The sequence below is a fragment of the Plectropomus leopardus genome, chromosome 6, assembly GCF_026936395.1.
Source record: "Plectropomus leopardus strain MGB_pleo_1.0 chromosome 6, ASM2693639v1, whole genome shotgun sequence".
NCBI classification, from domain to species: Eukaryota; Metazoa; Chordata; class Actinopteri; order Perciformes; family Serranidae; genus Plectropomus; species Plectropomus leopardus.
Window position 1 is genome coordinate 5,237,970 of NC_142181.1, and position 281,797 is coordinate 5,519,766.

Sequence of the window (281,797 nt, forward strand, 5' to 3'; positions counted from 1 at the left end):
ACCTATGGAGCCTGTCTGTATCTTTGTCCTGTTGTGCTTTTCATTTACTGACTGAGATCAAGTTCAAGTCAGGAGATATATTATTTTGCTTGTACTGTATGCTCATCGGGGGGTTTCTCAGCTCTGCTGTAAAATTACTACATTTACCTCCACTTCAGACACATTCCATTTGCGCCGTAGTTGACATCGAAGTGTGAAACAATTAGTTGAAGCAGAAACTGAATTGGCAAAGAGCTGCAGATCTGCAGGCGTTTTCAAGCATGAATCCGTCCAATACATCCACAAGACTAATAGAGTTGTCGACCACCACATAAACACCAAGTGGATCCACGGACGCTGCTGCCCAAGGCATGTGATGGATTTTCCTTTAAAGTTCACCACTCGGGGGACAGTATCAGACTTGCTGAGACAGGAAGAGAGAAGGGTGTGAGGTAGGGGTGGAGGCAAATGGAAGCAGGTGGAGTGTCAGAGAGCGGTTGCATGGATCCCAGTATTTAATATTGATCTTTGAATCCTGCTTCTACTTTGATGGCCTGAGAAACAGCCAGAGTGTGGTGCCAGATGAAATGATTGGAGATGGGAAGTAAGGAGGGATCAAACAGCCTGTCTTTTTTTTTTTCAAATGTTGTTCAAATGAGACTACTACTACAAGCGGAAAAGTACTTTTAATAAAGTTCAATTTCAGTGTGTGGGAGGAGTTTTAGAAATAAAGAGCTCAGTTGGCCGAAAAAGTTAATGTGACTGTGTTTGTGTGTGCGTGCTTATGTATATGTCTGTGTCTTTTGTGTGTGTGTTGAGCAGTGGTACCGACATTCTTGTTCAATTTGTGCTGGATAATCATTTCCCTTGATTGTACACTCACTGGAGCACAGCTCGGATGGGTCTCAATGCTGAGCAAATTACAGGTTTTTCTGTTGATGGGATACTGATGGTAGAAACAGCACGCAGCAGGGAGATACAACAAGTATGGTTACTGAGTGTGGTCCATCACGGTGAGCACTTTCAGCATATGGTCAAATTGACCCGCTTTAAAAAACACTTAGACTGAAGTTAAATCAAAAGCAGAAATACATTTTTGACCAGATTTAAGAAAGTTTTACAGGTAGTAACTGTGAATTCTGCTCGTCATCTCAACTTTGACCCCTCTACACCTTGCATCAAAATGCATTTTGGCAGATTGAATTGCAATCAGGCGGTGCTTAACCACATGAAAGTATAGGTGTAAATGGGTGGGGTGGCCAGGGAAACATTGCAGCCGTGTGAATACAACTGTAAATGCAAAACATATATTCAGTCCACACCCAACAAATATGCAGGTGGAAACACATTGTCACCTGCAACTGTTCCAAACCAGCAATGTAACAGCAATTAGCCAGTCAACAAGTTAATCTACTAACAAGAAAGAAACAAGAAAGCCTGAAGATATTCAAGGCATCAAGGCAAGGATGGAATCAAGACAAGACCAAGTGTGTGCTCTTGTTTGGTCTAAAGAAAGCATACAAACAAAATTTGGCGATGCATATTGCAAATGAGCCATTTATGTAGCAATGGCAAAGGAAATTGTGGAAAATGGCAATAATCAAACATTTAAATCAAACATTTTTTCCAAGTGTCTGCATGATAACATCCGAACAATGGCGTGACAACAAATACATGAGGTCAGGAGCAATAAGTACAATTATTGCTCCTTTAATCCTGTATGACCTGTTATAGTTGAATGAGACCTACAAGTCTAATCACTTTTATGACAAGTTTCATAACTTTGGCTAATAGGAGCGTAGAGCACTCCTCCATGCAAATCTGTAAACAGTGAGCGCAGTAAGGAGAGTGTTTGTTTCCAAGACTTTGCTGATATTTTTAACAAGGTTTGTGCCATGAAAAGTGGATATTTTAAGCCAAAACATGATCTTTCCTAACATAATCAAGTGGTTTTTGTGCCGAAACCTCGCCACACGTTAACAACAAACAAAGTTTAAATGTATCTGTTACATAATAAGGTACAAATTTCACCTGTTTGTGGTTTACCTGTTTGTGGTTTACCATCACTGTGTTCTGATGAAAATCCTAGATTATACAGAGTATTCAAACTAACTATTGTCCAGTGTCACCCAGAATTTGACTCTGTGAGCCAATACTGGCTGGAATGCTGAATTTAGGCCACTGATAGTCATCTGGATGATTCATATAAATCCTGAAAATGTCTTACAGCTTCTGTAAATTATTCATGAAAAATCCAAAGTACTTTGTCTACCAGAGTCACCTTAAACCAAGACGAAATCATGGCTGCATAAAATTGCAGGTGAGACATGAGTACTAAATTGTAGGCCCAGACATTAGACTGAGTCCGGGCAGTCTTATCAGCATTACATTGCCAAAGCAAATAAGCAGAGTGTCTCTTCAGTGTAAGAAATCCAGACAGAGTGTCCACAGTCTGGACAGAGAGGAAGGACATTAAGAAGTCCTTGTTAGTATACAGAGGAAGGCTGATGTCACAGCATAAATTTGAAATAATGGAACTTAAAACGTTAAAATGTGATGAATGTCAAAGTAACAGACTAGTTAAATTCCTTTGTCCGACAACGTGGGCAACAGTAATAAAACAATTTGTGCTAAAACAAGAGTTGGCTGCAGACAATGTTATTATATTTTACAATCTGAAGGACAGAAGGGAAAATATGGAAATAATAACCTTAATACTGCTATTTATCATTATACCTTATACATTTGTATGTGTTTATGTCACTCTGGATTTGGCTTCATTATACATGTTTGCTGTCACATTTTAATGATGTGGAATTTGAATTACAAAACACTGGATATTATCAACTAATCATTAAGATCTGATATGATGGACATGAGACACTTAGTGGCCAAATCTAAAGCTTTAAAGTTGTTCCAATCAATATTTTACATTAACAAATGATCAGCTGACTATAATATGCACAATGAGAAAGAGTCACTAATGAACCCACGCAGAATTATCACTTGAATCAGCAGTTCCTTTCAGTTCTCTGGAGGATTTTAGTATATTTTACCTCATTGTTTTGGTTAAGTAGCTGAAAACTTTGCAGTTTCAAGTGTTCTCAAGACAATATTACTGCAGACCACTGTTCAAGTCCAAACAACTAAAGTGTTTTTTAGAGTCTTATCCGGCAGCTTTTTAGACCCAGATGTGTGTGTTTTTTAGTAATCTGTTGCTGTGTTTCCACCTGGGGTAGTGGCACCAAATGTTGTTTTTTTTTTTTCACTCAGACTTAACTGCATGTCCTGCCAGGATAGTGCCAGCAAAAGCGGTTATTTTTTAGCAAGAGATCGCTGCAATTCCAGCTGCATTTTAGCCACAAGTAGATAGGCATTTTGAGCCAAAACATGATCTTCTAACCATAACCAAGCAGCAGTGTTTGATGACCTCAGAATTATAACAGGCTGTAATAACATACAAATGTAATGTATCCATGGTTTGCAGAAACATACAATGCCACCATTTAATCTGGTGATTGGGTTGGTTATCAGCACAAAAAGTTTTAGAAAACCCATTGTTCTCTTACTGCCGAGCACCAAGCAGCAGACATACAAAATCAAACACTAGTGTCAATAGTGGAGCATTTAGCAGCTCAAGATTCAGATATTTCCCTCAGGAGCTGAATATTGAACTTATATTCTCCTGATGGTCAGAAACACGACTCCAAATGAAAGCTAATGTTGCTCTGTGCCTGCTTTATGTGTAAATAGTAGGGCTTTACCTTAATCAGGATTTTCAAAGTCGACTCAGTCGGCACCTCCAGGCGATGCATTGACTGGGTGGTGGTAGGGGGCTGGCTTTACTATATTTACTTGTCATGTACTTGTGGTTCAAGCTTTTTTTTTTTCTCTGTCATTTTTTTTTTTCATTTACATAAACGCTCAATGTTTTAGTGAAGGTGAGATTATTCACTCTTCTTCCCAGCTACAGCACAGTCCAGCGTACCTGCAGAGCAGCTGCTCACACTGACCCACTACAAACTCCACAAGTCTCATGGTTAAATGCTTTTGTGATCATCTGTGAGGTGACAATATCAGATTTCTATACAGTTGTGTGCATACTGGTCATAGTTCAGTTATAAGTTCCTAGCGCTCCATGGAGCCCCTATCCTTCCTGGCTGCTGACAGCGCTGTCAGCCAAAGACAGCAGGTTGTGCCAGCGTCTGGTCTCTTTCAAAAGTAGTTTAGCCGACTTCTCTGCAGTCAGAACCAGTACAGCAAACAGAAGGGAGAGACACTGCGTCTCTATTTCCATCACAGTTGGTTTTATAGTTAGATCATTTTGAAACAAGTCCCGCTTTGTAAAAGTTTACAGTCTGCTATGCTGTCATCCTTTCCTTACCTGTTTACAATAACAGTTACTATGTCAGATTATTATTGAGACGATTGTGTTTTCTTGGTTTTTAGTGGTTTTACTGTGTTTTCCCTCCTGTGTTCCTGTGCTGCCTCTCCCTCGTTAACCAGCTACACACCTGTCCTGCATCAGCCTCGTTAGTCCTTCCTGCTCCTCAGTTTCTCCAGCCAATCAGCTCCCTGCTAGCTTCTCCACCCTCCTTCTCCACCTGCACTTCATCCCCTCATCAGTCCACATTGTATTCAAGTCCCGAGGGTTTTCTCAGTCTGCGTTCTTGAAGGTACTCGTGTTCTTGTGGACTTGTGAAACGTCATCAGACGAAGCCCAAGTGCTGTTCCAGGACAAAGTCCGCATTTAGCCAAGTTTGGTCCAAATGTCCGGATGTGGTCTTGCTCTGCCCGTTTAATCGAGGAGGCTTTGGGACGTGACTTGTGTGGACTCGGGACAGCCATGTATTCCATAATGCCTTTGGCACCAACAATAGCAGAGGAGAAGAAGACTCAAAACTGTAAGTTAAAATTTTTGGAAATTACTAGTTTTCAGAGATGTGAGGCCTCCAAGCCAACTTCGCAGTCTAGCTAAAGTTGTTCTGTTAGCATGTAATAGCATGCAATAAGTTAGCCTAGCTTTGGGATGATGACAATAACGGCAATATATGTACACACACACACACACACACACACATATATATATATATATATAAAACAACTGTTTAATAGGATACACATGTAAATATTTATTTATGAATGAATGATGAAATTGAAAGGAGGCAGGGTTGTGTTTATTATGTCTATTAATAGTTGCTATATACCTATATATCTTTTTTCTTCAAATTATTTAATTTTCTGAAACCACATTCATTATGGTCTATTGTTCTTAGTAGATCGCAATATGGGCGGAGTCAAACGGTTGACTCCGCCCACATCGCGGTCTCCGGTCTGCAGTCAGGGGTACATGACCTGGTTTGAGTCTGTGCATCAGTCAGGGATTTGTGTCTCCATTACAAAACGACAAAGCCTTATTAGAAGCTCTGCCATTTTTACTTTGCATTATATGCAGTTTTACCTTTTTTAAGTTAGAATTGCATACATAATATTTTGTAAAATGCTGTACTATATTTATGGCAGTATATGTGCTTTTGTCATTGTAGTTTTCACAGTTACATCCTTTTGTTGTTGGTCATCTTTATGATTACTTTATTCACTTAAACATTCCTTTTATTACCATCTATCTGACTGGTGATCAGTCACTTGAATTTGTTGTCATCTGTCGGTGGAGCTTTTGACAGCTGTCAAAATGAGCTGTCAGCAAAGCTGTCAATGAAACATCATCTGTCTGGAGCTCAATCAGAGTGACGTATGTGCATGTGATTGTGGGTCAAAAAAGCCAGATAAGCACGCTGGCTCCATAGCCTGTATAAATAACTGGCTTGCATACTACAAAATGCATATTTTTGGCATACTGCATTTGATATACTATGTATTCGGACATACTAAATCTTCTTGCTGGCATATTAAACTGTATGTTAATAAGAGCTTTTGAACACATAGCATATTTAATTTAATGCTGCCTAAAGTGCCCTGAGTCCTGTAGTACATCGTGATTAAGCCCATTGATCTTTCAGTCAGATTGCTCTGAAGTCAATATATCTGCAGTACAGTATATGCACCACGCCATTGATCTGAAATATTCACTTTTTAATTCCACATTAGGGGTTCTTTAGGGTAGACAGCAGCCGAAGGGAACCAGGAGGGAGAACGTTGCGACAGACAGACAGACAGTCAAGAGCAGAGTTATGGTGACATTTCCGTATGCCAGAATCACCTGCGGCCTGTGGCATCCCATCACTGGCATCCCAAAACCCATTCCCTTTTTAAAAAATGAGCCAGTGCCCATAGCTCCTTTCTCCTCATTCTCTCTTTGCCTCAAGTCAAAAATCAGAAAGATGCAACTCCTCCACCTCAGCACTGAGACGGTGGGTGGAAGAAAAGAAAGAATGAGAGGCGGAGGAGTGAGACTTGGTAAAAAAAAAAAAAAATGACCCGAGCTGCCACATTTTATGGAGCGTGTTAAATTTTTAAACACTACTCACCCCTGAGTTCCCGAGATTACAGTCAGATCTGCTCAGTGTGAATGGTTTTAATTAAAACTGTTGAAGTCCGTAACGTGAGGGATGATCATCAGTGTTTGCAGCAGGTTATTTTCGTGTGTGCTTTATCAACTCCAGACTGGGCAGTAAGTTAGCATGTCCTCAGGTGTAAAAATAATTTCTCAGATGGGATTTAGGGAGCAAGTGCGAGAAGTTATGGGTAAAACAAACAACTCACCTCAGAATATGAATGGCTTTCTTGTAAACAGCAGTGCAGGTGTTGCAGAGCAATGAGGCTCTTTTGTCTGGAAAGGTAGACGTGCACACAATTTAGATATTATACAAGGCGGTCATACCTGAGCACACTGAGAGGCTGCTTTTTGAACTCATTCTCACACGCAGACACACACACACACACACACACACACACACACACACACACACACACACACACACAATCTGATAAAGTCGGAGAATCTATTTCTCATAATTGAATCATCTCAAGGTTTTTAATCCCAGCAGAGACCAGTCAGCATGTACACCCAAGGTCACGATCAGATGCACGCAAGACGCTCAAAACTACATGAGTACACACTCTGCTGGAAGTACTTTCACATGCTCAGTGTAAAAGTTTGCCGTGCCAGCGCTACGCACACACTGAAACAGGTGCTGAGAACGATGAGACATATTCTCCTGCTGCACTGCTGCAAGTCACAGCAAGTCACAGCAGATTGAAGTCTCTGTTCCTTCTCTGTCTTTGCAAATGACTTAGACCCAGATTTTGCTGACACACATTCTCAAGAGTTTAACTGATTAAATGGCTTAAGTAGATTTACTTAAACAAACAGAAATGCTGTAGAGAGGACATCCTGCTGACTACAGTGAAACTATGAGGTTTACCTGTTTTGGATGCCAATGACATGAAAGAGGAAAAATCGCAATGGAAAATACAGGTACTGTTTAAAAGACAAGCCGATATGTGTTTAATTATTTGTTGACTGATGTAAAACTGAAATCTGTTCGTCAACTGAATGTTCAAATCTAAAATGAACATTAATATGTTACAAAATGTGTAACTTCAGTATGTTTTTGTTTCTGTTGAGTTGCTAATGGTAATATCTTTTGTGATTATATAAATGTTGGCTGTTGTGAGTTTAAGGTACCTTTTAGAGTTTTTGTTCCACTGGTAGTGCTGAAGAGCAGTGTTTCTGTGAGGGGAATTCAATTTGTAATGCAATACCATTTCCTGCAGCAACCTTTGGCTATTCCAGTGTTATACCTTTGGTTGAAGTAATGCACCAAAGAATATAGCGATTTGCCAACAAAAGGCAGCTAGTTAGTCGCCTACTGTGTTGTTACCCATTGGTTTGTTGACTTGCACACAGAAATTTGATCATTACCATCTCGGACTCGGCACGCATAGAAATTAAAATGTTTTCAACTTTTCTGCTCAAGGCATGGAGTCACACAGCTTGTCAGTGTCACTTTTGGCCATGCACACACATTAGAGGTACATAGCATACGCACACAGCCGCTCTCAACAGCCCCTCTCCTCAGGTGCTCATAGCTGTTTTTCCGGATGTGATTCCAAGGCGTTTTTGGAGAGGTCGCGCGTGGCATGATACATCTCGGTGTGATCGCCCCCCTAATGCATCCATTGTTACCAACCATGTTGTGCTAGACAATGCTTGCAATATAGGCAAAATTTGGGGGAGGGAACAACTGGCATGGCCATTTTCAAAGGGGTCCTTTGAACTGTCAATTCAAGATATCTGAATGACAACCGGTTCTATAAGTACTAACCAGTCTCTCCTAAACTTGAGAGGACTCATTCCCACTTAATATTTTATTCCTCACAGCCAATATGCTCCTTCATATGTAATCTGTATATTTGTCTTTTTAAAGAAAAGGACAACAAGCTTATCTGAAGAACAATTAATCACCTAACACATAGATACATAACACATTAAAACAGATTTGAAACAAATACACAAAGCGCATTTTGGTAATGAGTACTTCGAGTCTTGGGAAGTTCGACTGCATATGTGAAAAGTTGTAGAAAGCCTTTTGTGTCTCCAGAGGGAGCTGTGTGAAGTCTGATAAATGTCCTCAGGTGATGTCGAGCCTTATAATTCATACATAGCTGAATTCAAAGACAATCTTTGACACCGATTTCAAGTGAACAGCCGTAACATTTCTCTGCAGCATGCAGTGGCTTTCTGAATTTCAAAAATTCTGTAATCACAGAAAAAGGTAATGCCTGTGACACACCTTGTGTTAATGTGGCAAAACAGCCTGTCTTGTAACAATTGTTGCCAGAAGGAAGGATGTTTACAGTCAACATAAATGTCCTCAGCCCACATTTCATGTCTCCAAGTCCATTCCCTTAATTCGTGTCCAGGGATCAAGGAGAATGGGAGATTATAAATTATAATGCAACACATTGTGGACACTGACTGTTAGCCTGGAGACAATCGTTAACAGACAAACATTACATTGGACATTAACCAAAAAAATGTGTTTTGCACTGAGGCTGTTACAGACAGATAATGTACTTTCTCCTAAAGTTTCTGCTGATGAAGATTCTTCATCCTCCAAACTTTGTACACTGTTGTTTGACACTTAAGTACAGTGAAATGTGTAGGAGCTGCTCTGTGAGTAGACATGGTGGCACGGCCCTGTGGGGTTTTGCATATAATCTCAAAATAAGAAGTGTGACAACATTATACAATATGGATAAGGTACCAGGCATCATGATGGATTTGATTTATCCAACAAGGTCTTTGTGTGCCCTTTTTTTGTCCACTTATTACTGAAACTGAACAGTATTTGACAGTCTTGAGGAAGAAGATATTATGATATGATCATTAAATTGATTTTGTAAATATGGGAGATGCACAAGAAACATTTAAATTAGCCAGTTACAGGAAAAGTAATGAGAAGGGAAGCTCTCTGCCAGGATAAACTTCAGGTTTGTATATTTTATTTTATTTTTTGAAAGTAAAATGTTCTCTCTATATATTTTATATATATATTGTGTGTCTTGTAATCCCATCTGTGATGTGCCTTTCTAACATTCCCTAACCGTAACAGTACCATTAAAACTGTCGAATTTTGCAGAATCATCCAAGTTCTTTATTGTCTCACAACTTTTATCATGTTTACTTGAGCGGAGGATAAAAAACTGCAGAACTGACAAGGTGTACTGATTAGAAGATCTTTTTTTTAGTTCTATAACTTGTGGAATTGAATTTAAAATTCAGTGAAAATATAAGAAGTTACTGTATTCACTGCCTCATTTCTTTCCCAACCTTGTTTCATGTTACACTTTATTAGGATACTGCACATCTCCCATCTCAGACCCATAAGGTATCCCAGCTAAAGGTATCTTGTTTTTGACACTAACACGTACATACGTAAGAACTGCTTGACATGACCAACACGTTGTCACAATAAAGTCATCATATGCAGCAGCTTGGCTGGTGGCCCTACACTTCAAAGCACTACGCTTTAGTTGCCCTCTTAGTGTTAGTTTAGATGTGTCAATTTCCTCTTGTTACTTGATGCAGTATCTTATATATCACAATAAGTAACAAGGACAATGTGAAATTAACTATGTTTTGTGGTAAAAAAAAAAAAAACAACAAAAAACTAAAAGTTGACCTTTGGTATTACACAGGACACAAACAGTGGCCTCTCTCTCTGTGTGTGTGTGTGTGTGTGTGTGTGTGTGTGTGTGTGTGTGTGAAAGTCCTGTGTGTGTTTGACCCATCCACATATCTCCCTCCCTTCCACTAAGATTTTCACACTTCATACAGATCCTATAGGGTGCTTTGTGTGACAAAGACAGACAGTGTTGACTTTTTGCAAAAGATCTTAAAAAAACATACAAAAGATCTAGGCCTTTGTATGACGGTAATATTTAGACACAGGGGTGGGGTCGGGTGTGCAGGAGTTTGATCCAGATTAGGGTTTGTTTCCAATGACTGATGAAGAAAGTGCATGTTTGAAAAAGAAACTGGTTTCTAAAGCAACAGAAGAAAAACAGTTAATGAGGAGAAGCAGGCATAATAATAAAAGCAGGAAACTGAGACGACAGAGACAGCATTTTCATCGTTTTATCTTTGAGCAGTCTGCTATTGATTTTCAAGGTTCTTGGAAAGACAGTGGCCCTCATTCATCAAACTATCAGACTCTGCTTGTTACACTGCCAAACTTCATATCTATCAGTTTCATCTCTGCTGGAGCTGTAAACAAAGATCTGACTGTATATACCGAGAACGTCTCTCTGCTCATTTCAAACACATTTGCGCTGCACATGGAAGACTATTGGAATTACTTTACGATTAAGATTTCTTGTTGCTTTGTGAAAAAATACACCTCTTCCAGGTCAAACCTCACATATTAGCCTCAATCATCTTTAAATAATGACCTCTTTAAACGACAGTCACCTCTCGTTTATTTCCCATTCGCCATTTTAGTTCCATTGGTTGCTTTAATCTGATGTGCTTTCCTAACGGATTATTTGGTGCATACATTTTAATGTTCACCTTCTACTTGCTTTTGTTGTTTGGGAGCAATTGAATATATGTCTGTGCAGTGTTGGCGATTATTTTGTGTACCTGGATGCTGTGATGTAAAACCTGTGTTGATAAGATACAGGTGAGATGAAGGGCATTTTTCCTCCTTATTGTGCTGTTGGCTTGCAGGTGAATGTATGTCTTGGTGCTGTGTTGGCGTTAAGTTAGTGCACACGGGTTCTGTGTTGTTATAGCTGTGTTGATGAGATACAGGTGAATTTAACTCTAATTTAACCCTACTGTGTTGTAGCTTTTGAGTCGTTTAAATCCTGTTTAGATGACAATGATTGTATTGTGAAATTGGTGGGTGTTGGGTCAGGATGTAACAGCGCTGAATTTTGTTCGCCAGTCCGACACTGCTGTAACAACAAGGCTCAAGTTCCCAAAAAAGACCCAAATTGCTCATATTATTCAACAGGAAACAGATGTGTAATTGGATTCTGTCATTTGGAAATATTTTCATATAGACAGTATCAAAAAACAGAAGAAACAGACTAGATGGGGCATTATTTCAGGACATCTGAATTTGCTGCATACCTGGTGGACTGAGTCAGACGCTATGCCTTTTAATACAAATTCATGAGTCATAGTATAGCAATATTCTACCAGGTGGAGCTGGGAATCTTGCTGAAGGAGTTAGAGGATCTCTTCATAATGCCCTTTTAGTCTAAGTGAGTGGGGACAAAATCCTGCTTATGTACTGCTTTAGAGTACTTCAAATAAAGTTTATATATATATATATATATATATATGGTGGTACTTTGAGAATACTAACATGCACACAATTACAATGCAAACATGCTGATATTCAGCAGTTTTAGTGTTTACCATGCTCGCTACATTAATTCAGTGTATCCACATTTGATAAGTTATTCTCAGTGGAACACGTGTCACGGTCTGTGTCTGGATTTCTTCAGACTTTTAGGAAGACTGGTCTGTAAGAGTCTTTTAAGTTGCCTATATCAGTAAGTCTGTCTATGTTTTGACTTGGTCAAATTATTATAGAGAGGACTGTGCTTTCAGCTACTGTGTTTTTCCCTCCTGTGTTCCTGTGCTCCTTTCCCTCGTTAGCCCATCTACTCACCTGTCCTGCATCAGTCTCGTTAGTCTTTCTCTGCTCCTCCTCAGTTTTTTCCAGCCATTCAGCTCGCTGCCTGTTTCTCTGCCTCACCTGAGCTTCTGCTCTCTTTTTCTCCACCTGCACTTGTCAGTATAGTTTGTATTTAATTCCTGGTATCTGGCTCAACAGTTCCTGCTGATTTTGGGTCCACTACCTCTGCATTACATGACGACATGGACTTCTAAACCAAATATCATGTCAGTCCCCAGTATTTTAGACACTTCCCTTAAAATTACAGAAGTCAACCTAACCGTGGCGCCAGAGAGACTATTATTAATCATTAGACTACATTATCTTTGAACCATGAACGTTTGTACTAAATGTTGTTTCAATCTATCTGGTAGATGTTGAGTTATTTTATAGGATAAGGTAAAACTTTGACCGTCAGGGAGATCCCCATAGTCATTAGACTCAACCTCTGGAGACCCGAATCTGTAAAAAAAAAAAAAATTTCAATCCTTCAGATAGTTATTGAGATATTTTCAGTCTGGGCCGACAGACCAGTAGACGACATTACCATCCCTAAAGCCATGCCGCTAGCGTGACCAAAAAAAGGGTATTTTTTTATGAAATAGACTAACTTTGGAACACACCCATTCGATTGGTCTAATTCTGACTGCTAAAGCCTCATAAAGACTTCAAATAAACTTTCAAAATATTTTTTTTCACAAAGCCCAAATAGAAAGCACATTAAGAAAGGATCTCTTAATGGTCAGAATGAACTGGAGGAATGATTGCAGCAAGATGTAATAATTTTGATGTTCACACTCACAGTGAACTGCAAAATATGACAAATTCAGTATAAATGATCATCATTGACATGCATGACAGGCCTTTTAAAATTTGGTGACAGTTCTTCAAAAACATTTTTAAATAACTGGCTGCACTCTTGTCCACCTTCTCATCATTTCGGTTTTAATTGCCCTCAGTTTTATTGATGTTTCTTAACATCCTGTATTGAAAAATGTCTTCCTCTTCTCAGTTGCAAAAAATATGAAATGGTTTAAAAATTACACATTTTCTGGCCTGAGATTCAAACAACCGCTGAGTGAGCGCTGACGTCCTGGAGCTGGTAGTCGCTGTGCTGCAGCTCTCGAGAGCTTCCAGATGGTCAGTCTGCTGCTTCTCCTGCCTGATCATGGCCTGAATTATTCATTTTCTCCAGTGTGGATGGAGTGTCGTGGTTCCCACGGGTCCTGTTACATAAAAAGTTTTTAAAAGAGCCTGATCTAAAGTACTGTGTATTGTTCTTTTGTAGAATGAATTCACAAATTGGACATAAAAAATAACATTAATCATTTTGTGCACAAACCAGAAAATGAAATATCCAAAAAAAAAAAAGTTTTCTCATCTCTTTTGATTACAGGCATGAACTTAGTTTTATCAGTAAACCACATTTACAGATGTGGTACAAATGTGAAGAAAAAAACCCTTTAATAACACTATTAATATGGCTTTTAAAATGTATTATTGTATGTACTCATACAAAGTACATCATTAAAGCATATGTTGTCATGGTGATATTGTCATCATAAAACATATTTCACAGGTGTTTTATTCTATCGTCCCAGTTTTTCAGGACTTTAATGACTAAATTTCATTGTGCTTGTTTTGATTGGTTCTTTAAAAGTTCACATGTATATAACCACCTAATAATGTTTTCATGGACATTATTTATTGACATCATATTTGCCATAAATCATAATTTAAAATATGACACACTGGCTAGAGGAAAGCACATTGAAAACTCTACTTACGAATTATATTTATTCAACCTTTCCTTTGACAAGGGGGTCAAACAGAGACCAAGATGTTGGTCCATTTAAGTACTGAAACACAAAGATGTTTAAATGACTGTGAATATGTTAATTATTTTATACTGGGGTGAAGATGACCCCAGCTTTTCAGCATATAAATAGAACACGAATCATGTTAATTTGACATCACTGCAAACTAAATGATACCAGAATCAAAAGATTAGAAATAAGCTTTGAAATACTAATGTGACATTGTACGTGAGAGTAATGCTGCAATTTTCATTAAAGAAAAGCATACATTTCCATTGTAGGATATATACAAATGAACACATTAACACTTTGCTATGATGGTTGTTTCTTACAGTAGTTTGCTCGTGGTGACCACAGTCGGTGGTCCTTGTATGTTTAATATGTTGCGAGAGTGAGGCTATAATGGTTTACATGATTTGACTTGTGAATAATTTAGTTTTCAAACAATTTATATTTAGCCAAGGTTGAATGAGGATTCAGATGGATGCCTTCCCAAATAAATAGCAAATGTCTTCCCAGCCTGTAATTAGGCTGCTGCTTGTTAAGGTATTTTAATGGACTGAAAATAATATGTTAATTTAGGGAACTAATCAGGTAATTAATCATATATTAATTCAATATGGAGCAACTATTAGTATTACAGTCTCCATTTTCCCACCACTTTCACTTTCCATGAAAACAAGAAACATTCTGTAGTCCCTGCTAGTTCAAAATATTGTTTAAATTGCTATTTAGTTTAAAATACCAGACTAAGGAGTGGTGAAAAGTTCTAATTTTGCTCCATCTCTTGAAGTATTGTTTGTCATCACACAGTACGGTGTTATGTTTCAAGTATTGCATGGTGCACTGGAGCCAAAAGTCTACTAGTGACACGTGAATGTTTTGATGTCTGTGGAATCATGTCTTAACAGGACTAGGGATTAATCTTCGGCTGTATCACAGTATACCAGGGTATTTAGAAATCCAATACCATCACAAATACAGGTGCCCCTCTTTCTGTTCTTTCAGTCTTTGATCTCTACTGGTGGAACAGGCAGCTTAGCTGACAGAAACTGCGATGCCTAATGGTGGAGGGATAGATTACAGGACTGTAAACAGCTGGTGGCCAGCAATGGCAGAGTCACACCGATCAAGCTTACTACTGATGAGACGATGTAAAATTTACTGCAGATTGCAATAAACGTTAACAATAATTTGTTTATTATGAATTTCCTTTATTGGGAAACTGGGCAACCAATAATTAAAGAGAATCTGTAAAAACAGGCTGCATATGCACCAACCTCAAAAACCGCAAATTATTTAAGCATTTCCATATTTTATATCAAAAGATATGCAGTAATTTCAAATAGATGGAAAGCTTGGCTTTTCAAGGTTGTTTGTTTTTCACTAAAAGATATCTATGATGCAATAAAAAAATTTGTGTCTTACCAGAAAATTTGGTGATTCTAGCATATTTTATTGACCATAATATCATGAAAAACATTTATTTTGCTAGGATACTTGTGACATAAAATGTTCATATTGCCTATGTCTAAACAGAACAGAACCCAAATGTTCATCTCTCATTTGAAAACATGTCATGGAGTCATTAATTATACATGTTCGAGCATCACAGCAGTTATTGTTGCCCAGAAGCACAGGGGATATACACACATAAACAAGATGCACACGTACTAAAAATGCAGACAGAAAAGACACGCACACACACACATATGAATAGAAATCAGTATAACAGCTGAAACACGGACACACAGGCAGCTCAGAGGAAGATATGTGTCAGATGTTCTAATCCATAATTGATGATAAGACTGTTAATGTGTAATAGCCTCAGTGTATTATACCAAGGTTCAATCTATGTATACTGATGTTGCTCAGACTCACACTATTCTTTGTCTGGGTTTACTCTGGAGATTCAAACTGTCAATACACATTCCTCAACCTGACTCTACAGACTCTAATCTCAGCATACTGTTGATTCTCTCTTTTCACTATCAGCTGACAGAGTAAATACTACAACACAATGGAAGCAGCATAATATACCTATGCTGTATCAGGCCAATATTATCACATTTATATAATATATAAAATATTTCTCTGCAGATGCCTTTTTACAGAAGACATTTTGACATGTAACAGTACAATGAAAGCCAGTGTAAATCATGAAAGTAATAGAATAGGAATTCCATTCAGCTGTTTCAGTTTTGGGTCCTGGTATTGTGAATGCAGGCTCACTCAATACTCGCATAGAACAGAATCATTTTTGATGTTATTATAAACACCTGTGCACTTCCTACAATGACATCAAAATGTGAAAACAGTGCATGCCAGCATGTGACAGGTGAAATATTCCATGAGTAAAATTTTTGTATTTATAATGTTTTGCACACTTATAACTCAGACGCCCAAATAAAATAGTAAACTGTAAACGTAGTAATCTATTTGGTAAATAGGGAGTGATTTCAGACACAGTCCTAGGCCTTGTTTTGTCTGTTTTCTAATTCTGTAAGTCTGTTGCTGTTCTTTGTTTGTTTTCATGCTCCCTTTTTCCCTCAATAACTGCTCAGCTATTGCTGACCTTGTTTCAAGTAAAATGTTTTTTAAATAATCCTCTGCTAATATTCTACTCATGCATTCTTCTTTTGCATCCACACAACAGATTTTTTTACAACCATACATACAAAATTCTGACATGTCAGGAAATAATTTTCATTCATAGTAGGGTTTAATTTTGCCTTGGTGAAACACCCCAGCTTTGGGTACTCTGTAGCAAGCAACATTCAATGCGTACTTGTTAGGAGACTTATTAACCTTGAAACTAAACAAATGTGCAAGTGTGCATGTTATATTTGCTCAGTCAGATGCATCTGGTCCCCTTTCAGTTGAGACAGATTTTCAGGCGGGATCCAATCATAACCGTTTATCAAATATGGAGCGTGTTTGAGATGATGACTGACAACTTGTGGAGCCTTTGCTCTTTCTGCAAAATACATAATGACAATTTTTGGCTACTACAGCGAGCATGCTTTTGTTGTAGAAAAACAGCCAAGATGGCTGCAGCTGATGTGAAACCATGAAAGTGGGTTAGGGTTTAGGTTAGGGTTAGGGTCAAAGACCAATTGATACTACATAATCACAACTTGTCTCCTCATGCTGTGATGTGTTTATATTTTCCTATTGCTCAATTCTACATCACATGTCTAATTGGTTGTAGGTCTATTCCGTTGCAGCCAGCGGCATTTTGGTCTACGGCCCTTGATAATGCCCCTTGTAAATCAAACATGAACTGAGAGGTTTCTGTCCAACTGGCATGTGCGATTAGAAATGTATGTCAGTATGATAGCAACAGAATAATGTGGACTTCCTAAACACACGCCAGATCTAATTGGCTGTTCAAAAAAAGTTACAGCTCCCAAGTTTCCACGTTGAGGTTCAATCAACAGTTCGATGGTTTGATGATTTGACGGTTCACATAATATCTTACAGGATACATAATATCTGTCAGGTTACAGGGTGTGTGTGTGTGTGTGTGTGTGTGTGTGTGTGTGTGTGCACCTTCTGTATTTGTGGTATCTGTGTATAGTATCTCCAACAAAGGGGGTCAGTGTTGCACAAGAGGAGCAGCCGCAGGGCCTGATTGTTACAGTCACAGACCATCATTAACTTGTGTTACATTGACCTGAAAGAATTTTGAGCTGCTTTGTGAAGTTTGATGCACAACAACCACAAATAGCTGCAGGGTGATTGTGAGATCTCCACATGGTGCAAAGGGGAGGAAGCATTAGAGATGTTACATTTGATTTTACTGCAGACATACATATTAAAACAGACAGAAAATGACAGTGTCGTGGCTGAAACAAACAACATGATATGCTTCATCAGAGAATAGCTTTACATCGAAACACATAGAGTATACATACAATCTCACACAAACCAGGAATAAGCATATTAAGTGGTGGAGGACAGATCAAGACCATTTAAAGCCAAAAAAGGTCAAAAGGGGACTGAGAAAAGCAGTAAAGAAGGATAATGTTATCACTGGTTAAAGAAGAGAGTGTGTGTTTGTGTTTGTAGGTGTGTTGAGAGAGATAACACATGAGCAGGACAAATATGAAAATAAGACCTCATGGATTCTAATGATATAAATAAAACTGGCTAAAAGCAGCACTCCCAGCTGTAAGACACGTGATTAGAGTTAAAAGAAAAGCTTTTTCATTGGTTAACCACACATGATTTACTTGAGAGGGAGACTGGAACAAAGCCTGAAGGGATAATAACAGCCAGTAAAAAGTCTGACCTCTTCAGGGGTTGATGAACTTATAGAATTGGAAAAAAGATGTAGCTCATAGTAAACATGTTTTTATATACATGGAAATAGATGCTTGTTTTCTATCCCCCGTAATGAAAAGAGGTTCAAGGTTTTTTTTCCTTATATTTAAAATAATAATTTCTGTGTCGTGTGGGGTCTCCATTTCTTAATTGGGATGGTCAAAACGAGCGCCCCTTAATTACCCATTAAAAAAGGCCTGGCCCGTTAATTATTGTTGCTATTCCTGTGAGGTTTTCTGTTTTTGCATGGCACACATGCAGTTTACAGTGATAACAGTGACAGACTTACTCCTTGAAATGCTAAGTTATATTTGGAACAACCCTGATTTCAGACAAAGTAAACAAAAGCAGCTTTTTTATTTCTAATTGGTGACCATTTATTTTGCCAGGCGTCAGGTAATAATGCTGCCAGTAACCACGTAATGTAAGGAGCGTGAGTGCCCTTGAAGGGGGGAGGGGTGGGGACGTGGACCAGTCCCACAAACAACACTTTCATGCGGGAGTTTCGGGAATCCCATGTGGATGTGTGTGTGTGGATGTGTGTCTGTGTGTGTGTGTGTGTGTGTGTGTGTGTGGGGTCTACATCTTACCATGTGGCTCTTAACCTAAACGAGTCGGCAGCATTTACAATCAAAAAAGCCATTTTTGACCAAAAATAATTTTTAAAAATGTCTGGGGCAGCAAAACAAATTTGAGCCTCACACTGCCAATTAAGTCTAAATAAGTCTATCAACATTATTTGTCTAAATAAGAACTTATATAATATGTTTTACAACAATGTGGCTACCCTACAGTGGGCTTATTCATGAGTAGTTGGTACTTTAACTTAATAGAGTTGGCAGTTAAAGCAAACGAATCTTTTTACACACTGTTAAATTCTCTATTTTCCTCCGAGACTTTTGGATTTGTAGTACATAACCAGCCTAACAAGGGAAACTGTCTGTTACCTAATCCCAACCATCGTGACAGTCTATGCCGTTAAGGAGCATGCTTCTTCATCTCACCCTGTGCATTTGTTGACATCACTGTACCGACGTCCTGGAGCGTAAACAGCTGATGCAGAAGGATACTTAAAATACCATAGGTTGATGCAGAAGGTCCTGACAGACACCATGTGACGAGTTCAGAGTGAGAACGTGTTGCTCCACCTGATGTTTTCAGCTGACTTGGTTTCCTCTTAAAAGATATGAAAAGATAAATACTCATTAGGCCTTCTGAGTATTAATGCGTCAATGGTGATACGATTAAGGTCCGTAGCTAATGCATCAATTTTTCAGAACTGCATCAATCACTGGCCAACATTACTGCTTTTTAGAGGCTGTACTGGGTTGAGTTTTAAAGCCAGAGTGATGATACTGGTATCATATGAAACGCTCCAAAGTTAGGCTAAATTTTGGTGATAATTTCACAGGGGTCCTTTGACCTCTGACCTCCAAATAACTGATTAAAAATGGGGTCTATAGGTACCCACGAGTCTCCCCTTTACAGTCATGCCCACTTTATGCTCGTTCCATGCAATTGTTTGCTGTTAAATGATTCCTGATCTAGACAATTTGGTAAGAACTGCTTCACTTAGTTAATACAGACTTCCTAACTGTTTTGTAATACAAAATAATGGAACTGAAAACGTGTGATTAAAAAATGCAATAAATAGCATTTAACTAAATAAAACTCAGCGATTATATGCAATTTTAGAAATGAATCATTTAGCAGCCCTAAATTCACTTGATGGCTGTGATGTTGTACTAAAAGATTGAGGCTAATGCTACATGATGATGATCCATGTGGCATTCGTGGGTGTCAACCTTAGGCCTTGTCCACAGGTAAACAGGGTTTTTTTTTTTATAACAAAGCAGGTGTTTTTTAAGTGTTTGGCCATTTGTCCACACATAAACTGCTTTCAATCACTGAAAACAAACCTTTTGTAAAACTCTATCCAGGGTAGAGATTTTTCAGTGTCAATGTGGCGACAGAGAAAACTGAGATTTCAGTTTGTGATGTCAGAGCGTGCGCTGATATCTTCTTTGTGAGCTGTCACGAACGAGGCGACTTTTTGAGCAATGGCAGACATTACCAAATTAGTGTTTGCTCTAACCTTGCTGACAAGACTTTTTTTTTACAGAAGTGTACAGTTATTCTTGCTCTACACTGAGGAATGGAAAAACCAGAAAGCGCCATGGAGGTTACTACTCCAGTTGCCCTTCAGGTAGTAGTTTTTTTCCCTTCTTTTTCTTCTTCTTTTTTGTGTGGCGTTAGGGTTACGGTTAATTTCCACCTGTTGGTTTGACATGCCCTTCACAGTGCTTCAATTGTGTTTTTATTTGGAAGACAATTTTTTTGCTAATGTGGATGTTTTTGAAAATGCAGGAGAAAGATTTGTTTTTCAAAAAAGCTTGCATGTGTGCTTGTGTGTGTGAGTGTGTGTGTGGAGCAGGCCTCAGCTACCTTGACAAAAAAGACAGATTTGATTAGTTTTATTGCTCACTGTTTCACCATTAACATTGCAAAAGAAAAGGTTTTCAGAGTGTTGCACTTGGTGGATCGGTGACAGAAACAGTTGTGTCGAGCATGAAAGAACAGAGCTTGATTGAGATGTTTGAAAGCTTGGACACGCCAGGATAGAAATGGTGACGTTTTTCAGCAAAATCAATCAAATCCGATGGAATTGCGATCAGCAGATCTGCTTTAGGGGGTGAATTTAATCTGTGCAAATGTTCCGGAGCTGTTCAACCATCCAACAAGCATTTCTAAAGGAGAGTGCTTGGTGCCTTAATACTCTAAACTGCTTCAGAGTGGACAGACACAGTATTTGATCCATACCTTACACTTTTGTTCTTGTATTTTTGGTTTTCTACAACTCTCTGGACAATTCTTAGACATGTCGAGAAATCCAACGCTTGACATGCCTGTTGTGCTCATAAAGGCCATCGTGGGTTATGTCCATCTTCCTCTGGGGCAATTATAATCTGTTATGACAGTGTGCCAACTTGTGTGACAGTGAAAGAAAGAAATATAATAATAATAATATAATTCCTGGAAAGTGCAATGTTATGATTAGCTTCATTTGTCCTAGTGAAATGAAAAGCTGAACTTTGACAGCTCTGGTACGTGTGATTTTAAAAACCATTTCGGAGCATGCTGAAAATGACAAGCTGAAATACTGGGATTTTAACCATTGCATTTACGTCTGTAAAAACATTGTCAGACTGTGCTGCCTTCTGCATTGAAGAAACTGTATGGGGAATCATTATGTTTTCTACCACCCTGGGACGTTTGCTTTTCCCTTTACTAGACTAAAGACAGGGGCATGTCTTGAAAAACTTCTCCTTTGGTAAAATCACACATTTGGGGTGAGCACAAGGTGAAATAGGCTCAATTGTCTGCATGTTGATGGGTTAGGGTTAAACAAAATCAGCGGTAAACAAAATAGATAACCATCTTGTGTTTATGCAAAGCACCACTGATAAAGTTCACTCAGTTGAGTTTTGGCTATTAGAGCTTGATAAAAATATTTCAGCTTTCAACCACATTTCATGCGAGCCCTCAAAGAAGAAGTGTCCTCAGGTGACTTCAGTCTTTTTATATAAAATGTTTTATATAAATGACTGCCTTTGATTAATGGGCTACATTCGGTCACATGGTGATAACTGAGCATTTGGAGGGAGGCCTAAAGGCCCTGACGCTGATCAACATACTGAATCAGTAGAAACAAAGCTGTCAAAGGCTGACTAGCACCAGCGGTGCAGATCACACATCCAAAACTAGGGCCACAGATGCTCCGTGACAGCCCAACGCTGACCAATGACTGGTTGTTGGCTTGGTGTGTCAGGGCTCTAACGTTCCAGAAAAGGCTACAAATACCAATTTTACACCAAAACTACAGCTGCTGCAACTTTTTTTCTTTGAACATGAAAAAACTCACTAAAAATAGGCTGAACACTCTTTTCCGATTGCCAGTAGACTAGAACAGCTCTGACAAGATTGCCTTTCTGTTTATTTTACTGCAACATAGAGGTCAGTGAAAATGAAACTGTGGTTACTTCCTTTTATACTTCTTCGGTCTCTCTTTCAAACTCACTGCAGATTATTTTGGAACAATATTTTACCACTGCTTGGGCGGAGATGGACAGTATCTTGTGATCATTGCGTTTTGCTGTTAAAGAGAGTTTAATTAGTGCATTCAGAGATGTTAATGGTTGTTTGGGCTTTTTTGTGCAGTGGGAAATCGGCTCAAAATATTTCTGTTAAACTGATAAATTCTTCTGTTTCTTTTCTTTGCTCTTTTTGCTCTTTTCTGTTACGTAAACTGGATGTTGAATTAACAATAGGTTGGTGATGGCCTAAATGTTGGAGAGGTTCTTTAAAGTTTATGTGCGCGAGAAGGCCAATTTGGCTGGAAATGAGTATTTCTCTGCATACTTTCTGACCGCCATTATAGAGCAAGGTATCCTATGTAACATCCAGCACATACAGTGCAGCACATATAGTCCCCACACCATGAGTGACAGTAATAGGATGAGATTGTACATTGCAGTTTTTGAATGTGACTGTGTTACTATGAATAGCTGCTGTTAAAGTTCTCTACTGTATGTTTAAGGTTTGGTTGAGTTTAAGCAACTAAAACTACATAGTTACTGGCAGGAAAAGACCAAGGTAATGATTAAAGGAAACCAGCTGTGGCAGGAGGCAGGACATGTTGAGAAGCATTTGAGATATTTGGTAATAAACCTGGACGGTCTCTTTTATTATGTTTTGTTTCTCTCTGATTTTGGATATTTTAAGTGATACTTTACCTGGATGTAAGAAAAGTAAATCCAGCAGAGGTGGAAAAAGACCTGTAAGTTGAAGCAGCGACACCGCATTCTATGAAAACTTCTGCAATAAGTTGAAGCATTTGTACAATGCATATTTTGCATATTAACCCTTATATTTCCTACTTTAATAAAAGTATAGGAATATTATCAGAAAAAAAGTTCTTCAATGAATATATTACATGATTATTAGAACAGATGTACTAATGTGTAAGTGGCATTTTATTGTGTTCAAATCTCCAATCCTACAAAGACATGTTTGACTATAATATGATTCTTTGAGTCTTGGCTTGAATCCTTCAAAAAAACAAAAAAAAAAAGTCCTACAAGCGACAAAGAAAACTGTCAGCACACAAAACAGTTTATTTGCATTGAAAACAGGTTGAAATGTTCATTAGGCACTGGCAGGGCAGTTTAAAAAAACAAAACAAAACAACGACTTAAAATCAGGACTTAAAAAAACGAAACAGATTTTTTTTTGCATTGAACAATAGATGTTTTATGACCTTGTGACACATTTTGTAAAATTCATCCTTCATGGTCTTACTTTGAGTTTAGACGCTTAATTGTCTAATTAATTGTACTTAACAAAACCAGATGAGCCAGTAGTTGAAGTATAGTTGGTCCCAGATAACTTACTAAACATAATAATGTAAATGAAAACCTCTCCACGATTGTGACAACTTTGTAATCATTTTTGAGAACATGCTTTGTGATGCAAAAAATTACATTTAATGGAGGAGGTGGTAATGATTTACAAAAGCTGAATGCTGCAATGAAATAGACCTGCAGTGTTTTCTGATTATGAAACAGTATCATAAACCTAATGCCTTTGTTTATTTTCTAAAGCATTATATCAGCATGACTTGTCAGAAATCTGTTTTAGATTTTCTTCATTGACAATATTGGGAAATTAAGTGTGTGAATGCTAATGCTGGAGCCAGTGTTTGATTTGTCCCTTTTGGGGTACTGTAGAAACAACATGGTGGACTCAGTGAGAGGACCCACTTCATAGATAAACAGGTTCATTCTAAGGTAACAAAAACATTCATATTTTCAGGTGATGCTACACTGATAAAACGTACTTATGAATATCATACGTAGCTTCTGACAATGCCTCTAAATCGAATTTTTCTAAAGTTGTTTTGATTTACACATTTTCTATGTCTATAAAAAGAGATGAGTAAATAAAACGCAGATTGCTGAAAGTGCACTTTCACTGTTAATGGACATCTCAACCATTTGGCAGAACTTCATAGTGGAAAAAGGGGGAAAATAGTTTAAATCAAAGGAGAAAATGTGCAAAATAACAACTAACTAGCTTGAATATATGCTCAGTCACTTTCCATCACTGAAAGCCAGCAGGATGAAAAAAAAAAAAGAATACAAAATCCTGACTGTGTCCCTGATGACCGGAGCGCAGACAGAGCTGCTGGAGGATGTCAGATGGGTCTTCCACAGAAATCCAAAGAGGATTAGAAATAGTGAACTGTGGTGGGCTTTTCATCCAGTCACACTGATCCGTCTTGTCAACACAGACCATGTGAAAAGGACTAATCTGGCCCAGAGCGGGACGGTCACGGCTGAACAGGTGCCGGCCCACCTGAGTCTCTGTCACACAGCGCGGAGCTGAACGGTTTTTAACAGCGTCACTGCTCCGGCCTCTCCCTCTTGTTGACCTCCATTCTCCAATTACCATTTTAGGAATGTGCCAATTCTATTGTGCAGCACACTCTGTAACTGACTCACTGTTTGAATTAGATAATAGTTTATTGACTCTGGAACATTGAACGTCCTGTATGATGTTATGGTAACTTTCCTTTGTGTACATGGCTCTGCGTACTATTGAAAAACACACAGGCATGACATAAATCCTGTGTAAAGACAAACAAAAACAGCTTATTAAAGAGAAATTATCATCAATCCATCCCTTTGCTTTGTTGTCAGCTGCCTAATTTGCCATTCTGTAGGTGTGTTTACCCCTGGTGTCTGTCACACTCTGAGGCTTCAAGCAAACAAGCTGTCACACAGTCAAACAAAAGCCATTAGCTTTTGTATTAGGGCTGCTGATGGATTGCATTAGCCGTAATATGGATGTGACAAACACTGTTTTATATGCATTCAAGAAGAGAATAAGAGAGCTGAGGCAAAGAAAAACAGGTTTATGTCTGTAAGTCTCAAGGCTTCAGTACTTGAAGCTGGTATTTACAACTCCTGTCTAAACAACATTTTTCCATCTCTCATGTTTTGAGTTGTCTTAGTCACAGTCATGTTGGATGTTGACCCCCCCGATAAAAAAATCACTAATTAATTCTTCTCTCACCACACCACCTAATACCTCAAACACTTGAAGGGATTACATCTTTGTGAAACAGCCTTCAGACAGTGATTAGTTATAAACCAAAAGTCAGAGCTTCTGCAAGTCTGTGTTACCTGAGGAAGTCTATATTTTTAATTCTGTTAATTATATATTTAAAAAAGAAACACACACACACACACACACACACATTTATATATGTGTGTATATATATGTCACTTTCTTGAGTACATTTTCCTGTTTTTTGTTTGTTTTGGGGGGGTTTTTCTGCCTAAATTTCTTGTTAGGTTGTTGGTCACCCTCTTCCCACGTTTTTGAAAGAAATCAAGCCCAATTTGCTCCGATGTCAAAGGATTAAAAGGGCTTGAGCATCTGATCAGTATAGCTCCTTTTCACCTTTTTTGTGGATGTTTTCTTGCCGTGCTTAAATAGGAAGAGGCACTAACGCTGAGCCAGAACACACCAGCTGCATTTACACAACCTGTCCGGGAATATCACGCCATTATGCCGCCGTGCTGTTCTGTATATAATGTCACTGTGGTCTCGCCTCTGAGACACGACTGCAGGTAGTAACAGCACTGTAACGAGGTCTGTGTAAAAAGTAAAGCCAGAGAGCCGTGACCATGGGTTGCACAGGATTGAATTTTTGGCGACGAGTTTATTCATGCAACCTACGCCGGGAGATTTAAAAAGCAGCCGCTGTAAATGTCTGCAAATACATGTTAAGCCTTTGACAGTGTTTAAAAAGCGCTGCCGACACATGTATTATATGTCATTCTACAGGTGTTAAACATCACGCCCGTCATGTGCGTTTGATCGAAGGATGCTGCGATGCAGTGTATAATCAAACACTGGAGCGGAATGACGCCTCCATCTTTTGGTTTTGTGTAAAAATGCAGGGGCGGTACTTCGTTGCAGCTCTATAGCAAGAAACAAAAGCGGCAACTGAAGGGATTTTCAATCCCATCTGGCCTGGTAATTCCCCCGGATACCCCGATAACGCTGGAGGATGTGGCGAGACAGGGTATTTCTTTTAGCCTGCTTCCATCATAACATAGATCTGAATAACTGGTGTAAACTCGATGTGTTGATCATCACTGCTTCTGCTTGTCATGCACCTCCAGTCATTTTCCATTGTGAGGAAGCAGAGCTATCATGAGTTGAAAGAGAATGAGCCCTCATTTAACCTCAAGGAGAGCAATTCCACAAGACGAGGGGTTAAACTACAAAGGCTGCCACTTTCAAACGAGATTCACACAAAGCAGAGCTGTTCTAATGATTAACCTACTCTATCCAACACTCACATATTCTGTTGAAGTGGAAAACGTCTTTGTGAGCTCAAGTGTGTGTTTTTGTAGAGTTCCACTTCAGGTTGAACTCCCTGCTGACAGCTATGTATAGGTTCCCTGTATTTGTTTCACCTCATTGCAAAGAACATCAAACACTTTAGTTTCTCAGTATCAAGTTTCTCAAGACTAATTAAATCAAGCATGTGCTTGACGTCATCCTCTGCCTGTGACCAGCTGTTACTATCTTGAAAACTGCAACGTCTGATCGTCTAAAAATTTGAAAGGCCCGGTCACACAGAGGAGTGCAAGCCAAGTAGTCCACTGTGGATTCACATCAGGACAATATAGTTATTTTTTTTTACTTTTTCTTCAAGGTATAAACTTTCTACAGTCATGTTAGCAGCAGTTTGACCTGATGATGGTGCCAAAGTTGTTGTAATTCATCCTGACGGGGAGGAGAACATGACAATCCATCCAATAGTTGTTTAGACATTTCACTTTAAACTGAAGCTTGTGCCACCAGAAGTAAAACGTCAGGCAATCACCAAAGTCATTAGGATCCATTCTCAGGAACAGTTCGTCATTTGGTGCCAATCAGTCCAGTAGATGTTAAGATATTTCAGTGCATAGGTGAAAAGTTTGATCTTCTGTTGGCACTATATCTGTGGGTTGTCAAGATATCTTAATCTGGACTGACCCTATCTTGCAACTCTGTACTTTGTAACTTACCTCAGCATTCCCCAAAGTGGGATGTGGGCTTACAAATTACACTCTTTATCTCCCACCTACAACTTTCACTGCTGTTAATGACTAATGTAGCCTGGAAGATAGGAGACCATTATTTGTACAAGCACAAATTATCGACGCAATGTCTCTTAAGGACAAAAAATGTTAACATTTATAGCCATAAGTGATAAGTTAATTGTTAATAAACTTTAGTTAAGGGTCCAGTTTGTTGGATTTTGGGGGGTATATTGGCAGAAATAGAATATAATGTAATAAGTATGATTTCTTCAGTTTAGAATCACCTGAAATACATACTTTTGTGTTTTCGTTACCTTAGCATAGGGAGCAGGTCTTCATCTACAAAGATCACCATGTTGCACTGCCATGTTTTATAAATAGCCCAGAACAGACAAACCAAACACTGGCTCCACACAGCACCATTCCTTCGCTTGTGTTTTTGCATCAGTCAGTACGTGGCAGTCCTGCTGCTATGAGCAGTGATGGAAAACACTGATTTTTAACATGAAACTGTTTTATTCAGTGTTTATTGGTTTTAATCACCTGTTCTATGTGTTTAATGAGAAGAAGATACTGCTGCAGATAATTAGGCTAAGTAAAACCCCCTGAACAATAAACACTGACAAAATTCTAAGTGGGAGAGTTTTCATCCAGCTGCAATCTGCAAACTCACTAGACGCCACTAAATCCCCCTAAATCTTACACAGCGGACCTAAAATGGTGTATTATAACACTTAGATCCCTTTTCAGCCAAATTAGCCCTGGTTCCTGCATCGGTTCTGTTCAGGATTCTTGGAGCCTTGTTGCAATCTAGTGAACCAGCCTGCATTTCCACCAGTTTTGCACAAAACCATTGTAATCAAGGATCTATCATCAACGGAGGGCGTTGCACTACGCACAACAGAAGTAAACACATTTAATACCTGCAAACTTTTGTGTTGTTATTACAGTTATTTGTTTTACCCTCAAAATAAGCATAAACCATCAGAATATAACAGGCCCACTTATGTCATCAAGGTTTGCACTTCAACTTAAGACAAACCTGCAATTTTTGAGTCAGTTCATGTTTGATAGAAATGCTCTGAATGGTTCGAAATTATGTGCTGGAACATGTTGGTGGAAAAGGAGTACTAGCAAAACACAATAAAATATTTGTAACGATTTGTTTATTGGCCGATGACTGGTTTGCAAACCATCTCTAAACATTGTTTGGGTGGCAGTATTAAAGATGTAATATTTATAGAAGTCCTAAACAGTATGTATTAGCCATTTAACATTATAATCATCACTTGCAACTTTATTATAGCAACCAAATAATGTTTTGTCTACAATTAACGTTTTGTAAACTCTGGGTTAAATTAAAAAGAAAATTTGTGTTGAATCTTGTGGGAATATTGATTAAGTTTTATTGTCTTGTTTAACTGGTTTAGGTTTTACGGCTCAGAAGATCTGATGGCCGTGTTGGCAGCTGGAAGCGAGCAGGTTCATTTGGCCCAATTCTGGGGCATCATTAATGCTAAGTCGAGTCCGGTAACTGGATGCGGCCTGATTCATTTCCTCCGGCATGCTGAGTTTGGGCCTATTTTGGGCCAGGTCATTTTTGATAATGGGTCATTGATGGCAGTGTTGGTGGCTGGAATCGGGCTGGTTTATTTGGCCCGATTCTGGGGTGTCATTCATGCCAGGTGTCAGCCGAGTTGGGTGACCAGATGTGGCCTGACTCATTTCTTCTGGCGTGCCGAGTTCAGGCTGATTCTCGGCCAGGTCATTTTGGCTACCTGGGGAGGCATAGGCCAGCTCAGCAGAATTTAACTAAAGAGTTATTCATGTTTTTTTGAATATAATAAATTTATGAAAGTGATGTTCGAATAAAAAAACCAAAGAGTCACAACAAAGAATGCCAACATACAATCAACCATTAAATTGTTTGCTCTAATGAAAAAGGCTATAAAAGTTAATCATCAACATTCATGGTTGTGTGGAGGAAAGGTCCACCTGGACTCAGGTAGCCTAACTCACCACACATTTCCTTCTGATAGTTATTTTTGCCTCATTTTAACCTTTTGTCTAAACATTCAAAATCAATGCAACACAGTGAGACACATCTTTGCATGTAAAAAAAAGCTGTAACTCGGAGAGCGTAATTCCTTCAGTTTTGACTGACACTTGTCCCAGATGGGAGGGTCGATTCCACATCAAACCAACTAAGTCCCGCCTCACAGTGTGTATCTTGCTGGGGACTTGAGGCTATAAAATGAAGGAACCTACTGTAACCGGGACGCACGCTGTAGTTGGAGTTTCTTTTGTGAACTCCCATACAGAAACTAAAGTCACTCCAATGCTTTAATCAGCGGTCTCACAGAGAGACATCGCTGTCGGTTTACTCTCACTTGCAAGCCGAAAACTCTTCATCAAGTCGCCGGGCAGAGACAGCAGAGCCATGGCAGGGGACGGGTCAGACCAGCGGGCGCTGCAGTATGAACAAACGCTGGTAAGTTTAACTTGTTACCAATATGAACTTTGTCCACTGGTCACCCAGTATGTACAGTCCCTCTTTGCATGGTCAAAGGGAAGCCAGATCCCACTGACAAATCTTTCAATTTAACCCTGCTGGCTAACACATCTGACACTAGCTACAAGACAGCGAGCAGTTTGAAATGTGGTCAAAAAGTTGTAATTTAATCGCAATTAATGCATGTTGGTGTAACTTGTGTGTGCCGAATGAAACACCGTGTCTCCGTGATTCGGGAAAATCAGACTTGAGTGTGTGTTTTGCCAAAAATCCAAGCGTCAACTATAAATTGTCAAATTTCAAACGAAGTTCGACCTCCTGTCGCTCACGTGAAAGTGACTGAGGTTTGCGGTGTCGGAAGTCCCTGTGTGTAGTTTGCGTCTCCATTTGCTCTTGTGTGTACTTGTGTGTTGTGACACAAGTAAGGACACGTTTCTAAGTTGTCCAACATGTCACGTTGAGTGTCTTTAGCCGCTAGCTTTGCAGCGTTAAAGGGCTTTATTAGCATAACATCTGGATTTCCCTGTACAGCTACAGGTAGTTGTCTCATGTATGGCAAGATTTTGGCCAAGCTTCATTGCCAAAATCCCACGCGTTTCAAGAAAGCCGTGTATATTGTCGTAAACGCGTGTTAGAAAGTGACTTTATGCTCGTTTTGAAATTCAACAATGTGCCGATAAATTCGGCATTAAAACGTTTTCACAAAACCTTCATTTGTGTCACCTTTCCCAGCAATTTTGCCTGTTTTCACACACCATCTTGTGCCAACCAAAAAGCACCATGGTGGGCGGTATCGAGTAGTGTGAAGGAATTAAAAGTTGAAATTTTAGGACATGAAGTGCAGCTTGGTCCTTAACAGATTAGCCGAATTCACAATGGGCTCTTAGTGATTTGTAAAAGGACTAGGGGCATGTTTTATAAGATGTGCATATTTGCCATAAACAAAGTAGCTCTCTTTTGAGAGATTTTTAAATGGAATTTTTCTTAATGATTTGCACATTCAAAAACCTCGATTTGGCAAATGTTTGGATCTGTCTGCCATCATAAATGAAACACCTACTACATGCAAGAGCATGAAGTCATCTTCACATAAACAGTACAACAGTCAGTGAAGTTACTTTGGAGCTCAGTATGTGTAGGCTGCATTGATATCAGTCACCGCCAACCAACAATAGATCGATTCATTGTTGTTCTGCTGTGCTGTGTACACGCATATTGTGTTGCAAGATGAGATGCATCTGTGCACGTGTCCCATGCAATGTCTGCTAACCTTTCTTCAGGGCACTGAATTTGATCGTAGACTTTATAAGTTACTGTATGCCTCTTAACCATTACCTCAGGTGATTTCTTCTTCTGTCTTACGTAACAGGCAGGCGGTTGTTGGGATGCATGCAGTAGGTGGTCTGCACAAGGTTTAGAGGGTGTGTCAGTTGAGTGAGGGGTTTGATATTCGATCTGTTTCATACAGCATGGGGCTCACATTTGCATGTCACAGGCCTTCATACACAGATCAGAGCCCATGGACAGCTCCTATTTTGTCCTTGGCCTTTCTGTGAGGGCTGTTATAAATTAATATTTAGCAATGAATAGTGTAACGTGGAAGGTAACAGTGGTAAAGGGAGAAACAAGCATTCTCATACATTCTTTAACAGGTGCAGTTAACTATAATTTAGAGCATTTACACAATCATCGCTTTGCACCTCCCAATGTTCCCGGTGGGGTTCTCAGATCCAGCATTGAGGAGAACAGGTTTACATTGTGCCCCACATTATGGTTAAAGGTATACTGAGAGTACTGTGTGTGTAGGTTGAACTTTCCTGTCAAACTTCTGTCAAGCCTAAACAATCTGCTATTTGAAGAGACAAGTTTTATAGGCCAACTGGACCCATTCAGTGGCAGCGAGGCTTTAAATTAAAAGAGCCACAACTGTAAGACTTCTTTGGGCCTCTGTTTCCTTCTCTTGAAAAAGTTTCTTTGTCCGCCCTCTCTGAGTGCTGTTAATCTGTGTGTGTGTGTGTTTGTGTGAGAGATTACACAACATGCGACCCGCTGATTCAGCGCTGGACGCTCTGTCACCCTAGCGGGGTCTCGTGCTCGGCTCTGCGGCTCTCTGAAAGGAACATGCAAGCAGCTCTCTCTGTGCAAAACAAAAGAAATCCATCCACACCACCTTTTCTGTTAATCTGAGCTCAACCTGCTGCGCTTGGACAGTTGTTACACGAACAAGATTGTAGAAGCATCTAAATAGAATCAAATAAAAATAGCTACAGTGTGAGAATAACATAAATGAGACCTCTCTCTGCCCCCCATCTCCTTGCCGTGGGTTGTAGTAACATGGTGTCTTTGTGTGATATTGGCAGTCATGGTGGTTGTGTGGGTTTGTTGTGGGCAGTGGATGCTCAAAGAGGCCAGTGTAGTTTGGCTGTGAGAGAGGCTGAAAGGCTGGCTGTAGAAATGTTGGCGGGGCCAGGAGTAAGGAGCACTTATAGTTGCAAAATAAAACCAGCCTCAACATATTGTCTGTTAACATCAGACTGATGCATCAGTTTGGATTTGTATGAAGATGATTTGTGTGGGATATGCTGGACACAGTGTTGTTGGAGTATTCATGCAAAATTACATAATGTTGTACATTTGCTTTCCTTTATCCTCAAATGTTTTTACGTAATTCTCCCAGATTTCACTGTTCTGCAGTCATCTTTGTGAGAGGCTTTTTCCAGAATAACAAAATGTTGAAATTTTTAATTTTTGGCATTGAAACAAGGCGCTTAAAGAGTCCATCATTTCAGTAAACAACAGCACAATATCAGTGTTGGCAGTGTTTCCTCTTGCCGTTTTTGTTTTTTGTCCCTTCTCTAAATTCTTTTTTTTTGCGGGTCCATGAATGTAGCACAGTTGCAACATTTTCTTTTTTTTCCCTCAGCAACAGTTTGTGGAGTTTGATTTTAGGGGTGGATAATTACTCAGTGAATTTAATCAGAGCTGAACAAATCAGTAGATTAGAGGAGTAGCTGTTTGTGAGTGAAAGCAAGCTTTAGACCCAGCACAAAAAGTGCTTATGTTTCACTTTCACTGCGTCTGCTTTTCTTCTGCTCCGTTTGTGCCCAGAGTCGCCCTGTGTGCTGAGAGTGTGGTGCAATGCATAACCGAATGGCATATTCCTATAGCGCTCCTAATAAATGGCCCAGCTCCAAAAATATAAAAACAGTTTGTAGCGACAGGCAGATGTTTTGATTGTTGCAGGCTGCAACAATAAACGCATGTGCGGAAAACTCTGAGTGTTGGCATTCAGCATTGAATTTAAGTCCCAATGAAATGCTCTGAAGAGGCCTGGCATGAGTTTAAAGGTGCCGTTCAAACCCTAAATCACTCACCGTTTGATGAAGATCCCTGCCAATCACAGTTCCTTGTAGATCATTTATCAATCAACCATAGGTTACCTTTTGATGATGATAATGAAAAATAACATAAATGTTGAAGAAAATCTACCAAAACACTGAAATTCAGTATTTTGATGAAATTTGGCAAACAATACCTTAACCAGTATCAGCTTTAGTGGTGCTTTTATGTTAGCATAAATACACTTTTATCTGCACACAGGTGTGTGTATGTTTCTGTAACATGGTGTCATTCAATAATAAATGGACTGCCTTGTGATCAAAGGTAGTGTTTTATTCTTAGGTTTTATTAGGCATTGTACAATGGCATGAATTTGGATCCAATCACAAGAGAGTGAGAGGCTAATATTTATGACATTTTATGAAGCCTGCAATGCCGCATATCAGTATTGCTCCGATTGCATCACAAAATTATATGCACACAATGAAACCTTTTCAACAGAGCAACATTAGAGCATGTTTGAGTCCTGCGTTTTCTGCAATAAAAAGTTGTGGTGTTGGTTGTTGTTTTTTCCAAGTTTAAATCTGCTATCACAAGTTGCTGAAGTGCTCTGCGGATAAAGACTTAGTTCTGGACGGTAGTTATCACAGTCATCTGTCTCCATCGCAACTGAGTTGGCATGTTAGATGGTATTATTACCAGCAAGGTGCAGTAATGTCAGTTGACCTGGGTTGGACAGTGCCGCCAGTCTTGTTTTCAGTTCACTTTTTAATAATTAACAGAGTAATCATAATGATCCCAAATATGAGATCTAAATATGTTATGCTTTTAAAGGGACTTTACAAATTAAGATCACGAGGAGTACTTCTCAGCCTGTAAGAATAGTGGTATTATGTGTTATGTGGCTCTGGAAATCTGAAAAAATAAACCTGATGACATCGTCATGGTTATCTTGAGCTTGGAGACGACGAAAAACATGATAACAGAAAGCCTGTGTTACAAACTGGTGGTAAAAGTTTGAAAGACGCAGATGATTTCCAGAGGGGCAAACAAGTGATGCAATCACTTGGTATTATTATGTAACTTTAATTTTTTTTAAGGAGTAATTCTGCAACTAACTGCGAATTTAATTATGGATGACAGGTTTGTAAAGCTCAAGGTGACCGATTCAAGCTGTTCGTTTTTTCTGACAAACAGTGTAAAACTGAAAGATATTCATTATAACTGCTATAGAACTTTACAGACTTTAAGTAAACCAGAAGAAAGTGAAACCACTGAATATGTGGCATTTCTGCTTTAAAAAATCAATTAACTGAAAATTGCTGCCAGTTAATTTGTATGTAGATCAATTAATCGATTAATAGACAAGTTGCTTGGGCTCTATTTTGGAGCTTAACCCATACAGGATTAAGACACTATACTGAATTAACTTAACAGTACAGTACAACTTAGACTTCTCTTGTTGTTTTTCTTCAGACATGGTACTAGCTATCTGAGCTGGGCTAACCTGATTAGCATGATTGAGCTAACTGAAAACAATAACACACTACCAAAGCTTTCTGGGTGGAACACATCCCCTACTTCTAAATAACATGTGCGTCTGCCAAGATGTAATTAGGCACTAATAGAGGCATAATAGACATACCAAACAAATAGAAATTGCATATTAAACCTGATGTCCTGTGCAAAATGTTTTAGTGGATCCATTCAGTCACAGACCTTTACATCACATTGATAATCTTAAACAATTTGGCAATATTGACAGTAGTGTCTGTCAGGTGGCACTGCAGCCCAAGATAGTCTGTTATCATGATTTAGATGGAATCACAAAATTGCAACATCAGATTGAGCCAATCATCTCTGAGATAATGCAAAGTGGTTGTTGCTGATGTACAGCATGCGTGTGTGTGGGAGTCTGCGGCATTGTTCTGTTGCTACGTCCTGCTGGTTTCATTATGTCCATGACGCTGGGAGTCTTGATACGTTCCTCCTTTTCCTCCCATCCCCGAACAGACGGCGGATTGTCACGCCTTCCCTTTTTGTCTCACTCCCTGGCTTTGATGGCTGGTTATTGTTATTACAAGGCTGTATGAATGTGCTGGGTAATGGTGCGTGTGAGACAGGGTCACATGGTGATATGGCCTGTCTGGAGGCTTATGACCAGCATTGCTTGTGTCCCCCCCACCCCCGTTTGTTTTATGTGTTGCGGCTGTTCAGCAGCTATGATAAGAGTCATAAGGTAAAAGATAAGGTGAACAGCAAATACTGAATCAAAGGACAGACACTGATTTTAATGTGTTTTTACTTGGATCCTGTAAAACACGTAACTTCATGTTTGACTTGCCCCTCGGCTGAGTCGGAAGCTTAATTACAACTGTGGTCATGACACAGGGCTTCCCACACATTTGCAGCGATTAAAACAACTGCCTGAGCTGGACTGTTCATTAGGACTGCTGTTGAAATGTATGTACTGCTGGGCGAATGGCTATCACGAATGTTATCACGATAAAATTTACCATATTGGTCACTATTGATAATTATCTACCAGTAAAGTCAAGTAATTATTTCTTTTAAGGGCTGATATTTGCTTCTTAGATAAAAGTTGAAAAAATCATATGAATAATATGTTGTCTCTTAAACTATCTATTGTGAGAACATAATATTTGTTAAACAGCAGAACATTTTGCAAATCTAAGGTAGATTGTGTGGTCAACAGCACGTCGAAGTCTTTGCACAGGGGTTGAAACATTTTTTAAGTGCTTTAACGACAATGTTAACAGAATAAAAAGATTGAACAAAAATTTCAACTGTGGTCAGTATTACAGTTTTACATCCACAGTCAGTCATGTTCATTTTTTAACTTACCATTAGCATTGTGAGAGATGAGATGAGTAAACTGTACAGCGACTGTAGCTAAAGTTATGCAGCGATTTCAGTCACAGTAACCCGTAGTCAAAACAATAATACTGAAAATATTTTTATGTGCATGTTGAATGTTGTTCAGCATTGGTTTTCTGTGCGCTTTAGTGGTCAACTGGATGATAACTGGAGTCTAAGGTGCATTACTGCCCTCCTCGAAAGGGTGTATGAGTGGCTTAATTATATGGAGGATTTATTAAACATTTTTTATATTATTATTGAGGAAAATTCTATTTAGATAATTATCATCGTCATTTTATGCTCGGAAAGCGTACTCTGGGTACAGATGGAGCAGCAGAACATCATGTACATTGAAAGTGAAACTTAACTGTTAATTCTGCTGGGTCTAAAAGTTTCCCCCAGATTTCAAGAGGGAACACAGTAGGATAAAAGACGACACATATGCATGTAGAAGAAAAACAAAAGCACAAAATCAGTGACTTGCAGCAGTTTGTACAGGCTGTTTCCTGTGACAGCAAGTTATGGTGAAGCATGTTTCTCTGTCGGCAGGACTTCTGGTTTTTGATGAGGGAAGCGTTAATATTGTAATTACGTCTGTAGATCTAGAGCAACAGGGAAGTGAAAGTGTAGTGCAGAGAAGTATGGAAACGTAATAATTTGGGAGTGGTAACCCTTGTGTTTTTGTGTGTGTTGCAGCCATCTGTCTTGCTGTGACACTGGGTAATTTGTAACCCTGTGTTATTCGCCTTGCTGTGGTAATTAGGCTCTATGTAGCCACGTCCGTTTGATGTCTGCTCGTAGTGGAAATTTCCCTTTTTACTTGCCCTCTTTGCTCCTCTGTTTCCCAACATCACGCCTTGTGGGTAAAGTCTTTTTTTATTTTTACAAGACAGGTCAACAACTCCTTGACCCTTGCTTTTGGTTTGTGGAGAAAGGGCTGCTTGCATAACATTTGTTCAGGGCTAAGTTGTGAATAGCCTGGCTTTTGCAGCAGATAAGCATCAAAAGCCTCTAACAGTTTTTCTCTTGGTTACAAAGATCAGCCATTGCTTTTTTTTTGTTTTTTTCTTTACCGAAATGACAAATCCACCTCTATTTATTCTCTGGGCAAACAGCCATGATGGATTTCCTCAGTCAGGACTCGATGTGTGGAGGGATCTCGAGGTCTAAACACAAACATTTGCACAAAAGCCTCTAAATGAGGAACTGTTTGTAATAACTGTGATTTTGGCAAACACTCCACAAGACATAAGAGATGTTGACTGTGTCTGCAGGTAAAAGCAAAGGTGGAATGTGTTTGTGTGTGAGCGGCTGTTTGTTCTTGGATGCATTGATCACACAGGCTGGCGGCGTGTTGATGATTAACCGCTGAGAGATGAAGAAAGGGAGTGAGAGAATAAGCTCGGCGGGTCAATAGATTAACAGATGAGCATGTTTCAAGTGTTGAGGCGTGTCTCTTGATAAGTGCCATATAATCATTTCTTCCCTCCCTGGTGTCCTTAGGAAATATGGATTAGAGATAGATGCAAAGCGAGATGTGAGGTAAGCAGACGTTGATTCAGTGATGATAACCCTCAGTATTGCTGATTAATAGAGAAGAACTCAGCAGTTAAAACGTCAGTACAGGGCTGGACGCAGAACAGCACAAAAACACAAAGGAAATACGTTTGAAGGTTAATTTTCAATTAGGAAAATCAGCTCTACTACTTAATAGTTTCTACTTAACTTTCTACAGTTTGAAAACCAACTTGCATTGATTTGAACTTTTTTTGGGATCAGTAATCTCCGACTAGGCTGCATCTTTTTCTTTTGTTTGATTAGTTGAATCATTTTGTCTCTAAAATGTCAGAAAATATTTACAAATGACCATCACATTTTATCGAAATCCTAGGCAGATGTGTGGATTATGACACAATGGACCAGAGATGATATCTGATAAATTAAGGGGATTATGAATTAAGAGTCAGTCATTCATTCAGACAAAATAGTCTATCAGAATGGACTTATCCCTGTATGAATACTCACCTGAACTGTTTCCTTTGTTTGTTTGTTTTCTTGTGAAATCTCAAAGTGAAATTAGGACTTTTAAAAATCTGCTATTGACATGTTGACTAAGAAATCCAAAATTAATAACAGCGACTTAGCGTAGAAGCTCTAAATCCACTGCAGTGAATATTGTGCCCATGGGTTCACATTTATCAAATGCACTTTTGTAATTAATAATCTGTAATAAAAACTGAATGCTGCATGTGTTCTTCATTCACATGCTGACAGCCGTTATTTCCAAGTTAACTGTTGATATGTAAGCCGGATGCAAAAAGGCTGAGGTGATTTGATTGCTTTTCACTGTAAAACATACTACTGTTTATTTGTTTAACTACCTCAGATGATGTTGCAGTTTTATCTGCATTTATTCCCCATATTGAAATCCTTTAGGAGGAGGTAGGAGCTTTTAACTCCCACTTAACTTGCAAGTAAGATAATGAAGAATTAGTAATGGTTATGTTCCAAAATTAGCCTCTATGTGTCTGCTTGGACCTGAAAGTCTGGTTCACATGAATTTCCTGGTTCCTCTCTAACCATGACTAATAGGTGAGACTCAAGATTTTGTTTAAAGTTTAACATTTTATTTTAGTTAATTTTAGGTAAATACTGGATGAAAGAAAGGTCATAAGGAGGCTGTGCAAAGGCCCTGAAATGCTTCTAAGAATGAAAAAAATGGGACAGTTTATCATTTATTTGAACTTACTGGTTTTTTTTTAATTAAACACATTTGGCTGTTCTTTCCACTGAAAATAGCCCATGTTGTTGATGTCAGATGTGTATGTACTTCCTCTTGTGTCTTATTTTTAGCTAAACTTCTGTGTTTTTATAAAGTTTTGAGATGGAAGTTTATTATTTAAAAAAAAACCCAATTTTGTTGATTTCTAATTTCTGAATTAAATTTAAAACATTTATTTGTGTGTTAATCATTATTTTGTTGGAATAAACATAAACATATATATATATATATATATATATATATACTGTACTGACTGTCTTTTCAAATGTGTGGATGCACACATTAAGGCATGACTCAAACTCATACTGTCAGTCACAATCTGAAGACACCCACACAGCACAATGTTAGATTTTCTCACAAAGCATCAATAGTTTAAAACCTAATACCAAGAAATTTGAATTTTATACAAGGGCTAATCCATGAATATGTACAAATCAATCTGTGGGCAGAATAGTTAAATGTAAAAACTTGCATTATTTAAAAGTAAATGTAGATTCTTCCCTTTTCTCAAAGAGATAGAATTTAGAAAATAAAAGTGTTTACTGTTGCCACCCACATCAACATTTCGGTTCTGACTTCCTGTCATCCCATCCTCATTTTTTCTTGAAAAGCAAACAGTTTGAGATGCAGCTGCATTTCCATTTATATGGGATGCTCAGTGGACAGTCCTTTCCTTTGTCATGTCACTCTTTCTCATATTTTCAGCACACAATTGGGCAGAAACTACTGCACAATAAGCTTTTTATACTTTCTGACTAAATATACTGTATATGATCTATATGAGTGGCTACAGCTAACCAGAGTCATCGCTTATCTGATTGAAGTTGAACCCTGTCCAGCCATTTTTCAACATTTAGTTTTTGAATTGTTTCATATTTGATTTAGTAGTTTATTTTATTTACTATTTATAATTTACTATTATTTCCACAGCTTGGGAATGTTTACTACACTTTCAGCACTGTAATAATGATTATCTATTTTTGAACAAAGTAATGGGAGAAAAGAAATGCTTATTTTGGTATTATTTCTATTTTTGTTTTTTAAAATCTGATTCATCGATTAATTGGAAAAAATAATCGACTGATTAATTGATGAAAATAATCGTAAGTTGCAGCCTAAGTACAATGCGGCATTTATTCTGGCAGTATATCAAGGAAACATTTGTAATATAATATTACATACTTTTTGAGACTGTCCCACCTGTGAAACCAAACCTACAATAAAGTCAAAGTCCTACAAAGTCTGAAATCTTTCTCTCAGGGGTCACACTGACCCTTGACCTTGAGGTGACCTGATGCCGAGCTAAAGCTGTAAAGTCAGAGTTGACACATCAGTGGATGTTCAGTTCACTATCAGCCGTGTGTGTGTGTGTGTGTGTGTGTGTGTGTGTGTTTGAGTGTGTCTGCTCTGAGATTTTCCATGTTTACAGAGATGCTTTAACATGAAACACCATTTTTTTTGATAGAGGTGACCTTGTTTATGTATCAACTGCATGCCATGAAAAAGATCCACACTCAAGACTGAATACTTAAACAGTCAGTCACAGTTAGCGGGGCTGTTAAAAAGGCTCCGCTGTGCAGCCACCTTCTGTTTCAGTGCCCTTCACCTTGTGTGAATGATGTGTCTGCTCTACGCTGGTGATGCTTAAAGAGCTGCTCGAGTGTCTCTGCCTAATTGTTTACAAGGCTGTGTGTGTGTGTGTGTGTGTGTGTGTGTGTCTTCCTCTTCCTTTGCCTTTTATTAAGTAGAGAACTCAGTGATCAACAACAATGAGCTAAAGAGAGGAGGCAGTTGCAGCAAAACTGAAGACTTAAAAAATGTTATTATATTCTGTCTAAAGTATCATCATATTTTACTCTGTCATATTGAATTACCTTTATTTATATGTTATGCCTTTTCCTTTTTGTTTTCCCTGTTATTTTGGCAGAAGAACAAACACTAATTTGCTGTGCTGTTAAAATGAATACATTTTTATTTAAAAACCATTGGATATTGGATATTGAAACTCAAAATATCTTCTCAATCAGATTTTGGCATAATATTTTCCTTGATGCCCTGGAATAAATCGCTTAATTTGACTCTGCATGTTTGTCATCGTTTCCATCCTGATGAATACAAATATCAGGAAAATTCAATTAAGCACAGAAATGGGCATGGTTAACTGATCATGACTAGTTCCAATTAGTCCACTTATCAATGATTTTCCAGGGTAATTCTCACATTAGCAAAAATAGCATAATGCTTATTGTCAGTTTCAGTCCAAACATATGAGGATCAACCCCAACTTTACTTACCAGCCTGAACACTGAGCCTCTTTAGTGTCTGTTGTGGGTGGCTGCAGGAATAAACGGGCTAATTATTGCTCATGCAGAGGATCTGATGTGATCCCTTCCACAGAGCGGTTTGTCACCCAACGATCAGTCTGTGTCATCATCATGTTGCGGTCAGACAGGAGGATCTCCGGTGTGGCCGGTCCTTATCTGCTGTCACTGCTGATCTTCCACACTGTGGCTGACTGCCTCAGTGTTTACGCAGGCATTAGCACATTTTCTACTGTGGAATATATACGCTGATTAGTCACCAGCTCTGATCAAACATGAGTGTCAGGAAGTCCTTGTCATCAGACATTATACATTTATTTTTTGCTCCTTTAAATTTGGCCACAGCTGCACTTAAATGCATTGTGAAAAAATGACGTACATACCAAGCTATGTTGATGACACACTTCTGTTGAGAAAGAGCTTCTAAATCCATGGAGTCCTATGACACACTGTCATTCAGAGGGTTTTCCAACTAAGAATAGTTTTTTTTGGTTAACACAGGGGTGAGCAACCTGTGGCTCTGGAGCCACATGTGCCCCTCTCCAGCAGCTCCTATGTCTCTGACTAAAATTGATGTGGAAATGAATATAGTGACTATTTTTAAAGATTTTCATTCAATTTTATCATTGTTATAGGCCAAAAATTACTCTTGCATTTTTCAGTTGCAAAAATATGTAGCCTGTACACAGAATATAAAAATGTATTAGCGTTTCATTAACTGAAATATGCATAATATTTCTGTGTCCTTGGTGCATTTTCTGCTAAATTTTGCCAAATTTCAAAAGTGGTGGGCGGTCCTGAATCAAAAAACCTTGACTACGGATTCCAAATCCAAGATAGGCGAAGTCTCAGAGGAAAATGGAGAAGTTAATAGTGCATGGATAGATCTGTTAATTTTTACCACCAACGCTGCAAAGTTAATGTAACAAAAAATAGTAAACAGTGGTAAAACATATTAATGAATGCTCATATAGACCCATTAATAATACTGATAGGCTAATTTTGACTATATGTGTTGTGTTACCTTTATTTTAAGTATCAAATATGTTTTGCGGCTCCAGTTGTCCGACCCCTGGGTTAACAAATGGGTCAGTACACCTGACACTTGGCATACAAATAGCCAAAGGAAAATATAATCAATATAATCGAACCTCAGCGTTAAACCAGGATTATCTTAAATGTCCTCAATAGGACCATTAAGTACATCATAGAGAGTCACTCTTCTAGCCAGGGGGGGCAATAAACGATTCGGGGCATGATAATTTATGTTAGACATCTAACATTAGTTATAAAAGTTATGGCTTTTTGTATCAAACCACACAAATGAGAGCATTTGTAAAATTAAAGAATCATGTGGAGGAAGATTATTAAAAAATAAAGTTTTACCGTGAATAATTTTTATGTTTCCGTGGAATTTTGTCAAGTTCTAGATAACAGTCTTAATGATCACGTCTTTGCAGGGGAAACACTGGGCCGGAGGCGTTATGTTTTGGAGTTACTGTTCTGTCCAAACTAGTCTTATGAATATGATATCTCAAGGGTGGGAATTTCCTCAAATTGGAAATAAACATCCACTTGGACTCAAACAACAACGACAACACCTACCTTAAACTACCTGATTTGGTAGTTTAAGGTCACTGTTACCTCACAAAATTCATGAATTCATATCCTACTGTGACAAAATTTCAAACAAATGTTTAGTAACAAAATGAGAAAGAGATATCATTTTATATCCAGAAGGTTAAAGGTTAACTTTACTGTGACATCATAATGTTCAGCATAAACAACTCTCCGTCATATAAAGCCGTAACTCAGGTATAGAATGTGAAACATTCAGGAGCTGTTTACACGCTAACGGTTCTTGTGTGAAGCGTTTGTTGCGGTTGGCCTTGCGTTCACACGACAACAGCGTTTTGGGGGCCTGAAAACGCAAACATTCGAAACTGGGTTCCAGAGTGTAATATTCTGAAAACGCAACACCTTCTGATGCCGTGTGAAGGTAATGCACGGATCCTGTGACAACGATGACATCACGGCCGCATATGCACGTGGTGTTCTTCTTTGGTGTGTCATTTCTAAGTTACGCCGCCAGCTCCTGGCCTGGCATGCAAACTACAGTGTTTTTGGTTGTTTTTCTGGATCCGAGTACACAACGACCATTTTCACGATATGAATGCTGATTATTTTTCTTTTATATGCAAAGGAAAGACTTTTCTGATTTTAGCAGTGCTGTTCTTGTTAAAAGACACTGAAGTGGTGACACTAGTCTTGAAACTGTGTTTTAGGATCTTCTGTGCTGACGACTTAAAGATCAGTGTGAAGCGTCAACATTTTAAAATTTGTTGCGTCTTTGCAGCAACATCCATATTTGAAGCATTGTCAGCTGTCATGGCTGCATATGACTATGGACAGATGTTCATGTAAACTGCAACTGTGGAGGCGTACAAGGAGGCGGTAAGTGTAGTTGATACTGTAAACGGGCATCAAACGTGACGTTTCTTCACCCGTGTCTTTCATGTGTAACCAGTGTACTGTACATGTCTCATCACCAGTTCGGTCCTCAGTTCATCAACCCGTGAATTACAGTTCCTCTCCCCCTTGCCCGCCTGCCCTCTAATTGCTGTTAGTTTACTGTTGATGGAGTGTAATTAAACAGACGCTTGGCAGTGTTTAGCCGCTGATAGAGTTGATCAGCGCTGCTTTTGGCAGCCGAGGCACCACGGGCCGCGGTCTGACAGATTGGAAGGCAAGATGGAAGGTGCTTTGATGCACCAAACACTGGTTATCAGCAGGCATTACAGCGCTCTGACACTACACACACTAACACACACACACGTCCTTATAAAGCCCACACACATTTTTTCATTAATAGGCACTTGGCCTTTTTTCTTACTCGCAGCTCTTGAGTGAGCTCACACAGGCAGGTGTGAGATACACTCACGATTTCCCACCTGTGTCTTTTTACCCTCTCTGAGCTCTGCCACAGTGACTCGTGCCTGTCATATTGCTAGTCATGCGGCTGTGATGAGGAGAGTTGAACTGGTGCTGATGAAGCCTGGCCCTGAGCAGCTCATCAGGGCATAGTGGATTAATCACGCCCTGCCTCTGTTTCTCTGGATTTCACGTAAATGTCAAATTCTGTGGTGTTTTGCTGGAGTCATATGTGCAGTTTACCTGCTGTGTGTATCTTTCTGGACTTCTCACCCCCCTTGTTGGTCTCTTTTTTTTCCCCAGCCTCTGATCATACACTCACACACACACACATGCTCACACACTCAGCTGACCTTCACTTTCTACTGCTGGATTATTTGGGATCAAGTGTGACTTGGCTGATAAAATGATGATGATGATGGGGGGTTTCTCTTAAAAGACTGCAGTGTGCCTCGAGTCATAACAGAAACTTGTTGAGCTCATAACCAGTGGATACTAAAATGTTTTCAGTTTATTGTCTTTGTACCTTTAGACAGATCCAAATAACTACAGCATCACTCTGCTCAAGTGTGTGATTTTAGGCAGCATGCCAGCATTGTGGAATCAAAAGAGGTGTGACAGGAGTGAAGTTTGACACAACAGCGTTGGCCTTTAGTGTGACATATAACAGATACGTTGGCAGTGCTTTCTAAACTATAACAAAGGCATTACATGTTCGTAGTCTCTGTTATATGGCCTCGTCCTCTGCTCGGAGGGTAAGGAGCTCCCGGATTGCAACATTTCCCATATTGCGAACATTTCGCCCACTCTTCTTGTTCTTTGAGTTAGCCGCTAACTGTTGCTAGTTACTCTGCATACGTATCACATCAGGACCCCTGGTCCCTTCCTGATGGTCGTCCTGTTTACACGGACACTGCTTCGGCAATGATACTACCTCCCTTTCCCGGCTCAAAGATGAGACAACTTTGCCATTCTGTGATTGTGCTTTTATGCAGAATGACAAGGCGGCGTAACAGTGTGATATTCTCGCCTAGGGTGTGTTAATGGGGCTTGAATCTGTCTGCCCTTTACACCAAGATACATGGAAAACATTTTAATACTAGTGAAGGTATAATCAGCCTCAACAGAACGTTTGCAAATCACACATATTGGGTTGATGTTGTGCATTGCTGCAAAACGTACATTAATTTAAAAAATGCAAGTTTTTTTTTGAAACCTTGCTGTTTCAAAAATATACTCTTCATTTTAATACCACTGTCACGCTATGTGAAGTGACATATTTGCTGAATAATGCATTAGTTACTTCAGTAGAATAATGATCTTCATCCATTATACAGATTTCACACGAGCAGTCTGGTTCATTTGGTCTGGCGCAAATAATATTGTTTTAATATCATAACTCAGTCAAAATAGAACACACAGACATGATAGGATATTTTTACATGCAGTGTGACTTGAATTTTCTGAGATACTCTTTTGTCTGACAATCATCAACATTTTGAGGTCTTCTTCAGTATCAAAGTGTACATCCATGGGCACATTGCAGCATGAATGGCAAATGTCTAATTTGGCATCCTTCTTATGGTGTCAGTCCACCAAAATGTAAACAATTACTGATGTCTAAGTTTTGTCAAGGGTGGCAGCAACGTGTCAGACTTTGGATGTCCCTGGCAATGCATTTCATAGGCAATATTCAACAGACTTTACAGTGGTAGTGCTCAATGATATAAGCAGTTGCAATACATTAAAATGTACTACAGTATCGACTGAGAAGCCTCATATTGAAAGTACATGTTTTTGTCTGAGCTGGCACATCAGAGTCTGCAGAACACAGAATGCCAGTTTTGTTAGTTTTAGATTAAAAGTCGGCCAAAATGATGTGCAAATATCTGAGAACATAAGTCAAAGATAAGCATCTTGTGATATATGCAGTTTATTATCAGTGTTTTTATCAATCTTTTTGGATCAGAGCATCCACTGATTGTTGTTCAGACATTTGATCAGCCCTGCTAAGCCAAATATTTCAGACATGCTAGGCTTACTTACTCAGTCCAGATGTACTCGTCTGAAGTCAAGTAAAAAGGGATCTGAGAACAAAGTGATGTTTTTATTTGATGGATATGGCAAACATAAGCATCATAGATTGTAAACATAATGGAGGTAGCTAAAGTCATCTTTATATACAGTCTATGCTATTGACAAACAGCTTGTCACTCGAAGTAGTCCCACCCTCTGTTATTTGTAACTTTAAGTCTTAAAAAAATGAAAACAGTTGAGTTTAATAAAAATTCATTTCCAATGCAGTTGTCATGCCCTGTCAACATTTGTATGTGGGGCCCATTTAGGTAGTAAATAAGTTAACCCAAGTGGGCCCCAGATGGGGCGTCCATTTTGGGCCCATACCTACCTGGTTGACCCAGCATAACCCATATGGGGCCCACCTGGGTAAACCCACCCTTGTGGTATTTGGCATGGGGCCATTGTGGAACCTGTGGACAATCCCATGAGGGGCCCATTTTTCAGCCCATTTGCTACCCACATGGGTCCCACATACAAATGTTGGCTGGATGAAGACGGAAATCAGCTACAGAAAGCAAAACTGCTTGTTGCACCAGGCTGTAAACATGTTTAGTTCTGCTGTAAAGTTGGGCATTTTAACATGGGGGTCAATGGCAACTGACTCGCTTTTGGAGCCAACCTCAAGTGGCCGTTTAAAGAACTGCAGTTTTTGGCCCCTCTGTGTCGGCTTCATGTTTCAGCCCTGGATGCTGCTGACTGTTTGGCACTCTGTAACTATAATCCTCTTCACTTAGATGAGGGACACGAACGGACCAATCCTGTCGCCGTTCTATTCAATGTCCCTCTCTGTATAGTCATACCAGGAATTAGAGCCACAATGTGTCTAACTCTGAGCCTTCAGGAGAGCTGTAGTATTGGCCAGTGTGTGTGTGTGTGTGTGTGTGTGTGTGTGTGTGTGTGTGTGTGTGTGTGTGTGTGTGTGAGACTTTACTGTATGTGTGTGTGTGTGTGTGTGTTGAATGGATAGATGGTGTAATGTGATGTGACAGCAGGGAGGAAAAAGAGAGATTAAGTTCAAGAGTTGGCCTGCTCACTTTAACGGCTCAGCTAGTAAAAGACCCCCTTTTACACACACCGACGATTGCTAAAAACACACACACGCCTTCTGTGTCTTTATTCACCGAACAAGCACTGTGTTGTGTACAAACATATAGCGTTATCTGTGTTTATGTTAGTCATTAATGCTTATTGATGGTGGGAATGAAAGCAAATGTGTGTATGTGTGTCGTACTGTATTTCACTTTAATCTTTGGATGTACAACTTGTGAAATCGATTTTAAAAAAGACTCCATTTCATTTCTTCAGTTTTTTGGCATATATAATGTATGTATAATATGTGTATAAAAAGAAAAGCTCCTACTGTGATACTTAGCTTAACTTAGCATCACATTACAGCGGGGTGTAGCGCCAGAATCCATTTACACTGTTTCTGTATTTCAGCAGAACTTTTAACTCTCTACTTTTTCTAACATCTAATGTCATTTTCCCCCTCTTTCCTCGCTCATGCAGCGTTTGTGCATTTGATTCTTTGCTACTGTTTCTGCAAAAAGATTCCACAACATTATTTCCCCCCCTGAGAGAATGACTGCATGCCTTTGAACACCCCTCTTTTGCTCTTGCCACAACATACGATTAGTCTTCCTACACACACAAAACAGGAGGGTGGGCATGGACCCACTCGCTGTACCCAGGCATGCGGACACACACATGCAGAAACAGTGCAACATACAGCTTCAAAGACATTAAACACACACTCGTACACTTTGTTTGAGGGTCTGCCCATTGGGTCCCAGTTGCAGTGTGTGTGTGTGACTAGATTGTTAACTGGTTTGCTCTGGAGTTGATCCACCTCTCACACATCAATCTCCTCCTCCCTTCCTCTCTCTCTCTTTTCTCTTTCCTCGTACACTTTTTCCCTTTCATTTCCTCTTTTCATTAATAACTTTTCCGTCTTTATGTTATATTTTTGCTCTTCCACCACGAACCGTGCACCCTGTCTCCTCGGCTTTTATTTCTTATCACATTATCATCACCATCAAATATCTGCTTTGGGTTGCATCCACAAGTTCAGAGACCTCAGAGATTTGCATTTAGAAACAGTTTTTATCTTCATGTCCACAATCTGAGTAGTGAAAAGGGATTTTAAGTGATAATAAGGACCCAGGAGACAGTGACTTACAGTGTGTTATGGTGACTTGTAATCTCTTAGGTATTGTGGTTGTGAAAAATGAAAAATCGCTCCAAAACTACTTGGTTGGGGCTCAGAAACAAAACTACGGGGTTATGTTTAGGAAAAACATCATGGTCATGACATCATTAAATAAGTACTTTTGTCCATAATGAAAGGTGATGAATGTCAAATGAGATGCGTCACATGTCACACTATTTTTGTCTACCGAACTACACCCCTAACCAGATCACCGCGCAGAAGGAAGCTTGCATCTACTCATGGACCTGAAGGTCTTGACAGGATGTGGTGTAAACATTGATGGCATCCTCCTCAGCTGAGCTGTAATGTTAGCGACCTCAGGGGTGCAAGGTGAGCGAGCAGTAGATGCACTCTTCCTTCTGCGTGGTGATACGGCCGGCAGAAAGAAAATAGTTCCTATATGAAAGTGCTCACAACATGGTCTGTGGATTATCCTGAGTAAGTGAGTCATGATTTATGGAAAGAGACAGTGCTTTCAAGTTTTTCAAAAGTTTTTTTTTTTGGGCACCTCAAGCCGAGTCCATATAGTTCCATTATACTGGAGAAAAGGCAGACATCTGCGTGGCTGGGAGTCAATAATACAATAAACCAGTAGCTGATATTTCTCTTGCAGTATTGAGTCGACCTTTAACGAATCCAAACAAATCATACATTTTCAGTCTTTCCTCCAGAGTTAGACATTGCCACGGACGAAAAGGCCTCTGAGATGGCTGCAGTTTGTTGTTCTGTGTTTAACACAGCCCTGATCAGCCAGCAGGAACCCCTATATGAAGCTGTCATAGGGGAGGAAATGTTCACTAAGCTGCTAATGTGGCAAATATGCAGGTGTGTTGTTGATTTCTCACAAGGTCAAATCCTCTTTTTCTTCACGGCTCAATTTCCAGAGTGAGCAAAAACATATTCAGCAGTCCTTATGATAATATATTCATCTGGATGAACCTTTGCTCTCGTCATGTACAGAAATGCACTGCCTCTCCTCATAGATCTGTTCTTGGCACTTCAAGCGCAGAATTTGCTGAATGTGATCAAAAAGCCACATTAAATCAGGTCAGACCGGCATATTGACTGAGAAGATGTGTTCGGGGAGAAACACCGGAGTCGGATATTTCACAATAATGATATCTGACTCGTATTAAAGGTCCAGAATCAGCAAACTGATAACTCCATCGGGCACAGGAGCAGACACAGCGACTCGCCTGATGTTTGGTGCTGGTGTGACTGCATAGTGTTATCATGTACCCATCTCTGACCTGTCTGGCTCAAGCACACAAAGCATGAAGTGTGTGTGTTTGTGTGTGTGTGTGTGTGTTGTGATCAAAAGCCCCCTAGAAAGATTTGGCCTGGAGGATCAGTATAAAAGAGTTCAGGAGGGTGAGAACACATTTGGCATTCAAATCTGTGTTGAAACCCAAAGTGTGTGTATGTGTGTATCGTAGGCACATGGTGGCTCATGTCTACCGCTCCCGATTCGCACTCAGACCCCTCTTATCTCACATCCTATGCTATCTCGGGCAGCATTATTCAAATACTTAAACCCAGAAAGCCCAAGTCTCCAACCTATTTATTTCATCTGATGAGGAGCGCCTCAGACAGCGCGGCCCTGTGGAAGGCATACTGATGATGAGGCTCAAAACCTCTCACAGAATATCAACCGCTTCATCTCCAGCATCTTACCTCCTCTGACACCTTTCACCCCCCAAATCTGCGGCTGCCTCAAATCACATTTTAGTCAACAGTGATCCCAAAATGACAAAGAAATCTAATTCTTTGCACATTAAGTGGCTGGCGTTTTCTCCTCCCAGCTATTTTGTAGAAAAGATGAGAGAACTATTTTTCTCTGTTATGAGTTTTGCAGTCTTTTGTTTTTTTTAATATAATTATCAGACTCGCATACCAGCTTTATGCTCTGATGATAATAGACTTTGATTTTGAATGGAAATTCCTGCATGTCCAAGTTAGGGCCGGGTGATATGGGCTGAAAATGATGTTACAATATATTAAGGCTATATCTCTATACACAACATATGTATCAATATTTTTATATCTCCTCAAAACTGCTTCATTAACATGATATAACTTTTTTAAAACCAAATTCCCCTTTTGATGAGACAATATTGTAGGAATGACTATTAGTACTTTGAAAAAATATTAATACAATTTCATTTTTGATCAATAATCATTAGTAATCACTAGTAGTGTAGATGTAATGACTAATTGGGTAAAGGCAAGTATTTAAAGAAGCAGAACTGTCTTATAAGTTGAGGAAAGTACATCACTTCACTGTAATACAACCTTTAAAATCGGAAAAAAAGCCATTTTTTTTCATATCAAAATATAACAATATCCAATATCTAAGACAATATATAGTCCCATATCTTGATATGATATAAAATCCTCATATTGCCCAGCCCTAGTCCAAATGTGTGTTCTGTTCATGTCCACACTGTTTAATAAAAAAAGGGAAAAAAAAAACATTTTATTTTAATCCAACAAACTTTTTTAATCAAAATTTTGAGTTAGGTGGTTTCACATAATTAGTTAATTTCTTCCAACTTGAAATTTTAATCTCTGCACCATACTCTAAATCAGAGTAACTTGAATTAATTTAGTTACATTTAAAGTAAATTGTACCCACTTTGAATTTTTGATTTATGCGTGGGCTTAGAGCAGGTTCATTGATCAATTGATTTGTCGACAAGGAAATTTTGAGTGTTTGCTGCAGTTGTCCTGTATTTTGTGCACATAACTGTTAGTATGAAGATGATGCAGATGAGTTTGCTCAAATATTGGTAGGAACAATTCTTTTTTTCCAAAAATATTGGTAGGGTCATGTCCCTACTCTCCAGATGCAAACCTACACCCCTCCTAGTATTTTTGTTTTCATCAATACAAGTGTGTTACACTTGATCCCTAATCTAATTATACAGAGTTTATTGTAAGTAGTTGTGAGATTTTGCAGTTTAATGAGTCTGGTGTAACAATAACAATTAAAGATGCAGCATTTATTTTTTCAGTATTCGAGTATAAAGAGCAAAAGTTAACTGAATGTTCTGACTTGGTTATTTGTAGCACTGGTTTGTAATTGAAGCGGAGGATTACTCACTCACTTTTGATGAAGTAAGAGACTGGCTTGGTCTGTTGGTGCAAATTACATCTTTATGTCAACTGCTGATGAGGCCAAACAATTTATAATCCATATTCAGGCCACAGAACGTAAGTTGGCATGTTTACAATGCAGGTCTGTTATGTGTGCTTATGGATGATGCTGGTGTGAACAAGCAGCTTGTCCTCTTCCCTCAACACCTGACAGTGAAGTCATTTATCCAGTCGTCCTCCTCTCCTCCCCTGTTCTCCAGGGAAAGAGGGACACAAGTAGGAGGACTGGTACTCAGAGGGGTGTGTGGGCACCCACTGGCGTTGCGATGACACCTGCACGGCAGCAGGCGGGTTGATGTAATGCGCTCTCTCTTCAGTTTCACACGGGAGAGAGTACATTACAGGAGAATGAGGACCATTGTGCTGCTTAGACTGCAGTGCCACCTGATGCCACCTAAGGGCAACCCAGCTAAGATTTTAACAAAGGGTGGTGATTGAAAAGGTGTAGGTGAGTGACACAGGTGGCTGTAGGGACAAAAGAGGAGAGGATGACGGAATCCAATTAACAGATGCTTTTACAGACTGCTTTTTGATATGATGTCAATGTTCCATTTTCCATACTTTCCATAGTGGTACAAGTAGTTAACTGTTACCATGACACTGCAGCTTTTGATGGCTTACATCACTAAACTTGTGGACAAAATTTTAAAAGCCTGCCAAACGTATCAACCCATTTCTAATACCTAAAAACCTGTGAGGAGGAGTCATTGTGTCCATCCAGCTCTGCTCTGCACCTCTTGTTCCCCTCTCTCCGTCTCTGTTCAAACTGTAGCGCAAATATCACACCATTTTATTTTTACTGCAGGTGGGTGTTTGTTTTTTTAAGTATGTATGGCACCTACGGCTGTGCTCACTCTCCCAAAGCCAGTCCTGTTCCCTGTGTTTCGTGTGTGTGTGTGTGTGTGTGTGTGTGTGTGTGTGTGTGTGTGTGTGTGTGATCAGTTCCCAATCTCTGAGGCAGGACAGATGTGAGAGTGTACAAGGCATCTCAAATTGTCTTTCCTCTGTCTTAACTCGCACCAGCTCTGTTTTCTCCTGGTCCAGGTGAGACACACCGAGTCTAAATAACTGATATGGTGCTTTTCGTTTAGCTTTTGGCCCCTGCGTGTGTGTGAAGACTAGGAGGAATGTTTGTATGACGACAGATCTTTTGTCAGACTGAAAGCTCAGCCTGCAGACAGAAACAGTTCGCCGCATCTGCATCCATATACCTCCCCTGTGTGTTTGACTGTGTTGTTATTTATCAGCAATTAGCCGTTGTGTGTGTGCATGTGTGTGTGTGCACCAGATAATGTCTATAACTCTACAGTACGCTTGGTGTGTGTGATGTATTACTTGTAAAATGCCGACCAGGCCTATGGAACGCTTGATTGAGTCTGAGAGAGGGGCTGCACTTTTTTCTCCTTTGCTCCACTCTATTCATATTAAAGCTGGATCGATGGATCTTATTTTTAGCTTTCCTCAACCGCCCCTCCAGCTTTTCTTTCACCTCCGCCTGCATCCACCCCCCCCATCCTCCCCTCCATTCACCCCTCCATCCCTTCCGTCCACGCTCAAAAAGTGTGTGTGCCGGCTTGTCCTCCCACTTCCCGCTGCCAGTGTTGAGAGCTCACACACATCGATCACTCTCTAATAAGTTGGCCCAAGCCTCAGCAATTCTGCAGCCACCCTCCACCACCTCCTCCTGACTGTCCTCTGGTGATGGAGGGAGAGGGAGAGGAAAACCTGTTGGGGTTTAGCCCCCATAAAGTGCCACTCGGGCCATGTTATGGTGCACTGCACTAGGCGCAGGCGTGTAAGAGCTGTGACTGATACACACCGACAGCAGCGTGGGATCCATGCACACGCGTGTGCGCTCGCCGCACACACACGCACACACACACACACACACACACACACACACACACAGACACACAAGCATTTTTGAGATGCGGCAACAGTCTCGTACATTGTCTGGCTTTGCTGTGCTGCAGTCTGAAAAACACAAGCCGTGATATGAGGCACAATATCACACTCACACATGATCTTAACGCCTACAACCTTGGAAGCACCTTGCTGATGATGCAATGTTTCTGTATTCAATGTGAGACACACACACACACACACACACACACACAGATATGAATGCGGACATTGGTCTGTATTGTATTTGGCAGTGCATCGACTGATAGAGATTAGAGAATGTTAATATCTCACTGTTTGTAACCGGGCAGCTATTCTACTGCAACACACGGACCTAGAGGTTAACTTGGCAGTCAAAAGTGTTTTAATTATGTTCACACACATAATACACACCACCTGACCCCTAAGGTAGGAGGATATTGTCCTAAATATTTAAATAACTGCTACATATCTACAGTTAGATATATACAGTATATATACCCTATGCCTAGGTGCCCTTGAGCAAGACAGCTAATCCCCAGCAGCTCACAGTGTGGTGGTAATGAGCAGCTCTCAGGTGTGAGTGTATGGATAGAGTCAGATCAGAGCAGGGAGTTCCTGACAGTGAAACTGATAAACAGAAAAAGCATGCATATTATCTGCTTCAGTAAACACACTTCAGCTCTGTGTGCTTTTAGAATAGATTTCCTTTACTTCTTTCCATTTCATTAACCATGTTAAATTGCAAATAGACTGATGTTAGGTGTTTGTCCTATTCTCCTGTGTGGTTTTAAAGCTGTTTTCAATTGCAGGTAACATTAAAAAGGTACTAAACATGAAATTTGGCTATGTGAGACCAGCAGGTGCCAAATCAGGAATGCATTCACAGTAGAGCACCTGTCACTGTTATTTTAGAGTCAATTTGACATTAGATGATTTGTGAAAACACCATGAGCAGATCTTTTTTGTGGCTCTACACTGGTCTGTAGTCACATTTTCATCCAAAACATTAGTAAAAATCTTCAAAAGACGACATAAATAAAGAGTAAAGAACATCGAAATTAACAGCCGGTTTCTTTGCAGTCGGGTGCCATTAATTAATTGTTGATGAAGAAGGCAAAAAGGAAGATGACGTATTTCAAAGAACTCCAGTCAAATGTCAAATTAATACATGAAACAAACATAAGTGCCATATTTCCCTCATATGTTTGATATTGTATTGTTTAAGGAACTTGACATTTTCCTTTATCAAATCCAATTTTGCCATCATGCAGTTCAGGTAATTGATTTGCAACAATGCCCAGAAAGGCCTCATCCCCAACTAATTTGATTAGTATGCTCAAATTAACCCTATGTTGGACTCTGCATTTGACTTCAAACAGGAAATACATCTGGAAATTAGCTTTTTACACGGTAACATTGGCATGTAGTAGGATGTCGTAATCTGCTTATCTTAAAAGTTATGCAACAAAGTTGAAGCTCAGGTGCCTCAGAGCTGCTGTCATGTGGTATCACACACCTTGCAGTGTGTGTGTGTGTGTGTGTGCGCTGCAGTGCATAACTTAGAAATGCCAGTAAAGGCTCCTTTTTTCTAAGTCAGTTTGAAGACATTTTTTGATTATTGATGTCTGTTTCAAACAATAATACAGGTATGTGTGTTTATCCATCAATATTAGGGGTTTCACAATTTCAATTCTAAATCAAAAATCGACTGAAATGAACTTTCGATTTAAACAGTCAAAATCAAAAGCATGACCAGCGAATATGTTAGTAAAGTGAACGTTTACAGGTGAGAAATCTGGTTTCTTAAGAATCATTCTGCTATCTAATGGCTCTCGATTTTGTTCCCATTCGACAAAATCCCATTCGATTTTGAGAATCATAACAACTTTTAAATTCAATTATTATTAATTAATAAATGTCCATAGATCCTATATAGACTAAAAAAATTGAATAAATTGCTCTGAAATATGTATTGATACGTGTCAGATGTTGTACTGTGGCAGCTCTTAAATGCAGTTTAACATTGATGAGCAGAGGCTATGAACTGTAGCGGCTGCTTTTGTACCGACGACAGATCTGTTTCCAGCCACTGAACCTGCACTGGACTGTCATATCACTGTACTTTCACCCGCACAGATTAATTAACCCCGCTGACCATACAGTTGCCCTATCAACCCTCATGTTGCAGTCACACACGGCTTCAAGCTTATAGAAGAGTCAGTCTATGTCTCTGCAATACACACCTTTTTTGTCAGGATTCATTAGTCAGCTGTTCATGGTTGAATTTAATATTCGGAGGCATGCAGGTTAAGCTGTAATCCGCTTGCCTTGCATTTCATCTTCAGGTCATGTCAGTCGGATCATAAAAACGTAGACTTGTTGGTAGGACAAAGGGAAGTGGGTTATGTTTGCTTAGATAAGATCTTATTGTCAGAGCTTAAACTGGTTTTATCAGTTTATCGCCATATAGATTAGTAAGGTTACTATTCAATACAAAACAAAACAAAGAAACGCACTCCCTCAAAATGTTGCAGAAATTTACAACAAATTTGAATGCACCCACGCCACTAATTTGACTGATTAATTTGGCATTGTTATATAAAACAGTCGTTTTTCTGTTAAAATATATTTTTAAAAAAAATAACCAAACGCGTACTGCAGCAGCAATTAGCCAATCACCAGATCTTCATGAGAGTGGATGCACTGTCAGTCTGAGGCTGGAAACAGAGTGTATTAAGTTTACAATTGCAATATCAGGCAAAAGTGGAAAGTGATTTGGAGAAAGAAAAATCATTCAGTTTACAAGTTTAGAATGAGATTTAGGTAAACGAGGTAGTCATGAGTCTGTTGAGTCACACACACACACACACACACACACACACACGCATGCATGCACCCTTTGAACCCAATAAAACTTGACCAGTTCACTTCCTTTGCCAGCATTTGAAGCTTGTGTGTGTTTGTTTGTGTGTGGGTTAGTTTGACCCAACAAGCCTAAATATCACGTTGTTAGTGCCTCGATGCTTGTTGCTTTAAGAGTCAGTGGTAGCCACAGCGGCGGTACTATTCCCTGTGGGCAAAGAGTGTGTTCGTGTTTGTGTATGTGTGTTTGTGTTTGTCAGGTTGTTTGTGAACTCCATTGATCGCCTCTTGTACCTGTTACCACAAGATGACTCCACTAAGCCTGTATGCAAGGTCTCTACTGACCATATCACTGTACACACACACACACACGAACGCATGCACGCACGCACGCACGCACGCACGCACACACACAAAAACAATTATGCAAATTTATTACATATTCAGTTGCTGCCCACGATGAATCATTTTATCTTTTGCTTAGTATAAGATTATGTATGCATATGTGGCTGCACTGTCAAAACAGCCTGTAATCACTTATTTATATTCTACTCCATGCAGCAAGAATCAAACACACAATAATACACAAAACACGCACACACACACACACCTTGGCATTACATGCAGTAATGCAAGTGGCTATGGCCTGTGTGAGGGGCTGGCTAAATCAAACGAGATTGATTGAATCAGTCAGCAAGGTGTGTGTGTGTCTGTGCACGCTTTTACCAGTGACATCCACTTGCTTTAAGATAAATGGGCATCATTAACCTTAAATTAACACACACACACACACACACACACACACACACACACTGCATTCCCTCTCACTCCTCTCTATTTTCTAGTTGAAATGTATTAAAAAAGAATCTCACAGCCTGCAGTAAGAAAGCAGAGCAGTGACAGACAACGGTGTAGCAGGTGAACATGTATAATACAGTGAGAGTACAATGGAGCTGGCACAGCAGGTTGTTTTCAAGAGCAGGCCACAGCTGAACAGATAAGAAGCTCAAGCGCTTTTTGGCTCCTGGTGGTGAAGAGAGGAAGTTGGAGTGTTTTATGAAAGAAAAACAGAGCTCTTTCTCCACATGAAAATGCAGTCAAGAAAGTTTAAAAGCCCTTTGCTTTCATGGCCTTTGTCTTGGAAAGGATACATTGTTACGCTGAAGGCAATGGAGTGAAAATGTTGTAGTTTCTTTTATCGTAACATTTAAAATTTAGAACCAATTTAGACTTAATTTGATCTCATTTAAAAGGTTTTTTGACCCTTGATGTTTCCTTCATTACTGTTTTTTACTCTCAAATCAGTAAAGTTACCAAGCATAACTTCTAAAACGCTAGCCAGTCAGGAACATCGCATCACTAGTGAGGCACAACAGCCCTCTGAGCTTCTTTCTACTTCCTCTATAGTGGGCTTCTTACTCCCGCTGACAATTCATTCTCAGGATTGTTCATCATTTCCATAGATGGATAAAGAGAACTGGATACAGCGCTGAAGGTGTGACCATGTTCATTCCTATGAAAGTTGCTCAGTGGTGTATGAAAGCAAAAAACATTTAATTACTGCATATAAAATTACCCAAATGATACTTAGGATGATTGGCACTCATTCTGCATCATTGGGCTCATAGAGCAAGCAGACCTTTTCCTATAGCCAAGTTTGTGCTCTGCAAACTAGCATATGGATAAAATGATTTAATCAAGCAGCTTTTCCAGAATTACCAAATGTTATTGAAATCAATAGATCAAATTCTGATAGTGAAATGAGTAACTTTGCAGGGTTATGATGCTCAAAAAAGTAGTTTTTCCTGCTTTTTGTGTCTTGGCTGGGGTTTGTATGCTTGTCTTCAGCAGACCAACGGGCAGCATTACAAAGCTCGTAATTGTCTCTTCCTGTTACCTGCATATGTGTCAAGGACATGTATGCACCCATACCTTCTTATGTAACCATATAGATAGCATGTATGTACACTTAATGCTTAACAGCTTGGCAACACAGACGTGACACGATAACTTGAGTTTACAGTAAATCCACCAATGTACCTTTTCTTCCATGAGACTTTTATTAAGGGCTGAGCTCAGGGGGTTAGTGTGTGTGGTGCACTTTTTGTCAAGTGTTATTCACTTGGATCAGTGGACTAGCAGTGGGGGTTTTCACAAGGATCTCAGTGTGATTGTCTGCAAATGTGTGTGTGAGTGTGTGTGTGTTCCAGTAAAAGCAGCAGGATTGAAGGTACCTGGGGTCCCATGGAGCAAAGCCTGCACAAACAGTCATCTCAACCCCTGAAAACATGAAATGCTCTGTAGCTGAGATCCCTCACCCTGCAGTGATATCGGCTCTTTGCATTCTTCAGGGTACAGACAGCAAGTCAGGGCAGATCCTGTAGTAAGAGCTGACATCCATGAATGAAACTTTGAAAGTCTTCTCAGATTTCTATGTCATCATCATAATTCAATTCAGTTCGTTGGTCCACAACTTTGGTACAGTCTAATTTATCTTTACTATTGGATTGAGGTTGGATTGAGATGATGAATCTTATTGACTTTGGTGACTCCCTTTCGTCTAGAACCACCAGCAGCAGGGTTCAACATTAAGGTTTTTTGTATTCACTTGCATGGTCCAAGTTGCAAGTGGGTCAAGAATCTACTTGCCAGATGTCCATTTTTATTTGTCTCTATACAGATTGTTGTAGTTGTTCTTAGTTGTCACATAACATCAAAGACTAGGTGTGATGAAAAATAACCGTTTTATCCGTCTTGATCTCAAATTTACAGCGAACTGCATATGACATAGTTGGAGTTTTGCTCACACCTTCTAACGCCACCCAACTAAACTCCTTTTTCCACTGGAAACTGAAATCCCAACTTGTCTTAACCCTTTATTCTTCTTACCCTTAGTCTTCATTGTCCTTATGAATGCCCAATCGGGCAAGTGAGTTGCTATATTTACTACCAACTTGGGGGCGACTGTGGCTTAGGTAGTGGAGCAGGTCGTCCTTTAATTGGAAGGTTAGTGGTTTGATACCTGGCTCTTCCAGCGAACATGTCACATCATTCTTGGGCAAGATGTTGAACTCCAAATTGCTCCAGATGGCTGCTCTATCTGTGTATGAATGTGTATTAATGGTTAAAGACTGAGTAGCAGGTGACACCTTGTACGGTAGCCTTGGCCAACAGTGTATGAATGTATATGAATGGAGGAACATGACTTGTAGAGTGAAAGCACTTTGAGTGATTGAACAACTTAAAAAGGGCTGTTTAAATGCAGGTCCATTTACGAGCCTGATGTGGCATTTTACTTGCCTTGGGCAAGCAGAGTTTAACATTATTATTTTTTTCCTTTTTTGAGAGAACTGCTATGACATTTGGTACAGACATTCATGGTTCAGAGAGGATGAATACTTTGGTGATACCTGATTTCCCATCTTCCAGCAAGCTTGAAATATCTCAACATCTACAAGATACAGATGTACAGTCATTTATGTTTCCCAGAAAGTGTCCTAATAACTTTGGTGATCCCCAGATTTTTTTCTCGAATTCCACTATGTGGTTTGTGGCTCTAAGTTAAATGTCTCAACAGCTATTAGTTGGTTTGTCATGAAATGTGGTACAGACATTTATGTACCCCTCAAGAATTGTAATAACATTGATCTTCTGACTTTTCTAACATGGCACGACAGTCAACTATTTCTGATGTGTGTTAAGTCTGCCTCTGTAGCAGCACACTCTGAATGCATTGCATCAGATTTTAAGTTAATACTGATATGCAAGAGTAAGATATTGGTGAATGTGGCTAATTTTTTTCGTCTGCATGCATATCATTAGATATCTGAGGACAGAAACTATTAGCTGGGCCTTTTTTTTGAGTGCACACCTTGGACTGCAGCACAGTGTATAGTAGCTCACATCGATTACTGTTTATGAGTGGGCTCAGAGTTCACCATATTGGTGATATTGGAAGCCATTAACAACTCAAAGCCTTCTACCTGAAAACACGTGCACACTTTCATTGCATTTGGTGAATAGTATTTCCTTAAAGCCATCGCCCATGAATGCAGTGTGGGTCCCTCTCTGTCTCTGTTGTATAACCACTGTGTCTGAACCAGCCGTGTTCGTCCTGCTGTACTCTATGACAAAAGTCAGCTGCAGCAGTCTGACCTCTCGTTACACTACTGGTGACCTCAAAGTCTGATCTGGAACCAGTTCAGTCACGTATTCCACCTCAGCTGAAGGGACAGACCTCTGCGGTGCTGAGTGTCTGAGTGTTAAAAAGCTGACTTTTACCAAAGATTGAACATGTTTTGGACGACAGATCACTCATTAGTCAGTGCCCGACCTTGTGCACTTGGAAATATTTTGTGTTAACCGTCACTGAACTCTCTCCCCAGGCAGTTTGATCACTGCCTCAGCATGTCTGATTTTTGCTCCTGATTTGACCAGACTGACTGAGTGTTTATTTCAGGGATTTTTTGGCAATAGGAGGTCAATATTTCCATCAAAGTGAGACTGATACATTGGCCTTTTTCTAGGGCAGAGTCGATGAGTGATATTTTTAGGTTCATTCACAACCATGGCTTTTAAAATTGAGTAGATTTCTTAAAATGTAATAAGAATTACGCAGCAGTATTTTTTTTTAACTATTAAGCAATGTTTATCAGTCTGTCGACTAATTTTGTAGCTACACATATCTCAGTAAGGGTTGAATGGATTGCCATGCAATTTGGTTCAGACATTCATGGTCCCTAATGGATACATTTTAATGACTCTTTGCTCCAGCAGTTTTACCCATGATGGATTGGTAGTAAAATGTTGTAAGGACATTAATGGTCCCAGAGGATGCATACTACTGACTTTGGTGGTCTGTTGACTTATATATATATACTTTTTTAAATGTAAATATTTTATTTTCAGATTTTATAAATTTCAATTTTTCCAATACTTTGTTTAATGACTAAGGACTTCCAAAACTGATGACATTTCCATCAGCTGCAGCTGATTTTGTGTTCAGTGCTAGTGCATCCAAGTTGTTAGTTCTTAGTTGCTAAACTGAGATGGAGAACATGATAAAGGTTTTACCTGGTAAACGTCTGCATGTTGTTTCTTGTTGCTTTGCGCGGTTTCTGTTATGTCTTAGGAGTTCCTGTTTGTTGTAGCTGTTGCTGTCTTTATGGTGTCCTGCTGCCGTTGTTAAGGGAATTTTATCATTTTATAGGTTTCAAAACATCTTGCCAAAGGGCTAAAGTTGAAAATTAGCCTGATGGCTAACACTGGCACATTGACAGAAATGTTGATTAGCGTGTGTTGCCCTTAAAGATAAAATGAATGAAATGAAATGCCAAAATGTTACATTATGATTTTTAATTACACTTTAACCGAATATGTGGTTACTGCACTTTGGCTTTGTATTGCAGAAATGATGAATCAAGTTTTTATTTATGCCTTTTATCTACTAAGTCTTAAGCTCTGTCAACAGAAAAACCTAGTAATAGACTGTGGGTATATAGATGTATATTACCACTCGGGGATCTCATGAATAACTTTCATGCTCTAGGTTTTAATTTTTTATGTTTGTTTTTTACATCATGCCAAGAATAGACGTTTATCACAAAATTAAATTCCTCATGATCAGGTCACATGCAAAGCTGTAATGAAAACATTTCACTACCAGGCCTAAACAGTTTACATTAGTCAAACTTTTGTTTCTATTGGCACAATCTGGAGCGGGTTGCAGATTCATGATATTTGCAGGAAACTTAAGAGAGGAGACAGCAGAAAGCTCTTTCTTTGCTCTCAGCTGTGCTGTAGAGCGGAAATGCGTCATGTAATATTGTTATACAAAGATGCTATCATGCACTTTAGTGTGTTTTTTATCTCTTTAATATCCTCCGGTCATCTCAGAACACAATGACGCAACTGGTCAGCTAAGTGGATTTACCAAGGCACCGGAGTGAAGCATTTTCATTGTCACTTGTCCAAGTGCTTTAGCTCGGTAGTTATTTGGGAGATTGAGGGCTGGTTGGGGGCATTCCCAAAATTATTTCCACAAGGCCATGCAACACTGATGCCAGATCAATATATGTAGATTGGCAGAGATATGAAATAGAGATTAGTTTGGCCTTTTTCTGACTTTACTGGATGTTACGCCACACGCGCTGCTCTTATTGCCTGCTCTCTAGTGTGAGATTTGTTGACTGCAGACGCTCACTGACACACATCTAATAGATCTGCTACTTTAATCATCTCTGCACTCTCACCCTCCTCGCCTGTGCACGTTGTCTCTCTCTGTTTCTCCAACACTGTTTTGCTTTATGCTCCCTGTGCTCCCTGTGTAGCTACGTGTGTGAGTAAATTTGATGGCGCTAATCTCATCTCACGTGATGAAGCTGAGGAAGTAAATCCCATTAAACAGGGTAAAAGTCATTTCTGAGTGTGTTTTTGAGTGCTGCAAACGACACTGAGCCTGATTTGCTCGTGTTTGTGTACTCACAGTGTGCTAATAAGCACAACTCCCATGCTCATTTTCATTTAAATGAAACACTTCTTTTATGCAGTTTGTCCTGTGAGACCCTCCTTTTTTTCCTTCCTCTTCTGTCTGTTTTTCTCCTCTTGTTTTGTTATTCTTTTCTTCTTACCCTTTTCATTTTTCTCCCTCTTTCCCACCTTCTCATCCTCCTGCCATTTCCTCTTTGAATCACAGAATATGCTTAGCTAATAAAGAAGAGCAGATAGCAGTACAATCTATCCAAGTCATATAAAACCATCAAACCCATCACACCATTTTTATCCCAAAATGTGTGATGTGTTTCAGATGAGAACATACATGCAAGAAAACACACATGCAGAGTGAGAAAAAGTTATTAAAGTAATTGGAGTGATGGGTGTAGTGGGTGGTGGGGGTGTAATGCAGCTGTGTGCTGATGACTGCAGGTTTGTCTCTTACACACAAACACACACACACACACACGAACACACAGTGGTTGATTGGATACTGTCTCAGGGAACCTTTATTCCATTACAGATATTGACACAAAACTGGCCTGCCTGGCAGTAAGCTGTGCCCCTCCTCCTCCTCCTCCTCCTCCCCCTCACCTTCATCCTCCTCTTGTCTGTCTGAGGGGTATTTGTGTTTGTGTGTGTGTGTGTGTGTGTGTGTGTGTGTGTGTGTGTTTCTCAGCTATAAAACTCTATTATATTAGTCATCCACTCACCTGGGTCTTTCTCTGACTTTCTCATGTCTGTGTGTTTTCTTTCTCTCTCTTACACTCTGAGTTGTGTTTATATTATGACTCTCATATTTCACTTTCTCTCTCTCTCTGCATAATGTTTTCTCATGCTGTCTCTACCTCCACCTCACACCACTTTCTCTATTGCATCTTGTCTATTTTCCCTCTTTCTTTGTTTTTCTTTCTGATTGTTCGTTCTCACTCTTTCTTTCGTCCTTTTTTGCGTCTCGCAGTCTTTCTCGATCTCTCGATCACTTTCTCAGGCCAGTTATTGTCACAGCTGTGTTTTCTCAGTCAGATGTCAGTGATGAATTTGCTGGACAGTGTGTCCCCAGCGTTTGTGTGTTTATGTGTTGGTTTATGTGTGTTCGGGGCCGGTACGGGGCAGTGCCATGCTGGTGCCTTCCCACGTCCCGACTGAGCACGTGTGCAAGACAGAAAGTAAGAGAGGGAGCGAAACACTGAGAGTCATTGTGCACATGTCTCTGTCTCTCTCCTTTCCACCCTCGGTCTCACCCCTTTCCTCACTGGGACTCCATTGTCTGTTCTGTTACTGTTGCCTCACTTCATCTTCGATTCAGTACCGAAGATGTATCTCCCCGCGCTCGCTTACTGGTTTATGATTGGACAGTTGATGGACAAAACAAGCACTTTGAAGATATAAGCTTGGACATTTTTCATTACTGTCTGACAAATTATAGAAGGAAAGATTAATCGATTGATCTAAAAAATAATTACTAGATTTTTTTCATCACTGCTAGTGCGCACTGCATTAATTTAAAGCAGGTTTTGTACTGAGCGTTTTTAACTTTGACCTTCGAATATATTTAACTCAGACATCTTCCGTAGCAGTCAGATGGAGACAGAGACGAAAGCAAAGTTGTTGTTTTTTTTTGCCAGCTAACATTGGGCAAAGGCAGGGTTAACCCTGTCACCAGAGTATCACAGGACTCACAGAGACAACCAGTCACACTCACATTCACGCCTACAGGCTATCTGCAATCAACCTAACCTGCATGTTTTGGACTGTGGGCTGAAGCAGGAGAAGCTGCAGGAAATGCAGGCTAACAACATCAAACTATACACAAAAACGCCCCTGGGGGGGTGTGAACCCGAAGGCATGAGGCAACAGTGCTAAACACTGTGCTACCGTGCCGTCTCTGCATGGGTGAATGAGAGACAAATTTTATCATTTATGGTAGAAAAACACCATATGGGTGCAGTTCATTTACCATTTTCTATTTAACATTCTGGTTCTAATGACACCCAGACAGCAGACTTAAGTAATTCATTTGCTTAATTATTCTTGATGATGTTGATATTAAGAAGCTTAACTTTCAAACAGCAAATCTATCCAGACAGTTTACAATCAAACTTTATGATGGAATGCATTTTGGCATCTGCTTCGTGGAAATATATTGTTATTTCTGCTGTAACCTTGATGCTTAATGGCTGTAAACTGTGAAGGCTGACAGTATCAAATGGAGTGCAAAGTCTTCTCCCCATTGATTGACTGGATTTTTTTCTGTTGACAGCAACAAGAGCAGAACAGTTTTAACACATTACACAGAATTTGATCAGTTAGCACCTCATTTTACCTTAATTTCCAATTTAGATGAGTCCTTCAGACTGGTATTAACTCAGTGTAAGGGCTTATGACTTTCTTGCCCATTTAGTTTTACTCTACAAGTCGAAATAAAATCGCTATGCGCCAAATGCGGGTAAATTGCCTAATTGGTGAGTAAATCTCAGAGAGCTAATCGCAACACTAGTAGGTACTGTAAATGGGAAAAAAAGAAAAAAAAAGATGACGGGTTTGTTCTGTGGATCACAATCAAATGTAGCAGGTCACGAAATAGTATCGGGTGCTCGTGGAAGACGGGAAACAGCAGGATAAAACGAGAGGGAAATCCAGGCACTCCAAGAGTATGGAAGCATGAAAAACAAGGAAGAATTACATTAAAAAGCCTTTACAGTAGTGGCTAAATCATTAGAAAAGCCAACACCGGCCTTTAAAAGGGCTTCAAAAGCATATGCATTGTGGAAAATATGTTGTGTGAGGTCACCGTGACCTTGAGCTTTGACCTTCAACCACCAGATCCACTTTCCCATCTGTCCAAACTGTAAGCGCACTCGCGCTTCTTATATGTCATGGTTACTGGCAACGTAATTAACTGACGCTGTCCTTCAGCGTTTCAGGTTTACGCGAGCGGTTTCATCCGGTGGAGTTGTTAAGTGTGTTAAGTGCATATGAAAACAAGGCCATCACTTCTGTCCATCTGCGTTATCATCTGATGTGTCCGTGCGCATTGCATGTGGATGTGGCTTTTGGCCTCATAGTTGTACACCTAAAGCAGTGACAGAGTGATGCTATTTGACTTCAAGTTTGCAAACTTAACTTGCTCATTAGACATTTCAGCCACTAACTGCATATGTCAATGTTTGCAATGTGAAAGTGATGTTTCAAAAGTCAAGCTGTGCAGCACTAGATTTAGATTTAGTAATATTGGGAACACAGTTTTTTGTGTAACTTGTCAGACATGTTTTGGATTGTTTTGAACATATTAAAACCAATGGCTCAAATAATGTTAATTTAAACTTTTCAAAACATTCAAGTCTAAATGGTAAAAATATGCTTTATTAGTGGATTTTTTACTCTACCAATCGTCTCTGCCAATGAGTCAATTAGTTAATATTATAACCCTGTCTGCATGTTATGATATAGTTTTGGATGAAAGCTATGTTGAGCTTAGTGCGGTTTGAGTCGCAGTACACTTCCATCAGCTGTACCACCTGAACAAGTCCCCTAATGGGAATCTCTCCACCAGAGTGTCTTCTCCAGTCCTTATTCTGACTCCCTGTACGTGTGTGTGTGTGTGTGTGTGTGTGTGTGTGTGTGTGTGTGTGTGTGTAGAGAGTAAAGCTATGTAGGGATCGAATGGAGGAAAGAAAACATTCACAGAGGGACAGCATTATGGCAATATTTTTTTTTCAGCAGTCTTAAAACTTTTTGTGAATCTTCTCTCGCTCAGCATTAGGGGCTGGTGAAGCACCTGAAACCAATTCACAATAATACTTCAAAAATTACATACATTTTGTTACTGTTCCTCCCCTGTTTCCCTTCTTCCTTTTTCCTTTGTCTCCACTAATATTGTGATTTTTGTCCTTCATATTTTCACCTTTGTACTCTCCCTTTATGTGTTTTTCATTTTCAGTATTTTTAAAAATTTCTTATTTGTACTGCGGCAATACCAGTGTCCAATGGGGACAAATTAAGGTCTTGAATCTTTTCAACCGTGGCTGCTCGTCAGTAGGTTTGCACAGCAGTGAAGCTTTTTCCCTATTTGGTTCCGATCAGGTTGACTACATTTTGGATCTCGTCTCATAATCCTTTAGATCTGCTGTCTTATTTAAAAAACAAAAAATCAATTTACGCATTTTACTGGAAGACCTAAGCTGCAAACCCGAGGGTATTAAGTGCCATCAATCACAGCTCAAAAGGCTTATATTATACTTTAACCGTCATCTACATGTATGCAGAATGTAGGAACAGTTTTTAAATAAAAAGCATCAAGGTATAAACACTAAACTTACTTTTTACCTGATATGGCTAATCTGTTAGCAAACAGTTACACATCCAGCAAACACAGAGCAACATTAGCTTATACTTGAAGCCGTATTTGCATCCGTTTATGACTGTAAGTCCCATTTTCACTCTCTTTTAGCTCTGTTTTGTTCTTCACTAATTCCTGAATGAAATATCTAGCTCTTATCTGTTACTGTAAACACAACACTATACTAATTAGCTAATGGCTAACAGGAACTCCCTAAAAACTTCACTGAATAGGTATAGTTTTACAGGATGCAACAGTGCATGCTTCAGATCTCCGTTAGTTTGAGCAACAGCCCCAAGAGCCAGCAAAACACAGCCAAATGATGTAAATGATCCCTTTAAACACACGGACACACTGATGGAACAGACTTCTGTAGCAGTTTGGGGTTTGGTATCTTGCCCAAGGATACTTCGTGATGCAGACTGTAGGAATCGTGGATCAAACTGGAGATCTTCCAAGTAGTGGACAACTCGCTTTACATCTTGAAAAAAATCAAAACAAAAAACAAGCATATACCTGCGGGCCGGAAAGCAAAAACAACAAACTGAAAGACGCTAAATTTTAAAGCTGAGGGGGACTGCAGAATTGGGAGGATGATTATTTGCAGGTTCGTCCTTATGAACGACACCTTCTGCATTACATGCAGTCGTTTGGTCAGTTGTTAACATTAAACTTTGGTTGCAGCGGCTTTAAAGTTATGCAGCAGATGCATAAACAGATCAATACGAGCATTGGCATTCAAAAGCGCGTTTGGCTTTAAACCCTGAAAGGAGAGTGATGGAAGTGAAGTGTTTGGAAGGAGCAGGAGTGCGATTTGCCAGCTGAGCTCAATGTGCCCAAGTAAATATGGGTTTTCTTAATGAGGCAACAGGAGAATGCACCTGCTGCTCTCACACACACACACACACGCATGCACACACACACACACACAGTCCACAGGTGAATATCAGTGCTTTGCTCGCTCTGTGGCTTTTCTTGTGGTAGTGGTCAAGACGTGGCGACAATACCAATGTGCAGCTGCCAGCCCGCCATTGGAACTGATTACTGGAGCGAGAGAACGAGGCAGCAATAGGCAGAGAGAGAGAGAAGGAGAAAGAGGGAGATTCATGCTGTCACTGTAGCATCAGTGCTCTTCTGTCTGCACACAACTGATATAGAGAGGAGAGGAAAAAGTTGGGGTGTGCGTATGCATAGTTCGTCCTCTGGGAGAGTGAAGCTTATTGGACTGAATAATCTTATTAATTTAACTGGAACTGTGGAGCATAATTAATATGTATATTGCACAAGCGGGGAAAAAATGCAAAACTATTGTGGGATAAATGTGTTATTGTGTGCATTGGTGTGTGTGTGTGTACTGTAATTTGCTGCACTTTCTCGCTCTCCCTTTAACGCTAACGTCAGGCAGGTGTGAAGGCTCTATCATTAATCACCAGCCGTTCCTCCGATGTTCACAGCTGCACTCTTTCATTCTTCCTCTCTCCTCCCTTCCTTCATCTTTTTTTCCTTTCCCCAAATCCTCCCTCCTCCCGAATGCACGCTTAAAATCGAAATTCAGCTCACATTGTGGGATGCATTCTGTATATCGTGCCAGACCCCCCTCTTCACACACATTAACCCATTTTCTTTTTCCTTTCTCTTTTTCTTTACCTTTCTTTGCAATCTGTCTGTCATTGCTTTTCTCAAACACCTCCTACGGCTTTTTCTGCCACTTATATTTCTGTCATCCATCCCTCCATCCATCCTACCTTCTTTTCATCCGTCTGTTTGTCCAGCTCTGGGTCAGTGTAAGAGAGGCCCTGAGGGTTGGCATGGCAGCCTGGCACAAGCACTCAAGACTCTCTATTAGCCCCCTGGCGTGCCCCACAGGAGAACTGGGAAGCCTTTATTTACTGTACATCCTTCCACGTCTCACTCCTTCAGCCTCTCTCCTCTTAGCGCTCTTTTGATGCTCTTTTTGAATCTATTTTACAAGTACGCTCCTGCTGTTCTTGGGGAAAATTTAGGATCAGGGCCTTTACTTAAACCTCTAAGAATAAGAGTTGTGTTAAGCCTTTTGGGTCTCTAGAGGGAGCTGTGTGAAGTCTGATAACCTGCTACAGCCCGCTCCTCATCTCTGCTTTAAGCTAGTAACTCCAGGCTACATTAGCCGCTTCTGTCTCTGACCAAACTTTTTTTTGGGGAGATGTAGGTGCCAGGTTAGGACTGGAAGGAGAATGTGTTGAATAAAAATGAACTCCTAAGAGCGCCCCAGGCATGATGCGGAGGTTAGCGTCCTCGTCAAAAGGCCTGTGGGATTTTTCTATTGGATTTTGGATCATTGGCAAACAAACACCTACAACACTTAAGTTAATCTTCATAAATAAACACCACTTTCAGGATTTTTGAGGCCTAAATGTAGTTACTGAAAGTAAAAAGTAGGAGTTGACTGATATTCTTTTTTCGGTGTTGATACCGATTATTAGTGGTTAGTGAGACTGATAACCAATATTTGGAATCAATATGTATTTAAAATTTAAAAAATGGTAACTTTTTTTTAATATATAGAATTCGGGATATACCAAACTCCAACACAAAGCTTTGTTTAAATGCCTTAAGCAAATGTTTAATCAAAACTGAAATGTTTAACGTCATATACAGAAAGTTTCCAGCATTTTCTTTTTTTTTATAAATTGAACTGAAAATTAAAATAAATAATGAATAAATAAAAATAGCTCGCTGAGGTTTTACAGCGTAAAATTTCCTCCCATGCTGACACTTTCTTTGTACTTTTTCGGCGATCATTAAAATAAAATACCAATACAAAAAATGCCACATATCAGCCCCAATAATTGGACAGGCCAATAATCTGTCGTGAGTAAAAAACTAACATTATGAATCCTTAAAAGTTTTAGAAATTTTGTTGTGTGTAATTAAATTATTATCTTCCATTGGTAACAGCCCACGATAAGTAAAATGTATTATCTGTAGTCTTCGGCCTAACATAGCTCTAATATGTGCCAACATGGGACAGTTTGCTTACTATAATGTACATTTCCTCATTTTCTTCCTGCATCTCCGTACATGTTCGGGAGAGATTTTTAGATTTAACATGTAGGGCTATAAATTCCAAACTTTGCATACTCTACCGATGCTGTGCCCCGCTATTGATTTTAAATTGCACTGTATCTTTTAAATGGAGCAATGTTCGTGTTATACATTGGGAATGATCATGGACATTTTATTATTGGTCCTTGAAAAAGTATGCCATATTAATGCTCTGAATATTGTACACGTAACCTTACAGAGATATCTGCAGCTCTTTTTAATTCAAGAGCATTTCACAAGCAAGTAATTAGAAAGTTTACATTTAAGTAAAAGATCTTTAGTTTCATGTTTCACTTGTCCCAATTTTCACCTTTAGCAGTTTGATAACTGCGAGCCAAGATTTTTTTGGATCAATTTTTAAAGCAAGAGTAGCTGAAGGGGACATTGCAATTGTTGTTTCTGCTGAAGTTCAGATTTGTTGGAGATCCCCCAAAATATGCCACATTTGATGTGGAAAATCCAGCTTTTGTTATTCGACAACGGTGCTGCAGTGTTCACTAACATTCTGTGAGCCTGAAAAAACTCAGTGGACTCAGTGTTTCTTCGACAATTTTGTCCTCGTTAGAGTGAAAAGTCTTCACACCATCACATTCTTTCCTCTGTCCCACGCAGTCTCGTTCTTCACCCTTTCTTCCTTCAGTCCCTCACACAGGCCCTCCTTTAGATTAATTGCACAATGATTCCTTCCAGTTCTCTTCCTTCCTTCCCACAGTGTGCTGACACGCTCACACAAACATTAAAAAAACAGCAGGAAAAGGTGTGTGTTGAACTCTCTTCCCAACCTGTTATTGTATTGATGAATGTTTTTAAAGGGAAGGTTGACGAACAAGAAAGGACACCTTCTTATCTGCTTTTGTCTCTTTTCACTTCTCTTCACTTGCTCTGAATCTTTGACTGATCAAAATCGATACCATTTTTCCATTTTCTTCACACACACACACACACACACACACACACACACACACACACACACACACACACAGAAGTGGACACACATGCACACACATGCTGTCAGGGAGCTCATTAAGTGAAGTGAGTAGTGGCATGCTGGGCTTGAACGGTGAGGCTCCTGGTCATTTGGGGTTGACTGCTTGGACTATAGCCAGCTGTGTGTGTGTGTGTGTGTGTGTGTGTGTGTGTGTGTGTGATGTCAGATCTCTACTCCAGTGTTTGAATATTTTAGGCTCTTGTTCCCTCATTTGGGGTCCCCACTATGGCTTTGGCTGATTTGTATGTAGTTGGCATTGAACCACACGCAATGCCACACAAGAAAGGAAACACACACAGACATACACACACACACACACACACACACACACACACACACACACACACACACACACAGAAGCTCTTGTCTTTTCCTATTGGCCCCACATTACCTTTGCTCTACTGTATCCCTTTTGGTATTTTTTTTCCTCTGCTGTGTATGTATGTGTCTGTGTCTGTGTGTCCGCTGTAACCGTGATCTGCCGCGCTGATTAAACTCCAGCTGGGTCGGCTCACTCATTAACCATTCAGTGGCTAAATCAGGGGAAGGTGTGGCTCCAGCTGAGCTTGTTGATTGGCTGCTGGAGACAATCAGGACCTTTGTCTCTATAGTCTTTCACTGTCCCCTTTTCCTTGACTTGTTTTCCCCCTCTGGACTTTTCTTATCAATAAAACATGACTTCCTTTTCTTATCCCCTGCTGCTGCTGTTGTTTTTATCCTTTTACCGAGCTCAGAATTGTAAACAATTTTGCCAGAGAGGTCCTACATTGCTGATGTTTTGTGTGAATTCACGACCTCAGTTTTGGTGTATAGTACTTGAAGGATTTTAAGATCCCCTGTGACTCTTGAGACAAAAGATCAATTATTAAAAAATTTACATGTCTGAGAACTTTTGGTAAACTAGAATCTCGTGTTATCTTCGGGTCCATCGATCCAAATACTGTATATTCAATATTCAAGTGCTATCTGGGTGCTATGTTCTTGTTTTTCGTTTTTCATGGTAGCACCACTTATCTGCACGTGATGAGGCGCTGAGCAGGTATTCAGATGCAGTGATGTCATGCTCTTCTTACCAGTGCCTTTTGCTGTTACTGAATCCTGGTGCATGTTTGTCCTTTTCCTTCTGGTAGCAGAGAGTTAAAAAATATTCAACTTTGGGCAGCACTGTCAGCACTGCTGCCATTGTTCAGCACTGTTTGTGGCATTAGCACTGCGTGAAGATGGCTCAGCCACCTCCATGTTGAGAATCATGTCCAGACCATGGATATATAAAGCGACTTGGATACAGCGATGAAGGCAGGCCCCCTTTCATTGCTATGAATGTTGCTCAGTGACACATGAAGCCAAAAAAAGCTCTGTATCCTTTCGCACTAAGGGGCCCATAGAGCAAACACACTAGAGACTTACTGAGCATGCCCGGGCACGGACAAGTGCGGCTGAGTAGCTAACTTTTGCCGGCCGAACAGCTAACTTCCTGTTTAGCACTCCGCTAACTTGAATGGGGATACGATTATTTAATTGTGCGGTTCTTCAAGACTTCAAACACAAACAACACACTGAAGGATCAAATCCTGATAGTGAAATGAACCTTTTATTGGGGGGGTTGACGGGGCTCAAAAAAACGTATCCACTTATTTACATCTCTTTCACAATGTAAGTTAATGGGTTAGTCTTTTTAGGCTGCATGGCATCACGTGAAGATCCTGGATAGGTGTAATTCCACTTTTGCTACGATTTAAAAAGTGGCTCCAAAGCCTGGCGCTGTTCCTGGTGGCTTGCTCCCTACGCTCTTAGGCTCTCCTTTCATCCAGAGCGAGCAGGTGCTCTTCTTTGTGGCAACATTTTTACTTCATCGAGTATTATATTATAGCAACCAGACGCAACCAAAGCGTCTCCGCTAAAAAAAAAACATAACTTTAACAATGAACAGGTATTGAATGTATTCTAAACCAAAAAAAAAGCACCAATGTAAAAGTTTAACAATAAAGCTTATTTAAAAAGGACTGCAATCAGGATGAATTAAATCATTTGCAAAAATAACAAGAAATGGCGCCAATATGGGTTATCATGCTGTTGAGCCTCCCTTAGTCATTGCAGGGAAAATTCCCTCAGCATGACAGCTGTAATGCTATCTCCTAAAAAGTTCGTCCATCCTTAAAGATACCATTGCTAGAATTTCTGCAAGACTTCATCTACTGCTTAAAAAAACATCAAAAAATAAACAGGTTGGACTTATCTCCCACCTCTATCTCACCTGTTAGCTTACCTAGTTTGACTGTCATAGGTCAGTCAACAAGGTCACGTGACCCGTTGAGACACATTTATGGTTTAAATCTTGGTGAAACTGTCACTTGTTGCAGGTTCGTCAATTAGTCATTGTTAGTCATCTGTGTTTTTTCTTACATGTTATGAAAGGTGCTATACAAATATAGTTTATTATTATTGTTATTATTATTTTGTTAAATGTGCCCGTGCCCTCTCCTTTGTCCCAGCAGCCAGGACAATAAGTCCAGGACAACCCGTTCAGCTGGGATCAATTAACCCAGGCAGGCAGGCTTAGCAGAACACCCGTTTCTGACTATGCTTAACATAATGATAGGCTTTCAACCAGTAATGCCTTTGTTCCAGATGGGTCTGTTTGTTTTCTTCCTCTGCTCAGATGCAAGTTTGAAGGGGGTGCATCTAAGGAGGTCTATTTCTGCCCTCTTGTTTTTGGGTCTTTCGAGTTTCCGTTGCGTTTGAAGTCTGCTTTCTTATTTAAAACTTAGGGTTGGCGATCATGAATGTGGCCAAAAATGCCATGCAGAATGGCATCTTGGGTAGAACAGTGGTTGGCATTTGATGTCAGAAACCCCAAATCGCTCCCCAAATGTTTTCATTCTCGATTTTTACTCTGTTTCCAACTGTTTGTGTTTATTCCTTTCCCACTCCCATATTGGACTATTTCATGCAGCCAGTGGGATATACTGAGGCTTATCAGTCAATTAATCCTCTTTACTGAATAAAGTTTGCACTGACAAATGGTTTCTACAACATTTTTAGAAAAGGGATGTATCAAGAAATGTTTCTTTTCTAAGCTATTTCATCTTGCTTAAGTAAGTTTACGGAGTTTGGTCCTAATGCGCTTTGGTCTGCATGACTGGTTCCAAAAATGTTAACACATGCAACTAGTGCGCAGAAGTTTGGCTAAACGAAAAAAAGGCATTAATGAAGCCCAGAAAATGGTATTTGGGACAGCCCTTGTTGATATGCAGTAAGACCCAGCAAAATCAATAATAAGATGATAATGAGGACAAGGATGAGAGCAAAAGATGTCAATTTTTAATCATGGCTCTTTGTGCAGCAGTGGTTGCTACTTATGTTTGGATGTGTGTGGGTGTTAAGTCGAAGCCAGGAGTGTTGAGATAGTGATATGAATGGCTTCACTGAAACAGATTTTATCCAAAATTTCAGGATGTCAAGGGCTACTCTATCTGTCAGCACCGCTGTACAACTCTTGATTTAAGAGACGCACTAATTTTGACACAACTATTAAGACTGAGGTTGCACTGCAGAAAATTAGACTTTTATCTGATTTAGGGCCACATATGGAAGAAGCCCATATCAGGCTTGTAAAGATTAGACCAAAAAGAGGTAAGACTTGGGCCACTTTTGTCTGCAGTCTGAGGATAGCCTTAGTTGTACTCACATTGCCTAAGAATCAGCTAATGATAGTGTGTTCAGCCCAGGTACGTAACAGTATATAAGTATACAGCCAACTAAGAATAGGTTTTGCTCACAAAACATTCTGATGTCTGTTCTTACCCTTAATAGCACTAATATGAACCAGGACTCAGTGAGAACTGGAACTGATGAGCTCAGTCTCAATCAGAATTGTTAATCTCTTAATATCCAATATTGGCGAGGAATGGCCACTGCTGACTCCAGGATCTCAACTCAGAGGTTTATGCCAGCTTATAACACCCTGACAGACACTGGGACACTGCTCCTTACTCTGCTCTCTTGCCCCCCCCTCATCATCCTTTTCCTGGTTCAGTTAAGCCACCTATTTCAAGCACAGATCCTTTGGTAAGCCTGAGTCAGGCGAAGGACCTCACTGTATCTGATGTGGTTAGGGGTTGCCTTTTTTTGTTTTTGTCAGCTCTGCAGAGGTGTACGCTCTGTCCAAGTGGTCATCTAAGAACACGCAGGTGGTCCCTTACATGGCTTTGGCAAAAATGCCAGCTGTTGTAAAGAATTATTTTGCTTAAAGAACATTGGGGGGATGTGACTTGCTTCTGAGATGCAGAAATTAAAAGATGACTGCACCCTCACAGCAAGAGACAAACTGAAGATCTCACATTATACAGAGAGGTATAGGTGATGTATTTTAAGCCTCAGGCTAACCTTATGCACCAGATGGGTTGTTAGAGAGTTCTAAAAATCTGTCATTGTAAACTGTTAAGAAAAAGGAAGAGACTTTCAAAATGTACTTGGCAGGTGATTGCATGAACCATCACCATCTGATACCCAGTCTGCAGAACAGTGAAAACATCTTTTCCTTTAAGAAAAGCCTTTAGTGACATCCTTTGCTGTTGAATACTCTCCAGTTCTGATAAAACTGAAGCAATGGCAGTATCTATGTTAGCCTCTCTTTAGAATCCACCATTGTGACTTTGAATGGACGTTTGCCTCTCCTTGTCATCACGCTCATGTAAACAGCACTGAAAGCTGCTCACAGGACGCTGATTGGTTTGGACAGAAATGCATTACTTAAAGCTGTAAAAAATTGATTTTTAGGTGATCTCATGATCCCACAATTCTCGCATGATCTCATGATATCACAAGAATCCAGCTGCTATGCAACGTAAGCCTTAGGCAGCCTTTGGTCTGATGGCCAAACGCTTTGTATCTTTTGCAAATGGCCACACTGGAAGATGGAAGAAAATCCTTCTGTCACAGAGATGGGATGGGTTGGAGGATGGAGAGTGGTTTGCAGAACTTAGGATAACACAATTTCTCTTCCTTGGAGAGATGCATGGTGGTGCACTCAATACACACAAAAAGTGGCAGAAGTAGTTGAGTGAATATTGGAAAAAGAGCTTGAGGGTTAAGTCCAATCCCTGCCTACTATCACGTCTGCACACCTGGCCAATAGCTGTATAAAGTGGGCATGGTTAGAGTTTCTGCTTTGGAAAGTTCTGAAAATGGTTGGACACAGAATCCCTAAATCTTTTTGGAGGTTTTAGACATTGTTAGACCATCCAACAATCACTTTTTTAAAGAATTGAGTCCTTAAGTAGAGACTTTTACAGCAATAGTCTTTTAAGGCTTGTGCAATTTTTAGACGATTTTGTAATGACATTGAGAAATGGTGTTTACTATGGATTAGTCACGTCTGGCTTGATCCATTTAATAGTCAGCATTGGTGCTGATACAAGTGCTAATACCAGACAGAGATTGTTTTATTGACCCAAATGTCATGATTGGCAAAGCATAACAAATACCAAGCATGTTTAATACTGGATGGGACTTGCACAAGGCCGGGTTTAAGTGCCTGGAAACTGAAGTTGTCGACCTTTTTCACAGCATGGTTGTGATGAGTCAAGTATGTATTCTGACAGGCTTACTTGAACCCATCCTCTCTGAGAATTGGTACCTGCCCTTTATTAAGGTAAATGTCCTTGATCCGATGTTTTCACTGACAGTTCTACAATTTAAAAACCTCCACCGCCGTCAGTCAACCTGCTGTGATCGTTGACCCCAATAGAACAGCAGTGAACCAGTGAGCTTTATGGTTCACACAAACTTTTACAAGTGTGTGTGTGGTTGGCTAAAAATAGCCAGCAGGCCTCCTGTTTGTGTGCATGGCAGACGGTGTTTGCAAGGTGCCAAGTGCATCTCTGTCATCATTCTCGGCTTAACATTGTGTGAGCGCGTGTGTGTGTGTGGGTGTGCGCGAGCCTGTGTATGTTTTCTAAACACTTTCTTTGGTCAGGCCATAGGGGCCATGTTCCAAGAAATGTAAGACTGCTTCCAGTTTCTGTTTTATCTTGACATGCATGGGTATTTAGTGGATCTGGACTTTGATTATTAAAACAGAAATAGCAGTGTTCCTTTTCCTTTGCTATGTAAACACAGCCTTACCGGTCTTTAAGTAAAAAGAGAAGCGATGTTGTTGATGTTTATGACAAGAGTATGCATTGCAAGACTATCTGTAAGGTTTTATTAAAACTGATAATAGTTTTCCATGTTAATTGAAAGTGTCACATTTTAAGCCATGCTAGCACGATGGCTCAAGAGATTATTGTCCGTTGGTTGGTTATACAGTCCACCGTATTGGTCCAGTGTGAAATATGTCAATTATTGGTTAGACTCTTTAAAATTATAGAGGTAGCCACCATTATGGATGTTTTGGAGCCAGAGTGACCATATTTGGACAGGAAGTAGCTAACCAAACGGTAGTAACTGGCTTGGTAAACATGGTGCATTTACAGTTGTATTACATTTACTTGCTAATTCAAAATTGGCATGAAATTTGGTTCACGCATTCCTGCTCTCCACAGGATGAACCCTACTGACTTTGCACTGCCAGAAGGTTGGCATTTTGTGATTCAGAGAGGAACCTTTTGACAGCTATTAGATGGAGTACCATGCAATATGATGCAGACATTCACGGTTTCTCTTCTATCTCCATCACTAGGTCAAAACTGTGTTCTGTGAAGCCCCACTATTACTAAAATATATTTCTGTCACCTTTTCTCTTGGTATTACTTGAGGCCATAAGGTGTGTGGTAAGCTCCAGGCTCCAGCACTGTTAGCGCTGCACTGCAGGTATTCCTCCAAGGAGTTGATCCAGTTAGAATTTGAAGCTTGTACATCAGCTGATTTAAATATACACTGTAGCTAAGACTTGCAAATGCAGCTGAGAATGTGCCTGACAATATGTATTCCATTTAAAAAAAACTGCAGTGTTGGATCTTTTCTGTATGACCAAATGTAGTCTGACACACACCCAGGGCCCTCTCACATGCATAGACTCTTATAAAGTTGGATAGTCTGGCATTACACATTTAGGAATGAGGCTACAGTATATATTCAATTCCTTGTCCCCCCCTTCTCTGTGCGCCACGGGGTTTGGACTTTGAAGAGTTACGGCTGTAATCTAGGAAGTTCAAATATACTGTGTGCAAAGTTTTGTCACAGTAGGATCCATTTTGCAGGACTGTTTGAATAGTAGGTTTTTATCTGAATTCAGAATGGAAATCAAATGTCCCACTGGAAAATAATTTCTATAAACCTGTTTTTTTTCTTAAAAATCCAAGGAAAAAAGTGCCTGTAGACATTCTGATTAAGAACTCATTAGTCAAGAAGCTACAGTAAAATTAAGTACAGAGCAGTCTGTGCTAAAAAGATCCTTTGGCTGCATTTATCTGTGATATTTGATTGTTTTTAATACTAATAACCCATGCATCGGCAACTTTGATGCTACTGAAATCAACCTTGATTACCTTAATTGACCTGTTGAGGCAAGTTGAAATACCTTACTGTGCTGTGACTGGCGGCCAAAAGGAAATCATTAGTGCTCCCTTTCCCTTCCACCACTGAGGAGCTTTATGGAAAGGGGAGCTGGTGTCTGGGCGGTGTACAAAACTTGGCACTTCCTGTCTCTTGTACTGCTGACTTGACTTCTTTTGTCTGTGTGTATTTGTGTGTATTTAAAAGTGTGTAGTATGAGTATGTGGGGGTTTGTTTTCCCGGGGTCAAAGTTAAGGCTGAAGCTTGACCAGTTAGGAGCCAGTGAGAAGTTATTCGGTTCATTGCTGAGTCTGTGTGTGTGTGTGCGTGTTTCCTTTCAAGTCAAGAGACAACTTTTACTCGTTTTTTCATGTTGTTGGCTTACCTCTGACCTTAAAAGGGGATGGACAGGGCTTCACAATGCAACCAAAAAGATTGCATCTGTAGGGCTGTGCAAGATATCAAATTATATGGATATCAGTTTATGAGACTACGCATTGTATGAGATTTTGGATATAATAATGTAAGTGTTGTCTTTTTTGGTTTTAAAGGTTTTATTACAGAACAATGATGTCATTTTCTGAAATTATTAAACTGTTGTAGCTGTTCTTTTATTTGCGCTTACCCACTTTGTCATTGTATCAACATTACTGATGTATATTTATTAAAAATCCTATTGTGTTAATACTTTGTGAAACCACCAATAGTCATCCTTACAATATTGTTGCAATAATGATATCAAGGTATTTGGTAAAACATATTGTGATATTTGATTTTCTTCATATCGCCCAGACCTAATATTTGATCACATTTGTAAGTTGAATTTGCACGTGTGTGTGTTCATGCAAGTGCATAAAGATCATTATTATTGGTGCCACTGCCAGCACTTGGTGACCCATGTGCATTGTGTGATGCATGTGTTTGTAAAGGCGTAGAGCTTTACAGAACGGTCCATTTAGCTGTTAGCTTGTTCCTTAGACAAAACGGTCTATGGCTGATTATTTAAAAAGCAAAATAAGAAGAGAGAGGAAGGATGCTGGTGGGGAGGGAAACACAACAGTGTTTCCGACTGAGATCCCACTAATGATGAAAGTGCTGGCTGACTGAGCCAGTGAAGAAGAAAAAGTACCACTTTCAACCACAATGGTAAACACACTACATGTGGTTGCGGTACAAGAGGAAAGCCATGCTGTGTGTGTGTTGCAGGCCATATGGCCCGTCCTTTGCAGGCAACTTTAAACTTTTACGGGTCAACCCAGTTCAATCTTGAAACTTTGAAGTTGAATAACAACAGTAAAAAGAATGAAACACTATTGTAGTTGAGGTTGAAGGCTCTGATGCTCCAGAGGTCCTCCAGGTCACTATGAGGTTGAAGAAAAACAGGATCCATGGTATCTGTCTTTCCTACTGTCTCTCTCGCTAACAGACCAGTCTCTTTATCCCTTTTTGTCTTCCACCAGCTCACTTCATATATTTAGCATCCATATTTTATAAGAAGCGAAGATGCAGAAACAGGAATATGGTTGTGTAAATGTCAAATCAATGAAATGCACCTTTTGGAAACATGGAAAATAAATGCTCTCCCTTTTGCCTCTGCTTGTTTGTAGGGAATATGGAATAAATGTGTACCTTGATTACTTGCACTAATGACGTTTTTGTGTCAATTTCCAGATGTATGGGCGCTACACCCAGGAGCTCGGGGTGTACGCCAAAGAGGAGGCCGCTCGGCTGAGGGAGAGTGGGCAGAGGCGATCGGTCAGCGACCGAAGCCGGACTCTGGACCTCCTGGAGTACGACAAGGGACGCTGTGCCAAGTGTCGCAGTAAGTTCAATACCACATGGTCAACACTAATACTGATCGACAAAGGTTAAAAAAAAATGTTACAATGGAAACTTATCTTGTCAGCTGAAATTATTACCATAAAATTATTATTAATGATCATGAGCTACCATAATTTAGGACAAGTGTCATCAGTGTTCATATCAAATGGATTTAAGAAAAGCACAAAACAAAGCTTAACTTAGAAGGAACTCTTTGTAAAATCAAGAATACCCTAATTCTTGTAAACAATAGGGATGAGCCATGTCAACACTTTTGATTTGTTTTTTTTCTTCATGGAAAATTGGGTCACACATATTCAATGTAATTGTCCTGAATTAATAGTGGGTTATTTCTATGTCTTAAGCCTACTGTTATTGCTTTTTGGGTGGCTTTTTTGTGATCATGTTCTCATTAGGCTCTATCACAAAAATAGAAATATAAAGTTTCTACAAAGTTCTGATATTCATGAAAAGGATGTTAATGTGTTGCAACTTAATGTGGGATGAATACTGATGCAATCCAATCGCAGAAGGCAGTCACATCATTGATTAAAAAATTCAAATACTGCTCAGTCTTAGTGGAGCAGAGCCTATTTTAGTGCTTCCAGGAACCGTTTTATGAAATCTGTCCTTGTGATTACATTCAAATAGCTCCATAAAGAGAGCCATACAGAGAAGGGGGAAAGCCATAAATGACTTGTGTTTTAAAAAAAAATGAAGAAATTTGAGTCATATTTCCACCTCCTTATCAAAAATATTCATATTTCTGTGAATGTTTATACACAGTTTATAAAGCAGCTGGACAGCATCTTTCACGGTGGTATGGTACGCCTCCGAGTGGAATCATGATACGCTGCCAGACAGCGTCATTTTGAAATACTGCCAGTAGTGACGCAATATAAGGAGCCGGAGAGTCTCTAAAGGGCGGGCTGGAGGGGAGGTGGCTGGATCCATCAGATTCTGGACTTTTACCCAGGAGCCTGCAGTTCACTTCAGCTAAAATGTTGAGCCAAAACGTGATGTTGCACAAGGAAATGAACATAAACATGAGATGTTTAACAGAAATTGTAAGTTTATTTTGAAAAAGACTATGCATGTGATGAGCAAAAACTGAACATTTCCTGTGAAAACGAATGTATATTTTGATAAGACATGATGCATGTAACAGGCGTAAACTGACAAATCAACAGCAGATGCAGGATGATACCTGGTGCGTCCTACAGAGATGTAAAGTAGAGTTGGGATGAGAATGTGTTGAATACCTTTAGAGCAGAGACTTTACATTATCTTCATCACCTCTCCACGGTATTTCCAAGCAGTCAATAATGACGTGCCCCTTGGAACGGAGTGCACTGCATTACTAAAAAGGTCAGGAGCAGTGTTTCGCTGAGCTCTCTACGTGTATTTTAATGTCACTGAACGTCATATTTTACTGTAGTCTGAGCGGCAGTCCACTGATTGGACAGCTGCTCAGAACAATTTTCCCAGAGCACTTATAATGGGACTGAAGATGACTCACTTTTTACATCCCCGCTACAGTGATAACTTTTAGGATTAGATTAAAAGAAATGGTAACAGTATACGCTCCATGCAGCAGCCTAAACCATCTGAAGCATCGCTGCCTAAAGGGGGAACATCCTTTGAAATGTTGGATATGTAATTCTAAAGGCACTTTGCTGCTTTACAGCACACTTACTGCCTAACTGCTTTTTGCTGTGGGAGCACTGATCATGTTGGACAGTGGGATAGAAAGGAGAGGTGAAGAAATGCTGCAGAGCTGAACAATCGCCACAATGACAATCCTTTGCTGTGAATGGATCCAGTTTTTAAATGCACGAGTGGATTCATATGAAAATCCCGCCACCTTTCTCTTTGCACTGTTGCTGGTAATAATGATAACAATGTTTTTGTGTGTGTGTGTGTGTGTGTGTGTGTGTGTGTGTGTGTGTGTGTGTCTGAGATATTAGATAAGATTGTGTATAAAACAGGCCGTACACAGGTAGGGAATGTCATTCAGATGTATGTGGTAGATTGGAGAAGGCATTTTACTTCACATAACACATAGCATAATGGGTGTGTGTTTGTGTGTGTGTGTGTGTGTGTGTGTGTGTGTGTGTGTTTGTGGTCAAGCTGACCAGCCTGGACTTGCCACCAGATATCACATCACTAGCTTTGTCTCTCTTCTTGTCTCTTTTTTTCTGTCTTTGTGTCTCTCTTTCATGCTTTTTTTCCTCGTCTCCATTCATATTTTTACTGAGAAATCAGAGCAAATCTAAACAGCATGCATCCTGGTTTTATATTGGCTGTTCCCATAATTTCTTTTAACAGTGTTTTCCCACAGAAGTAGAATATGTGCTTGGCAGTCATTCTGTGTCTGTGAACGCAGAACAGGCTGAACTTTTCATGAGTTTTTTTTCCCCTCAGCAGCAGTTTGTGGAGGTAGAGTCGCGGGGTGGATAATTGATCGCTTGATCCGATCACAGCTGCTGCAGAGGCAATGAATGCAGACTTTTAGAGCCAGTGCAACGAGTGGTTCAGTTTCACTTACACCGCACCTGGCATTCTATTGCTCCCTCTGTACCCAGAGTACGCTCTGGGCTCTGAGTGTGGTGCAGTGAATAACTAAATGGTATTTGTATTCCAACAGTGCTCCAAAAATAGAAAGTCAGTGTGTGGCTCCACATGTTGTTATCAGCCTTATTGCATGTGAACAAAACCAACCAAAGGAGTCTCTAAGCAGCAGTCAATCATGCCAAAAATGCTTCTGAACTGTGGTCAGTCCAGTCAGTGGTGGTCAAATATGACTTAAAATGCTGTTGTATCGCTTATTTCTGACCTCAGATGTTTTCAGAAATATATTTCAATGTGCTGTTCAGTTGAAAAATGAGAAAGTTGGTGGGCAGTGCATCCAGTGTGTCCAGTCAACATCCAATGTGGCAGCTGGGTCACAAACTTTCTCATTTTGCAGCTAAATAGTACACTAAAACATGCTTCTGACAACATTGGAGGCTAGAAATAGGCAATGCAGCCAGATAATCGTGATTCATATTTGATCAGTGCTGCCTAACTTGACAGTTGGTCAGCAGGCCACGAGCAGTGATTGACAGCTGCGTTTGAGACTCCTCGGCCCTGTATGGTTCTTTTGGTGCATCTTACATGCCATTAGAGGCAATAAAAAGAAGAGGAGGGACTTTTTTTCACAAACTGCCTCATGTACGTCTTTCAGAATAAAGTGACATTTCCAGCAAATATGACGAAAAGTTATTCTCATAAAACTTACTAACTGCACTTTTGAGGACTATTTCTTCCTGAGCAAAGCAGTGACATAAAGACAATAATGTCTTGTTAGGTGCTTTTTTATGTTAAGAATATTGAATAAAGTCACCAAAAGTGAAGGGATGGGGTTGATGTTAACAGTATCTGTAGGTAAGATAACTGTCAGCCAGAAGGCAAGTCACCCTGGGCAGTTTTTGCTAACCTGGCATTTTCCCTGTATTTCTGAAATATGAGAGATCAAAAGACTGTATCAAGTCACTGCTGAAATGCTGTTGAGCATATTTGTCACATTTGTTGCGGCGCAGCTTCCTGCTGTGTGTAAAAGGAGCGCCCTCTACTGTTGAGAAGAGTTCAGCGCACCCAGCTGTAATCTGCCACACTCTTCAGTCCTAAATGCTGCAGATCCATGTGTGTGTGTGCGTAAGAGTTTGCGTGTGTGTCCTCTGCTCTCATCTCAGTGATGAGTTTTGCTGTTGTTTCACTGGCAGCTGATGAGTCAGCTTTCCATCTCCCTCTTCGTCCTCCTCTCACCCTCTTTGTAAGGATCAGGACACCAAAAACGCCAGGGATCGAATTGATTTGTCCCTCAGCAGGAAGCTTGGAGCACAAGAGATTTGATCTGGATTGTAGTGCAGCCACACACATTTCTCTCTGCAGGAGAAGAAGGGGAAATATAAACACACACAGAGAGTGAGGTAAAGGCATAAAATGAGAGGTGACTGCCTGAAAATATATGTAAATATTAAGTTACACACACACACACACACACACACACACACACAAATTCCTATTCATCACTGCTGTGGGTTATGACTGCAGCTGCTGTGGAGATGCTCACTTTAGCTTACATACACACCCAAATACAGAGTATTCTCTTCTTCGATTGGCACAATTTCTCTTTATCATTGCTCACACATACTGTTTTGTTATTTATATTTGCTCTCTCACACACACACACACACACACGAAAAAACATACACACATTTTTCTTTTCATTTGCTGGTGTTTAATGATGCTGAATTGTGCAGCCGGCAGCAGAATCTCCAGCCTATCATCTGCACTCTCTGGCCCTGGAGGAGCTGTCATCATTTTAACTGTGTGTTAAAAGAGTGTGTGCGTGTGTGTGTGCGTGCGTGCGTGCGTGTGTGTGTGTGTGTGTGTTTCTTATGTGCCGGTACAACTCTTCCAATAGTCAGGCAGTCCCAGCAGCTGCAGGCATTGTTCGCAGGAAATGTAATGACAGCAGTGCAGCTCCAACAACAGGTAGCGTCTCTGTAATTATGGCCCGCGATGTCGCAGACTGAGTGTCTTTCAGTTACAAGATGCTGCAGGCAGTTCAGTGGTCTGTACATTGTTTTAATATGTTGACTATGCTCAGTACGCTGGCTTTAATGCTGCAGTATGAAAAATATGTCCCTTTTCAGATTTCAGATATTTTAAGTTTTTGGGACTTGGTGTGAACTAAACTGGCAAAGAACAAACTGTCTATATCTGAGGTTATAAGGCACAAAACATTAGGCTTGTATTAGGCTAGGACATTAAAAGAATACTTCAACCCCCACCTGAATTAGTCAATGATCAAGTAATGAATTATTAATTAGTGACTGAATGAAGAATCTAAAATTATAGAAAATTTCTGATGAATTCAAGTCATTATAGACTGCATTTAACAACCTTTGATTATACTGCACAAAATGTGAGTTTTTAAATGGATGTTGTGTTTTTCTTTTTGTTTTTTTTAATAAACATGGACCCTTAAAACTTAATTTTATCAAGAATTTTCTGTGTTTGGGGATTTTTCTCCACTGGGGAGGCATATTGAAAACAAACAAACAAACTTCCCAAATTTGACTTAACACAGGTGAGTAGTTGATATACAAATGATTATTGGGGGCTGAAGAATTCCTTTAAGGTTCATACTGCATAACGAAGCCAGCACGTAGTATAAATATTTAGTATAAATTAAGTTATAACCAGAATTTGACTATGTGACGTTTGTACATTTTTAATAATACCTGTCATTTTTAAGTCTTACATTGAACCACACGTTTAGCACAGATTAAATCAAAGCCATAACACTTAAGGTACAGTTTTAATTCAATGGCTGAATTGTTCTACCTTTCAAATGCAAAAGTCAGAAAATCTTAACTGTACCTGTTTGCACAGTTTGTAGTAGGGAAAGTTTACTGGCTGTAACTTTCTTTTTATTTATATATACCTCAAAGGTCTCTCTGACAAATCTGCAGCTTAAACAAACCACTGCAGTGCTGGAGCCCAATATAACGCCTTTTAGAGTTTATTCATTTTAGCTTTTAACTGTTGACTTTTAAAGCTTGACTGGTTCTCCTCCTACAGCCATACTCCACATCTATCATTCCCCCATGAGGCAGAGCCCAGCCGTGCATCATCGGCCAGGGCACCTTTGCCCTTTCCAAAGCTGTGGAAGAGCTGAGTGGATCTTTTTGTTAGGAACTGTACATTTTCTCAAGATCAGACTTTTTCTGAATCACCATTTAAAAGATAGACATTTACGTAGGGCTGGTCCTTGCAGTAATGACATAAAGCTGCTTTACCTGTTTTCTAACTGCAGTTATGTGTCAGAGCAGTTTGCAACTTAGACATTCAGCTCAGTTTTGATATCAGTGAAGTATGTGGGACTTAATGCTTCAGTGGTTGTGGTTATTATAATGTTACGAGATCATATGGTTTATCTTTGTATTTAGTAGAAAAAAAGTGTATCAGTAAGTGTTTAACTAGAGTATATTCTGAGCAGTGGTGAATGAAGTACCTGAGAGCCATACCTGAGTAAAAGTACAGCTATATTCCCTGAAAATTACTTTGGTAGAAGTTAAAGTCACCTGATATAATACTACTTGATTAAATGTTTCAAAGTATGTGATATTTGCGGTTCTTAAGTATCAAAAGGAATTTTATCATATTAAATGTAATTCAGCATTGAAAGCAAAAGTACAATTAAATTCTGTAAACAAAGTAGCAAACAATCAGAATTCAGAGAATTTTGAAGTATATTTCTAATTAACATTTACACCACCTTAAAAATGGAGCATACATAACATATTGGACCTTATTGGTTGGGTACAAACACATTAACTATTCAGTTACAGCCCAAGTAATTACAAACACTTCCAACTCTGCAGTGTTGTTCAAAGATTATGTTAAATCTGCTAAAACTGATTTTAAGGGATATCAGCCTAGCAGGATATCTATAGCAATATAAAAGATACAAATACCACAGGAACTGAATGTTCCAGTCACTGATGTTTGCAACATAAAGTGCATAGCTTTTTATGTCCATAGCTTTTTTGCTGTCCATTATTGTCAAAGAAAGCTGGGGTAGTTGCCTCAGTTTTGAATTTGGTGTCTACAACATCCTCTAAATTCATTGGGTTTTAAAGAACTTATGGCTACAAATACAGGGGGTAAAATATCCTGGCCTTGTAAGAGAAACTAGCAACTTTAAGCAGCAAAGCCCAATGTGTTTTTATACCCACAGTGCCTTCGTTTGGAGACCATAAACTGGAAAACAAGTGGTCCAAGAATGAACATACGGTGTTTTCACCGGCTGTTGGCTGTCCAATCACCCAGTGAAGTCCTCTGGGAAAGATTGTTATTGTGTCAGCTGACCAGCAGGGCGCAGCATTGAGCTTCACAGCAGCAGCAGCATTTGAAGGGAAGCTGGAGGTAGAAGAGTGTGGGTAGAAAGACAAGGACCTCGTGATCGCGGCTGTCCTCTCTTTGTCTGTTGGTGTGTGTGTGTGTGTGTGTGTGTGTGTGTGTGTGTGTGTGTGTATGCATGCATGTGTGCTTGTGCTCAGGTGTGCAATCTCTGGAAGTCAGTGAGCATCTCCTCAGCCAGCCTGTTCCTAATGCATGAACTGGACACACGTGTATATTCTTCCACAATCCATTTATTTATTTATTTATTTTGCCATTTCACATGCAATTTAAATTTTTGGGTGAGGTTACTCTATTATTATATCCCCACGTAGCCACTGAATTCCTTCTAATTGATTATCTCATGTAAAACATTTGAATTTTCTGTGTATGTTTTCATGCTTTAAAGGTCTGTAGCATAAAGACACTGCATCTAATTTGAGACTGACCATTTTAGATTGAATCCCAACACCAGATAAGGTTAAAAGGTAAGGATTACACACCCAGTGTGATTACTTTACCCTGTGTGTGTGTTTGTGTGTGTGTGTGTGTGTGTGTGTGTGTGTGTGTGTGTGTCTGTGTGTGTTGTGCCTGTGTGCAGCGTAACAAATTCTGTTAAAGGAGCTCAGCCATGAGAACGGACATAAAAAATTCAGCTGACAAGAGGAACTTACCCTGCCCCACACACAAACACACACACACACACACACACACACACACACACACACACACACACACACACACACACACAGCGCAGCAGTAAAAGGTAACTCACAGTGATGCACCAATTCAATTCCCAGTCAAGCTTTATTTATCCACAGATGTGACTTTGTGATCTGATGGGAGTTGCCATAGCAAATTTACATCAGTTCCGTTGCTTCTTTTTTTTTCTTTTCACCGTTTCTTTTTCTCTGTCCGTTTTTTTTCTCAGCTTAATCGCACATTTTTTGGCATTAATTATTCTAAAAAGAATAATGATGATGTTCTTGTCATGTTCGTAACAGAAGAGAAACAAAAAGAAACATTCAGATAATGAAAAATCTATTTTTATCTCTCTATCTCAATCTGTCTTTCTTTCTTTGTCTCTGTTGGGGCGGGGGTCACCTCAAGCTTTCGTAACGTGTGTGCATGTGTGTGTGTGTGTGTGTGTGTGTGTGTGTGTGTGTGTGTGTGTGTGCGCGCAGAAACAGTCAGGCTTCAGGCAACTGTCATTCACTCTCACTGCTGATGTCACAGGCTCCCACATGGGCTCCCAGCATCCCAGAAGGGACACACACACACCCGTCCACATGCAAGGGCACACACACACACACACACACACACACACACACACACACACACACACACACACACACACACACACACACACACAGTTTAAGCAGCTGTGTCTACGATGTGATGAAATATACACAGCTGTCTATTTCTTTTTTCTTTCCCCCCTCTGTTCCTCTCCCTCCATCCACCTGCACCGCTATGTCATTTAATTGGTTCCAAGACACACACACACACACACACACACACACATAAACACACACACAGGTTTTTGCTTCAACAGGTGTGATGTCAGCAGGAGCTCAGCATGGCGCCACATGTTGCTATGGTGACCGGCAGGCGCCTAGCGACCAACAGTTGCTCACATGCTCTTGTCTTCTTGGCGTTCCTTTCATTTTTTTGTCTTTTGCTTTCCGGGTCTCCTCCTCTCTATTTTCATCTCCTTATCTTTCCTCTTTCTTCGTCTCCTTCACTTCTTCCTCCAGTCTTTATTCCTCCACTCACCCATCCTTTCGTAGTGTAAAATGGCAGACCAGAAAAGCGCCTGATAGGCTAATGGCAGGCCCAGGTGGGCAATGGAAATATTTGTCACGGGTCACACACACGTGCTCCCGTGCACACACATGTACAGTTTGATGCTTATTAACCAATCACATTAAACCCTTTTGTCACTTTGGTGACCTGTGTGGAGTGCAGCACTATGTGTCTTGTGCACACCTGTTTGTGTGTCCAGGTATGTGAGATCGTAAGTCAATAAGAGTGCACCTGCAGGTGTGTGTGCGTGTGTGTGTTCCCAGTTTTATAATCGCCTCTGACATGTTGTCACAAGCGTTTAGCAAGGATTAGGAAAACACATTCAGAATTAAAATTCAGAATTACCTTTATTGGACTGTAAAACCAACAAGACTACCAAAGAAATATCGGAAAACACTCAACCTCTTGGGTAAACATGAATAAAATATAAATCAAGCAGTATAAACGAGCAGAAATTAGGGAATTATGTGATTAAGAGGAGGATAAAAAGATGGAAGGAAAATCCCGTTTCCTCTGCTTTATCAGACTGTCTTAATGCTGTCAGTTTCAGTTGTCAGGTGCCGTGTTAAAAGATTCACTCCTGTCCTCGCTGTCTGCCTCCTCATCAATAGTCACAATGGTCACACACACCCACAGTGCTACTCTACTGGTACCGTTCTCTGTAAACTGAAGTAAAAACACAAATCAAACTCGGTGGGTGCTCACGCTTTTAAGGACAAAGTGGGTGCTGTCAGTTGAGGTGAGTCATAGGAATACAGCGATATTTACTTAGCAGATTACAGATATCCAGCTACAGTAGGTGGTGGCATGAACCTTTAACATTGGTTTGTAGCTGGCCAATTAAACTAAAAGAAGAGGAAGATTAAGTACACATTTATTGCATTACATAGAATTTGGCCATGATATGGCAGAAGCCAATCTTCTTTTTGAACCACAAATCAATATTTCTATAATCGCAATGGACAGTGTAACATTGTGTACTGTGAAATATGCTGCCTACGGTGACAGACTCAAAGAGAATTATCACCTATTTTTCCAAAAATAGCAGGCGAATTGAGAGGTGGTGAAAAAAGTTATACTTTTTATCCAGCAGCTAATGAGAGTTGCAGCTTTTTGGGCTGAAAAATGAAGCCAAAGCAAAAGTGTCAAACACTGCAGTTCTTTGAGTGGCCACCCCCATGCTTTTGGCTTGTTACAAAAAATGCTTTTCATCTCTATAGCTGGTTTCCCCCTTTATGACAGGTTTACTGGGGATTAATTTCAATAAAACTTACCAGTTTTAACTTAATAAAGGCTGAAAGTTATTTGGAGGGGGGAATCAATACAGCATAGCTTTCTGATCTCTTCCAATATTGTATCGAAACATGGAGTATCATTTTTTTTCAAATAATCTAAATAATTAATACTGCAAATACAAATTAAACCTTTGGTAGCCTACTAGAATTATAAAATGAATAGCTTTCTCAGACCACTACATACATTTTGCTGCAATAAAAATGATTGAAGTGGAAAAAGTTTTATCTTTAAAACCTAATCTTATTCAATCAAACAGATGTTGAAGAACTTTTTTTTGGTTTTTTTGGTGACATCTTAGGGTTGAAAAAAGGTGATATATTGCATATCGTAGTATATACCACTCATCAAACTGAAAAACATATAAAATTGCAATGTAATACTATTGTATTTGGACTAAAGTATCTTGATAGCATCATATTATGGGCCCCTCGAAGATTCTCACCCCTAAAAATTATGCATAATTAAGCATGTGGCTGCTTGAGTATCAGGTTCTCTGGCTTCCTCACAGCCTCACCCTCTCGTCCAAAAAATGAGCTCTGTCTCCAAATATCCAAGATGGCGACAGCCAAAATGCCAAACTCGGGGTTCAAAATGAGAGCCCACAAACCAGTAAGAGGTGTCACGATGGCTACGTCCATTGTTTTAGACCCAGATATCTTCTTAAAGAGTTGGTGGAGACCAAAACTGAGCAAAAAAAAAGTTGATAGACTTCAATTCCTCATGTGGCCAAAAAGCAACTCCAAATGAAAGCCAAAGCTCAGTGTCCATTTGCTTTAATAGTAGAGAATGTTTAGGGCTGCAACCAATGACTATTTGTAGTAGTAATCCATCCTTGTTGCGACTCTCTTCGTTGTTTCTTGTTTTCTGGTGTGTCCAAGACATGAAATGCCCGCATAGATATTTATAGTCAAATGGTATTCGATCTTCTGATCCATTAATGAACAGCATTCAGAGGCAACATTAACTGTAGTTCCAACACTTAAAGCATGATTAATCCACTTGATGGCCACGCTGTACGTTTTGCACCCACTGACATTATAATGTTCCCATCACAAAAAGCTCCTTTCACACAGCTGAGAGCTGGTGGTTATATTTTCTACCTGTGGCTTGAAACACTTAAAGTTTCTAAATTAAAACTGCGACCAAGGTAATGTAGCGGAGACTGTGTGATTGGATTACGGTTTATGACACACTTCATTTCAGAGTGGACCGCATTTACTAAATCCACAAGTGCAGTGTTCGGGCATCATTAACCTGGTGATTGAAGAACACACACCATTTACATGCACTCACTAAAACACACACAGATGTGCTTTTTGAAAAAATACATAAGCTACGTGAGTGTGTGCCCGGCCGATGTGTGTATTGTGTGCCACGCTGACGCACTGTGGGAGTGTTCAGACGTCATTCACATTCAGCTAGCAGCCAAGTCCAGGAAGTTACACAATTGACTCACGCCTGCTACACTGTTGCTCGTGTGTGTTGTGTGTGATGTTGTGTCTTTGTATGTATGAGAGAGCGAGAGGGAGGGAGGGAACTTTCACTTTAATATATCAAGTAACCAAGGAGACCTGGGCCACTGATCAATATTTGATTCAGTGCCACTCGAGCAGATTGTGTGTGTGTGTGTGTGTGTGTGGTCTTGTATTGCTTTACGACAGAGGATGTGGCGCTGGTCCAATGTGTGTGTCAGCAGAGACAGTGGTCACCAGCCACAGTGCTAGCTTACATTGATTATGTCATCTGTGGGCCGGCAGGTTTCAGCAAAGACGACACCTGTAACAGCCGTAGCTGGGAACATCACAATGGTTACATAATATTTAATATTCACACACGTGTCCCAAGGCCCCAGATGTCTAAATTAGCGTTCCTGGAGTTATAACAACTCACAACAAGTGGGAACTTACCAATTAGAGACGAGAGCTGGTGCATTGTGTGGGACGGGCCTCGGACAGATGAAGGATGTTCTTGTCACGAGTGTTATTGCTTTTCAACAAAGAAACCAGACAAACAGTGGTTGCATTATTTATTTATTTATTTTTTTGACTAAATTTAAACCATTTTTTCTTAATCAGCCAATCTGCTTCTGACTATAGGCAACAGAGTTTGCAGTAAAACATTGTACAGTAATTAAATGGAATCAACTGATCTTTTATGAGTCACTCTATATAAATATAAATATAAATATATTTAGTTCATTTTAAGTTAATTCAACTAATGTTAGAATTTCACTTTCATTTCCCCTTCAGAACTATACCAAAGAGTATCAGGATCAACCATGCGGGGAAAAATTAGAAGGGGAATTTTTTTAATTTTTATTTTTAATTGGCATTACGAGAATAAGATCTAAATCCCAAAAATAAAGTCAGAATGTCAAGAATTAAATCAAAATGTTGGCAACAGAGTCAAAATGTTGAGAATAATATATTAAGAATGAAGGTGAACTTTCAGTATTCGTGTCAGGCGTAAGAAAAAGAAATAAGAGAAAATATTGAGAATGAAGTCAAAATATGGGATAAAGTAGAAATATGGAAAATAAATCCAAAATGCCAATAATAAAGTTGAACTACTTGCGTTAGCACAGCTTCCTCTACAGAAAGCCTTGTGTAGATGAATTGGTGAGGTTGTACTTCATGACTGTTCTTAGTAACAAAGAAATGTTCTCTCTTTAAGCACATAAACGCAGTTTGGTGAAGTATTGGGACTATGTAGAGATTTACTGGAAAATGCATCATGTTCACTGTATTCTTGAAATGCAAAATATATATCTTCCTCCTCTTATATATTTATTTTGCCTGATACGAATACTGAAAGCTATGAAATTTTGACTTTATTCTTGACAATTTGACTTTATTATGAACATGCAAAATAAAAATAATCCTCCTCCACTCATTTTCCCCTCTTAGCCCAGCCCTAACATAGTAAAATGAGTTCTTCTGAATTGGAGTCTTTTGACTTGAAATGATGAGTTGAATAAATTTACTGCTAAATTTACTTTGTACATGATCAGCATGCATTGTTTGAGGGGATCTCTCAGTATGCACAGACTGTAGTTTGACTGAGGGAATCCTATTCTGGGTACATTATTTCAGTTTCCATGACAGTTTTGCGTGACCTCCTCTCTGCACATACCCCACCTGTCTCCTCTCGGCAGTGAGGAGAGAGACGATTTTTCCAGCAGCGATACTGTCACTGAGGGACTCACCGGGTTTCCAAAGTCATCAAGTTTCTAAATCTGCTGGGAGCAGTTTTTGAGAGTAATGCTACCCAGGTAGAGTTTCTGTCCACCTACTGGATGATTTCCAGAAATGTGAGACAGTAAAGGATGAAGAATGGGGAAAGCGCAGGGGGGATTCAGTGTACAGCAGAGCTGTAGAGAGGAGGAGGAGGAGGAGGAGTTGTTCTTCACACAGTAATAAACTGGTGAAGACAGGAGAGGTAAATGAAACATAATTAATAGAATATATTTATTTTCGCAGTGGTCACTGTCTGGAGATCATACTGTAGTATACCCACTTTTATACTGAACACAGTCAGTGGTTGGATACAGCGACAGCAGATTTATTTCTGAATTACCTGCAGTTTAAGGTGAATTTCTCCACAGAGCTTCTACAGGTTTACAAATCAATAAGCTCTGTGAGCTGTTGACAGTTTTTACTGTAGCTGTAACCATGCAACCAACGTTTTATTAATGGCGTCATCAGTTTTTATATGTTTGGATTTTGGTATCAACCTGTGGCTTTTATAGCCGGCTTCTCTCACTGTAAAATCGATGGTTATTAAGAAGTCAACATCCAACTTTCTTCATTGTTTTGCAACTTTCTTATTTCTTTCGATCTCGTTTAATCATTTCTGCTCCTTTATATTCTAACAGGCACTTATTTACTTTCCTTTTCCTCTCACAGTTCCCTCTGTTCGTCTTTGTTTCCTTCTCCCACCTTTCTTTTCTTTTCCTTTATTTCTTATCTCCTCTCACTTTTTTCTACTTTCCTCACCCCATCTCCTCCTATTTTTCCTTCCTTTTTCCTCTCCTCACCCCACCACTTTTTTTCTCCTCTCCATTCTTTCTTTCCTCTCAGCTCTCTTCACTTCTCTCTCAGTCTGCAATCCATCACCTGCCCCTATACCTCCTTTTCTCCACTGGGTATAATCTGAAATGTGTGTTTATGTTTGTGTGTGTGTGTGTGTGTGTGTGTGTGTGTGTGTGTGTGTATTGGTGTATCCCCCTCTCTCTATCCATCTTAGCCCCATGGTTCTGAGTTATTACTCTGTAATCATTAGTGAGCCCAGAGCCACAGCACTCTCTCACACACACACATTTTTTCCATACTTTGCAGGTTTACATCCTGACTTGGATGAGATCGGAAAACTTTTTTTTTTTTTTTAATCTTTTCAGCATCATTCCTTAAAGTTTTTGATTATGTCACTTTGTTGATTTGCAAATATATCTGTTTTTCCAAAGAGGATTGGAAGAAGCTGAATTTCCTGAAGTTTTTTGACACCTGAGATGATGGATGTGATGCAGTTTGACTGGTTACTTTCAATATACTGATCAATACAACACAGACAAATTCTTTCGCCCAAAATGATTCTAATTTGAATTTTGATAAAGAGTCTATGTCATCATAACTTGATTTATTGTGAGAATGCCTCAGAGAAGGTCTTAACTGGTTTGTGATAATACACAATTTGTGTATTAGATATTTTTAAAGTGATGAATGTCAAACATATTTTGGTCCAAAAATTGGTAATTTACCAGACCTTGCTGAGCACAATCCCCAGCAGTATCTGTTGCCACACCTGTCAAGCTTTTTATTCTCACACAGTACAGATTTGGCTTGGAGGGTATTTAATATTGCATCACTTCATACCTTTGTGAATTTTCACCAGGATATACGGTATAAGTGTGAGACCGAGTTCCTAAATTATACCATTACTTCATGACAGCATAGATGTATAAGGAGAACTAGATACAGTGTTGGATGCAGTACCCGTTCATTCCTACCAAAGTTGCTCAGCGGCGCATGAAGACAAAAACGTTCAACCGCTGTGCATAAAATTAGCCAGATGATCCGCCTTGCCTCTAAAGCGGCCATAGATCAGATGCACTAGAGGCTTCTGCTGACCGAGCCGGCTAACTTGAACGGGGATAAAATGATTTAATCCTGCAGATCCTCTAGACTTTCTCTATAAGTCATCACTTTACAGGAATCAGGAGTTGTAACTCCACTGTTTGGCCGCTAAAAAATTTAGCCTCAAAGCCCGGCACACTTCCTGGGGTCCTGAATGACAGATCCAGTGTCTTTGGAAATAATGCTAGGCAGCAGGCTAGTTAGTTGGGCTTGACAATATTCACAGAACAGAACAGTTCTTTTGTGTTTTGGATTTTGGATCCTCCAAATTCTTTACATTGCGAATATTGCTCTTATTAGAGCCTTAATGCACACTGTTTCAGCATGTGTAAAAAATAAAAGGCCTGTTGTGCCCAGTTACTGTAGTTATGATTGGACGATTGCTGTCCTAGGGCACGGTTTAACTTTGAAATTAAAAAAAATAAATATTGGCCAGTGGCAGTTGTCATCCATTATTACTTTATTGGTGTATGTTCTACTCTGCGTGATCTCCACAAGTGCTAAATCATTCATTACCCACACTTCCTATTAAACTGCCCGTCTTTTATTTCCTCTTTTTATATTTCCTTCTCTTCCATCTTATTTTCTCCCTCCTTATCTCCCACTCTCCCCTCCACCTCCTCCTCCTCTTCATCTCATCACCACTCTTCCATCGGTTATCCTTCCCTGTCGAGGGATTTGCATTCTCCATCACTCCGCCATCCCTCTCCTCTCTCCTCCGCTGCTCGTTCATTTGTCGTGCTGCTGAGTTTGCACAGCGCTTACATCAATCACAAACTAATAATGTTATGTAGAAAAATGGATAAATAGAGATTTTTTTTCACTGAAGGACAGGAAACTTGTATAAAATGAAGGATCGTCCAAGGAAGAAACTGTATATCCAGAAAATGAATACACACACATTTACAAAGAAGCACACTACCTGTGTTTAACTATGTTGTGTGGTTTATTTGTCCTCCAGGGTCAGGGTACCCGTATGTTCTGGAAGCTCCAGCCCAGGACTTTATCTCCGGTAAACAAGCAAGCCAAAAAAACGGCTATATCTCATTCCCAGTCTGCCCTTTCAACTACCAACTACCCCTCGATCCTCACGCTAAAACTGCTGCATTACTACTCCATCATTAATCTTTAATAAGTGGTCAGTGAGTGTTGCTTCAACTTTATTAAGTGCTTGAGAAAAGTCTCCCCGGCTTTGCGACATTAATGCGACATAAAAAAATCTTGCAGTGTGTCTCTGCAGATTCCAGCCGTGAGTGTGTGTGTGTCTGAGGGCAAAAGAAAGAGGAAAGTCTGATGATCCTGCAGTTTGCAAAGCAGCGCCCGCAAACATGCACACACAAACACGCTCTCTCACCTCCTGGCTTCATATTAATCAAAAGCCAACATGAAAAATATCTTTGTGTGCATATAATTCTCATTCCACTGTGTTTCTTCGTGGCAGAAAAGACTAACTCCCGCAGCCTGGCCTTATTATAGCTAGCCTCAGGCTCTAATGGAAAGTAATAAAGAGCTCTGAACATCTTAGTTTAGTTGTGTGCTTTGTGTGTGTGCTTTGTGTGTGTGTGTGTGTGTGTGTGTGTGTGTGTGTGTGTGTGTGTGTGTGTGTGTGTGTGTGTGAGATTGGGGAGATGAATGGTTCTGATTAGGCAGTGCAAGCTGCGGACAAGCCTGATGATCAATGTCTCTCTTCTTTTCTGCTGCTTAAGAGCAGATGAATGTGCCTCGGCGCCACACACACACACAAACACACACGCACGCATGCATGCATGTGGGTTTTTCATCAACTGTGTGCAGTGTGTGTGCAACTTTCAACACTTTTTGTTTCTCCCAAGATTGATGGCGTGTTTTCTTCATTTCTCCACTTCCATATGCACACACACACCGCCTGTAACCTTATTATGTACGATAGATATTGCACGTGTATACTGTGTGCATGTGCTGTCAGTTAAAAGAATAGCAAACGCATGTGCAATGGAAATGCTCTGAAATTGGTTACCCCTGGATATGAAAGTGTAAATCAGCACAGTTGTGTGTCTGCAGAGGACTGCAGAACGGAAGTGCTGACTCGGCATCAGCAGAGATGGGTGGCTGGGGAAGTAGGGGGGGTGGCGGGGGCTGCACGGGCAAAGTAAAGAGAGAGAAAGAGGAACGAACGGATGCAGAGCGCAAATGGAAAGATGATTTAAAGGAGAAGGAGGACCTTAACGTGGGAGGGGTGGCAGAGGCAGGAGAAACAAAAAGAGAGAGGAGGAAGGGAAAGAACTAAAAGAAAGAGAGAGAGGGGGAGTTGATGGCAGAGGTCTGGGGATTGGACGGATAAAATCAATTGAGATGGAATGAGAGAGGCAGATGAGAGAGAACGAGAGAAGCAGTGCCGAGAGTTAGCAGCAGGTCCCTTGGCTTTTGGTTCACTAGGCTTTCATCCAGGAAATGAAACGTCTTACCTCTCCCCCGTGTGATCGGGCTAAACACACACACACACACACGCACACACACACGAAAACACATTTCCCCAACACATTTAAACCACATGCACACAAACTTACTCACGGACACTTGAGCTGATGGACTGTTATTGTTATCATCAGTGCCACCATCTGCCTTTCTTGACTCTGCGTGTGTGTGTGTGTGTGTGTGTGTGTGTGTGTGTGTGTGTGTCTGTAGTATGTGTGTGTGTGCCACTGGAGAAATCATGCCGCTGCTTTCTCGATCACATCATCTCTCAGCCTCAGTGTTGATCCAGAGCTAATTTTGTTCATCATCATTGTCATCATCACCAGTGTTTGACTGTTGCCTAATTGAGAATCATAAAACAGAAGCATCTAATCAGTAGTTCAAACAATTGGTCCCACTCCAGAGCCATTTTTAATGCCAAGTGAAAACATTTCAGCTCTTTGAAGTTTATTTTAAAGGAGACTACTTGTAGATGTATTTCGTGTTTTTTACTAGAAAATGATTAGGTGCTTTTATGTTCAAAAACACTTTATTTTCCTCATACTGTCTGTACTGGAACACTCTCTTTAAGCCCCCCTCAAAAAAAAGGGGACTTTAGCATTATACTTGCGGCCAGAAAAGGACCAAAATGAAGAAAAGCTGCACTTTCCTTTTTGAAAAATCACCAATGAAAGCCTATAAACACAATCAAACATGTTCCCAGCAGAAATTTTATCCAAAATTGGGAAATTAACAACATCGACAATCAAGATAACATATTTCACAGATGTTAACATGCAGCTTCATGTAGCAGTGTAGGCTACATAATAAAAATACTTGCTTTAGCGTGCCTGGAGCAGATGACCATTTAAAGAAATCCAACGCAGGATGACATACTGTAGCCAGAAAAATAGAAACAAGGGTGAACTTGATAAATGAAAACAAGTAATTGAATTATTAATGATTTAAAATAGTAAAAATCTTAACATTTTTTTCAGTCCCAGTTTGTCTTGCTAATATTATTGGCCATAATTTACTTATATGTGATATTGGCATATATTTTGGCAAATAAGTAGCAGTACTGCAATTCAGAGGGGCTATAGATCTTTAAGATTATTTAGAAACTATGTCAGATTTACATTGTTTTTCCACCAGAGAGTGTTGACTATTTTAGTTCTCAGCTGTAAAAATGTATCAGAAACATTTATTTTTATTTAAAAAAAAAAAAAAACTCTGTAAAAACATACTGATGGTGATATGTGTTACCATAACAGGAATTGTAATCCCCCAAATATTAATACCGATATATGCTTAAAGAATTAATATCTTTAATTTTTAGTACATTAAAGACAATGGTTAAGAACCTATGATTTTCCATGTTTATGTCCTACTTTACCTGTTGTAAAATCTCCAGAACCTTCAACTTCTTATGACCTATTGTTTACTTCAATCACTAATAGGGATGGCAAACCCGTTTTTTTCTTAAAACTCTATGAAATTAAGACTTTTCCAGAATTGTGAGCTCAACCTGCACTAGTAGACGTATAAATAAAATCAGAATCTTTCCTTTCTGTCCTATCAAATTAAACAGCCTGTCATACCATAACACATTTTGCATGCGTTTTAGTTCGGTATTACCCCGCTGTTTCAACAGGGATTACTTCACTTTCATCAATCTGGCATTAGACATATTTTAAATCTTGGAATTGGCCTTGAATGAAACTCATAACTGTCTTACCCTGACAGAAACACATTGTTCTACGAGCAATTTTATTTTGCTGTATTTGTATCTGGTGGTGTTGGTATCAATTCAATCCTTTTATCGACAGGTCTAAAACATCTGTCAGAATCCTCAGTTCAACAGATACGGCCACTGCACTCAGTCACTGCACTACTGATCCCTCCATTTCCTGTTTCATTATTGATTCATTTCAGGCCATTAGTTCCAGGAGAGGCTGTTGCCTTGACAGCAAAGTTTGGGGTCAAACTCCCAGAAACCATGAATCTGACTGTAGTTGGCTGGCTCCGATAAGACAGACAGGATGAGTGACCCCATGGAGAACAAGCAAAATAAATCCAATCTCAAGACCCTAATGCATTTATTAAAGTTGATGTTGGGGACATAGTATCGATCTCTGAATGTGTGTGTGTTGGGTTTAAGATGATAAGCTGTATTGATCAAAGAGTTGGAAGTTGTTGTAAAAAAGTTCAATGTTAAGACTGACAAAAAAGGTCTGTGCCCCTAGCCTTCACTCACCAGTTGTGTAGCCACGTTATCGTGCAGGTAGAAGCAGAGGTTTGGATCAATTTACACTTGTAGTCTTCCCTTCGATCTAAGGTATTGCTGGCTCCAGAAGTTGTGTGTCTGTAGAAGTGGAGGGAACCAAGCAAGTGCAGCAGTTTCAGCCTCCAGCAAGACAAAAATACTCAGAACAAGGATGCAAGCACACATTAAGCTTTGGCGGTATCTATTTTTCCATGCCCTCATACCTCTCTGACATTTCACCAGTGTATATGGTATTTGGCAGTATTTGTGTAAAGAAAAAAGAATATAAAACTGAGCTACTGAAGTCATTGTAGCACATTTGTCAATGTCTAGCCTACAGTGTTGTGTTTCTAACATGCATTTTATCTAATCTGATAAGTCTTTATGGGTTTAAATACTTACGGCCTATGGTATAGTAAATAGTAAAAAATTAAGGGCCCTCCTTGCTGGAAGATTCAATGACAACTGTTGCTGTGGCGGATACTGACACATCAGGGGACTAAATGGAGATAATGTGTTGATTAAAATCCCTAGGCTAATAAACTCTTTTTTGTAGTTGAATTAATTTCAACATCAAGTTATTTGTGTGCATTTTTCTTTTTTACAAGTCCTGTAACGTTATCCCAACCACTAACAATCACCATCTTTCATGCCTGCTCCACCAGTAGACACCTCTGGTGGCGTGTGCTGTTCCCTACAATGGATTACCTTAATACAGCATCTCCTCATTGGTTTAAAAGAAGGAGGAGCGCCTGTACTTTGTGGTATTGAAAAATCATACCTTTTGGATTTCTAAATACCCTGGTATACCGTATCAGCTTGATACCGCCAAACCTAGTGTGTATATTTTGTAGGATATTGAAAGCTTTGGTGTGCATGTACAACTTCAAAAAATTTCAAATTGCCACATCACAATATACTTGAACTAACTGTACTATTAACAGCAATAACCCAGAAACACATGATTCAAGAACTCAACTTTATGAGTTTTTATATCACCACACCTGCACCAAACATGGAGACAAAGAAAAATGCAATCAAAAGACTTACTGTAGGCCTCAGAATCTGAGCAGATTAACACCAAGAGTTCTGACCTAAATCAGAAACCTTATTTGGGCCTTGGAAAAGTCCTAGCTATGCACAATTAACAACAAGTCCACTAAATGGCATTAGATGACTTTCTTCTTCTTTACTCTGCACTGCTTTTGAATGCAGAAAAATATCCCAGTTGAGCTTGTGGGTTTTAATGTTACTCCCTTAAGAAACATTAAACATACATCACACACTCTCCAGAAGCGATTAAAGAGGGATGCCGAGGCTGCTTTTGCATAATAACTCTGTTGATTGTTCTGGCCTGTTTGTGTGTATGCGGCTGTGTGTGTGAAACCACCATTACACCTCATTAAGCAGACATTGTACTGCAGCCATAAGACGGGTGTCACAACCGTCGTTACTCGACAAGCAAACGCAGTGATTGAGTACGAGACGAGGCGCTTTGCCTGCTCGCCCGGGACCGACGCCGACGCCGCTACAGCACATTTACATAAACATCACCTCCTTTTACATCTCATTAGCATAGACAACACATTAAAATGAAGGAAGCGGAGGAGGGATAGATAGATTAATGACTGGAGGATTGGGGAGGCGGGAGGGGAGAGAGCAAGAAGATGCTACAGTTAGAGTGTGCTGAGGGAATGGAGATGGCCATATTAAGTATCAGAGGAAACATTTACAGATGCATTGTTGGTTTTAATACTCCACCAATGTTTTTTTGCTGTCTTTAGGGGGCCAATTTGTCTTGTTAGTTTTTTACCCTTTACTTCTTCCACTTTACTCCATTCTCTCGTGTGATGCCTTTTCCTTTCTCGTTTCCCCTTTTATCTGCAGCTGCACTAAGAGATAATTTCCGAAATCTGTTAATTTCAATAGGATCGCAGTGATAAGGATGAGGTAAATCCGCTCTGAGCTTTTGTGTGTATACACCAACTTTGGACAGCTTTAAAGAGCTAATTCGTTTCCCTGGCCAGTTGCAAACCGTCTTGATTGTGTTTGAACTTTGAGGGAATTTAGAGCCTGAGAATTGCAAAAATAGAAAAAGTTATCCTATTATCTGTTTAAATACCTGTGCTGCCATGGATAAAAACCTTTCCACAAAACAAATGTAGTATGCAGACTCTATTGCCCTATTTAAACCTGTTATATATATGTCATAGGTAGCTGTATCACAAGGAAACAGCTTTAAGTACAGGTGTGAATGCACCCAGTGTGTCCTAAATGCTTCTTGAGATGTGATCACTCAGACCACAGTCCTGGGCCACATTGATGGACCATGATTCAGTTGACATCCTCTGCATAGGTTGAAGTATGTACTGATTCATGCACCAATACACTGATTGAACTTAACTGTATTCTCTCGAATGTCTGAGGTACATTTCTCCCATGTGGGACAATAAAGGCTTATCTTAATCTTCAACAAAATCTCTTCAAATATTGACTGAAATAAATCAAAACCAAGTAGTATCAAGACTTCTCCAGTCAAATAATACCAGTTTTATGTATTTTGTACCCAGATCTAGAAACAGAAGACTATTTGTATAGTTTTTTACAGCCACTCATAGCAAGCATTCTTCGATGATATGCGATATGTAATTGGCCCACTACTGCGGCAGTAACCCACACAGTGTGTGGCATGGTGAAGTTAAACATGGTGTATTGATGGAGCTGGCAGTTCAGTGTGTCAAGATGCCTAAAAAATGTGCAAAAGTAAGGTTAAACTACATGACTGTGGTATCTGGTGGGTAATTAGTGCAACCGAATGCTTCTGTTCTAATGTAGTACTCTGGGTGCTGATATCAATACTGGTTTGTTATTTTTTTTTTATAAACGATTCCCAGCCCAAGGAGAGACACATTGTAATGCCAGGTGTAAGCAGACAGTGCATACGCTACGTTTTTTGCCTGCTTATTTCTATTGTTTTCAATGGAGATACGCAGCAGGCACCCTCATAAGCCATGATGGCCGACGCAACCCACATGCATTCCCAAAAACCCATTTTTAGATAAACAGACTTTGTGTTTTGGGATGAAACAGCATGCATCGCATGTGACAAGAAACAACCAATCACAGCTGGCAGATATCCATCCTTCCTTTTGTAAATATCAGTGATAAATATGGAAGAAGTTGATCATTTTAAGGTAGAGCTACTCTGTTCTGCTTTACATCTGTTCCACAGACTATATTTTAGGCCCAATACTTAAGAAACAGCTGAAAGAAGATCAGCTCTGCACTCAGGATTTCTGTTATTAGTACTACGATATGGTGCTGGTCATGGTCACTTAGCAACCTTAGATGCAACTTGTTTGTGCACTCATGACATTTGGCACAGACTAGACACAAGACTAGCACCCAGTACCTGACCTCCTGTTTGCAAAGAGGTTAAAGACAAGCTCTGCCACTGCACAGGACGCTTGTACCAGATGTAAGCAGGACTGATCTTAGAAATGTGTCTCTGTAATAAACTGTTAACTTTTGGTCCAGTTTGTGACCTTTCTACTTTGATGAGCTGTTGTGGCAGCTCAGCACCAGTATGATATAGACTTTAGCATATTTCAGTTTGCCAAATATTGCTGCATCTAGTTCCTACTTCAGCCATCATCCATCACCAAACGTTTTGGAGTGGGCGCCAGTGAATTCTGCTGTGCCACTTTCTAGAATTAAATGGGTCAAATTTATCACTTGGTCAATCTTGGCTTTGGAGAAGAATTCAAATACTGCAGCATGAGTCAGTCGTTCATCTAAAATATGATAGAGGTTACTGCCCGACCACAGATATTAAATATAGATATTTTTGTCATCTTATCTAAGATAACTGAGCCTACTTCCACTGTGATGTGCTCACTCTAATCAAAGAGTGACTAAACACAAGATATGTGAAGAACCACTCATTCAGAGAGCTAGATTTCTGGTTTGAAAATTGGTCTTTTCATCTGGGGTTTTACTAAATCGCCATATTATCAAAATTAATTGCTATATTATAACTAGTTACTTGTATATTATTCCTTTGAAACCCAAGCAAAATGGCTTGATTCCTTTCAAAAAAGTGGGAAGAAGGCAATGAGCAACAAATGAAGAAATTAGACAAAAATTAGCCAGACATTAGACATAGCCAGAAAATGACCTGAAAAGAAAGATTTAAAAACCACAAGGAAATGACCTGGGAAAAGTGCTTAAAGAATTATAAGAATTTTGTAACATAATTTTAAATTCTCATAAACGTAGATTTTTCCTAGTTCTTTTCTTTCTCCCTGCACATTTTTCAAATGAACTCCTAAATATACAAATTTCTTGCAGTTTGTGGAATATCTCTTACCAAGTTGCTTACTGCCAGTTTCACAGTTTTTTGGAATTTGCTCATGGTTCAAAGATTTACACAGTTGTAAAAGGCATATGAAAGCAGCGCCAGAAAAAAAAGATGTCACTCCAGGTTTCAAAGGGTTAAGCTGGCAACCCTATTTATTGTATTTTTTTATCTGTTGCTGAATAACCAAACCAAACTAAGCTCAACTGCCCTGAAACATTATGATAGAGTTTAAATATACTGAGAATGAATGTCAGCTATCTAAAATTGTGATCCAAAGTTTTTGGCACAACCTTTTAAAACCTCTGACCTTCCTTTTGTTCTGCACTGTGCATTCAGTAAACTGCATACTGCATCTGGCCCCTCCCTCTGCCTCCCAAAGTTTCTGTTTAAAAAGCAGAAGAGCTGAATAGTCAGATTTGCCTATCTATATTAATTCTAATCTAATTAAGATGGTGGTTTCAAACACAGCCAGGCATTTCTAATTGAATCTCTCACTTACGCATGAAGCTACAAAATAAATGGGGGAGTGCAAACACACAAAATGGGGGTTGGCCTCACTGGCATGACTGTGCAAAATTGAGGCATTAATGGTAGGCTGTTTTACCCTTTACACCCATACATAGCTGTCACCTTGCATAACAAATGAGGAGTGATTTGAATAATTGGGTTTTATGTGGTAGAGGTTGCAGCAAATCTGCGCTGGTAGTGATTTTCCTCCAACTGTGTGTGTGTGTGTGTGTGTGTGTGTGTGTTCACTCTGCCTACCTCCTGCCCTCATAATCACGCTAGAATGCTACCAACATGTTGGTTATGTGTTACAGTTCTTTTATTTTTATTATTCATCTGCACAAATGTTTAATTTCAAGACACAAATCATTCGAAAGCACAAAATATGAATTCAATGGGACACAAGTATTACCTGATAATGTCATCGAGGTCATCTCAGCTCAAGCTTGGAGAGAACTACTTTGTAAAACTCTGTGGTATGCTGTTTAAAAGAAGTAATTTATTACCAAGCAGAGAAGGTCTGCTATGCCAAGTAGCATTGTGGGAAGTGTAGGATCCAGTATTTTGGACCTTGACACGCCAGAAGGTTTTGGCTGTATTGATCTCAACTAGGGCTGTCAGTGTTGATGTGGTAATGGCGATGTGATAAAGGTCGGTGATTAATGCATTAATGTTGTAACTCGTGTTAATTGCAGATCGACATTTCCATCTTTAAGAGGCTGTACTTGACTGAGTTATAAAGCTAAATTAATGATACTGGTATTATATGGAATTAGAGGACCTCAGGAAAGGGAGTGGAATAAAGCTTCGAAGTTAAAGTTAAAAAGCATGGGCATTTCAGCGGGGTCCCTTGACCTCTGACCTCAAGATATCAGAATAAAAATGGGTTCTGTGGGTACCCATGAGTCTCTCCTTTACAGACATGCCCATGTAATGTTAGTCCCATGGTGGCATTATGTTTTCAGGTTATCCTTCCATCCCATTCCTGTGAACATGATATCTCAAGAACACCTGTAGGGAATTTCGGCAAATTTGGCACAAACATCCACTTGGATTCAATAATGAAATGATTAGATTTTGGTGGTCAAAAGTCAAGGTCACTGTGACCTTGAAATTTGTCTCATTTCCATGACCACAATATCTTAAGAACCTCTTAAGAGAATTTCTTGAAATTTGGCACAAACATTCACTTGGACTCAACAATGAACTTACTGGATTTCGATGGTGAAAGTCCAGAACAAAAGAAAACGTCACACATCTATTTTCAAACAGCTGCGTAGGAGAGGGGTGAGCAGAACACGACTCAGAGAAAAACTCCTGCAAACTGTATAACTTTCAGAAATCATTGTATTGATGTCACGTTTCGGTACAAGACCGTCATCAGGCAAACAGTCCACAAATCTGTGCTGCCGTGAGGAAAATGTGTGTTATGCATCCGTGTTTTTACAGACGTGTGGACATGTGGAGGCATACAACTGCCAAACATTAATTCTAATTTTTAATGTGTCTCTTTGGAGTAGCTCAACTTTATAAAAGTGCAATACTAAATTGACTGGAATGGCCCTTTAATATTTCTAAGTATTAAATCTATGATGTCAGCAGTTTCAATCCAAATATAGTAATAAAATTGTACTTCCTGAGCCAAAATAAACACGTGCACACGTGTACACACAACACCCACGGTTTCTTAATGCCAAGCCAAGGAACTAGATGCACTGTGTATCCAAGGCAACCTAAATTAGTCTCAGCAGGTATGTGGGCATTATGTCTCTTGCAGAGGAGAGAGCAAGCAAGCGGGTAGGCAAGAGTGAAAAGAATGGATAGAGAGAGAGGTGAAAGTGCAAAGAAAGTGTGGAAAGGAGGAGTGGAGGGCAGCAGATAAGGCCTTAGAGGGAGAGAAGAAGATGAGAGGAAAAGTCAGAGGTTGAATGTGATTAGCAGAAGGCAGAAGAAGAAGAAGGAAGAGGGGAGAGGGAGCAAGGGCTGATTGGATCAGGGAGGGAAAGGATGAAAGAGGGGAGAGTGGCGCAGAGGGTGAGTCAGAAGGCAATGAGAGTGATTGGAAACTAGCATGCTGCTTATTGCATGCCACGAAGAATAAAGTCCGCAACCAGTCTGCAGGGTCCCTGTGTGCGTGTGTGTGCGTGTGTGTGTGCCCGTGTGTGAGCACTGCAGAAAAAAAGCTATCAAGTAATAACAGCACAGACAGAGCTAACTCAATTACATGTCCAAAAAGAATACACTTGCCACTAGACACACACACGCACATATATACACACACGCACACAAACACGTTTAGAAGTGCAAAGGAACCATGTCTGCACACATGCATGATCTTAGACACAAACACACACACTAACACTCATTTACATTGACTAGTGTCTGGATGACAGAAGGGGTCCAAGAACACAGACGGCCCGTGGGTGAGATGACGCACAAGCCCCCGTTCACACACACACACACACACACACACACACACACACACACACACACACACACACACACACACGCTCAGACACAATCTAAATATACACATGTACGAAGCCTGTTTCTTGGAATTGTCACATAACTGTCTGTTGAGTGATAGAAAGCAAAGGCAAATCGATGAGTGTGTCACTGTGGATGTGTTTCTCACAGCTTTTGCCAGCATGTGTGTGTTAGACGGCTCCTGAAAGTGTTGGTTGGGGAATGTGTGCATGTGTGTGTGTTTGTGTGTATATCTGCATGTTTCTCTCCATCCCTGCAGCATTTATCATTCACCTCCTGCCCTCTCTCTCTGACCAGTCTCTTTCTGTCTTCCCCCTGTCTGTCAGTTGAACAGATGTGTCAGTCTCGCCTCGTTTTTGAAAATGTATTTGTTTTTTGTGTTTTACAGATGGGTTTAGCTTCCAAAATGTGGTTAAAGAAGTTTTTACACATTACTTTTAAAGGGACAGTTTACCCCAAGTTGAAAACTCATCATATTTTTTTATTAAATATAATGGAGCAGCGTGTCTCCAGCACATCACTGGCTGAAGTGCTTCTAGCTGCTGCATAAGTATCATTATTTAGTGGCATATTAGGACTGTTTTCAGAATGTGTTGTTGCACTTTAAGCACAACAAGCCAAGTTGCATCCAGTACCATTATTAAAACATCTGATAAATAGCACTGCAGGCTAGCGGAAAAGTGTTTATGTTTGATTTTGGCATGAACTGTCCCTTTAAACACATCTTAAATACTCAGAACTTAAGCCGTTGATCTGCTGATACCTGGCTCCATAACATTTAAATGAATAGGGAATTTTAAAATGTGATCATAATATTTTTAGCATTGTACTTACAAATATCTGGCACGTGTATTGTGATGTAGAGCTAGTTCTGTATGTAGATTCAAAAATAATTGAGATGATTGTGTAGCCTTGGCAAAGGGAAGTGTTCATCAAGAGAGATGGCAAATCCTCTTCTTTTTCTGCCATACTAGGAAAACAGTCCTCTGAAAACAATAAGTAAAGGCAAAAAACTCTCAGCAGAAATAGCATAAAGATAAGTATAAACCTCTTTTGGAAATCTTGTGAAAATACTAAAAAAAATGTGGAGGGGTATTCTTGGGTACATTATAGCACAAAAGACTACTGAGAGAATAAGTAGTCAAAGTAGTCGAGGGCAAAAATGTGGTGTGAACGGGAGGCATTATGAGTTATGGTGTGCATTTGTGTGTCTGTGTGTGCACGCGCGCGTGTGTGTGCGTGTGTGTGTGTGTGTGTGTGTGTGTGTGTGTGTGCGTGCGCGTGTGTGCGCACACCCTAATGAGTCACAATCAAACTAATGTTTTGTTCCAGCAAATAGTCACAATTAGGAACTGTGTATGCATGTCCCGGACTGAGTGTTATGCAGCATATTAGCTGTGATCAGTTTCCTGTTGGTGGCAGGTGAGTACAGCAGATCTGATTGTGTTTCTGATTCACGTGTGTTTGTGTATGTGCTCCGTAGTGCCTTCGTGTGCTGTGACTTTTGTGCTGTGCATTTAATATCCGTTCAGCGTAGTCCGTTTTGTCTTCAGCCTCTTGCCCCATTACACTGCAGGTAACATATTGTTAACACACTATGTCATAACATAGTCGATGTAGTTGGCACTGGTTAAAGTAACATTTTTTTGTTCTCTGAGGTCCTTTAACTTTTGGCATTAGGTTTCTACATCTTAGGTAGCTTGCTTTCCATCCCGGCTTTAATCAAAAATATGTGTATGAATATTTTTGTGATAATGTGAATTTTTTGTCAATGTAAAGATAACTTTGGATAAATATTGATGAAAATGCATTACCTTAACCCTTTAGTGCATGGGGTAGCCATTTGGCAACATACCTGTTCTTTATAACTTTGTAATATTTATAAAATGTTAACCCTGATTGGCCTTTCCATAGAAGGTGGGGTTTTGTTTTAATCAGTTATGCGCTTGGATGAGGAGGTCACATGACATTTAAACCCCTCTCAAGTCTTACTCTTTCCCACCGTGTGTAAGACCTTCAGTCACCTGAAGAATATTTATTTCAGTCATTTGCAGCATTTAAAAAATACAGAAAGAGTATCTAATTGGTTATTTCCTGTTGCTCTCATGTAAATCTTGGTTCAATAAATGTATTGTGTTTTTATTCAAAAATGATATATGTTGTCAAATAGCAACATTGTGCAACAATGGAACAATGTCAGTGGAGCCGGTTAATTAGTAATACCTGATTAAGTTTGTACAGGATGGATGGAAGAAAACTGCGTGATCTTGTATGGACTCCATGTATCCCTTCATAACATATTTGAATAGACAGTTTTGGTTGTTGCACAATGTTCCCATAGGGCAGTACACCCCAAAGTAATCATTTTACACTGATTAAATTGATTGGTACACTGGTACACTTTAAATTAATTTGCGAACACCAATACATAATCAGCTGAACATTGAATAAATGATGTTTGTCTAAAGGCAAGCATACAATTCAGCATAATACAGAGAATTTAGTTTCAAATAACAAATACCTGGGGCATGAATATTTACCTGCGTTTAACTTAAAATCAGCAAAAGCTAAAGCATTTAACACAGATGAACTCAATGACAGTCTGAGAGCTTTATCTTTATTTGCCCCGTAATTAGAGTCAAACATAGATAGTTCCAGGACCTTCCAGTAAACTATTAGAAAATAAAGATCTGTTAAAACAAAGTGTTCCTCAAATTGCTAATTTGCTTCATTTATACACTTCCTTAGTTTAGTATCTATGGGTGGTGTCTGTGTGAGAGCGCTTTAGATCAATCTCTTTGTTCATCCATCCATCACGTTTCAAACGCCACTGATTCAATTTGAGGGAAAATTCCAGATTTCACCATTTTCAAACTTAAATGGACACATTATGGGGAGATACTGCTACTAGTAATCAAGACAAAGTAAACCAGTATTTAGGACTGAGCGGATTATTAGGCAGCAACATGTTTATTATTACTCAGCATTTCAAAAGCTGTTGGAAACACAATAACTGTTGTTGGCCGGTGCTGCCGGAGCTAATGGATTCACTACTGTTTGCACTGTCCAAGCCTCAGTGCCAACTCCTGGGTAATGTAGTTGCAGTGTGTTTTTTTGTAGTCCCTGACATGTTACATCGTGTTTCTGCCATCCCTGTAGTCTGCACGGTTCGCTGTCAGAAGTTCCTGATCTCACGGGTCGGGGAGGACTGGATCTTCCTCATCCTGCTGGGACTCCTCATGGCCCTGGTCAGCTGGGTGGTGGACTTCTGCATCGCCATCTGTCTACAAGGTGAGACATGGGGGGAGGGAGGGATTAGAGTTTGTACCTATAGACTGGGGTATTAACAGTGACGATAAACGAGGAGAAGGAGATAAATGATTTTAATGGTACAGAATAAATTGTGAGAAACAAACAAGGAGGGGAGGGGTAATTTATGACGGATGATTTATGGATCCAAACAGGAAGGAAGACAGTGGTGGATGAAGTACCTGAAAGCTATACTTACGTAAAAGTGCAGATTTCTTGCCAGAAAATAATAATAATAAAAGTTAAAAAGAAAAAATCATTAAAGTATCTGATATTTGCTGCACTTATGTATCAAAGGTAATTTTATGATATTAAATATATGTAATTTTTAAAATTAAAAGTACAGAAAATGCTGGAAATAAAAAAAAAACCAAAAAACGCAACCCAAAAAAGTCTTTTTTTTTGGGTTGCTCTAGTAAAGACAGTTTTTGCCAAAGCTGAAATAGCAACTTTCTTTGCAAAACTTTCCGCCAGTTAAATTTTGCTCTGAGCAAAGAGACACGTATCTGCGTTTGTAGAACAGCTGATGGGAACACCCTCTTTTAAAATGACCTGTGATTGGCTCCTGTCACAGCCAAGGCTTTATAAAGCCTGAAAACAGAGCCAAGAGGAGGTGCAGAAGTTTTCTCTCAGTCTTCTTGAATTACAATATGCTCAAGGTTTATGATGATTTCTTTTTTGGTCCAATAATGCCAAAATAACTGCCTACCCCAGCTTTAACAACCTCAAAAGAAAATAGCTTTTTCTCAGATTTATTTAATTTCACTGGAGAAAAATATGAGCTATCCAACATTTCTTTTTTTTATTGCAGTGAGTTCTGGAAGATAAACTCTCAAGACATCTGTATAACACTGCAGTTAAATGGGATATTTTTAAATGATCTTGGGACTCTAACAGGAACTCATTAATAGGGAACAATCATATTTAGGATTGAACCTCTGGGACAACCATCACAAATAAATGCAGGAGTTGTTAAAGTGTTGCCTATGGTGACTTTAAAGGTTCTCAAAGGGGAAGAGGAAAGGAGTGATAGAAGGTACAAAAGACAGGAAGAAGTGTGTGTGTTGAAAGAGGCAGGAAATCAAAAATACAAAAAAAGTGAGAGATAGAATAAAACTGAGTCAGGTGGATCATGGGATGGATAAAAGGCCTCTTATGACATCACTCATCTACCTGCAAGGTGGATGCAGGAAACTGAGGGAGGAGATGATGTGAACGAGGGATTTGCCAGTGAGGCAACTCTTCATTCCAGGAAGAGGAAGGTAGACGTTTTAAAATGATTGAAGAAAGTTGTAGGAGCTAATCTAAACCCTTACGGGACCAGCTCTAATTCAAATGGATTTCTGTGTGTGTGTGTGTGTGTGTGTGTGTGTGTGTGTGTGTGTGTGTGTGTGTGTGTGTGTGTGTGTGTGTGTGTGTGTGTGTGCGCACGTGCGTGCATGCGTGTGTGCGTGTATGTGTGGTGCTCTCAAGGAGAAGCCAACCTAGTCTTGTCATCTCCAGTTATGGCCCGTTATGGTGTACAGTTGTTTTAATTGGAACGGAACATGACCAACCACCTGTCTTGGAGACACACACGCACGCACGCACACACACACACACACACACACACACACACACTTGTGTCCAGTCTTTAAATGGTTCACATGTCAGCTCTCTTGGATGTACATTTAGCCCTGTGGGTGTGTATTTAATACATTGGCTTGTGATTTACATGTCTGCTCTGGTTTTCTGTGTGTGTGTGTGTGTGTGTGTGTGTGTGTGTGTGTGTGTGTGTGTGTGTGTGTCCACAGCACAGAAGTGGATGTACGGTGGTCTGGACAGTAACGTGTTTCTGCAGTACCTGGCCTGGGTCACTTACCCTGTAGTCCTCATCACCTTCTCTGCAGGCTTCACCCAGATTCTCGCCCCCCAGGCTGTTGGTACGACCGACACACAGAACATACACACAGAACACACACATAAAGCACATTTAAAACACGACCAAAGTATGTTGTGCAAATTACAGTAATGCTGCAATAAAAGTTAATTAAATGATCATGAAGTACTGTAGACACACTTAAAAGCATCAGAAATGCTTTCATATTTGTGGTACAGTTTGCAGGTTTGAGAAATGGTTTATACTGAACTGAAAGATTTTTTGCATATTTGCATTAAAAGTTCTTTTTACAGCCTTCAAACAATGCATATTATACAGAACCATTTGGAATCTGCATTTTTTACAGTTTTCAGAAGTGATCCAGAGTGCCAGATTCTGTTTGTTTTTTAAATTTTAAATTCATTTATAAGAAATGCAGTTCTGCTGAAAATCTGCAAAGATGTCATGGGAATTCTGCGGGCACAAACTCTGTGTGGGCCTGGATTCACACAGGCCAAGGTTATTTTTAGTATTATTAATAATACAAATAACCTTGTATTCCATAGGGCATCCATTATTATATGGAGTTTATTATAAGCGACAATATTAGATATTAAAAATAAGAAAATATTGTTTAAGATCTCTGCTTATATTCTCATGTGTTTTACATACTGACACACAGTGACTTTTGACACAACTGACACAATATATGATATGTGAGAGATGCAATGGTGTGTGTGAAGTTCATCAAAGATTATATCTGCAGCAGGAAGTGCTAACATTTAGGAGGCGGTTACTGGACATGTAGACACTTTCCTTACATTTTTCCAAAGCTGTTCAGTTTATTGACAGAGTCGATAAATATATAAATACAAGCATGATTTAAAGTAAAATTAGACTTGTGAAATGGGACACCCTGATAAGCTATTCAAGCTTGTAAATAGGGGCCCGGACATTAACAGACATAGTTTACGGATCTAAATTTCATCCTGCAACTTAACTTTGATCTAAAACTAAAAGCATTCAAAAAAAATTCCTAAAAGTATAGTAACAAGACCCTTAAAGTATAGTTATTATCTATAGTACAGTAAACAAGGGAAATTAAACCTTGATAGCTTTCCCACAGTCTTTTCAGCTACTCTGTATTGTAAAGAACTCCCAAACACATTAAACACCTGTGTGTAAATTGTACTCACTACAGGTTAACACACTGTGAATCTCCTCCGCGCCTCTTCAGACTCTGCCCCTAAGGGCTCTGCTTCCTCCGCAGAGGCATCCTCTGCTCCTCTGCCTCACTATCAGATGAAGGAGGCAGATAAATCCTCCACGAGCTCTATGCACAATTCGAAGCTGTAGTATTCTCTATAGCATTCAGGTTTGGTTTGTCTGTATTCAGTGCAGTACTCCATCAGGTGCCTGAAGTAATTTCTGCTGCAGGTGTAACAGAGACTTTGCTGTCAGTCTAAGTAACAGAGGCTAAAGAGATGGGTGTGCTGCTGCGAAGCTGTAACCACTGCTATCAGCGGGACACACCTCCTTTTCCCTTCCACTCCTCACAGCACTGAATCACTCTTTTAGACTGTGTCGGAAGGGGGACTTTTTTTTCTTTTAGCTTACTATAAAAAAAGAAGCCAGAATGTGCTGTGGAAGTTATTTTGGAGGTATCCCGTTCCTAAAACTCAGAGGCAGCATAGCTCGTAATTTCCTGCAGGCTACATAATGGATTATTACAAAACATCCAAAAACGTAATCTATAAAATATAAAAGTCTGAAACTTTAATCTGATTCTCATTGCAGAAGTTGCCACCCACAGAAGTGTTTTATTTGGCAAAAAGGTCATTGAAATTTGGCAAGTAATTAATATCTCTATTAGCAGCATTTTAATTAAGAAAATGATATTCTGTGAGGGTTTCTCTAAAATTAGAAATGTGTATTTTGCAAATAATAATACTATTTTCAGACTGTGTTAATTATCCAGCCAAAGAGTCCAAATTAAATAAAACAAGCAGAGGCAGCTGAATTCTAATTATTACAGTAGTTCCATGCAGAGGCATAGTTACTATAAATGAAGACGTTTAACCAGATGTGAGGCTTATCCTCAGGACTGGTTCAATAAATTGGTTATAAAAAAGCTTGGTTGAGGAGACTGATGTTACTCTTATGTCGCTAAAATGAAGCAAGCAAGCGAATAGACGGAAAACGAACGTTTGTTTTTGTTTTTACGCTCTTTTTGTAGGGTAAAGATTTGCTTTTCTATTTCATTTGTTTTGTTTGTTGTTGTTGACAAACAGGTGATTTTTTTAGAATTTATTTTGCATTTAAAAAATAGCTTAGGAGTCTATATTACCAAAGTTAAGGTTTTAACGAGTATGTCGATTGGTTATCAAACAAATGCAAGAAATGAACTTTATAATCTTGACTTTTAGATTTAGTGCTTTGAAATCAGTGATTGACTTTTAGATTTAGTCCTTTGAAATCAGTGCTGTGCTGCTACAACAGCGACTGAAACCATAACTTAAAGGTAGCAGACAACTACCTAATGGTAAATATGCACATAATGATGAATATGCAGGAGCGCATGTACAAAATATGCAGCACATTTCAATATATTGCATGAGGGTGCAGGATGTATTATTACAGTGGATATCTCTGCTGTACAATACATAAGCATCTTGGGAATAATGTCAAAGATGTTACTTCCTCACACTCTGATAGTTTTTGTTCATTTTTTTTTTTTACGTTTTAAACTAAATTTATGCCCAGATCTTACATATAGCTCCTTTAAAGCCATGATGTGATTGATTAGTGTTCATTTTGTTGGTGGCGTCAGTAATGCGTCCTCTTAGAGCTCCGCCGCTCGATGCGTTTGGTTTCTCTGTAAGCTGACAGTCAGCTGTGCTCCCCTGCAGGCTCAGGTATTCCAGAGATGAAGACCATCCTGAGAGGAGTTGTGCTAAAGGAATACCTCACCTTCAAAACTTTTGTGGCCAAAGTCATCGGCCTCACCTGCGCCCTGGGCAGCGGCATGCCCCTGGGCAAGGAGGTAACACACACACACACACACACACACACACACACACACACACAAACAGTCCATGAGCCCCTACACGCCTTTATGTACAGCACTGTATATGCCCATTTTTCTGCTTGTAGTCTTGAGTGGGACTGCGACACCATTTGACAGACACACACAAACACGCACACACACACACACATGCATACGCATACACTCGGCACAAGCTGACAACTGTCAATCACTGAGTCCATCAATATGTGACTCAGAGGATGAGAAGAAATACAGACTGCTCATATGTGTGTTCAAGAAAAAAAAAACTTGAGTTAAATTGACTCATACATGCTTTCATGTTTTTGTGTGTGTGAGTGCAAAAAGTGTATGTGTCTCTGCGACTGACACATACGAACTGTCCATTCCAGAGCCATCTCATTATGGCTGACTTTGTGAAATCTGTTTCCACTTTGCCTTTTTCTGTTGGCACTGCCAGCAAAGTTCAACTGCCGACCCAAATTCAACAGTTATGTTGTTTGCTGACACAGTTTCAGTGATTCACACTATAAAAAATTGTTTGTGATAAAATACAGAATCCAGACTGGCACCAGGCAGCCATCAGGTTTGAATGCCAGCTTACACAACATCCATCCGCTAAATATTAGCACACAGAGTACCAGCTGCCTGTGGCTTCAATTCAAGTCATTATCAGTCATCAAAGCCCATGTAGGTCAGTGTGAAGTGCAGGAACAGGTTGGAGAGCAGGTTGTGCAACTGTAAAACCCAGTCTACAGAATAAATGTTGGCAATATACAACTCTGAAACCACGGATATGTTACATTAGTACGTTGATAACATATATGTTGAAACACTGTGGTTAATGTGTAGGTTTAGGCACAAAAGCCACATGGTTATAGGTAGGAAAAGATCATGTTTTGCCCTAAAGTACCCAGTGGCAAAAAATTACAGCGGCATCTCAGTAAAGAAACAACCCCTTTTTGTGGCAGTAACGCAGAAAAAAAGCAGTGATGACTGGCTAAAAAAAAAAGACCACTTTCATGGCACTATTATGACAGGAAATCCCTATCCCAATTGGAATTGCAATAATGTCTCAGTAAAAAAGAAAAAAAAAAACAAACCAAAAAAAAAAAAAAAAAAAAAAAACGCTTTTTGATGCACTATTCTGTCAGGAAACTCACCAGTATCTTTGCTATAAAACAACCCCTTTTTCTGGTACTATTGCATCAGGAGACAGAGTGATGCCTTGGTAAAAAACAGCCACTTGCCACTTTGTGGCACTATTGCAACAGGAAAAGTCAAGCCAAGTTAAGTCAGTTTTATTTATAAAGCCCATTATTACAAAACACAGTTTGCCTCAAAGGGCTTTACAGCATACGACATCCCTCTGTCCTAAGACCCTCACATCGTCTCAGGAAAAACTCCCCCCAAAAAAACCCTGTAATGGGGGAAAAAATGGAAGAAACCTCAGGAAGAGCGACTGAGGAGGGATCCCCCTTCCAGGACGGACAGACGTGCAATAGATGTCGTAAATAAAAGCAGCAACTCTTTCATGGGACTCCCCCGGCAGGAAACACAGTGGTATCTCAGCAAAAAGCAACTGCTTTTTGAGGCATGATTCCAGCAAGAAAAGCAGCAATGTCTCGGTTAAACACAACAGCTCTTTGTTGCACTATCAGCTATGAAACGCTGCGATTTTCTAGCAGTATCCTGGCTGGAAATGCAAGGATATCTTGGCAAAAAAAATGCTTTTCATTTCAATGTCTAGGCCAAAATGCAACGATGTCTCTGTAAAATCAACCTGTCTTCATGACTCTGTCCAAGCAGGAAACACCGCATTGTCTCTCTAAATATAAATTGCTTTTTATAGCACTATACTGGCTTGAAATGCAGTGACGTTATGGTAAAAAAATTACAACAAAAAAACAACCTTTAACTGCACTATTCCCAATGGAAACACAGCGATGGGTTGCTAAAAAATGGTTAGTTGTTTGTTGGTGTCTGCAGCTCTTCAGGTGTCTGTAGGTGAAACACCATAAAGTTGACTCATATGCTAAGTCACTTCAGAAACGTTGACATGATGATTATGAGATGTACACATGTTATGTATCTGTGGTTTGCAGAAACGTACAATGCCAACATTTTCTTCTGCTGACCGAGCTGGATTGAACTGTATCATGCCTAGAATCAGTGCATGCACACAGATGGAACTAACATGCTACAATACATGAACTTCCTCGAGAAGCATAACCATCCCGCCTGATTTACATGCCACTTCCTACATCCCTGCAGCATGAATTACAAATGATTCATAAATGGCGCACGATGGGGCTGATATGCTCAGGTTCAGGTCAAGTGTGAAATCTGTGAAGGGGAAGAAAAACTGCAGAGGAGTGTGCAGATTTGACTCCAGACCTTGTCTAAACCAAATGGGAGGGAGAATAATATTTTTCCGGAGATTTCAGAATCTCCTCCCTACAGCACCTGTGCAGATGTTGTTTCTGTCCTGAGGACGTGTGTGTGTGTGCGTGCGCGTGTGCAGCGTGTGCATGCGTGTGCATGCGTGCGTGCGGTCGTGTGCGTGTGCATGCATGTGTGTATGTGTGTGTTTGTGTGTATATAATGTAGTTTACATCACTATTTCTCAGTGTTTTTTAGCAAAAGCATTTTCAGGTAAGTATATCATCCCCCAAAAGACTGCCTAGCCTGAAGACATACTTGGAGGAGAATACATTTTACACACACACACACACACACACACACACACACACACGTAGAAGCCTCAGGCCCTTTTGGTAGTGCACTACTGTAGCAGCAGCCTCCACAGTTTGGATGCAGTGCAGGCCCCTCGCTTACTTTATCAGGACCATGATGTGATGCTCTCACTTTTTATCCTGTTGGTTCCACTTTGAACTTCATCCCTAGAATTTTTAATACTGACAGCAGACTTTGTAGTTGCTGGGTGTGTGTTTTTAAAGCGTTGTTACGTGCCGTCTTGTGTTGCTCAAAACAAAGGGGAGAGAGCTTCTTGACTTGTGACACGTTGATCCACGTTGTTTTCTGTCCTGTCAGGGTCCGTTTGTGCACATCGCCAGTTTGTGTGCTGCTCTCCTCAGCAAGTTCATGTCTCTGTTTGGAGGAATCTATGAGGTGAGTCTTTTTTTTAAATTTAAGTTCTCTTTCTGTTTTTTGCCCAACTGCTGAGTTGATTTAACTTTGTTTTGCTGGTTTTGCTTATATTGAAACCTTTAATTATGTTTTTTATACACCATATAACTGTCTCAACTTCCAACTCAACTCTAATACCATTATTTGATTCCATCTCCTTCAGATGAGATGAGAAAAAAAATGTTGATGCACTCAGTCGCCTTCGGCACATTTGTTTTGCCTCTCAGGCTGTTTATGGGCTGTAGCCAAAAATGGCAATGCCTACTTTGTTTTATTCTATTAGGAATGAGTCCTAAACCCTCGAAATGAGTTAGCATTTTAACGCTCCCTGGTTCCCTCTTCTCACTGTCAGGTTTCTTTAATGGGTTTTTGGTTAGATGCCTGAAATCTTAAGAGACTGTCACGTTTTGCTCAGTGATATAAAATTTGTCAGTCAATACCCTGCTTGTGAATTTTGAAGCTTTTAGGTCTCTAAAATAGGCGGCTGCTAACAAGCAGCTAAATGAGACTACAGAGCGTCATCACGTCGAACATGGCTTCACAGTGATAGTGTGATAGAGATGTTACACAGAAAAAAATAATAACTTGAATCTGTTACACATAAATGATTAATGCTTTTTCCAAATTAAAGTTCAATTCACACTTCTGCTTGGAAATGGAGTTGAGAAAACTCAATTCATTTATGTCTTACCGACCAATTATTTAAGTTGTTATGAATTCTCTGTTTTTCAGTGTATCTTTTTACTTCTGGTGATTGCACCCATACTTATGAAAGAAATTCTGCTAATTTGCTCTGGTTTCAAAGAGTTAAATTCAAATCTGCAATAACTGATTTTTTGTCCACCTGAGGGCAGCAGAAACAAGTTGTTTATACAAAATGAACATCACCTTTTAAGGCGAAAAGGGGAACTTAACAGCAATTTGACGAAAAAAAAAGAAGTTGAGGCTTTTATTCAGAGCAACTCAAGTAATTTAGCATTAATTCCTTAATCGTGAAAAATTGTTTGGAAAAGCAGGCGGGGAAATGTTCAGAGAGTGCTCGAGGAATGAACGTTGAAGAGGGATGGGTCAAAAAGGGAAAAAAGCTGACATTTTTGTTCAAATGAGAGGAAAAGGCCTGAGAAAATGTGAGACGATGACAGCGGGTAAATTGCCAGAGAAACAGGAGGAAAGAGTTGGAAAAGTAAAATAAGAAATTAATGTAGGAAATAATTACAGACACTGGCGTTTCGCATCATCGTGCTTCTTTATTTTATCTCCACAGATGAGTCTTTTGATGCTTGAGAGCAGAGAGAACACGAGAAATGAGCTCACTGATTTAATTTTTAGTTGCTTTCCTTGTTTGTCCCTCTGTCATTAGTTGAGCTAAAAAGTGAGAAAAAAAAGCTGTGCATACAGACACGAAATTCACTTTTTTTTTTCTTCGGGAATCAGTTTCTTTCATCCCATGTAAAGTCAACAACCAGTAATAACCCATTGTATAAATGTTTAATCAGTATGGTATTTGTCAGCAAATGAGATTTTTCATCTCGGAAACTATCTTTGCCCGGAGGTGCGAGAGAAGGCAGAAAGGAATGCAGTATTATTTTCTTCTACATTATCCAATGCTTTTTCTCCTCCTTTTGCATCTCTCTTTTCGGAGTCTGGGAGCTGAAGGATGTCAGAGTAAATCTTGACTCTTATTTCTCTCTTTCCTGAAGATGTGAGCACCTCTCTTGAGGGATGTCATGGTGGAAAGTTGGGACTGAGAAGAGCATACCCAGCTTGCAGGGAACATTCCCACAACATTGGCTAACGTTACCCATAAGTTGCAATAATGTTTTAAAGGAAACATTTTAAGGATGTTTGTCATTTCACTAAGATGTAACGTTATAACTGCAACATTCTGAGGATTTTTTGGTGATGTTGAGAGGTGATAGATCATAGAATTCACATTTATAAAACGTTCCTACAATGTTACATGAGAACAAAGGAAAACCATCTTCAAAGCAACATTCAGAACTTGTTTTTCAATAAAACGTTCTGTAATCTCAGGCCTCAATATGTAATGTAATGTGATATGTTCACAAAAAAATATATAGAGAATGTTACCCTAACTTTAAAAACAACTTTCTGGGAACAAAAAAAAACAAACTTGCAGCTGAAAAAAATGATCAAAACGTTGCACTGGTTGCATTGTATCATTCTCAAATGTTTTTAGAACCAAAAATTACTAGCTGGGTATAAAGGGTGGTGAGACCAATGGTGCATCCCCAATACGGATCATGCAAAGGAGATTTGGAGGATCAGCTGGATTGACCATTAATGTTCATGTGGAGGATGGAGGGAAAAACGACGTTACCCTTTAAAAAATGTTCGTCTTGGCGAGAACAGGAGATCCATCACACAGATTATTGTTTGTGGAGATAATGTGGATGAACACGCAAGAATCTGACATCCACTTCGATATTCAAGTTTCTCTCTTCTACTTTTAATTTTTTCCATCCGTCTATCTTACGTTTTATCTTCTCCAAACATCATCATCCCCATTGTCTCAATCTAACCCTCTGTAACTCTTTTCCGCTCTCTCCGTCCCCTCTAGAGTGTTGTGCTGCATTTTATTGCATATTAATGCTGAGAGAGTGTGTGTGCGTGTGTGTGAAGTGTCCCTCTGCAGCAGTATCTGGTCCTCCTCTCCAGAGTTTGAAGTACAGTATGCTAATGTAGCGTGTGGGCTGTAAAAGGCAGCTTTTTGTTTCATGTGCTTTTAGGTAGCTTGTTGTACTTAAACAAAAAAAAAGCACATGAGTAGATGAGGACTCACGTAGAGAGCACCATTGTTTAAAAAGACAGACGCTGGATCTGATAGACTGTTTTTATCAGATCTAAATGTTGCTAAATCACTGGAGACTTTGGTGATTAAGCTGAAAAAGAAAATTCGCGTTAGTATTTGTTCAGTCCTACAATGATGCACACTGAGTTAGTTTTGACAGTTAAAAACAAAAGTCTTATCCATTTTTTTATGGCTTAATGTTTTCTCTTACTCCCATGCTTCCTGAAGGAGCCCAGTCTTATAGGTATAAAGGTAACTTAATCACACAGTTCCCAGCATGCTCCACAATCCATGTCCATCTCACCCACAGCTGAAGTCTTGTCTGATTGTTTCAGCCTGCAAACAAACTTAAAGTTACCATAGATAAATATTTATTCTAGCATCCAAAGTCCACACCATGTTTGTAACCCCTAAAACAAAGTCCTTCCTTTTTGTTCCCCCTCAAGTTTGTTTTATACGTATTTTTTATAAGTATGTTTTATAGTCACCGTATCATTGCATCATATACTGATTATACCATCTTGTTTTAATTTTTCATTGAAGCTAATCACACTGAGTGAAATGTTCAAACCCAACAATATTTGGCTCATATGCTTTATGGTTACTCTTGTTGCTTTATGCTCACTCTTGTAAAAAAAAAAAAAAAAAAAAAAAAACAGTCCTTGCCGCACCTCATCATCCTTGGAAGACGATGAGGTGCGACATGTATGCTGCAGGACCCATCTCAAAATTAGTTGCCCCGCTGTAGGTGTCCTGGGTGATAGTCCTGTGTTTGTTTGGCTCGAGGCAGACTTTGTCATACTGCGTCATCTGACTCATCTGACCTCTCAATCACTACTACAGCCACTAGAGGTCCATGCCTAACGATGAATTGTGTGTGTGTGTGAGGACAAGCTGAATATACTCTATCCTTGTACACGCTCATAAAAATGTAAAACGAAAAAGGATTTAAGAAGTGGAATTATTTCAGCCTAGTGGCATTTTGTTAAAATATTCATTCAAGATTAACCTGTTTTGCAGTGTAAGCTGTATTTGTGAAATATCTCTTGACCATCCCATTATATTATACCCAGACCATATTACTGTGTGTGTGTGTGTGTGTGTGTGTGTGTGTGTGAGTGTGTGTGTGTGTATCTGTAAGCCACAGTACAGCATGCTTATCAAGAGCTCTGCACTGTAAATTTGCAAGACCAGGATAAATGAGTGAGTGTACAGTCAAAGGGAAAACACACACACAGACACACACTAACCTCTCTTTATCATTGTCATGCTGCTTGAAGGAAGCCAGTCTCATAGGAATGAAGGTAAGAACAGGCATGTTTAAAAAAAAAAAAAAAAAAGACTCAATTTCCCAGGATGCACCAGGATTCCTTTACCCTCCGGTCATGCAGCACAGTGTTATCGCTTGCTCTTTTCCTATCTGTCTAACTGTGGTTCTGCTGTAACCCTTCATCTGATGGAAACCTCAAATTATTCTCCTTAAGCTAGAGAGTTTTGGGATGTCTTGATATGGACTTTGCAGTTAGAGATGTTATTTAAGTGCTTTTAAAGCTTGAAACTACTTTATCAACTTCTTTCTTCTTTCTTCTTTCTACTTTTTGGTAACTTGTTAAGTTTTGTGCTTCACCAGCTTTTAAAATGTCTCTGTTCTGCACTGTCAAAAGTCAATTTTGTTAGTAGTTTAGAGAGACGGTCAGCATAGTCAGTGTATATATTCAGTGTGTTATAATCGATTTTTAACCTTTTTATTCATTCTTCTAGCCAGTTACTTAAATGGCTCGACGTTTCAAACAGTGACTGAAATGTAACTGTGTCTGCGTTTGTTTGTGTGTTTCAGAATGAGTCGAGAAACATTGAGATGCTGGCAGCAGCCTGCGCTGTGGGAGTGGGCTGCTGTTTTGCTGCCCCCATAGGAGGTGAGTCTTCGGAGAAAAATATATTGTTACACAAGTCTGGCACACAACACACTGGAGGTGTATGATTGGAGTATCAACTGCACATCACATAAAACAGTAACACAAAGCTAGCTTTATGTCACTCAGTAGGGATATTATAGTAAAGGCAATATCTCTGTTTTTACATCTTATATTATTCTATGTTAAACTTTCTGCATGTCTAGAAATGTTAATTTTACTTCTTTAAATCCCTGCATATTCCTATTTGAAATGTTGTATAAATATACCTCATGCCTCTTGGGCAACAACATCATTATTACCATAATACCAGTGTTTTTGTACTTTATTTATAATGATACCTGAACCAGGCTTTTGCAAGTACTTTATTGCATTGTGCAATGTGTGTGTGTGTGTGTGTGTGTGTGTGTGTGTGTGTGTGTTCCAGGTGTATTATTCAGTATTGAAGTAACATCTACGTTCTTTGCGGTGAGGAACTATTGGAGAGGTTTCTTTGCTGCTACCTTCAGTGCCTTCATCTTCAGAGTACTGGCTGTTTGGAACAGAGACGAAGGTAAGATGGACTCAAAATGCTGTTTATTAATGGAAGTATGGAGGAATGATTTAAAATACGTTTTCAATTCACAACATAAAAAGTTCCAAACAAGGCAGTCACACTACAAAGCCCAGAATACTGTACACTGAAAACTCCTTGTCAGTAGAGCGTTATTGCCTCACATGTTTTCAGAAACATATTTTAGTGCACTATTTAGCTATAAAATGAAGTTTGTTGAACTCACTAATCTTATTAATGAAATTATTAATGAAGGCAAAATTCATTTGACAGATGTGCTCTGTAATCATGTGCGGCTGCGCGCCTCTCTCATCGAGCAAAATTCAGGCCTTCCCACCAGCAAACAACCCCAAAGATCAAGTTTGTGTAAAAACTAAGTTTCAGTTTCCAGAAGCAGCTTCTCAAACTTGTAGCCAATCAAATGGCTTCTCTAGGATTTCCACTTCGTTGTTAGCCCAAGTTTTTGACAACTCTTACTGTGGTTACAAGTCTATGGTCTGGCTGAGTTAGTTTGGGAGTTGTGGTCAGCACCTCTGCAATAAGCTGAACTTTTTGTTTACTTCCTACTCCTTACCTCCCATTAGGGACAGAGCTTTGACTGCTGGAACACTTGCACTGTCCATTGCAACGGATTGCAAGAGCCTAGAATTTGACTTGGACCTTGTCTTATGATTTGGATAGTTGTTTTGGCAGTGGCCTGTCTCTTTTCTGACTCTTTTTTTATTTTATATTCTCCAGAGACCATCACAGCCCTTTTTAAAACCCGCTTCCGGCTCGACTTTCCCTTTGACCTCCAGGAGCTTCCTGCCTTCGCCGTCATTGGGTGAGTCCTGACTGGTAATGGTCAGTTTTACAAAGACATATGGGCAGAAGTATGTAATAAATATCAGTATAAAAATAAATACAGAAGGAGATTTTTTTTAACCGTGTCTTGGTAAAAAAAAAAAAAAAAAATACAGTGCTGTTCATAATTATTATCTGCCTTCTGTGTTTTTTTCATGTACAGTAAGTGGACAAAATACAGACAGCTGGTGGAAGGAGAAGGAGCAGATAGTGTTGATATAACGTTAGTTGAGTGAAACATGATCCCGAGTCTGTGCAGGACGTCTTATTTTGAAAATTGACTACCTGCACAGTTGCTTGACTTCCTGCCTAGTACAATCTGCTCTGTGTGGCTTGACACAGCTGCCGTCAGTCTCCAGTAAAAACAGACTTGCCGCGTATTTTTGGCGGAGCAAAGCGCCAAACAGCATCTGGGACGCTGCTGAGACGCTCAGAGTTGGCCCCGGTGGAATCTCGAACATTGTCTCGAGCTCGTGATCGGCTGTGGAGGCTGTGCCGTGGCTAATGCTACGCTGACAGACCTGGTGGAATTTAGGGGTAATAATGACAAAATTACGCACGTCTCATAGGAAACAATGAGAAAGTAACAGTATTTTATATTCAAAGGGTCAAAATTCAACTTTACCTCTGCAAAAACACTTCCAATCATTACTCAACGTCATAACTCAGGAACAGAAGCAGAGACGTTTTGTCGGACGCTGGATTGGTGACACTAATCTTGAAAAAAAACTGTGCTAATTGTTTAGATATTTTTCGCTGCCGGGTCAAAGATATGTGTGAAGCATTCATGTTTTCACAGATATTTTTGTAAATAGTAATTGCAACTTAACTAAAGCACAGGGGCAAACAACTGTGATGACCTAATTCTAATTAAAGATTTTTAACCATTAATTTACATTTTAAAAGGCCGTTTATAAATATCTTACTAGAAAGTGGTGAAAACTAACTTTTGCCAACACACACTAAAATGAGCGCAGATTTGGTTTGCTGTAAAAGTCCACAGAAACTTCAAATAAATTCAAACTCTGACTCGTTGTTTTGCATATCTGGCTGTTCCGACAGGTATTCCATTTACCTCGACTACAGTGTGGATTCAGACATTATTCAGGAGCTGCGCTCGCTGTGGCTTGTGAAGGTGTTACTTCAGGGTAGACTGCAGGAGCCACCTAACATGGATAATTCAGCCGGCAACAGTTGCTAGTGCACTGAGGGATGTCTTATTTTATCAGCCGTAGCCTGAGGGCTCCTGCATAGCTGTGAACGAGACCAAGAGCTCCTGGAAAGAAGCAGGTGGAGAGATGGAAGCGGCACTCACTCTCTCTCAGATGAAAGTGCACGCGTATGTGTAACTCTGTGTAGGCCCAAAAGAAGAAAATCCCTCCATTGTTTCTTTCTCAGCTTTTGCTCCTCATCTTTTGCCTCTTTATTTTTTGGTCCAGAGGTGTTAACATCCACTGTTGCATCAGTGACCACTGTAGCCCCAGTTTTAGTATGCTATGTGTGTGCTTGTGAGGACGAGACAGTGTGCCGGTGCATCCATGTAGTTTCATCTTCCTCTGCCAATAGCTGTCAAGCGAGGAAAGTCGGTCAGTGTCTCAGTCAACTAGGCCAGAAAGAGTTAGCGCTGTGCCTCATGCTGCCAAGGGCACGTCTTTCAAGAGTCGCACACTATTCTGCTTACTGTTTACACCTTTAGGCCTCAGAAGTGAGAATCACTGAAACACAAGGAGGCCGAAACACAACCTGATTCCTGCAAATACATGCAAATACATGCAGTGCAGTGATTATATAAGTATATGTGTTAATGCATATTTCACTAAAGGTGTGAGGAGCATTTAACGACAGCCATCACATCACACTCCAGTGGGCATTTTCAAGATCGCCCTGTTGCGTCGTGTTGTATTGTTTGTTGTTGTTGTTGCAGCAAATTTATTTTATGTTTGAGAAAAAGTTGACCTTAAAGGTTCCCTGTGGAGGTTTTTATATAAACAAACAGATGTTTACATTCAATGTTTCTTACTAAAACACATTGTGGGTGTCCCTGAGGTCTGACGAGCATGTTGAATGCCTTTCCTTCCTTCCCTGCAAAACATTTGTAATGGTTTTCGTAAACAGCTTTCTTGTGCTCTCAGCACATCCTCATACTTGGAGGACAGAGTCGGCTGTTTTCCTGCGACTCACAAAACGTCATATGTGACGGTTGGAGTTTTAAACACATGGGAAGCATTTCAAAATGGTCACAGTAACACACCAAAACTAGGGGGACAGATCAAAGACTGTAAAGATAATGGGTGTAGCTACCATGATGTGACCTACTGGTTTGTGGACTCCTGTTTTGAAGCCTCGAGTTGGCTGCAGGGAAACTGACTCCTCAATTGATAATAGGGAGTTTTCTACAGTCACCATCTTGTTTTTTTGCAGCCAGAAGTGACTATATTTGGGCGAAAGGCTTTACACTTTGATGCGAGGTGTAGATCTGACTGAAAGGCCGAGGACACTATTAGCAGACAGCCTGTCACAGAAAGCACCCGTAATTATGCATAACTCTAAGTCTTAACAGAATGTGAATAAGTGAGGTCTATAGAAAATCGTCCCCTGCACAGTTGTCATGAATGAGGAAATTAGCGATGGAGACCAAAAGCATTTGTGTCCCAGGCTGTTTAACATGGGGGTCTATGGGGATTGACTCACTTCCAGAGCCAGTCTCAAGTGGCCATTAGTGGAACTGCAGTTTTTGACATTTTCATGTCAGCTTCATTTTTCAGCACCAGAGTTTGACGCTAATGCAGTTCTTTGGTTTCCTCACCAAGTCTATCTGAAGCACCTTTGCCTCACCAGACCCCTAAACCTGCTTGACCTCGTATAGCACCCTAACCCTCATTCTGGTCCTGACCATAAACCCAAACAGGGATTGAGACATTGGTACACAGAGTCCTTTTAAGGGAACAACCACAAAGAACACATGCCGTGTTTTCCTCAGCTGCACCACGGGGGCAAAGACTCCCTCATCATCCCGTTCATTATTTATTCAGAGGTATTTGACGGAATTAATAATGCAGCAAGATAAATTTATAAGCATTAGGTTGTCTGTGTAGCCGTCTGAGTCTATTCTTTCTCTCCCTACCTCTCCCTCCTTTCTTTCCCTCTTACTGTCATAAAGAGGACTCCCACAGTGCTTTTAAATGTGTGCTTATGTAAACCTCTTCTTGTGCTTTGACTCCCCCACACATCCCCATCTCACTGTGTGCTCTCTCCTTCTCCCTCTCTCTGTTGTAATTCCCTGTTCATTTTTCATCGCTAGTATGTTTACCCTTTAACGTTCATCTTTGTTTTTTCTCTGTTGTTTATTTTCTGCATCTACAGCTTACTGTGCCCCTCCTACGTGTTTTGTAGATGCTCTTGTTCCTCCTTTAAATTTACATAACAGTATGTCTCATACAGTATGTGGATTGTATCCACTATAAATATGATTCAGTTGCATTATTTGCACCTACGGTTCAGTATCACTGACATCCGCCTCCAGTGTAGTAGAGACTCATTACACTAACATTTTTTTTTATTGTAGCCAAATATGCTGGGGACATGATTATTTTAGAGATTATATCATTAATGCTTTGGTTTCTTTAAGCTTGGACTAATTTATTCCATTCAGTTTCAATTTGATCACACAGAATTAATTTTCAAGACAAGTTGAAGAATGTCTCTAACTCTTTCTCCTGCCGTGTGTGTGTGTGTGTGTCTGTGTGTGTGTGCGCGCTCTCTGCAGTATTGCCAGTGGTTTCGGTGGGGCTTTGTTTGTCTACCTGAACCGACTGATTGTGCAGTTCATCAGGAAACAGAAGGCCATCAACAGATTCCTCATGAAAAAGTGAGTTTAACAAGTTTTGGAAAGAAACATTTTCTCAAGTACTGTTCACCTTTAAAAAAAACATCTATGTATTGATTTTGTAGAGCAACATAAGAATACAATAAAACACAAATAACAACAGCAAAACAACAACAACAAATAAATAAATAAATAAATAAAAACAATAAAAACATAAGAATTGCATAAGCAGAAAAAGAAGACAAATCCAACAAACGAAGATAAAACATTGGTGGTAATACGGTAAAGAAAAAAAATACATACGTCATCACGAGTTGCAGGTTATTGAAATATGATACAGTGATACAATTCACCTGTTAGAGCGTTAACCATTCACTTCAATTTTCAGATCAGATTAATGACCAGTTGCCAGAGTTTCTGACAGAGTTTCTTCCTGTTTGACACAGTTAATCTTATTTTCTCCAAATGTGCGACATTTGCTAATTCCTTCAGTCACATATCAAATGTTGGGAGCTTCTCAGATTTCCAAAATTGTAGCAGCAATTTCCTTGCTAGTAGTGTGGACAGAGAAGATCTGAGCTTCGTACCAATTCTCTCCGCCTCAGCACTGCACGTCTTACTTCACTATATTTACTTGTGTGCTAAAATTACTTTTATAAGATATGATACTGATTGTTTTTTGTATATTTTACTCTCTCTTCTCAGACGGCTTCTGTATCCAGCGCTGGTCACTTTGCTTGTTTCCACTCTAACATTTCCCCCTGGCTTTGGACAGTTTATGGCTGGCAAGGTAGGTTCTGCACACGCACTCAGCACATGCCATTATTTTTTGTACACACTGCACTGCAGCCATTACTGTAAATCAGCAGTGTGGAAGAAAGCTTTTGTTATCTGTAATGACTGCACCAAAACATAATGGGCTGTATCTAACATGCAGCGCAAAGTAGCACACAGCACTGCGCAACTAACATTGCTACTTTCAGAGCGATGCAGTTCTCATTTTCACAGCCAGCTCCCACGTTGTGTAAGTAGCAGATGTACTTGCGCCCATGAGCGCGTAGGTCTTAAAATAATGTGTGGTGAGGTGCATTGTTGGCAAAATACTGTTTGAGACACAATTAAACAACAAAAACCTGTTGTAAAGTCAGAGTGACACAGTATTTTCTTGCTATTAAAATAGCTCTTTATTCAGATAGTGTGATGAGCCTGAAGAAATGACTTTACAGAGCGTGTACACTCTGCTTGCTATGCTGTGTTTACACTATAGTCGACAACGCAACAGCATGACTACATTATCGCTGAGAGGCCTTCGAAGTGATGCTCAAGCACTAAAATTGTAGTAATGTTATCACAGGCTTGAGTTTGTCTGAATGTCAGCTAAAGTTTGTATTTGGACAAAAATACACTCATCAATGTCTGGGCCCCACTTTAACATCACATTTTGCCACCCAGTAATATCCATGTGTGCACCGCAGAACACCGAAAGCTAGCATAGTTCAGCTAACTTAGATTAATAACACAGTACCATTATTATTAGAAAATGATCAAAAAAACAAGGGATATGACTAGAAAACTTTATTTTTAATTTTTTTTAATGTGTCTAAAATTCTAGTTTTTTTTCTCTTTTTAGCTGACTTTCATGTAATTTTCTTTTTTTTAAACATTTTTACTCAGCTTTGTTTTTGAAGCATTTCAGATCATTATTTTGTTTCATAACAGACTGCGTAACATTAAGGTCCGTGTGCGATTGTTTTTAATGACCACAAAGCAGGTTCAAATGTGTGTTCATGTGCATCATCTGTGTGCACGGGGAGAGTTGGATGAGCATCCTGTCCTTTCCTCCTGGGATGACTCATATCTGTGTGTGTGTGTGTGTGTGTGTGTGTGTGTGTGTGTGTGTGTGTGTGTTCTCTCCAATTTCACTCTCTTCATCTGTCTTATTATCAGAATTAGAAAAGGAATATTCTCTGCATCCTCGGGCACACACACAGACACACACCATTGCAATCTGACACACACACCATTTCTGAGTGTTGGTTCCTAATGAGCGAGTGAGTCAGGCTTCTGAAGCCCTAAATCTGCCTACACTGACCCTCTCCTCCTAAAGCCCATCTCCGGGGAGCACACTCACTCAGAATTCTGTATCTTAAATCCCTCTGTCTTGCTCTTATACTCCTCAGTCATCATTTCTCTGGCAGTGGGCGACATTATCACCGCCAGTGTCTCCAGCTATCCGGGCTTTTAAACGGTGACAGATAATTTGTCGCCTTACACTCCCTGGCTGCTATCTTAAATCTTCAGTGACGTCTTTTAAGACACTTCCAGCACACCATCTACCCGGTCTGTCAGGCTACACACTTTGAAGTATTTTTATTTCCAAGTAGAAATATTTACATCAACATCTCAAGTTGGATGCAAAGACGAGTTGGTGCGATTTAAGCTCAGAAGAAAGGTGAAAATTCTATATAAAGTCACATTTTAGAGTCTTTTCAGATCCAGAGAATCTGTCAGAGGTAAATGTGATTCCATATCAGCAGGCGGTTACAAGTATAGAATATAAGAGAAAAGCTTATATTAACCACACGCTTCCTGGATAGAGAAGAGTCCAAGGTTCACTTACGTTTTGGAGCACCTTGCTCAGCATATAATACTTGTACATGAATCTGAAGTAATGGTGGGCCATTAGGCAGCTCTACTCTCTGTGGATTGCAGTGTTTTAAATTAGATTTGGATCTGTTTTCACAACGGAGAGTCAGAGTTATAAAACTCTTAAAACCGAATGCCACACAGAGTAAATCAACCCTGAACTTTTAAGTGAAGTAAACAAAAATACACCTCTTAAAGGTTCCACCTTCATGCATAGACTGTATGAAATAATGGACGTTGCCACTGTGGCATCATCCATTTTTGACTCCCATTATGTAGTCTTAAGTTTTTCATATTGCCTGCCGCCATCTTGGATTTTTGGAAACCAGAAGTGAGCATATTTGGATGCGGGTGAAGTGGTGGCTGAGCAGCGGCTACATCTGACTCATTTACTCCCAGCCAACATTTGTACGTGAGAAGTAATTGGGCTGTGAAATGCTCCATAAATAGGATTGTCCAAGGGTTTGGTAATAGCTCTATGCCAATTGCCCATATGGGTGGGTTTACCAAAGTGGGCTGTGAAGGTAGGGGTAGGGTTTTTGGCACAACTTCACTTACTACAAAAGTGTGCATGAATGACAAATTAATAGAAAGAAGTTAAAGCTTCAGCAACACTTGCGTTAAGGACAACTTTATTGCAAGACTAACAAGTTTCGGCTTGTGAGCTTCATCAGAGTCAACTTCTTTACTCAAGTGGGCCCCACTTGGGTGTTGCTAGGGTTACCTGGGTGACAAGTGGGTATGGGCTGAAAAGATACATCTTATGGGGCCAGTCACTGAATGCAAACTCGCCCTTAAATATGCCTGATGTATAGCCTTAGTTAAATATGAAAAGGAGAGTTATAAAAACAAAATTCATCTCGCGTACAGTTGTCACATACGGAAAAAATTATCTAGTAAATCTTCTCAGTGGTTTCTTCTCTTTTTATATCTCTTACTTATTCAGTGTCTCTTTCAAACTCGGGACAGACTAACTTGGGACAATGTTATAGTGCTGTTTAGGAAGGGACAGATGGTAATTAGTGATGGCGTGTCACTTCATGTCTCCAGTTGAGCTGAAATTTGCACTTTCACTGCGTGTTGTTTTCTCTTCAAGAAGGCAATAAAAACCTATCAATTGAGTGAATTAATGTATATTCTCAAGTAAAATAACAACTGAAAGAAAAAAAATTTAAAATTTAATTTAACCATTTTATTTTTTAAAAAAAAAAATAAAATGGTTTACCCTAGCATTTGTACCCAAACCCTTAACAGTTACGCTCCTCTTGCCTAAACTTAACCAATCCAACCATTGAAGGCAACGAGTACTAGCAACTCATGGGGAGATTAGGGCATTCCTGCACTAACCTAGGATTTGGGTATTTGCCTACCTATGTTTGCATATGTTGATAATTTCACTTGCTGTGCCTTTTAGCTGACCCAGAAGGAATCTCTGGTGACATTACTGGACAACAGGACGTGGGCCAAACAGGGCATCGCTGAGGAGTTTGACTACATCGGACACTCTCAGGCCTGGAAACACCCGCAGGTCAACGTCTTCGTCACCCTGGTCCTCTTCATCGTCATGAAGGTAGGAGAGAAATCCTAAGAAAAGATGTTGGGATTTAAGTAAAGAATTTAAGTCAACTCGTGTCAGTAGATACATACAAAATATTGTGATAGCTCCATGTATAAAAATCAGTGTATCAGCTGTACCGTCACTTCTAATCTTCATCTTTCTCATCATTGAGTGTATATTTACCTTCACTCTGGGTGCTTTCTGTCTTTAATTTCACCTCTATACATTAGATTTTGTAGTGTGCTGTCACAGTATGTGAAAGCCAAACACACACAGTATGCTGCTGGTAGCTACAGTGGCATTAAAGATAAAGGAAGGTCATGAGGAGAATGTGACTTGAACATGACGGTATTATAAATGGGAGGGTTTTGCCCTTTTTTATTCAATACTGGACCTGGCCTAATGGGAAAGTATTGGAAACGAGCCCATCTCCTCTTGTCACTGGTAAAGAACAAAGAGAGACTATGGTAAAAAAGAAATTTGGAAAGTGGCCTATCTCCTCTTCACTGTGTTACAAAGTTATGCTCCCGGGAGGCCATTTAAAGTTTGGGTCCACTTTGATGCTGTATCTCTGAGCTGATGGGATCCATGTAAATAATATATAGGAACAGAGCATATCTTCATACCTCAGTGCAGTCACTTAATGCTATAGGTCAGTGTAAATGACTGAGGCTCAGCCTGCCTGTTTCATAATAAAGGTCGTATGAAAGTTGTGCAATAAAAGGAGCTGAGTCCAGTGTGTAGATGGTATGGCTTCATGAGGACGGTGTCATTATGTGATGGTGTCATGTGACACATATTTCAAGAGAATCTTCAAATTAAACTGAATTGATTATAAATGGATATGTATGTTAAGTTTATGTATGCAATAGCTTGTTATTAGACCCTCTGATATTTGGAACAATTAGCTTGTGAACAAAAGGCATAAAAGTACTTTCATTTAATTTAAAAATCCATAGTTAAAGGTTTTATTTTTTTTCAACTTGGATCATATTATCCCATGTCTTTGTGTCTAAGTCCCTAAAGGGATCAACATTCTGCGCTGGCAATAGCTGTGGCCAGAGGGCCTATGTTTTCGGGTTATCCGTATGTGTGCGTACGTCCATACGTCTGTCCATCATACGTGTGTACGGAATATCTTAAGACCACCTTGAGGGAATTTCTATGGCGCAAATGTCCGCCTGGATTCAATGACCTGATGGAGATTTTGTTGGTTATAGGTCAAAGATCGAGGTCACTGTGACATTGTAGGTCTGATTCTTGTGAATGCAATATCTCAAGAATACCCTGAGGAAATTTCTTCAAATTTGGCACAAACATTTATTTGGACTCAAGATGAAATGATTAGATTTGGGTGGTCAAAGGTCAATGTTACCTTGCATCCTTCCTATTCTTGTGAAAGTAAGAATGAGACGAGCTCACAGGCTGACAGTCAGATCGTTATAATAGGTGTTTGACGTTATTGAAAGGATTCCTACAGAGATAGACATTTTTGTTTAAGAGTAAGATCCTTTTAGTAAAAATCAGATTTATCAAATCAGTTTATTATCGAACCCAAAGGACTCCATTTAGATAAAAAACTAATTTTATAATCAAGAAACACGCTGCATTCAAATTTGACAGAAAAAATACAAGTTCACAGAACCCATCTTGGATCATCTTTTCACTGTTTTAACGATCACCAACTCTAGTTTGGTCGAAATAAACCTGCAATTCACAGAGTAAGATGTGAAAATTTGCTGGCTCTATCCACGCCAGTATTCCAGTCTGGCGGGTTTGGTGATGCCAATTTCGGGACTGTTTCTGGAAACAAAAATGATCTAACGCTTCATCCAAACAGTGTTAAACTGTTCAGCCACTGTTAAAAAAACATTGTGAGCCTCCAAGGACATGTAGTTCTTGAGGTTGCAAATCTGTGTGTAGTAAAGTAACAGCACTTTGTCAGTCAAAAGCAAATGGTGTTGAGTAATGTCGGTGCTGCTATAAGGTCTCGAAACATGCATGAAATTCACCAAACATACCAGGCTATTACATGGCATGAGGGGAAGGTGAATATACAGTAAATGTCTCAGTATCAGGCCTAACTGTCCTGGGTCTCAGTGAGGGAAGAAAACAGTCACTGTAATATAAAGTATTGGAACTAAGCCATTGCACTTTTAGCCTCAGGGGGAAAGAACAAGCTGAACAGTTACTGTATATATATTTATCTTATATAAAAAAGTCTTGCCACCAATCCCCCTATTTCTCTTTTGGTCCCAATAACACAAAGAGGCCAAACAGAAGTTTGGAAACTTAAATGAACTTTGTTCCGAGCTTGCCTGCTGCTGTTACGGCTGCTGTTTAAGGGCTGCTGGAGCAGAGCGCTGCTTGCGTTGTGATTAGATTGGCTTTTTTATGTAACCTTTATTTATTTGCGCTGCTCTGTTCAGCTGAAATGAAATGTCCTCTCGGAATACAAAAAAACAGGAGTTGTAAATTTCCTCTCACTGCATCAAGAGCTGTGCTTGTGAATGTGTGTGTGTGTGTGTGTGTGTGTGCATGTGTGTATGTGTATGTGCTTTGAACTTTATACAATGAGTAAAGCATGCACACAGTGCCCTACAAAAGTGTGTGTGGGTGCAGAATAGAGTAGAGCTGGGTTTTAGGGTTATGTATGATTGTGTGTGTGTGTGTGTGTGTGTGTGTGTGTGTGTGTGTGTGTGTGTGTGTGTGTGTGTGTGTGTGGAGGTGAGTACATGGCTGGTATGCTGCAGTTGCATTCTAGTTTTCACTATTCTTTGACAGCTGCCACCTTCTTTTGCATGTTAACAGAAAGCAGAACCACATAAAAGTAAAAATGTTTGTATTGTAGTAACATTTAGTTTTGTGGATTCATGACTCCACCTCTCCTGCCTCTCCTGTGTTCAAAAATTGCTATGCATGGTTTATTTATTTATTTATTCATTGTTTTAATTATACCTTTATTCCAGTGGAGCAAGTTCATGTTTCTAGAAAAATCAGGCAGTCCTGGTGGTGCATGTGTTACACTTCGGTGTGCATTGACAGTGTGTTTTCATGCCTCTGTGCAGGCATAGCTATGACCACATGTGTCCCTATGTATGTATGTCCTGTTCTTATGAACATAATATCTTGAGGGAATTTCTTCAAATTTGGCACAAATGTCCACTTGGACTCAGCGATGAACTGATAAGAATTTGATGGTGGAAGATTAAAGGTCACTTTGACCTCACAAAACGTTTCTTGGCCATAACTCAAGAATTTGTATGCTAAGTATGACAAAGTGATTAATTATGATGAAGTGATGACATTTTACATCCAAAAGGTGAAAGGTCAACTTCACTGTCACATAATAATGTTCTGCAGAAACATTTCTGTCCACTGCACAACATTATATCTCAGGAACAGAAGGGGAGGCATTTGGTCAGATACTAAACTGGTGACTCTGATTTTGGGTGTCCTTGAAACTGCTGATTGCGTAGATATTCTGTGCTGCCTGGGTGAAGATGTGTGTGAAGCATTCATGTTTTCACAGACAAATTCTAGTCTATTTTACTTCTAGTTGTCAAAGATATGTTTAAATCCTACCCGTAGAGACTTTAAACTCGGACCAAATAAACCTAACTGGATTCATTCATCAACAAAAAAGTGGTACTACATGCCTCCAAGTCAAGGTGGATATATATAGTAGATTAGATAGTTAACTACATTTCATGTAGCAACAACTGACCATGGGACAGAGCAGCGCCCACAGATAAGTCGAGCGGAATTACTGTAAAGTAACCTGCATTTCAGACGGTGTTAAACACAGAGTGAAACGAGTATCCAACACTGACCAGAAGCTCCCGTGTCAAAGTTACGTAAGCAGGGAACTGATGGTGTAACAGTCTGTTCTGCAGTAATGGCAGAAACTGACTCACTGTCTCTCTGTCATTGTTCCTGAACAGAAGAACGTCTCTCTCAGCCTTTTGTCTGCCACATATCTCAAAAAATTACTGTCCAAAACCAATATTGATTACTTCATGAAGCCAGCTTTACTGAGTCCACTTTTTTCTATTCCTCCCTGTGTGTGTGTGTGTGTGTGTGTGTGTGTGTGTGTGTGTGTGTGTGTGTGTGTGTGTGTGTGTGTGAGTTCCATCCTCCTACTGTCCTTTAGTGAAATTGGTCTGCTAGCTTTCAGTGTCATTCCTCTCAGTGTGACGTCTAACCTCTGCGTGTGTGTGCGTGTGTGTGCGTGTGTGTGCGTGCTTGTTTCCATTTTCTCTGGGTGTATAGGGTGACCAAAGACAAATGCAGGTTTTCTAGTATGTGACACAGAGGTGAGACGTGTACTGTAGAAGGACAAAAATGCACATATACACACTTTTTTTTTTACTTTTAATCAGCCACCTGCACAAATGTCATGGAGCTGCTCTTAGCATCTATCTGAGTATGCACTGACTCATGTCCTCTCTCTCTCTCTCTCACACACACACACACACACACACACACACAGCATTCAAAGTGAGGCTGAAATGGCTCCGTCTAATTACAGCCTTTGGTTTTCCTGGATTCAGAGCTGGTGATTTTCAAAGGGGAGATTGCTCCCTCCCTCTCCTTCTTGGTAATGAATAGCTCTTTTATTCAATGTGGCAGCCATCTTGTCTTGTTGCTCCTTTTCATGCGGAAACTTCAGGAAGGCTCCTGTTCCAGCTGCTAAACTTTTTAAAGTGAAGGTGCGTGGAAAGTGTCAGGAAGTCCATGTTGGCAGGTCAGCAAATAAAGCTGCTATAAATGCTTAAATTACATGTGTTTTGGTAAAGTACAAAAGAGGGAACAAAGAATGTGACTTAAGCCGGAGATGTTGCTCTTTGCAAAGTTCACTGCAACTGTGGTGAAGAAGAAGTGAAAAGCAAGTGTTAGCTAGGGTGCTGTGGAGAAGTTTTGCGTTTAAGTAGCTTTTTTAGCACACCTGGAAACACACACACACACACACACACACACGTGCAAACCTGCAAACTAATTTGGCATGCTTTGTAGAGCAATGCTATTTTTAGTGGTGTGCAATTATGCACATCAACAGCTCTGGGTGACGAATGTGTTTATTAATACAGGTGTGTTTCTGTGTCCTACAGCTTGAGTGAGTCCTCTGTTCTCTGTCAGTGTGTGAGTGTGTGTGAGTGCATCAGAGTGACAGAGAGCTGGCGGGACTGTAATTGGAGTGGGAATAGAAGAAGGGCCCCTGAGGGTCCCCTGAGGCCCCCAGGCGATAGACTGTCCTCTCAATGTGACACATACACAAGCACAGAGGGCTCCCAGATGACTGACAAATTAAATCGACTATAAATGTCCTGGATACTGCGTCATTACTGATACCGTTGACCTGAGTATCCTTCACTTCTTTCTCCTATACCTCACTTCTGCTGTGTTTTTGTTTTCTCTCTTGCACTTCTTTTTAGCCCCTTTTTTCACATTAGTCATTTAAATTTAGCCAACTGCAATAATAAATCAAGATGGATCGAGACCCAAGGGGCAAGAAGTGCAGTAATAGGTGTTAAGCTGAGCTGCACAGGCTTTGATCAATGAGTTTCCAAAGCATAGTGCTCATATATTGCATGAAAATCAATAATAGGTAAATAAGTACTAATGACTGGATGTGTGATCATTCTGTGGCCCTTCTCTGAAGTTGGCGGGTTTTGCATTGTTGTACTTTGTATCTGAAGTGTTTGTATTATGTCCTTTCTGAACTCAAAAATACAAGAACATAAGTGGAATGAATTGAACAATGTGTGAGTCTGCTTCAGTGTAAGCAGAAAATATTAGCATGTCTGGCTAAGTAGGTCATTACCTGCAGTTTTAACCAAGTAACCCATTTATACCTCTGTGGGATTATCGCCTATGTTATTAAAGAAAGGCTCTTCATTAAGCATGCTGTGTTGTAGTTTTCCACTGTGTATAAGCCAGTCTGGTACTGCTATATGAGTGTAGGCTAACAGCGTCTGCTTTGTTTTGTTCTTCAGTGTTACATTTGCCTCGTTTTCGGAGGCAGTTGTAAGAACACTTTTGGCAGTTTCCTGCCGTCGTTGTGGTGGACTATTGCGCTATGCCTGGTGCTATATTTATTGTTGTATGTTGCAATGTACTTGTTTTATGTCTTGCTGTTTTATGTTGACCCTGGTAGCGATGAGATTCCCCTTTGGATATTAGTAGAGTTAATCCTATCCTGTCCTAACACAGTGGTCAGTCGTCATGCTAAAACCCTCTCTCTTTCTATCTGCCTGAAAAACTTTAAAAACAGTATTTTCAACCAAACTTGTGGAGCAACCATTGGCTTATTTATTTACCTTGCTAGAGTTAAAGACAGTGGTCACTTTAGCTGGCAAAATCGACAGTCGCTGGATGAAAATGAGAGATGTCTACCTCCATCTAAAATAAATGACTCACTGTTTCAAAAATTACTATAAATTATACTGTTGAATCTGAATCTGAATCTGAATCTGCTTTAATTGTAATCTACATATGTGCTGTGTGACATCGAAAAGCGTAACAGGTGTTAACAGTAATAAAGGCTTAGATAATAGACAATAAAATAATAATAATTATTATTGATGTTGTTATTATTATTATAATTCCAAATGTTAGTCTTCCATCCTCTGGCCTAATATTCTCACTGAGTGCCATGATGAAAAAAAATTGAATTAAATAGATGATAAAACATGTTCACACATCCTTCAATAAAATCTGATGAAATAAGAGTTAAGGATTTCCCATAGGTAATCAGTGTAGAATTGATCAATTATATGATAAATTGGTAATTAATCAAACTGCACCATATCTATTGGTTATCTGTATGCTTTAATGAAAGGAAAATATTCATCTGAACTAAACCTGCAGCTCGAGGTCTGCCAATATGTTTCCTCCTTAACTGTTACAGCAGGAGCAGCTGCTGTAGGTCAGTAGTACAGACGCTCCTGTCTTTACATATTAAAAGTATAACCTCAAGCGTGCAGCTGCACAGAAATTGTGGTGAAAGATAAATGTATTCACCTGAACAAATTATACAGAAATATCATAATGTCAAGGTTACTTTGCATACCCGTAGTTCCCTATCGTCTTTCACCAAGGCTTAAACAGTTTCCTGGTCTCTGTCTTTTAAACATTCTGCTCAAGAGTCAGATCATTTGAGAAATAGCGGAGACAAGCTGGTCTTTGTCTTGTACCTTCGTAATGAATTCTCTTTTCTGGTATGAAAGTATTTCTTGTATGCACCATTGATCAGTGCAACATGCTGATTAGATATGCAGGCAACACACTACACTTAGATAGGTCAAAATAACCCTAATGGCTGGTCCACTCTATGAATATATTTTCTGATTTGTCACCTTTATTGGCAACTTTATCTACTGGGTTTAAATAAGTTAAGGGTTATTGTCATTGTTAACAGGAACTAATCACCTTAGTGGTCAATACCAACTTAAAGGTGGACAAGACATTAACAGTGTCCCCACCAGAATATTATTATTAAGCTGCAAGCCAGCACAAGCATTTTTGGTCATATTTACTCATCTTTCAAGACCCCCAGAATATATAATGTTTTGAATATATAAACAATAAATACTGAAAGACTACAATGGTATTTTAACTTACAGTCCTCTACTAGCCTGACAATGTCAGATCAAATCACAATCACCAAGTCAGTCTGAAATCTTTGTTCATTTTCAATTTTCAAGGGATGTTATCAGCAGCTGTAGACCAAAATGCCTCTGGATGCAATAGAACAGACCTTCAACTAATCAAAGCGAGGAAACATGACGACAGACAATTGTAACCTACACTACACTATGCAGAGATGAGCTGTGATAGAGTAGCACTGATATGTCTTGAACAAGTGTTTTTGCCATCAGAACCTGCAAATAGTTTTTGGACAGACAGCTCCACACCGGCTGAAGTCATCTTGGTTGTTTTCAGAAATGCCTGAATGGTGCTTCTTTATTGGGCTAAGTTTGTGCTTGTTATATTATCCCTGGCATGGGGGTGCTTGAGCCAAAAATGAAGACATTACGTATTTTGCGTAGGGTGGGAAGGCTCCACAAGTTGTAAGGCATCAGCTGACAACTGCTTCTTGTTAGATGAATAGTAATGATTTGCCCGATCCACCTGAGGTTGGCTGGAAATCTTTCTGAACAGAATGGTGACCTGATGCAACTGCCAGAGCAAATAAAACATGAGCTCACAGATTCATCGGGTTCCCAGGCCAGTCTCCCATATAAGCTGAAGACAAACTGCAGATGAACTGAGGTATTAGAGTAGGACTGCACTCTATCTCAGCCTCTCATCAGCACAGTCTTGCTTTTGGCTGTTCCTGCTCTCTGCTCAGTTGTGGTCAAGAGCTGCAGGAGAAAATCGAGACTTGTTTAGACGAGTCATAATGGTTTTAAGTAATGCAAGGCTCCTCACAGTTTTTTAGGGAAAGAGTATGCTGATTTGTCCGTAACAATGACCCCAAACTTGAAAAGCCAAACATTGGCAATAATTTAAGTTTTAAAGCTACAATTCCTCCATTGCAGAATCACCTTAGCAATAGCAGCTTTATCCTTAATAATAAACGAGTGATTTTCTCTAAAGAAATTCATGTGAGGTCCTGGCCTGTTGTATCAGAGTCATTTAAAGACAAGTTAACTTTGTAATTGTCATGCCTTAGTCTTTATAAAGTTGGAACAAAATTTAGATTCTTTTCACCAAATCAGTGTAATGTGCATCAACAATTTTATTTGGGCAAGTATTCTGGCACTTTTGGAAGTCAGTTGTTGCGAGAAAAAATTATGTCACTCCAAGTATTTTTGGCAAGTAAAGGTATTTCTAATAATGTCTACTTAGGAAATCCAAGTGTTATACATTGACTGGATTTAACACTTTTTTTTCTTCTAAAATAGTTTAGCCCTGAAGCAGTTCTATAACTTATAAGACTCATTAAATCCGTGTCAAAATCCATGTGGTTCATTAAGTAATTTTTAATTGGATTTTAATGTCGAAGGTTTTCGTATTTCACTTCCTTCAGTTGTTTTTTTTTTTTTTAAGCACTCCCAAGGTTTTAAACCTACAGCCTAATCAATCCTTGGCTTTCTTTTCTTGCCTGAAGGCTTCTGCTTCCTGTGACGGTTTATCAAAGAACCCCTTTAGTTTGAGGTCGGAGATCCTCATACATTTTGATGGTCATGCACTACCTCAGTGAGATGTACACTTAGATTACATTCGATTATATTAGATGAAACATTAATGATTCCTCCGGGGGAAAGTGAGTCATAGGTGCTTCAAAGAATTGGATATTGCAGGAGCGACTGTAGGAGGACTTAGAAAGAGTGCAAATAAAGGGTTTATAGAAATAGGTCCGGAAATGCTCGTTTGTACCATTGGAAGCAATCAACTCTCAATTATATGGTCATACAATGTCAGTGAAAACTTTCAATCTACGTATATATACTGGTATTTATATGTATTATCACTATGCTGGAAGGAGCAGAATCAAGGGTCCAATGATGGGCTTTCCATGCACGTCTCAATGACACCTGCAGTAGATTCTATAAAAGTGGATGAAAGTGCACATTTGATTGGGATTTCTGGTGTTGGCGGATTAATTAATTTGCTTTAATATGCAAATATGATATTAATGATTTCCAATATAGTTTAAGTGGTTTAGTTTATTATAGTACCATGTGAGATACAGTTTTGATCAACCGGCATTCTGGTTCAAAACATCTAAATGTGTAGTTTTAAGTAATTTAGAGGCAAATGTCTACAGAATATGCTGTATAATAACAGAATAAGAAGGATAAACTTTGAAAACATAACCCATGCCTGAAATGCAACATAAAGTTATAGTATGTATACATAGTATGAATTTGTGTTATGCAAGTGTGACACTGGGGGCAGTCAGTGGGGGGGGGGGGAGTATTGTAAAGCACATTTACACAAGTACTGTACAGTATGAGGTATTTTTCTTGTGTATATCCATTTTATACTTTACTTTTTCTGCACTGTAGGAAATAATAATAGTACAACAGCATGACATGATAGCTACAGCCATTTTCAAAACATGATAATTCTCAATAATTTATCTGTTATAGATCTGAGTCTGGATAGGATGGTATCTAAGTCAAGACTTTAGGATGGAAAGGGATGGCAGGTTAACAAGGAAACGCACTTTGATCATTTTGCCTACAAGGGAGAGGGCGCAACAGGACAACTGTACATTTGCAGACAGTGTGGTTGCTATGGTTAAGGTGCTATGAGGGGGAACAAGAAACTGCAGCCTGTATGTGTGTGAGTGTTGCCGTCTTATTATGTAAACAGGCAACTGGTTCAGGTTACAGTACTCTACATACAGTGACGCTGTTGGTTATGTGTCTTTAAGGATCCTCTTCCTCCAGACTATGTTAGGTCACAACACTGGTTCTCTGATTGCACATACGAAACTGGCTAAATCCAACCATGCATTTTAATTGTTAAAAAATTTTCAAGTAGTTTTTGACCCTGTAAAGTCAAAGACGACCATGGTTTTTTTTTTCTTCTATGTTTTTTGGCAACAGAAACACTTGCTATTATTTACTAACACCATCAACAATTTTTAGTCTAGTTTGAGTCAGACTTCAGGAAACTGCTTTCAAATAAGATTTCATCTCAGCTGATTTCAGCTAACAGATTTAGAACTGAAAATAAGCAAATAAATGACAGGCTGCATGATTAAGAATGAGTGCATGACCCACTCCACTAACATGGAGGGGGCGGGGTTTATGACCTATACTGCAGCCAGTGGCTTCACTTTTGGGGAGCTGTCATGTTTTATTGTACACTACCATTTACGTACATTTGGAAAGAACATATTTTAAACAGGTTTGCATGCAACACAGGCTAAGTAATTGACAGCTAGCTACTGCCCAGCATATTCAGTCTGTTTTACTTCTGAACTTGTAAAGTAGTGTCACTTTGTCAGTGCTTTTGGCGTAAGAGCGCAATGCTGAAAAGCACTCCTTCCCCTTAAACTAACCAACCGTGACTTTGCCGCCTCAACGTAACCATCTGTGCCAGCATGTGCATTTGTTGACATCATGGTAGAGGCATCCTGGAACATAAATAGCAGACCTAGAGGATACATAGAGCGTAATATGTAGATGTGGAAATCCACTGCGAAGCTGCAATATGTGATGACTTGGAATGAAAACTCAGCATATTTCAATCAAGCCAGTTGCCAATAAAAGACTGTTTAGTGTATATTACCAAGAGACAGATGTGCTGAATTTGTCTTGGGGGGGGGGCTACATTGTGAGATGTTTAAAACAGGTTGGTGACAACAGCTGCGCTGCACGATTGGCCTGACTGACGTTTACACGATTGATCAGAGAGAAAGACTGCCACACACCTCTCCTGTATGTCTGAGCAGGCTCGTAAAATCATTCGTCCAAAGCTCAGTTTCCCTCTCTGAGTGTGAAACCATTGTATTCCAGTCCCACGTTGTGACAGTTTTCAGCACACTCAGCACTTGGGTCTAAAAGCACTGGCTTTATGTGGACACATTACACATATAATCAGGAGTTTTACTGTCGTGTTTTCACAACTTTGTAAATTATTATAAAATGTTCTGTACACATACTTTGTATGCACATTTCGAACATTGTACATTATGATCAACTGAACTTTATGCTTAGTGTAGATGTAGGGTCAATGCTGGAAGAAAAAGAGGTGTTTTCAAATTTAGCCAGTTTAGTGTGGATGTAGGCTTAATCTGTTATACTAAAAAATAAACAAAATCAGATTACTTACAATTTTGACTAATTTTGTGCATTTTACTGCTTCCTGGTGTTTTTTATATGATACATTTAAACAAATGATGGATTAGTGATTGTTGGAGAGTTGACAAAAATGTTTTTTGTCATTACAAAAGAGACAAAAAACAGATCTCTCACCTTATACAGTACATGAGCAATTATTTGTTTTTTAGAGTGCAACTTGCCTAAAATAATTTCTCATGTTGACTATACTTTTATGAGCAATTATATAACTCAGCGGTTGTCACTTGGTGCTTTAACAACCCTATAAAAATGATTTTTGTACACATTTTTATGACCATGATCACACACTGCTATGATCTACTGTACTTTAGAGCCTTTGGTGAACAGTTCAGATGACAGCTGCTCTCAGTGTCATGGCGAGCTGTAAATTTACAACTGGATTGAACCGAGTTGTTCTCTGCTCAGTGTGTGTGTGTATGAAACTCTACGACGATCTGTCCCAAAGCGACACAGGGACACACACACATTCACATGCACATACACACACACACTCCACAGAGTTCATGGCCTCTGTAATAAACTTAAGCCTGTGTTATGAGTTCCCAGATCCTTTAAACCTTTCAAGCTCTTATTAAGGTTTTACTGGATGGGTGGAGGAGGAAGAATAAACGAGGAAGAGACAGAAGATGAAGATGATCCAAGAGCGTGAAGAATTATTCCCATGACAGTCTAGGTTTCCCATGAGGTCTATTTTGTGTGTTCAACTGGTAGTGTGTCTGTTGCTCATTGGCGCCCAGCCACGTTCAACTCTGATTCTCATCAGTGAGTCAGTGTCATGATGTGTGCGCGGGCGTGTGTGAACACCTACGCACGTATGCGCGTGTACGTGCAGTACGGGGCGTGAAAACGGCAGCAGTGTAGGGTTACAGAAGGAGATCCATTACCTCACCATGGCAGCCGGCCTTAATTACAGCTAACTATAGACAGAGCAGAGGGAGAGGGAGAGGACGGGAGAGAGACGGAGCAATGAGTGTAATTAAAAAGTCTATTTGAAACTATGAGATTATTACAGTGATGAGGTTTGTGTAATGGCTTGTACAATGCTCAAAATCATACTTTTTATTTTGTGTATTCAAACACTGAATGTCACAAATCTGCTTAGAAACTGGCCCGCTGCAAGTGATAGAGTGTGTGTGTGTGTGTGTGTGTGTGCGTGTGTGTGTGTGTGTGTGTGTGTGTGTGTGTGCCTGAATAGTGTTGAATAGTATTGGAGAGAAAGTCTGGAGGACAGGGTGACAGTGAAAAACATGCGACTCTGATTTTAAATGAATGTGAAAGGGATTTTTTTAACTGTTAAACAGAAAAAAAAACAACTTAAGTATAAACTGTGTGCTAGTTTGTGCATATTTGTTAGTGTGTGTATTCTGTATGTGCACGCATCTTTGTGTTAAACTAGTAGTTCAACATTTTGGGGTTACTCGTTTGTTTCAGAATATACACTTTCTTTTTAATTTTAGCAATTTTTACAGGTTATCTCCTTTTTTTACTTTTCCTTTCTTGCTATTTTCAGGTATTTTCTTTAACTTTTTAATTTTTTTTGTTAATTTTTGGGTCATGTCTTGTTAAGTTAGTCATAGCTTTTTTCTCATGATTTTCAAAAAAATAAGCCAATTTGCTCAGGTTTCAAATGGTTAATGTAACCACAGGATTGATAAAGATTAATTAAAGATACATTTTCAACATATTTGCTATAGAATAATGTACAAATGTAACAAAGCTGTGATTTACAAAAACGTACAATGCCAACATTTTTCTTTTTCTTTTTTTGGTGATGGGTTGTGTATTTTGATTTAACTCCTTTCTCCCAGCAAAACAAGTATGTTGTTATGGCTAAGCTTCACTATGGGATGAGACATGTCCACCTGATGTTAGATTCGGGTATTATAGTAGTCTCTGGTAATTGTTTAAGGAAAATTCAAACCCCCTCCACCCACGGGACGATGAAAACGAGTTATCAATTTTGTCTGATATCAGACCAGCAGTGAGGATCAAGTGCACCTCAGGACACTGTGACATCACTGAGTGTGTTTACAAGCGCAACAAAGCACGCTCACACCCAGACGCACTCATCAGTGATGCTGAACGTACAGTGAAACAGTTTTTCAGTCGAAAGAGACTCTTTAGGGAGTCTTAAGATCGAGCATTAGGCAAAATGTTGCCTCACATAGGTCATAAATTTGCCTGCTGGATTGTTTTTGTAGTCTGTCTTTATTCACCCCATTGGAGTCGTAAAACCTTGAATAAGTTTTCTCTCAAGTTAATAATGAGACACTGATCATGCACTAAAAATGGCTTGGTCAGTGCTGTCCACCCCCAATGTCAAGGATGTAATGATTGATCGTATATTTACTGTAGAAGTGATCGATATCATCGTGGCTGTGCAGAGCATAAAGTGAATTTGAACCAAACGTCTCTAATGAGTCCACATCAGCATGTGTGGATGTTTTTCTAATCATAAAAGGCTTATGAATCACTGCAGCTTTTTTCTTTGCTAAAATAAGCATGCCAGCATTTTACAACTCACAGTGTGAAACTCTCGGCTTAAACTTAGGAACACACACACACACACACACGCACACACACCTGACGATAATGCTCACACATTGTCAGTGGTGACATTTTCCTTTTTGTTTGCCTTTCCTAATTAGCAGTCTCTTCCGCTCTCCTGGCACAGTGTCGGCCAATCGGCGGAGTCCGCTCATTACCCAGGGTTCATTTCAGGGTCTTTGTCAAATGAAGAGTGAAAGTGACAGCTCAATCTAACCTCGGCAATAAGCTCCGCATGGCCGCCTCCTCACTGCTTGTAGAGGATTCAACTTGGCTATCATCTAGGGGCACACAGGATGGCACTCTGAAGCTAATTGAAATGCCACCCTGTTCTTTCTTTTAATGTCTCCTCTTTCTTCATCTTCCGCTTTTGTCTCTCGTAGTTCTGGATGTCTGCCCTGGCCACCACCATCCCAGTGCCCTGTGGAGCCTTCATGCCGGTATTTGTTATTGGTAAGAAACAACTGGCCCTGTTCATGTGTGTGTTAGACCAGAAAAAGTAAATGTGTCCTTAGAGGGAAGATCTTACTGAACGTTGCCTGAGAGGTTTGATATAACTCTTAATGTATTAGAGTTGTATCAATCTTCTCAATTAACTCGCGGCCAGAAAAAGCTAATTAGCTTTTTTTTTTAAACGTCAAACTACTCCTTTCATTTTAGAGAAATGATGAAATTGACTTTTTTAATGAACTCTAATGTTATGAAATTATACGGTCAGCTTTAGAGCACATTTCCCAAAATATTCCTACAATTGAATTAGGACTTTGCCAAAAACTTGGGAGTTGAGAAACAGGTCATTTTTATTTTTTATCTGAGCGAAAAATGCATTCACATTTTAGCAATGCTGTCTATGCTAACACAGTTGACAAATAGTTTGTTTGCACAGGACGTCACGTCAGCGCGAAGAACTGCAGAAGTGATTTCTGCACTAAGTGCCATTGTGCTGTTCATGGCTTTGTCAATCGGTCAAATCAGGAAAAAAAAGAGAGGTGCTTCCAAGTCCGAAGTAGTGACACATAAAGACGAGAAGTTTAAAAAAAAACTCACGGAAAAACGGCGGCAGACTTGGATTAAAAATCCTCCATCTAAAGTCTGGAGGGGCGGAGTCAGACAACACTTGTGTGTTCTTCACTCCCTGCCCCCCGTCTGACTCGCGGGATCACATGACTGCAAACAAGCCATTCACAGGGTTGGATAGTAATGGATTACATGTAGTCAGGATAATTTAATCAGATTACAAAAGAATAAGCAACTGTAATCAACCCAGATTACATGTGAAACTTGAAAAGTGCCCTTAGTGGAGTGCAAAGCTCTGTCAGGCAGCTGATCGCCGCCACAGCTGCACCTCGGGGAATAGTCCCTCCCAGCTCCCTTACAGTCAAGATGGCTGCAAAGATAACAACACAGATTTAGTTTTTCATCTCACATTGTGCCTAACTTTAGTGGATCATAAGATATCAAGTATGGAATTCATCTGCAGATGTTTCGGTTTAAAACGATGCCAAACTTTTCTATGGATGTCAATTTTTTTTAGCCAAGTCAAAGGTCAAAATGTGGCCTGAAACAGATGGTCAGACTTGTTTTTAACCTAGCAGACTGCCGTTAAAGCCTTTTGTTATATTCTTTGCTACGCAGTGTTATTGAAGACCATAGTGGCAGATTTTTGTGTCTGCGACCATTTTTTCACTTTACAATGCAATATTTTGTTTGATCTTAAATCCAAAGTATGCAGTTTAGATTGCATTTTTTGTAATCCAATGAATTATGTTACTAATTACACAAATTATTATTTTTTATATTAATTTTTATTCATTTGTATTCAATAGCTGACTACTTTTCAAAGTAATCTAACCCAAGAAATATGTCTCTGCAACAGTTCACAAGTAGAGGGAATTGATTAATACTTTGGGGTTTTTTTTAATCGGTATATTAGCCTTGATTATCGTTTCTGGTATTAAACGCAGTAATAACTGTGGCAATTATGTGTGTATTAGGGGCAGCTTTTGGTCGTCTGGTTGGAGAAAGCATGGCAGCCTGGTTCCCAGATGGCATTCACACAGATGGCACCATCTACCCCATAGTGCCAGGAGGCTACGCCGTCGTGGGTAAGTTAAAGACACAATCACGGCACATATCTCGCTAAATGTTCTCGATGACTTTTTTAAATGATTTTCATATTTTTGTTTTCTTTTTTTACTAATTGCCATTTTTAGTTTTTGCTCTCACTTATACACAGCATTTTGTCGGATTCAAATCATTAATATTGGGGGCATGTTGTGACTGTTTTGGGACCTGCATGAAAATATTTCTCACTCATAACCAGCTCAGCTGCTGTGAAGCAAATCGGTCTTTTCAAGATGGTAAATGTGCAAACATTTTTTTCCGCTTCTCATTAGCTGTCTGTGAAGCATCAGTGCACCCACTTCAGTAAAATACTTCCCTCGCCGTCGCTCATAGAAAAGCATCAGAATAAATATTTCCTACAGCCCAATTCCTCAATTTACATCTTCAGGTGAAGACTCTAAATGGACCCTGATAAGAGGAGACATGAAATATGATCATACTCAAACACTCGAGACAGAATCAAAATGCATTTACAAGCTCGCCCTACAAGACCTGAGGAAGAAAAATGTTTGTAAAGAAGCTCAGTTACCAGCTGACAAAAGAGTAAACTTCCACAGCTGAAAGTGCTGCTGCCGAGTCCTCATATCCTGCCAAAAAATTCAAAATGCAACTTGTTGCATAACGCAAAACTTCTGCCAAGAAATGCACTTTGTACCATAAGAATAAAGTCAAGAGATGTATGAAAATTTGTTTTCCTTCCCTATATCCTTTTTTCAGTGACTATCCTCTTAATGTAATTTCTAGCTTCTCACTCAATTTTAGTATATTAAATGATCTATGTATTTCCCATTTCGATACTCAACATTTTATTTTTCTTTAAATTTAATAAAATAAGGGCTTTTGTCATTTTTTTGTTATTCCGAAGTTGGTCTGACAGATCATAAAAATATCAGAATCTAGTTTAAGACTTTTTAAAAAAAAATATTTAATTTTGATGTTATGGCCTGAAACAAAAAAAAGAATAAAATAAATAATAATAATCCTTATTGTCTTGCAAATACCAGCTGTCCCTTCATGACGTCACTTTTCAGGGACTGTCTTCTAAATTTATTTTCCATTTTTTTCACTCAATTTTAGTTTATTTAATGGTTGATGTATTTCCCATTCCTACACTCAACATTTGATTTTTCTTTACATCTAATAAAATAATAATTTGAAATTTTTTGTTATTCCCAAGTTGGTCTGATCATGAAAATATTCAAATCCAGTTTTAGAGTTTTTAGAGAAAAAAAATGTATATATAAACAATATTTTATCTTGATATTATGGCCTGTAACCAAAAACAAACAAATAAAATAATGCATTTGATGTCCTGCAAGCACCAACTGTCCCCTCATGTCTATGTCACTTCATCCTTAATGAAGCTGCGTGTCTAATGAGATGCAGCGCTGTGAGTCCGTCCGTTCTGCTACTTGTTGACGGCCGTGCTGATTATGCCACTGTTTCAGCTTTGCGGCGGCTGTTTTTCTGAGCTGTTGCTGGCGTTGTTGTTGTTGTGGTGCACTGTAGCTGATGACTCAGCCCTTTACAGGCCTGACACTCTGATGAGCCTCTTTCGTCTCACAGCGGCGCTCGCTTTAAGGGACTAAATGTAAGGACGGGCAGAGGGAGCACTTCTGTGCGGAGGATAGGCAGACATACACAGGCTTAATTAAGTTACAAGAAAGAGCGATAAAACCCTCCTTTGTAGACTCTCTCACCCACCGTCTTTTTGTCTCCTCTCACTTTTCACTTTATTTTAATGCTTTCATTCTCTATGATTTTGTTTTTTTTAATCTCATTTATTGGATTGGCTTCTCTGTTGAGCAGTGGAGGCTCACTTCAGCACATGCTGCCCTGTCTGCTTTAATGCAGCCTTTATATTGCTCTTTTTCCAACACTTTGTTGGGGGTTGAGAAATTGAAAATATTGAGGTTTCCTTGAGCTGCTTGTATAAGCTGATTTTCGCCTTATGGGCATATGAGAGAAAATTGTGGGGAGAGGAGTGCGAGTCTGTCGGACAGAGAGAAGACAAAAGAGAGAGTACTGGGTCTGGTTTAGAAAATTCATAACAAGATGATGACTTTTAGTAAATCGATTTCCAAAGTGTGGTTTTGTGAACTGGATCTATAACGCTGTTTATACAGTTTATTGTGTAGGGGTGTACCAAATAGTTTGAAGCTTCTAAGCTTCATACATAACATTGACATTTGAATTCTGAGTCCATATTAGAATGCTGCTCAGCTTTTCTTTTTTTCTCCATCTATATTCACTCTGTTAAAATCAGGTATTTACATTAATATTATTCGTTTTGCACTCTTTGTAGAATTAGATTGCAGTTGTGGCTATGTAGATTCTTTCCAACTGGTTTGATATAAACATTTCCATTAATTTGAGGGCACTGTAAAGTCCAAAAGTTAAAATTTAGTGGAAAATGATAGATGGATACATGTTCTGTATTATGTGAAACAAATATACTAAACTTAACTAAACTGTATTTCATTTGCTCATTTTAGGTTAAAAGTGTAAAATATACTGAATGTCGATACAAAGAAATCACTAACTGTAGCTGTCAGACAAATGTGGTGAAGTACAGGCCAGCCATTAGGAATTATTGACACAAGGGGGCAAAATTTTCAAAATCTGGCCCTTCATCCACACCCACTCCAACACAACTTGTGGTGCTTTGCATTGGCCCCCATGGGCCCTGGGCAGCCACGGTGATGTATTAAGTAGCATAAAATAGAAACATTTAAGAAAAATACAATTCAATATTATATTCTATTACATGATTTGACCTGTCACCTTTCATTTCTGTGAAGAGGAGATATAAGTTATATTTAAATTGAGAACAAAATGTGTTTTGACAATAGTCAATCTTGGCACTGTCCACTTTTGCTTAGATCATTTCTCTTTTCAGTCATAAGCAGGTCTCATAATAAGTGAGGTTTAAAATCAAAGAACTATCAGCAACTTTCATCGGTATTGTTCAACATCCTCACTATTATATATGGGATAGTAAAAGTATGATTTATTGCTCTTTGAAATCCTGGTAATATTAAACAATTTTTTTTCATTTTGATGGATGATGCCCCTGAAACCCCCTCAAGGACCCCTTTATTTAGCACCAGACCCCACCTTGAAAACCACTGATCTGAACAATTGTTTCTCTGCTGTACTTCTCTGTTCTTCCGCTCACCCGACTGTCCTCTCCCCCACCCAAAGGTGCGGCGGCCTTGTCCGGAGCGGTCACCCACACTGTTTCCACCGCAGTCATCGTGTTCGAGCTGACTGGCCAGATCTCCCACATCCTGCCGGTGATGATAGCAGTGATCCTGGCCAATGCCGTCGCCCAGTCCCTGCAGCCCTCCCTGTATGACTCCATCATCAGGATCAAGAAGCTGCCTTACCTCCCGGAGCTGGGCTGGGGGCACCACGAGTACGTGCACACCAATATCATCACTGCAATGCATTACATTTATTATGTTTTTCAGCAGCAAGTGATAGGAAAACAAAATATTTCTCAATAATAAAGCAGCTACGACGTTTTGGTTTTTTTTTAATTTATGAAATAGTCTCAGTTTCATACCGATGCCTCTATATGACCGCAATAAGCAAATGAGACAATCAGTGAGAAGATCTGCTATTTCTACGTAGTTGGTCTTTGTGCCTGTCCCTGAGTATGATTGACCGCCACAGATTGTCCGGAGGAATGTATGTTTCCCAGATAAAGTTTCTCAGTGAATAGTCTGGTTCAAAGGAAGCAAGAGGACTTCTTTTTTTTGAGAATTTAATATTTGATTTCATATTTTGTGGTTATAATAAATAATGGGGCAGCAAAAAGAAAAAGAAAACAAATAATAATTTTTAAAAAGCTAAAAGTGACAGTGATACAGCAAAGGCTAAAACACAAGTCAACCTTGGTTAGTCGTTTAACCGTTTGATACCTCAGCAAATTGATTTACTTTTATAACGTTGAGAGAAGGCCCTGAGCAACTACCAAAAAAGGAGTAAAAGTATAAAAACAATTTAAAAAAAAGAAAGAAATGAAAATGACCTGAAAAATGTGCAGAAAATAAAAAAAAAACTCTGTGCTGTAATGTGATTTTAAACATATAATTACATTTTTCTGGGTTGAAAAAAAAACACTATTGAGTAGTGTACACAGTGAACTTCAGAGAGGCTTTTGGAGAGAGCTCTGCAGGCTGGGCTGAGAGAAATTCAGCCAGCATTTTAACATGATTAACTGGTTAAAGTTTACCCTGTTAGCATGATATTGCTTGCAAAATAGAATGTAAACAAATTCTGTCCATGGGGCACGTGTGTAACTTTTAGCATGTGAGTGTGTAACATATAAAAAAGTGTATTGTTGTTTGTGTAACATGCTAGCTTAAGCATGGTAACATGTTAATTATTATCTCTAGCTAAAGCGTCCTCGGTTTTATTTGACAGTTGTTGAAAGTTTGTGTGCTCAGCGGTTCATTTCTTTAACTGTGGATGTTGAATTAGCTTCGTAATGGCTTACTGTGTAAATGCTGCCTGTCTAAATCTATTGTATTAATAGCTGAAGCTGAGTGCACAGTTGGTCTCAATGCTTTTGAATATTGCTTTTAGTGTAGGTGTCTGAACTCTGCTGTTACACCGGCAATCACAGAAAGGAATTTGCTTTCAAAAAAAGGCAAATAAGGGTGAAAGTGCCTGGCTCAGTGGTTCACTGTTACATTGCTTTTGAATGCTTTGACTCTCATTAATGATTTATACCAACCACACGGTACTGAATGGGATTACCAGCTGCTTCATGTCCACAAAGCTCGGTGAAACCAAGCAGAAGCACTTTTGGTTTAATTATTTGGAGACAATTATTATTATGGATGTTCGCAAATCATTAGATGGAGATAATAGTTTGGATGCATCATCCACAAATTTGAGTTAATGAGGAAAATTTCATTTTCTCGCCATCTGTTTATCAGTTTCTATGGCCATCCCCTGAAGAGTTTGGTCTCTGTCTGCGATTCAGGTCTTTAGTTTCTACATCAGGACCTCAGCTGACCCGCACTATCCATCTCCTCGTTATCTATTCCTCTCTCCCCCTATCTCTGCTGCTCTCTACTCCTCTGTGTCTCCTTATTATCCTGTGCGACCTTCTGGCCTCTCCATCCCACCCTCTCTCTCCTGTCCTGCCTGTGTGTCCGAGAGAATCAAGAGAAATCCGTCCAACAGTGTTTTAGAAATACAGTGCTAAACCGTGATGTACACTTTTAAACTTGTTTTAAAATGTTTAAAGTAGCATATTTTTACTATTTCCCTGCATATAGGATGAATACTTTTTCAGTGTAGTTGCTGCTTGGAATGTGTGGCTGGTGTTGGCCTACTCAGTTTTAGGAGTCATGTGCATGACAAGTTGTCAAAGGGTTATCTGCACGCTCAACTACCACACTAAGGTTTCATCTACACTGGTACACTTTAATTTTAAAAGGCTTAACCATTGCGATGTTTATGCCTAGTGTCCACACTACTCTGGTGTGTAGAGACCTTTGAAAATGCTGCTGTCCCTGTTTTAGTTTAAAAACTCTGGGTTTTAGTCTGGATCGGGGTAAACGGAGACCTTAGGACACAATGATACAGTCAACCTTGTTTACATTTTAGGTGTTATTTGTCGTGAGGTGTCAAACCAAAACGTTATAGCTAGGCCTACATACCTTTTGTGATTTCATCCTTCTTGTTTGGGTGATGTTATTCCTGTGACCGAGAAACAAAGTCTGCACGCTACACTCCTATAAATATTTGATTCAGTTATCACAAAGGCGACGTTTTGAGCGACATGCTCTTCATCAGACTGATCAGAGCTCAGTCTGAGGCCACATTTAGATGAGAACAGCCCTACTTAAAACAGAAAAATATTTCCTTTGAGTTAAAAAAAAATCTGCGTTTATGTGATAACATTGTGAGAACGATCCTCGTGTACACGGATCCGTAAAAACAACCGTAAATGCTGCAGTATCGATGCCAGGCCATTAGTTGGCAGTGTAACTTGCAATAACATACCGAAGAAGAACACCACAGGCCTGGTGGCGTGCACGAGAACCAACGGCGGTAATAAACTCAGTAGAGGTAGCAGCACAAGCACAGCACCATCGTCGGCCATTTTTGTTATTGTTATATATAAACCTAATGTGCATGCACAAGGTGCGGCCGTGGCGTCACCGTTCTCACAGGATCCGTACATCGCCAGTTTACACGGCAACAGAAGGGATGGCTTCACTTTTGAATCGTCTGGCTCTATTGTTGGTCTGTGATGGCCCAAACAACACAAATGAAATCAAAGTTGTGATAACCCAGAGTTATCCTTTACCTTTAATGTAATTCTATCTGCAGGTCTGTTAAATTTCATGAAAAATTAATGACCAGCTTTAACAGAATCAAGTGAATTGAATTAGAAATGTAATCAGGAAAACATGAGAAATCCTCTGTGTGTTGGAACGTCATTACAACATAAGATGATCGTCAATCATCAGCGCACAATCAAATCATTTATTCTCAATGATAAACACAAAGTTTCCAAATGTTAAAAGTTGCCCTGGTGGAAAGATGATTGAGAAACTGTCAGAAAGCCTCTTGTGTACGTGTGAGAGCGAGCCTGAGTGTGTGTGCACGCATGCCAAGTGGAAATAGATCACAACACGATCATCTATCATCAAAAAATATCAAATTTTCTCAACATAATGACATGCGATATGTAACCTTCCAAGTTAGCGAGGCGTAAAGATGATTGAGAAAGTGTTAGGAATCTCCTCTGTGTGTTTGTGTTTGTAAACATTCAGTCCACACACACACAAACACCCACACAAAAAATGCAATCTCCTCCAATCATCTATATTTAATAACACACACTATGAACTTGAGTCATTGTGCAGAAAGCGCCTACTTCTCTCCATACTTCATTCAGTTTTTTTAACTGCCTCTCACTCCAAACTCCATCACCAGGCCTTTGTGTATGTGTGTGTGCGTGTGTGTTATAATATATTACTGTAACATGCAAGAGAAGAAGAGGGGCAGCTGGCATGGGGGTGAGACTGTAGGTAGCATGCCCCCCTCCAAGCTGAATGTGTTTTTTACTCAAACTGGAAATAATCCATCTCACACCCACGCCAGCGTCCACCCACCCACACACACACACACACACAGGAACACTTGTGTAACGTCTGTCGCACAATACACACGTGTGATGGCATGTACATTTTCTCACACACCCACACGAACATGGAGAGAATTGGATTTCTTATCTTTTATTTATGTATAGCTCGTGCAGATATGAGCACACACACACACACACACACACAGATGGCATATATATTTCAACTACAGGCATGCTGTTACCCGCTCCTTTTCTATAAGCACATACTAAACATTTTTCTGCATCTTCTCTCCCTCCGTTTATTCAGACCAGTCTCTTGTCTTTTTACTTGAAGGAGCTGTCTTCAGTCTTGGAGTGCCATTTAAAGTGTGGGGACAATTACATAACATCACTGTGTGTGTGTGTGTGTGTGTGTGTGTGTGTGTGTGTGTGTGTGTGTGTGTGTGTGTGTGGTACTCTCTCTGTCACTATGTTCCTTAGCATCTCATAATGGCCAATTACAGCTTGTTGAACTGTCCTCCATCCACTGTTGTTTCTGTTCTGACAGGGAGCAGAGCCACAGGAGATGATCATCTTTTCTCTGAATCATTACAAGCAATCTTTTATGGCTTCCACACCTTCCCTTACATACACCCTCACCCTCTGTCTCTCTCAAACACACACACACACACACATATATATCAATGCCCTGAGCCTCTCCTCTCTGCTCTGGACAATATGGATGATCTTTAAGCCCAGATTTATAACCCTATAAGTCTGTTTATCTTAGCCCGAATCTATAAGCTAAGGCTTAAAGCAAGATTCCTCAAACTGATCAGATGTATTGCCAAGCCTTGCAGGGACGAAGGTTCAATTAAGAGGAAACCAATTAGATTTCATCAACTGCCTTTGATATCCCGAGGGAAATTAGTCTTGGCAGCGGTTGTGGCCAGTTTAGAGGCATGCATTACGTTATTCTGTCAAATCATCCAGCAAATGAAAAGAGGCTGCCAATGCATTAAAAAGAAGGAACGTCCTTTGATGGTGATGTTTTTTAAGGTTCTTTTTATGCATTTGTAGCTCTATTTTGTATCGAAAGACTGTAATGATTCTTCCTTTACCGAATTCAGTATATCTGTGTGATTTACTTATACTCATGGTAGATCTGTCATTGCGGAAAATATCTTTTCATATCCAAGAAGGATTTTATTTTTAGTAAGAGCAATTCGCCACTCTAAAAAGACAAATAGCAACAGGTACAAAGTCCAATGCTGAATACCAGGAAATCCAATTAAAAAGATTTATGCCTACATTGTCTTTAGTGAGCACTTGGGACCAAAATTCTAAATAAGGTCCTTGCAAGTTACCACATTAAGAGGTATGTTTACCAAAATAACAAAAACATATTTTCTCTTTATACGTAAAGGTAACTATGCAGATAGTTTGGGTTTTTCTTATCTTACTTTCTTTGAATGAAGAGATCTCAAAACCTTGACATACAAACCCAACAACGTCTGCATAGCTAGTACCCAGTACCCAGTATCCCCAGATGTTCATATTGGACGATTCTGTACTTCTCAACTTAACTCTTTGCCAATGCAGGAACCAGAACCAGCAATACAACATGCACACCAACTTCATGTAGCCAAGTTTGCATTGGTGAGAATGCACAATAGGTAGAATTTAAACATCTTATTCAGGCTCTCTCCCTTTTTTTGCAAGTACCTAATAGCTTTGAGGAAAAGAGTGCACACCATATTGCCTTTGTACTCCCTTTTTAGTGTGTCCACTAGGAACAGGTTTGACAATATGTCAGTAAACTACTTGTTTCAAGCATACCCCAGCGTTTGCGCTGTGGGGATAAGGGTTATGGAGGGGCATGTAGCAAATTTGACTGTTGTGTAGGAGACCAAAATTACCTTACTACCTTACCTTGCATTGTTGTAGCACAGCATTCTATTGGTACCTGGTCATGGTGCTGTGTACAGACCTAGACCAACTTTGTGCTTTGCTGTATTGAAGTGGAGACAGGGGTCACCAAATTAACTTTGTATTCCAAGTGAGGTCACTGTATTGAGTTGTCACCACAACAAGGAGTGAAGGCTTGGCCGGAGCGTGTGTCCTGGCACGGCTGCGGGGCTTGGCAGCCCAAGCCATCAAGCGGCTGCTGCCGTGCTGCCAGCTCGGACAGGAAGAGAAAGAGTGTTTATGACTGGTGTACTGGGGCGTACGATTCTGCTGAGGCAAGATCTGCTCACACAATGTCACCCACTTCCTGCTACTGTACACACAGCCATGCTGTAACTGCCGCTCACGTCCGCATGACGTGTCGACAGTGTTTGGTGTTATTGGATTGACCGGTCAGCTGAAGGAAGAATGTGCTGTCAGCGTTGGCTATGAAGGAGAGTGATTATAGATCTGTGCAGAGCAACACCTTCATAAAAACTGCTCTAAGCAAGCTGAAACTGCAGTTTACTGACTTTAAAGGCACGATAAATCAACAGAAAAAGTATCAGCAAAGAGTTCAATTCAATGTCAATTTTCAAAAATCAGCACTGTATATGCTTTTAAAAATGTTATTCGAGTCTTTATTGGATTCATCTTTCTTCATTTCACCTCTTTTCTGAACTCACCTCTATCCGTTATCTCTGTAACCACCTGATAAATCCCTCATATCTTCCTCCTCATACATATTTCTCTTTTTTTTTATTTTCTCCTCTCAGGAAGTATAATATTCGGGTTGAGGACATCATGGTGCGGGACGTGCGGTACATCACACTCAACTGCTGCTACAGAGACCTGCATAATGTCCTGCTGACGGGCCACCTCAAGACTCTGGCTCTGGTGGAATCAGCTGGTAAGACATAAACACACACACACCCACACACACATGCTGCTCCGAGGAAAAAGTAGGCCACAGTAATTCATTTGTAACAACTTTAAAAATGAAAGATTGTATCATAGTAGTATATGAAATAGTAAATCTCTACAATCTCTTTGTACTATAGTAGCTTTATTTACAGTATATCATCTAAGAGGTACATACACATTTATGCCTAATATTTACTCATCACCGCACTCACCTTTTTGAGAAAATCACACATCACTGTGTTGATCTGATGCATTGTGCACAATCATGAACAGGGACTGTGCTGTGCGAGGTCCGACATACTGTATATTATGTTTACTTTCTTTTAATTCTTAACTATTAATTGAAGTTCGGAGAAAAATAGGTTTTTAATGGACATCTGATCAGATTTAATCAGGTGTCTCATTTGAATGAATCTGAATCATCACCTCATTGTTTTGTTTTTTTTTTCATCCCTCAACTCTGTCTGATCAGCCTTACAGTGGGCAAGTGTTTTCAGTGGAAAAAGCTGTGATAAACCCACTGCACACCACCTGCTTTGCACCAAACAGCTGACTACATAGTCAAGCATTTGTAGATACTTTGACTTGCCTTTGTGTAATGCATTTCTTCTGACAACACAAAGCACCTTTTTACACCACATGTCACATTCATCCATTCACACATTGTCCAAGGCCATCATACAAATCGCCACCTGCTCACCAGTTAAACATATCTTGCGCAATGATACTTCAGCAATAGAAAAGCTTGAGAATAAACAACTGGACCAATTAGTGGGCAACCCACTTTAGCACATGAGCCACAGCTGAGGGGTGGATCTGACTCCCTCTGAATTTGGTGGAGACCAAAAAAGAGCTAAAAGTAGAGTGAAGATTGGACATGCATTTGGCAGGTGGTCAGAAACCAAAATTTTTCCATACATCTCTGTGTCTGCTGAATGTCTGGATTAGGCAATGTTGGCCATCAAGTTCACCAGAACGCCTTTATAATGTCATAGCATGTCAATTTTGTGTTTGCAGTTTGTTCTTTTGCATCAAGGTGGCCATAAGATATCGTATAATGCAGCTGTAACCCCCAAATAAAGTTAATTATTAAGGAACACATTAAAGGTGTCACTTCTCCACAAAAATTGTCTGTATGGCGTAATAGTGCTCATTGTGTAACTTAGATAAATACATGATTTGCAGCCAACCCTCAACTCTCATTTGCGCTGCACAAAAATATAAAAGATTCAGAGTAAGCCAAGCCATTCTGGTAACAAGGGGTTATTTCTTTGTCTGATAAATGAAGCCAGTGTATCCCTTCCTGTCTGTACCGAAAACAAATTCCAGCAACCTCGGTGTCGTGCACATTAAAGTAAGTGACTGATTGACAAACTTTCCCTGGGCACAGCTTGCTGATGCCACTGCACTCGCCACCTCGCTGAAGTGCAAATTTGGTATTCCACCGCCGTCTCAATTATGCAATCGTGCAGGAACAATTAGCTGCGGCATTTAGCCAAATACATAATCAGCACGTACTGTCACAAAGGCAATTACTTAAAGCAAGCAAGCTGCCACCCACCCACAGACACACACGCACACACACACGCACACTAGATAATACACTTTCACTGCATCCCGGGCTCTTGTTATGTAACTCAGTTGAGCTCTCTGCAGTGCTGCAACATGTGTTTGGAATCTCCTGCAGTCTGCTCACCCTTCCTTCCTAATACAAATATCAAACTGTCTGTTCTCATCCTCCTTATCCTGCCCTATTTCTTTCTCTTTCTCACCTTTTTTTCTACCTCTATCTTCCACAAAACTGCCCCAAACCCCTGGCATCCTCTTCCACTTTCTTCCTTTTTTTTCTCTTTTTTTCACCTCCTTTCTCTTTCTCATCACCCAGAGTCCATGATCCTGTTGGGCTCCATTGAGCGTGCCCAGCTCCAGGCGCTGCTCTCCATGCAGCTTGGCCGCCCCAGAAGGCTAGAGTACATCAAGGAGCGAGCCATGGAGGAGAAGAAACGCCTGTCGGTTGTGTCAAACGTTGGCAGCGAGGACGGGAGTCACCGGGCCAGTCAGGAGGTCCGCTTCCAGGTCAGAAGTCATAGTGGAAAGAGGAGAAACCCTTTGTGCTTTATTTTATGTGCTTATAGTGCAATGAAACTTTGGCCTTTGTAAGAGATCAGGAAACTGTGCTGACAGCTGGTCGCTCAACAAATTCGTTCGCCCAGAAAAGTCTTTGTATTAATGCCATTCAAATCTCTCATGTTTCCCCTCATTTTATTTTTAAAACCACAGGAAGAAACACCTTCAAAATTTTAAATAAAACAGCGTTGTTTTTGAGGGTGAAGAAAAGAAAAGGAAGAGAGTTACTTTGAGCGGTATGCTTATGCAACTTAGACTCAAAAAAATGAGGAAAGCTTCAACTGAAATTCCACCATTTATTGGCAAGTGAGACAAAAGTATTCTCCAGATGCTCCTTCTCACTACGGTAAATGTGAGCGTACAAAAACAAGCTAGGTGCTCTTAAAGCCCCTGGGTGCTTGAGCTAATTGCTAATTTCAGCATGCTAACATGCTTACATTGTAAATGCTAACACGTCGATGTTGAGCAGGTATAGTCTTTTCTATGTTCACTATATAGTCTGCTAGCCGACTGATTCGCACCAAAAGCATGCAGCTGGTGGAACAGTTAGTAGTTTTGGGAGGCCTTAAACCAAAAAAGAAGAAAAATTAAAACTTTGGCCTGATGATGGCGCTCAATGTACATTTTTGAAATCATCGGTGTACAGTTCAAATGTACAGGGGGACATTAATGTCTGTACCAAATGCCACGGCAGTCTGTGCAATAGCTGCTGAGATATTTCAGTCTGGACCAAAGTGACCAACAGACCAACCGACTACCATCCATAAAGACCACGGCTTAAACTAACTTTATTAGAGCACATTTTCTTTGGATGGCATGGAGATTAAAAGCCTGCCAGACTGTATGTGACATCCTCCCTTTTTCAACATCAATTGAGGGAACAAATTTAATATTGGTTCATCTCAACCTTCAAGTTTTGACAGTGGAAGTTTAGAAAATAGGGACAGAAGAGAAGAATGAGTCTAGGAATACAAACGGGTGGGTGGTTTAAGTGTGAGGTTCATACAAAAGTGCACTGTGTTTGCAGCTTCCTTTGTGAAAACCAATTTCAGTTTTAGATACTGAGAATGTTTTAGGAAAATTAGGACATTTTGGATGGTCCTCCTCAACCTCGGACAGACCTTCAAAGGCATGTGTGAGGCTTCAGACTTGGTTTTAAGGTTAAGGTTAGTATTAGGTTCAAGTCAGGGTAAAGGGAGCATGATATGCGAAAATATTGTATTCAAATTAGTTGGCAGATGTTTCGACTAGGATGTGATTTACAGCTTTTCTGGGACTGGTAACTATTATGTGTCAGTCCTGTGATGGTCTGGTGACTTGGTAAGGATGAACCCTGCCTCACAACCAAAAGGTGGATTTCCATTACAGATTTGCGTAAACCTTAAGCTATATATTCGGACATTTCTCACCATGTTATGTGTTATGTGCCATGTATGAGGGATTTTCTGGGAAGTGATAGTCCACCATTTCACAGAGGAATTGTGGAGTCAAAACTTGCGGATGATCCACTTAATTTTGGAAGTGTTATGTGATGTTATAAGACCTGTTGTAGCACCTGCCGCATCATGAGCTCCTACCGACACACTTTATTGTACATCATGTGACCTATTAAAGTGAAAAAAGGTGTTTCCATCTCAGATCTCATCATCCCAATTTTCCATTGCGTCACATTAATTGTGTGCAGGGTAAAAAATAGGGCTCAAGACTACTGGTGTCCTGTTGTCCGAGGGACAATAGAAATGCTGTTATGGATGAACAGCAATCTTACTCATTACACCTTTGGGGGGGAAAGGACGCAGTAAACACTATCAGCGCGCCAGGGGTTTCACTATATTGTGTCCCTGATAAAGCTACATTGTGAATGACAGATCTGAGGGTAAGGGTTGGGGTAAGGCATGTAGTTGTGATGGTTAAGGTGTTAGGTTATGTTATGTTAATGAGTGTCCTCACAAATATAGAAGTGCAGGGTTGTGCGTGTTTGCTTGTGTGTGTGTGCAAGACAAAGACAAAGAAGGGAAATATGCAGCCATGGTCAGGTAGATGTCTAAATTGGTTCCAGGTCCTGCACTGTGGTGCTCAAAATGTCGATTTATCTCTTTTTTTTTTTCTGTCTTCATTTCTCTTTCATCAGTTTGCAGAGTGGCTCAGTAGAACGCCCTCAGGCATGAATGTGGGGGTTGGAGGAAAGTGTGTGTGTGTGTGTGTGTGTGTGAGAAATGCTCATATCTTCTCTCACTTATCTCTTCATTTCTCTGACGTCATGTCGTCTTCTTTCGCACTTCCTCCATTTCTCTCTGTGCTGCTTTTACTAATGCCTTTAAATGGTTTCTCGCGGTCCGTTGTTTGACTGAAGATTTGTGCAAGCTGACAGAAATATTTGTATTAAACATCCAGCTGATTATTTATGAAAAAAAAATCGAAACAAACAATGTTTTTGTTTGTTTGTGTGTGTTAACAATAGACTCTAGCCAGTTTTTCCTCATTTAAAGCAGACAAAAAAAACTCTTATGGTCTCGTGTTTTGGGGGTATACTGTATAAATAAAACACAAAATTAAAAACTGTATAAATAAAACATGTGAAATGTATTACAGAAACTCCAGCACACTGATGTCCAATATTAAATTAAAAATCATCAGCCCAGTATATGAGGAATATTAATGACTTTACAAATGTGAAACTTCACAGAATTACAGCTGAATATATTCCGAGCTAGTTTCACTCAGACATTTGATCTGTGAAACATTTTATGGTTGAAACCAGAATGTTCCCTCACTTCAGAGAGACATTAACATAACCCAGCAAAAATATTTTGTAGGTCATGGAAGTGCCAGCATGGAATGTCATTGAAGTCATGAAATTTTACATCAAGGGTAAAACAAGAACCCTTATTTCAGCTCTCAACTCCCGCTGGTATCGTTTCTTTGTTGTTTTTTTTGTTCTTTTCTACGGTTTCCCCTTTTGATTTGCCTCCATCTCATCACTCCCAAGAAGTACATTCATTTGTCTAATGAGTCCGCAGAAAGAGAAAGGGTTGATCTCTTACGCAATATTGAGGTTTGTGAATTTCGAGTGCTGTTTCTTATGTATTTGTGTGTGTGTGTGTGTGTGTGTGTATATGTATGTGTGCAGATCTCTACTGAGGAGTCATCCTTCAGCCCTACTCGTCCAATCCCTCAGAAGCCCCTCAAACCAGCACTGAAGAGACCCTCTGTGGTGGAGCGACCCACTGAGATTCCCACCAGTAAGAGACACACATGAACCCACACACAAGAGACAGTTTCCAAACAGTAGACGGAAGAGGCAATCAAAAAAGAAAAGGAGATTTAATAGATCCAGAAGGAGTGTTGGTAATAGCCTCTCTGTTTCTAAACTCACATAACACTAATTGCACCTGTAATTTTCTCTCTTGCTTTCTTCTCTATCGCTCTCTCTGTGTCTCTTGGATGATGAAAAACTATTTATGGACTGACTATAACTGTCTCAATTGTAAAGAGACCAAAAAGAAAATCAGTTTGCCCAACTCTACTGTTTCTCAACACATTACACGCCTTTCAATCTCTCAAATTCAGTTTTGCGTCATTTTGTGTAATTAAATACTGGCTAATAAGCAGAGGTCCCACAATATGATAGATTCACAATACTTTAGTCATGATAAAATATTATTGCGATTTTAAACATGTTGTTGTGGTATGCTGAGTAATGCAATAACTTATATTGCAGAATTTGCAATGTTTTACCTTTTTCAACTGCAAATTGTGTCCCAAAAGGGAAATGTTATCAACATGTTTTAAGACAAAATGTTCATCATTTTAATTGCAGAAAATCAAGCATCTAGTGGCCTGTAAAACCAATTGCTTGTATTAGTCCAATAGGCTACTGAAATTTTAATTTGTATTTGTAATATTAGTAATTTACATGATATAAAAATCAATACTCGGCATCCCTGTATCAATATGATATTGCCACACAAAAGTATTGCGATACTCTGCTGTTTTTAATTTTTTACCCCCACCCCTCCTAAAAAGTAAACCATTTTGTTCTATATATAGTGTGTGTAGTGTAAGACTGTATCTTGTATATGCATGAGTATGTATTTGGATAAAGTTTGACAATGTAATGGTGAGAACCACAGGAGAAGACGAGTCAGATTGTGGAGGAGTTAAGTGCAGTTTCGCGTGTTTCACTGTTTTCCTCGCGGCTGTGACAGGGCTGTCACCTGGCTCTGACATGCTCTGACAGACAGTTTGCTGTATGGTAATGACAGAATTTTCTCCCAAGGAAATATTGAATTATTTTTCTGGTCTGAGAGTGTGTCAAACTCCTGGTATTTGACTCTTGTGTCTTTCTTTAGGCTTCAATGAGCTCTTGGCTGCAGTGACCTTTTGCTTGTTGGCACAATAGTCATAGTCTGTTTTCTCTGGTTAATGTTTGTGTGCAGCATCTGAGTGGCCAGGCCAGGGTTACTTTAAATACAGTGTGCAGTTAGTTTGTGTCTTTTTCATTTTCTGGTGGTTCACAGTGTCCGTATAAGTTGTCTGTTCAGTACTCATTATGATTGAGGTTTACCTTTTTTTAATATGTTTTTTAGGTTATTATTTGGTTGGTGCTTATTGAGTGAAGTGAAAGTGTTCAGGCCATGAACCTCCTTTTTACGCTTTGGGAACTCTTTGGCCATGTTTAGACGTGCCCTACTAAAAACCAAAAATACGCATTCATATGATAACTTTGTAAGAACGATCCTAGTGTACACTGATCTTCAAAAAACACCCGAAAAAGCCAGGTGGTGTAACTTTGTAATGACACACACAGAAGAACACCACATGCATGCGAGAAGTGACCTCATTGTTCTCAAATGATCCAGGCATCGCCAGTTGACACAGCGACAGAAGGGATTTCGCTCTCAAAAGATTACACTCTGGTACCCCATTTCAAAAGTTTGTGTTTTCAAGCCCCCAAAATGCTGTTGTGTGAACAAATGGCCAAACGGCAATAGAAGAGTAACATTTTATGCCAGAACCGTTACAGTGTAAATATCCCTTAAACTTGTAACTGGGGGCTTCCCAAAACCTGAACCTTGTGAGACATTCTAAATTCTGTTTGCATCTCTACTGTGTTTTTATAAATCAGTAATTTCAGATATACAGAAAAGCAAAAGCATGATCAACTGTAAGTTTTTTATGCTGATTGGTAGGTTGACATTGTAAGCAGTTGTTGGATAGACAACAACCACTCTGAGTTATCTCTGAGGTTGTTCGCTGCCAAGTTGAAATAATCTGTCGATGTCATTTGTAGTGCTGAATGTGTAGTAATGGTTATTTATGGTTATGTATGGTAATAGTTCTGTGTGACCATTAAAAACCAGTTTTGATTTCCCCGAAAAATTAAGATGGTCTACTTTGAATTCATCCTCAGACATATCTTTACAGATGATGCAGCTGTTTTCATAATGCTTTTGTAGATAGGACCAGTAAATAAGGTCTGCAAACAGAAGGCACATAAGCGTCTAACAGATGGAAACCAATGGTATCTGATCGTCTCACTGTTATTGAATCTCTCTCTCTTTGTTTTTCCTTCAGGTCCACAGGATAATTCGGGCATCGCTTTAAAGAACCTGTTCTGTGCCAGCCCAGACACAGAAGGCCTGGAGGTGAGAGAGAGCCATGTCCTCAGATACACCCAACAACACCGCCACCATCACACACACACACACACACACACACACACACACACACACACACACACACACACACACACATACAGGCACGCACGGATGCACACAAATACACACACATACACAGTGGCTCACATCCTGTCGTTCACACATTGTGCACACCCACACAGTCCTATGCTATCTCTCACATACAGTCCTTCACACTCTAGAGTACAGTACCTCCCACACAAACAGACAAACACACACACAGAGCACACACACAGTATCTCAGTCAGCCTCAATATAAAACCTTTTTTCACTTTGTCTCAGCCTTGTATCCTGCAAAGCTTTAAAAGAATATCTTCACTTCTGTACCACTAACTAATGGCTTGGTTCATTACAATAAGTTTTCAGAATTTTTTTTCACCCACTATTTTAGTCAAGTTTGGTCATGTCAAAGTGGCGTTGCAAAAATAAGTTTTTTGCAAAGTCAAACTGACGTTGCGGTTGTTGTTAATGTTGTGTGCTTGTCTCTGGTCGCTCGGAAGAAAAACAACAACATGGAGAGCCCCTCGTCTCCTGAACACAGGAGGCCATCCAAACGAGTCCGGATATCCGTAGTGGTAAGAGCCACCGATCGGGGCTACCCAAATGCCTGGAATCCGCCCGGCAACAGGTTCATCAGCCAATCAACCGATTATCACCCTACCATTGCATTCCAGGGCTAATCCCAAATGCCGATGGACTGAGATCTGGGCCAGCCAAAGCCAGTCTGTGCCATCGTGCCAAAAGTGTTGAACACCCTCCTCCTTGTACAACCTGTAACCGCACCTGCTGACCTTTCACTGCCTCTAGTTGCTTATGTGATGGGCTAAGACTAGGATCCATTCAGCTTAACATCTTTTCATTGGTCTGATGGTCAGTTGCGGTTATAGAGAACACTTGACAACTGAAATACCAATGCTGCTAAATGGCAAATGTGCCCAAATGTGCTTTCAAAATTTAACTTTTCAAAATAAACTTTAAAGTAATTTTGTGGATTTTTTAAATTCCTGCCTTTTTTACATGTTAAGAACATTTACAAAATTGTAGGACATATCTTTAGGGTATAGCATAGTAAGATGACAACATGGGAATATAAAACCATCCTCAAAAACATTAAAACCGATGATAGGTGAAGAGAATATCATTGAACGTCTTTTTACAATGCAATGTTCTGCTGGGAAACTTTGGGTCCCGGCATTCATGTGGATGTCACTTAACACACTCCATCCACCCAAACACTTCTGCAGACCAATTAGCCTACTCATGGCAATGACACTCCTCAATGGCAGTGCCCCCCTAGCAAGACAATGCACCTTGTAACTGCGATAATTGTTCAGGAAGACCTCAGGAAAGTGACCAAGGGATCAAGATTGTGGACCTGTCCTCCAAACTCACCAGATCCCAATATGAGTAGCATCTGTGGGACGTGCCAGTACCCCACCTCACAGGCCAGGAGACTCAAAAGATCTGCTGCCAATACCCTGGTGCCAGACAGCACAGAACACCCCTAGAGGTCCTGTTGCCATGCCCCAACAGGTCAGAGCCAAGTCTGATCCAAGGAGAACCCACCATAGATTGGGTAGATGATAATTTAGTCTCCCCATAGGTGTGCTGCTGGGGTACTTGGTCTTTAATGGTGACTTTGATGGTGGTGTGTTAAGTGGCATCCACATGAATACAAGGACCCAAGATTTCCCAGCAGACCAGGGCATTGTAGTGAAATCATCAATGTCATTCTCTTGTCCTGTCAGTGGTTTTAAGGTTGTGGTGGATTGGTGTATAATTACCTAACTGACACAAAGTTGAAGGTAGTTTAAAAAATACTAAAAGATCCAAGGCTTTTGAGAAAACAAATGGGGCTGGAACCCCAGAAGCCTCTGCTGTTATTTTAAAATCAAGATGTGGTTGAGTTGTGGTCAAGTGGTCTACAAGGATGAGGCTGTTCAACCCAGCATGCTGTGCTGTCCATCATCAGCTGTGTCACCCGAGGTGTCCAATCAGTGACGGCCTCACAGGGCAGGCCTTGTCCCTGGAGTGACCCAAAAATCCCATCACATTTGTCGTAGTTGATGAAAGAAACTGTGGTATTCCGTGTGTTAAACATGTAGGGTTTGAGGGGTTGGAGGAAAACACCGTGTTGTTTCCTCTGTGCATGTGGCGTTAAATATCCAGATAGAAGCATCATATCTCTTCATTAGGAACAGGCAAGTATTTGAATGACAGCGTTCCAGCAATAGCTCCGATGAAATGATGATGCATGAGCAGTCCTGGGAGGTATTGGAAAATATCACCACAAACTGGGATATAGCTCGCTGTCCAATTACCAGCGACCGCAGCCCCTCCGGCAGCGGTGCATGTCAATCAATAAAACAAGCGTTTGATTATAAATTGAGAAAAATGATTCCACGATACAAGAACATCCAGCATTGCATGGCAAATTATCAGACATCAATTTCCAAAAATCAAACACTATTAAGCATCACGTAAGCATGCATTCAGACACAATACGTTCACACATTTGATCTGAATCCATTCATCAGCATCTATGATTTATTGTTAATCTAGCTCTTCTCAAAGATCAAAAAGTCATCACGAAAGTTTTTCATTCATTACGTATAATGTCATTCCATTCACTAGGAGCCACCACCCAGCCTCAGGGGTTTCTTTGGGGTGAGCATTATATCCACATTTTTTTATGAACATTTCTGTACCAATCCAGTGTTACCATCTAAGGCTATATACAGACTTTCAATTTCAAACTCGCTTACTAACACACATAGTGGACCTATGTCTGATAGTATTTTACACTGTTTGATCAAGTCACAGTTGTTGAATATTCACACACCTTCCTACTGATTCAGAGCCACCACCCACACATTAGAGAAACATAAGTTACTACCATTTGGTCTGGAATCACATAAAGGTGTGTTTACTTCATACCGAAGTGATTTTTTTTCCTGCACTTTTACAGCAAATTAGACTCTCTGATTGCTTTTGCATTCAGTGTGTATTCACCTCAAACAACCAATGCACGTACTTAAAAAAGAATTTTGTTCGGTATCAATGTATGGACTTTGTGTGTGTGTGTGTGTGTGTGTGTGTGTGTGTGTATGTGTGTGTATGTATGTGTGTTGAATTTGGGAGACATGGAGACAAAGGGTCCAGGGTAAAAAGTACCCTTTAACTCTGGATTATGAAGTTCATTTGATGTGCAGAAAGCCGCTCAGTAACTCTTCAGCATGGCAACAAATTGTTTGTTTTCCCCCTTGCATAAAAGTATGCAACATTTTGTGGGCATTCCCAAAATTAACAACTATAGCCATATGGCATGGAAGTCCGTCCTTGACTTACTAGGTGAGTGATGAAGTTACACTATTGAGCATCGAATGTTGGAATTTACCAGTTGGCTGTTGCTCTGTCAAAGTGAATAGTTATGAATATGTTCTCAGGATGCTTTTACAGCAAATCCCACTAACTGACGCTCATTCCAAATCTGACCATACATCTTCCACCCATATGCCAGGTTTTGGTCTAATCTTGTTCTAGTAAGTAGCAGGCTCTCTGACAAATAGACTAGCTTGTTTTGTAGTGTAACCCAATCCTGTATCCAACGGCAATGAATGCACACAGCATTTCATTGAATTGATTGGCTAGAAGTAAAAAAAAACAGTGGTTTCAATATAAAATACCAAAAACTGGGTAATTTTAAAGATAGTGATAATGAAAGCCTTTGCACAGTGTGATGGATGGACTACATTGACGTATCTGCCAAAGCTAAGGTGCTCGGTCTGCATGTTTACCAATGACTATATATAAAGATGTACAAAGCGTCTTCACTTCCTTCGACAATATAAAAATGAAAACAAAGTATCCTGAATACAGCCGTTACAATTTTGTGCTAGTAATGACATTTGGAGCCAAATACTGCGCTGTAGTGATTTCGGCGGTATCGAGTTCCCACCATCCGACCAATGGCGAACAGCGTTATTGATCACAGGAACACCAGTTAGCAAACATAACTATCAATCATGATGGCAAACCAAACATATCAGAAAAATGAACACTTTAAAATATTCCAGTGATGACTCAGCTAAACCATCTTTGGGAAAAAATAGTTTTTAATTTGGCCCATGTCCCATCCGCTAACATGGAAAGGGCAGGGTTTATGATCTTTACTGCAGCCAGCCACTAGGGGACGATCAAAACGTTTTGGCCTCTTTTTTGTGGCACTGTCTGTCATCCATCTATAAATAAGTCTATGATGCTAACCACAGCCCATAATTGAAATGTTTATTTGTCCCCAACATGACGTGATTTCCATATAACACACTATTCTTCCATCTTATTCTCAGTCATTATTTTGTCAGTGTAACTTTATTAGCACTATTAATGAGTTATACTTGAGGCACTTAAGGAGCTCTATTAGTTTCACATGTCAGTGACAATTATTGAAGTCTGTACACATTTTCAATCATTCACAAGCACAGAGCAATGTCAGATCATTCTTCATCCATCGCTTCAGGGCTTGTGTGCAAACTCGTGGTATACAGCTGACAAATTACACCATGAGGGCTTAATCTTGTTGATAAGTAAGGAGAAACGCTGACAATATTGTGTTCTCAAATCATGCACTGCTCCTGCCAAATTTGACCAGTCTCGGCTATGAAATACCACAAAAAATGGTCCCAAAATTTCAGTACTTTGGTTCAATCAATGATTTGCAATCACACAGCAGAAGTCAGACTTGCCTTGGGGAACTCAACAAAAAAAATGGAATTAGTAACATGGGAGGTGCGCTGGGAGTGTTCTTTCATTATGTGGCATAAAATGTGAACCCTTGGGCGTGTATTTCACACCATGACACCACAGTGCTCGTGTTGAGTTGTGTTGCAGCAAAAGACCACGGAGACTGAATTAAACCAGAGGAGCTGAATGACGAAACTCATTTCTTCAACTGTCGTAATGAAAAAGATCAATCAAAACAAGATGTTCTAGTTTCACACATTTACAGCAGAAGTACTGCTCATTACAGGCTCTGTCTGTTTTTGAGGCAGTGTCTGCGCAAGAACGCAGCATGTTTGTACTCTGTCAGTTAACAGTCACATTGATTGTCCCAACAGGGTGCGACATTAAAGGTCAGAATTAAAAAAAAAAAACTTTTTAAAAGCTGTTACACCACAGGTTTCATTTGAGTGAAATTCAAAAGGGATAAAGAATATTGTTATTGATTTACCACAGCATGCTGCATTATTCCTGGGAAAGAACAGCTTTTATTAAGCCTATTAGTTAGTATGTACATTATTTCCATTTACAGTGGGTGTAAACCTGGAAGAGCTGATGAACGCAGAGTTTATGTGGTAGCATCAATCTGATTCCTGATGTCAGTAATTTCGCGTCTTTTTTAATTCTGTCATTTGTTCTCTCCTCATATAGGTTAGACAGTATTTACTCTGCAGTGAACATTATTAATGAGCGCTATGAGAGCAAATTTAGCAAAGACTCATTCTGTCAGAAAGTTAATAAAATCCGAAGTAGAAATACAAAGATGCAGTCACATACAGAGTCACATTTCAAATGGAATATCCTGTCTTTCAATAAGCTCTGTCCAAAAGTCTTTAAACAACTCTGTGATGTAATACTTATCAATGTCAATGCTATCTTAAATAGTGCTCTGAAATACTTATTTGGATTTGTTCAGTTAATCTGAGGAAAAACAGATAATAAGAAATTAGGAGCAATAGAAATTAGGTCTTTCTAATATTTCTTTTTTTAAAAATCAAATGAGGTCCCCACTTATTAAAAGTGCTATGAATAGGATTTCAGGAATTGTGTTATGAAATTCTAATTTAATTCTCTGAGAGCAGAAAGGCAAATGCCTTTATAATGACAATGGTCATACAAGAAACATGTAGGGATAGAGGGTATACCACGAAACACAAGGTGCACGGTGAACTTCCAGGAATTTCGCGGTCATTGTGCGGAGACAATGGGGCTAAGTTTTTAGTCTCTTTCCGTTCTGTATCTGTTATTTTGGCATTTGACATTTTGCAAGTGAAGGCCAGGGGGGCACCTTTTTCATGGGTGTATTCAATACTGTCCAGATGCAGGGACATATCTGCAATGGAAATATAATATGGCCTCCTTCGGACGGGTTTTGCAAATTAGCTACAAACACTAAACACAGGGCATCTGGTTCTTGTGCATAAATGTACATTTATAATGCTACTGTGATGTCAGTATCAAATATACTACAACCATAACTTTGTGACATCACTTTTTATATTTATTCAATGTATCTTGTACGGAGTCTGGTTTCAAACACTGCTCATACATTGTGTCTGTAAGCAAGTTTCCATTACAGATCTGTGTAAAACTTAAGCAGTATTTTTGAAATGCAGATAAAACACAATTGGGAGATGATTGTGTTTCCGTTGAGTGGTGCTATGCGACTTTTCCTCTTGCAATAAAATTCCAATAAGCGTGGGGATGGATGTTCAAAACATTAGCAGGTTTATTTCTATTGCAGCCAGCACACAAGTCGTCATTATTTACAATCGAAGGTGACACACGCGTGTTATGCAAGCGATAAAGGAAGGGCAAGCCTCTGATACATGGGAGCGGCCGTGTATGAGGGATTCCTGGGAGGTGATAGTCTACGATTTCGCAGAGGAAATGTGGATTCAAAACTTCCAGATGATGATTTTGAAGAGTTTTGCGAGACAATAACAGCTCTTGCAGCACCTGCTGCATCATGCCCGAGGGAGCCAGTTCCTACCAAGCGCATAGCCATAGCATCATGTGATCTACAAAAGCCAAAAAAAGTGTTTCCATTGCAGTTTCGCAAAATATGGCTTTTTCAAATGGCCTGAAATACCACCTCATGCAAGCGTAAAAACTTTTTTGCGCTACATGGGAGTTTTTTTTTTCCCGAAACTGACGTATTTCCATCAGACGTATTTTATGTTCGCAATTTCAATTTGCACAATTTGAGTATTAATGGAAAACCACCTTATAATACAGATGACTGCATCAGACTTTATTGCAGTCACATACTTGTTTATTCCTGTACCACTCATCCCTTTATCCCCTGATCAAACCTTTTTTAGGAAAGAGACAACAGCGGCAGGGAACAAATCTGTCTTCTAAAACAGTTGCCATGAAAGCTGCAGTTATAAGTTTATAAGGTGTCATTCCAGCACTTTTATCCCTTGCATATACCCAAAATTTGTTTTTTTAGAATCCCTTAGTAATAACACAGTAAATATCACTCTCAGAGGAAACCTTTTATTTCCTGGGATAAAATAGAAATCTGTGGCTTTGTGTCCTCACTGTGCATTTTTCTAGTGTGTATCATTAATTGACACCAGTCAAGTTTCTGATGGCCCTTATCTGCCACAGTTGGTCATAATTTAATAAAGTACAGTGATTCGTTAAGTATACCCATGAGGAGTATACTGTATGGTCAGAGCCGAGACAGATGGTACATTAGTGGCACGGTGAATGTTTGGATGTGTTAAGTGGGCCTAGAAGCATGTTAGTCATTATTGCCTTGCAGTCAGCTAATTAGTAATGAACCCCTCGAGCACTTGGTGTGTGTGCATTTACAGGGCACTGAGCCTGTGGGCTTGTTTCCTCCTGTCATCAGGAGTTATTATTAACATTCAGCAGTATATAAGTGCACATGGCAGAGTGCGATGGCGATTGCAGTGTCGCTCTGAATCTGCCAGGGCTCCGTGGGCCTGCGCAGGACTATGGACAAACCAGTGTATCAGTTTTTTCTCCCGAGACTTCTGAGTAACACCCCCATGGCGGAAGAGAAATCAAGTTATTACTCTTCCCCTCCCTTTCTTTTAGCTCCACTCTGACAGTTCTTCTTTCATTCTTTGTTTCTGGATGTGGTTTAATCTTTGCAGCTCTGCTTCACGCCCTTCGTCCATCTTTACGACTTTTCCAAAACGTCCCCCTCCCCTTTCTGTATCTCTGTCATCTGTACACCCCCCGACACCCCCCTCTACTCCTCCCCCACCCTCTCCTTCCATCTAGGCTGTGAAATATTGATGCAGGGTAAATGACATCAGTAGTCTGTTGCAGAGAGATGATGCCACCCAGCCTCTCGGTCTCTCCTGGCTGTTTTTCTCATTATTTTTCCCCCACTCTTGTGTCTTCGTAATGCCTCCATGCTTTATTTATGATGGTTTGTGGGCTCGTTTTTTTTTTTTTTTTTTTTTTTTGGCATCTCACCTCTCCCTCTTTATTTCTTTTAGGTTTTTTTTTTATTTTGTTTCTTTGGATTGCTGAGAGTCGTTCTTTCTTTCTTGACATAGGCCTGTACATACTTATATGGGAACACGTGTGATTGCAAGACAGAAAAGATAAGTTGCATTAAAGTGCTGGTAGAGGAATACATGTCTTTGCTTGTCGCTTATGAAATGGTGTGTGTGTGTGTGTGTCTGTGTGTGTGTGTGTGTTAAATGACCCCTCTTTCTCAGCTTCCCTACCTAAATTCAATTCTGAGGAGCTGTTTGGCTCTTCACACTTCACTGCATCAGTATCACCTACTGTGGAGAGCAAGGAAAAACAATGCCTAGGGACAAACACAATTGAAGGAACGGGTCAAAACCTCCCTTCTGTGGAGTAGATATGCATATTATCGGGTGTCTAACCTTTGACAGCAGATAAAATGATAGAGAAGTTTAGCGAATGAGCAGCAGATGTTAGAGACAGTAAAAACTTTGGTGCCTGCTGTTAGGATGGATGAAAAAAGAAAGAATGAATGACTTTAGAGAAATGTGTTGATCTTGTCAATCTCTGATCAACCATTGTGACGTGTTCATCTAACACTATTAAGAAAAATAACTGCAAAATGTCACAGCTATCAGCAATGCAAGGAGATAATGAGCTAAGTCCATGCGACATCTGGAGCCTTGTCTGCCGAGGCCAATAACACCATTTATGTGTTGTCGGCACCCAGCTGCACAAAATTTAAGTATCTGATATTGTAAATGGCTCAAGTGCAGTTAAGAGGGAAGTGCTGTGTTTTCTCTCAGTTGGTCAGGACACTGCAAAAATATATCTCAGTGTCATCAGCATAAAAATGGAAGTTGATATTTTGGATTTGCACCAAATCCTAACACCAAATGTTAGCGTGGTTGTTCTTAAATGGACATTTACACACAGCTAACTTAAAACAGATTTACCACACAAACGAGTCCATACAATTAGTTGTTACTAAATATTCAGTAGATGTAAACAGAACCAATCTTGCTAAACCCATTTAAAGTGATGAGTTAAAGGTAAAGTGTGTAGAATTAAGAAGGATATATGTGAAGAAATGGAATCTAAGATTCTTAACAATGTTTCCATTAGTTTACAATGACCTAAAACTAAAAAATGTTGTATTTTCATTACTTAAAATAAGCTGTTTATATCTACATTGGGGGATCAACCCTTTTGTTTCTAAACCAAATATTGGATCTTGATAGGGCATTGCCTATCTACATTTTTACTTTGGCCACCATAGTTTTCCTACACACTTGGCACATGGGAGACGTTTTAGATGTTTGTAATTTGCAACTTCAACGCTTAATGCCACAAGATCCTACACATAAGACCTTTGAAGCGATATTGGGATATTTTTGTAACGTAGATACAAATGAGTAATGAGCTTACACTTTCAAGTGGACAGCACTACTAATGTTTCCAAGCAACCATTTTCAAATGACTAAAGTCTATACTCGCTAAGACATTTCTTAAGCTCTAATGGTGCAACCAGAATGGTTTAATTACTCATTTGAAACTAACTAGTAGTTACTAAGGACTCAGACAGGACGTGGAACTTCTTGAATGATTTGCTACAAGCTATTGCAACCTAATCCAGATTATTTGAACTAAAGGTAGCATGCAAATGGAGAATAAAACAGGGATAAGCAAAGCAAATCTGTAGCCCCCAATGCCAAAACAGGAGATCTTGTGCTAGAAGTTGGACTCCAGGTGTACCCCGTGCTCAAGAAGGTTGATGAGGATTGAGTGAGTAGGTACCATGCTTAGATTTAAGAGGATGAGTATTGATGGGCTTCAGCAGTCAGTTTATAGAGTTACAGAAGATTAAGCCCAATCCTATTTCTTAGTTTTACCCCTAGCTCTCTTTTTTGAATGCCCCTGTGCCTTTTGGACCAGAATTACAAAGGGTTGTGCTTGAAATCCTCTCCTATGAAATGCAAAACAACTCAAAACCCTGATACGTAATTGTCATTGGCATTTATGTAAGTAGACATGACTATGGCAATGATGGTATTATCATGGTGACAGTCGCACTATGACTTTATCCCAACAAAAATTGGGACACCTTACTGCTAGAGTGGGAAGTTTGGTGATTAAATCTATCTGACTAAAACAGCCCTCTTTCATAAGAAAAAGAATAGATGACAATATAGGACTTTTTTTTCAAAAATCATAATAAGAAAAAGGAAATTAGCATTATTTAAAAAAAACATTAGGGTTTAAGTGTTAGTACTTCCATAATAGGTTCAATGAAAGGAAGTCATAAGTTGTTGAACAAACACTGACTCCATTAAAATTGTCCTTCGGGTATCTGATAGGAAGAATATTCAGGGGACAGGATGAAGTTTTCATTTCCTGAATCATTTCAAACAACACAGGAGAGCTACACGGGAGAGAGAGTGAACTTATCTGAAGAAGATGAGTGTGACGTACCGGCTGTAATTTGTTTTGTGAATTGATTTGTTGCTCGATATCAGATTCATTCAGGGTGAAGAATTTATCACAGCTTTGAAAGCATCAGTGGAAGGACTTGCAATATGAAAAAGAACTTTGGGCATCTTTACTCAGATATTCTCACGTTTGTTGGGTGTGTTTTCAAAACAATAAGGGTGGTCACTACAACAGTGCGATGGGTCATTAATATTAACTACCAACAACTTTGCCTGAAGCTGCTAAGACTGCCACAACACAGCATCATTGTCGTTCACACCACTGTAGTTTACACAAACTCATTAATGATGTTATTTCACAATTGTGTTAAAGTTTCTGCAATCTAATCAGATAAAGGATAAGGCAATAATAGAATCTGAAAGCAATCAGCATACTGAGCATCAGCAGCAAGGAAATCAGCAGTTAATTGCCTGCACGAGTGATAAGAAATTATTGTTGCAATGTTTTGCTATTGCACGATTTAGAGTGGTGCAGGCAGTAGTTAGAGAAACAACAGACATCACTGAGCACAAGCATGAGAGATAAACTTGTTTTATGTCATCACTATACAAATTGAAACAGCTATTCAGAGTACAGAGCGTAGAGTTCTTATGATAATGATGATAACTTAAAAGTCCACACATATCTACAGTTTGCATACAAAAGACACCACTGAGAATAAGAGCCACTGAGAATAATTGTTTATTACTAATATTCTGTTTTTGTTTAAGATTATCCGTGGTATGTTGTTAACAGGAATGTGTACCACATGTGGATCACATGATATATTTGTGTGCTTAGTCTTTAAATCAATATAGTGGTAATAATTCAGTAATAGCAGCTAAAAAGTATATCAGTTGGCATCTAGTATAAACACAGTCAAACAGGCAGGACCCACATTATTACATGCTGTTAGCCCAGTCATCAGAAGAAAATGTTGGCATTGTACGTTTCTGCAAATCACAAATACCAAACATTTGTGTTTCTTACATTTTATAGCAATTTTAAAGTGATGTAGTATATAAGCTGACTTTGTGATCAGGAGGTGGAGGGGATGGTGGGTGTATTGACACCAAGGTGATATTGTGGCAGACCACTGTTTGAGACCAACAAACTTTATAACCACCAAATTGAAGTGTTTTTTAAACGACCTGAAGCTGTGTTTCTACAGGAGATAGTGCCACGAAAATAGTTTTTTCTTACCGAGACAGTGCTGTGTTTCCAGTGGGGATTGTGTGGTGATTGTCTTTCAAAAAACAACAGCCTTAATTGTGAACAGTTTCTTTTGCAACGTTTAAGCCATTCATGATCCAAAAAGAATGAATCTCACTGACTTTAGTGATCTTGCACCTTTCCGTATTTGTCTGTCTGAGTAAAATTTCTAAGCAAAGTGGATTTCCATTAAATTTGCGGCAGATTTTCTGTTGAAGATGAATTCTATTGACTTTGGTGAATCTTAAACTTTTTATTTTTATGGATTTGCACTAAAAATTTGTACATGTATGTATCCTAATGGCTTTAGTGAGTTTTCTCTCATCTTGAAAACGGTTGAATGGATATCTATAAACCTTGGTAGCAGACAGTCATGGTACACAATTGATCACTTGGATAAACTTTGATCCCCTGATCTTCTTGCCCGATACTCAAGTTTATGAACAAGCCTAGTCCTAAAAATAAACTACAGTGAGGCCTATGGATTATCCTGAGTGACGAGGACATTGCTTTTTACATATTTCCAGTGCTGTTTTTAAATGCCTTGGGCCTCACAAATAATTCAGTTCAGCAGAGATGATGGAGCCTGTGCAGCATCGCACCACTACACTTAAAACTTTTTAAGAATATCGACACCAGCCTCTCAGAGTTTGGAAATCCACTTTCTTTTGTTGTTGATGTATGAGGTCTTCTGTGGTCAAGGCACTCATGTGAATGCAATGCCAGAAGCAATCATACTTTGTTGATAAAACTCTACTCAGTTTCATTGCATTAGGGTGGCAGCAGAATTTCAAGATTACTGTATGTATGTCTTAAAACCTGACTACATAACATGGAAACTTTCTGAACCAACCCTTTATAACAGAGGCAGATTTTGGATTTAGATTAGAAGACAAAGATGCTAAGCCTTCCCTTCAGAAATTGGAAGTGCAAAGAAAATCTTACCACCACCCCGTCTATCTACTGTAGACTAGAGAAAGTGTCCTCGAGGGGAGGCTCTTTTTTCCACTGAATTTTCACAATCATAAAACTCTTTGCTGTATACTTAAGCAAAATACACAATCCTACAGAGTGTATGTGTATGATACAGCAGTCTTTGGCGGTAGATTGTGTGTATCCCCTGCTGACCTAGTCTTGGATGGTTGCCACTGATTGGCTGATGGGCTCACTGGATGCAAGGAAAGATGGATAGCTTCAGGAGGAGGGAGGGAAAGGAAGAGCAACGAACCTTTCTAATCTTTGTCTGGTCATGGAAACGGCGTAGCAAGCAATACAGCTTCATCTGCCTATTGTCAGCACTCTGGAGGCTCTGCACCCACACACAGACACTCGCTCATTCAAATCTCATTTGAATATGCCCACACGGTTGCTCTGTCAGTCACATGCAGACTCACAAAGTTTACTCTCACACTTTCCACACACACACATACACACGCACACACACACTTCTGCCTAACTCATGTATCCAGAAGCAGAGATTTGCTCTCTTAATAGAGCAGCTAATCTCTCTGAAAGCACCTATTTTGCATGCATGGTGCAACCTCTCTCTCTCTCTGTCTCTCAAGAAAAAAGCACCTTCCTCTGAAAACACACGCACACACACACATATACACACATACACACAGTGATTTGATCTCTCCATTTGTCTTTAGTTTACATTTTACCTGTGAACACCAGTGTGTCTTGGCGACATTCAGAGTGCCCTTGTGACAAGCAGAATGATCAGTGAGACGGCAGAGATAAAGTGCTGTAGGTGTGTGTGTGTGTGTGTGTGTGTGTGTGTGTGTGTGTGTGTGTGTGTGTGTGCTTGCGCATGCGCGTGCTTGTTTAGTCTCATCAACTTCAGCCACGTCTGGCCTCTGCTTGCATAACGCTACAGTAGGGCACCTCTTTCTACCCCGCGGCAACAGTTGCTAGGGTTACCGACAGGTCGGCCACCGCAGCGATGAGGATAAATGAGCTCAGGGCTCCCATCAGCCCCTGGGTCACACTCACTCTACCTTCTCTATGACGCGCGCGCACACACACACACACACACACACACACACACACACACACACACACACACACACACACACACACATATGTTTTCCTGTACTCAATCCTGAGAAAGTAAATACCTGTACTCAAGCATATGACTAAACACTTTGAAATCGTATTTCACAGCCCGTCACACACACACACACAGATGCACACACACCCTGCGGTAACATTCTCACACACTCAGTTGTTTATTTCCATCACCCAGCTTTCTGCAGCATTCTCGTCTGCAAAGCATAGGGTTGCTAGTTTGACTCCGGCTTGTCAAACAGCATCTGCAGCGTCAGCCTGTCAGTTATGAGCCGTGAGCTCCAAACGCGCCACAGATCCATCATTATAATGATCATCTGCTCTGACATCTCATACATCACATCCCCCGCACTCATTAAATGTACTGTAGTCGCTCCTTTAGTCACACATCCCATTTCTGTCCATCTGTCTCAAGACGGCGGCACTGTATCGCACTTATGATGTGATGCATGGGTGATTATGTGTTTTCAATATGTCATTTTACCTTCTGTGCACAGTGGAGGCGAAGTTGAAAAGTACAAATAAGTGTTTGTTGAGATAATAATACCCACTGGACACCATTGTTTATGTACCATCCGTTTACCATTCCCTCACTGCTTGTGTATTTGTGTTGTGCACTTTGTGTTTCTTCATTTTACTGTGTTTAGTATGTTTACTGAGTATCGTTTTTTGCACTGACTGCTCTCCTGTTCCTTCTTGTTTACAGGATGACGTAGATGTGGAGGATGACATGACTATTAGAGAGGTAAGACACACAGACTGTCACACAACATTTATACAAGCGCACACAGGTTAGAACCAGTTAAAGCACAGCATCAAATCAGACAGCAGCAAACACAGTTAAACCAAAGGCAAGAAACCAGTCCAGCGTTTGTCTGAACTGCAACACGTGGAGACATTCTGCAAAATGTGAGATTAAATTCCAATATTTGCTTTCATGTATTTGTATGATTTTTTAAAGTTATTTTGTTTTTGTTTTTTTTTTCATTGAAAGATTGTATACTATATGGACAAAAGTATCACACATTACACCTACAGGAGCTTTTACATCCCATTCTAAATCCACAGGCATCAATATGAAGTTGGTCCCCCTTTGCAGCTATAATAGCTTCCACTCTTCTGGGAAGACTTTCTACAAGATTCTGGAGTGTATCTGTGGGAATTTTTGCCCAATCATCCACATTTTATACACCTGTTGCAATGGGACTGAATGAAACACTTGAATTCAATGATTAAGAGGTGTGGCCCAACACTTTTGTCCATATAATGTATGTCATATACCAGTACAGTACCATGGATCACTGCGCAATAGGGTTTCGTTTTTCAAAGTCACTCCTTTTATTTGGAGTACTCTTCGGTCCTTGAAAACAGTTGTATAATGTCTACTATGGGTATGGAAGAGCTTTGTCAAATTTGAAAAAGAAAACAAACAACAACAACAACAAAAAAACAGCATGACATCATGGTGATTTCATCAAGGTTATCTGAGCTAGGGCTTGGAGACAATTGGCATTGTTAGGCTTGGGCGTCTGAGGCTTCAGCCCCGAATGTTTAATAAATAGCCTTCGATCTAAATATAGGCTATATTTCAAAAATAAGAATAAGCCTATAAAACAAGCCCTGGATCTAATAAGCTGTCATTCCATTCATATTTATACTTAAATAAATGTACTTAAATAAATGAATCAATCCCACATACCCCCTCCAAGCTAAAGACTAAAATGTTAGGATATCACCTCTGCTCCTAAAATTTTGATTTTGCTTTTTAAACTGTCCTACTGGATTTATGAAAGTGCAATGCTAAATTACTGGAATGGCCCTGTATTATTTAAGTATATTTATTGCAGGTCAAGTCTATTTTATTTATATAGCACAAATTTGTTATCTTGACATAACATATGAATAACTCTTTTCATATAGAGGAGGTTAAAGCCATGCACTTTAATTCATAGAGAACCAGCACTCCTCCATGAGCAAGCAAGGCGATGCTGGCAAAAAAAAAAAAAAAACAACTCAAAAAACCCTTTTAACAGACAGAAACCTCAAGCAAAACCAGGCTCTCGGTGGGCGGCCATCTGCTTCGACCAGCTTCAAAATGTGCCTCAAGCCAATAAAGTTCAGTTTTGAAGGCCCTGCGACCCCTTGACAGTCTCAGTGCTGCTTCTGTTTGGATTGTTTTGCCAACCCAACAAAATTCTGCTGCCAACACTGTGTCCTTAAAAATTCATAAGGCCATGGAAATGACTACAGTATTTTAAAGAATAAGGCTGGCATTATTCTATATTCTTCTAACTGGAAAGAAATTCCATGAAAAGACCAATATCTTGCCATGTGTATCTTGCCATGCTTTCTGACTTCCCTACCTCATGGGTTGCTCTCAGCCTAATAAGTTTTAGTTGAATTTCTGTCTAAAAGGCTCAATATTCAGATAGGAGTTAATTGGTTTCTGTTCAGCGGCAGGATGGTGTACGTGGGATTGTTTCAAAAATAAAATACAATCAGTATGTTAACATGATGTTAGAAAAAGCTGAATTATTGTGTTAGTCCGACTAAAATAGTAATAAGTCCAATTTCTCAAAGTCGGACTAACACGCCTAGATAATGTGTACTCTTTCATGTACACGCCTCATTTGGACCTGAACTGGCCTAGGCGTTCTGCGCATACTCCATAGTCCCAGCGCCAGGCTTTGACCCGGAAGTCGAACAGCATAAATTCGTAGAAGAAAGCCAAGAAAAACAAAAGGGGAAGAAGAAGGGAAGAAAGCAAAACAAGACTAAGGTAAAACAGGTAGGGTACGTATAAAATGTACAGTGCCAAAAAGTCATCCACATTTTAATCACTTGAAACCCGTTCTGCTGCTTGCAAACTTGTTTGGTGTGTGACGTAATGTGTCAACCAGAAGAAGGTCCAATAGCAGCTCGCTGAAAGGGGGCATATTGCCAACTACTGGGATGCAGTTGGACATACTCCCCTCAATAAATCGATTATGCCCCGACAGTAATCCAATCAAATGGTCAAATTGAGCTAAAACTGCAGCTCAACTCAACTGTGCATGTAAACATCCTGAGTGTGTGTGTTCACAGTAACAAAGGAACATATGACCCAGTGCAGCAGTGTTCATTGATATGCTCATTGACATGTGTTTAAATGTTTTTCGACACAATGGAGTTCCATGGCATAAAGGAATAAGTTAGGTCAAGCTGTTAACACACACTGTACTAGTGAGTATGGCACATTGATTGCTGGTATTGGCTAATGGATAACATAGAATATGATCAGCCTTATCCTTAATTTCACCTACCAATACATTGGATTTTTGGTATGTGAATCAATCTTCGAAACCTATATTTGCCTGACTTGAATCTAAGCTTGCACTTGATGACATCACACCCCGACAGTCCTGGCTTTTCAGAATCCTCAATATCACCAGACGGGCCGATTACCCTGGAGTCTTGTATTTTTGGATATGACATCATTCATAATTCATCCATCAACAGCACCTCTCATTTCCTCTCTGTCAGCCGCACATTCCTCACACTTTCTCCCTCCATCTCCTCTTTTTTCTCTCGGTATCACTCATTGTTCACCTCTCATACGTCTGCCATGTCATCACTTCTCGCTACGTCTCCCTTCCTTGTTCGCCACTCACCTTCCTCAGCCTCCATCGTTGTAGGCCCCGTATGATTTATAGAGTCATTCAGTTCGGGGCCCGGTCCATTGATTGTCTATCAGAGGGAAATGATTTGTCAGGAGGCGGTGTGGGATTATTTGATGCCTTTGCCTTCTGATTAGTGACTGACACCAGGCATAAAGACGTCTTGTGTTATCAGCATCTATTATTCTGTCACTCCACGTCAGACAGTCAAAAAGAAATTAAAGGTTTTGACAACAAAGCCATCCTACAGGACTGGGGTTCAACCGTTTATTAAAGATTAAAGTTATGTCAGTGTCATCTTCCTCCTGCAATTTCTCACTGATGTTTAACTCTCATCCCCAAACTTTCTCCTCCTCCTGTGTGTTTTTGCAGATTGCAGAGTGGGAGGAGAGGCAGCTTGATGAGCAGGTCAATTTTAACAACTGCAAAATCGACCCCGCCCCGTTCCAGCTGGTGGAGCGCACATCGCTGCATAAGGTCTGATTGTAAATATAGCTGCTGTTCAACCTCTGTGTATGTGTGTGTGTGTGTGTGTGTGTGTGTGTGTGTGTGTGTGTATCAGACTAGAGCACAAACGCGTATCCTTGCTACTGGATGTGTGTCTTCACTACTGTGTTTCCGTTTATCCACACTGTTAAGAAAAAATAAGTAACTAAATTCAGAGTAATTCCTAGTGCACAACAGATGCTTCAGTTATGGAAACAAGTGCATTAACATTAATCAGCTGATTGTGGGAGAGTCACATTTATTTGTGTAGTTCCTCTCAACAATAAGGCAATTAAGAGTGTTTTACATAAGCTATAAAATGCATTAATACAACGTGTAAAATAAGCACAAGCTGATATAGAATGTAATATTTTGTTGTTTACCATGATCCGAGTTAAACTTGATCCATTAATATTTATATTAGGCCGTGTATTTGTATAACTTTTAACACTGCCAGGGAAAAGATCGGGTGGCTCAGTGTTGACAAAAGATATTATGACTGAGAAATATATTAACGTGATAAATTCATTTCTTAAAGCTTTTTTCCTCCAAATTTAAAAGTTTTCTGTTACTCTAAAGACATTACGTCATGTACAGTAAGTGCCAGTGTGAGGCCATCTCAATTTCCCAACACGTATAGACTTGGAAAGAAAACTGCCACCAGTTCCAGTGCTCCGGATACTCTCAGTGTTCCTGTGGTGTGTAGTGGCATTGAATGAGCATGTAAACAACCCAAAAGAACACGCACACACACTCGAGCCAATTCTTCCCCTACTGTGTGAAGGAGGGAGTGAAAGTGCAGAACAGAGAAAGGAGCTTTAGCTCATGTTGATTTAGTTTTCTTACTGCGGCACACTGAAACAGACTCTGTCTCCAGCACACACACACACACACACACACACACACACACACACACACACACACACACACCCACACACACACAGACACAGACACACACACACACACATTTCCATGTTGAAACCCTCACTTCCTACTTGGCATACACACACACTCTGGCTCATTCTGGCTTGCCAGCGGCTGTGGCGGCGGCTAATGTCCTCCATTCATAATGCTACCTTTTCTCTCTCTCTCTCTTTCTCTCTCTCAAATTCATTTTTTTTCAAATTCAAATCCACTTTATTTCAGATTATTCAGTTATTAAATACATTACAGAAATATATTTTAGACACATACTATATACATGCTATTTTAGTTGCATAGAAACATTTACTGTAGAGCTTGTTTCTCTTCGTTTATGACAATATTCAACATATTTTGCAGCTCTCTCTTTCTCTCTCGTCCTCCGGGCTCTCTGTGAATACTCTTTAAACATTTAAGAGAGGGATCCTGCACCAATCCATCTCGCTCCCTTCCCTCCACTGCACACTGCCAAAAGCCAATACCACGCACAATCTCCTTCAGCATATTAAACACCGCCCGCCGCCACCGCCGCTGCTGTACGCAGGTGTGTGTGTGTGTGTGTGTGTGTGTGTGTGTGTGTGTGTGTGTGTGTGTGTGTACGTTTGTGTGTCAGTGGAGTTATTTTCTCTACATCTTACCCAGCTCTCTTGTTCTGCCTCTCTGGATCTGGCTACTATTTATCTCATGCTGTTTACTGTTGTTGTTTTCTGTGTTTGCGTGTGGGCCCTTTTGTAATAGACAAATGTGTTGCTTGGATGATTTTCATGATAATGTGTCTCTGCAGTCACTGTGCTCTGGGTTTTGGCTCGGGGCCACTGTCCATTCGTTTGAGGTTGTGGCTAACAAAATTCATAGCAACCTAAACTTCCATCAGTCTGTACATTTTCAGAAAACAAAGGAACCCATGAAGTTATTGCATATATTATGCATAGACTAAAAATCAAGGTTAAAGTAATTTACCAAAAGCTTTTTCTCCTTGTGTTTCTAATCCGTGGATTTTCAGTGACAGCAACATTTCTTTAGGAAAAACACATTGCTGTTGACTGAGTTTTTAAAGGGAATAATTTGATATTTTGGGAAATGCCCATATTTTTTTTCTCGCCAAATGTAAGGTGAAGGATTTATACCAATCTCAAAAATGAAGCTAATGGCAGCAGCTGGTTAGCTTAGCTTGGCACACAGACTGGAAACAGCCAGCCTGGCTCTGCCCAAAGGGGACAAAATCAACCTACCAGCATCTCTAAAGCTTATTAACTCGTTATATCTCATTTGATTTGTCTGTTCCAAAAGTTACTGTGCAGTTATTGTGCAACATATAGTACACTCCAGTTTTTGTCTGAACTAAAACAAATGAGATACAATGTGCTACTTACTGAGCATTAAAGCTGCTGGCATTAGAAGTCCTCTCACAAGAAAGTGATAAGTGCTTTTCCTAAAACTGTCAAACTGTTCCTTAAAACATTTCTAAAAGCACCACACAAAAATATATATGGTAAAAGATAGCTCCAAGCAAACAAAAGAAATATGTTTTTGGAAATTTGGCTGAATAAACTCTTTAGGTGCAACTGCATACTTTTCACATGACAGTATATAAATTGCTACATTAAAAAAGCTGTATACAACATTCAGAGCATTATCTAACGGGCCTGGAGCACACTGCATGTGTGAGCCGCGCACGTTTGGTCAGCAGCAATAGCTAGTGAAAATGGTGTTTTGATAATGATATTGACTCTAGCACATTTTATTACAGTTTCAATGTCTTTATCTGTCACAGAAATACAAACATATCTGTTTTACTCAAACTTTCCTGTTTCTGTTTCAAAATAAAAGTCATCTGACAATGCCTCTGCTGGCGGAATCCCATCAGTTGTTGACACTAGGTATTTTATTTTGAAACATTTGCAGGGCCATGTTGTTGACAGTGCAGGAGTTTCACGACTTCATAAATGAATGGAAAATTATGCTATGCCAATGGGATGCACTTTTTCCCCCCAAATGTGTTTTGGATTAGGTGCAAGTATGCAATAACTCCATTATATCTTTGTGAAGCTAATAGTCGTTTTCTGCTTTATTAATATTCTGAATGTTTTAAATGCTACAGTACCTTTTAAATTTGATACCTCAGTATAATTTCTATGAGCATACTTTATTTGAGATTGTTCGTAGCCTGAAGTACTAGCAGTGCTTCTCTAAATTAAGGTCACATTTCCCATAATCCCCATTCCCCAAGGTTTTCCCTTTTGGACAAAATGCAAATATGATCCAATGAAGCTGGGGTCCACAATTTGAGCTGGTGTTTGTTTAGAGTCTCCAGTTTCTCACATTACTGTGCTGGTGATCATTGACTCTAAAGTGTTATTTTCTGCACCTTTAATCAGTGAATTACAGTTTAAAAGGATGTGAATGGGCTGATCTGGAGGTGAGTAGACTCTCTGTCCCCAGAGAAGCCACTGCATCCTTCTGTGGGGAACTCTTTCACAGATTACATTACGACTGGCCCCGGCCTAAAAATACTGAACAGTCTTTTTCTTGGCACAGCGTCCGCTTGTTTGGCACAGTGGGATCCATTTCAGACATCCCAAATGCCCATTCTGGCTAAGCAAAAAGTCTCATTAAACACTAAAAGGGTCTAGAACAAAAAGTCCAGTTGGCATCAATCCTGCAACCGTTCTAATCCGTCACTGAAGTTTGTGACCTCTCACTCTTTTTGCTTCAGTTGCACAGAGCCACACTCCTCAATGGTAACTCTAGTCGTGAAGATAAGATTAAATGAAACTTTAATGATTCCCAGGGGGAAATTGAGTCATCGCATCAGCAAATGCGGTACTAATAGGGCACAGAGTATAAATAGAGTGAAACAGGGTCATAGAGACATGCAAGACCTACATTCTTAACTATATAAAATTTGAAAAACAAAGTTAAAATGTACAAATAAAGACACATTTGACACTATTAGCACATAATGAAAATAAATTTGGCTACAAAAATGATTATATAAAACATTTGACAAGGGGCAGTCCTCTGTAAGAAGGATACTGAACAAATTACACCATTATCTGTTATTTTACAGGGAAAATGTTTGGCTTGGACAGTTAAAGAACTTAACTCATTTAAATTATGAAACTCACCTCAGCTCTATTAGTAGAAATTGCACTTGGCATTTCTACCTGTTTTATCCAAGCGACTCAACAGGCTTTAAAATCTTCAGCCTGCGTTTAACCCCATTCATGAGATAGCTGTCACAGGTTACTGTGTGGTCACCAGCATTAGCAGAGACTCAAGTCTGGAGTCCCATACATATCCCTACTAAACCAAATAACACACAAATCCATTTTAGCACAAAATAAAGTTGTGCTTTAGTTACGGTTAATCAGCCACAAAGTCAGTAAAACGCTGACAACATGAGGTGAGGGATGTGTTTTTGTGGACAAACAAATCCCTCTAATTGGTCTTTTTACAATATATATATATCAAACTTTCCTAAAATACTCCTAATACAGTTAGAATACAGATATTGCCAGCAGGACTGTTGCCATCAGTGTGTTTTAACTCAGCAATTTAAGTTTTTTTTCTATTTGAAAATGAGTTACCAGAACACTCTGCTCCTGTGTAACATTTCCCAAAGTGATCGTATCCCATTTAGTGGAACATTTGACTAGTTGAATGATTCCATTGTGAATGAACTTGTCAGTGTTGGATAATTGAAGTCAGTGGTTCATTTCCTTAACTGCACCTCATTTTCGATTTAAAGTACCAGCACAGTATTGTCTCCGGTTTGTACTCTTTTTTTTTTAAGTGTTTCACTGATTGTTTCTCTCTTCTGCTGTTTTCCTGCAGACCCACACCATCTTCTCTCTGCTCGGCCTTGACCACGCCTACGTCACCAGCATCGGACGCCTCATTGGGGTGGTTTCCCTGAAAGAGGTAAGAATCTCGTCACAGGTCACTTTGGGGTGTTTGACTTTTTATGCCTCCGTGCCGGCTACAGCTGTGGTGGGAGGCATTTCACATTGTTCATCCATACGTTCATTCATCCATGGATCGTTGTCAGACCTCTTAAATCTAAACTCTCAATCCTTTTTTTTGTTAATTTTTTCAACCCCTAATCTCATGAAAAAAGTCGTGACTGTAATCATTAACACAGGCAGCATATTCACTGCTTTCATAATTGTAAAATCACTGTCAATATCATCAGGAGAGCTGTCATCATGCTGCATGCACACATGCACACACACACACACACACACACAAAGATATTTCAGTCAACATTAAGGATTCCTCCTCCCTCTGCCTGTTATGTACTGTGACAAACAAAAGGGTGCTTAATATTGCTGTCTCTATCTATTGTCTCTCTGTCTGCCCCCCCCCCTTTCCATCTCCTGCCTCACAAACAACTGAAAACCCCTCGCTCTTTGTGAATTGGCCAGGAAGTGGTGAGAGGATTGTTGCTAAGTGCAGTGCCGCTTGCCTGTCCCTGACATTTAGGCTTTTTTGTTCTGCGTTCCACCAGCAGACAAAAACCCAGCCAAAGCAGATAAAGCCCGGCCTCTCCCAGCCTGCCTGTCTGTCACACCGACACGCTGTTATATCACAGCCTCGCCGGTCCATATGGAAGAGAGGAATCGGGGAGATGTTTGTTTGCGTGATTGTAGTGCATTATTTCCACCCAACAGCATGCAGACACTATTCTTTTCAGTGCTGCCTCAGGATCTGTAGCACCCAAATCCTTCACCCTATCAGCCAAATGACAAACTTGGCCCGGCCAAACAGGAAACTCAATAATGCGCTCTCAGACTGAGAGAAAAAAGAGCGAGATGGATGAAAGACACTGTAGAGAGCAGCAACAAACTTTCACACAGCTTTGTTTTTAGGAGAATGGATAATTCTTTTTAATTTTTCCTTTCAAACGTACAAACATATATTTTTAGTGGACCACCAAAACGCTTTCAAACAGTACAGATTGGCTACTGTAAGCTTGTGTAAAACTCAAGCAGATATCATGGCTAACTAACTTCCTGTGCTCACTTTACCAAAAATGCAGCTGGTGTCATTTCATTTGGCCAGACCAAGACCTTTACCGCTCCCTTAAGTAATTGTGTCTGCTCTGCCAGTCTCAGCCACTTTGATTTCCTGTAATAAATTGTCCATTTTTATGAACATTTCTAAAAGGCAGTCTGCAGTCTGTACTGTGGCAGAGGCAAGTCTGGCCCTGCGAGTGGACAGACTATGATTTACTTTGATTTCTGCCGTGCGTAAGTGGCAAGAGGAGCCGCCGAGATTTAATAAATGTGTGGTCATTTCCTCCTCTCCTTTCTCCTCTCCTCTTATTCTGTGAAATGTTTCAGCAAACAGCAGCATAAGTCAAAGTCACTCTGACCTCACTTTCCCGCTCAAACTATCCTCTGACTATGATCTTTCCTTCCATTTCATTTTGAAAAAGAGATTCCAGTACCAAATAGAAAATGGCTTGTGTGCCTGTGCATCAGATTGTAAACTACTGACATGATGTCTCTCTGCAGAACAAGGGTTAGCAGGTCCACAGGGACACCCACACAGAAACTGTATGCAGCCCAGCATATTAAGGCACTGTGAATAAAGCCATGTACCAAATAGCACAATTTAGGCATAGAGAGCCTAACTTCATATATATATATATATATATATATATATATATATAGATAGATAGATAGATAGATAGATATAGATATATAGATATATATATATAGTATGCATACCAAAAAAAAACAGTTTCTGATTGTATTACTGCTGTACTCTATTCTCCCACTATGAAAATTTCAAAGGAAACAAAAAAAGAAAGGAAATGTGGGTGATGTTGTCAAGCAGCTTCAAAAAGATTTAGGAAAACAAAATCCAGTTTCTAGCAATAATCTAAAAGCAAACGTCTTGTCAGTTGGGTATTTTGATTTTTTCCCTCTTTGCAGTTTTGTTTGAGTGTCAGTATCAGTAAGACAGATTGCTGTACTTTTTTCAAGAAAATGAAACTTTTCTTCTTGTAGATGCCTTTCTCAGGTATTTTAACCTTTGTTTTTTTTAAAGAGAAGAAGAAGAGAATTGTCCCAAAAACTGCAAAAATCAGTAAATTTAGAAAATTCGTTTTAAAAAAGCTTGGAAAAATTTCACAGGAAAAAGGAAAAAGCTAGAAAACTCAATAAAAAATAAACAATAAAGTTATCATCATCATTACAAATTTAAAATAGCTGATTTTCCTCACTTATCTCACTTCCTTTACTTCACCTCCTTCCCTCCCCTTTCCTCAGGACTGATTGGTTCTTTGCGCTCTTTGTTCACTCATTAACCTGATTCAGTTCACCTGTTCACTCCCTACTTAAACCCTGCAAACACTTTCACTCACTTTTTCATGATCAGCACACATGTGTCTTTGCCTCTCCCTTTATGTTGCATTTCCTTGAGTTTTGAACCTATGTGTGAAGAAGTTATGTTTCAAGGCTGATGCATTCTGACTGATGGCAGTACACCTCTTTTTCTTAAGAATAAGATCTTTTTTATTCTGATGGCATAAAACACCAGGCTGCAAGTGTCTGTGTGATGTACATTTTCAGTATCTACACATGCTATACAGAATGGGCAAACATCTTTAAACAGGGATGCATATACCATCTCTGATGAAGTCTTACCAGAACCACTGCCTGCATTCATATTCATTTTTAGACTTTTTCACCCCCCAAAAAATGTTGCAGGTGTATTCAAGACAGCAGTGGATAAAGTGCCTAAATGCCAAAAACAAACAAAATCAACAAAGACAAACCAACAAAGTTACAGAAAAACAAGTTCCCTCTTAGAGTGATATCTGAGTAAAAGTCTTAAAGTATCTGATGTTTACTGCACTTAAGTATTACAAGTAATTATATGACATAAAATGCACTTAAGTATTGAAAGTAAAGTATATTACTACTCTAAGAGAAGAAGAAAAAGACAGATTATTTTTAAAACTTAAAAGAAACAACAAAATCCTTGTTTTTGTCCTTTCCTCCCATGCCTTCATTTGTCTGTTGCAACTAGTAACTAAAATTCTTAAGGGAAATGTATTGAAGTAAAAGTATACATTTTATTTAGGAGTGTGGAGTAAAAGTGTAAGTTGACTGAAATATAAGAAACTAAGTAAAGCACAGATACTACAGAAACTACTTTAAAAAAGGAATTGTCACAAACAAATTGGATCTTGGACCTTTGGGTTAGGACCAAGAAGCCATAAATTGTGGTTAGTTGGCAAAAAAAAAAAAAAATAATAATAATCATACACAGCTTTTGGGGTGTGTCCTGCATGAGGGCATACGCTTGAGCCTTCTTTGTTGTCTTTCTCCATCCAGCTTCGCAAGGCCATTGAGGGCTCTGTGACAGTGAAGGGTGTGAAGGTGCGCCCTCCTTTGGCTAGTTTCCGGGACAGCGGCACCAGCAGCAGCGAGAACGAAGCCACTGAGCTCCACAAGCTGTGGGATCGCCACAAGAGCATGTCGCTGCCCCGGGAACACACCCCCTCCGAGTCCGACGAGAAATCCCAGTGAGGGAAAGTAGAGGAGGAGGAGGAGCAAGAAGAGCAGGTGGAGGAGGAGGAGGCATTGAGATTTTGAATCTCCCAAAGCCACAAACATGCAAAAATCCTCAGGGCTTCGGATCAATATTTAATTCTGGAAAGAGTCCCACCGCTAGCCTCTTCGCAACTCTTCATTTCTCTCCTCATCTACCCCTCTTTCTCTCCACCATCCACTTTGCTTCATGGACCCACCACTGCTCTCTCCGGGAGTCTTGCACTGACCAAGCCAGACACTCCATGCGGGAGAGGAACACCTCAACCTGTGCCCTGCTCTCCATTTACCCTCGGGAACCCACAGCAGAGTGAATGTGGATTTGGGGGAATGGGAATGGGTTGAAAGCGTTAAAAAGGGATTTTTTTTAGTAGACTTTGTTGTTGGTATTGGATCTTAAGAGTTGAGATCAAAGTTTGGATCTGCAAAAGATACCTTTTGAATGAGTCTTCCACTTGAGAAATTAAGCATCAACGACAAGGAAGACTAATGCGTGCTTGTACTGTACGTGTGAGTGTATGAGATGAGAAAATGTGAGCGTGCGTGAAGAGGGAGGTAGCAAACGACTATTTCTTATACATTTTTTTTTATTGCCTGTAGAACACATTTCAATTTTTGTTTTTCGGCTTGAATAATTTTATTTCTGACTGATCAGGTGGTCTGGGTTTAACTGGAATTTGCCATGGCGCCATTTCTTTGTAAATTACACTACAGTTTGTCCCACTGACAAGCACTGGACTAAGGGGACAGATGCCTTAGTTTTCTGTTTTTTCTTGCTTCCATTATACCTCTTTTTCTTGGTGTTTTCATCTCTTCACTGCGAGTCTTAATGGTCAGGTTGAGAGTACAGTCTATGCAAGCAGACATGCCTGTTGGCAGTGGCGGAAGCTCCTCTAGCCCTTTTCATAACATACACTCCTTTCATACTGTAGCTACAGCCTTACATTACAAAGACACATAGAAACACAAACAAGACTGCGGCGATGCACTCCAAGAGTCAAGGTTTTCTGCTTATCTAAATATAGCTCTTTAATAACCGTTCCAGAGAAGGTTGGGGCGGATGGAAAGGGCAGGAAGCGAGGGAGGGAGGAAGAACAGGGAGCAAATGGATGGTTGAAAGAATGAAGACATCATTACCTAACCAGCTGCTCTGGGCCCACTCATCAATCTGCATTTGATCGCCATGTTGGCTAACCTCCATTACTATCGGCGACACAGAAGCCCCAACCCCCCACCAGCTATATGATGTAATGGTGGCTGAGGCAATATATGAGAGCAGAATCAGCTTAAAGAGAAGCTTAAAGATGGCTTAATTGAGCGGAAGCATGGGATTAACTGGTGTAAAGACACTAAATGAAATCTCTAACTGACCAATAATAAATGGTCAAAGATGTAGTTTAACCATTTTAAATGTACCTTGTTTGCCACTACAAGTCCAAATCATTACGAAATTATCGCTCCAGCTGCTAGCTTGACGCAGCTGAACATTTGAACCTGGAACTCGAGCAATGAATGATTTATGGCAGCGTGGTTTCTGATTCAGCAAGCAGTCCGACATGACGGATAATGTATAAGTACTGTGAATTTAATAATTCATGTCTGCTGTAATGCTTGAGGCTCGTCAGCGCGCTCTGCTCATCGACAGAAAAGCATTGATTTGTTTTCCCTTTCCTCCATCCCTCCATGGTTTCCACTCCTGACCCCAAAATGCATCCTTTAAAAAACACTCCTTTTTTCTGAATCTTTTATTTAACTTTGTTTTTTTACCCGGCTAAGAAGTCCACTACTACCTACAGAATCTGCTCTATTTTTTGGATGCCTTAAATACGCACTCATACCCAGCTTCTTTGTGGCTTCCAGCATTGCATGGATTTTATTTTTGGTGGTGTCTTGTCTTGCTGCACGCCACTGAAAGTAAAATACACACGGTGAAACAGCACGGCTTTGCATGACAGAGTGCATGCGAGATTTCTTTTATATGATCAAAATGTACCAAAAAGCTTGATGGAAATGAATATGAGACTAGTGAAGGATGTTGTGTCTTAGTGTGTTTGCCATCTTGTGCCTGTATGTTATGTGTCTTTAGAGTATCTTATGTTTCTTTACCATAGACTGTATATAAAGATAGACAATGCATCCCTGCTTACCCTTACAGTACAGAAATGAAGCCAAAATATCCTGTCTATGGTTGCTGCCCTGCTGCACCGGTGACGTAATATGGAGCCAAAGTAGGGCTCTCCACAGTGTCGATTTCCCACCAAAAACCCATCCAACCAATCGCCAACAGCACCAATAGTCATGACTTCAAACTCTCTTTTAAAGCTTCAAATAATGAATTAAAACCGAACTTAGTAGAAAAAATGATCACACAGCAGTGTAAGAAGAACTATTTAAAATAACAGTAACCATCTTTGGGAAATATGTGACATGTATTTGAGTTTTTAGTTTGGCTCGTGTTTCATTGACTAACATGGAGAGGGCGGGGTTTATGACCTATGCCAGCCACCGGGGGCAATCAAGATGTTTTGACTTCATTTTGTGGGAGCTGTCATGTTGTCCATCTTTTTTATTCAGTTATGAGTCCTAGAACCTGGAAATCTGTTAGTATTCCAGCACCTTTGGTTTCCTTGTCACAAAGTCAGTGTGTTTTTTTAATGGGTTTTTGGTAAGAAGCCTGAAAAAAGTTCTGTGATTAACGCAAGCTCAAGAGTCTTTCACATTTTGTTCTAGGACATAAAAAAAGTCAGGAAACACTCCACTCGTGAACTTTGACAAATTTATGTGTCTTACAAAAAAATGGCTGCTAACATGTGGCTAAATGAGACTACAGAACGTCATCACACCAAGCTGCACCAAACATGGCTTTACAGCTATGTAGTGGTGGTGACGGGACCGTGGTGTAGTTCGTTAATAGTCTAACATTAGCTTTTTACTTAGACTTTAAAAATCTTGACATTGGTGTTCATTTGTGAAGATTATCATAAATGTTTGTCTACCGCAGAGTTTATTTTCTACAATTATCCAAAATCCAATGGAAAAATCCCATAGGCTTTTTGACAAGGGAACCAGGGTGATGCTAGCTTTCACGTCGGCCACTTTATGGTCTTTACACTATCTTGTTTTATACATGTAGAGTCAAAATATTTCACTTTGATTGGCACCTTCTATTCACCCACTGGGTTTTATGCATAGCCTGATTTTGAACCGGGGAAGGGTTTTTTGTTTTTTGTTTTTTTTTTTTCAAAAGATAACTTTACAGATTAATATATTTAACATCATTCCTGTAATATAAGATCATAATTTAATGTCTTAACCAATCATAAATCATTGACGATTCTCTTTTTGAAAGAGATTTCGGGGGCTTTTTTAAAAAAATCTTTGTTATATTTTATTTTTTCCACATTTGATGATTTAAGAGATTGATTTTAATGTTGTCTATGTTTTTTGCTTTTTTTTTTTAATCTTTTGACATGCTGTCTGAAACATTTCTACTGAGAAATTTACTAGTAAAGCGCAAATAATAACACTAAGGGGGTGATGGTTTTGTGATGGCTACCAAACAGGAAAACAAATATAATAGTAAAGCCAAGGGAAGTTAATGTTAAAGGGACCAGCATGTGGTCTGTTGGTGACATTTCCATTTCACAAGTGCCTACATCGGCTCCTCTTCTTTAGCAACAAGAATAAGCAATCCACTATCGTGTTCAGATCTGGTTTTTGTAGTCATACGCTTGCATGCGAGGCACTTTTACACACAAATATGTAAGCGGAGGGTGGATGATGCGTCAGCGGGGTGTGCAATTATCGCCATGGCAATCTGTTGTCATCGTCACCGCCCCACCCTCCACCCCCGAACCCCCACATCTGCTTGCCTCGGGGACTGACTGAGATCCACTTGTCTGATTTGGTTCTGTTCATTTGTTTGTGCTTTTCATCGATTTTCATTATTCTGCCTTCTGCCAGAGCCTTCCCCTCTGCAGAACATTTCTGAATGTTTCATCTCATTTGCTAACAGACAGATATAGACGAAGGTAGATGCATATTTATTAGTCTGTATTAATCAAAGTAGAAGTTGTTAAAAAAAGAAAAAAAAAGGTTAGTTTTGTTTTTTCATTCTTTCTATGGATGATCTACTTGTAGGTAATCGATTTGTGCAATAACTGTTGTTCATCTCATTTTGTAACCCGGTTTTAATTGATGACATGAATGCAAGATAACCTTATTTTTGTAAAGAAACCTGAAAAGATGTAAAAAGACGTATGTATATGAGGAGAACTGACGCTCACACAGGAGCTCATGTGTGATAAAGTGATATTTGAATGGCGGTTTAAGGGGGAAGGTTTCCCTAAAGCAATAAAATAAAATCTGTCAGGATCTCGCTAAAATCAGCACTGAGATATTTAAGGACACTGTTTGTACTTTTAGGTGTCGTTCAGCAGAAGAGAAATGGCTTGCTCATTTTGGCTTTTGGAAACCTTCCCCGTCTGGTCTGAAAGGCTCTGTGGTGAATCCTGCTGCATGAACTGTAGCTGGCGCTCTCATACAAGCACCCCCTTAAGCACTGACACTGAGTCAGTTTTATCACACTCCCCTCGTTCCTCTCCTTCAGTCTGAGGGGCTTCGATAAGACCAGATCCTCACATCAGCTGTTGAGGGTTATCGTTTATCCACTCCTTAGGGCTCTTAGGGACTGAACATTGTACCAGAGGCCTCCACTACGGCAAACCCCGAGGGCCAAACCAGACTGAGCTGAACAAAATCCAGAGCTATTTTTCACACAGAAAAATAAAACATTGTTTTGTATATCAGGGATGAATAAATGAGATTTTAACAAACATGTCTTGTTGAATATTTTTTTCTGTTTTAGATCTCCCAGGACTGTTATTCCGCAGCTGTCTGTCCTCTTCACTAACAGCTGGGAAGCACCTGGAGTGTTGTTTTTGTGTTCAGCTGATATTCCCAGTGGGGTAGAAAAAAAACATGTTAATGCCACAATAACGTTCACATAAGTTCATTTTTTTCCCCAAATTTTTTTTATAGCACAGGGAGTCAAAAGCTTCCCATTATATTTGTTCCTAGCCCTGCATTTTGATCTAACTGTATGAGAATATTTATCTGCCCCAATATACCTCAACCATTTAATGATGTGGATATTTTTTTAGGAAAATACAGAAATGCAGCTTTTGTTCAGAAACAGACAAATTAAGGGTCAACAAAGAAGAGCATATTATCCACACTGCGTCACCTCAGGATGTCACCTATGGCTCTATCTGACATTTGTGTCAAAATTGAGTTATTCATATTTTCTTATTCTGTGACAACTTATCAGCATTATGTGACATGTTTTAAAGTGATAAACATTGTCATTGCAATGTGGCTTTTATGGCTCTCATGCTGCATTCCCATATTTTATGACATGGATGGTAGAGATGGGAAAGATTCTTATGTTTACAGCTTGCGAGCATTCATGTCAAAGGACACTTTATTTTAGTGGCTGCAAAAGTTGCAGTGCGAAGGTTAAAAATAGCTTGTATTGACTGTAATGCTTTGTGCAAAATTGGATATATCGCAGCTATCAGAAAAATCAGTTTCTCAGTCGTAACTTATGACATAGATGTTGGCATGAGCAGTATTTACAAGATATAATATGGTAATATATAATATGGTAATTCTAACAACAGTGTGCCATCTGGGGAGGGGGTTATTCTTCAGGTTTCTGACTGGGTGTGTCAGTGTAGGTGGTGAGACAGTCCTTAAAAAAGTTTCTGCTTCCTCCGGACGAGTTTTCTGGTCTGGAGTGTAAAGTTTTGTGTAAAAAGATCTTAGGAGTGATTAATTATGGTCCAGTTTTGGGTCATATTTTCACATGGGTCTTAAATTTCGGAAATTAATGATTTTTCTGTTTTATTTCCAAATTCAAAATATTGCTGTTGAGAATTGAAGAGCGCATATTTGTTATTTTGTTCAGTATGTTGTTTAGTTTGTGTTTGCTGCTCAGGAGTTAATATTGAGTCTGTAGATTGTCTTCTTTTGCAATTTATTATTGTTTTTTTTTCTATGAGCAGTATGGATTCAACTAAAACAGAAGAAACTTGTGCTCCAGAAAAAGATAAGCACTCAATGAAGATCCTAGGGTCACTGATCAGCAATTATGACATAAATATAAAGGCCAGAGAGCAGTAATAGAAAAGAAAGAAAGAGGAGCTCATGACTGTTTTTTCGGTTTCTCACATGCTGTTATTCCCGAAGTGTCGTTGGTTCTGATAAAGGATGCCCAATTCTTTTTAAAGTAGTTATGAAGTCTTTTGAGTGAGCTGTTGAAGCGCCATCTGGGGCGGGGGTGGCTGAGAAGTATTACTGACAGACGCATGATCGGGTATGATAATGCTATGGATGCTTGGTCAGTTGCATCATGCATTCATACACTCAGTTGATCTTGTCAGCTTGTAAAGTCAGAAAAGTTAGGACATATTCCATGACCATGTCCTTCAGAGCATCCTGCCATGAACTGGGACACAGAGAATACATCCAGCCTCGGGGTTTGGTAGCGCCCCTGAAAGAGTGTGTTAGGGAGGACAGAGGAAGTAGCTCTGCTCAGCAATGATGTCCTTCTCTTAAAATACCTCATTGTGCAGTTTGGGTCCTCCAGCATGTGAGCCTTAATGTTTAGCTGCATTCACGTGATGCCGGAAAGTCCTAGTTTCCGACTTAGTTATGTTCATGTGCTTTGAGGTCGTAAAGTGAGAACAACATGGAAGTTACAAAGAAGATAGGTTGTATTTTATTGTTAAGAACGTTTAAACAAGGGGTTGATAGTCGTTTCCAGTTAATTTATTTAGATTTTTCTACATTATTTTATATATTGTATATTTTCTATGCTATATTTTTATATTTAATCTTGGTCTATTTTACATGGATAGCAGTTACCATTAATACCATATAACACTTTACATGTGATCAAAAATTGATATTTAATACATAAATAAATAAAAAAGTTCCCTACCATTGACCAAACACTGACCTTTGCCCACCACGTTTCTACATTTATGACATCAAGTCGTAAAATAATGTAAAAAATAGTGTAAAAATAGGTAAAGGTTTGCTTGCTTGCTATAGCTAATAAATGCATAAACTAAAATGTAAAACTACCTTACTTAAGTAAATACTACTAGTACTACTTAAGTAAATGATAGCTACTAGGAAAAAAATAACAAAATATAGAATTTTTTACCATTAATTGTTGACATTGTATCCATGCTTTTCGTCATTTCTGCTGCCGGAAATCAATCAATCAATCAAATCTTTATTTGTATGGCACTTTTCATACAAAGAGTAACACAAAGTGCCTCACAGAGATTAAAAACAATAACAGAAATGAAAAACATCAATGAAAATGTCACGCAAACGTCAAAACGTCTCGGGTATCATTGAAATTTCCCAATTTCCCACATGTAATGTCTTTGGAGGGCCCTTCATGTGCTCGTAACAAGTGAAGTTAGTCAAGTTCAATAATTCAGTGCAAGTAGTACAGCTCTAAACTCGCCTTAAATGATGTTCCTGGTTGTGCTTTCCCATGAGGGGTGTTAACTGCAACAGTTGGCTCGGTAATGATCTGCAACCAGACAGTTTTTTTTCACAGTCCCAATTTTGTGACTTTGCGATTGTTTCTCTTCAGTGTTTTTTTCTGTCACCTCCGTCTGGTGCATCTTTCTACACACACACACACACACACACACACACACACAAACATACACACACACTTCATTCTGTTGTTATACTCCGTGTGAATGAGGGAGCATCTGGACTGTAATGGGCGGAGAGTGCAATGGTAAAAGTTTAATGAGCTAAATGAGTTCATTCGTTAAGTAGGCTGCAGCTTCGTCCCTCGGTGAGTTTCAGGTGGGAGCACAATACCTCCCCTGGAGAATGTGTGTGTGTGTTTGTGTTTATGTGTGTGTGTGTGTGTGTGTGTGTGTGTGTGTGTGTGTGTGTGTTGTAGAGAGCATTTTCTAAGATCCAGTTCTGATTCTAATCTATAATCCACTCTAATCTGACTGCCAGTAAATCGCAAAAGTGATGTAACACCAACACCTTGATATCCTGTAACACAACCAGGTTATGAACCTGTGTGTGCGCAAGTTTCCAAAGTCTGAGCCAGACAAAACACGGCTGCAGTCGCTCATCTGTATTGCAATGAATGAGGTTAGAAACACTTGAGCGGCATCGAGCCCTGCTGAGCTGAGCGCCATCTGTCGTTGCTGACGCGGCCCACGTTCTGATGAATATTAAATAAAGGTGTCACTCGAAAAAAGTCTTCCTCCCTCCCAGTAACTGCTACAGTGTAGGAAGTGCTTGTCTCACTTGGAGACTGATTGATGTAATCGCTGGTAAGAGGTGCAGACAGGCCTCTGGAGATGACTGCACTCTGTTCTCTGTCTGAGCATGAGCATGTGTCTTCATCAAAGCCACATCTCAAAAACATCAGACAGCACACACTTTTGCTGTCTGTCAGTCTGCAGGTTTAAACGTAGATGCCATGGGTAAACATTTGAATTATTACAGCAGGTAATATAAAGGATGAATTAAAAGACCAATAATTAAACATCAGTTAGGTGTTATGTTTTTTTAACTAAGTGTGCAAGTAAAAGTAGTAATTAATTTGTTTTTAAAAAACAACAGTTCACCTCTGTTTAAAGCTGCCCAATTGAATGACTTTGCATTTTAAAAAGGGGTTGTTAGCACGGATAAACACAAAGAAAAACAACTCTGGGTCCTACTTGAGAAGTAGGTGGTTCTCTGTGCACCACTCTGCAAGACTGTTGATGTCCTCCTTGCACAACATTAATATAGCTATTGTCTGTGTAAATATATGGTGAATTAATGGCATCCTGAGCATTAAGTGAAGTCATGGCATGTGCGTTGCAGTGTGTGTGTCCTGCTCTGACTACCTAATCATCTCTGCTCCTCACTGCGCTTATATGTAGTTACTGTTGATAACACTTTTCAGACTCATAGTTGCTGTGGCATCATCGCAGAAGCTTAGCAATCTCCCTCCAGTTCCCCCTCATATTAACATCGTTAACACTTTTGCCTGTGTAGGCATTGTTCATGCTGTTCTAGTAAGTGGTTATACATTAGGTTATTAATTTATTTCAGGTCCTACTGTGTTGTGTTGAATGTTTGTACCCCATCAATACCAATATGTAGTGGTGAGTTTTGAGAGCAAGGTTTACGGTTCAGGGATTCACAGATGCAGGGTGAGGATGCAGATGCAGGTAAAGAAGATGGGTGGTGACAGGCATGATTTTTTTATTTAATCTGTTTAAAGCACCATGTCAGTGCAATTATCTGGACTGGCTCAGGACCAGTGTCTGGTTGTTGTCAGACCTGACGCTGCTAACATCAACCCATTTTTTCCCAGAGAAACACACAGTGGACTGAAATCTACTGACTCGAGATTTAAATTGAAGAAGTAAGATTCAGGTTAAACAAATTTACCCTGGGTGTTGGACTGTGTGCTGTGATCACAACTCTGTATGATTCAAGCCCAGCCAGAGATGATTTAACTTCTAAAAGCTTCCACTCTGTGGCTCCTGTGTGCCTTCTGACCAATGATGAAGAGGGGGGAAATTACGCTAAACAAACAACCATTACAATTAACAAAAGTTTATTTTACACTTTTTATAAAAATGCACATTTATTGTATGCCTAAAAAAAGACCAAATCCTCATACAATTTAGTTTGACATGTGTAACGTACAGTATGAATTCACAAGATGAACATGAAAAAAGTATGAAATCACATTGTTCAAATGAAAGGATTGCTAAATTGAGTTAAGGCAAGTTTTTGCAAGGCAAACATGGACCTTCAAGGAACCTGAATAGTCTATGTGTAGTATGTCATAGCAGTAAGTTAAAGCCATTGTGTGTGGGATTTAAAATTATCTGACAAATAGCACCCATCTAACTCATGGATCTGATCCAAGGACGCTTGGTTAAAAGTGACACAGAGTGCACCAGTTTTCACTGTTATTGTAAAAAAAAAAAAAATCTTTTAAAAAACCTTCAAAACTATTTGAAACATTGTATAATTACATAAAAATCCATACATACCCCTTTTCCGCCAATGTGGGGTTACTGTTCAAAGAATTTTAAAAAGAAAATAATATTTTTTAAAAAATTTGGAGCCTGAAAAGTTGGTTCCCAGATGGAACCAAAAAATAGCAGAATACTTGCAAACCATGAAAACATCAGCAGGCGTGTAATATTCTACAGGTAGGAAACAGAGGATGGAGAAGTCAACGATAGAGACATAAATTGAGTATGCAGTGGCCCTCTTTTTATGACTCATCCTTGATTACAATAGCTCTAATCAGGACTGGTGGAAACATGGGCCAGTTCATTAGATAGCATAGAGATTCCAAGGGTCCTGGATCCAGTTCAAGAACCAATGCTAATTTTGGTGCAAAAGGGGTATCATTGAAATTGCATGAAGTACAATTTTAAATAAACCCAATTTTATTTCCCCTCATCTATCCACCATGATCTCATAAACTTAAAAACCCGCCTGATAGATGTTTATGTCTCTTATGTAGCCTAAAGGTGGAGCATTGAGCCACTTGGATAATCATGCTAGAGTAAGTTTGACACAGGCAGCAAAAACAAATGACCAAAAATGACAAAATTTTTGATGGAGATAAAACTTTGACCTAACAGTAATGCTGGACTTAAGGTCAGGAGGTCACTAAAATCAATGGTATGAATAATCATCATATTCCAGCCAGAAACTGTGGAGATATGGTATTGTTGAACAGTGTGCTGAAACGAGGGATAAAAATAGCTATTATTATATAATACTTATCCACAGACATAATCCAGTTAAATTCTAGTTTCTTTATCGGCTTGATAGGTCAGTGAGTGAACTGCACTGAATTTTATCATATAATCATAAAACAATGGTAGCTGAGATACTGTAAGGAGCACTTTGAGGCCACAAGTCAAAGGTGAGCCTCACTGCGGTAGATAGGAACACTCGGAGACTCCAGCCCACCCAGTGTTGTGGTCCGGCGGACACTCACCACCAGGGTACCATCAGGGTTAAGATTCCCACTGACGGACAATGGGTCCATATCCTCTGGAAACAGGGACTTATGGGTAAATGTGTCGCTGACACTTCCATCATCTAGTACCTGCAGAACAGAGACAGAAGGTTAAAGAAGATGGAGGGGTTTATCTGAATATGACGGGGACAGCTGTTGGAACGGGGGTAAACAGAAGGAAGAAAAGATGATGAAAAGAAAGGTTGTGGTGCACATAAGGACGGGAGGATTAAGTGAGAAGAGCAGCAGGGCCGAAAAAGGCGTGAGGGGGAGAAAAGAGGGTGAGAAGAAGTGATGGAGAAAAGGGCAAAGAGGTCAGTGCTGCTCAGCTGGTGGAGAGTGAGACAAAAAAGTGAGGAAAGGGGGAAGGAAATGAACACTGTCTAGTTCTCTGAAGACTTTAAGGCCAGTTGAACGGTCTTTTTTTTTATTTGTCTGCTGACCCCTGTTAAAATAATTTTCCCTTCACTGAAGCAAAAGCTCCTTTGTCTGCTACTCACTCACGATTTAAACACGATTAACATCAAATTGTGAGGGAAGAGAAAGAGACGTCAGACAAGCAAGCTGAAGCATGTCTACAGATGAACAGACAGAACATGTCCAAGTCTGACATGATGGAAATGAAACAGATTGATTCTGTATTTGTGTTGATCTGATTGATTACTGTTTGTTTATGAGTAGACACTAATTAATAAAGATCTGCAATGGTATGTAGAGTAAGGCTGCAGCTAATGATGCTCCTTATTGTTTGACTTAGTGGTGCCTAACCTTCCCAGCTAGCCACCTAATTAAATGTTGTTAATTGGCTGAATTTAACTCAGGTGACAAAAATTTGATGTCAGGACAATGTCTAATGCGACAACACGTTCTCATCACAATTCGTCACATGGTGCCACTCTGTCAGTGACCTTCTGTGTCTACTTATGACATTTTAGGTATCCTTATGTGTCAACTGTTTACACTCCAGGGTGCCAGTACCATGATGTCAACAGGTACACATGGTTGAATGATGCTGCACGGTCCTTATGTTTACACAACAGCACATGGCAACCAACGTGGACCATTATGATGGTTAGGTTTAGGCAAAAGAAGCTCATTCTCAAATGAGGGTGCCTGCGTACATTGCATGTGGACGTAACTGGTGCTGTCTGACCATTACAATAACACCATCAATCCTTTCTGAGCATGTTCTCATCTGATACCATCCAGCCACACTCTGGTCTGATGTGGAAGGTAGCTCTTGGCTTCATGCTCGTACACTGAAGCACTTAAACAGCAAATGTATTTGATGAATTCAGAGTGACACCGGGCTCAATGCCAACGTGAGTTTGGCATAGAATAATCAAGGCAGATGAGATTGATATTTTGTTTTAATTTTAGGTTGTGTCATGTCAACATCATCCCAATGTAGAATAACACCATTATGTCATCAGCTATTGAGAACAAAACCCATTGTCTGCAAAACCTAATAAACTACATAATGTTAACATCAACACAACATGAATATCTGATGTTGTTAGACATTTGAAGTATCGCCAACCTGATTTTCATTTTAACCAATATTTTTGTCAGTCTGATGTAGTCAAATTTCTTTCTGATGTCATATTGACATCCGGTGCCAGCTGGGTTTTTGGTCGTGACCTTGAGAAATATCTACTTGAGACACTTAATCTTTGATTGTAGAAATATTCATATATAAAAATATTAATAAGTATTTCAGTGAAACTTTTGGGTCACTTGAATATTTCTTTTTTAAGACGCTATGTAAATCAACTTAACTAATTAGTGTGTGTGTGTGTGTGTGTGTGTTTTAAGAGGTATGTTGTACCTATGAGGGTATGAATTAAAAGTATAACTCAAAAGTGCATAACATTAAGTGGCATGAAGTTTTAGATTTTCTTTTTCGATGGTGCATTTACTTGAAAATGTCAGTAGGGGCGATAACAAGTGAGCAGTGAGTGTATCTGGATCTGTAAACAACCTCTAGAGGCCATTGTGATAAAAATAGAGTGAGTACCAGCCTAAAAGTCCCCACTTTGCGAAATGGTCCTCACTCCAAAGTTTAGAAACAAGCGTCCTCACAATGACAGTTGTAACAACACACACACACACACACACACACACACACACACACCTTCTGGGCATGAATGACAACATGGTGGTTGTAGGCCATCACCACCACATCATGCGGCTCAAACTGGCTGACGTCAGCTGATATGCAGTAGCTGTCTCCTAGACATCGCACCCCGCCACCTGTGCTGCTCTGTCGGCCCATCACAGCACCACCTACAGGAGCTACAGAAAAACAACAGAGGAGTTATGTTTAGAACAACATCGTGAGCAGTGAAAATATGTTGATATAGCTGATTAAATGGACCCTTCAAAAATCTGTTGTCTTGGCACTTTTTAAAATGTTACTTTTTACTTCATGATTTTAACCAATTACATGCCCTCAAGAAGTGAAAGGGGACATTGGAAGACATTATGGAATTTTAAAAAAAGGCATGGAATGGACTTTTGACAAAGGAAATTATTACAAAATCTTCTATAATAAATTAAAAGTGAACTCCATTCAACCTCTGCTATTACGAAAATAAGTGATTACATAAAAGTTTCCTTAGATCACCTTAGAAATGGTGGTTGATTTATACATTTTTGCAAAATTCCTTCACTCAATTGTGTATTTCACGATGAGTTATTTATTTGATATAATTATACTTTTGGGCTCCACATAATGAAGCCGAACATTATTGCTCAGTTGTTTGGGTTGTATTTTTGTATTTTATGTTCAGACTAGAACACAAAGGCTATTATAAGCCAATGATGTCTTATTTATTTTATAGAATTATACATTCAGGCTCCACATAGTCAAGCCAAGTACTATTGCTCAGTTGATTGGGTTGTTTTTTGTATTATGTTCAGTCTAGAACACAAAGGCTATTATAAACCATGAGAGGCTGAAGCTTCTTTTTTGGCTGTAAATGTGGTTTACTGCCAGTCTAGAAAGACACAATCTTTCACTAAATAAGAGACTCTGTGGGAGCATCATATACATGTCCTCTTTTTCTATTTTATTTGACATTTAAGTACTAAAATATTCCAAATAGTTTAAATTAAATCACTGTTTAGGCCTGACTATTCATTATTCTTTGATCTCTGGCGTCACACCAGTAATACACTTTAAAAAAAAAAAAAAAAAAATTGTGGCTGCTTCTGCTTAATATGGTAGTAGATCTGCTGTAACACTACATGTAGTTTCCTCTTTGTTTTATATTAGCACTTCATTTTTCCTTTAATTTTTTTTCCACCTTGCTATTAGCTTTTATGTGTCCCAGTAGACAATGTCTGGAGCCATACAGACTCTTTTTCTCACAGAGAGCACAGAAGCTCTCACGACTCTGGATCATTACTCTCTCTGAGCCGCAGGTCTTTTTCTACTCTGTGGCATTTTTCTTTCAATCAACCCACTGCTGTAATCTGAGATACTAATGCCTCCTTCCTGCTGGTGGGGAAAGTGAGTGGAAAAGGATCTACCCTATGCCTCAAGAAATGCTGCAATAGTGCCAATGAGCCTGGCACTAAAACAGCAACTGCTCCAGTAGAATAGTTAAGCATGATGATCCTGGAAAGGCTCATTTAACCTTTTTTCTGCATATTTTTTTACACTATAATAAAAAGATAATTCACCACAGCCAACATTATCCAGGGCATCATGACATTTGCCAAACACATCTTCATCTCAAAAGCATTTTCTGTTGTAATGTTAAAAGTAAAAATGTATTGTGTGGACATAATCAAGCAGGTAATTTTCTCAAAGGACTTTCCTCAGGAGACAACTGCTCAGAAACAAGTGACCTTTAATTAATTTTCAAGTATATTGTCACAGTGTTTGTTTTCCTATTCACCAGCAACTGTACTTGCCTAAACCTAAGGACGCTTAACCATGTTTCTTTTTATAAACCGAACCACAGTAACTTCAATAAGCTACATAACGATGACAACGTAATGTCATTTATGGGACGCAGATTTGTCAGATATTATATGAACAGTTGTATGAAAATGTGTTGCAATTTTACGGGATTCTTGTTTTAAAATGAGTTAGCTTGAAGCATGAAGAAGTCAGCTGTAGGCAGGGTTTTCAACTGTTTTATGAGGCTAAGATTAGTTAAACTTTGAGTGGTACATCTGTCACCGTTATCATTGTTAATTGCGTTTACAGTGCAATAATGCGAAGGGTGAAAGGCAAAGCAGCAGTCAGTAATGAAGATGGAGCTCAGCAGCAGTCAAATCCCTTACCATTGTGACCATAGGAGGATCTGCTGTGCCTGTTAAAGGGGGCCAAACAGCTGGGTCCCCCAGGGCTTTCTTCTCCAAACAGACTGGAATGATCAGCAGAGTCAAGAAACGGCTCAAAAAGGGGATCCAGAGAATTGGATGATCCGCCCAGTGAGCCCTCTGACCGGTAGGAGCTGGAGGTGCTGTAACGTGATGATGAGCGGTAGGATGAGGAGGATGTGCGGCTGGAGGATGTCAGTGATGCCATGGCAGAGGATATGCACACAGTTAGAAAACACACTCCCACTCTCAATATGCCCAAGCTTTAGAAAATAAATCCTGTTCTCTACTGTGAACCCTCTCAGAATAAATGCTGACAAAATACAGTCAAGGAAAAGGTTTACCAAAAGCTAATAACCTCTCACTCACTGTCCAGGGGTCCTTGTTGTGGGTTTTTATAATGCCCTGGTGCATTGTGGGTCAGTGGAGCACAGCGCGGGCTCTATAGTGTTCTTCCTTTTGCCATAAATGGCAGTTTGTCCAACCGCTGGTGCAAGGAATGTAACGGACAAACTGATAAGGAGTGGAGACCCCTTCTTATTCAGACACACAGCAGAGATAAGACTGAAGGGGGCCACTTGAAGAGGCCTCCAGCATGTGGTCAGAAATAGCTGAGCGCTGGAGTGGTCAGGTTGTCCGTTAGACAGACTGAGCACACAATATGAGCACTTTATCAATAATGCAAGGGAAAATTGGCCATTTAAGTTTTGCTAACCTGCTAATGGAATAACGGATACACTCTGAAGTTCAAATCTGAAATGGAGAGTGCTTCCTGAGGGAACAAATTCAAGGCCAAAATCACAAAATGTGCAAAATGTTTTTTTTACTCTGAAAAAAAGCCAAGGTAAATACAGCCCAGTTGACCTTTACATCCCCTTTTTAAAAGCTTTACCTGAAGTGACATTTTCCTATTGACAAGAATGCTGTCCTTTGAGCAGTGCCACATGTCAATAGTGACATTCAAGACTGTCATATTAATACTTTTATGGTATGTACGTGTGTGTTTTTCTTCCTAGGATGTGATAAATGACATTGAGCAGCACATCAGTTTGGTAATGTGGCCTCAGTCATAGCAGGGACACTTCATGTTTGAGTTATAAAGCTGAAACAATCTAGATAAAACAAGCAGCATACATCAACAGGACAGTCCCAATTTGTGCTCTCAGATGAAACACTTGTATCTGTCCTTGTGTAAAATATTATGCATTAATAAATCTTCCACAGCATATTACAAGAATGACTTCTCAAAACAGTTAAAAAAAAGTCTCTATATGCAGTATGATCTGAAAAAAAGTGCAGGATAATAGAAAGTAGACAGAATTTTAAACTATAGCTCTCTCCTTCACCTCTTCACAGTCAGCATTAGAGAAGTTCATCCATTCAGCTCTCAGCCAAAGGTCCAGTGTCTCCACTGGGAGTACTTTTAGTCTCTGGGTGGCACACTGTGGTCTCCAGAGCCCAGAACACAGTATCTCTCCTGACCTCTAACAGATGGCGAATCATGAGGTGCACCCTGGCTGAATTTAGAGGAGAGGGAATGATGAAATGATGCTAATGAGGCAAAAGCAGATCCGGTGTGGAACAGCTGAGGAGAGAAAAAGAACATCAAAGAAAATACATTTAGCATTTTTGGGCATCCATTAATCATCGTCAAATCAACCGCAATCCTCAGTGAACACCACGGTCAGGACAAGCCACTACTGTGACTTAAACTGATGTTTTTTTAATGCCATGTCAGGGTGTTGCAACTGGAAGAAATTCTGGAAATGCAGCTGTCTGCACTGGAAAAACTTTATTTGACTCGTGTACATCCTGTCTTATCACTTGGGTCTTGAAATATCTCGACTACTATTTGATGGATTGCTTTGAAATATATATACACATTTTAATTTGTTTTATGACCAAAAATGTGGAAAACTAGTGACATTCCCATCAGCCTCAGCTTTGTGTTTACTACTAATTAGCTTATGTTAGCATGCTTACCAGCTAAGATGGTTAAAATGATACTGTTCTGTACTTATGCAATATTGTGGCAACCTCTCTGGCTGAAAAAAGTTTTGGCCAAAGTGCCAAAACTGCAGTTGTCTTGTATTGACATATTTGATTCAAACATTTAGACCATTTTGAGTTTCAGAAGTGAAACTTCAAACACTAGGATTGACTTAAGTCTTGACCTAGATACTGCTGGTCATGTTCAGTTCACAACCAGTGTGACAGCCACTCAGGCCCAAGACCAGAAAAAATGATTTTTCGCTCTGTGACAGAAATCTGATTGTTTCATGGCTGTCTGAACGGGGAAGATCACATGTGGTTCCACCCTGTTTCCACAGCCATGGTGAGATGAGATTTGTACCACAAAGAAAAGATTATGCGTGTGTGTGTGTGTGTGTGTGTGTGTGTGTGTGTGTTCGGATTTTATTCACCTTTTCAGGTTGGCATCATGTGAGTCATATAAGTATTTTTGCTCATCACTGCATTTTCAGTTTTCTATATTTAACTGTTACACAACAAAGTGGCAGATAACGAAAAAGGCTAATATGAGTCATTTTAGAGGACACTATTTTTTTGAAAGGCCATTTTCAGATCTTGTGAAATATATCGAGTCTGTCATCATCATCTGGCACAGTACTGCATTAGCTACACACACTCTTAAAAGTATACTGTTTTTCATTTTACTGTTGACCTACTGAACTTACCTTGACTTCAGAAACTAATTAGACTTTTCACATGCTCCTCAGTCTTGGGCAATTATTGGGCTGTTATGTTGCTAGTTTCATCAACCCAATTATCAAAAGAAAAAAGTTGGCATCGTACGTTTCTGCAAACCACCGATACGTTACATTGTATGACATTATGTAGCAGTTCTGGTGAAACTTAAATTTCTTTACATTTCAACCATGCTGTGGTTAATGTACTCTTAGGTTAAGGCACAAAAACACTTATTTAGGATTAGGAGAAGATTGTATTTGGGCTTAAACAGCCTGTTTTGGTGGCACAATCACTGCTGCAGAAGATATCAGAGTCTCTGTGAAACACACAATCCTGGCAGAAAAAACAGCTGTGTCTTAGTAAAAAGAATGTTTTAAAAATTCACTGACCCGGAGGTAAAGCAGTGAGGGGTCATTTAAAAAAAAAAACCTTGGTTGACTAAAAAGACACCGGAAACGCAGTGATGACTTGCTAAAAAAACAACCTGTTTGGTTGTTTATTGGTCTCGAACAGTGGTCTGAGCTTCCCCAAGTGTCTTGCCATCCACCATCTGCTATCACATCACTTTAGAAACATTGTGATGTGAAATGTACAAATGTAACTCATTCATCAGCTGCAGAAACATACGATGCCGATATTTTCATCTGGCGACTGGTTTTATACAGAACTTTTGTCTTTCATTTTCACATTTTTAGAAACCTAATCAAGGAGCGTCTAATTTACACTCCAACATACCACGCCTATCTACAAGCTCCAAGAGTTCAAAACCCTGATGATCACACACTTTCTTCAAAATCCATCACGTCGTGCTCTGATATTTCCCTCCCTCTCCTTCGACCCACCAAATGGATAACTGAGCTCCCCGGGGGCCCATGATGTCATGGAAAGATGAAATACTTACTGCTGTAAGATCACTAAGACCTCTGTGCGGTTTCTCTGGCTGCCGTCCTTTGCCCTGGTAATAACTTAATAATGATGATGTCGTCATGTCAGGGAGCTAATTACATCAGATTTTATGGTGTGTGTACCACAGTGAATGTCCAGTAATGAATGGTATTGAAAGAGGTGAATGTCGTAGCTCATTATCTAATCATAATCATAAAACACTACATTAGTGGAGCTGCCCACACATCTCCCCCTACTCCTCTACTCTATAGTATGACATGAAAAAAAAGCACACCAAATGTTTTTTTGCAAAGAACAATAACAATATTTTATTAACTCGAAATAATGTCAGATGCAGCAAACAAAGAGTAATTTTTCAAATCCAAGGTGGCAATATTCAAATAATTACATTCAGCCAAAAGAGGAAGAAAAGTATTCAAAAGGGAAAAAAAAGAGTTGGAAAAAGAAAGACGGGATTGAGATTTCAGAGGGAGGAGAAGGTCGAGTGTGTTTCATTGATGCTGATGGTGATGTGCAACCCACGTCGGATGTGGATGGGACAGTACATTCATTTTGGGTCATCTTTATATAATTCTCATACCCTGTTCATAAAGTCTTTGTATCTGCTCGTTGAGTTGTATGGCTTTACTCTCTGAACTCTCACAAGCCTTTTTTTAATTCTGTGTGTGTATGTGTGTGCCCGGTGTCACCGTGTGCACCCGAACCCCCCGAGGATTGTGGGATGTTTTAATTAAGCCGGTAAAGGCTAATGTGGGTTAAACACAGACCATCTCATTCTGTGAAGATTACACTCTCTATACTCAGGTCCTGCAGCAGTGTTCACAGTCTCAGTCATGTTCACAGGTTTCTTCCTAATATTCACCGCTGGGGGCCGGCGATGTGGTGAGAGCGGTCCCCGGGCCCTTCAGCTTTGGTCTAAAACAGTAAGTAGGCTACAGGGTGACAGGAGCACCACCGCCGACTGAATATTCATACGCCCTCCTGCCTCGAAGCTGTCCCACAGATGTTTTGATGTCTTTTTATAGTGCCGGGTTCTCCCACCACGATCACACACACACTCACAGCGAGAGAATCTGGAGCACTTCTCTCTGATAAGTATCCAATGTCAGCGCTTGCCTGAAGCAACAAACTGCCCACAGACACAGACACACACACACACACACACACACACACACACAAACACAGAGAGGGAGAGAGAGAGAGAGAAAGAATTATGCTTCACTCTTAAGACATCTGTCTCACTCAAGGACAGCTGGGCGCTCTTCTGTTATTGGGCTACGAAATATTAATCAATTCCGAGGAACACTTCCCCTGATCACCCATAGCTTTTCCACAATCTGCGAGGAGTTTTCTGGGACAGCTAACCTCAAAAGATGCGGCGGTGAGGAGGAAGAGAGAAAACGGAGGGGAGGGTGCAGATGGAGTGAAAGGGAAAAAGACACGAGGGTGAAATAGAAAGACAGACAGGAGAGAGATAAGCATCTCCTGTTCGTCAGGCGGTTTTATAATCGCGGGCTAATTGCCTGTCGGCAAAGGTAGCACTCAGATGTCCTCCTAGTTACGTAATGAGCCCCTGTAGGGGTAGAAGGGAGGTGGGAGGAAAAGAAAGAGAGGAGGAAAAGAGGAAAGGACAGAGACAAAGGGGGCGGGAGGAGTGGAGGGTGAGGGGGCAGGAAATGACAGAGTGAGACAGAAGGATGGAGAGGGGAGACATTCATCAGGCTGTCTGTGTGTGTGTGTCAGCGGGAAGGCTTCGATTTCTATTCTTGTGAGGACAAAATGTTCTCAACAGGATAGAAAGATGAAGAAATCCACCAAAGTGCCACTTCAACGAACGGATTGAGGGTTCAGATTAGATTTTGGGGAGTTAGGGTTAGTGCTGGAGGATGAACGAATGTGGTCATGGTCCTCAAAAGTATAATAATACAAAGACTCGTCAATGTGCAAGAGATGACAAGACAGCTGAGTGAATGAAAAATGCTTCACACCAAGGTGCCCGTCTTCTCTCTCACGCACACACCATCCTACACACACACACACACTGCTCGGGGAGAGGACGGAGGACACTCAGAGAGATGGACGGAGCAAATGCCCTGTGGTGGACAGAGCAAGCTGATGAATGGGGAGTGTGTGTGTATGTGTGTGTGTGGGGTGGGGTGGGGTGGAGGGTGGGGGGGGGGGGGCATGGCACGCTCTCGTCGCCGTGCCAGGACAAAAGCACAACCTCGCCTCACCAGCATCGCCCAGCTTTTAATGTCAACCAAAAGGACAGTGACGCAAATGGGCTTGCTGTAACCTCAAGCTACGGCGCGGCGCGTGAATACACACAGGAGGTGCAACAGCCTCAGTCAGATTTTAGTAGGGTTTTACTCTACACTTGAAAAGGGAGGTGAAGTAGAAAGAAGTCAAGCAATGGCCTGAGTGATAGCATGGAGGATGTGATGATGATGGTACAACTTTGGAGGTCAAAGGTGATGAATGAAAGGCACAGCTTCAATGGTTCCCCCTGAGTTGTCGCTGTCTTTTTCAACTCTCCTGACTGGAACTCCTCATTTTCAGTTTTTTTTTTTTTTACGTTTAGAAGTCCGATTAAGTGATGTCATCCCGTCTTTTTTTCAAAATAATTTCCAAGTACTGTTTTTTTTTAAAAAAAATCTCCAGCACCAGTTAAGTTTTAACCTCCACCAAGAGCTCAGCTACACCAGACACTGCTTTAAAGGGAATCGCTGCATTGGAGGGGTTTTGGAATGAAAATACAGTGCAAGCTTAAAAAGCTTGCTGACATCTTACAATACAGCCACACACACACACACACACACACACACACACACGCACACACACTTGCACAAAACATGTGTACTTGCACACTGAGGCTTTTCTAAACAGTCAAACAACATTAAAGAAGGACGTGGGGATTGAATCTGTGCTTTAATTATTTGTAGAAAATAACTACGCACACCAGGCTCTTTCTACACAAACACACAAAAATGCACAACCACAAGCACGCACACATGGAGGATGAGAGATGAATGTTTTGCATGAGTGTGGGTGGGATGCATTGATGAACTGGTCCAATGGGATTTCCTGAGTTGTATGAATGACAGTCCCTCTAGAAGAACCTCAACAGGGCTCCTCACATCGCCATGGACATGGGAGTTTCGGTGTGTTTCACGTAAACACGCCATTTTGCAAATATAAAAAAGAAGTGAAAGTATAGAATAAAAGGCAAAGCTTTTCAGGAGTCAGTATGAGAGGAAAGAAAGAAGAGCGTTTTTGAAATTTTGGAAAAAAAGAAAGGAGTTCTTCGTGAGGATCATGATAAATGGCAATAGCAAACCGTATCACAGTATCCTCTTTTGAAATAAAAAATAAAATAAAAACTTTTTTGTTCACATTTGTATTGTTTGTTTCTTTTTTCCCAGTAAACTATATCACACAGTGATAACGAAGAAAAGGAGAAATCTACAGCCACATTAGCTTCGTGCAAAAAACCACATACACTGGCACGCCGCATAGGCAAAGAGATCAAAGCAAGACAACGCATACAAAAATATAGAAAAATCTCCGATGCAACTCGTCTTCACAGAAAAAAAAACGTTCTTGTCTTTTCCAGCTGCGCCACTTCCTGCCGAAAACCTATCGCCGAAGGGTCACTTCTGGAACATTCTGTCAGTGTTTGTTGTCACTGCTGCTGCTGCTGCTGCTGCTGTGTATTTTCTTTTTTAAGACAACCAAAGTTCTTGTGTCTTCCATGCAGGAATCCACAGAACCTTAAAAATATCCAGTAGTTATAGTTGATCATTATGGCAGATGTCCATCATAATGATGTTTGGAATAATGTGAACAACAACATGTTGGAGTGATAGAAAACTAGTACAATAAAAGCATATCATTTCTGTTATATCATTTGTGACAAATCTTTTTCTTTTTTAAACTTTTGTTATTTTAAAATACATACTATGTCCTGTCGCTTTGAACATTCCAGCATTTGCTCATAATTGGTAGTGACAGGGTTAAATAGTTTGGCATACTCAGCAAGCCATGCCCGAAAGGATGCTATTTTGTCTCTTGCAAAGGAGGAGGGGAAGGGAGGGAGGTAAGGGCAGGTCCCGGGACGCAGTGTCAACACTCCCTCCCGTAGGAGATGTTAGGGAGGTGGGCGGGGCGGGGGGTGGGGTTATACAGAACAGCTGAGATTACAAACCGTGCTCAAGACTGGGTCAGCCCATCGTTTTCAGCACTTGCAAAACACATGCAAAGATAAGTCAGAGTTTTGGACTCAGTCATTCTGTCTGCCTGTCGGTGGCGTCCATCGTTGCGCCGCAGGTAAGGACGGAGCCGTATGTCATACTCACGAGTGCGTCACTGGACTGCTGTCGCAAGTTCAGTGCTCCTGTTTTCACACTGATAAAAAAAGATTGTTTGGACGCCTTTAAAGAAAATAGAGTTGATACATCGAATGGAGACAAAGCAGTCACAAGGTGGAGAGGGGGAGTTGAAATGCTGCAAGTAAGGAAAAGACGGATGATTTATGTTTCAGTCAGAGGAGGAAAAATAAACAGCATGCGTGGCGGTTCAAACTTTTCAGACGCCATGGAGGAGAGGGGAAGTTGTTGCAAAAAAGAAACCCCTCCAAAGATCTTGGAGGGATCGAACACTGAGGTGAGACGAGAGGAGTCATTGGTTGTTTGACTCTCCCACCCCCTCCTCCTCCTCTTCGTCCTCCTCATCCAGAGACACAACCCCAGAGGACGCCACGTCTGACACCCTCCTGCGTGGGTCGTAGTTGGGCGGGTACTCCACTCCGTTGCCCTCCGCCTCCACCTGGCACAGAGTGCTCTCGTAGTCCTTGCAGGGGGTGTCGTCGTCCTCGCCAGGTGACAGGTACGTCTCAGAGTAAGACATGGAGTAGCAAGGAGAGTCCTGACCCCCGCAGGGCCTGATGCCCCGCCCTCCCCCGCCTAGGCTGTGGAAGCCGCAGTCCCCCCCGCTGCGCCCGCTCTGCCCTGCCCTCTGAAGTCGGGCAAGCAGCAGCTCCTCTCCGCCCTGCAGCGCCGACAGGATCTTGGCGGCGAGCTCGGCGGCATTGCTGTGGGAGTGGGTGCCGCGGTGGCCGCCCAGGTCACGCAGCAGCGGATGGTGCTCGTCCAGGCTGCAGAGGCTGGACGAGCCTGGGCTGCCTGCTGTCGGGGACGGCTCGCCGCTGCCGCCTCCCTCTCCGCCTCCTCCTCCACCTCCTCCTCCACCCTCGCCGCAGGGCCCTCGCAGGCCCAGGTGTTGGCAAAGCTGGCTGTGGATCAGGTCCTTCAAGTAGGGAGGATATGATGACACATCTAGAGGGAATGATACAGACTGTGAGCGTGAAGTCCTGAAGGAAGAACAACAGTGATAAGAGAGGTAATGACCCGCCTTGCTCTGCTTCACTCTGCTTCTGATTGGCTCACTGACATTCAAACATCAACCATAAACCCTCAAAAACCTGGAATGACAACACTTTTCTTGCGTTCAGATGCCTTTCTCAAATATTTAAACCTTTGCCTAAACTGAACCAATGCAACCAACAAAAGTCATCAAGTTCCAGAATCACCACGGTCATTCCTTTGCTATCCCAGGAAACACAAACTTGCCTCCTACAGGGTCATTGAGTGGTTGCAAGTTTAGATATTACCAAGAAATACAGTAATAAATCCTTATTTCTAGCTAGCATTAAAAAAAATGTTTACCCTTTGTAGTCATTATTCACATTTTTGCTCATTTAAAAGTACCGTGCGGAGGTTTTGGCCACTAACAGCTAGGTGGAGTGTGGGGGTGTTTTGTCAAAAAAAACCCAATCTTTGGTATTCCAAAGATTCGACATAATCCAGTAAATGTTTCTTTTTTCTTAGCTTGATAATCAAGGCAGAGTATTTAAAATAACATTTAGCTGGCAGTGTTGAGCATCCTTGTTTGCAATTTGAGCAGTCCAGATTTAATTGGGCTGGATTCAATAGTAGACTACTCCAGCATAGTGTTACAAAAATAGGTTTAAAGATCAGTAATGCTGTTTACCTTAACCAGTTATGTAACTTAAAAATAGTAACATCAGATATATTTTCCTCTTTTCAGGTGGCAGAATGAAAATGAGTCATCCTCTACATTTGTTATGTTATATGAATGATTGTAGAACATTTGGATGCAAAATAGGATGTAGGCTCTACAGGAGGATGTTTTTTTTTCCTTGGCAACTAATTTTCACAAATTATGTACAGGGCACTGTTTTAGCTGAAATGGCTTGAACAGTAATGTATTTGGCTCCTGCTAGCGGAGGTACAGAGCAATGTTTTGATGAGCTAAGTCACCATTTTGTTTGTGTCTCTTTACTGCTTTACTGACAGGTTTGCTCTGATTCCATGTTTCTCTACAGATTGATATTTGGCAACAGTGACAAAAAATGTAGGAGTGCATCCCGATGAACAAAAACCCTGCTAACTAACAAATATAAAGATGTGTAGCCGGTTTTAACATTTGTTTTAAAAAGTGCTTTAAAGGTAATGTATGATGACATTATATCATTCAACACATTTTGTAGGTCTCAAAGATATGCACTGATTATACTCTTAGATCAACAGGTTAGCTTTAAGAAGATATGTTTAAAAAAAGCAATGTGCATAACTCCAAAAATCTTGAGTTTTTTTTAAGCAAAATGCATAAAAATATCAACATATGTCTAAAAAGTTAAACAATTTGATGATGACAGTGTTAAAAAACAAACTGCAAAATCAAAATGTGACATGAAAGCAAACTGAAATATCATCTTTGATTTTACAGAAAATGAAAACTTTGTAAATAATGCGCCCACAATAAGAAAAGTATTGCAGCAATGGTTTCATGTAGAGCTGATTAAAATCTTATACAGGCTGCTAGGTGTGAAACCCCATTCAGTGAATGGCCTTTGCCAGGAGGGAAGAAGCTATAGATGGATATATGAAGATAGGGAAGCAACCCTGAGCTGAATGTTATTAGCTGCCTGCAGTACAGGTTATTGGTGGTTCAGTGTAATCAAGATGAAAGCTCTGGTATACACACACCCACACTCATACACACAGCCATGGTCAAATACACTCTGTGTATTTATAACCCGCTCACACGCCTTCCTCACACAGACACTGTCTCTGCAGCAAAGGAAATGATATTAAAGTTGCAGGAGGGATATCAAATTGCGCCGAGGAACAAAAAAAATGTTGGGAGAGGATGAAAACTAGGGCACTGGGACAATGAAAGATACAGAGAGGGAGAGAGAGAGAGAGAGAGGAGTGATGGATGAGCGATGGAGTATTAGAAAAGAGGAAAGGGAATAAATATGAGCTTATCACTGTTATTGTGGTGTATACGTGCACTGCGTTTGTGTGTGTGTGTTTGTGTACCTGTGCTCTGTGTGGTGGGCTCGTTGGCAGGCAGAAAGTCCTCGTCATATGAGTCATCGTTGGACTCGTCGCCGTCCACAGAGGACCAGGCCCTCAGCTTAGCCTCGGCGATGGCAAACTGTTCTGCCACACCTGTGAACACACACATATACACATACGTAAGCTGCATGTGTACTAACGCAAATACATGGTTGGCATGGTAACAAGGAGGCAGCAGTCCATTGTCTCCATGTCATGTAGTCGTTTATGATTGACAGGTCTGTGCGGTGAACAAAGTGCACTCTGTAGCATTTGAGCGGACAGACAGCTTTCCCATTACAGTCAGTGGTCTTTAGTGGTCATTTGGCTGCTGCACTTAAGATGAAGAAGTGTTTTATGGTGTTGTGAAGGATGCATTGCTGCCGGTGCAGAGTAAGTTGGAAGAAGCACGAAGGAGATTCTAAAAAAGCACAGACAAAATCTGTATGTCACTGGAAATGCCGGCAGAAATATGTAAGTAAAGGAATCAGTACTGATGATCATGATAACTTTATTGATCAGGTTGAATTCACCTGCAGCATGATGGTTCACATGGTCAGTTTAGCATGATATGCATTTCCTCAGCAATTGTTTCATCAGCGCAACAAATTAAAATCATACTCACCGCCCTCACGACAGAGTTTTGAAAGAATGAGTTCTATAACCTGGAAATGAGTTAGCATTTTAGCACTCCTGTTTCCCTCGTCTCAGATTTTAAGAGTTTTTTAAATGAGTTTTCAGTTAGATGCCTGGCATATGGTCTGTGATTAACATAAGCTTAAGAGACTTTCACACTTTAAAATATGTCAGTAAATACCCAACTTTTGAATTTTAAAACTTTTACGTGCATTAAAAAAGGCGGTGGCTAACAAGTGGTTAAATGAGACAACAGAACGTCATCATGCCGAACATGCTTTTGCAGCCTCATTTTGGTTGCAAAGTTCAAAAAGGTTTTTGAATATGTTCCATAAGTATACAGTTTTATTACATTTTAAACAATAGGCCTCTTTTTAAAAATATGTTATCATTATGGTGTAAGATAATGTACCCAAAAGTTGACCCTAAAAACTATGTTTTTTTAAATTTCTCTAATATTGATTTTTTGTGATAAAACACAAACAAACAAACAAAACATTACCCTTTTTTTTAAAAAAAAAAAAAAAAAACAATCAACAAATACAGGATTATGCCATGTGGTTGTGGGGTAGTTCATTTATAGCCTAGCATTAGCTTTTTTACTTCTGGTGACTGCACTTAGGCTTAAAAAATCCTAAAAATGGTGTTCATTTGGATATTGCAAAAAAAAGACATGTGAGACCTTTTTATGCAATGATCAAATTTGCAGTGGAAAAATCCCAGTCTTTTTTTTTTCAATGGAACCTGGATGACCACATATGTTAGTTTCAGTCACCAATGAATTATTTGTCTTTCCTTTTCTGTTTTTTTTTTTTAATAAATATTATTCTACTCTCATTAGCTTTTTTTTTCCATTTTGCTTTTTTTTTGGCACGAAGTGTTGAATTGTTGAACTGTCATGGCCTTGACCTAAGCTACAGGTTCATCCCCTCCCTTGTTTTCCAGTATTTGTCTCTCTTGTCTGTTTGGACATGTGTCTCTGGGCGTGGCAACCCAACTCGTCTCACCTGGTCCACTCTTCTCTGCTGATTGCATCAGCTCACATGTGCCTCATCAACTCATCAGCCTGCAGTTTTTAAAACCTGGCTCTTCAGATCACTTCAGTATACTTGTGTGGTGCAGACGTTAAAGCCTTTAGTAGTTTTGCCTGAGTATCTGCTTTCTTGTGGCTCCTCTGAACTGATCATCTCCTGTGCTCCAGATCCACATCCATCCATCTAGCCTGCCCCCTGCTCACAACATGCCTGCCCCTCATCACCTCACCAACTCATTCTGCTTTCCTTCACAATAAACCCTTTTCAGCTTCTCATCAAAGTTGCTGCAGAAATGGAAATAATTAGTGAATGAAAAATGGACGAACACACATTGATGTGTGTTGGTAGAGAAACTGGGGAAATTAAGAATTTAAGTCTGTGACTCTCAAACATAAGTTTGTTCTCTCAGCAGTTGAGAAAAACAAAGGGTCCAGCCAGTGTTTCCGATTTTCCCACTGTTGGCTGTTTCAGTTTTTGGCAAATTTCCTGCTCTATGAATCCCAATTATATTCATAGTGGAAACAAATAATATTCACCTACTGAGTACACCCTCAAAATGTACCACACATTTTAACCCTTTGAAACCTAAAGTCACATCACTTTTCTTGTGCTGCTCCCAGATGCCTTTCACATGTATTTACACCTTTGAACCCTGAGCAAATTTGTTTCATTTCTATCAAAAACAAAGGCAATGAGCCACTTGGTAATACAATGTTTTACAAATTGCAAGAAATTAGTAGATTTTGACAATTATTTTTAGAAAGAAAATGTCAAGGGAAAAAAGAAGTTAGGAAAAAAGGTAGGATGTTTAAATGATCAAAATCATATATTACTTTCAAAGCATTTTTCCAGATCATCTTTTTCTTTTATGCTTTTAGAATTTTTTTTTTTAATTTATATTTCTTTTGCTCATTCGCAGGTCATTTTCTTGTACTTTTTACTAATTTCTTGCTATTTTGGGGTCATTTAATTTTCCGTTGCTCATTGTTTTCTTCCCACCTTTTTAAAAGAAATCAAGTCATTTTTTCAAGTTTTAAAGGGTTAATGGATACTTTAAAGTTATATATATATATATATATATATATATATATATATAAGAGCTGTTTGGGTATGTAGGCCCACTTCAACTGCTTTTTGTGGCTTGAAATACTTTCACCTTGTAGTCAATAATATATTCATATAAATTGCTACAGACAGGGTTTTCCCGTTACAATATATATATATAATCTATCGACTACCAGAATGATTAATAGCCACATTTTGCAGCTAACAAAATTTGCATAGATGGAAAACCCACACAAATAAGGCCACAAAGAAGACCTCGATGTGTGTGTGTGTGTGTGTGTGTGTGTGTGTGTGTGTGTGCCTGGCTGAGGTGACTCAGCATCTGCCAGAACCACTAAGCCACAAAGTCCAAGTGACCAATCACCTCCAATCATCATCAGGAGCCGGCCAATCAGGGAGAAAGACTCCCTTTCTCTTTTATCTCTGTGCTAAGCCTCATCCACTTCCACTCGCTCCATCTGTTCTGTATTCTTCCCTGTCCGTCCATCCACTCTCTCCTTCGCGTCATGTCTTTCTTCCAATTTACTCTGTCAGTGGAACGCTCTATCGACTCACCTGGCTGTCCTCATTCCTGCCATTCCCTTTTGTTTCACTGGCCAATCTCGTCCCTCAGTTCTCATTTGGATTTTCTATCTCTCTGAATCTCTCTCTCTCTCTCTCTCTCTCCTCCCTCCCTCTCTCTCTCTTTATGTCTCTCTAACTCTCTTTCTGTTCAATGCTCAGTATTCATGCGTTGCGTCTCCCACAGAGAGAGATCGATGCTCTCATTCATCTTCCACTATGGGCCCTGAACTCTGCTCACAAACACTCACACATCCTGCAGCAACTGCATCCATGTGAGAAGGCTGCTCTGGTTCTCTTCTGAAAGCCTTTTCAGATTCCTTAAGCTTTAGAAAGAAAGACCGTTTTCACCTACATATGTGTGTTTTTATGTCACTGACCCACATACCACACATAAATACCTACAATAGGGATAGAAGGATACTGTACACCTACAGAAGCACACACACACTGTCTATTGTATGACAATAGGAGCATAGCCAGCAACACGTAGGAGGTGACCTAGTTTTATGCAGACGTTTAAGGAATAAAAAACCTAAATGACATCAAAGCAAAATACATGGTAAGAAAACAACAAAAAAACATTTAAATGTTTAAATACAGACCTTTATTACCTGAAACAACTAACATTTGGATGGCAAGGCGTCTAACTCTCCATCACTGGTGCAGATTGTCATGATAATGTTTTAATGGAATAGTTACTTGGTAAAATATTTCATGTGAAAATATAGTCATACAACCCCGCTTTGTATGTGACCCATCTTTACAAAAGTGTGCTAAAGTGTGCTCACTATGTAGATCTGAAAAAGAAACTGATTTTCTGTTCTTTTCTGTTGCACACACACACACACACACACACACACACACACACTTCTACATTTCTACTACATGTTAAACTTCATGTCTGTATCTGCAGGTGTTTGTACATGCAGTGATACAGTTTGGATAAGCTGTAGCAGGCTGCAGGAGGTACAGTGGTTTGAAGTTTTACACCATAAATATTCAGTAGGTAGGAAGGCAACTGTAACTCCTGTGGGGGAATATAACATAGATAATCAGCCTCTTGCATTCTTAGATTGAGCCAACCTGGTCTCACAGATACACATAAATTTACCTTGACTTGTTAACACCGCATTACGTGGTGATGGCACGTATTGTGTTAAAATTATGTGCCACGGAAAAAAAATCAATTAGCATAATTATTTGTGGTGGACACAAGAACTCCCTGGTTGAATCATACCATGCAATGTGAAGCGGGTGATGTTACAACCAAGCGGCAACTTCCAAGGCTGAGAAATGAAGCCAACACATAAGTGCCAAAAACTTTTGTTTCTCTAATAGCCGCTTGAGGCTTGAGAGTGAGTAAATTCCCACTCACCTCCATAGTAAATGCCCAATTTTACAGCAGAAGTAAAAGATTTTACAGCCTGGTTCAAAGAACAGTTTTGGTCTCTAAAGCTAATTTCCCTGTTCATGACAACTGTACGTGAGGTAACCCTTTACATGACTCGTTATTAAAAGTCAGGCCGTTTGAGTGGCAGACTGTGAGGCGTCAACACGGTCTGTAAGTCACATCTATCTTCTTATCCAAATTTGGTCACCTCTATCTCCAAGATGCCGAACTCTAGGCTTCAACGAGTTCACAAACCAATTAGTGACATCTTGTCATGGTAGCTGCATTCATTATTTATACAGTCTATGGTAATGATCCCATAGGTATTTGAGAACGTCCACCTAGCAAGGCTAATGAAAGGGTCAAACAAATACAGGACTTTCACCCAGGAGGCCACAGTTTGTGTCGCAAACTAAATGCCAGTGTTGACCTCATATAACTCAACGTGTTTACATCCTTTAAGTAGTTACACAAATAGTCCCAAACTTATGTCACTATGACGTACGTACATCCTGTACGTGACAAACTTATTCAAACACAATCTTTTTCTAAACTAAATTTTCATGCCTAAACCCAACCAAACTGCCACCATGTCATTTCAACGCAATACATGTCACCATCACATTATTTGGCATCACTTCATGTATTTTTGTGAGATCACGTTCATTGAGCTGTCGCCTGTAGCAAATACATTTTTTTCCCAACACCCACTACCCAATTTCCAAATTTGGAAAATGCTTGCTTGCTGCTGGTTGCTGCTGGCACAGTGTAAGCCTTTTTTTGCTCACATAAACCTCTGCTGCACATTACAGTGCACCAGACACTGGAATAACACCACTCCAATTCACACATACACACACCTCCACACATACTTCCAACATATTCTCACTCTCACCCTGTGTCCTTTTCATTCACACAAACACACACGCAGTGACATAAGCCTCTGTGTTAGTCAAGGCTGGCAGCCAGTTTCATGCACCACAGAGAGACACTGCAGGATTACCTTCAAAGAAAGTGTGTGTGTGTGTGTGTGTGTGTGTGTGTGTGTGTGTGTGTGTGTGTGTGTGTGTATGTTGGCAGAAGTTAGTCCTTCAATAGGACAACCCTCACCTGTATTTTCAATTCTCAGGATGCCTCCTACACAAACACACGCTGTTGCGTTCTGCTGTTAGCTTGCATACACAAGCCTAAACACACCAAACACTCACTTCACACATTCACACACGCTCACTTTATGGACTAACGTGCTCGCTGACATTCATGCAGTGTGTCCAGTCACCCACAGTAACACCATCACAGGGCTACAAGGAAAGAGTTGGCAAAAATAAAAGGAGTCAGCACAACTGGCTCCCTGATGGAGTGAACACGATGATGTAAGCTAAAAAGACAAGGAGAAGTACAATGTCTACTGATGTCTCCCCTACCGTTGACTTCTAGTCAACAAGACACTAATTAAATAAAAGAAAAGGGTGTGCAGAGCATCAGAAAGAAAGATTAGACTCTTTATGAGCCGTTTACAATGAAGCAAAGCTTAATTACTTAATTACATGCAATGGCCAGGTTGCACATAAAAGACTGCCCTAATCAAAGAATACTGCAATGGATCCTTTATTGTGATAAAGGATCACAAAGATGGGGGCAGGACAAGAGAAGTCCTGTAAATAGTGAGATAAAAAAAGAGGAAAGACGAAAAGAAAGGACAACATTTGAAGCACAGAGGAAAATCGCTCAGTCACGGTGGCCCTAGCCAGGAGCAAAACCTTACTGTGCAAATTAACCTTGAGAGTCTGCATTGCAGGGAGCAAGCGAGAGAATGGAGGGAGAGTGGGCGGGAGAGATGGGGTGAAAAAGAAGAGAAAAAAAGGAATAAAAAGACAGAGGGCAAGAGAGAAACATTTTAAGAGGGGACAGTGTGAACGGGGTGAAAGGAGTCATAAATAGAGGGGGCGGGAGTGAATGAAAGAAAAGAAAAAGATGAGGTGAGTGGGTAAAAGATAAGAGGAGACACATGAGCTGTGGCGCTCTGAGAGGAACAAATCATCTGTGTGTATGGATTAGATTTGTATCTGAATAATGAAATCTTACCACAGGCCTTTGCATTGACACCTAGCATTAATAATTGATCTTCTTATCCTTTTGATCAGATGTCTATATGACAAAAAAAAACAAAACTAAAGCAATGCTGCTGTAGGGACTCTGCTTCTTTTGGAAGGGTGAGGTGACCTCTCAACTGGTTTGGATTTGGCAGATTACTGTGATGATGTCATTATAATGTCACCAGGGTTATAAACTGTTGATGTAGTGTTTAGCTGTTTTCGCATTTGAATTCTGTACAATGTCCAGAGCTGATTCACTGGACATCGTACTGAAAAGAGTTTCCCCATCTCACATGAATCACACAGCAAGATTAGCTGTGCTCTAGGGCACAACTAATGGAGATCGTAAAAAATAAACAAAATAGGAGATTAACCATGTCAGAAGCATGCGCACCTACAGGAAAGACTCTTAATCGGGTTAGGTGCAAGGAGTCTGGGTGGAATGTGAAGGAGGTAACAGAGTCCCTCTCTTTAAATTTATCTGACAATCTTTTGTGTTAATTACTTATTTTCATGACCTTAGATGTTTGTTTTCTTGCATGATAGAAATATCATCAACACGCCCACTCGCTCACTCCAAACAATTACCTGCTCTATCACACATGAGGACATTGCAGGGTAAACTCTGTTAAACAATGTTTAATGCCCAATCCAAGTGATTTGGACATTTATGTTCTCACATACAGCTCCTCTGGGTAATGTCAGGTTTACCATGCATGTATGAAAGATGCCATTGAACTGAATGATGGTTAGTGTATAACCCAGTGTTTTTAGAGCATGACCCATAGATAGATACCCATAGATTTCTTTGCCTTCATGACAGACAGAGAGGGGTACAACATGCAGCTGAAGTCCCCAGCCAGAATCAAACAGGGCCGTTGCTGTGATATGATATGGTCATATATGGGCTTAACCAATAGGCCACCAGAGAGTTAGAAATTAGTGCATTTATTTGGCATATTTTTTTAAGACTTGCTCCCCATTGCCAGTCGACATGGCTCTGCAATAGATGTGCATATCTATCTGATTTCGTTTTTTTCTTTTTCGGGTTTGTCACATTCAAACCTTAAGCACAGGCCGGAAAACAGGTTAGTAAACCTAAGAAAGCAGCACGGAGGCCAGTGAAAATGTGGCAGTGAATACTTCTTCTTAATATCTCTTACTCGTTAAGCCTCTCTCTCAAACATGGTGCAGACTAACTTTCGAGAGATGTTGAAATGCTGCTTAGGTGGAGACAGACGGTATTTGTGTGGCAGCCTGTCACTGCATCGTGCTGGCAAAGGTGTCCTATTTCCATCACTGCCAATCGAAATCGATCAGAGCTGGAACCGTTAAATACCTGTGACTACTACTGAGTCATTTGTCTTCAGGGTGAATGAAAATTGTAACCTTTCAAATTAAAATAAGAAGCTAAATACACTGGGGGGCCCTGTTAAATGGGGTCACACCGTACAGATTGCATTTATACCATGCTGAGATCAAAGTGTTAACCAAACACCTCTGGATGTGGTCAAGCTGGCTGATATATATATATTACGATAGCAGTGAAGTCTGAGAGCATTTATGCATTAACATGAACTTTCCTTATCCAGAAAATAAATCCGAAGTGTATGTTAAGAGTGCTTTTAAGTTGGGTACAAATGAAAATTGTATACTGTGATAATGTGATTGTTTGAAGCTAAATTCTGCAAATTCTCTTTTTACTATTGCAACATTTTAATTGTTTTTGACTGTTTTTTTTTCCAATCGTGACATACTCATCTGCTCCTCTTTTACAAATGTTTACCCTTTGGTTAGGATGGTTTTTCATTTAATTGGGCTCCCCTCTGTGATATTTCATCAGTTTCTCACATTTTCATTGCCCTTTTGCCCTAGCTGTGTGAGTCACTGATTCGGTGTGTTTGCTTTCAGCTGATCTGTGCACATTCAAAAACCCATTCTCAGCTTAAAAGTTGAGTGTCGCAAAGCAAAATATAATATTTATGTGGTAAACAAGACAACAGATGTCTTACCGGCAGCAAAGCGCGCTTCCTGCTCTCCCTCAGTGAGGTCAGAGTAAGAGTTGAAGTCTGATTCCAGTGCTGCTGGAGTGTCAATAGGCTTACACCAGCCTTTCCACTCTATGAGGTGGGCCACTCTGCCCTGAGCCATGGCTGTAGGCTTCGTCACATGGTCCTTCACTACCTGGGAAATGCCTGTAAAGAAAAATAGTTAAGACTGATGCTGCAGCACAGTGTATGTGATGACTACACATTTTTAGCATGCGGCAGCACACTTTACAAACCACACATACCTATGCTTGAATAACAGCTGCATTCATGAACTTTTGCTTTGAATGTCGCACTCACCATGCAGAGAAGATCGCGCTAATGCAGCAATCTCTTGAATGGTGAGAGCTCTTCTTGATTTTGGTAACATTTCAATGGTGTCATCAACATTCACCTGAAATGACAAGGAAAAAAAAGTGTGACTCAGGGGAACACTGGTGCAGTAGCTCAGCTCAGCATGAATGTGAGCCAGCGCCTGAATACATTGTGACTCACAGGATAACCCAGTGTTGTCTTTTCATGCAGAGAGGACTCCTGTGTTCACGGTACTTAAACTACTTCAGTGTACTTCAAGGACTTGGAAAGGGAAGAATTTTCTCTTTACACACCAATAAATGTTTTTAATGAGTCACACACTATTTTCCAACAACCACATAAATGTGCATGTGCACATGTAAACATACTGACTTGAGCTGAGCATTATTATTTAATATGTTTATGTTGAAATCATGTCACCTAAGCGTGTTATATAGGAACATCTCCATTATCACATGTGTATCTCATGTTTAATCCATAAAAAAGGGGGAAATGACAAGTTGTGGTTTACTGGAGAATATGTGTCAGACTATTATTTTACTGGCGATGGGCAAAAATGAATGAACAATTTTTTTGAATGACACTTTTTAGTGTGCAATACAGGCTCAGCATGTTGAATGTCCAAGTGCTCAAAATCCTTGACTTTTTTCACACTCGCCCACTTGCTGTGCCTTTTACGGTGAGTGCACAAAAAACGATTAAATAGGACCAGCCAAGGACTAATGTGCATTTATTTGCTCCTTGGATGGTTGTTCTTTCGACTTTGGTGTGGTCATGAGTTACAAGTTGTGATGTGGAAACAACATGGATGCTACAAAGACGTGCTGTATTTTATCTCCTCAGAGCATTAAATTGGCACATTTACAATAAAGACCAAAGGAAACGGATCAGGTTATGCAGCAGAAGGCTGCTGAGGTGACAGCTACTTGTCCCTTAAAGAACAACATATCAGTGACATTTCTGTAACATCGTCTCAAGCATGCATAGCATACCTCCATACAAGCGAGATGCTTATTCACTGCATTAAAATTAACCTTTTATCTGTATTAATATAAACTCATATAATGAGTGCTAATGCATTGAGGAGCCAGCAGAGTGTCACAGAGAAACTGACAACATATTTTGCAAAAAGAATCGAAACTCGAAAGGTTTGATACATAAACTCAAAAAACTGATATGGTGAAAAGAATCACTCTGCCCATCACTACTTCTTAGCTAAGTGCAGTGACTTTCTGGGGTGTTGTTGTCACCAAAAACAGCTAATTTGGTATCCTAAATTGCTGAGTTATTCCTTTAAAGTTACAGATTATTACAAATTATAAGACATATGTTTAGGTAATTGTTGTTGTCTTCTGAAACACATGGGATTGGCATATTATTTAACAAAGAATAGTACAAACACAAGGTGAAAAAAAACAACAAGCCAATGATACTGGTGGTTAGTTGTGGCCACAATGTAACTAGAGCGGTTTGTCAAATTAGCCTGCTGGCTAATGAGCAAACTAGTAGTGTAACTGAGCCAACTCTTCTCAAGCGACAACTCGAGTACCTTGCTGTGTCTACAGTGTGTCTGCAGACAAGCAGGTGGTTCTGGACTGTTTGCTGTGTATTTGCACATTACCTGCACATAGCCAATACCCAAGTGGACCTCTCCAACGGTGCCCAATGCTGCTGTTTGAAGATTTCTGATGCATCTGAAAATATGCATGTTATTATATACTTTAGGGCAACTGATTGAAAGGAAACTGTTAAACCTTATGTCCAGACAGCTAGCAGTGAATTAACAGAACTAGACAGCAGACAAAAGCTGGACCCCCTCCTCCCAGACTGTCCTCCATCAAATCTGTCTGCTCTGTAAAGTCAATCCACAAAGAGAGTATCAGATGTTGACAAGTACCTTTGTCTGCGAACTCTTTTTATAGCCCTACCTGTACTCACGTGGGAAACAGGCATGTCAACAGCAAAGGCCACATGCTGGGCTGACGTGACCCTGTTGTTACTCAATATGGGTCAACGCACTCGGCTGGCTGAACAATCTGATGACGGTTTCAGGCAGACAGGTATACCTCAACAGGTACAGTTTGTGCTTAGTCCCGTGGTGACCTCTGTGACGCTCCAGTTTCACCTGCTCTCATTTAGAGAAAGAACACTGAGAAACTTTAGCTGCAACAGCAGGTGAACATTTGGATAGTTTAGTCATTTTGAACTTAAATTGTCCTCTTTTCCTTCCTTTCATTAATGAGTCACCGCTCAATGCAGACCTCATCTGATATGCAGCGAATTAGAAAACCCCGGACATCATCCCAGAAGCGTCCCCCCTGACCTTGTCCTGTCAATTCCCCTTAAAAGCAACAAAACACCAACCGGATAACAAACAAACAGGAACAAAATGATCTGTCAGAAGGGCCCTGCAAGAGCGAGGGGGAATCCCGAGCTCGTGATGGCATCAGAGGCTGCCGCGAGGCGTGATAATCCTCTTGTGCCGCAGAGCAGCTCACAGATCAGAAGGAGGATAATCTGGAGGAGATGTGACATGCACCCTCGAGGAGGTTTAGAAAGATATATTGTGTTGGTCTTTAATTAAAACTCAGATGTCAGGCAGTTAATGTTGTCCACCCACAGCTGAATTTGTTTTATTTGTCTTTAAATAGTTGCCCAGAGAAATCATTTCAGTATGGAGTGGGAGGGTTTTATACATCTTCAGGGATATACAACTCAAAAACTCCTGTCTCACCCTGCCTAATGCCCCGACACTTGATTCAATTCTATTTTTGATGATATAAATGCTGTTTCAAAGACATTTCAACCCTGACAGGAATAATGTTTGGAAAGACAACTTGTAATTCCTGGTGTTTGGAGGCACGAAACGGTCTAATTTAAAGGAACAGTTTGTAGGATTTAGTCGCATCTTGCAGTAAGGACTGCAGATTACGACCAGCTGAAACTCTGCTGAGTGTGAGCTCCCGTGTATAATTTCTTCAGTGTTCATTGTTCAGGAGACTTTTACAGGGAGCCATATTAACCACAGAGATCTCTTCTTCTCCAGAACAAAACAGTTACACAATTAAAATCATAAAAAAGTTAATTGTGTAAGATTTATGAGGCCTTTATCTCATTTAGTGATGAGGATTACAGATTGCAACCAGCTGAAACTTCTCCCACATAGAATTTCTTCAGTGTTCATCACTTTTTTTACCGGGACCCGACTTATCTGCAGAGATCTACTCTGTCCCAAAACAAACAGATAAGGGGATTTAAATGGCTATGAACACTGAATAATGCAGTTTTGGGATAAAAATCTGTGTTTCTCCAATGCTGTTCAGCATGCCAGAGATGGCCCACTTGCCTGGCACCTGCAAATATGTGCTCACCTTTTTTTTCTCTGATAACTTGATATGTGTTCACTTTATTTCTGATTCAGACATTCAGGAGGTTCTAACTAGGAGCGAAATTATCCGCAGAGGTCCCTTTCTCTCAAAAACAAATGGACCATGTGATTTAAAACGATAAAAACACTGAATAAAGCAAGTATTTTTCTAACATTGCTCATCGCAGAGGGGCTGTTACCAATGCAGAAACACGAATGCCCCTATCTAGAGCCAGTGTTTTATTTGTCTGTTCTGGGCTACTGTAGAAACATGGCGGACTCCGTGGACAACACCCTAAACGTCTCATTCTAAGGTGACAAAATCACAACGACTCTTACTTTCAGGTGATTAAACACTACAAAAAACATTATATTACCCTCTATTTATGCCAATATATCCCCCTAAATCATACACACCGGGCCTTTAAGCATCACAATCAAATATGAGCGTTCAAAAACGGGGTCTGACCGTACAGTAAAAGCTTGAGCATCACCTTGCTCACAGCTCCACTTAACAGCACCGCTGGCTGCTGGCTCTCCTCCCCTCCCCCCTCTGCTTCCCCACTGCCCTACTGAACAGCAGAGCGAACACAGAGAAGGACATGAGCAGCACTCAGAACAGGCCGAGCGCTTCAATTAGTGTTGTGCCGCAACTCTTCAATCAAACGCTCTGACAACATGCAGCCCACTTATCAGCAAAGACTAATAGTAAAGATAGTAAGCCCTCAAAAGGATAGCAGAGCAAACGCATGCAGTGTCAAGAAGTCATAGATCTTCATGGTCTGGTGAACACAGACAGCAGAGAGGCTGTCATGATGCCGCTCAGGTTCGCTTTTGGTTAACGGTTGAGTCACTAATGCGGTCCACAGACAACGCAGAGAAAAACAGATTCTTCGACACAGCACATATGTTAGGAGCTGAGAGCAGGCAGGCTGAGTGCAGGCTGACTGAGGGTGTGTGACATAAAACTGACCTGACTGGTGTCTCCCTATATGCGTCACCTGGGAGCTTCAACACACACACTTCGATGTTTCTAGAATTTTGTTCAAATAAAATATTAAAATCTAATTTAATAAGCCAACATGGCTTATCAGGCTTTATTATATCAGTGAGCCCGAGCACTCCTGCAGACCCTTTGTGTTACTGTGTGGCTGTCACACGACGCCACAGCTTTCCTGAGTGGAAAAGATGCATTTGTATTTACTGCTCCAATTTTAAAGATAAATATAAATAAAATACAGAGGAAATCCATTCTGCGCCATTACATTGGCTGATTGACTCCTTTTGTCATTAATCAAACGTCAACTGCGAGACACATGCTGCAGACATATTTCGCCTATTGCTTGGTTTGTTCTTCTGGCGCATGCACACACACACACACACAAAATAGTCATCATGAAATTACACGAGAAGGCATTTATCTTTCCATAGGAGCAGACTGGTGTGAAATCTGCTTCCCTGGTTGAAAATAACCGTCTCCTCCTTCCATTCCACGTTTCTGTGCATACCTCTCTCTCTCTCTCTCTCTCTCTCTATGTGTCAACTTTTCCTCAATGGGAACATTTCTATGGCAACTGGTCACCATGGAACAATTCCTCCCGGTATGCCTGCGCGCCTGATTCACAGATGACGTCACACACTCAAAACACAAACTGACGGCCACAGAATGAATAAATCTTGCATGTGCTGTACCGCTTTCAGTTACTGTAGGCGTGATGCCACAGCAAACACTGGCATCAGAAACGAGCCATTTGCATCATCACAGAGAAACCAATCTCTTTGATAGCATTTAACATGAAACAAGAAGGTGCCAAATATGGATTTAAAAATTTGAATGTATTTAAATTTATAACAAACAGGTCTGATATCTTATTTTGTTGCACCAAGGAATAACAATTAAAACATCTGATATATTTCCTACAACAAATCCAACCAAATATAGCTCATTTATGTCTTTTTGGGGTCCCTAAAGCATTTGAGATTTGATAAGATGAGCAATCCAGCCAACCTGTCTCCCCCAGTGCCCAGTATTCAATAACAGGCCTGGGTAGTATAATAGAGAATAGGGAGAGGCTGCATTTCATAATGGATCACTTAGGCCCTGCTAATCATCGGCTGGCTGGCTCACTGCGACACATCGCACTCACACCCATATGGTGCACACTGATGGATAAAAGAGGCAAGATGGATTCATCATTCTCATTACCATTTTCATCTCCATCTCCAGGCATTGTTCTAACCTCTGCATCATTGACATAAAGGTGCAGCATTTCTAGATGCAAATACAGAAGGCTGTAAACTTTTGCTGCAGCAGAACCCCTTTTTTGAGTTCTGACATAATGATGGTTCTTTATAGATCCACCACTCTAACCAAAGTGCCCTCAAAACTCCATGTTTTGTGCCTAATAAATAATCATTGCTAGAAACAGAGAATTGCTCTATCTGCCTTTGCCATATAAAAAAATAGCAATTATCTAGATCAGAAACTCATGTGCAACCAGTGGAAAGGAAGCTTGTTTTCTCCAGGCTTCTGAAGTTAAGTAAACATTCAAATAAGCCGCTACAAATTAAGCATCTCACTGCTGAGTTGATTCAGCCTTGCATACATTTTAACAGTGCAATCAGTCTAACTGCTCAGTGGTAATCTCTATAAGGAGAGATTGTGTGTTTTGTCTAAAAGGCGAGAGGCATTACACTCCACCATTAAGAGATTCCATTTAAAATCCTTTATTAAAAATTAATAGCTAATTACTCGGAATGACTCGCAAATAATTAGAAACCAACTGGTTCACAAAAATGAAAACTAAACTCAGGGTTGAAACACACATTAATAAGGTTATTAGACCAGAGAGGAGTGAGAAAATCATTTTCTGCTTCATGAAGCCAATTACTGAAAGAGTGCCATCTTTGATTGGGTGTATCAGGTTGATGCCTGACTAGGTTATAATACACTAGGTTGATGGTAGCTTGGCTCAAGTCATATCAAGTGATATACAAAGAGCACCTCATAACTTGTGTAACAAAAGATACAAACGTCTTCGGAGAACTTGGTTATTTAAAGTTGGCGTATTGGTGTTATACAGAGTTTTCTTAGCAGGGGGAAAAAACGGAACAAAAAACAATACTCGTGGCTCATTTAACATGAGCACAATTAAAAAGGCTCTTTAATTATCAGTTATGTGACCGCTTACTGAGACTGAAATTGAAACACTATCAAATTACTGTTACATAATAATAATGGTAACAGCTGCACCTATTTTTAAAACAGTACTTTAACAATAGGTGATTATTAAGAAGCCTATTTTCTATCTGGATGATATGCACTTTCAACTAGTGGTTTTCAAACAGTCTGTCATGCCCTCACTTCAGAAGCGGAAAAAAGCTCCTGCCTCCCACCCTGGTAATAATTGGGGGAGTGACTTATGAAAAAAAGGATCCATGTTTGTTGGATTTTAGTGAAATAAAGGTCAACATAATGGTATACCAGCAAACTCTTACAGGTTTATTTTACCTACGTGAATCATATTTATTATCTTTGTTACACTCTTTTTTCCTGGTCATCCACATCCCATTTGTAGTGGCTGTATGCTGCCCCACAGTTTAGAACCACTGGTAAAGTTCCACCTGGGGAGCTTTAAAGGTCCCATATTTTAAGAAGTCATGTTCACATTTTGTCTTTTGTAATAATGTCGCAGATATAGGTGTGTGTTTTAAAAACTCTGAAAGTATCATAACACTCAATTCACAGAGAAATACACACAGTCTGTATTAAGAAACCTTTGCCTTTAAACAAGCCGTCAGGACTTCAGTGAAGTTGTGATGTCACAACACTATATAAAGGCAGAAACTTTCTGTTACAGTGTTGTCACAGTAATTTTCTGACTGCAGTGATTGTGCAAAGATGCCGAGGGTGAAGATGTGGAAGACCTGGAAACACTGACCAATCAGAGCTGACTTGGTTTTTTCGTGAGGGGGGCTTAAAGAGACAGGCACTAAAACGGAGTGTTTCAGATGGAGGGTGAATACAGGTATATTCAGGCAGACAGTATGAGAAAAAATTGTGATTTTTTTTAACATTAATATATGTGAACATGTTGTAATTGAAACCCAAATTACAAGCATAAATCTGAAAATGTGCACAATATGGCACCTTTAAATTCATTAAATCTCATTAAAACGGCTGTTGTTTAAAAGCAACTTTGTTGCTTTATTTTAAAAACAGCAATAATGTTGTTATTCAAACTACACCTGTTGCTGTTTTTTTTTCTATTTTCTTTAATGCATCTTTAAGTATTGGTGAGGTTGTGTCAGAAATCTATATTCTCCATTATCCGTCTCAGTTTCAGTAATATAAGCAGGCAAAAGCTTTTGCCCAGCATCTAATGAATGCAGATATTGCCATTTAGTTGGCTGCTTCGCTTTCACTACATTTAATGCGTCATTTGCTTAATTTGAATCGTAAATATCCACTATAAAGCACTCACAAAAACCTTCGGGCCTGTGTTTCAATGATAAGTGCCCTATAGCTAAGTCTCTGTAAAATAGTATGTAAATTATTTACATTTGCTATTAGGTTATATTATGAAACCGGCAAAAACTGTGATTAAAAAAAAAAGAGTTAAGGGCACCTCGCTGAAGTCCAGTACGCCCAAAGGTGCTGTCAGAATCAGTCTGCGCGCCAAGCAGGTCCGCGTGTTCCCCAAAAGCGCGAGGTCAGACAGGGAGCTCGCCGCGCTCCAGTCCACGCGCAACGAACCGTCAACGGCCACTGTCAGGAGGAAGAGAGCCACGTGAAGATTACAGCAAATGAACAGTCGTAAAACTCATAGTCGCCCCGCACCATATTCTGGCTCCAAAAATAAATCCATTGAATCCATATTATGAAAGCAATGCTTCCACTTTAATGTGGAAATAAGACGTTATTGTTCATAATATTTGTTTTTATTACTGGAGCAAGAATGATTGACTATGAGTTCTAAGGATAAGGCTAATCCTCACGTGTTGGTCAAAGTTGCAGTCACCATGCCAACCCATGCCTCCACGCAGGGACCCCTGGGCAGCCACTGAGGGACGATGACCATATAGGGGAATGTGATGTTGCTGTATCTCACTGCAGTTTCCACCCAAAGAAATTAACATTCAAAACACCTGTGCAATACATAAAAATAGGTAGTCCTCCAAAATAAGCCTGGGTCCAATTTCTAAATGAAAATGATACATTGGCTGCAAAAAAAATAGGTTTCCTGAAGGCAACTGTGAAAGAAAAAGACTAAAAAAGATAAAATAAAAAATCATTTGTAAAAATTTGAATATTGAGCTCAACGATATTTGAATGGGGAAGTTGTTTGAACATTTTGTTTCTATTTTTTTTTTTTTTTTTAATTTTAACAGCAAAATCATTTCAGGGTGCAGCAGAACTTAAAAGAATAGTTCCGAATTTTTGAAGTATGGTTGTATGGTGTACAATATATGATGATGTTAGTCGGCATGTTCACAGTTTGGAGAAGTAGATCAAAGTCGAACAAGAAGGCTAAGCAAAGTACTGCTGTAGATGGGGGCCAGCAACAAAACATATTCTAGCCACCTAAAAAAAGTATCACCGAAAAATATCAATACCAGTTTACGTATCCGTTATATTGAGCACGTTTTCACTGCTTTACCTTTCAATCTGACAGCCTGTTTCAATGGTAACGCTGTTAAACAGCCTCATTTCCCTAGTTTTGCTCGTCAGTCAGACTGCACTGACAAAAACAGATATTTTGGCTCACTCAACACAGGAGCTGCTGGTCTACCACTGCTTCGATCAGATAGTTTGTGTTATCATACGACTTTGGTGAAGTTAAGCTAAACCTCATGAATGTAAAAACCACACAATAAGACAAACTAACTAATCGAGACAGCGGTAGACATGAAACTCCAATAATCAGTGATATTAAATCATTGTTAGTCTCAATGGTGTCTGAAGAGAGTGATGTAACTGCTTCCATTTACTGTTGGAAATTACTGTCTGACATTAAACTAAAGCAGTAAAAAATACTTTCAATATAGCACACATTTAAATTGATATTGATTTTTTAGGTGGGTCTGCTTTTAGGTGGCTAAAATACATTTTGTTGTTGACATAGCAGTACATTGTTAAGTTTAAATGTTGGACTCTAGCTTGCTTTCTCCAAACTGGGGTCTTGCCAACTGACATCTCCTGTTTGTAAAATATTCTTTATGGATAATTACCCCATACATCCCCACTTCAAAAATTCTTAATTATCCCTTCAAAGGCATCTTTATGCTTGTACATGCTCTTTCAGAAAGTCTTTAAAATCATTATAAAGTAGTTTTTGAAAACAGCTTTTTTTATTATGTATGGTACAAGCCTCACAGAAGCCTTTATTGCTGTGTACTCAGAGACTACTTGTAGTGAGATAACATGGGGGTTTTGGCGTGGAGGCCTACTTCCATGCACTTTAAAGCCATGCCATGTCATGCAGGTAAGGCTCTGGCAGCAGCCCAAGCCTGTTTGATATTTCATGAAGTTGGTTCTGCTTTGTTAGAGGGAGAGAAGCGGTATAACACATAAAAAAAGCACAGAATAAGGGACATGTCCAGTGATGGCATTATGCATTTTTTTTTACCTCCCCCGATGTTTAATACACAATTTCTGACATGAACAGGCCTGGCTACATCATCAACACAACCAAGCTGTGAGACCAGAAGCAGCTGCAGCGCTACATGGAAGGAGCGCAAATGTCACTAAGCAACAACCTGGCTGCAAACGTCACATTACCACTTTCAGATAGTTGAGTATTCAGTTGACTACATAAGTTTAACCCTTTGAGACCTGAGCAAATTTTCGTGATTTCACTAAAAATCATGGGAAGGAGGCAACAGAAAAATAAATGACCCTAAAATTTAAAAAAATAAATATTTTTTTAAAAAAGGAGAAAAAAAACAAGGAAATTAAAAAGTGCCTTATAATTATAATGTAACATAATTTTAAATCTGTAATTTAATAATACATAAAGTTGTCCCCAGCTTTTTACCTAGACATTTTCCCTATAAAATAATTTTCTAAATCAACTAATTTCTTGCAATTTGTGGAACATTTCTTACCAAGTTGCTGATTGCTCTTTCCCCATGTTTCTGGGGGGGGGGCAATGCGCTCAGGGTTTCAAAGTTTTAAATACTGAAAGGCATCTGAACACTGCACAAGAAAACCGATGTTGATCCAGGTTTCAAAGGGTTAACTTTTCTAACAGCTGCCCTCGTCACGGCCTGACACACTGGTGGACCATCTTGGACCAAAAAGGGGGCGCCCCTGGGCCTCACACCAGCGCAGCGTGCATGCAACAGAAGATTTCAGCACCTGGACAGCTCCCATCCACCACATACTGAAGCTCCCACACACACGCGCGTGCAATCCAGCGCGTGCTCGCCACTCTTCAAATCAGATTTGCAAAACAAGATTAAGAGTTGGGCCTCTAAATGTCAGTGCCTGGCTCCTCTTTCCAGCCCTCCTCTGCAGGGGAGGCGTTTCCAGTTACTGTCTGTGAAAAGAAGCGACTCGCTCGATTAGTCGCCAGCACCCATCTCAAATATTGAGTCCAATATCAAGACCAATCACTCACCCCTCCCGGGTCAAAGAGCTGCTGTTTGGCGCGCTGAGCTCAAGTTGCCCACCAGCAGGATTCAATATGTGCCGTTTAATTGGGTGTGATGAGATCAGGTGCCTGGGGTGTATTGTATTGCTGGATCTAGGCCACGTTTGGTCAATGAAAGTATTGTTAAGAGGAGTGAGAGATGTGCACGTGCTTTGTATGGCATGAAACTGATGTCCAGAATGTGACAGTCATTTGAGCCTAGTATGTGTACGCGGTGCCGCCTCACCACTCGGAGGGATTTTGAGGTGACATATCAGCAACTAAGAGTTAGAAAATGCTGACATTTGGTGCAGGTACCCAGAGCCTCCTGACCGGGTCGGTTGTGCTGTGACACAAAGAAGCTTATTAGATACGACAGTGCGCACATAAATGTTTTGCATTCACGTCTGCAATGCACAAGTCCGGTATGTCATTGTAGCCAGAGTTTTGCAGCAATGACCCTGAAACAGACCAAGGATGCATCTTATTTCATGTGGCTGTGAGCTGTAGGTACAAATGTAATGGAAATGAGCACATGTAATGAAATAAAATGGTGGTATTCTGAATGGAAGAGGCGGGGGCACAGCACCAAATCCTGGGCCTAATGCAGAAGAAGTCTCTGTAGGCCCCCCGCCCTTTCTCCTTTGATCCTTGTCCCTCATATGACCTTTCTATGTATTTATTTATTTATTTATTTAGAGAGTTTGCCATCTTTTCGTTTTTCTTTTCTATTTTCATTCTTTGATTTTGTTTGGAACTCTGATTTCCCTTTTTTGGGGGAAAGATATGACAGTCTAAGTTAATGCTCCAGCAGCATACGCAGTCAGTCACTTGTATGGGCACACTATGCACCTCAAAAAAAAAAAAAAAAATCAGAGAGCTTCCTCTGTTTTTTTAATTTTTATTTTTTTATTATTATTCAAAAGTTCAGACTTTGTTTCTATTCTTTTTTGTGTACTTGCATGTTTACACCGGGTGTCTGGGAGAAACAGCATTTCAATCTCGTCTACATCTTGTACATATGGCAGAATTGACAATAATGTTGATTTTAACTTTGATTTAGACCATTTTAATTTAATTGTGGCACCAATTGCTTGAAATAAATAATAATAAACTACAAAAACAACAACAAACTTTTCATATCAGGCTTTTCGAGCCCCCCCATCCCAGTGGGGCCATGGGTAATCAATCCTACTCTTCCCCCCGCCACAGCGCACCTGGAAACAGGACACGAATGTGGGCCTGATCAGACTGAGAGGTTAATCTTTTTACTTGTGGCACCAGACAAAAAGTTGCGTCGGCTCTCTTGTGAGGCCCCGCGGTCATTCTCCATCTGTGGCTAATTTGTTCATTTTGCTCGACGCCTTTTTATCTTAATTAATCTCCTTCCCCTGACTGTGATCTCTCTAAATCAGCGCTGCGGCTCCAAAAGTGTGTCCTCTCCCCCTCAAAGCAAATGCAGTTTTCATTTTTATTTTTTATTTATTTTATTTTTTAACTTAGGTCTCTCTCTCTCTCTCTCTCTCTCTCTCTTTCACACACACACACACACACGCACCCACACACACACACACACACACACACACACACACACACACACACACTCCTTCTCTCTCTGTAGTTTCTGTTGTCGTGGAAACTGCAGATAGAGAGACCTCGGCTCTCTCCCTCTCTCATGTCTTCCGGGCTCTCTGAGAGACTTATGAGCGAATCAACACAATTAGGTCAAGACCAGCATCAGCAGTATGATGTCACACGGGCTGGATATGAGAGTCAAACAGGTGGCTGCCGATGCCATACTGTATATCACACTCTTGATAAATGTGCTGAAACGCGCACATGCGGTGGCTTCATGTGGGGTTTATGGCACTAGGGCATGTTCTTACGCACTCCGCGACAAGGAGACGGCGACAAGGCGCCATAATCATCAAGTGACTGAGACGACAGATTACACAACCAATTAGAGGGAGGGGGGGGTGTAAGCATGGATATGACGGGTAAATCACAGCTTGAAAGGTTGCATATGACATGATACAGAAGAGATGCGCGGCTGTTTGGGTGAGATGGATGGATGGATCGATGGATAGATGTGGGGCAGGTTTGATGTACGGAGGCTACAGAGGAGACCCAGTCACATAAATGACAGGAGGGGGGATATCTGGGGAGGGAGGCACGCGTCAGAGGTCGGGGTAGCTCATAGAGGACGGGGCCCCTATGGCGACATTTAGCCGCCAGCGGAAGGGATGGGAGACACGTACGGCAAAGGTGTAAACAACCATGAGAACAAATAGATGCGGTGGCAACAGGGAGCTTATTTCTTGGCAACAAGCAAATGATCCATTGCTACATGTGCGTGTGCCTCGAGGCGCCTGAAATGTAGACATCTAATACGGACTTCACTTTAATACCAAGAAGAGGTTATCCCGAAATTCTTAGAAATGACGACTTTCAAAGCTGAAGATTTTGCTCGTTCGAGTGCGTAAAAAATACGTGTAAAAATGTGTCCTACCTTGCAACTAAACTGGGTCAGCGCAGTCAGAACCATCGTGCCTGGATGAGTCTTCTCGTATTAAATATTTAAAAAAGTCGTGTAACAGCGCATCCCTCAATGGTGTCAAGAGCACCTCTGTCTTCTCTGCCTCTGACTGGCGTTCTCACCAAAAAGCTTCTTGCAACTCCCGTAGCATCGCGATGTTTAGGCTGCAGATACCAGCCCCTCAAGCTCTTCCCCGCCACCCCACTAAAATGCACACAAACACACCATTTAACCTCTAATACGCCGACATTTTTCACTTATCTATGACGACTTTTTGCATTAAAGGCTCCTTATTCATATGCATATGACTCAGCAGCGCTATCATATGTCTCGCATCTCGGGCACAGCATGCTGTGCACTTCAAGCACCCAAATTCACCCTCTGCAACCCGCGGAAGGCTGCAGCAAAACAAAAAAAATGTCAGGCTTCCTCCGGCGTGCTTTTTTATGAGAGCAGATTGAAAACAACTCTTACCAACTGGCGCTTTGGAGCTGATACAGCCCATTTTCGCAGCTGCATGTAGAGCCTTTTGAGGAGAGCAAGCTACCAAAATCTCTTTCCCCCAAATTTCCCCCTGCGTAAGAGACGCCGACCGTACCTCACTGATCGAAAGCCTCTGTCACTCTCCGCATCTACGGAGGCTCCGCTGGGTTCGCGCTGCTGCTGAGCTCAGACGGCCGGAGTGACGCTGAGGGCAGGGGGAAGTCCAGCCATGACTTCTGCTCCGTGTTTTCTGTCTCTTCTTTGTTTTTGCGTCAAATCCATATATATTTGTAAAAAAAAATGTTTGTGCAGATTTTTTATTTTATTTTAATAGCTCGGGATCTCTTGGATGAGTCTCAGCTCTACGTCACCGGTTGAAGGGTCGACTCCTGCGGTTCAGCACCACAGCGGAGGGACAGCGCTCTGTCAGGCGGCGGCAGCATGGGTCTCTGTCCCCCGGCCTTGCAGCTGCAGGAGCTGGGGTCCTCCTCTTGGTCACTGCCCGTCAAGTCCACACCAGCCACCGGCTCGGTCAGTGCGCGCTCTCTGTGCGCTCTCGGTCAGTCAGAGAGTCACTGTAGGGTGACACTGATACAAAAATCCCACGCTGAACTCTTTATATACAGCCCATACTGGTTTCCGCCTCCTTGTACTGTTTTCCCCTGCTAGGTAGAAGCGGAATGAGATATGATTGGCTGGTGTCACCTTACATGCAAGCCAACATGGGGAGGAAGGGCGGAGTTAGGACGCACACATAAGGGAACTTGTCAGCCAAGGATTGCGTTTCTTCTCATCTTGGCTGACATAATGACAAATGAGGAACATACGGTGTGTTTCAACAGGTCTAAAAAGGAAAATAGCAGAGTTGATGACAGCCTGCAGCAGGTCATGATGCTAAGAATTATTTTTTTTAAAAATGAGCAGCAAAACTTGGAAGGTGAGATATTAATTCTTTTTTTTTCAACCTGTCGAGAACAATCTAACAGTCCGAGAGAGAAAAGGTCGTGTTGGACCAATAAATGCCCACAGGATTTGTACATGGTGTTGTGCAGTGATGCAATAACAGGACCTTCCAATTATGGCAATAAAGTGAGGAAAGTGGCATTTTTCACACGCAGTCTGACACGTTTCCGGACCTCATCTCACCCTCCCACGCTGTGTAGTGGCCTAGCCGTGGGGTTATTGTGACCTTAGGTTCCATAAACCCAAATATAGGCAACGTTTCTAAAAATAAGCGTTCGATATTCTCTTGTTGTCTTGTTGAATAACCAGTTATAGTGCAGCATTCAAAGAAGGCGTGAATAAAAATGATAGCTCTATTGTGAGGCCTATTGTGGCCTATTTGTAAAGCGACCCACTCTTCTCTCCAGACAGGTCGGCGCTGAAGGATCTTCATTCTCCTCGGCCTCTCATTACGCCCACCAGGACTCTAAACACAGACCCGCAGAGCTGCTGACCCACGCGGCCGCTCCCCAACTAGGTTTATTACCCGTTACCGGTGGACAGATCCGCTCTCCTGAGAGGCATTTTCAATTCATTCCCAAATCAGTATGATGAAATGGCCTCTGAATGGGTGCTCAATGGGTGCTTTGTTACATACAAAAATACTGTAAACGTCATTTACGCGCACACAATACTGATGATATCCTATTGGATTTAACCCTGAGCACAGAGAGGTGCAATGTGTGGTAATATTTAAACGCAGGGAAAGTTTTACCACATATCCAGATGCTTGAAGCATAATCATTGGGGACACAGATACTAACATATTGCACTGATGTCTTTATTCATAATATTTCTCCAAATTGTCCCCAAAATGTAATTTTACATGGTGGATGTTTGGAGGGCAAAGATGACTGTTAGCTGCATTTCAGTCCTTCTTCACTGACTGCACAACAAGTTCAAGGGGAACAGAACAAAATGTTTACTCTTTTAGATTGTCACAATTACAATATTTAAAGATAAATAGACCACAATAGTGCCAAAAGAGAATTTAGATCGATGCACGTTGTGTGTGCATAAATGCGCGTGATAAAGTTACAGAGGCAGGGTTCAAATGAGATGCAGATGGTGCCACAGGTGTTCTTCCACATGCTAAGTGGATTAAAAGGACATTTAGTGGTCAAGAGGAGCATCTTTATTCACAGTACACCCTCTGAAAATGGATGAGAGAAATCACATAGCTTGGAAATAAACCGGGGGGAAATGTGAAGCATGTGTCACTTTGCTCAGCACACATTCAACACGTGGAAGGACACACATTCCTCACACTGTTATACTCATTGTTTTTCTCTTCTCATATTCTGTGATTTTACAGCTCAAAGACTGTAATCTTCTATATGTCCTCTTTTTTCTGCAGTGCGCACTCAACTCCCATTTCATAACAGAGCGAAGTTGCGGCAAAGCCACAGCTTATATAGCCTGGTCAGCCCTCTCCGTGCCACATGGCACAGTAGATTGTCTGGTGCTCTAGCGCCACCGAAAGGCAGGCTGCGGCGCAGGCAGCTGTAGGAGCCACAGGAGTGCGGAGTGCCTGTTGCGCAGTACGTGACTGCAAAGCTGAGAGCGCGTGGCTGTGGAGAGCATGGAGAGATGGCATTATCAAAGCCTCACGGTATAATGTGTTTAGGTTGCCTAACTGAAACCTTCATATCTCCTGCTCTCACTGGTGTAAGAAAAAGATTGCAATAAGATAAAGAAATGTTTCCAAATAATCCATAAAATAAATCCACATAACAGTTCACATCTGTCATGTGTTCAGAAATAGTCTTTATTTATATGTATCACATGAAATTGCCAACATATCATGTTTTGCAAATTAGGTGGTGATGGAAGAACCTGCATTTCAATTCCAGATATCTGGAGCAAAAAGTGCATTGCTTCACATTTTTATATGTGGTTCCGTATGACAAATAAATAGACTAATAAAACGAAATAAAATTTATAATTAAAAAAGGGCCCAAAAGACTCAATGAATAATTAAAGTGATAATCCAACCAAAATCTATATTCTCTTCATCAGTGGCTGTAAAAGCTGAATTTATTTCTGACAAAAATAACAAAGCTTATTCCTGAAAAACAGTAGTTTGATCAAAAATGTTTTGCTTTTTTTTCTTTCTTTCCCCAGAGCTCTCAAGCAAACTTAACAATCTTTATCAGCACAGTCTTTATCAGCAGATGGAGTTTGTGACAAGAAGCTGCTGATGACAGATTTCATCCACTGATAAAGACAGTGAGATGTGAGTGAAATATGGAACATCCACTGCATTCAACCTGATTTTAGTTGCTTACTTTTCTCTCTCTTTTCTCTGAAGAAAAAAAAAGCATCAAAACTAAAAGCTCCCGCAGCATCTGTTCATCTGCTGCAGGGTGTGCAGAAGAAAAAAATATCCCCAAATGTTCAACCCCAGCCTGCCATCAAGCCAACAACATCTCAGCTAAAGATCTAACTTGTTGGTAAAAGACACAAGTGCAAACCTTCTGTGCTAACCCAAAAACAGCACATGTGGACCTGCTGCTGAAGTCTATCAAGCAAAATTATTTATTAGTGTAAAAGGGCTTTTGAGAAAACTTGCTGTTTCCTGCTCAAGGAAACACAGAACTTCAGGTCTGGGCCTGCAATGAGACTGAAGCCCTCAGCCAGCAGAAAAACAGGCCTTAATGATAATTTCTTGAATGTTTGGCTCTCTGTAGTGAAAAGAAGCTCTTCTCACTTCTCTGCTTCTTGGAAAATCTCATAAAGGAAAATGAGGACGAACAACATTGTAGAGGTACCTGTCTGAGCAGAGAAAACGAAGAGAAGAACACAGTGACAGATGCTTTGACCCAGACTGCTGTCTCCAGCAGCAGGAGATGTGCTGTGTTATGACCCCTGGGGTCATCTTGATTTTCTGTTGTTTTTTCTGTTAGTTCTCTCTCTCCTCCTCTGTATGTGTATGTGTGTGTGTGTGTGTGTGTGTGTGTGTGTGTGTGTGTGTGTGTGTGTGTGTGTGCATGTGTTGATATGTCCCTGTGTGAGTGGATGTTTCAGGCAGGTGGTGTGCTGCTATTGGCTGCTCCAGAGGGAGTGGCTGCTGCAGGATTGGCTCCTCTTGAATCAGAGGGAGTTTTAAAGTGAAGCTTCCTGAAGAGCTCCCCTTCCCCCACCTCTGCCATTTCCAACAGAGCCAGCATAGTGTTTGTATGATTTTGGTAACTTCATGATTTGCTTATTGGTAACTTTGATTCTTGTAAATACCCTGTTTTGTTTGCTGAAACACTGTAAACATTTGAGCATCTTTTTGCAGTTTGCCAGGAGTTAGTAGCCCTTTTCTTTTGTTAAATGTTTTCTCCTGTTTTCAGTTTCAGAGTCCAGGTTAGAGACCTGTTTTTTTGTTTTACATTTGTTTTCTTCTAGGTGAGTCTAGGTTTGAAAGTGTTTTTTTGTTTTTGGGGTTTTTTTGTTTGTTGTGTTAGGGCAGGCTCACGTCTTAGTAAATAAGAAGCTGTTTTTTCTTGGGAGTGGAAGAGTGGGGAAGCTATGTCCAGGTTCCCCCTAGACCGGAGACATAACACCTGTCCCCTCAGGGCTTCAAACAAGAGCCAGCAGGCCCTGGGGGGTGTACTACGAAGCAAAAAAATCTAATCTGGTCGGGAGCAGGTTATGTTCTGAGTTTCAGCTTGAAATCAGCTGAAAAGTGTCTTTCACAGCTTCTTTGAGGAACGTAACTCGATACTCAGTGTCGACATATCAACCGAAAACGTTAATAATACACTTCATACCACTTGTTGAGCCATAATGTTACATAAATCCATCCTAACAACATTGTGCATTTACAGTATAGCAATATGCATTGCAAAGCTTTATTTTCCCCCACAGGAGCCTGCAGTTTATCAGTGATGCAGACAGATGTTCATATGTTTGTGGCTCTCACTGAACTACTAAATGTGTGAATACGTTTCTTTAAAACCACAGATCACATTATACATTAACAGATTAATATATATTTTTAATCAGAATGATGTCAATTTCACAGTAAATGAAAAAAATCTCTTCAAATTATACATACGTTACCACTTATGTTCATATGCTTAGTTCCGATTTGCTGAAGTCTGTTTTAAAACTAATGTTATATTACAGCAGATAGATTAGTCTGTTTTTGTTTATTTACAGATATTATTCAATCCGTAAAATTCATTTGACTTTATTAGTCTAAAAACTAGTGATTTACACGCTCCTTCATTATGGGGCAGTGTAAAACCTAAATATAGTTCTTGATTATAACATTCAAATCTGCTGCATCCAGTTTTGAAATTAGAGAGCTGCAAAATGTGCAGATATATCGCCTAAATAGATCGCCTATATTAACTTGTGCACTCGCCATCGTCATTTTCTGTCAGCTCGCTCCTTTATTGAAGCAACGGTGACAATTTGTGTTGGAATATATTTTAATATTCTTCAAAGGGCGGAAGTAGGCGGCACGCGATCGTTTATTTTAAAGTGCCAAATGCGCGTTCAGCGCGTCATTCAGTCATTCATTCATTTTCCGTGACTCGTTTTCTGTGAACGCGCACAGAGTTTGAAGCAGAAAGACAAAGACAGTTTAATAACCACTTTCGTGTTACCCTGTCAGCTCTGACCGAGACTGCAGGGTTTGTCGAGCCAGCTCAGTCGATGAGAGCCTGGCTCTGTTACCTTGCTTCGTAGTATTCCCCCCATGGTGGAGAAGCTGCAAGTTTGTGACAGGAGCGTGAGAGCTGTGATGGACAGGAGCATTCATCTGGAGCAGGACAGCGGTGAGAAATAATCAATTTTGCTGAAGAATTTTGGTAGCAGTAATGACGGGAAATGACAAGGAGGGAAAAAAGTATCAAATACCTACAGTTCTTCATATTAACCCTTTGAAACCTGGACTGATATCACTTTTCTTGTCCTACGTTCAGACACCTTTCACAGATATTTAAACCATTAAACCTTGGGCAAATTAATTAGATTTCTCTCAATAACAGAAACAGAAAACAGACAATAAGCAGCTTTGTATGAAATGTCTTGCATAATGAAAGAAATTTGTTGATTTATATTTTTTTAAGCCAGTCAAAATGTCCAGAAAACTATATTTCTAATTATCATAATTATATATCTATGAAATTATTTTACAGAATTATTATAATTTTTCAAAAACTTTTTTCAGGTCAATTTCTTGTCCTTTTGTTTGTTAGTTTGTTTTTTGTCATTTTTCCATTGTCTTATTCATTTTGGGACAGTGTCAAATCTAAATATAGTTCTTGATTATAATGATTATGATATGATAAGATGATTGTTTCTTTGTTTTGGGGTTTATTTTGCACATTTCAAGTAATTTTCTTGTACTTTTCTACTAATTTCTTGCTAATTTTTGGGTAATTTCTTCCTAAGTTTCTCATTGCCTTATACCTGCCTTTTTTTTAAGAATTTTCCCAGGTTTCAAAGGGTTAAAGGAATACTTCACCCCCCAAATGGTTATTTGTGTGTCATTCACTCATCCTGTGTTACACTGAGTTTGTAAAGAAAAATTAGTTTTTCTCATATGCACTGCATGTCCCCAAGGGGTCCGCTTTTAACAACTACAAAATTGTATCAAAACAACTGCATAAAAAAAATCTCACACAACTCATGCAGTATAATCCAAGTCTCATTTATGCAGTCATATGCTCAGTACATCTCTAACAGGCATCCTCTACTAACAGATAACTGAAGTGGAGGTAAAAGTTATCTTTGGTCTTTGCAAAGCAAGACTCCATTGGAAAAAATAGCAATTTTACTTTGCTGAACACATGAGCTGCTAGTCTACTGCTGCTTTTATCTGTAGTTTGTGTAATTGTGTGATTTTGGTTTTTGAAAGGATTAGTTTGGATTCATCAAAGCCACAAAATAACCAAAACAAAGAACAAGGCACTGGTAGATCAGGAGGTCATGTGATAATTTAAGTAAAATTACTGTTTCTTTGATCAAAAGGGATGTCTGTTTGTGAAGTACTGAGACAGATCAAATTACAAGTGCTCTACTGAATGTAATGTTGTGTGACTGTAAAGTAAATTATATGTCAGCAAGACATCCTAAAGTGTCTGAAAGATCGTCCGCATTGTGTTTATAAGTGTTTAAATTACTGGAAAAAAAATCTGCTCATGCCCTCCGTGTGCTCACATTAAAAGCCTCTCCAAGTCCTCGGCTGAATTTCAGTCCCAGCCAGCCCTTGTATACAAATGATCAGGAGGGAGTATTCCCTTAAGAATTTATTTATATTTCAATATAATTTTGTAAACAAGTAGGTCTTAGTTTTGTTTAAACTGTAATAACAAAATATTTCAACTCACCCCCTAGCGTTCCCCAAACATTCTCTGATCTTTTTACACATAGAGCTTGGTTTTCATTTCAATTTTTTTTAAAAAACATATTTTTTTTAATTTTAGTTTTTAGTTTTTTAACCTTATTTCCCTGATATGATAATGACATTTGAAAACAAAGGAATAGCTCTGTAGTAATTATTTCTGTAAAGGATTTTCAGTCCCATCACAGTGTGTTCACCCGCACAGTGATAATGATACAAAACGATACGATACGATACGATACGATACGATACAATACAATATGATACGATGCAATGTTAGACTATTTTAATCAATGCGGTAACTGCCAAATAAAGCTATTCAATAAATAAGGTGGAGTTAAAAGAACAACATATCCCTCAAAAAAGGAATGAATCTATATTGTAACACAAAATAGAAATACACAAGTAAATTACAATTTCCTAAAAATTACACTTAAAACAGTGTGTCAGTGAATGTACCTAATTACTTACTGCAAATGACGTACTGTATAACATTTGAATGAAAAGTCTCTTAGAATTTGTCCATGTGCTGAGGATACTGCATGTCCAAATGAGATCAAATGATGAAAGGGACCCCGTGTCAAAAAGAGCCAGCGTTTCCGAACGCCGCCTCCTTCCTCCCCATAAATAAAACTTCAGTATCTGACAAAGGAGGTAGCACTTGTACTTGCATCTCCTTTCAAGCTGCTGAGCGTCACTTCACCATGTGATCTATAAATGAGTACTGACTGAATGTGTGTAAAAGATGAGAGTGGGCCCATCATCTGAAACAAAAAATGATGGCCGCGGGCCAGTCTAAATGAGTACAAGGAGAGTCAAAATCAGCTTTAATAAACTCCAAACCCCAACAGATGTCCAAAATAATGACTACAATCTGTCACCCACAGATAAAAATAGGTGATCTTTAAATATTTTGCATTATTAATGGACTGCTGTAGTAATGTCATCAAACACAGGCGCCTCGAACCTCAATTAGCACTGCGGATATTGAAGAGGATCAAAGGAATGAAGAATCCTTATTACACTCATCTTGTATCTAAGGTTAGAAAATTAATTTTCATAGACCCGAATCTCATTGGCTGGGATAATATCAGCATCCTGTGTCATTTTACAGGGCAAATATAAAAAGGTATGAGCATGGTTGGATATGTTGTATTTGAAAATATAGATGTATATGTAATGCATGCTGGCAAACTCTTTAAGAGTTAAGCCTGAAGAAGTGAACGTATGTAAGCACCCTGAAGTGAGCACATTTTTCGAAATGCCAAATAATGGTGTTTTTTGCACTTTTTGCAACTTTCTTCGCAATGGCAAGCATCAGCAAGCCATTCTAGGCAATTTCCAGCATTTTTTGACAAATGTTAAATTTTGCCATTTTTTGCCATTTTTTGCATATTCGGTCAGTTTTTTTTGGTCGTTTTTGCAACTGGCGTGCATCAGCAGGCCATTTGAGGCACTTTTCAGCTATTTTTGACACGTTAAATTTTGACCTTTTTTTGCCATACTATAGTATATAGTATTGCATATCCGGTCAGTTTTTCGGCATGCCAGATTATGGTGGTTTTGGCCCTTTTTTTGAACTTGCTATGCTGTGGCGTTCAATGGCAGGCTATTGTAGGCGGTTTCCAACTTTTTTTTGGGACATGTTAAATTTTGACATTTTTTGACATACTATAGCCTTGCATTTTTGGTCATTTTTTCAGCAAGCCAGATTATGGTGTTTTTGGCCCTTTTTTCAACTTTCTGTGCTATGGTGTGGATCAGCAGATTATTCTAGGCATTTCAAGCTTTTTTAAACACATATTAAATTTTGACACTTTTTACCATACTATAGTATTGCATTTTCGGTCATTTTTTTGACATGCCATATTATGGTGTTTTTTGCACTTTTTGCAACTTTCTTTGCTAGGGCCAACATCAGCAAGCTATTCTAGGCAATTTCCAGCATTTTCTGACAAATTTAAAATTTTGACATTTTTTGCCATACTTAAGTATTGCATTTTCAGTCAATTTTTGGACATACCAAATTATGGTGTTTTTGCTCCTTTTTCCAACTTTCTATGGTATGGCATGCATCGACAGGGTATTCTAGGCAGTTTCCAGCTATTTTTGGGACATTTTTCATTTTCACATTTTTTTGCCATACTACAGTGTTGCATTTCCGGTCATTGTTTCAACAAGCCAAATTATGTTTTTTTAGGCTCTTTTTGCAACTGTCTATGCTTTGGCCAGCATCAGCAGGCATTTCTAGGCAATTTCCAGCATTTTTTGACATATGTTAAATTTTGACATTTTTTGCCATACTATAGTTTTGCATTTCTGTCGTTTTTTGACATACCAAATTATGGTGGTTTTGGTCATTTTTGCAACATTATATACTATGGTGTGTCTCTGCACGCTATTTTATGTGGTTTTCTGCTGTTTTTAGCTGTTTTTGGGACATGTCATATTTTGACATTTTTGCCATACTATAGCCTTGCTTTTTCAGTCATTTATTCAGTTTGCCAAATTTTGTATTTTTGGGCTGTTTTGCAACATTCTTTACTGTGGCGTGTCTCTGCAGGCTATTTTAGGCAGTTTTCAGATGTTTTAAGCTGTTTTTGGGACAGGTCCTTTTCTGACATTTTTGCCATACTATAGCCTTGTTTTTTCGGTCATTTTTTCAACATGCCAAATTTTGTATTTTGGGGCTGTTTTTGCAACATTCTTTACTATGGCGTGTCTCTGCACGCTTTTTAAAGTAGTTTTCAGGTGTTTTTAGGTGGTTTTTGGGACAGGTCATTTTTTGACATTTTTGCCATACTATAGCCTTGCATTTTTGGTCATTTTTTCAGAATGCCGAATTTCACATTTTTGGGCTGTTTTTGCAACATTCTTTGCTATGGCGGTTCTTGGCCGGCTATTTTAGGCAGTTTTCATGTGTTTTTAGCTCTTTTTGAGGCAGGTCATTTTTTGACATTTTTGACATTTTTGCCATACTATAGCCTTGCTTTTTTGGTCATTTTTTAAACATGCCAAATTTTGTATTTTGGGCCTGTTTTTGCAACACTCTTTACTATGGCGTGTCTCGGCAGGCTATTTTAGGCAGTTTTCAAGTGTTTTTAACTGTTTTTTGGGACAGGTCATTTTTTGACATTTTTGCCATACTATAGCCTTGCTTTTTCGGTCATTTTTTTCATCATGCAAAATTTTGTATTTCTGGGCTGTTTTTGCAGCATTCTTTCCTATGGCGTGTCTCAGCAGGCTATTTTAGACTGTTTTCGGGTATTTTTAGCTGTTTTTGAGACAGGTCATTTTTTCACATTTTTGCCATACTATAGCCTTGCTTTTTTGGTCATTTTTGTCAACATGCCAAATTTCACATTTCTGGGTTATTTTTGCAACATTCTTTACTTTGGTGTGTCTCGGCACGCTATTTTACATGGTTTTCAGCTGTTTTTAGCTCTTTTTCGGACAAGTCATTTTTTGACATTTTTGCCTTGCTTTTTCAGTCAATTTTGTCAACATGCCCAATTTAGTATTTTTGGGCTGTTTCTGCAACATTCTTTACAATGGCGGTTCTTCGCAGGCTATTTTCGGCTGTTTTCAAGTGTTTTTAGCTGTTTTTGGGGACAAGTCATTTTTTGACATTTTTGCCATACTATAGCCTTGTTTTTTGGTCATTTTTTCAACATGCAAAATTTTGTATTTCTGGGCTGTTTTTGCAGCATTCTTTATGATGGCGTGTCTCAGCAGGTTATTTTAGGCAGTTTTGGGGTATTTTTAACTGTTTTTGAGACAGGTCATTTTTTCACATTTTTGCCATACTATAGCCTTGCTTTTTTGGTCATTTTTGTCAACATGCCCAATTTAGTATTTTTGGGCTGTTTTTGCAACATTCTTTACTATGGTGGTTCTTGGCAGGCTATTTTAGGCAGTTTTCAAGTATTTTTAACTGTTTTTGGGACAGGTCATTTTTTGACATTTTTGCCATACTATAGCTTTGCTTTTTCGGTCATTTTTTCAACATGCAAAATTGTGTATGTCTGGGCTGGTTTTGCAGCAGTCTTTACTATGGCATGTCTTGGCACGCTACTTCAGGAAGTTTTCATGTATTTTTAGCTCTTTTTGAGACAGGTCATTTTTTGACATTTTTGCCATACTATAGCCTTGCTTTTTCGGTCATTTTTTTCATCATGCAAAATTTTGTATTTCTGGGCTGTTTTTGCAGCAGTCTTTACTATGGCGTGTCTCAGCAGGCTATTTTAGGCTGTTTTCAGGTATTTTTAGCTGTTTTGGGGACAGGTCATTTTTTCACATTTTTGCCATACTATAGCCTTGCTTTTTTGGTCATTTTTGTCAACATGCCCAATTTAGTATTTTTGTGCTGTTTTTGCAGAATTCTTTCCTATGGCGTGTCTCAGCAGGCTATTTTAGACTGTTTTGGGGTATTTTTAGCTGTTTTGGAGACAGGTCATTTTTTGACATTTTTGCCATACTATAGCCTTGCTTTTTCAGTCAATTTTGTCAACATGCCCAATTTAGTTTTTTTGGGCTGTTTCTGCAACATTCTTTACAATGGCGGTTCTTGGCAGGCTATTTTCGGCTGTTTTCAAGTGTTTTTAGCTGTTTTTGGGCTATGTCATTTTTTCACATTTTTGCCATACCATAGCCTTGCTTTTTTGGTCATTTTTTCAACATGCAAAATTTTGTATTTCTGGGCTGTTTTTGCAGCATTCTTTACTATGGCGTTTCTCAGCACGCTCTTTTAAACAGTTTCCAAGTATTTTTAACTGTTTTTGGGACATGTTATTTTTTGACATTTTTGCCATACTATAGCCTTGCTTTTTCTGTCGTTTTTTCAACATGCAAAATTGTGTATGTCTGGGCTGTTTTTGCAGCAGTCTTTACTATGGCATGTCTTGGCAGGCTATTTTAGACTGTTTTGGGGTATTTTTAGCTGTTTTGGAGACAGGTCATTTTTTGACATTTTTGCCATACTATAGCCTTGCTTTTTCAGTCAATTTTGTCAACATGCCCAATTTAGTTTTTTTGGGCTGTTTCTGCAACATTCTTTACAATGGCGGTTCTTCGCAGGCTATTTTCGGCTGTTTTCAAGTGTTTTTAGCTGTTTTTGGGCTATGTCATTTTTTCACATTTTTGCCATACTATAGCCTTGCTTTTTTGGTCATTTTTGTCAACATGCCCAATTTAGTATTTTTGGGCTGTTTTTGCAACATTCTTTACTATGGCGGTTCTTGGCAGGCTATTTTAGGCAGTTTTCAAGTATTTTTAACTGTTTTTGGGACAGATCATTTTTTGACATTTTTGCCATACTATAGCCTTGCTTTTTTGGTCATTTTTGTCAACATGCCCAATTTAGTATTTTTGGGCTGTTTTTGCGGCAGTCTTTACTATGGCGTGTCTCAGCAGGCTATTTTAGACTGTTTTGGGGTATTTTTAGCTGTTTTTGAGACAGGTCATTTTTTGACATTTTTGCCATACTATAGCCTTGCTTTTTCAGTCATTTTTTGACATGCAAAATTTAGTATTTTTATCTGTTTTTGCAGCAGTCTTTACTATGGCATGTCTCTGCACGCTACTTCAGGAAGTTTTCAGGTATTTTAGCTCTTTTTGGGACAGGTCATTTTTGACATTTTTGCCATACTATAGCCTTGCTTTTTGGTCATTTTGTCAACATGCAAAATTTAGTATTTCTGGGCTGTTTTGCAGCATTCTTTACTATGGCGTGTTCTTGGCAGGCTATTTTAGGCAGTTTTCAGGTATTTTAACTGTTTTTGGGACAGGTCATTTTTTGACATTTTTGCCATACTATAGCCTTGCTTTTTTGGTCATTTTGTCAACATGCCCAATTTAGTATTTTTGTGCTGTTTTTGCAGCAGTCTTTACTATGGCGGTTCTTGGCAGGCTATTTTAGGCAGTTTTCAAGTGTTTTTAACTGTTTTTTGGGACAGTTCATTTTTTGACATTTTTGCCATACTATAGCCTTGCTTTTTCGGTAATTTTTTCAACATGCTAAATTTTGTATTGTTTGACTGTTTTGCAACATTCTTTTTTATGGCGTGTCTCGGCAGGTTATTTTAGGCAGTTGTCAAGTGTTTTTAGCTCTTTTTGGGACAGGTCATTTTTTGACATTTTTGCCATACTATAGCCTTGCTTTTTCGGTCATTTTGTCAACATGCCCAATTTAGTATTTTGGGCTGTTTTGCAACAGTCTTCACAATGGCGTGTCTCAGCAGGTTATTTTAGGCAGTTTTCAGATATTCTTAGCTGTTTTTGGGACAGGTCATTTTTGACATTTTTGCCATACTATAGCCTTGCTTTTTCAGTCATTTTTTGACATGGAAAATTTAGTATTTTTGTGCTGTTTTTGCAGCAGTCTTTACTATGGCATGTCTCTGCAGGCTATTTTAGGAACTGTTTTCATGTATTTTTAGCTCTTTTTGAGACAGGTCATTTTTTGACATTTTGCCATACTATAGCCTTGCTTTTTGGTCATTTTGTCAACATGCCCAATTTAGTATTTTTTGTGCTGTTATTTTGCAGCATTCTTTACTTTGGTGTGTCTCAGCACGCTATTTTAGACAGTTTTCAGGTATTTTTAGCTGTTTTTGGAACATGTCATTTTTTGACATTTTGCCATACTATAGCCTTGCTTTTTGGTCATTTTGTCAACATGCCCAATTTAGTATTTTTGGGCTGTTTTTGCAACAGTCTTTACTATGGCATGTCTCTGCAGGCTATTTTCAGGAAGTTTTCAGGTATTTTAGCTCTTTTGGGACAGGTCATTTTTTGACATTTTTGCCATACTATAGCCTTGCTTTTTGGTCATTTTGTCAACATGCCCAATTTAGTATTTCTGTGCTGTTTTGCAGCAGTCTTTACTATGGCGGTTCTTGGCAGGCTATTTTAGGCAGTTTTCAAGTATTTTTAACTGTTTTTGGGACAGATCATTTTTTGACATTTTTGCCATACTATAGCCTTGCTTTTTCGGTCATTTTTTCAACATGCAAAATTGTGTATGTCTGGGCTGGTTTTGCAGCAGTCTTCACTATGGCGTGTCTCAGCAGGCTATTTTAGGCTGTTTTCAGATATTTTTAGCTGTTTTTGGGACAGGTCATTTTTTGACATTTTTGCCATACTATAGCCTTGCTTTTTCAGTCATTTTTTTGACATGCAAAATTTAGTATTTTTGGGCTGTTTTTGCAGCAGTCTTTACTATGGCATGTCTCTGCACGCTACTTCAGGAAGTTTTCATGTATTTTTAGCTCTTTTTGAGACAGGTCATTTTTTGACATTTTTGCCATACTATAGCCTTGCTTTTTTGGGTCATTTTTGTCAACATGCAAAATTGTGTATGTCTGGGCTGTTTTTGCAGCAGTCTTTACTATGGCATGTCTTGGCAGGCTATTTTAGGCTGTTTTCGGGTATTTTTTAGCTGTTTTTGAGACAGGCCATTTTTTGACATTTTTGCCATACTATAGCCTTGCTTTTTGGTCATTTTGTCAACATGCCCAATTTAGTATTTTTGTGCTGTTTTTGCAGCAGTCTTTACTATGGCGGTTCTTGGCAGGCTATTTTAGGCAGTTTTCAAGTATTTTTAACTGTTTTTGGGACAGGTCATTTTTTGACATTTTTGCCATACTATAGCCTTGCTTTTTCGGTCATTTTTGTCAACATGCCCAATTTAGTATTTTTGGGCTGTTTTTGCAACATTCTTTACTATGGCGGTTCTTGGCAGGCTATTTTAGGCAGTTTTCAGGTATTTTTAGCTGTTTTTGGGACATGTCATTTTTTGACATTTTTGCCATACTATAGCCTTGCTTTTTTGGTCATTTTGTCAACATGCCCAATTTAGTATTTTTGGGCTGTTTTGCAGCATTCTTTTTATGGCGTGTCTCAGCAGGCTATTTTAGGCTGTTTTCAGATATTTTTAGCTGTTTTTGGGACAGGTCATTTTTTGACATTTTTGCCATACTATAGCCTTGCTTTTTCAGTCATTTTTTTGACATGCAAAATTTAGTATTTTTGGGCTGTTTTTGCAGCAGTCTTTACTATGGCATGTCTCTGCACGCTACTTCAGGAAGTTTTCAGGTATTTTTAGCTCTTTTTGGGACAGGTCATTTTTTGACATTTTTGCCATACTATAGCCTTGCTTTTTTGGTCATTTTTGTCAACATGCCCAATTTAGTATTTTTGTGCTGTTTTTGCAGCATTCTTTACTATGGCGTTTCTCAGCACGCTCTTTTAGACAGTTTTCAGGTATTTTTAGCTGTTTTTGGAACATGTGATTTTTTGACATTTTTGCCATACTATAGCCTTGCTTTTTTGGTCATTTTTGTCAACATGCCCAATTTAGTATTTTTGGGCTGTTTTTGCAGCAGTCTTTACTATGGCATGTCTCTGCACGCTACTTCAGGAAGTTTTCAGGTATTTTTAGCTCTTTTTGGGACAGGTCATTTTTTGACATTTTTGCCATACTATAGCCTTGCTTTTTTGGTCATTTTTTCAACATGCAAAATTTTGTATTTCTGGGCTGTTTTTGCAGCAGTCTTTACTATGGCGTGTCTCAGCAGGTTATTTTAGGCAGTTTTCAGGTATTTTTAACTGTTTTTGAGACAGGTCATTTTTTCACATTTTTGCCATACTATAGCCTTGCTTTTTTGGTCATTTTTGTCAACATGCCCAATTTAGTATTTTTGGGCTGTTTTTGCAACATTCTTTACTATGGCGGTTCTTGGCAGGCTATTTTAGGCAGTTTTCAAGTATTTTTAACTGTTTTTGGGACAGGTCATTTTTTGACATTTTTGCCATACTATAGCCTTGCTTTTTTGGTCATTTTTGTCAACATGCCAAATTTCACATTTCTGGGTTATTTTTGCAACATTTTTTACTATGGTGTGTCTCGGCACGCTATTTTACATGGTTTTCAGCTGTTTTTAGCTCTTTTTGGGACAGTTCATTTTTTGACATTTTTGCCATACTATAGCCTTGCTTTTTTGGTCATTTTTGTCAACATGCCCAATTTCACATTTCTGTGCTGTTGTTGCAACATTCTTTATTATGGCGTGTCTCCGCAGGCTATTTTAGGCTGTTTTCAGGTATTTTTAGCTGTTTTTGGGACAGGTCATTTTTTGACATTTTTGCCATACTATAGCCTTGCTTTTTCGGTCATTTTTCCAACATGCAAAATTGTGTATGTCTGGGCTGGTTTTGCAGCAGTCTTTACTATGGCATGTCTTGGCACGCTACTTCAGGAAGTTTTCATGTATTTTTAGCTCTTTTTGAGACAGGTCATTTTTTGACATTTTTGCCATACTATAGCCTTGCTCTTTCTGTCATTTTTTTCATCATGCAAAATTTTGTATTTCTGGGTTGTTTTGCAGCATTCTTTACTATGGCGTGTCTCAGCAGGCTATTTTAGGCTGTTTTCAGGTATTTTTAGCTGTTTTTGGGACAGGTCATTTTTTCACATTTTTGCCATACTATAGCCTTGCTTTTTTGGGTCATTTTTGTCAACATGCCAAATTTCACATTTCTGTGCTGTTGTTGCAACATTCTTTATTATGGCGTGTCTCGGCAGGTTATTTTAGGCAGTTTTCAAGTGTTTTTAGCTCTTTTTGGGACATGTCATTTTTTGACATTTTTGCCATACTATAGCCTTGCTTTTTCAGTCATTTTTTTGACATGCAAAATTTAGTATTTTTGGGCTGTTTTTGCAGCAGTCTTTACTATGGCATGTCTCTGCACGCTACTTCAGGAAGTTTTCAGGTATTTTTAGCTCTTTTTGGGACAGGTCATTTTTTGACATTTTTGCCATACTATAGCCTTGCTTTTTCGGTCATTTTTGTCAACATGCCCAATTTAGTATTTTTGGGCTGTTTTTGCAACATTCTTTACTATGGCGGTTCTTGGCAGGCTATTTTAGGCAGTTTTCAGGTATTTTTAGCTGTTTTTGGGACAGGTCATTTTTTGACATTTTTGCCATGCTATAGCCTTGCTTTTTTGGTCATTTTGTCAACATGCCCAATTTAGTATTTTTGTGCTGTTTTTGCAGCAGTCTTTACTATGGCGGTTCTTGGCAGGCTATTTTAGGCAGTTTTCAAGTATTTTTAACTGTTTTTGGGACAGGTCATTTTTTGACATTTTTGCCATACTATAGCCTTGCTTTTTCGGTCATTTTTGTCAACATGCCCAATTTAGTATTTTTGGGCTGTTTTTGCAACATTCTTTACTATGGCGGTTCTTGGCAGGCTATTTTAGGCAGTTTTCAGGTATTTTTAGCTGTTTTTGGGACATGTCATTTTTTGACATTTTTGCCATACTATAGCCTTGCTTTTTTGGTCATTTTGTCAACATGCCCAATTTAGTATTTTTGGGCTGTTTTTGCAGCAGTCTTCACAATGGCGTGTCTCAGCAGGCTATTTTAGGCTGTTTTCAGATATTTTTAGCTGTTTTTGGGACAGGTCATTTTTTGACATTTTTGCCATACTATAGCCTTGCTTTTTCAGTCATTTTTTTGACATGCAAAATTTAGTATTTTTGGGCTGTTTTTGCAGCAGTCTTTACTATGGCATGTCTCTGCACGCTACTTCAGGAAGTTTTCAGGTATTTTTAGCTCTTTTTGGGACAGGTCGTTTTTTGACATTTTTGCCATACTATAGCCTTGCTTTTTCGGTCATTTTTGTCAACATGCCCAATTTAGTATTTTTGTGCTGTTTTTGCAGCATTCTTTACTATGGCGTTTCTCAGCACGCTCTTTTAGACAGTTTTCAGGTATTTTTAGCTGTTTTTGGGACATGTCATTTTTTGACATTTTTGCCATACTCTAGCCTTGCTTTTTTGGTCATTTTTTCAACATGCAAAATTTTGTATTTCTGGGCTGTTTTTGCAGCAGTCTTTACTATGGCGTGTCTCAGCAGGTTATTTTAGGCAGTTTTCAGGTATTTTTAACTGTTTTTGAGACAGGTCATTTTTTCACATTTTTGCCATACTATAGCCTTGCTTTTTTGGTCATTTTTGTCAACATGCCCAAGTTAGTATTTTTGGGCTGTTTTTGCAACATTCTTTACTATGGCGGTTCTTGGCAGGCTATTTTAGGCAGTTTTCAAGTATTTTTAACTGTTTTTGGGACAGGTCATTTTTTGACATTTTTGCCATACTATAGCCTTGCTTTTTTGGTCATTTTTGTCAACATGCCAAATTTCACATTTCTGGGTTATTTTTGCAACATTTTTTACTATGGTGTGTCTCGGCACGCTATTTTACATGGTTTTCAGCTGTTTTTAGCTCTTTTTGGGACGGTTCATTTTTTGACATTTTTGCCATACTATAGCCTTGCTTTTTTGGTCATTTTTGTCAACATGCCCAATTTCACATTTCTGTGCTGTTGTTGCAACATTCTTTATTATGGCGTGTCTCCGCAGGCTATTTTAGGCTGTTTTCAGGTATTTTTAGCTGTTTTTGGGACAGGTCATTTTTTGACATTTTTGCCATACTATAGCCTTGCTTTTTCAGTCATTTTTTTGACATGCAAAATTTAGTAATTTTGGGCTGTTTTTGCAGCAGTCTTTACTATGGCATGTCTCTGCACGCTACTTCAGGAAGTTTTCATGTATTTTTAGCTCTTTTTGGGACAGGTCATTTTTTGACATTTTTGCCATACTATAGCCTTGCTTTTTTGGTCATTTTTGTCAACATGCCCAATTTAGTGTTTTTGGGCTGTTTTTGCAATATTCTTTACTATGGCGGTTCTTGGCAGGCTATTTTAGGCAGTTTTCAAGTATTTTTAACTGTTTTTGGGACAGGTCATGTTTTGACATTTTTGCCATACTATAGCCTTGCTTTTTCGGTCATTTTTTCAACATGCAAAATTGTGTATGTCTGGGCTGGTTTTGCAGCAGTCTTTACTATGGCGTGTCTCAGCAGGCTATTTTAGGCTGTTTTCAGGTATTTTTAGCTGTTTTTGGGACAGGTCATTTTTTGACATTTTTGCCATACTATAGCCTTGCTTTTTCAGTCATTTTTGCCAACATGCAAAATTTAGTATTTTTATCTGTTTTTGCAGGAGTCTTTACTATGGCATGTCTCTGCACGCTACTTCAGGAAGTTTTCAGGTATTTTTAGCTCTTTTTGGGACAGTTCATTTTTTGACATTTTTGCCATACTATAGCCTTGCTTTTTCAGTCATTTTTTTGACAAGCAAAATTTTTAATTTTAGGCTGTTTTTGCAGCATTCTTTACTATGGCGTTTCCCAGCACGCTCTTTTAAACAGTTTTCAGGTATTTTTAACTGTTTTTGGGACAGGTCATTTTTTGACATTTTTGCCATACTATAGCCTTGCTTTTTCGGTCATTTTTTTCATCATGCAAAATTTTGTATTTCTGGGCTGTTTTTGCAGCATTCTTTACGATGGCGTTTCTCAGGAGGCTATTTTAGGCAGTTTTCAGGTATTTTTAGCTGTTTTTGGAACATGTGATTTTTTCACATTTTTGCCATACTATAGCCTTGCTTTTTTGGTCATTTTTGTCAACATGCCCAATTTCACATTTCTGTGCTGTTGTTGCAACATTCTTTATTATGGCGTGTCTCAGCAGGCTATTTTAGGCTGTTTTCAGGTATTTTTAGCTGTTTTTGGGACAGGTCATTTTTTGACATTTTTGCCATACTATAGCCTTGCTTTTTTGGTCATTTTTGTCAACATGCCCAATTTAGTATTTTTGTGCTGTTTTTGCAACATTCTTTACTATGGCGGTTCTTGGCAGGCTATTTTAGGCAGTTTTCGAGTATTTTTAACTGTTTTTGGGACAGGTCATTTTTTGACATTTTTGCCAAACTATAGCCTTGCTTTTTCGGTCATTTTTTCAACATGCAAAATTGTGTATGTCTGGGCTGGTTTTGCAGCAGTCTTCACTATGGCGTGTCTCAGCAGGCTATTTTAGGCTGTTTTCAGATATTTTTAGCTGTTTTTGGGACAGGTCATTTTTTGACATTTTTGCCATACTATAGCCTTGCTTTTTCAGTCATTTTTTTGACATGCAAAATTTAGTAATTTTGGGCTGTTTTGCAGCAGTCTTTACTATGGCATGTCTCTGCACGCTACTTCAGGAAGTTTTCAGGTATTTTTAGCTCTTTTTGGGACATGTCATTTTTTGACATTTTTGCCATACTATAGCCTTGCTTTTCTGGTCATTTTTTCAACATGCAAAATGTTGTATTTTTGTGCTGTTTTTGCAGCATTCTTTACTATGGCATGTCTCAGCAGGCTATTTTATGCTGTTTTCGGGTATTTTTAGCTGTTTTTGAGACAGGTCATTTTTTGACATTTTTGCCATACTATAGCCTTGCTTTTTTGGTCATTTTTGTCAACATGCCAAATTTCACATTTCTGGGTTATTTTTTCAACATTTTTTACTATGGTGTGTCTCGGCACGCTATTTTACATGGTTTTCAGCTGTTTTTAGCTCTTTTTGGGACATGTCATTTTTTGACATTTTTGCCATACTATAGCCTTGCTTTTTCAGTCTTTTTTTTGACAAGCAAAATTTTTAATTTTAGGCTGTTTTTGCAGCATTCTTTACTATGGCGTGTCTCAGCACGCTCTTTTAAACAGTTTTCAGGTATTTTTAGCTGTTTTTGGAACATGTGATTTTTTGACATTTTTGCCATACTATAGCCTTGCTTTTTTGGTCATTTTTGTCAACATGCCCAATTTAGTATTTTTGGGCTGTTTTTGCAAGATTCTTTACTATGGCGGTTCTTGGCAGGCTATTTTAGGCAGTTTTCAAGTATTTTTAACTGTTTTTGGGACAGGTTATTTTTTGACATTTTTGCCATACTATAGCCTTGCTTTTTTGGTCATTTTTTCAACATGGAAAATGTTGTATTTTTGTGCTGTTTTTACAGAATTCTTTCCTATGGCGTGTCTCAGCAGGCTATTTTATGCTGTTTTCGGGTATTTTTAGCTGTTTTTGAGACAGGTCATTTTTTGACATTTTTGCCATACTATAGCCTTGCTTTTTTGGTCATTTTTGTCAACATGTCAAATTTCACATTTCTGGGTTATTTTTTCAACATTTTTTACTATGGTGTGTCTCGGCATGCTATTTTACATGGTTTTCAGCTGTTTTTAGCTCTTTTTGGGACAGTTCATTTTTTGACATTTTTGCCATACTATAGCCTTGCTTTTTTAGTCTTTTTTTTGACAAGCAAAATTTTTAATTTTAGGCTGTTTTTGCAGCATTCTTTACTATGGCGTGTCTCAGCACGCTCTTTTAAACAGTTTTCAGGTATTTTTAGCTGTTTTTGGAACATGTGATTTTTTGACATTTTTGCCATACTATAGCCTTGCTTTTTTGGTCATTTTTGTCAACATGCCCAATTTAGTATTTTTGGGCTGTTTTTGCAACATTCTTTACTATGGCGTGTCTCAGCAGGCTATTTTAGACTGTTTTCAGGTATTTTTAGCTGTTTTGGGGACAGGTCATTTTTTCACATTTTTGCCATACTATAGCCTTGCTTTTTTGGGTCATTTTTGTCAACATGCCAAATTTCACATTTCTGTGCTGTTGTTGCAACATTCTTTATTATGGCGTGTCTGGGCAGGTTATTTTAGGCAGTTTTCAAGTGTTTTTAGCTGTTTTTGGGACATGTCATTTTTTGACATTTTTGCCATACTATAGCCTTGCTTTTTCAGTCTTTTTTTTGACAAGCAAAATTTTTAATTTAAGGCTGTTTTTGCAGCATTCTTTACTGTGGCGTTTCTCAGCACGCTCTTTTAAACAGTTTTCAGGTATTTTTAGCTGTTTTTGGAATATGTGATTTTTTGACATTTTTGCCGTACTATAGCCTTGCTTTTTTGGTCATTTTTGTCAACATGCCCAATTTAGTATTTTTGGGCTGTTTTTGCAATATTCTTTACTATGGCGGTTCTTGGCAGGCTATTTTAGGCAGTTTTCAAGTATTTTTAACTGTTTTTGGGACATGTCATTTTTTGACATTTTTGCCATACTATAGCCTTGCTTTTTCGGTCATTTTTTCAACATGCAAAATTGTGTATGTCTGGGCTGGTTTTGCAGCAGTCTTTACTATGGCATGTCTTGGCACGCTACTTCAGGAAGTTTTCATGTATTTTTAGCTCTTTTTGAGACAGGTCATTTTTTGACATTTTTGCCATACTATAGCCTTGCTTTTTCAGTCTTTTTTTTGACATGCAAAATTTAGTAATTTAAGGCTGTTTTTGCAGCATTCTTCACTATGGCGTTTCTCAGCACGCTCTTTTAAACAGTTTTCAGGTATTTTTAGCTCTTTTTGGGACAGGTCATTTTTTGACATTTTTGCCATACTATAGCCTTGCTTTTTCAGTCATTTTTTTGACATGCAAAATTTAGTATTTTTGGGCTGTTTTTGCAGCAGTCTTTACTATGGCATGTCTCAGCAGGCTATTTTATGCTGTTTTCGGGTATTTTTAGCTGTTTTTGAGACAGGTCATTTTTTGACATTTTTGCCATACTATAGCCTTGCTTTTTTGGTCATTTTTGTCAACATGCCAAATTTTGTATTTCTGGGCTGTTTTGCAACAGTCTTTACTATGGTGTGTCTCAGCAGGTTATTTTACATGGTTTTCAGGTATTTTTAGCTGTTTTTGGGACAGGTCATTTTTTGACATTTTTGCCATACTATAGCCTTGCTTTTTTGGTCATTTTTGTCAACATGCCCAATTTAGTATTTTTGGGCTGTTTTTGCAACATTCTCTACTATGGCGGTTCTTGGCAGGCTATTTTAGGCAGTTTTCAAGTATTTTTAACTGTTTTTGGGACAGGTCATTTTTTGACATTTTTGCCATACTATAGCCTTGCTTTTTTGGTCATTTTTGTCAACATGCCAAATTTCACATTTCTGGGTTATTTTTGCAACATTTTTTACTATGGTGTGTCTCGGCACGCTATTTTACATGGTTTTCAGCTGTTTTTAGCTCTTTTTGGGACAGTTCATTTTTTGACATTTTTGCCATACTATAGCCTTGCTTTTTTGGTCATTTTTGTCAACATGCCCAATTTCACATTTCTGTGCTGTTGTTGCAACATTCTTTATTATGGCGTGTCTCCGCAGGCTATTTTAGGCTGTTTTCAGGTATTTTTAGCTGTTTTTGGGACAGGTCATTTTTTGACATTTTTGCCATACTATAGCCTTGCTTTTTCAGTCATTTTTTTGACATGCAAAATTTAGTAATTTTGGGCTGTTTTTGCAGCAGTCTTTACTATGGCATGTCTCTGCACGCTACTTTAAACAGTTTTCAGGTATTTTTAGCTCTTTTTGGGACAGGTCATTTTTTGACATTTTTGCCATACTATAGCCTTGCTTTTTTGGTCATTTTTGTCAACATGCCCAATTTAGTAATTTTGGGCTGTTTTTGCAATATTCTTTACTATGGCGGTTCTTGGCAGGCTATTTTAGGCAGTTTTCAAGTATTTTTAACTGTTTTTGGGACAGGTCATTTTTTGACATTTTTGCCATACTATAGCCTTGCTTTTTTGGTCATTTTTTTCATCATGCAAAATTTTGTATTTTTGGGCTGTTTTTGCAGCATTCTTTACTATGGCGTGTCTCGGCAGGTTATTTTAGGCAGTTTTCAAGTGTTCTTAGCTGTTTTTGGGACAGGTTATTTTTTGACATTTTTGCCATACTATAGCCTTGCTTTTTTGGGTCATTTTTGTCAACATGCCAAATTTCACATTTCTGTGCTGTTGTTGCAACATTCTTTATTATGGCGTGTCTCGGCAGGTTATTGTAGGCAGTTTTCAAGTGTTTTTAGCTCTTTTTGGGACATGTCATTTTTTGACATTTTTGCCATACTATAGCCTTGCTCTTTCTGTCATTTTTTTCATCATGCAAAATTTTGTATTTCTGGGTTGTTGTTGCAGCATTCTTTACTATGGCGTGTCTCAGCAGGCTATTTTAGGCTGTTTTCAGGTATTTTAGCTGTTTTTGAGACAGGTCATTTTTGACATTTTGCCATACTATAGCCTTGCTTTTTTGGGTCATTTTTGTCAACATGCCAAATTTCACATTTCTGTGCTGTTGTTGCAACATTCTTTATTATGGCGTGTCTCGGCAGGTTATTTTAGGCAGTTTTCAAGTGTTTTTAGCTCTTTTTGGGACATGTCATTTTTTGACATTTTTGCCATACTATAGCCTTGCTTTTTCAGTCATTTTTTTGACATGCAAAATTTAGTATTTTTGGGCTGTTTTTGCAGCAGTCTTTACTATGGCATGTCTCTGCACGCTACTTCAGGAAGTTTTCATGTATTTTTAGCTCTTTTTGGGACAGGTCATTTTTTGACATTTTTGCCATACTATAGCCTTGCTTTTTTGGTCATTTTTTCAACATGCAAAATGTTGTATTTTTGTGCTGTTTTTGCGGAATTCTTTACTATGGCATGTCTCAGCAAGCTATTTTATGCTGTTTTCGGGTATTTTTAGCTGTTTTTGAGACAGGTCATTTTTTCACATTTTTGCCATACTATAGCCTTGCTTTTTCAGTCTTTTTTTTGACAAGCAAAATTTTTTAATTTAAGGCTGTTTTTGCAGCATTCTTTACTATGGCGTTTCACAGCACGCTCTTTTAAACAGTTTTCAGGTATTTTTAGCTGTTTTTGGGACATGTCATTTTTTGACATTTTTGCCATACTCTAGCCTTGCTTTTTTGGTCATTTTTGTCAACATGCCCAATTTAGTATTTTTGGGCTGTTTTTGCAAGATTCTTTACTATGGCGGTTCTTGGCAGGCTATTTTAGGCAGTTTTCAAGTATTTTTAACTGTTTTTGGGACAGGTCATTTTTTGACATTTTTGCCATACTATAGCCTTGCTTTTTTGGTCATTTTTTCAACATGCAAAATTGTGTATTTTTGTGCTGTTTTTGCAGCATTCTTTACTATGGCGTTTCTCAGCAGGCTATTTTAGGCAGTTTTCAGGTATTTTTAGCTGTTTTTGGGACAGGTCATTTTTTGACATTTTTGCCATACTATAGCCTTGCTTTTTTGGGTCATTTTTGTCACCATGCCAAATTTCACATTTCTGTGCTGTTGTTGCAACATTCTTTACTATGGCGTGTCTCGGCAGGTTATTGTAGGCAGTTTTCAAGTGTTTTTAGCTGTTTTTGGGACATGTCATTTTTTGACATTTTTGCCATACTATAGCCTTGCTTTTTCAGTCATTTTTTTGACATGCAAAATTTAGTATTTTTGGGCTGTTTTTGCAGCAGTCTTTACTATGGCATGTCTCTGCACGCTACTTCAGGAAGTTTTCAGGTATTTTTAGCTCTTTTTGGGACAGGTCATTTTTTGACATTTTTGCCATACTATAGCCTTGCTTTTTCGGTCATTTTTGTCAACATGCCCAATTTAGTATTTTTTGGCTGTTTTTGCAATATTCTTTACTATGGCGGTTCTTGGCAGGCTATTTTAGGCAGTTTTCGGGTATTTTTAGCTGTTTTTGAGACAGGTCATTTTTTGACATTTTTGCCATACTATAGCCTTGCTTTTTTGGTCATTTTTGTCAACATGCCAAATTTCACATTTCTGGGTTATTTTTGCAACATTCTTTACTATGGTGTGTCTCGGCACGCTATTTTACATGGTTTTCAGCTATTTTTAGCTCTTTTTGGGACAGTTCATTTTTTGACATTTTTGCCATACTATAGCCTTGCTTTTTCAGTCTTTTTTTTTGACATGCAAAATTTTTAATTTTAGGCTGTTTTTGCAGCATTCTTTACTATGGCGTTTCTCAGCACGCTCTTTTAAACAGTTTCCAAGTATTTTTAACTGTTTTTGGAACATGTGATTTTTTGACATTTTTGCCATACTATAGCCTTGCTTTTTTGGTCATTTTTGTCAACATGCCCAATTTAGTATTTTTGGGCTGTTTTTGCAAGATTCTTTACTATGGCGGTTCTTGGCAGGCTATTTTAGGCAGTTTTCAAGTATTTTTAACTGTTTTTGGGACAGGTCATTTTTTGACATTTTTGCCATACTATAGCCTTGCTTTTTCGGTCATTTTTTTCATCATGCAAAATTTTGTATTTCTGGGCTGTTTTTGTAGCATTCTTTACTATGGCGTTTCTCAGCAGGCTATTTTAGGCAGTTTTCAAGTGTTTTTAGCAGTTTTTGGGACATGTCATTTTTTGACATTTTTGCCATACTATAGCCTTGCTTTTTTGGGTCATTTTTGTCAACATGCCAAATTTCACATTTCTGTGCTGTTGTTGCAACATTCTTTATTATGGCGTGTCTCGGCAGGTTATTGAAGGCAGTTTTCAAGTGTTTTTAGCTCTTTTTGGGACATGTCATTTTTTGACATTTTTGCCATACTATAGCCTTGCTTTTTCGGTCATTTTTTTCATGATGCAAAATTTTGTATTTCTGGGCTCTTTTTGCAGCATTCTTTACTATGGCGTGTCTCAGCAGGCTATTTTAGGCTGTTTTCAGGTATTTTTAGCTCTTTTTGGGACAGGTCATTTTTTGACATTTTTGCCATACTATAGCCTTGCTTTTTTGGTCATTTTTTTGACATGCAAAATTGTGTATGTCTGTGCTGTTTTTGCAGCAGTCTTTACTATGGCATGTCTCGGCACGCTACTTCAGGCAGTTTTCAGGTATTTTTAGCTCTTTTTGGGACATGTCATTTTTTGACATTTTTGCCATACTATAGCCTTGCTTTTTTGGTCATTTTTTTCAACATGTGAAATGTTGTATTTTTGTGCTGTTTTTGCAGCATTCTTTACTATGGCGTGTCTCAGCAGGCTATTTTAGGCTGGTTTTGGGCATTTTTAGCTGTTTTTGAGACATGTCATTTTTTGACATTTTTGCCATACTATAGCCTTGCTTTTTTGGTCATTTTTTCAACATGCCAAATTTCACATTTCTGGGCTGTTTTCGCAGCATTCTTTACTATGGTGTGTCTCGGCAGGTCGTTTTAGGCTGTTTTCAAGTGTTTTTAACTTTTTTTGGGGACAAGTCATTTTTTGACATTTTTGCCATACTATAGCCTTGCTTTTTCGGTCAATTTTGTCAACATGCCCAATTTAGTAATTTGGGGCTGTTTTTGCAACATTCTTTACTATGGCGGTTCTTGGCAGGCTATTTTAGGCAGTTTTCAATTGTTTTTAGCTCTTTTCGGGACAGTTCATTTTTTGACATTTTTGCCATACTATAGCCTTCCTTTTTCAGTCATTTTTTCAACATGCAAAATTTTGTATTTCTGGGCTGTTTTTGCAACAGTCCTTTATATAGCCTGTCTCGGTACACTATTTTACATGTTTTTCAGTTGTTTTTAGCTGTTTTTGGGTTGTTTCATTTTTTTCAACATGCCATATTTTGGGTTTTTTGGACATACTATACCATATTTTGACATCCCATACCACATTTTGACATTTTGCCATCCATACCTGGAGAAAATCACTCTTCTGCTTGGTCTGAGGGAGTTCCTTTGGTCTGTCCCGTCTTGGAGGATCCAGAACAACTCTGGGACTACCTCTGGTACAACCCTCACAATTATTTTAGTGAGTTTATTCATTTGTGGTCAAAACCAAGCAGTGAACAGAACCTTTGCATTGGTCAAAAACCAGTTTATTTTTTTCCTTTTTTTTTTTTTTTTTTACTGTAAGCCACTCAACAAAATCTTAAAAGGATGAAAAGCCACCAAAAAAGGATGATGAAAAAAGATTAAAACTGCTCGAGGCAGGCTTTATTCAAAGATAAAAATGTCAAAGCATTAAGGACAGATAACACAGTCACCTCACTCCCTTTTACAGGAGTAACATATACCATCTAACACAAAATCTGTTGTTCCTTTGTCCGCAGAGCTGCTGCGTCATCGCTCTCTCCTCTCTCCGTCTCTCCTCATTGACTGAGCTTGGGGCGGTGTGTTCGAGTGGAAACTTCCTCCTCTGCTGGGGAATTTCTATTCCTCTGCATGTGGTTTCCTGTAAACAATTGCTCAAAAGGCTGCTGCTGCTGATTCATGAACATGTTAAACATGGTTATGAGCCAATGTGTGACCCCTTGCATGTTCATCAGTTGTTATTTGGAAATATCATATTTTGACATTTTTTTTGCTAGACTATGTTATAGAATTTTTGGTAATTTTTTCAACATGCTATGTTATGGTGGTTTTGGTCATTTTTGAAACATTATATACTATGGCGTGTCTCTGCACGCTATTTTATGTGATTTTCTGCTGTTTTTAGCTGTTTTTGGGACATGTCATTTTTTGACATTTTTGCCATACTATAGCCTTGCTTTTTTGGTCATTTTTGTCAACATGCCAAATTTCACATTTCTGAGCTGTTGTTGCAACATTCTCAACTATGCATGTCTCAGAAAACTATTTTAAATGTTTTTCGGGTGTTTTTAGCAGTTTTGGGGACAAGTCATTTTTTGACATTTTTGCCATACTATAGCTTTGCTTTTTCAGTCAATTTTGTCAACATGCCCAATTTAGTATTTTTGGGCTGTTTCTGCAACATTCTTTATTATGGCCGTTCTTGGCAGGCTATTTTAGGCAGTTTTCAAGTGTTTTTAGCAGTTTTTGGGACATGTCATTTTTTGACATTTTTGCCATACTATAGCCTTGCTTTTTTGTTCATTTTTTCAACATACAAAATGTTGTATTTTTGGGCTGTTTTTGCAGCATTCTTTACTATGGCGTGTCTCAGCAGGCTATTTTAGGCTGTTTTGGGGTATTTTTAGCTGTTTTTGAGACAGGTCATTTTTTGACATTTTTGCCATACTATAGCCTTGCTTTTTCAGTGATTTTTCTGACATGCAAAATTTTGTAATTTTGGCCTGTTTTTGCAGCATTCTTTGCTATGGCGTTTCTCAGCACGCTATTTTAGGCAGTTTTCAGGTATTTTTAGCTGTTTTTGAGACAGGTCATTTTTTCACATTTTTGCCATACTATAGCCTTGCTTTTTCGGTCATTTTTTCAACATGCAAAATTTTGTATTTCTGGGTTGTTGTTGCAACATTCTTTACTATGGTGTGTCTCGGCACGCTATTTTACATGGTTTTCAGCTGTTTTTAGCTGTTTTTGGAACATGTCATTTTTTGACATTTTTGCCATACTATAGCCTTGCTTTTTTGGGCATTTTTTCAACATGCAAAATGTTGTATTTTTGTGCTGTTTTTGCAGAATTCTTTACTATGGCGTGTCTCAGCAGGCTATTTTAGGCTGTTTTGGGGTATTTTTAGCTGTTTTTGAGACAGGTCATTTTTTGACATTTTTGCCATACTATAGCCTTGCTTTTTCGGTCATTTTTGTCAACATGCCAAATTTCACATTTCTGAGCTGTTGTTGCAACATTCTCAACTATGCATGTCTCAGAAAACTATTTTAAATGTTTTTCGGGTGTTTTTAGCAGTTTTGGGGACAAGTCATTTTTTGACATTTTTGCCATACTATAGCTTTGCTTTTTCAGTCAATTTTGTCAACATGCCCAATTTAGTATTTTTGGGCTGTTTCTGCAACATTCTTTATTATGGCCGTTCTTGGCAGGCTATTTTAGGCAGTTTTCAAGTGTTTTTAGCAGTTTTTGGGACATGTCATTTTTTGACATTTTTGCCATACTATAGCCTTGCTTTTTTGGTCATTTTTTCAACATGCAAAATGTTGTATTTTTGGGCTGTTTTTGCAGCATTCTTTACTATGGCGTGTCTCAGCAGGCTATTTTAGGCTGTTTTCGGGTATTTTTAGCTGTTTTTGAGACAGGTCATTTTTTGACATTTTTGCCATACTATAGCCTTGCTTTTTCAGTGATTTTTCTGACATGCAAAATTTTGTAATTTTGGCCTGTTTTTGCAGCATTCTTTGCTATGGCGTTTCTCAGCACGCTATTTTAGGCAGTTTTCAGGTATTTTTAGCTGTTTTTGAGACAGGTCATTTTTTCACATTTTTGCCATACTATAGCCTTGCTTTTTTGGTCATTTTTTCAACATGCAAAATGTTGTATTTTTGTGCTGTTTTTGCAGAATTCTTTACTATGGCGTGTCTCAGCAGGCTATTTTAGGCTGTTTTCAGGTATTTTTAGCTCTTTTCGAGACAGGTCATTTTTTGACATTTTTGCCATACTATAGCCTTGCTTTTTCGGTCATTTTTTTCATCATGCAAAATTTTGTATTTCTGGGCTGTTTTTGCAACATTCTTTACTATGGCGTGTCTCGTCACGCTACTTCAGGCAGTTTTCAGGTATTTTTAGCTCTTTTTGGGACAGGTCATTTTTTTGACATTTTTGCCATACTATAGCCTTGCTTTTTCAGTCAATTTTGTCAACATGCCCAATTTAGTATTTTTTGGGCTGTTTCTGCAACATTCTTAACAATGGTGTGTCTCGGCACGCTATTTTACATAGTTTTCAGCTGTTTTTAGCTGTTTTTGGAACATGTCATTTTTTGACATTTTTGCCATACTATAGCCTTGCTTTTTTGGTCATTTTTTCAACATGCAAAATGTTGTATTTTTGTGCTGTTTTTGCAGAATTCTTTACTATGGCGTGTCTCAGCAGGCTATTTTAGGCTGTTTTCAGGTATTTTTAGCTCTTTTCGAGACAGGTCATTTTTTGACATTTTTGCCATACTATAGCCTTGCTTTTTCGGTCATTTTTGTCAACATGCCAAATTTTGTATTTCTGGGCTGTTTTTGCAACGTTCTTTACTATGGCGTGTCTCGTCACGCTACTTCAGGCAGTTTTCAGGTATTTTTAGCTCTTTTTGGGACAGGTAATTTTTTTGACATTTTTGCCATACTATAGCCTTGCTTTTTCAGTCATTTTTGTCAACATGCCCAATTTAGTATTTTTGGGCTGTTTCTGCAACATTCTTTATTATGGCCGTTCTTGGCAGGCTATTTTAGGCAGTTTTCAAGTGTTTTTAGCTGTTTTTGGAACATGTCATTTTTTGACATTTTTGCCATACTATAGCCTTGCTTTTTTGTTCATTTTTTCAACATACAAAATGTTGTATTTTTGGGCTGTTTTTGCAGCATTCTTTACTGTGGCGTGTCTCAACAGGCTATTTTAGGCTGTTTTGGGGTATTTTTAGCTGTTTTTGAGACAGGTCATTTTTTGACATTTTTGCCATACTATAGCCTTGCTTTTTCAGTGATTTTTCTGACATGCAAAATTTTGTAATTTTAGCCTGTTTTTGCAGCATTCTTTGCTATGGCGTTTCTCAGCACGCTATTTTAGGCAGTTTTCAGGTATTTTTAGCTGTTTTTGAGACAGGTCATTTTTTCACATTTTTGCCATACTATAGCCTTGCTTTTTCGGTCATTTTTTCAACATGCAAAATTTTGTATTTCTGGGTTGTTGTTGCAACATTCTTTACTATGGTGTGTCTCGGCACGCTATTTTACATGGTTTTCAGCTGTTTTTAGCTGTTTTTGGAACATGTCATTTTTTGACATTTTTGCCATACTATAGCCTTGCTTTTTTGGTCATTTTTTCATCATGCAAAATGTTGTATTTCTGGGCTGTTTTTGCAGCATTCTTTACTATGGTGTGTCTCGTCACGCTACTTCAGGCAGTTTTCAGGTATTTTTAGCTATTTTTGGGACAGGTCATTTTTTTGACATTTTTGCCATACTATAGCCTTGCTTTTACAGTCATTTTTGTCAACATGCCAAATTTCACATTTCTGGGCTGTTTTGCAACATTCTTTTTATGGCGTGTCTCGGCAGGTTATTTTAGGCAGTTTTCAGGTATTTTTAGCTCTTTTTGGGACAGGTCATTTTTTGACATTTTTGACATACTATAGCCTTGCTTTTTTGGTCATTTTTGTCAACATGCCAAATTTCACATTTCTGGGTTATTTTTGCAACATTCTTTACTATGGTGTGTCTCGGCACGCTATTTTACATGGTTTTCAGCTGTTTTTAGTTCTTTTTCGGACAGTTCATTTTTTGACATTTTTGCCATACTATAGCCTTGCTTTTTCAGTCTTTTTTTTGACAAGCAAAATTTTTAATTTTAGGCTGTTGTTGCAGCATTCTTTACTATGGCGTTTCTCAGTTTTCAGGTATTTTTAGCTGTTTTTGGAACAGGTGATTTTTTGACATTTTTGCCATACTATAGCCTTGCTTTTTCGGTCATTTTTTCAACATGCAAAATTGTGTATGTCTGGGCTGGTTTTGCAGCAGTCTTTACTATGGCATATCTTGGCACGCTACTTCAGGCAGTTTTCAGGTATTTTTAGCTCTTTTTGGGACATGTCATTTTTTGACATTTTTGCCATACTATAGCCTTGCTTTTTTGGTCATTTTTTCAACATGCAAAATGTTGTATTTTTGTGCTGTTTTTGCAGAATTCTTTACTATGGCGTGTCTCAGCAGGCTATTTTAGGCTGTTTTCAGGTATTTGTAGCTCTTTTCGAGACAGGTCATTTTTTGACATTTTTGCCATACTATAGCTTTCCTTTTTCGGTCATTTTTTTCATCATGCAAAATTTTGTATTTCTGGGCTGTTTTTGCAACATTCTTTATTATGGCCGTTCTTGGCAGGCTATTTTAGGCAGTTTTCAAGTGTTTTTAGCAGTTTTTGGGACATGTCATTTTTTGACATTTTTGCCATACTATAGCCTTGCTTTTTTGTTCATTTTTTCAACATACAAAATGTTGTATTTTTGGGCTGTTTTTGCAGCATTCTTTACTGTGGTGTGTCTCAACAGGCTATTTTAGGCTGTTTTGGGGTATTTTTAGCTGTTTTTGAGACAGGTCATTTTTTGACATTTTTGCCATACTATAGCCTTGCTTTTTCAGTGATTTTTCTGACATGCAAAATTTTGTAATTTTAGCCTGTTTTTGCAGCATTCTTTGCTATGGCGTTTCTCAGCACGCTATTTTAGGCAGTTTTCAGGTATTTTTAGCTGTTTTTGAGACAGGTCATTTTTTCACATTTTTGCCATACTATAGCCTTGCTTTTTCGGTCATTTTTTCAACATGCAAAATTTTGTATTTCTGGGTTGTTGTTGCAACATTCTTTACTATGGTGTGTCTCGGCACGCTATTTTACATGGTTTTCAGCTGTTTTTAGCTGTTTTTGGAACATGTCATTTTTTGACATTTTTGCCATACTATAGCCTTGCTTTTTTGGTCATTTTTTCAACATGCAAAATGTTGTATTTTTGGGCTGTTTTTGCAGCATTCTTTACTGTGGCGTGTCTCAACAGGCTATTTTAGGCTGTTTTGGGGTATTTTTAGCTGTTTTTGAGACAGGTCATTTTTTGACATTTTTGCCATACTATAGCCTTGCTTTTTCAGTGATTTTTCTGACATGCAAAATTTTGTAATTTTAGCCTGTTTTTGCAGCATTCTTTGCTATGGCGTTTCTCAGCACGCTATTTTAGGCAGTTTTCAGGTATTTTTAGCTGTTTTTGAGACAGGTCATTTTTTCACATTTTTGCCATACTATAGCCTTGCTTTTTCGGTCATTTTTTCAACATGCAAAATTTTGTATTTCTGGGTTGTTGTTGCAACATTCTTTACTATGGTGTGTCTCGGCACGCTATTTTACATGGTTTTCAGCTGTTTTTAGCTGTTTTTGGAACATGTCATTTTTTGACATTTTTGCCATACTATAGCCTTGCTTTTTCGGTCATTTTTTTCATCATGCAAAATTTTGTATTTCTGGGCTGTTTTTGCAACGTTCTTTACTATGGCGTGTCTCGTCACGCTACTTCAGGCAGTTTTCAGGTATTTTTAGCTCTTTTTGGGACAGGTCATTTTTTGACATTTTTGACATACTATAGCCTTGCTTTTTTGGTCATTTTTGTCAACATGCCAAATTTCACATTTCTGGGTTATTTTTGCAACATTCTTTACTATGGTGTGTCTCGGCACGCTATTTTACATGGTTTTCAGCTGTTTTTAGTTCTTTTTCGGACAGTTCATTTTTTGACATTTTTGCCATACTATAGCCTTGCTTTTTCAGTCTTTTTTTTTGACAAGCAAAATTTTTAATTTTAGGCTGTTGTTGCAGCATTCTTTACCATGGCGTTTCTCAGTTTTCAGGTATTTTTAGCTGTTTTTGGAACAGGTGATTTTTTGACATTTTTGCCATACTATAGCCTTGCTTTTTTGGTCATTTTTTCAACATGCAAAATGTTGTATTTTTGTGCTGTTTTTGCAGCATTCTTTACTATGGCGTGTCTCAGCAGGCTATTTTAGGCTGTTTTTGGGTATTTTTAGCTGTTTTTGAGACAGGTCATTTTTTGACATTTTTGCTTTTACAGTCATTTTTGTCAACATGCCAAATTTCACATTTCTGGGCTGTTGTTGCAACATTCTTGACTATGGTGTGTTTCGGAACGCTATTTTACATGGTTTTCAGCTGTTTTTAGCTCTTTTTCGGAAAAGTCATTTTTTGACATTTTTGCCATACTATAGCCTTGCTTTTTCAGTCAATTTTGTCAACATGCCCAATTTAGTATTTTTGGGCTGTTTTTGCAGCATTCTTTACTATGGCATGTCTCAGCAGGTAATTTTCGTCTGTTTTCAGGTATTTTTAGCTGTTTTTGAGACAGGTCATTTTTTGACATTTTTGCCATACTATAGCCTTGCTTTTTTGGGTCATTTTTGTCAACATGCCAAATTTCACATTTCTGGGCTGTTTTTGCAGCATTCTTTATTATGGCGTGTCACAGCAGGTTATTTTAGGCAGTTTTCAAGTGTTTTTAGCTCTTTTTGGGACAGGTCATTTTTTGACATTTTTGTTATACTATAGCCTTTCTTTTACAGTCATTTTTGTCAACATGCAAAATTTCACATTTCTGGGCTGTTGTTGCAACATTCTTGACTATGGTGTGTCTCGGCACGCTATTTTACATGGTTTTAGCTGTTTTTAGCTCCTTTTGGGACAGTTCATTTTTTGACATTTTTGCCATACTATAGCCTTGCTTTTTTGGTCATTTTTTTGACATGCAAATTTTTTTAATTTTGGGCCTGTTTTGCAGCATTCTTTTTCATGGCGTGTCTCGACAGGTTATTTTAGGCAGTTTTCAAGTGTTTTTAGCTCTTTTTGGGACAGGTCATTTTTTGACATTTTTGCCACACTATAGCCTTGCTTTTTTTGTCATTTTTTTCATCATGCAAAATTTTGTATTTCCGGGCTGTTTTTGCAGCATTCTTTACTATGGCGTGTCTCGTCACGCTACTTCAGGCAGTTTTCAGGTATTTTTAGCTCTTTTTGGGACAGGTCATTTTTTTTGACATTTTTGCCATACTATAGCCTTGCTTTTTCAGTCATTTTTCTGACATGCAAAATTTTGTAATTTGGGGCCTGTTTTTGCAGCATTCTTTGCTATGGCGTTTCTCAGCACGCTATTTTAGGCAGTTTTCAGGTATTTTTAGCTGTTTTTGGAACATGTCATTTTTTGAACTTTTTGCCATACTATAGCCTTGCTTTTTCGGTCATTTTTGTCAACATACCCAGTTTAGTATTTTTGGGCTGTTTTTGCAGCATTCTTTATTATGGCGTGTCTCGGCAGGTTATTTTAAGCAGTTTTCAGGTATTTTTAGCTCTTTTTGGGACAGGTCATTTTTTGACATTTTTGCCATACTATAGCCTTGCTTTTACAGTCATTTATTCAACTTGCAAAATTTTGTATTTTTGGACTTTTTTGGCAGAATTCTTTACTATGGCGTGTCTTGGCACACTATTTCAGGCAGTTTTCAAGTATTTTTAGCTCTTTTTTGGACAGGTCATTTTTTGACTTTTTTGCCATACTATAGCCTTGCTTTTTTGGTCATTTTTTTAACATGCAAAATTTTGTAATGTTGGACTGTTTTTGCAACATTCTTTACTATGGCGTGTCTCAGCACACTATTTTAGGCAGTTTTCAGGTATTTTTAGCTGTTTTTTTGGAACAGGTCATTTTTTGACATTTTTGCCATACTATAGCCTTGCTTTTTCGGTCATTTTTTCAACATGCCAAATTTTGTATTTCTGGGCTGGTTTTGCAGCAGTCTTTACTATGGCGTGTCCATAAAAACATTACAAAACATTACAGATTTTTTTCAACATTTCAAAATTTTGCATGTTGAATAAATGACCAAAAAAGCAAGGCTATACTATGGCAAAAACGTCAAAAAATGACCTGTCCAAAAAAGAGCTAAAAATACCTGAAAACTGCCTGAAATAGAGTGCCAAGACACGCCATAGTAAAGAATTCTGCCAAAACCAGCCCAGAAATACAAAATTTGGCATGTTGAAAAAATGACCAAAAAAGCAAGGCTATAGTATGGCAAAAATGTGGAAAAATGACCTGTCCCAAAAACAGCAAAAAATACCTGAAAACTGCCTGAAGTAGTGTGACGAGACACGCCATTGTAAATACTGCCAGCCCAGAAATACAAAATTTGGCATGTTGAAAAAATGACAGAAAAATCAAGGCTATAGTATGACAAAAATGTCAAAAAAAAAAAATGTCCCCAAAACAGCTAAAAATACCTGAAAACTGCCTGAAGTAGCGTGCTGAGACACGCCATAGTAAAGACTGCTGCAAAAACAGCCCAGAAATACAAAATTTGGCATGTTGAAATAATGACCTGTCCAAAAAAGAGCTAAAAATACCTGAAAACTGCCTGAAATAGCGTGCCGAGACACGCCATAGTAAAGAATTCTGCAAAAAAAGTCCAAAAATACAAAATTTTGCAAGTTGAAAAAATGACCAAAAAGGCAAGGCTTATAGTATGGCAAAAACGTCAAAAAATGACCTGTCCAAAAAAGAGCTAAAAATACCTGAAAACTGCCTAAAATAGCTTGCCAAGACACGGCATAGTAAAGAATGTTGCAAAAACAGCCCAAAAATACTAAATTTGGCATGATGACAAAAGCGACTGAAAAAGCAAGGCTATAGTGTGGTAAAAATGTCAGAAAGTGACCTGTCCCAAAAATAGCCATAAAGACCTGAAAACCGCGTAAAATAGCGTGCAGAGACGCGCCATAGTAAAGAATGTTGCAAAACAGCGAAAAAAACCATAACATGGCATGTTGAAAAACCATCAAAAAAGCAAGACTATCATATGGCAAAAATGTCAAAAAATGACGTCCCAAAAACAGCTAAAAACATTATTTTTGTCATACTATAGCCTTGCTTTTTCTTTCATTTTTTCAACATACTGTATTATGTGTTTTTTTGCTGTTTTTGCAACATTCTTTACTATGGCGTGTCTCTGCGTGTTATTTCATGCAGTTGTCAGCTGTTTTTGGGACATGTCATTTTTTGACATTGTTGCCATACTATAGTCTTGCTTTTTCGGTCGTTTATTCAACATGCCATATTATGTTTTTTGGGGTTTTTTTGGCTGTTTTTGCAGCATTCTTTGCAATGGCATGTCTCGGCATACTATTTTATGCCGTTTTCAGTTGTTTATTGGCCATGTCAAAATTTGACATTTTTCACCAAACCATACTAATGCTTTTTTGGTAGTTTTTCGGAAATGCTATTTGTGGTGTTTTTGGCCTTTTTTGCAACATCCTTTGCTATGGCATGTCTCTGCG

General features: G+C 39.5%; 3 protein-coding genes across 16 annotated transcripts; 1 reads left to right on the forward strand and 2 right to left on the reverse strand.

Annotated features, from left to right (window-relative positions):
• Positions 1 to 29,666: 29,666 nt before the first annotated feature.
• On the forward strand, positions 29,667 to 199,103 carry LOC121942956 (chloride channel protein 2). Of its 7 annotated transcripts, XM_088078573.1 has the most exons (26): positions 29,667 to 29,929; positions 80,468 to 80,618; positions 96,764 to 96,814; positions 111,015 to 111,146; positions 112,958 to 113,086; positions 115,932 to 116,065; positions 119,120 to 119,197; positions 123,865 to 123,943; positions 124,368 to 124,493; positions 125,232 to 125,316; positions 129,103 to 129,204; positions 129,868 to 129,952; positions 133,223 to 133,378; positions 148,119 to 148,188; positions 149,730 to 149,840; positions 153,064 to 153,277; positions 159,676 to 159,809; positions 161,709 to 161,899; positions 165,081 to 165,192; positions 167,528 to 167,598; positions 168,150 to 168,224; positions 170,284 to 170,316; positions 182,345 to 182,383; positions 185,667 to 185,771; positions 190,539 to 190,625; positions 194,051 to 199,103. In XM_088078573.1, the coding sequence occupies exons 1-26, from the start codon at positions 29,879 to 29,881 to the stop codon at positions 194,243 to 194,245; spliced, it is 2,796 nt and encodes a 931-aa protein (XP_087934699.1). In that variant the 5' UTR covers positions 29,667 to 29,878; the 3' UTR covers positions 194,246 to 199,103. The 7 variants fall into 7 exon arrangements, with proteins under 7 accessions (XP_087934699.1, XP_087934700.1, XP_087934701.1 ...); XM_088078574.1 differs by lacking the exon at positions 170,284 to 170,316; XM_088078575.1 differs by lacking the exon at positions 96,764 to 96,814.
• A 4,835-nt stretch (positions 199,104 to 203,938) lies between these two features.
• On the reverse strand, positions 203,939 to 210,089 carry hspb12 (heat shock protein, alpha-crystallin-related, b12). The gene is made up of 3 exons (XM_042487365.2): positions 209,661 to 210,089; positions 207,499 to 207,659; positions 203,939 to 205,454 (listed from the first exon to the last, which is right to left on the reverse strand). Exons 1-3 carry the CDS (start codon positions 209,905 to 209,907, stop codon positions 205,263 to 205,265), a joined length of 600 nt encoding a protein of 199 aa, XP_042343299.1. The 5' UTR covers positions 209,908 to 210,089; the 3' UTR covers positions 203,939 to 205,262.
• A 3,494-nt stretch (positions 210,090 to 213,583) lies between these two features.
• On the reverse strand, positions 213,584 to 244,506 carry fam131ab (family with sequence similarity 131 member Ab). Of its 8 annotated transcripts, none has more exons than XR_015776763.1 (7): positions 243,895 to 244,027; positions 237,879 to 238,018; positions 229,869 to 229,962; positions 229,533 to 229,715; positions 220,718 to 220,849; positions 217,519 to 218,647; positions 213,584 to 214,443 (listed from the first exon to the last, which is right to left on the reverse strand). XR_015776763.1 is itself a non-coding variant. In XM_088078579.1 (6 exons), the coding sequence occupies exons 3-6, from the start codon at positions 229,936 to 229,938 to the stop codon at positions 217,992 to 217,994; spliced, it is 1,041 nt and encodes a 346-aa protein (XP_087934705.1). In that variant the 5' UTR covers positions 229,939 to 229,962; positions 237,879 to 238,018; positions 244,019 to 244,506; the 3' UTR covers positions 215,474 to 217,991. The 8 variants fall into 8 exon arrangements, 6 of the variants coding, with proteins under 6 accessions (XP_087934705.1, XP_042343001.2, XP_087934706.1 ...); XR_015776762.1 differs by having other exon boundaries at positions 217,273 to 218,647; XM_088078579.1 differs by lacking the exon at positions 213,584 to 214,443 and having other exon boundaries at positions 215,474 to 218,647; positions 244,019 to 244,506.
• Between the last annotated feature and the right edge of the window lie 37,291 nt (positions 244,507 to 281,797).

Coding starts and splice junctions, on each gene's coding strand:
- hspb12 (XM_042487365.2), bottom strand. CDS start 209,907: ATGGCATCACTGACATCCTCCAGCCGCACATCCTCCTCATCCTACCGC. Junction 207,660..209,660: donor ATCCTCCTATGGTCACAATG/GTAAGGGATTTG, acceptor GTTTTTCTGTAG/CTCCTGTAGGTGGTGCTGTG. Junction 205,455..207,498: donor TTGTCATTCATGCCCAGAAG/GTGTGTGTGTGT, acceptor TCTGTTCTGCAG/GTACTAGATGATGGAAGTGT.
- LOC121942956 (XM_088078573.1), top strand. CDS start 29,879: ATGGCAGGGGACGGGTCAGACCAGCGGGCGCTGCAGTATGAACAAACG. Junction 29,930..80,467: donor TGCAGTATGAACAAACGCTG/GTAAGTTTAACT, acceptor GTCAATTTCCAG/ATGTATGGGCGCTACACCCA. Junction 119,198..123,864: donor TGTTTGGAGGAATCTATGAG/GTGAGTCTTTTT, acceptor TGTGTGTTTCAG/AATGAGTCGAGAAACATTGA.
- fam131ab (XM_042487067.2), bottom strand. CDS start 243,925: ATGGGCTGTATCAGCTCCAAAGCGCCAGTTG. Junction 229,963..237,878: donor GCGTACTGGACTTCAGCGAG/GTGCCCTTAACT, acceptor TTGTCATTTCAG/GTGAATGTTGATGACACCAT. Junction 229,716..229,868: donor AGCGCGATCTTCTCTGCATG/GTGAGTGCGACA, acceptor TTTTCTTTACAG/GCATTTCCCAGGTAGTGAAG.